At 43.1% G+C, this 288,358-nt stretch overlaps 1 protein-coding gene across 1 annotated transcript; it reads right to left on the bottom strand.

Annotated features, from left to right (window-relative positions):
• Positions 1–51,670: 51,670 nt before the first annotated feature.
• Positions 51,671–265,526, bottom strand: LOC137342166 (rasGAP-activating-like protein 1). The gene is made up of 22 exons (XM_068005891.1): positions 265,147–265,526; positions 264,963–265,019; positions 244,833–244,946; positions 230,101–230,162; positions 219,936–220,065; positions 200,562–200,643; positions 190,819–190,959; positions 181,202–181,293; positions 177,583–177,700; positions 157,532–157,627; positions 145,907–146,060; positions 116,453–116,517; positions 111,595–111,707; positions 106,590–106,782; positions 103,898–104,035; positions 101,489–101,633; positions 85,245–85,417; positions 77,080–77,217; positions 66,581–66,716; positions 58,682–58,802; positions 54,080–54,159; positions 51,671–52,599 (listed from the first exon to the last, which is right to left on the bottom strand). The coding sequence occupies exons 1-22, from the start codon at positions 265,209–265,211 to the stop codon at positions 52,454–52,456; spliced, it is 2,559 nt and encodes an 852-aa protein (XP_067861992.1). The 5' UTR covers positions 265,212–265,526; the 3' UTR covers positions 51,671–52,453.
• Between the last annotated feature and the right edge of the window lie 22,832 nt (positions 265,527–288,358).

Raw genomic sequence — 288,358 nt, 5'->3', positions numbered from 1 at the left:
CCAAGCTGTTCCAGTACAGCTACAACACTGGCATCGACCCGACAAAGTGGAAAATTGCCCAGGTATGTCCTGTCCACGAAAAGCAGGACAAATCCAATCTGGCCAATTACCGCCCCATCAGTCTACTCTCAATCATCAGCAAAGTGATGGAAAATGTCGTCAACAGTGCTATCAAGCAGCACTTACTCACCAATAACCTGCTCACCGATGCTCAGTTTGGGTTCCGTCAGGACCACTCGGCTCCAGACCTCATTACAGCCTTGGTCCAAACATGGACAAAAGAGCTGAATTCCAGAGGTGAGGTGAGAGTGACTGCCTTTGACATCAAGGCAGCATTTGACCGAGTGTGGCATCAAGGAGCCCTAGTAAAATTTAAGTCAATGGGAGTCAGGGGGAAAACTCTTCAGTGGCTGGAGTCATACCTAGCACAAAGGAAGATGGTAGTGGTTGTTGGAGGCCAATCATCTCAGCCCCAGGACATCACTGCAGGAGTTCCTCAAGGCAGTGTCCTAGGCCCAATCATCTTCAGCTGCTTCATCAATGACCTTCCCTCCATCATAAGGTCAGAAATGGGGATGTTTGCTGATGATTGCACAGTGTTCAGTTCCATTCACAATCCCTCAGATAATGAAGCAGTCCATGCCCGCATGCAGCAAGACCTGGACAACATCCAGGCTGATAAGTGGAAAATAACATTCACACCAGTCAAGTGCCAGACAATGACTATCACCAACAAGAGAGAGTCTAACCACCTCCCTTTGACATTCAACGGCATTACCATTGCTGAATCCCCCACCATCAACATCCTGGGGGTCACCATTGACCAGAAACTTAACTGGACCAGCCATATAAATACTGTGGCTACAAGAGCAGGTCAGAGGCTGGGTATTCTGCGGCGAGTGACTCATTTCCTGACTCCCCAAAGCCTTTCCACCATCTACAAGGCACAAGTCAGGAGTGATGGAATACTCTCCACTTGCCTGGATGAGTGCAGCACCAACAACACTCAAGAAGCTCGACGCCATCCAGGACAAAGCAGCCCGCTTGATTGGCACCCCATCCACCACCTTAAACATTCACTCCCTTCACCACCGACGCACTGTGGCTGCAGTGTGTTCCATCTACAGGATACACTGCAGCAACTCGCCAAGGCTTCTTCGATAGCACCTCCCAAACCCACGACCTCTACCACCTAGAAGGACAAGGGCAGCAGGCGCATGGGAACATCACCACCTGCATGTTCCCCTCCAAGTCACACAGCACCCTGATTTGGAAATATATCGCCGTTCCCTCATTGTCATTGGGTCAAAATCCTGGAACTCCCTACCTAACCGCTCTGTGGAAGAACCTTCACCACACGGACTGCAGCGGTTCAAGAAGGCGGCTCACCACCACCTTCTGAAGGGCAATTGGGATGCGCAATAAATGCTGGTCTTGCCAGTGACGCCCACATCCCATGAATGAATAACAAAAAAGACTGTTTCTGTGATGTAAATACTATGTAAATTGATTCTGCAGTATGAAAGCTATTCTTAAACCGCTTTTTATTCTTTTTCTGCTGGCATGTAGGTTCTCATGAGCCTTTATGCCAATTGATTTAGCTTTTATTGTCTGCCAACCGCACTATTCCTGGCACCAGTTCAAGTTCCCATTGGGAATCTGCCTGTCTGAGATGTTTGGAATAAGAACAGAACCAACAGAGAAATGGCAGGCAGGTCCAGATGCACAAATGATGCTCTGTGCCCAAACACCAGTACCTGCACGCCCACATCAGCAGACTGAGATTTAAAAACCCTTGGTGACTGCAAGAGGCTGCTGTTCCCAAAGGGAGCTCGGACAGTACTCTGGAAAACACCAATGCATGTGATTGTTTCAGAAGCATCCCCATCACAGTAAGTTACGCTTTCAAAGGCACAGCCTGAAAGAAGGGTTGCCAGGGGGATCAACAGCTGATTGGTCACACCCACCAATATGCTGCCATCCATCTCTGCAGGCCCGGCATATCTACATGGCAAATAACCAAGGGAAACTGTCTTCACACGCTCCAGGTTATTAGTGAGACAGATGTGGAGCTGTGCCATCTGCTTCAAGGACACCTGCAGCTGCCCTGCAGCACCGGACTGGCACATCCAGTAATGATAACCCTCAGCTGCAGCCTGAAACTTGGTTCCACCTCCTCGCAGTCATGCTGCAATACTGGTATGTGGGAGAATAAAACTTAAACACAGAATCTTGATCCATGGCTCACACTTTCTCCTGCTATTTGCCTTCCAGTGTTCAGCACGTGGTCGACAAATTGGTTAACTTTATCCAAATAAAACAGCAGCTTCTGATATCTGATCACCTGCAGGTTAAGACTTGTTGGATGATTTTCACTGTTGCCGGAGGCAGAAAGCTGGTGGTAGTCGGTTGGCAGCCCATTGTACACTCTGCTCGGTCTCCGTTTCCATTGGCTCCAATAGAAAGGGCAATCGGACGGAGTGTATAACAGGGTGGCCAATTCATGACTGCTAGTTGTCCGCCTTTGCAGAAAGTGAAAATGAGCCATCTTGCATTTCTCAAAAAGAAGTGTTACATTGCTCTGATATTAATGCTTCTGCTCAAGAATTCCAGTCGTGATCACAAGCATTCATAATGTGCACAATGCAACTTTTGCTTTGTTTGCATTAAGAAACTTAGCATCAGGCCGTTGCTGGCGAGGCAAATGGCCTTGGAATATCTGGAATCTGCTTGTTACCTTTTCTTAAAGAAAATCGGGCGGGATGTAAAACGGGCTGCCGATTCACTATTTGCCCGTTTTGCGTTTTCTCTGACGACCAATTTCACACCCCTTATTCGTTACATTGCATTACACAACATTATGCTGATACTAAAAGAATTCACTTTGCCATGATTTTGTTTTTCAAATCAGAACGGACTGTTAAAATTACGATGATTACTAAGGGTAATTGACCCGTTCCTGTCTTCACTCGATGTATGCATATTCATGTTTATATGGTACAGTCAGTATTCGCCAAATTTGTGGGCATCACAGTTCTATTTCAGCTACAGACAAATATATTATTGTAAAATATTCGTGTATTAAGTGTAAAATCTGATCTGTGGTTGATACCCATCATTCTAGTGCAGCAAAAGGCTATCCATAGCCTAGTAAATAAATGACTGCAAATAGAGTAATCCTTAGTCTTTGAGTCATGCAGCTCTGTGAAGGAGAAACTATTGGTAATTATACAACTTCCAGATCGCAGGGGACAAGGTTCACTTACTGGAACCGCTATAAATCTGTAGAAAGAGAAAATGGTCTGTAAAACCGGTAACTAACTAGTCATGTAGTTTTCCAAGGGAAAACCAGATACATTGGTATCACAGGGTTTTATGGCATGTTGCTGTGAAGATGGAGGGGGCAGTATTAATCTAGCTTAGTATTGCAGTCATAGCTTCATTGATTTTTGCAGTTATACCCTAGCCTCAGTTCTGTACTGTAACCGTATGCACCCTGGACAGAGCAAAGCATTAGAACTAAATGATGTAAAACACAGAAAAAATATGAATGTACAGACCATTGACCTGAAAGGAGCAGTGGCTGTCAGTGACTTGCATGCCATTCTGTTTAGTGCTCTACATCTAGAGGGGAAAATGGCCCTATTGAATTTTCTAATACTGCATAAGGCATTTTCTCACCAGCATTCATGCCTAATTGTGATCACCATTAATGGATTTATATTAAGTCAACAGTGTTTATTTGCTGGTGTTAAGCTTTAAACTGTGGCAGCAAGAAAAGATACACTTAGCATTGGTCCCACACCATTCCTCATTTTGATGACTTTGAGAATGAATAACTAGGCTGAGATATAGGTATTGCAAATCGATGATCTTTGGAAGCAGCAGAGAGAAACACTGGTGTAAATGTTAACATGTGGAACCATCCTTCCTGCAGTAACCACCCAGTTACTGCTCATAGTGGAATGGTTATGTTGGCGGTAACTATTTTTTGTGTAATTAACACAAATTCGTATTTTCACAGTTAATTAAATAAGGATCCAATGCACTATCATAGTAACTGAACCACCAATTATTAACTAAAATAAACCAACCTACAATTTGCTGAAACTTTTTTCTGTGTTAAATGTGTGCTCTATGAGTCACAAATTTGCCATGCATGTGAATACTATGATTAATCGAACAATTGGGATTCATTGAAAAATCACAATAAAGCAAAGAAAAATGTGCAGGCGAAAAAAAACCAATGTTCTCCATGTCCAGGATCTATCCTCCATTTCCATTTCCTACATTACAACAGTGATTACACTTTAAAAGTACTTCATTGGCTGGAAAGGGCTTTGGGGCGTCCTGAGGTCGTGAAAGGCACTATATAAAATACAAGTCTTCTTTTCTTTTTACCTAATCAATGTTGTAACGTTAGGTTTCTTTGTAAACCAATCTAATTAACAATGTAACATGTTAGGCTATGGAAGGGTGGGGAGAGGGGGAGGCAACAGAGAAAGAGTCGTAGACAAGAATGAGATTGGAAAAGACCATCAAAACCCAATCCTGTACTTACCAACATCTACATGTCTGCCCTTCCAGGAGGACAGACTGAGCTCCATTACAGTGTCCCACATCACTGTAATGCATCCCTGGTTTATGCAGCTAAGGACCATATCATGTAGTGCATCTACGCATTTAATCATGAGGCAAAGTTAATCCTAGTGAATGGTAACAATTCCTATAGCCCCCATTTTAACCGGGATGGGGGTGAGGCAAGTGTCATCCCTGACCTCAGCAGCGTGAGGCGTGGGCGATATAATCCCCGGGCCTCATCGGCATTTTTTTTTTTTATTCGTTCACGGGATGTGGGCGTCGCTGGCGAGGCCAGCATTTTATTGCCCATCCCTAATTGCCCTCGAGAAGGTGGTGGTGAGCCGCCTTCTTGAACCGCTGCAGTTCGTGTGGTGACGGTTCTCCCACAGTGCTGTTAGGAAGGGAGTTCCAGGATTTTGACCCAGCGACAATGAAGGAACGGCGATATATTTCCAAGTCGGGATGGTGTGTGACTTGGAGGGGAACGTGCAGGTGGTGTTGTTCCCATGCGCCTGCTGCTCTCGTCTTTCTAGGTGGTAGAGGTCGCGGGTTTGGGAGGTGCTGTCGAAGAAGCCTTGGCAAGTTGCTGCAGTGCATCCTGTGGATGGTACACACTGCAGCCACAGTGCGCCGGTGGTGAAGGGAGTGAATGATTAGGGTGGTGGATGGGGTGCCAATCAAGCGGGCTGCTTTATCTTGGATGGTGTCGAGCTTCTTGAGTGTTGTTGGAGCTGCACTCATCCAGGCAAGTGGAGAGTATTCCATCACACTCCTGACTTGTGCCTTGTAGATGGTGGAAAGGCTTTGGGGAGTCAGGAGGTGAGTCACTCGCCGCAGAATACCCAGCCTCTGACCTGCTCTCGTAGCCACAGTATTTATATGGCTGGTCCAGTTCAGTTTCTGGTCAATGGTGACCCCCAGGATGTTGATGGTGGGGGATTCAGCGATGGTAATGCCGTTGAATGTCAAGGGGAGGTGGTTAGACTCTCTCTTGTTGGAGATGGTCATTGCCTGGCACTTATCTGGCGCGAATGTTACTTGCCACTTATCAGCCCAAGCCTGGATGTTGTCCAGGTCTTGCTGCATGCGGGCTCGGACTGCTTCATTATCTTAGGGGTTGCGAATGGAACTGAACACTGTGCAGTCATCAGCGAACATCCCCATTTCTGACCTTATGATGGAGGGAAGGTCATTGATGAAGCAGCTGAAGATGGTTGGGCCTAGGACACTGCCCTGAGGAACTCCTGCAGCAATGCCCTGGGGCTGAGATGATTGGCCTCCAACAACCACTACCATCTTCCTTTGTGCTAGGTATGACTCCAGCCACTGGAGAGTTTTCCCCCTGATTCCCATGGACTTCAATTTTACTAGGGCTCCTTGGTGCCACACTCGGTCAAATGCTGCCTTGATGTCAAGGGCAGTCACTCTCACCTCACCTCTGGAATTCAGCTCTTTTGTCCATGTTTGGACCAAGGCTGTAATGAGGTCTGGAGCCGAGTGGTCCTGGCGGAACCCAAACTGAGCATTGGTGAGCAGGTTATTGGTGAGTAAGTGCCGCTTGATAGCACTGTCGATGACACCTTCCATCACTTTGCTGATGATTGAGAGTAGACTGATGGGGCGGTAATTGGCCGGATTGGATTTGTCCTGCTTTTTGTGGACAGGACATACCTGGGCAATTTTCCACATTGTTGGGTAGATGCCAGTGTTGTAGCTGTACTGGAACAGCTTGGCTAGAGGCGCAGCTAGTTCTGGAGCACAAGTCTTCAGCACTACAGCCGGGATGTTGTCGGGGCCCATAGCCTTTGCTGTATCCAGTGCACTCAGCCGTTTCTTGATATCACGTGGAGTGAATCGAATTGGCCGAAGACTGGCTTCCGTGATGGTGGGGATATCGGGAGGAGGCTGAGATGGATCATCCACTCGGCACTTCTGGCTGAAGATGGCTGCAAACGCTTCAGCATGCTGCCGGTCAGCTGGTGTGAGCCAAATTTCAGGAGATAAGAGGCTGCTGGCCGGCACCAATGGAATGGTTGACAGCAACAAGGTAAGTTGCGGGGAGTGGATTCCTGGAGGATCTCTGCTTCTCCTAGCCCTGCAAGGGAAGTAAAAAACACTCACCTGTATGAGCCTTTTCTTGCCCCAGATGATCTCGTTGCTGGCGGAAATGCAACAACAGCTTCCCCGCTGAGGCCACCAGTTAAAATTGCAGTCAAGACTCGATGATGTCATTGGACCCTGATCTACATATTTAAAGAAGGACCCTGTCGGCTTCAGATGGGCGTCCTTGCTGCCTGCTCAGAAGAGCAGGTTAATATTTCAGACAGCGGGATCGGTGTGGGATGTCGACGGGTAGATCATCCGGCCCATTTTAACTGCCCACCTGCCTGATTTCCTCCGGGCAGGTAGGGTTAAAATTGCCCGTTTATGTAATCACAAAATCTCATATTCAGCCAACACTACGTGGAAGATTTGTGACTAATCATTAATCAAACAGCGTAGGAACTTTTAAACTCTATTAAATGTGCCATGTCGCGCAAATGCTAAACACATGAAAAAAATTGCAAAAAATGGTAGCTTGATTTATTTTAGTCAGGTCCTTCTCTTAATCAGTAGTTTAGTCATTGTGCTCTTACTTATAAGTGTTTAATTTGCTGAAGAAAATGCAGATTGGGGTTAATTACACTAAAGAAAAAGGACCAATACCAATACCACCCAAAGGGACACTTACATCATCAAACACACGCTGATTCCAGCCTGTGTCATTAATATGAAACACAAACTGTCACTCACGGGAAAATGCTTCTAAGAATAACAGTGGAAACCAGGCGTGTGTTAATTAGATTGGTTTACAACGGAACCTAAAGTTACATCATTAATAAAGTAAGTCAAGGAAACGGTCGATATGTTCTGGACGTGTATAACATTGTTTTTAAAAACAACTTCTGACTGCAAATTTTTTTCTGTAAATATGTGGCATGCAAAGCTAAAATCGGGTTCTAAACATATAGAATCATAGAAATTTAAGGCACAGAAGGAGGCCATTTGGCCTATCGTCTCTGTGCTGGCCGAAAAAGAGCTAACCAGCCTAATCCCACTTTCCAGGTCCATGGCATTGTAGGTTATGGCACTTCAAGTGCATATCCAGGTACTTTTTAAATGAGTTGAGGATTTCTGCCTCTACCACCCTTTCAGGCAGTGAGTTCCAGACCTCCACCACCCTCCTGGGTGAAAAAATTTCTCCTCAACTCCCCTCTAATCTTTCTACCAATTACTTTAAATCTATGCCCCCTTGGTTTTTTGACCACTCTGCTAAGAGAAATAGGTCCTTCCTATCCACTCTATCTAGGCCCCTCTTAATTTTATACGCCTCAATTAAATCGCCCCTTAGCCGCCTCTGTTCCAAAGAAAACAATCCCAGCCTATCCAATCTCTCCTCGTAGCTAAAATTCTCCAGTCTTGGCAACATCCTCGTAAATCTCCTCCATACCCTCTCTAGTGCAATCACATCTTTCCTGTAATGTGGTGACCAGAACTGTACACAGTACTCTAGCTGTGGCCTAACTAGTGTTTTATACAGCTCTAGCATAATCTCCCTGCTCTTATTTTCTATGCCTCGGCTAATAAAGGAAAGTATCCCGTATGCCTTCTTAACCACCTTATCTACCTGTCCTGCTACCTTCAGGATCTGTGGACATGCATTCCAAGGTCCCTCACTTCCTCTACACTTCTCAGTATCCTCCCATTTATTGTGTATTCCCTTGCCTTGTTTGCCTTCCCCGAATACGTTACCTCACACTTCACCGGATTGAATTCCATTTACCACTTTTCTGCTCTCCTGACCAGTCCATTGATATCTTTCCTCCTCACTATCAACCACATGGCCAACTTTTGTATCATCTGCAAACTCCTTTATCATGCCCCCTACATTTAAGTCTAAATCATTGATATATACCACAAAAAGCAACGGACCTAGTACTGATCCCTGCGGAACCTCACTGCAAACAGCCTTCCAATCACAAAAACACCTATCGACCATTACCCCTTGCTTCCTGCCACTGAGCCAATTCTGGATCCGACTTGCTACTTTCCCTTGGATCCCATGGGCTTTTACTTTTTAGACCAGTCTGCCATGTGGAACCTTGTCAAAAGCCTTCCTAAAATCCATGTAGACTACATCAAATGTGCTACTCTCATTGACCCTCCTTGTTACCTCCTCAAAATATTCAATCAGGCTAGTCAGAAATGACCTTCCCTTAACAAATCCATGCTGACTGTCCTTGATTAATCCGTGCCTTTCTAAATGACGTGGAGATGCCGGTGATGGACTGGGGTTGACAATTGTAAACAATTTTACAACACCAAGTTATAGTCCAGCAATTTTATTTTAAATTCACAAGCTTTCGGAGGCTTCCTCCTTCGTCAGGTGAAGGAGGAAGCCTCCTTTCACATCGTTCACCTGACGAAGGAGGAAGCCTCCGAAAGCTTGTGAATTTAAAATAAAATTGCTGGACTATAACTTGGTGTTGTAAAATTGTTTACAAATTTCTAAATGACGATTAATACTGTCCCTCAGATGTTTTTCCAATAATTTGCCCACCACCGAGGTTAGATTGACTGGCCTGTAATTGCTCGGTCTATCCCTTTCTCCCTTTTTAAACAACGGTACGACGTTATGTGGGAACTCTTGGCTTTGAACCTGAACCCTATCCACTGTAGGATAATACCTCAGTGCATTGATGGGCCATTGCAGCAACCGACCATTTTCTATTATTTTCCCGGAAATAAGTTGTGTTCAGCCTTACTGCAATGAATTTAAAACACACCCATTTTTACCTTTTTTCTTAATAAAGGTCATAAGCACAAATACAATTCTCTGAAAGTTTATATGACATATATTTACTTACATAATTAATACATGTATATTATAGCTTAGAAATTCCAGGGGTGCAATTGCATCACTAGAAGTGAGGTGGGTCAGGATCTCTGGTCACCACTTTCATGCGGTCTGGACCCTGATCCACCACTTCTCGGTGGAAGTGTTGTTGAATTTCTTTTTAAAGACATTGATGGGCTCGATAGAGAGAAACTATTTCCTCTGGTGGGAGAGTCCAGAACAAGGGGGTGTAACGTTAAAATTAGAGCTAGGCCGTTCAGAAAGCACTTCTTCACGCAAAGGGTGGTGAAAACCTGGAACTCTCTTTCCCCAAAAAGCTGTTGAGGCTAGGTAACTTGAAAATTTCCAAACTGAGATTGATAGATTTTTGATAGGCAAGGGTATAAAGGGTTACAGAACCAAGGTGGGTAGATGGAGTTAACATACAGATCAGCCATGATCTAATTGAATGGCGGAACAGACTCGAGGGGCTGAATGGCCTTCTCCTGTTCCTAGGTTCTTTCCTTAATAAAGTAACATTGCAGCTATTCTTAAGGACTATTTCAGTATTTCATGAATGGAGATCGCTGCCCTATTCCTTGTCCTGATTCAGTTGTGACTGAATGCCAGCCAGCTGTTGCTCAGCTCCTACAGACAGCTAATAACATGTTGCTGACAGCTATATATATAGAACTATATAGAACCATAGAAGTTCACAGTTCAGTAAGAAGCCATTCAGCCAAGCTGTGTCTGTGCCAGTTCTTTGCTAGATGAATCCGAGACTAATCTCACTGCCCCGTGCTCTCCTCATAGTCCTGTATTTTCCACTGCTTCAAATATTTATTCATTTTTTTCTTTAAAAAATCCAATGGTCTTTCCATGTAGCAAAGAATTCCATACTTTAACAACTCTCTACATATCAAAATCGTTCATAATTTTAAAGAAGATCTACTTAAGTCTCCTCTTGGCCTTCTCTGCTCCAGTGGAAATAGGCCCTGTATTTTAAAACTCTCCTCATAACTATAGCTTCCCATCTCTGGCATTATCCTTGCTCACAATTAATGTCATGCTGCTGTTGTTCAGCTTTTATAAACAACCGCCCAGAACCTTCTGTAATATTGCATGTCGACAGCTCCCTCTGCACTCACAGTAGAGAATATTCTTTGAATTGCTGCTCTTCATTCATTCATTGTACACAGAAGCATCACCTACCCAAGACCGGTGGAGAGACGATCAACCAGATCATAACCAGTGCCAACCGTTGCAAACTAGATTTCCTTTGCAGCTTCCATTATCTACAAGGTTCAATGTTTTAAGTGATTTTAAAGCTAAGCATAATGAGAATCAGAAAAAATACTATTCGCAAACAATGGGGGTCAGTTTAACTTTCGGTGATGGTGTAAAATTGGTGATATCGGATCCGCTGCTCAATATACACAGGAAAGGAAAACCGGGCGGGGTGCACGACGGGCGGGGTGCACGATGGGCGGGGTGCACGACGGACGGGGTGCACGACGGGCGGCCGATCCAATATCACCCATTTTACACTATCGCTGAAAGTTAAAATTACCCCCATTAGCTCTTCATCTACAGTTTTCTGTGAGAGTGCTCAATGCATGTTACTTTGTTATTTGTTACTTTTTCATGATGAGAAAAGCCTCCAATAGACTTGAAAGGTTTAATTTTTTTAAGCAAATGTCTAAACAAAGTAAAATCAAAAACACAGAAATACGAAAGTGACAGCCATGTCTGTTGTCAATGCCGAACTTGGCAGTGACAATATTGGGCTGTAAATTGGGCCACGTAGCGCCCGTTTTAGTAGGCGCTACGCTGACTCCCAAGGACCCAAAATGGCGTCCGGAATGCGCACGCACACTTCTAGCGTGACGTGTGCCGGACGCCATATTGATAAAGGTGTTCGCGCATGTGCAGATAACGAAGGCCAGCACCATGTAAAGTAAGGAGGCTATGCGGTAGATCAGTGTGCAACGCTGACTTAAAGGGACAGATGCGATTTTGGAACTCAACGCTCCAGCCAACGCACTGTCTTACCCTTGCACAGCTGAACAGGTCTTAAACAGCATAGAAGACCCCCCCACAGCACAATATAAAGGGATCTTGTAGGAGTTACAGGTTAATTGCTGGATTATTGCTTCTGGCTGCCGATGCGTTTGTATTTGGAGGTCTCCTTTACTTGAATATTAGGATTAGGGGACCTGACCTAAAAATTAGAGCCAGGACTTTCAGGAGTGAAGTTGGGAAATGCTTCTACACACAAAGGATGGTAAAAGTTTGGAATGCTCTTCTGTAAACGGCAGCTGGTGCTAGCTCAATTGTTAATTTTAAATGTGAGATTGATAGATTTTTGTTAGCCCCGTATCCCTTAATATCTTTGGTTATGGCAGGTATATGGAGTTAGGTCACAGATCAACCATGATCTCATTGAATGGCGGAACAGGCTCGAGGGGTTGAATGGCCACTCCTGTTCCTATCTTTCTATGTTCCTCGAATAAAATTTCAACACTCTACAGGGAGTGGGTGGCTAGCTGACAGGCAACAGCAAGGGGTTAGACAGGAATGCTGTCATCCTGAGAGAAGACAGCAGGTTCATGTTCCATGGAGCCACTGGCACTTGCTGTCTCCTGTTAAGTGTCACCTTCTCCTGCAAGAAAGCGGGACGTGTGTCGGTGAGTGTACTGCAAGATATTTGGCTGTCGTGGTTGAATAGCTGCCAGTGTGTGTGACCTGTGAGTTGTGGGTGTGCAGCTTGCAACAGTGGTAATGTGTGAGGGTGGAAGGAAGCATCTGATTGAAAGAGTTGAGGACTAATTGAAAGAGTTTGTTAGTGTGTGGGTGATGGGGGGTGTAGTGTGTGGAGCAATGGATGCGGCTAGTGGTACAGTTGGTAGGAGATGCCACTTGACAGTTGACCTCACTTACCTTGACCATTCGTGTCAAAGCATTGAACTTCCTGCACTGCATCCATGTTTGTGGTGCTATGTGCCTGGCATTGACTTCGACCCCTACTGCCTCCCATTGCCTCTTGAGTATGTGTCTGGAGGGCCTCACCCACCCCCGCGGATATAGGATGCCCCTCCTTCGTCCACCTCTTGCACCAAGGCCTCTAGTGCTTCAAGAGAACCTTAGTGTATGCTCTCTTGCGGGCCTGGTACAAACTCAGATTGACAGATTGGTGAGGACTGGCGTGCAGATTGGAGGATGTGGGATTTAGTAGTGCGCAACCTTTATTCAATGTTTTAAAATAACTCAACGGTTTGTAAACATAGGGACGGGACCTGCATCCTTGTTTCACATGTGCGATGTCCGATCTCCGTTCAGACTCCATGCAGACCCGCATCTTATTTTTTGCAAATTTCAGAGTTCCGTAAACGTTGACCAACCCAGTTGTTGCTCATTAAAAATTCCATAGGTCCCATCATCACCATGCTGCACTATATTGCAGAACAGATTCAGATTCACTTCCCAATTGACTTCCACCACTTCCTGCATGCACACTGCACCTCCCCTTTAAGAGGTGCAGGCAGCCTTTAAGTGGTGCTAGACACTCGCGATATCTGGGCACCCTACTGGTGAGCAGCTACGTAACAGCACAGGTAGGGCTGGCTGGACGCAGCAATCAGGTAAATCACCACGAATGTTCTGTGCTACCTGCATCTCAACGACCCTGCATCCAGTTTCGGGGGTTATCTAATATAGTCTGCACTACCTCTACTCAATGCGGTCTGTGTACATTGCATTCTTGTACGGTGACTGCTCTGGGATGATTCTTTACTGTTTGTCCCACAGAATACTTATATTGTTACGAATTACAAATCATCGGGGCCTCTTCAATTGGTTCCTGTCTTGTGATTGCCTCCACAGCGGTAGTCTGTACAGTGTGGCTGTAAATGATCTAATAGCTGTTATGCTAGACTAGGAGTCATTGAAGACCTAGCAGGGATCTGCAATGCATTATTAATGGCCATAAAGCTCACCAATGCTCTGAAGCTTTATGCCATTGGTACCTTCCACGCGGGGCATCTCAGGAGTTAGCCTCTTTGTTTGTCTTATGGACAACTGACACTTCATTCGGCACAATGAATGAATGAGAGAATACCAGATATATTAACAATGATTTAGTCTCTTATTTATATGATTTATAGCAAAATCATAAATGAGTTCTTTATACACATTTATAATTTTACAAATCACATCTGGAATCGTGTCTGTGATTCCGATGGTTCAGCTTCACTCTCATTTTTGGCGCTGAGCAGCCAAGATTAGTGGTTTTATCAAATTGTCTCAAGTTTTGAAAAGTGTTAGTACCTTTGCTCCCAGTATTTATTTGCTGGGAGATAACTGTCATCAGTTTAATATGTTGCAATAATGGAAACTACCAGCAGCTTCAGTATGAATAAATATTGAATTAATAGTGGCAATTCAGTTCATCCAGGATTATAATTCAAGTTGAGTGTCCCTTTTGAGTTGAAATGAAGAGTTTGAAGATTCTCATTCAATGAGAACATTACACTCAGTATCAGCTGCCTCACTTCAGTGATTAAACCTCCATGTGCATTAAAAGTGCCCCATTTTATTCATGATGTGGAGATGCCGGTGATGGACTGGGGTTGACAATTGTAAACAATTTTACAACACCAAGTTATAGTCCAGCAATTTTATTTTAAATTCACAAGCTTTCGGAGGCTTCCTCCTTCGTCAGGTAAATGTCATTTACCTGACGAAGGAGGAAGCCTCCGAAAGCTTGTGAATTTAAAATAAAATTGCTGGACTATAACTTGGTGTTGTAAAATTGTTTACCATTTTATTCAGTGAGATCTGCTAAATTTAGTCAGTGTCGAAACATTAGCTCAAGGGTGTGGTGGTCGAATTGAATAATTAAAATTTAAAGAACCGCAAATTAATACAACTGCATCACAATATGAACGATTTTGCAATCTCAGGCTCTGTGCCCAAATTTGCTTTGCATCCATCCGTTTAAATTCCAGGCGACTGCTGTCAGGACACAGAGATATTCACAAACTTTGCCCTGGAGCATCTAAACTGCCAAATGCTCCCTTGTGAAAGAAATGCTTGAAGAAGCAACAAGAAAGAAATAAGAAATGCCATATCCTTTTATGGACCGTGGCTGTTTAACTCATTGGTGCATTGTAGGTACCCAGTCGCTGTTTCAAAACTATCTTTGAAGTTTCTGTTCCTGTGGTCACTTCATTGATTGAAAAAGCCATCTTGTATTGCATCACCTTCTCGGGTACTTTGTAAAAAGGCATATATCTAATGAAAAACCTTATGTCTGCACATATTTCCCATCTGACCTACATTGGCTCGCAGTCTGGTAACTCCTCTATTTTAAAGTGCTCATCCTTGTTTTCAAATCCCTCCATGGCCTCACCCCTCCCTATCTCTGTAACCTCCTCCATCCCTATAACCCTAATGGCGTTAGGGGTCATAAAGAGGCAGAGAAACAACCTCATGGGTCAATGCCCCTGGGAAATATGCATTCCATGGTGCTACTAAGAGGGAAATTTGTCCTGTAGTATCCTATTGGCCATCTTTCCACAGAGCCATGAGAACCCAGTAGTTTACCTGGTGCATCCAAAGTTTATCACTCATGAGAGCACCGACCCCACCAGTGCCTGCTTCAGGTGAAGAAGACGCCAGCACAAAACACACGCAGCGCACAAAGTGATGTTGAGGAGGAAGTATAGGATAAGTGTGGAGTAGCAGCTGGAACAAGGTGAAAGGTTAGCATACAGAGTGCCTCTCCTGAGCTGAGAGGGCCTGCTTTAAAATGAAGGTTGATTCAAAGGCACCACAGTACTGAGGAATCCTTTACGTCCTTGCACATTACAATGAATGGTGGTCTGGGTAATATGAGGGAGTAAAACATCCAGATATACACTGCCATCTCCCAATGTTGTCAATCAGCACCAGTTGTCTGCCTGTATTCTGTCACTGATCACAAGACTATGCCAATGCTATCAAAGATGCTGCTTGTACTTATTTGGAGAATGGTTACAGGCAATAGTGAGGAAGGGATTCAGAGACCTGTTAAATGTTCACTGTCCTTGTCAGACAGATGAGCGGGCATTGTGAGGAGATGCTCTGGAGCAGTGCCCTATGTGGTGCAGCACAGCAGCAGCTGCTTGGCACTCATGCCAATGGTAGTTCTGTGCCATCACAAATGCTGCACAAATGACAGTCAGTGTTGCATCTGAACACAGTGAGCCCACAGCAACTCCAGCAAAGGAGATTCTGGCACTGATATAGATGCATCAGGGTTTATTTCAGATACAAATAATGGGCCTTCTGTATCTTCTGCAGCTAGCCTGATAACTATGTAGTCACCCACTAGTTCTACTCCCTCAACTAGAGGAGCACTTAGTCGTAAAGACATATAACCACAAACCAGAGAACCTGATGACGCACAAGGAACAAACACAAAAGCAAAACATATTGAACATGTGCACCATATGCAATGCAAAATGTAAACACTTTCCCTTTAATATATCTTTTTGCTTTACATCTTTTTGAAATATAAAACTCTCAGAGCTGCGCTAAACATGGAGAATAGTCTACTTGTGCTTCCTCCTGATATGACAGAACATTTTACTCATATCTTCTCTGTCACCAAATCGTGTGGAAAAAAGGGAATGTCAGCCTCCATGCTCTTCTAGTCTGAACAAAAGGGACTTGATGTCATATCACAGCTGACTTCATGACCTGGAGATTGGATTGCGTCTAAATTGCAGTGCACACAGCACACGCCTAATGAGGTCGGCGGCAGGACTATGGAAAATTAGTTATTATTAGTGTAGTACCAGCGATCTACGGGCATCCTCAGGCTGTCCCAAAGCGCTTCACAGCCAATGATGTACTTTTGAAGGGTGGTAACTGTTGTATTGTAGGGCAATGTGGCAACCAGTTTGTGCACAGCAAGCTCCCACAAACAGCAATGTGATAAATTAGTGATGTTGTGTGAGGGATAAATATTGGCCAGGACATCGTGGAGAATTCCCCTGCTCTTCTTCAAAAAGTGCCATGGGATTTTTTATGTTCACCTGAGAGGGCAGACATTTAATGTTTCATCCGAAAGATGGCACCTCTGACAGTGCAGCACTCCCTCAGTACTTGGACAAAGAGGCCGCGCACTCCACAGTGGGAATAAGAGGAAATTAGAGAGATCTGCACTTAGAATTTCCATGGGGATTCTCCCAATCTTCCACCGAAGTTACAGCAGATGATCAGAAGAATGCCCGTGGAAATTCTAATCCCAATTGTTAGTGGTAACACAATGTCAAACTGGTTTATTTCTGCCCACCTCCATCAACATGCCAATTGACTTTGGAAGATGTAGTGGGGGAGCAAAAAGACCTTGAAAACTGAAACAGTTTGACTGGTAATTTGCAGTACAGAGGATTTAGGACAGGATCCAGGCAGAGGATAGTGTCATGGCTCAAGTTCTGATGACTGCCTTGCTGATTATAAAAATGTTAATATTATTACTTATTGTCTCCAAATCATAATACACAGAATCAGAAAAAAAAGTAGAAATTTTCAGACACCCCACTCAAAGACTAGACTGTCTGATTCAACACCAGATCAATAACAGCACTAGCAGCATGCTTTTCCAGTATATCTATACTCTGAACAGAAAATTGATCTCTCTGCCTTTCTTATCTCTTGTTTGCTATATTTTTGTTATTGGGACTGCCATGGTTAACCTCTTCTTTTTTGGGCAGAAGCTCTTGAGTGCTAGTCCATTTAAAAATGTACCCAAGCTCTGGAGTTCGGAGTCAAGTTAATAGGTCAGATAATTCTGCTGCAGCCCACTCAAATTGTTTAAATCCCAAGAATTTCTAACTCTCCCTTTCTGACTTTCCTACTAACCCTTGTACTTTTCCAAACACATTGGGGTAGATTTTGACTTTGTGGAATAGTGTAAAATGGGTCATAGCAAATCGGCAGCCCATTTTACATCTCTCCTGATTTATATTTCCATTAAGGTCAATGGAAATCGGGAGAGCTGTAAAATGGTTCGCTATCACTCGTTTTAAACTATTGCACAAAGTCAAAATCTACCCCAAAGACTTTTATTTAAATATTATTAAGTTACACTTTAAACTCGTCATACAGGATAACAGAACCCACTAATGGGGTTAGAGGGTTCTGTTAACTGAATGAAAAGTTTAAAGGCAGAAAGCTAGAAACTAGACCAGTATATATTTCTTTGTGTGTGTAAGTATTTGCAGGAACCATTATAGTGTACACACATGTAGATTTTATACCTTTCCCTTTCAGCATCTCATGTGCCTCCAGCTCCTCCCAGGCTGCAAAAGGGGACATCAGTTACAACAGTCAGCCTGCAGTCCATGCCTGCATCAGGAAGGTGACTGATGCCATGTTTATTAGACCAAACACATTCATCACTTTCCCCATGGACAACTTGAAACAACAGTGTAGGGCTCTGGGATTTGCTCAAATTGCTGGCTTCCCCCTAGTCCAATGCATCATTGACTGCACCCACATCACCCTGCAGGCTACCTCAGAAGACCCAAGCGCAGACAGGAATTCCAAGGGCTTGCACTCTCTGAATGTCCATCTGGTGTTTGATGATGAGCGGCATTCAGGTCTGTGCCCACTATCCTGGCATACTGTGCCAGTCCTCCATTCCCCCAATTTTTGACCCCACTCATCAAGTCTAATGCTGACTGCTTGGGGACCAGGACTATCCGCTGCATACATGGCTCATGACTCCACAATCATTGTCAGAAATGGGGAACAACCAGAGCCTTAATCACGCACTAGAATCCTTAAGTACAGATTCCACTGTCTGGATAGCTCTGGTGGCATGCTACAGTACAGCCCACAGAGTGTCCCACATCGCTAATGGTTTTCTGTATGCTGCATAACTTCACGCTGCAATAGGGACAACACCTGGAGCCATCAGTGAAGGAAGGCCTCGAGCACGAGGAGAAAGACTTCATCTGAGGACACTGAGGATAGCAAGGACGTTCGAGGTCTCCAGAACTGCCTGTAATGAGAGCTCTTTGGTAGCAGCTTACTTGCTCCCCCACCACTGCCTCAATCAATGCACACCCTGGTGCCAATGAGCCAACAGGATCAGACACCCCCAGCAGCTGCTGAAACACAGCGGTCTACAGCTGGACCCCCTCAGGCCTGAGCTCCTAGAGGTCATTGACCAAGTCCATCTCAAGGCCTCAGGCTGCAGCCAGTGTGAGAACCTCGTAGGAGCACAAGATTAACTAAGAGAGCACACAAGACACTAGGGCCTTTCAACAGAGCACTTCACCTGAACAATCCCTGCTCCCTTGCAGTAACAGTCATGTCCAACATTTCTCCATTGAACTGCATCTACCCAAAGGCCACAAAAGTCTCAGGAAATATTATGCAAATTTCCAAATTCCCCAAACAAATCATAATACTAATGCTCACCCTGGTGAAAGGCTCTAGTGTCTTAGTTAATCTTGTGTCCCTACGAGGTTCTTACACTGGCTGCAGCCTGGGGCCTTGAAATGATCTTGGTCAGCGACCTCCAGGAGCTCAGGCCTGAGGGGGGTCCAGCTGTAGACCGCAGCTTTTCAGCAGCTGCTGGGGGTGCCTGGTTTGGCTCGCTGGCACCAGGCAACGGTGGGGGAACAGGTGTGCTGTCCTCATGAGAGAGGGTAACCTGTGGTCAGGTCTCATTTTAATGTTCAGCACTATTTATACTCGCCCGTTGGGAATGGTGGGAATTCCAGCCATTTAAGGGGGTGGTGAACTTTTTGTATGGAGAACATTTCAGTTGTTTTTTCACACACAGTGAGAAGATGATTGCAGCCAGGGTCCCCAGGTTTTCAGATGGTGCTGAGGACGTAGTTGTTATGCAAACTTACAGCAGGAAGAAGGTCCTATTTCCCAATGATGGGCGCTGGGTGCCCTGGCAAATAGTGGTGGCTGCCAATGTCAGTGCAAGATGCATTGCTGCCAGGACATGAGAGCAATGCAGGAAAAATTGAATGGCCTCACCAGAGCTGCTAAGGTAAGACTCCCCTTCATATCTCTCTCAGTCTCGGCTCAGCCCTACACCACCCTATGTTAGCCCAGCACTATCGATACTTCCCTCCCCCACTTGCCATGACTCTCTTTCATGACACTTCACTGCCCCTCCTCTTGTTTCGCCCTCCTCCCCACACTACTGCTTCTTCCTCTCAGCGTGCACACTGCGCTAAGATGCCTCACACATCTTCACAACCCTGCACAGGGCCCACACTATCTCACTACCACTCTTCTTGCAGGGCAAGCTGGCACACAACAGAAGGGAGATGGCAAGATCTGGAGGAGGACCAGTGTCAGTGCAAGTGCTGGAGGCTGCCTGATATATGTGCAACATGAAAATCGCCCCCATTGTGTTTTGGTGGATGCAAGATATTTCCAATATATCTAGAAATTATGAGTGGCTACAGTTGGATTATGGTTTGCCTGTTGACTGGTAAATGCTGAAGAATTGTACTGCACTTGTACCTGTTTATCCACATACCTGGAAAATGCAAGGTGGGTGTGGGGTAGATCTTGATTTTGTGTAATAGTGTTACATTTCTCCCGACTTTTATTTAGATTCAATCTAAATAAAAATGGGAAGAAATGTAAAACGGGCTGTCGACTAGAACTCCTCTTTCTTGAAGAACAAAGAATCCATTTCTTGGGGGTAATTTTGACTTTTGCCGATAGTGTAAAACGGGTGATATCTGGTCAGCCGTCCGTTTTACATCTCTTCCGATTTTCATTTTCATTAACTTCAATGGGAACGAAAACTGGGAGAGATGTACAATGGGTGACCAATCCAATATCACTCATCTTATATTATCAACAAAAGTCAAAAGTCCCCCCATTATGTCAGAATATGTTTGAAAGATTTGGTGCCCTTCAGCGATTATTGTCATGTTACAATCTCAAGTCTGCCATCAATTAGGTTAAATGAGCAGCATCAGGATCATATATTGTCTGTAGGGCATCCATTAAATTTTGTGACAGCCATTTAATCTCACTCTAGTGTTATATAATTTCTTAAGCCCAGGTACCAGTCATGGTAACTATCAGAAAGTATTTCATTACACATCCAAGCGTGGAATAATTAGTGAGGACAGTTTACAGGGGGTACAGGATACACTTCACTGAAGATAACAAACATCCAGGGAAAGTGTCTATCATTCATGCTCTGCTGAAACAAAGAATAAAAGCTGTAGATAACTACTGAAACTCTCAGAATTGCATGAGAAAGAAGCTGTGTATGATGAAGGATAAGTTTAAACATCTTAGACAGAAATATTATGCTACAATTCTAAAGAAAAAAATTATCGCTTTCCAGCTTTGAGAAAATTGTTAAAAATCCAATGTTTATCACAGAATGTAATTGCCATAAGCAGAGCTTAACAGCCCATAGCAACGAGTATATACAGATGTGCTGTTTATAGGAAATGTGATGTACCTATCTCCAAACACACTTAATGATATGTTGTGTTAATTAATCTTTCTAAAACATCATTCTACATACAGGTTCTAATAATTAACATCAGGGGGTTGAAATTGCTTTAAGTGCGTTTTTGTGCGCAGAGCGGGCGCTTCGCCTGATCACCTGGCCGCAAAGAAATAAAATTCATCCCCTCCTTAATTTAAATAAAATAGGCGGACTACCAGCGCTACCCGCGCTGTTCATTGGCAGCTCACCTGATCGCAGGTGTCAACTTTGCGCATTGCTGACGCCATTTAAAGGCAGCCTGCACCCCTTAAAGGGGAGGTGGCTGCAGGCAACTGTCACTGAAGATTCTGCACAATGGCAGGCACAGTGGAAGCTGCAAGGGCCCCTCGGTTTTCTGACGCTGCGTTCGAGATTTTGGTGGAGGAGGTCGGCAGGAGGAGGGATATCGTCTATCCATCCAGGTGGCAGGAAGATATCCAGGCAACCTCCCCGGCACGAGTGGGCAGAGGTAGCTGAGCGTGTCAGTGCCGGACGTACTGCCCTCAGGACATGAATGAAATGCCAGCAGAAATATAATGACCTCACAAGGATAGCTAAGCTAAGCCTCCTAACTCAGATCTCTCATTACTCTCTGTTTACCCTTGCACTACCTGTTGTCCCAGCACTCACAAGCCTCCCTTGCACCAACACACTCCTCCTCCTTCTTCAGCTCATACTGAAGCACTCTGCACCTGCTACTCTCCTCACTATTACTTCCTTCACCTCATCTCACGTCTCCCATCTATCCCACACCAGCAACACTATTCTACCCTCACATGCATGTCCTCAAAACTTCTCGCTACTCTAATGCTGACACACTTCCTTCTTTCACAAGCAATAACAGGGAGCAGGCAGCCACAGGAGGAGGGCCACAATACATCAATGTCCCCACTTGAAGAGCGGATGATGGACAGCACGGGCAGGGGCTGTGTGTCCGGAGTGTTGCATCTGGTGAGGATGGAGGAGAAGTCCTCCAGGCGACAACGACATCGAAGACGTCGACAAAAACATTTTTATATAGTTTTATTTCATTAAAAAATGCAATAAAACGTCCCAAGGCGCTTCACAGGAACAATTATCAAACAAAATTTGACACCGAGCCACATAAGGAGATATTAGAACAGATGACCAAAAGCTTGGTCGAAGAGGTAGGTGGTAAGGAGCGTCTTAAAGGAGGAGAGAGCAGTAGAGAGACGGAGAGGTTTAGGGAGGGAATTCCAGAGCTTAGGGCCTAGGTAGCTGAAGGCATGGCCGCCAATGGCGGAGCAATTAAAATCAGGGATGCGCAAGAGGCAAGAATTGGAGGAGTGCAGCCATCTCAGAGGGTTATAGGGCTGGAGGAGGTTACAGAGATAGGGAGGGGAGAGGCCATGGAGGGGTTTGAAAACAAGGATGAGAATTTTAAAATTGAGGTGTTCCTCGACCGGGAGCCAGTGTAGGTCAGCGAGCACAGGGATGATGGAAGAACAGGACTTGGTACGATTTAGGATATGGACAGCAGCGTTTGGGATGAGCTCAAGTTTATGGGGGGTGGATGATGGGAGGCCAGCCAGGAGAGCATTGGAATAGTCAAGTCTAGAGGTAGCAAAGGCGTGGATGAGGGTTTCAGCAACAGATGAGCTGAGGCAGGGGCAGAGATGAGAGATGTTAGGGAGGTGGAATTGGCGATCTTGGTGATGGAGCAGATATATGGTCAGAAGCTCATCTCAGGGTCAAATAGGACGCCAAGGTTGCGAATGGTCTGGTTCAGCCTCAGACTATGGGCAGAGAGAGGGATCGAGTCGATGGCTAGGGTACGGAGTTTGTTACCGGAGACCGAAGACAATGGCTTCGGTCTTCCCAATATTTAGCTGGAGGAAATTTTTGCTCATCCAGTGGGACAGGCAGTGAGACAAATGAGAGACAGTGGAGGGGCCGAGAGAGGTGTTTGTGAGATAGAGCTTCTCCTCCCCTTCTCACTTAAATTTCATCCTTACACATGATGCCTGACAAATTGCCACTGCTTTCAGAAGCCACCCATCTGTCCCTGCTTACTCATGCCATTAAATACTAACCCTGCTGAATTAGAGGCTCATGGCACCCATTATGGACCCCTAAAACATGCAAGACGCATTGCAGTTTCTCCCCCGTCTCCATGTTCGTTGTCCACATTAGAGTCTTAAATTCAACTTTTCCTTTTAGAAACTAGGAACTGAAGCTAATTTTAAACTCAGTCAACATTTAAAATGAAACAGGCCATGAAAATATCCCACTCCTTCCATTTTAGATGTACCACTGATAGATTTGCTAAATCCTTCCCTTCTCACAAGCTCTCCTGCTGCTGACTGGAACTATAACATTCGCTTTTAAGATGGAAGACCACCTGCCAGAAATTAAATTACGGGCCCAATACTGCTCGCACATCAAAGACACTTGAGGCTCCACATGCTAATTAAATGAACATTTTATTGAAAAACTCAATCCTGATATGTCCGGTTTCCTAAAGGGCACAGATGAAAAATGACTGTTGTGAAATTATTTAAATGCTGTAAAGCTACTTTGATAACTTTTTTGTCCTCTCCACTGACCTCATTTGATTGTCTTAACTACCATTTACTACTTGTGAAGCTCACTGCTCACAATCCCCATTGTGCCCAGGATATACGACTTGCTCAGCTATCTGCACAATGTACAGGTGAAGCACATTTTATCAGAAGCTCACCGTTTTAAATCAATGTGTTCCACCAGGATCTGTGCCTAATATCACACTGTAACACCCTGTGAACGGATGAATTATCTCGAATCAGCAGGCAGGTGACATTCACATGCCTTGCTGTCAACACTATGCTGTTTTGTGTCACGGATCTCATTGAATCTCTTGTCTTCTGTTTCAAACGACTATTAAGTAGACCACTTTCTTTTCATTACTGCTTTTTCCATAGTGGTGCTCTGGATATGATGACCAGTGGATGTAGTATATTTGGATTTTCAAAAGGCGTTCGCTAAGGTGCCACATAAAAGGTTGTTACACAAGATAAAGGCTCATGGGGTTGGGGGTAATATATTAGCATGAAAAGAGGGTTGATTAATGGATAGAAAACAGAGATTGGGAATAAACGGGTCATTTTCAAGTTGGCAGGCTGTAACTAGTGGGATGCTGCAAGGATCAGTGCTTGGGCCTCAGCTATTTACAATCTATATTAATGACTTAGATGAAGGGACCAAGTGTAATGTTTCCACGTTTGCTGACGATACAAAGCTAGGTGGGAAAGTAAGCTGTGAGGAGGACACAAAGAATCTACAAAGGGATGTAGACAGGTTAGGTGAGTGGGTGAGAAGGTGGTAGATGGAGTATAATTTGGGAAATGTGAGGTTATTCACTTTGGTAGGAAGAATAGAAAAATAGAATATTTTTCAAATGGTGAGGAACTATTAAATGTTGGTGTTCAGAGGGATTTGGGTGTCCTTTACACAAAACACCAAAAATTAACATGCAGGTACAGCAGGCAATTAGGAAGGCAAATGGTATGTTGGCCTTTATTGCAAGGGGGTTGGAGTAAAAGAGTGAGGAAGTGTTGCTGCAATTGAACAGGGCTTTGGTGAGACCACACCTGGAGTACTGAGTACAGTTTTGGTCTCTTTACCTAAGGAAGGATATACTTGCCTTGGAGGTGGTGCAACAAAGGTTCACTAGATTGATTCCTGGGATGAGAGGGTTGTCCTATGAGGAGAGATTGAGTGGAATGGGCCTTTACATTCTGGAGTTTAGAAGAATGAGAGGTGATCTCATAGAAACATATAAGATTATGAGAGGACTTGACAGGGTAGATGCTGAGAGGTTGTTTCCCCTGGCTGGAGAGTCTAGAAATACGGAGCATAGTCTCAGGATAAGGGGTCGGCCATTTGGGACTGAGATGAGGAGAAATTTCTTCACTCAGAGAATTGTGAATCTTTGGAATTCTCTACCCCAGAGGGCTGTGGATGCTGAGTCGTTGAGTATATTCAAGGCTGAGATAGACAGATTTTTAGACTCTAAGGGAATCAAGGGATATGGGGATCGGGTGGGAGAGTGGAGTTGAGGTCGAAGATCAGCCATGATCTTATTAAACGGCGGAGCAGGCTCGAGGGGCCGAATAGCCTACTCCTGCTTCTTACGTTCTTATCTTATGTTCTTATGACTCTCTGGGTAATTCAGCCTACAGAACAGATAGTCCTGATAATTAACAGTTTCAGGTCTTACTGTTGAAGCGATTCACATTCCTCCTGGACGGTATGTTTTTATTTCCTTTACTTACCTTGGAGTCAGGAGAAGCATTCCTGATCCGCCCGGTTCCACAAGGAAACCATCAAAAGCATTTTTAGAACTCACCTTGCTGGGCCTCTTCTGGCCCTGGATCCATCTGCTGGCAACTTTACCGGGCACGTACGCCACTCGCACGGCCAAGGGTTAAAACCATCTGCAGCGGGCGCTTCCAACGCCTCCCGAAATCCAGGAGTTAAATTGGCAGCGGATGGGAGTGTGGTGCGAATGGGGAGGTAAGTAATTTGCCCCTATTTTAACTCCAACCCGCCCACAGGAGTGTTATCAAACAAAATTTGACACCGAGCCACGTAAGGAGATATTAGGACAGGTGACCAACAGCTTGGTCAAAGAGGTAGGTTTTAAGGAGCGTCTTAAAGAAGGCGAGGTAGAGAGGTGGAGAGGTTTAGAGAGGGAATTCCAGAGCTTAGGGCCTAGGCAGCTGAAGGCACAACTGCCAATGGTGGAGCGATGAAAATTGGGGATGTGCAAGAGGCCAGATTGGAGGAGAGCGGAGATCTTGGAGGGTTGTAGGGCTGGAGGAGGTCACAGAGCTAGGAAGGGCCGATGCCATGGAGGGATTTGAAAACAAATCCTCACCATGAGGGAAATTGGGGGAACCAATCCATTCTTACAACTCCATGGCACACTGCTTTGGTACCCTAACAGTACACATGGCTGCAATGCGGCAAATATCAGAAATGATAAACTCAGACCTATTAATGTTATCATGAGATTTCCCGTTGCAGGTGTGAAGGCTGATAAATCTTCACCATAAATGTTGTTTCTTACCCCTGATTGCAGTGAGGAAACAGCTGAAAGATGTGATGAAGCCCCGCAGCATAAACAATAAAGTTCAGTTTATACTGAAACACTTCCAGTGGGAGTGTGTCTGCTAGAGTTTTGGTTTGGAAAGAGGTCACTGTGAAATCTATCAGGTGTGCCATGCATCACTTATACTGCTTTGCACTCTCTGGGCTGTTGTTTTAGATTTGTTTTTAAAAGCCCCAAATGATCTTTCTTTTGGATTTGTAGTTCCATTTCCATAGACTGCCAGTAACATTCTGCAGGATATAACCAAGGTAGGTCATTCTCCTTTATATGAGGAGCTCACTATATACTTTAAGCACCAATTAGACAGCCAGCAATATTGGTAATTGTGTATGGAGGTAGCCTACGCATTGTTAAAAGGTCAAAGAGCTCTACAAGTGTAAAAAAATAGACTGAATCACCAGAGACCATGGACTCGATTCACCTCCAGGACCCTACCAGAAATGGGATGAGATAGCAGCGGAAAATTAGGCAAAATCAGACGGTGAGGCCTACTCCCGTCTCACAGCCCTGACCTCAATTTTTCTCCCCCGTCCCCATTGGGACCACCACCGACTGCCCAGCAGAAGGAAGCGGCAGGCCCATGGTAGAGGAGCTAGTTCTCTAGATTCAGGAACTGTCCCTCCAGATTGGAAAATTGCACATGTCACTCCGCTTTTTAAGAAAGGAGAGGGAAATCAGGGAATTATAGACCAGTTAGCCTAACATCTGTTGTGGGGAAAATGCTGGAGCCTATAATTAAGGATAGGGTGACTGAACACCTGGAGAATTTTCAGTTAATCAGAGAGAGCCAGCATGGATTAAAAGGTAGGTCGTGCCTGACAAACCTGATTGAATTTTTTGAAGAGGTGACTAAAGTAGTGGACAGGGGAATGTCAGTGGATGTTATTTATATGGACTTCCAGAAGGCATTTGATAAAGTCCCACGTAAGAGACTGTTAGCTAAGTTAGAAGCCCATGGAATCGAGGGAAAAGTACGGACCTGGTTAGGAAGTTGGCTGAGCAAAAGGCAACAGAGAGTAGGAATAATGGATAGGTACTCGCATTGGCAGGATGTGACTAGTGGAGTCCCGTAGGAATCTGTCTTGGGGCCTCAATTATTCACAATATTTATTAACGACTTAGATGAAGACATAGAAAGTCTCATATCTAAGTTTGCCGATGACACAAAGATTGGTGGCATTGTAAGCAGTGTAGATGAAAACATAAAATTACAAAGCGATATTGATAGATTAGGTGAATTGGCAAAACTGTGGCAAATGGAATTCAATATAGGCAAATGTGAGGTCATCCACTTTGGATCAAAAAAGGATAGAACAGGGTACTTTCTAAATGGTAAAAAGTTAAAAACAGTGGCTGTCCAAAGGGTCTTAGGGGTTCAGGTACATGGATCAAGGGGGCAGAAGTTATGCTGCAGCTATACAAAACCCTGGTTAGACCGCACCTGGAGTACTGTGAGCAGTTCTGGGCACTGCACCTTCAGAAGGACATATTGGCCTTGGAGGGAGTGCAGCCTAGGTTTACTAGAGTGATACCCGGACTTCAAGGGTTAAGTTACAAGGAGAGATTACACAAATTTGGCTTGTATTCTCTAGAGTTTAGAAGGTTAAGGGGTGATCTGATCGAAGTTTAAAAGATATTAAGGGGAACAGATAAGGTGAATAGAGAGAAACTATTTCCGCTGGTTGGGGATTCTTGGAGTAGGGGGGCACAGTCTAAAAATTAGCGCCAGACCTTTCAGGATTGAGATTCGAAAACACTTCGACACACAAAGGGTGGTAGAAGTTTGGAACTCTCTTCCGCAAATGGCAATTGATACTAGCTCAATTGCTAAATTTAAATGTGAGATAGATAGCTTTTTGGCAACCAAAGGTATTAAGGGATATGGGCCAAAGGCAGGTATATGGAGTTAGATCACAGATCAGCCATGATCTTATCAAATGGCGGAGCAGGCACGAGGAGCTGAATGGCCTACTCCTGTTCCTATATTCCTATGTTCCTATAGTGGCCCCCTGGTCAGGGAATCATGGCCTAGTTGAGGCCTCCTCTCCCTCCATATAGCCTCCCAATCCCAAAGTGGAGACCTTGGTCTCTGCTGAGATCTACGAGGCTGCACCTCGTTTCATATTAGGGGATCTTCTGCCTCTTCTCTTCTGGCACTGCAGTGGCAGTCACACTGCAACACTGCCAGAATTTTGCAGCCAGGCAATGGTTAGCTCCCTCTTGGCAGTGGGAATCCTGCCGAGGGTCCACCAAGAATATTCGATGACCCACCGACCCAGGACGATGGGTCAGAGGGGAGGCGGACATCCTACTCCGCTCCATCAAAGGCTGAACAAGTATGTCGTGGTCTGGGTCCCCTTCCTGGAGGCCTGCATGCTGCAACCCTCCTCACAAATGCCACAGCAACAACAACTTACATCTTTATAGCTTCCTTCATGAACAAACTCTCAGAATGCTTTACAAGAGGGCAAAGAAGACAAGAAGTGTGCAATGTTGGAGTGAGGGGTGGACCGAAAACACCACGGGGGCAAAATTGGGCCATGTAGCGCCCGTTTTGTAGGCGCTATGCAGACATCTAAGTCCCGAAAATGACATCTGAGATGTACATTTCCAACATGAAGTGCGCAGGACGCCATCTTGGTAAAGGGATTTGCGGCGTGCACCTAACGACCGCCGGCAGCCTGTAGCATTGAGGGATGATGAGGCGAATCAGTGTGCCATGCTGATATGGAGCAACCGGTGAAATTTTGGATCTCCACGCATTGTCTTTACCTCGCGCAGCTGAACAGGACTTAAAAGGCATGAGGGACCCCCCCACCAGTGCTATTTAAAGGGATCATGAAGTACTTACAGGTTAGTTGCTGGATTATTTATTCTGGCTGCTGGTGCAGTTGTACATGTTTTTGGACATTTCCTATCCTTGGATAAAGTTTCAAAATTCTATAGAGCGAGGTCTGGCTGGCCGTGCAGTACTTTTAGTGGCATTTAAAATATAATGCTGATAAAAGTTGTTTCCAGACATGGGTGGGAATTGAACATGACTGGGAGAATGAAGAGATGCCACGCAGAGCAGGACAAGCTGCTAGAAGAGGGAGGAGGAAGAGGTGGAGGAGCAGGGCACTCAGCAGGAAGTTATATCCAATGAGGGCCTTCAGGGATCAATTCTCTTACCTCAGCTTCAGCGATGATCAGTGCATCCAACGTCTGCGGTTCATTAGAAGAGGTCGTGACTGAAATATGTCAACTGCTGCAGCCACAACTGCAGCCTTAAAGCAGGACAAGGACAGCATTGCCTGTCAAGGTAACCACGGCACTTAATTTTTTATGGTTCAGGCTCCTTTCAGACTGCTGCTGGAGATATAAGCAACATCGCACTGCTGTTTAAGGGAGGTCACTGAGGCTCTGTACGCACTCAGAAACAGATTCATCTCATTCCATCTTGCCAGAGACAAGCAGCAGGAGTGAGCACGAGGGTTTGCTCGCATTGCAGGCTTCCCCATGGTACAGGGTGCCATTGACTGCACGCATATTGCCATGCACGCTCCACATCTGAACTCGGCCATATTCATGAACAGAAAGAGATTCCACTCCCTCAATGTGCAGCTGGTGTGTGACCACACACAGTGCATCATGCAGGTCAATGCCCACTATCCTGGCAGTAGTCATGATTCCTTCATCCTGCGGCAATCCTCTGTTCCACTTGTATTTCAACCAGCACGTCAAGTCAAAGGCTGGCTACTGGGCGACAAGGGTTATCCCCTCATGAAATGACTCATGACTCCGGTCAGGAACCCATGCACATGTGCACAGCAGGCCTACAATGAGAGCCATGCTGCCACACAAAACATCATAGAGCACATCGTAGACGTCCTCAAGCAACGCTTCCGCTGCCTGGACCACTGTGGAGGAGCCCTGCAGTACTCAGCTGAGCGGGTATTAAGATTTGTCATTGTAAGCTGCATGCTGCACAACCTGCCAGGTGTGCTGATGGAGGTGACCACCCATTCCATCTGGGAAAGGATGGGCTCCAAGCTTTGTGGAAAACCCTGTGCCAAGTTGGAGCTGGACTCCTCCATGTTCCTTGACATTGTGCATATGCTTTCTGGCAGGCTTTACAGTGCACCAAGTATTTGGTTGTGTACGCCCATCAGCCTTCTTCTGTAGCCTGGTCCATCGAAGTCATCTTCTGACTCCTCTGCAGCAGAACTAGTGTGTGGCCTCACCCTGCAGCGAGCTGGCACTTGTGATATCCTTTCCCCTCGCTCTGGCTTCTGCACACTTGGGCCCAGTGTCTAACCATGTGCAGATCACTCCTCTATCCCAGCCTCTATAGTACGCGCAGTGTCAGTCTCTGAGCTGGTGACTATGAGTGTAAGATCGAGTGACGGTGTCTCTTCATCATTACTGTCTTCTTCCTCTGCCCCCTCTGACTGGGAAGGTTCCAGTTCTTGGGTATCTGAAATGACAAAGGGTCAAGGGTTGAGTTGTGGTGAGGGGAGAGGAGAAAGTAAGAAGTGCTTCCTTACACATGAGTCAGAAAGGATTGTGGGATGAGGGAGACGTGTGAAATGAGAAGGAGGATTAGGTATGCAGAGACCCTCATCATCGATACCTCCAGCACTGCCAGTGGCCAAAGCCTCAGCGTTGGCCCTTCCCATGATGGCCAGCACTGTCTCCTCCATGGGAGTTAAAACATGTAGATGTGCTTGTCCTCCTCCAGTTTTTTCTTGCTGCCTCCTGATATGCGCCACCTTCTCTTGCAAGAAAGAGGGAAGTGTGTCAGTGAGTGTCCTGCAAGATGTTTGGGTGATGTGGTTGTCGTGGTTGAATAGCTGTCAGTGTGTGTGAACTGTGAGTCGTGGGTATGTGGCTTGCAACAGTGGTAATGTGTGAGGGTGAGATGAAGCATCTGATTTGAATGGTTGAGTACTGATTGAAAGAGATTGTTGGTAGGTGGGTGATGGGGGGTGTAGTGCATTGAGCAGTGGATGAGGCTGGTTGACCTTGACCACTCGTGTCAAATCATTGAACTTCTTCCTGTACTGCATCCATGTTTTTGGCGCTATGCTTCTGGCATTGACCTCGTCCGCTACTTCCTCTCACTGTCTCTTAAGCATATATCTGGAGGACCTCTTGCCCCCCTGCAGATATAGGATGTCCCTCCTTCTGTCCACCTCTTGCACCAAGGCTTCCAGTGCATCATCAGAGAACCTTGGTGCAGCCATTCATCCAAGTATCACAGCCCAGGAATCACTTCTCACATGACTCCTACCATTTCCTGCATCGACAGTGCCACTCCCCTTTAAGAGGTGCACGCTGCCTTTAAGTAGTGCAAGCCACTCGCGATATTGGGGCCCCCTGCTGATGCGTGCAGCCAATCAACATCGCAGGTAGTGCTGGCTACAAGCAGCTATCATTTAAATCAGTAGGCAGCACGAATGTTAACCAATTTAACCCCTTATAGCTTCTTAAGAGGCTTTGGAAGAGTAAGAGCCAAGTAGATGATGAAGTGATTTTTGGACAGAGTTGCCAAAGGATAGTGACATAGTGACTGAAAGAATGGCTGCTGATGGTGACATACACTATTAGGAGGAGGGGCAGGCAGGAGGAAGATTGTCACATAATCCTCTGGCTCTCTGCCCAGGAACCACAAGAACCAACCAACCCAACACCACCTGAAGTTGAGCTTGAGGCCCAAAGCACCCCAATCCAATCACTTCTCTCAGAACCTGCCCACAAAACCAACTCATCCTCCACTGTATAACAACATTATAATTTCAAGATTTAATGTATTAAGGAATACTCTCACCTATTCAGTGTATAATCACTCTACTAATATGTAAATCTATGCAACATTTTAAAATAAAAATATGATTGCCAGGGATAGGGCTTACTGGAAATCCTTTTTTGCCTTATGCACCAATATAGATACCCCAGATTGTAGTATTATTAATAATACAAAGATCAGTTATATTCATTTTGTAAATTGACTCTTGATAAAAATCTCTAAAATAACTAAAAGGAATTACAAAGGTGTTACCACAGGACGTTTATAGGTATCTGCAGCCTTCGAGTTTAATTTCACTTAGAGATCAAAGAAGCCTTGGTGCTACACGCAGACTCTGCCCCATTTGGTTTTGTTTACTGTACCTGCAGCACCTGAATTCCAATATTACCCAATTGGATTCTCCAGCAGATTAATTACTGATGTACTAACAACCTCAGATGTGAGATTGTTCTGTACAAATGTTAATTGATTCAGACGTTTGTTATTGCTTCACTTGCTGTTATATTATTAATGACAAAAATAGGGTTAGGGTTAATAAAACGAAACCTGTATTTATATAATGCATTTAGCATAGAAAAACATTCCAAAGGCATAATTTTTTTAAATGGATGACAAGCAAAAAAAGGAAATATTAGCAGGGGGTGACCAAAAGCTTGGTCAAACAGGTGGGTTTTAAGGAGGGTCTTAAAAGAGGAGATGGAGGTGGAGGGACTTAAGAAGGGTATTACAGAGTGTGGGGTCTAGGTGGCTGAAGGCACGGCTGCCAGTAGTGGGGTGAAGGAGGGGGCGAAGCACAAGAGAGGAAGAAACTGTAAATGCCGGAAACCGGAAATAAAAATGCTGGAAATATCCTGAGGTCCGTAAGCATCTGTAAAGAGAAAAGACAGGTTAACGTTTTGGGTGAAGTCCCTTCGTCAGAATTCAAAGTCAGGATTAGTGGATTCTTTGAAGGGGAAGGGCTTTTAAGAACATAAGAAATAGGAGCAGGGAGTAGGCCATACGGTACTTCGAGCCTGCTCCGCCATTCAATCAGATCATGGCTGATCTTCGACCTCAACTCCACTTTCCTGCCCGATCCCCATTTCCATTAATTCCCCTAGAGTCCAACAATCTATCTATCTCAGCCTTGAATATATTCAACGACTCAGCATCCACAGCCCTCTGGGGTAGAGAATTCCAAAGATTCACAACCCTCTGAGTGAAGAAATTCCTCCTCATTTAAGTATTAAATGGCTGACCGCTTAATCTGCGACTATGCCCCTCAGTTCTAGACTCTCCAGCCAGGGGAAACAACCTCTCAGCATCTACCCTGTCAAGCCCTCTCATAATCTCATATGTTTTACTGAATTGTCACATAATCTTAAATATTATAAAAGAGAGATGTGGCTGTGATGAGTATTCCCCATTCATGATGCCACTAAAATAGCTTTTAGTTGCATTGCTTTATAAAAAAAATTAACAGTTAAACCAATTAACAGTTAAACCAATAAAACAAGGTGTCAAAAGGCGACTAGAGAAACTCGTAGGCAAACAGAAGTTTTCCTTTATAAATCTTACATTTTGCCACTGTTCAGTTAGAGTACATGTTGCCAGTGAGCCTCGGAGGCAAAAGAAAAAGATTAAGCTGTAAATTTGACTTGTGTCCTCAGTGAGCTGTGTATTCTGCTGTATCAGGAGATCGATGACATTGCAAGAGAGGCCAGCGGAATAGAGGATCAGGAAAGCTGTTTTTAGTGAACAAAAGTGACAGCATATGTGACAGAAAGCAGGCAGAAGCAAACTTTGGATGTCATACCACCTCCAGAATGAACAAACTCTGAATCCTGACCTTTACATTGCTGAGAAGAAGCACATCACACCCTGTCACTTAATACAGCACTCACTTACTTTAGGGATGATTTTTGTAGCTGTGTCCACTGTACCAATTCATCTGATATCCACTCAGGAAAATATATTTTCATCCAAACTTAAGTCAGTACAACTGAGTTAAGGTCAGTTTCAATCTGAGTGTAAAACTGTTGGAAGTTGGCTGCTGGATCTCAGTTAGCTGCTTCAGATCATACTAGGAAACACTTAATGCAAACTATTCTTTATTATGACAAACCTACACTATATCAGGAGTTTTACTATACCTAGTGCTAACTAATTCAGTATAACTAGATGTCAATTCCATGAAATGGAGGCAGCAGATAATTCAGATTTAAATTGATGCGTTGCTGACTTTGACGCAGACTGATTAAATACTCTGTTGTAAGGAACTTAGCATATTGTTTGGTTGTTCAGGTTTTGAGGCTGAGATAAGACCTTCTATGTCAGTCACAAAAACAGAGGGAATCATTTTAACTTTTGGTGATAGTGTAAAGCAGGTGATATCAGATCGACCGCCCATTATACACTTCACTGACTTCAATGGAAAGTAAAATCGGGAGAGGTGTACAATGGGCAACCGATCCAATGCTGCCTGCCTTACGCTATCACCAGAAGTTCAGATTATCCCCACTGTATGAGACCAGGATTGTTTTGTGTACCTGCGCAGGAATAGATGGTTATTAACACAATTCAAATAATAGCAATATATATACTGGAAATGCACAGCAGGGCAGTAAGCATCTCAGAACGAGACATTAGCATTTTGTCTTCACAGCCCACCCGAAATATTAACCTATCTTTCCCTTTCAGATGCTGACTAGTCTGCTGTTCACTGCCAGCGTTTGCAGTTTTTCTTTTTATCCCTTTTAATAATGTCAGCTGAATCGCCAGGGGATCACTCCAAGCACAAACAACAGTATTCCCCAGAGGGAGAAAACAAAAACTGAACGGTGAGTCAGTCTGTACTGCTGTATGTCCCTGGTGGGTGTTCCATGAGGTTTTTTTTATTCGTTCACGGGATGTGGGCGTCGCTGGCAAGGCCAGCATTTATTGCCCATCCCTAATTGCCCTTGAGAAGATGGTGGTGAGCCGCCTTCTTGAACCGCTGCAGTCCGTGTGGTGATGGTTCTCCCACAGTGCTGTTAGGAAGGGAGTTCCAGGATTTTGACCCAGCGACAATGAAGGAACGGCGATATATTTCCAAGTCGGGATGGTGTGTGACTTGGAGGGGAACGTGCAGGTGGTGTTGTTCCCATGTACCTGCTGCTCTTGTCCTTCTAGGTGGTAGAGGTCGCGGGTTTGGGAGGTGCTGTCGAAGAAGCCTTGGCGAGTTGCTGCAGTGCATTCTGGCATTGGAATAGCCATGCAAACAGGCCACCTGCTTCGATGGAAAGTCCAAGGGGGTCTAAATAAGCAGGAGGAAATAACTTGCAAGAAAAATCAAGATTCAGTCAGAGTACAGAAAGCAATTAAAGTGCACTAAGAAAGAACTTCCATATAAATAGTACCTAATCACGTTCTCTGACTGTCCCAAAGTGCTTTACATACAATGGATTACTTTTGAGAGTAGTTGCTGTTATGAAGACAAACATGGCTATCAACTTGCACACAGCAAAGCCCCACAAACAGCAAATGACACCAATGACCAGTCAATCTGTTTTTGATGGTGTTGGTTGGTTGGCCCTGATGCTGGGAGAACTCCCTGCTCTTCTTCAAATAGTGCTATGGGATATTTTATTGCCACTTGAACAAGCAGACAGACCTGACTTTAACGTCTCATTCTAAATAAAGTAAGTAATAAAAGCAAAGTATCAAAATTAGTCCAAAAACAGAAATTTGAAGTCAGTTCATAAGGGGTTAAACAGAGAAACCAACCAGACGAGATCCTTTGAAAACTCCTTGCAGAACTTGGAATAAAACAAACATTTTTCAAAGAAGGGAAACAACAGATCACAGCCTCCACAGGACATGGGTAGGTGGATTGCCATGGAGTTGTGTTCTAACCTGTGCCCCATGACCAGAAAGAACCAAACTGCTGATATATGAAACGTCCAGGCACTAGCAACATGTGGTGTTTGAACCGAGATTTAAATGTACAACACCTGCGTTTTAGAGCATTGATACAACTGATGAGACCTGGAGCAGCCTTCTTGATTAGATTAGTGATTGTTTCTAGTGGTACATTCACATTAATGACTTTGCAAGCAAACTAATTGCACATTAAGGATACTTTGTTCCCATCACAGTTTCTATAGACATATCATGTGTAATTATCTGAATTCATGATCCCAGCGGGGCACTCAACGCACTGGCAGCACGTTGGAAAATTGGGCACACAATGTACTTAATTCTCCAACCATTTACATTAATGGTCAGATAATCATGTGCTGTGTGTGCCTGAATTTCCAATGTGTGTTCCCAGCAGGTGAGGCTCCCTGCTGGGAGTGTGAAGTCAAAGAATTACCCCCTCATTTCTTAAGCAGTACTTTGGCTTTTAAATGAATGCATAATTTCCATTTTGAGTATGATGTTTTTTGAACTAGGAAACACAATATACAAAAAAATAAGAAACCATGGACAAAATATTGCAATTTTTAGCCACAAGGACATTGAATTTTTTCCGATATTCTTGTTCACTGCCAGTAAGTTCCGATATGTATGTCTGGGTGAGATTGTAACAAGTATGGAATACAACCCATAAAAAACTTAATATCACAATGCCAAAAAAGGATTAAAATATATTTAAATGTATTCTGACCAGTAGGGACCGTCTCTATGGTACAATAACGGGTAATGTTGCGACTTCGTCCTGTCAGCGAGGAGTTTCGCCCATCAGGACCACATGTCAAAAATGTAGGTTCATTCGGTGCATGATGTTCCAAAGAATTAAATTAATGGTCAGAAAATTGTACATTGTTCATGCCCAAATTCCCAATATGTGTTCCCGAGAGCCGGGACTCCCTGCTGGGAGTGCAAAGTTGGAAAATTAGCCACTTGAATGCAGCAGAGTATCTTGTCCCATTGAATGTGCGTCTAGTAGGACTATGCTGTTGGTGTAACTGTCGCAGATTCCCTTCCTGACCCATACATTCAGCCAAACCAACTAGCTCAATTTACTTAACGATATGCAATTTTAATTAGCTGGACAGGAGCAAATGGGAATACATATGGTGCAGTTACATGCTATGTGTAAAGATATATAAACCCAAAAAAATGGATGGAAGCCATGCAATTCTTCATCGCAATGACTTAGACTATTCACTGGTATATGAAGAATGTATGAGGAAATAGCTTAATACATAACAACATATGGGGCTGCAATTCACAGGGGAAGACCAGTGGAATCCCTATTAAATTTCAGTCTAGAGAACAGCATTCATTAATATTGGCCCAGAATTCGCACTGAGCGGCAAACGAATGGCGCCCGTCACTCATTAGATTTAAACTTACCCACAAATGATCCACGGGCTTTAGTGCGGGAACTTCTTCTAATGGTGAGCTGCGAAAAGTGCAGCGTCCTCTCCTGGGAATCTGTGGGCTGTGTGAGCGGGGAAAGGATTGCTCGACCCCTCAACCAATCAAATTGAAGCATCCATGACAAGCCGCGCAGACATAGAAACAGGAAGTGAAAGCTACAACAGTAAATTCAATGTAAAATCAGTTAGAGAAAGTGAAATAAAGAGAGGGTAAGAAATATCGAATTAAAAGACAGCGATAAAAGAGACAGAAAGAAAAAGTAAATTTAAAATGTCCAACAACAATTAAAATCGGAAGGAATGAGACTCCACATTTTTAAACGTTAATTTTCAGTGCCAGAGGTTGTTTGGCAGTCATTAATAACTACCATGCTGTTAAAAGTTAGCTTAGACCTAGAAAAACTGAGCATACCATTTTCTGTGTAGGTTAGTCAGTTTCCAGCTGGGCAGGAGAGCATCTTCATGCTGGTCAATTCATTCCAGCCAGCGAGCTGTCCTTCCTGTGCAGCTTTCGGACGAGCAGGGAATCTGGTAGAGCAACTTCTGGATTTCCGCGTTTGACTGCGCATGTGTGCTCGCCCGAAGTTGCTCTTCCATTTGGCCTTAAACAACGGTGAGTGCTGTTCTGTTATTTTTGGAGCAAATTCGAGGCCTACCTGATACATATAGTGTTTAGTGATGCTCCTAGTGGTGTTATTTCTGCACATCCTGTGAGTGTATATTTAAGTCCAGTCTCAATTTGTTCAGTGTATTCTAACTAAATGGAACTCCCATAATATTTTGCTATGGTTCCTACTTGCTTATGCACAGCACCAATATTTATTACATTGTTTAAATGTCCATCTCTGTCATTAGATCTGGGCTCTGGCTAATCCTGTGCTTCAAAATATTGGTTGCACATTCATTGACACTGGCTCCATGGGGACGGAATTTCCAGTGGAGGTATAATTGGGAAGTTACACTCGAGATTTCACGCATTCGTGCACCCATTTTGCCAATGTTTATTTACACCCAAATTTCATTCCAATCTTATTAACGTACGACGGAACGTAAAAATGGGCATAAACAAGCCGAAATCAGCGTAAACATTCGAGGAAAGTACCAAACTCACACCACATATCCCCTCTTTAAGTATCAAAATTAAAACTTTAAATCAAGCCATCTAACTATCATTCATGCACATTAGGCACAGCATGTTTAAGAACCTGCAATCAGGGAAGCTTTTCAACTTTTAAGGTGACTTATACTGATGCCATAAAAATGCCTTCAAAGAAAAATACAGTGGAAGCCTCAGTGAGGATAAATTTAAACACACATTGCTCAAAAAATCCCAATAAAAACCAGAAAAAGAACTTTGTATCCTAAGTCTCACCGAGTCCCGTTCCACCTCTGTTTTCGCTGACCTACATCGCTCGGTGTCAAATTTTGTTTGATAATCGCTCCTATGAAGCACCATGGGAAGTTTTACTACATTAAAGGCGCTATATAAACGCAAGTTTTGTTGTTGCTGTGGGCTTAATTTTACACCCGTTTTGAGCCAGTGTTATTGCAGGATATATGCGCCTACGGCCCTTTTGCAGAGCCGTTATAATGAGTTGAGATGTATTTGGATGCAAGGATCGAAAGTGCGAGGAAAATTGGGTGAAGTGTAATTATGTGCGTAACAGAGTTGCGCTTGGGTTTTCTCAATCTTTTACTCCCGATTACACGTCGCTTTGGGTGCAAACATACAGGAAATTCCACCCCATGTCTTCTCCTCGGTGGATATCATCAATGTCACAATTTATTTTCTGCTGCCATATTGTTTCTTTTATTCATTCTTGGGATGTGGGTGTCACTGGCAAGGCTGGCATTTATTGCCCATCCCCCAAGTTGACCTGAGGACTGAGTGGGCAACTGAGTGTCTTGCTCGGCCACATCAGAGGGCAGTTAAGAGTCAATCACATTAGTGTGGGACCGGAGTGGCCAGACCAGGTAAGGATGGCAGGTTTCCTTCCCTAAAGGGCATTAGTTTTTTACGACAAACCAACAGCTCAATGGTCACTTTTATTAATACCATTTATTTTTGATTTCCAGATTTTTTTTGTAAACAGAATTCAAATTTTCAAACATCTATTGGGTAGGGTTTGAACTTGCATTCTCTGGGTTATTAGTCCAGGCCTGTAGATTACTAGTCCAGTCACATAACACCTGTGCTACCATACTGTATTGTTTTGAATAATTAGTAAAGATTACTCCTGATAGAATGGTGGTTGCCAGAAATATTGATTCTTAAATTGGTCTAATTGACAGATTCCCATTTAGCCTTCTCTAAATGGATGTGAGTGGAAATTCTTTAATATCTGATAATGCTTCTGAATGTCCACCCATGTTGATGTTATTGCATATATTATACAAGATGTTTTACTGGAATTCTACATCTTATCAAAACCATCTTTTCTTCAACTGAAAATCAGTCTAATATTTTACATTTCTAGCTCTCATTATTTATTACACTCCCCTACCATGAATTGCTATGTTACTCAATCATGAAGAGTTTGGGACAATTTCTTCAAGCCATACTTTTGCATTTTAACAAGCGTTTAGTGATGGGATGGTTCATTATCCCCTCAGGCAACTTGATTCAGACTAATTTTGAAAGATCAGATTGTGTGACCTCATCTGCTTCTGTGTGAATCCTTAGTGGGTTCATATTTTTCTTAGTACTCATCCAATTCATCATTTGTTTAAACTGATAAGCTGGATATTAAAAGTGCATGTTAGACAGGACTGGTCCCCCAGGGCCTGTGTTTGAAAGGCTTAACAAATTCAGTGTCAGCCAACCTAAAATAGATGGTGCACGGCTTAAATTGGTCTCTTGGAGACGGCGGTGTTATCATTCCAAATAAGTAATTTAGCTTTTTAATAACATTTATTTTAAGTACATGTATTCTGCCCCACAAGGAAGAGGGCAATAATACATCAGTTTAAATTATGGTCAGTGCTGAAATGTACTGGTAATGATCTGGACCTATTATCAGGCTTTTGAGAGAGATATGGAAAAGGGGAGTAGTCTATATTAAAATTCCTTCATAGTCCCTGTTTTAATGTTGCGCAGAGAATAATAGTTTGTAAATACTGCAAATATACTGCTGTACTGAGCACTGTTCATTTACCTGTTTAAAGTTAAGTAAATTTAACAATGAATTTATAGCCTGAGACATGGTTTGATAGAGTGGGTATTCTGTCTTCAAAATCAAGGTGATCATGTAACAGCACAATATATTCCAGTAAGTTGGAGCAAGGATCTCTGTTTGGCCCGAGGCTCACTACATTTTACCTAGATATTGGGCTGGTAAAGGCATACTCAACGACATCAAGGGAATATTGAACATTGATTGTGTTTTATAGTAAGTGGCCCCAGATACTATCCTGTCATTCTGAAAACTTAAATGAGGCAATATATCCAGGGACTAAGGATGAAAAGGTTTCTTATCCAAAGGCACATTCAACTGAATTACTGGTGGAAGGAGTCTCCAGACAAAAACTGCTCTCAGTCTGACAGCAATGAACAACAGGAATTCCTGGGGGAGTGAAGGCACCTCTTCTGAAGCTAAGAAGCCCGACATTGTTCCTAATGAGTGCCAGATTTATCCTCGGAGGATCTAACACTGCAACGGGAGTGAAAGGTGAACAATTTTATTATCTCATTTACATCACGTGAATGTTCTCAAAATTCCAGCAGTTGCAGCCATGGATAATCATTTCGCTACAGACAGTGCTCACTGCTCACAAATGATCTTCAAGAGTTCAGCGGAAGGTTACTCGTGTGAGAATAATTGACTTCCCAATTGGCTGGTGGCAAAACAGTGGTGAAACAGGCATACTATTAGTACTGGGGTGTTCTTAAGCCGAGTGAGGGGCACATGATTCCTCAGCTTATTTTGAACCATCTCGTGCTATAATAAAGGTTAATGCTTTGTCACAGCATAACACCGTGTGACAAATCCCTTGATTTTTGTACTGTGTGTGAGATGTACGATTCTGCCCACGAGTAACAGAATTTTTTTTAAATGTTGACATTTTGTGGAAATTATTTGTTAAAAATCAATCAAGCATTTGGTTTTTAAATTATGCCGCTTATGCTGTAAAAATTTAAATGCGAGCATTAGGAGTGTAACATTCAGATACAGTACGGTACACATGGTGCACTAGAGCTAATACAGTACATTACTCAATATGCACTACAGCTAATACAGTACATTACTCAATGCATTACAGCTAATACAGTACATTACTCAATGTGCACTACAGCTAATACAGTACATTACTCAATGTGCACTACAGTTGATACAGTACTTTACTCAATGTGCACTACAGCTAATACAGTACATTACTCAATGTGCACTACAGTTGATACAGTACGATACTCGGAGCACTTGAGCTGATACAGTACATTACTCAATGTGCACTACAGCTGATACAGTAGTACTCATGGTGCACTATAGCTGATACAGTACAGTACTCATAGTGCACTACAGCTGATACAGTACACTACTTAATGTGAACTATGTCTGCAACCATCTTCAGCCAGAAGTGCCGAGTGGATGATCCATCTCGGCCTCCTCCCGATATCCCCACCATCACAGAAGCCAGTCTTCAGCCAATGCGATTCACTTCACATGATATCAAGAAATGACTGAGTGCACTGGATACAGCAAAAGCTATGGGCCCCGACAACATCCCGGCTGTAGTGCTGAAGACTTGTGCTCAGAACTAGCTGCGCATCTAGCCAAGCTGTCCCAGTTCAGCGACAACACTGGCATCTACCCGACAATGTGGAAAATTGACCAGGTATGTCCTGTCCACAAAAAGCAAGACAAATCCAATCCGGTCAATTACCACCCCATCAGTCTACTCTCAATTATCAGCAAAGTGATGGAAGGTGTCGTCGACAGTGCTATCAAGCGGCACTTACTCACCAATAACCTGCTCACCGATGCTCAGTTTGGGTTCCGCCAGGACCACTCGGCTCCAGACCTCATTACAGCGTTGGTCCAAACATGGACAAAAGAGCTGAATTCCAGAGGTGAGGTGAGAGTGACTGCCCTTGACATCAAGGCAGCATTTGACCGAGTGTGGTACTAAGGGGCTCTAGTAAAATTGAAGTCAATGGGAATCAGGGGGGAAACTCTCCAGTGGCTGGAGTCATACCAAGCACAAAGGAAGATGGTAGTGGTTGTTGGAGGCCAATCATCTCAGCCCCAGAACATTGCTGCAGGAGTTCTTCAAGGCAGTGTCCTAGGCCCAACCATCTTCAGCTGCTTCATCAATGACCTTCCTTCCATCTCGCTAAAAAAAGTCACAATAAGAATAAAACCGGACGGACCACCCGGCATCAGACCACTAGGCACCGGACACGACAAAGGCAAACCAAGCCCAGTCGACCCTGCAAAGTTCTCCTCACTAACATTTGGGGACTTGTGCCAAAATTGAGAGAGTTGTCCCACAGACTAGTCAAGCAACAGCCTGACATAGCCATACTCACAGAATCATACATTTCAGCCAACATCCCAGACTCCTCCATCACCATCCCTGGGTATGTCCTGTCCCACCGGCAGGACAGACCCACCAGAGATGGCGGTACAGTGGTATACAGTCAGGAGGGAGTGGCCCTGGGAGTCCTCAACATTGACTCTGGACCCCATGAAATCTCATGGCATCAGGTCAAACATGGGCAATGAAACCTCCTGCTGATTACCACCTACCACCCTCCCTCAGGTGATGAATCAGTCCTCCTCCATGTTGAGCACCACTTGGAGGAAGCACTGAGGGTAGCAAGGGCACAGAATGTACTCTGGGTGGGGGACTTCAATGTCCATCACCAAGACTGACTCGGTAGCACCACTACTGACCGAGCTGGCAGAGTCCTGAAGGACACAGCTGTCAGACTGGGCCTGCGGCATGTGGTGAGCGAACCAACACGAGGGAAAAACTTACTTGACCTCGTCCTCACCAATCTACCTGTGGCAAATGCATCTGTCCACGGCAGTATTGGTAGGAGTGACAACCGCACAGTCCTCGTGGAGACGAAGTCCCATCTTCGCACTGAGGACACCATCCAACGTGTTGTGTGGCAATACCACCATGCTAAATGGGATAGATTCAGAACAGATCTAGCAGCTCAAAACTGGGCATCCATGAGGCGCTGTGGGCCATCAGCAGCAGCAGAATTGTATTCCAGCACAATCTGTAACCTCATGGCCCGGCATATTCCTCACTCCACCATTACCAACAAGCCAGGGGATCAACCCTGGTTCAATGAGGAGTGTAGAAGAGCATGCCAGGCGCAGCACCAGGCACACCTAAGAATGAGGTGCCAACCTGGTGAAGCTACAACTCAGGACTACATGCATGCTAAACAGCGGAAGCAACATGCTATAGACAGAGCTTAGCGATTCCACAACCAACGGATCAGATCAAAGCTCTGCAGTCCTGCCACATCCAGTCGTGAATGGTGGTGGACAATGAAACAACTAGCGGGAGGAGGAGGCTCTGTAAACATCCCCATCCTCAATGATGGCGGAGTCCAGCACGTGAGTGCAAAAGACAAGGCTGAAGCGTTTGCAACAATCTTCAGCCAGAAGTGCCGAGTGGATGATTCATCTCGGCTTCTTCCCGATATCCCCACCATCACAGAAGCCAGTCTTCAGCCAATTTGATTCACTCCACGTGATATCAAGAAATGGCTGAGTGCACTGGATACAGCAAAGGCTATGGGCCCCGACAACATCCCGGCTGTAGTGCCGAAGACTTGTGCTCCAGAACTAGCTGCGTCTCTAGCCAAGCTGTTCCAGTACAACTACAACACTGGCATCTATCCAACAATGTGGAAAATTGCCCAGGTATGTCCTGTCCACAAAAAGCAAGACAAATCCAATCTGGTCAATTACCGCCCCATCAGTCTACTCTCAATCATCAGCAAAGTGATGGAAGGTGTCGTCGACAGTGCTATCAAGCAGCACTTATTCACCAATAACCCGCTCACCGATGCTCAGTTTGGGTTCCACCAGGACCACTCTGCTCCAGACCTCATTACAGCCTTGGTCCAAACGTGGACAAAAGAGCTGAATTCCAGAGGTGAGGTGAGAGTGACTGCCCTTGACATCAAGGCAGCATTTGACTAGGAGCCCTAGTAAAATTGAAGTCAATGGGAATCAGGGGGAAAACTCTCCAGTGGCTGGAGTCATACCCAGCACAAAGGAAGATGGTAGTGGTTGTTGGAGGCCAATCATCTCAGCCCCAGGACATTGCTGCAGGAGTTCTTCAGGGGAGTGTCCTAGGCCGAACCATCTTCAGCTGCTTCATCAATGACCTTCCCTCCAAGATAAGGTCAGAAATGGGGATGTTCGCTGATGATTGCACAGTGTTCAGTTCTATTCATAACCCCTCAAATAATGAAGCATTCCGAGCCCGCATGCAGCAAGACCTGGACAACATCCAGGCTTGGGCTGATAAGTGGCAAGTAACATTCACGTCAGACAAGTGCCAGGCAATGACCACCTCCCCTTGACATTCAACGGCATTACCATCGCCGAAACCCCCACCATCAACATCCTGGGGGGTCACCATGGACCAGAAACTTAACTGGACCAGCCATATAAATACTGTGGCTACAAGAGCAGGTCAGAGGCTGGGTATTCTGCAGCGAGTGACTCACCTCCTGACTCCCCAAAGCCTTTCCACCATCTACAAGGCACAAGTCAGGAGTGCGATGGAATACTCTCCACTCGCCTGGATGAGTGCAGCTCCAACAACACTCAAGAAGCTCGACACCATCCAGGACAAAGCAGCCTGCTTGATTGGCACCCCATCCACCACCCTAAACATTCACTCCCTTCACCACCGGCGCACTGTGGCTGCAGTGTGTACCATCCACAGGATGCACTGCAGCAACTCGCCAAGGCTCCTTCGACAGCACCTCCCAAACCTGACTTCTACCACCTAGAAGGACAAGAACAGCTGGCACATGGGAACAACACCACCTGCACGTTCCCCTCCAAGTCACACACCATCCCGACTTGGAAATATATCGCCGTTCCTTCATTGTCGCTGGGTCAAAATCCTGGAACTCCCTTCCTAACAGCACTGTGGGAGAACATTCACCACACGGACGGCAGCGGTTCAAGAAGGAGGCTGACCACTAACTTCTCAAGGGCAATTAGGGATGGGCAATAAATGCCGGCCTCACCAGCGACACCCACATCCCATGAACGAATAAAAAAGCTGATACAGTACAGTACTCATGGTGCACTACAGCTGATACAGTACGATACACATGGTGTCTGACAACTGATATTCCAGCTGATCTTGGCATTCAAGTTTCAATTTATAGTATCTTAAAAGGCACAGTTTGACACCCAAATTGTTAAAAGATTTTGTTTTATTTAAATTCCCATTAGAATTGTGATGCTCCTTTCTGCCAGTTCAGGAGCTCGTTTCAACACCATCTGTTCTTACATTCAGTGCAATGTTTCTCAATTATAATCATAGCTGTCCCATGATCTTTGGGTAAATTTTTCATAACCAATCACTAACCTTAATGATGATCAGTGGTACTCTCCTGGCTCCAATCTCCTATATATGTTTGGTACGTATCATAAATTAACAAGAGTTGCAGAATATAAATAGCTATACTTGAACTATGTATGGAACAAGTGGGTTGTGATCATTTTCTTGATTCAAAGTTATACGTATGTACATTTAACATAAATTGTATGCCTCATAAAGGCTCATGGAATTGGGGATAATATACTCGCATGGACTGAGGAATGGTTAACGGACAGAAAAGAGAGTAGGAATAAACGGGTCATTTTTGGGTTGGCAGGATGTAACTAGTGGGGTGATGCAAGGATCAGTGCTTGGGCCTCAGCTGTTTACAATATATATTAATTACTTAGATGAGAGCACCGAGTGTAATAATTCCAAGTTTGCTGACGATACAAAGCTAAGTGGGAAAGTAAGCTATGAGGAGGACGAAAAGAGGCTGCAGAGGGATATAGACAGGTTTTGTGAGTGGGCGCGAAGGTGGCAGATGGAGTATGATGTGGGGAAATGTGAAATAATCTACTTTGGTAGGAAGAATAGAAAAGCAGAATTTTTTTAAAAGGTGAGAGACTAAGAAATGTTGGTAGTCAGAGGGATTTGGATTTGGGTGTCTTTGTACACAAGTCACAGAAAGTTAATATGCAGGTACAGCAAGCAATTAGAAAGGCAAATGATATGTTCGTCTTTATTTCAGGGGGGTTGGAGGATAAGAGTAAGGAGGTCTTACTGCAAATATATTGGGCCCTGGTGAGACCACACCTGGAGTACTGTGTACAGCTTTGGTCTCCTTACCTAAGGAAGGATGTAATTGCCTTAGAGGGGGTGCAACAAAGTTTCACTAGATTGATTCCTAGGATGAGAGGGTTGTTACATGAGAGATTGAGTAGAATGGGTCCATATTCTCTGGGGTATAGAAGAATGAGAGGTGATCTCATTGAAACATAGAAAATTCTTAGAGGGCTTGACAGGGTAGATGCTGAGAGGCTGTTTCCCATGGCTGGAGAGTCTAGAACCAGGAGGTCGTAGTCTCAAGATAAGGGGTCGGCCATTTTGGACTGAGATGAGGAAAAATTTCCTCACTCAGAGAGTTGTGAATCTTTGGAATTCTCTACCTCAGAGGGCTGTGGATGCCCAGTCGGAGTATATTCAAGACTGAGATTGACAGATTTTTGGATATTAAAGGAATCAAGGGATATGGGGATAGGGCTGGAAAGTGGAATTGAGGTAGATGATCAGCCATGATTTTATTGAATGGTTGAGCAGGCTCGAGGGGCAGTATGTCCTACTCCTGCTCCTATTTCTTATGTTCTTCGTCATGTAACTATATCTCATACAGGAGCTGGACAGTATTTATAGTTACCTTTCTCATTAGTGTTACACAGGCACAGCTCAAGCTCCTCTAAAGGACCTCACCATATCAATTTTATACTGTAGAAAAAGTGGCTTCTTTTACTGAGTGTCTGTTATTGCCAGAAAGAGCTCACGACCATTGGCTTACTCTTCACTTCCAACAGCTTTTACTCCCACAGCATGTAAGGGATTTGAACTTTAACCTACCAGCAAACATTGTTACCAGAGTGCTTTTCAATCATGATTTTTATTTCCACAGAATCAAAATCAACAGAATATGTTACATTATATTTCAAGCTATCTTCTGCAGATTTCAAGAAACCCAAATCAATTCTGTTACATCTTTAGTATTCCAATCAGCTTAAAGGGGTAGCACCTCTTTATTTATTGGGTTATCCAGGCTGCATATTACTCAAGAACATGCTTTCATGGCAGAGCCCTATAAAATTCTCCAACTGCTTTTTTTAAAAAAAGTTCCTTTAGTTCCTTAAAAATAGGACAAATAAAAATTGCTGTTAACTGTAAATGCTATTTAACTATGACTTTTGCTCCAGTCTGAAATAAGTCTATGAGGAGCATACTGTCCCTTTAAAACAAGCAAAACTACATGAAGTAATATACTGGCATGTGTCACATTCACAGTTAAAGCAGTGTTTCATCTACAGTCGCTCACTTGATCAGTAAATAAGAGGATACAGTGGGAGAGGTGCACTATGGGGTTTTCTACAAGCATGTTAGACCTACATTTCAAATGAATGAGATCTAATTCATGTGAAATAAATGTAACACTACCAGTAGAGGATTCTTATATACATTTGTTTTTAATTTGTAAAAGATTCTGTAAAATGGAACTCAAGCATAAATATTATAATTTATGATTATTATAAATTTGACATGTTCTCACTGGAAAAGAGGTTACGAGGTGATATGATTGCTGTTTTTAGGATTCTAAAGGAACTAGATAATGTAGTCCATGACAAGCTATTTCACCTTGTCCAGAACAGTAGAACCAGAGAGCATGGCCTGCATTTGAAGGGGGATAAATTCAAAACTAATCTGCGGAAACAATATTTCAGTGAGCGAGTGGTTAATCTATGGAACAGGCTCCCTAGGGAGAAGGTGGAAGCAGTTAACATTGATTCATTCAAATTAGATATATTTCTTTCAGAAAATAACATTTTGGGATACAGTATACGAGTAATTTGAGACATGACATATGGTAAGTGTATCATGCTTGGGAGGAACAGATGACTTTGGACCCATGGTTCCAAAAGCTCTCCACCACTGAAGTTTTCCCGTTGTAGAGTAATTGATAGAGATTGATTGTTATGATTAGTCAACAACTCCATTATCATTCTATCATGCCACTCCCAGGATGGTAGAAGGCGAACATAATGGACCTTGGTCTTTTGTCGTCTAGCAATTCCTATGTTCCTAAGAAAGTGCACACACAGTAAAAGAGAAGCCTCGTGTGATCTTTAGCATCAGTCAGCTCTTCAGCTGGAGAGTGAAGTGCAAAATGAGAACAAAGTGAGATTGTTGTGTGTCTAATACCATTTTTATTATTTTACTGTTTTTTAGATATCCATGATAAAAACTATGAATAGCACATTAATGTTCATATAATTATTTAATTCTGTGCAAAGTACACATATTCCAGAACTTAATTTCCGACAGAAGTCGTCACAGTTAAGGCAAATGCCTAGAGATCATACATTTAATTTGAAAATCCTCAGCAAAAAGCACAGTTGATGCTTTTAGAAAATGTTTATATAAATAAAATCTGGCAAACATCATTTGGCTGTGTATTATTTCACATGGACATAGCACTGGCACGGACAAGGACTCGTGTTCAGCCACACAAGAACATTTTATAGACTAAATACAAATAATTATACATTCACAAGCAGCAAATATCAATGGCCAATGTACAAAGGACACATTTTTAAAAAAAACTTCACATAAAAAGATTGTTCAGATATGCTTAAAATATCAAATTTAAGGCAGTGCTGATACACAGGCCAGATAACATGTATATACATATAAACAAAATCCTCACCTACACAATCACAGAATCATTGACATACAATGTAAAATACATAGACCACAGTCACTCCGCAATCAGAGTATATGCATGCACATTTCTATCACCTTTAACACCAAACAAACACCACTGTGCAGTATACAGTGAATATAACAGCAGGTTACACAAACCATTGTGGGATCTTTGCATTTAAAACACTTCAGCTCAGCGTTCGAGTGCAGCATACAACTAGAAGCCAAAATGACATCTGCGTCACAACAATAAAGACTTTGGTGCAAAGCTGGTGTAAGTAAAATGGCAGTGTCTACATGGGAGCTTCTTCCGCTGTCATGCACAATAGTTTTTTTTCCCCTCGCTGTATTGACAGAAGATTCAAGTCTGGGTGTCATGTATGCATTTCTACATAGCAATGCAGAACAAATACTGCTGTAGGCTAGCTCTCAGCATTCAAACGAAAAGCTTTGCAAGTTTGAATTAAAAGTAATTACTGGAAAAATCTCTAAGATTACACATCAGTCATTTGCAAGCACAAGCTTTTTTTGTATCTGCTCTATGCATCCACTATCCTTACCAACTTTTATATGAAATTAACTATTACAAGATTTGCTGGATGTAGAAATTATTAAATGGAGTAACTCACACTGGCCAGCCCCTGGCTCATAGTTTCCAATACTGAATTAACAAAATATGTTGAAAAAAAAACCCAATGTAAATATTTGCAAGATGTGGCAGGTAAGAGCTAACTGAAAATTAAAGATTTTCCAAGAATTGTAATGCAGGCTGGAGTTTAATTTGGGAAGAGCTAAATCTCAGATGCGGCCTGATTCTCCTCAATTTTATTTCTGATTTTGACAAAAAAAATAATTTCTTTGGAGGCTTAGCAATTTTTGTTCTAGGAATATATCCAATTCATAGCGAACTCCACTGGCCTCGTACGATTTACTGCAGTTTCCATTGCATAACATTACTCTTTTGGAGTTTTATTATGGTGGTGTTGCCATTAAATAGTGCGAGTCCCAGAATTATGCTGCTAACACTATTTAGTGGTGTACTAAATTAGCATTTTATTTTAAACTCCCTCCTCCATTAGCAGCTGTGCTGGATTTACTGCTCTATAGAGGGCAGGACATGGAAATTTACATTAATGTGGTGCTGCAAGTGCAGTCAATTCAATTTCAAAGCAAATTAAACACCGCAGGGGCCTTTGACTCACACTGCCAACAATGCCACATTGAGGCACTGTAAGGTTGATATAATGCCATCAATCTCCTTATAGATCATCAAACAAAAACATACATACATTCTGGCCTGGCTCGGCAAAGGGGGACATTCCAGTGGTCCCTAGTGTCACTTTCAAACTTTAAAAAGAATGTTTCTTTACCCATGCAACTGGGGGAGATATTACTGTTTAAACTTCCTGTGCTGTGTGAGGTATTTCATCCACTACAGTGTGATTTAACTCTGGTGGCACAAAGGCATGCTGGAAAGAATTGTAAAGAGCTGATTGTTTACCTTGAGTGCAAGCCTCCATATCAAAGCATCTAATAATTTCAAGTTTTGAATGAAATGCTTTACATTCATGCAAATGCTGATGCAAAGAACATTTTTAAGCCCCCATGGCTTCAAATATTTACAAACTAGCTTCTCTCTTAACTTTGCCTATTGTTAGGTATTTTAGGCTCTTGAAAATTGCTGCATTATAATTGCACTTTATGTCTGGACAAAATGTTCCATTTAAACATAAACAGCTGTTGAACAATCTATCCTGTGGTAACATCATCAGTTATTCTTTAAAAGGGACTTTGCAACTAGTGAATATTCATGCACAACTCCACATACTATTTTTGGTCTTAGGATCTTCAATAATTCATCGCTGTTCAACAATTACGAATTCTGATTGTGTTTGCACTTTTATGTGTAATAAATACCTCTTTCACGGTGAAATACAGATACTTAGGTGGATACTGCATCAAAAATGATATTTCCATCTTGCTAGTTTATATATGTAAGGGGGAGTATACAGGGGGGTTTGCATGCAGACTTATCTGTAAGATACATTCATTTGGAGACATGATCTTTACAACAAACACCGAAACACAACACTTAAAGCATCCAACACATCTCTTTTTCCTACCAGTTTGGTAGAAAGTGTTATTTCACTGAGAAGCTGCAGAAGCAATTGAAATGTGCATAAAGATGAAAACCAAACCTGACACCTTGTGCTAATAACACACCTCTAGCAGGTATGGAATTTGCCAGTCTGACTTCTTATCTGATGAAATATTAATTATCTCCAAAAACCCTGGCTTCTGTACCGTATGTTTTAACCAGTGTACTTTTACCAACAGGGTTTTCAACTTGAAGCAGTACAACAATTTGATTAATTCATTAACAGCCTGTCAGAAAAGTAGATATGTTGACAGAGCAGTTGAAAGGATAAAAGCCCCTTACAATATAAAATTATAGCATTCACTACACAATGTTTGTGACTGTCATAAGTCACGTAACTTAATTGCATTACTAAAATCCTGTGAGATATCCTCCTGCCAAAAAAAACAAAGGTTTACAGCTCAGACTTGAATAACCTAACAACCTTTGCCAGCAACAAAATAATGCTACAATTAGATGTGATTCCACTGAACCAGTTTTGAGCAGCGCAGCGATGTCTTGGCAAGCTGACGTACATGTCTGTGGAGCAGGGCCGCCATACAGACGCTTGGTTCTCAACATCTGGTTGAGATGTATAATTCCACTGACATTTATTGTTTTTGGTTTCCTGTGGTACAATTACAAGTTACCGGAGACGATGCACGGCACCGAAACATCATCTCCAATGAATAGACAGGAAGGTGTTCAGAATGTAGCCACTGCCCCTGCACTAAAAGGTGCATGTCCTCAGCTTCCTTATATTAATAGATGAAATCCCTTTCCTAATTTTAAAAGGCAAAGAATCAGCGATTTTTCCTCAAAGTTGCCTCGGATATGATGACAATCGCTCTTTATTATTTTACAACAATTTACTCGTGATAACAATATAGCTGATGAAAGACAGTCTGACCCATCCCCCAGTTCACAGTATCATTCACGGCATGTTTGTGTTTCAATTTGCTGATAACTGAATTGTTTAATTCGCTCTTAATAAATCCACTGTACATCTAGACCTGTCTGTGGCACACTGCACATAGCTCACGAACTGTGATATTTAGATGTCTAGCCACAATAAATCAGTATGACTCAGGGAACTAACATCTCATTGGCCTGCTCCTCTTTCTCTCTGCGTTCGAATGCCTGATGAGCACGTTCTAGGTCTTGTATGACATCCAGAAGTCTGGCTGCTGCTGCCATCCTACGATCATGAAAAGATCGACTCTTCTCCACTCCTGCTGTGAGTGATAGTTTTTGATTTGTTAGTTATGAGGTCACTGCATTGTAATTCAACCTAATTAAATAATATTGCACAGTCCCTCAATGTAACATTTGGAACGGAACAATTTTACAGCATAGCCAGTAATAAGTACTATAAGTAGGGTTTTAAAGTCAGGCATTGACAAACATATAATAACTTCTAATTTTAAACCATGGAATATTAAAGTTTTGATTGCTGAAGCACAAAGCTGGCTCCAGTCTGAAGTTGGCTCAGATTGAGAACGCAGTATCCATTTCTGTTTGTTTGTTTGGATTTTCAAACTGTAGACTTTCACATTTGTACATTTTTGAGAGGCTCAAAATGAGAACATGGTCTTTGTAAAATAGCAAATCAAGTTGAAAGAAGACATGGATTTTTTGCATGTTATTTTTTTGAAACATTTCCTTCAATACCTGCAGCAAATGTGCCAATGTTTTTTTAAAAAATTGTTCTGTTCACTCTGTGTAGTGACTTTGTAAATGATTCAAAAAGAAAATCTTTATGACTTTGCCGCACATTGTAACCAGAGAAATCCTTCCCCCTTTGCCACTGTTTACTTCCCACCCCTCCCCTCCTGAGGACTGTTCACATCCAGCACCCTCCCCAGCTGAGAGAATGCCGTTGCTGCCCATATGTCATTATTTCCTGGCTATCAGAAAGCGTAGTTCAAGAATGGGAAGCCAGATCTTGCCTGGCTATTCCTATCTATGGATTAAATGCCTCACCATTGTATGCCAGCAACCTTGATAAGAACAAATTGAACTCCAACCAATGATGAAAAGCAAAATTAATTAGCTGTCAGTTCTGGGCTTGAACTAGCTATCATCTGGTTGGAAATGAACCATCAACTTGACAGTAAACTGGATTTTCACTCTCTCATGGAACCTAATGGGATCCCACAAGTCAGCTACAAAATCTTTTCACATGTACTGTGCAGGTAGTCACTGGCTTTACTTACATTAATGGTTTGACCATGCACTAATGTCCAGTCAGATAGCATCACCACTGCCCCTTTTCATTCCATAGGTTCAAAGAAGCAATTGAACTACTTACCAGCTCTAAGGGATAAATGTTATTTTTTTTTAAAAACGAACTACCGGGGACTGATGTGAAGGCACTAATCTGATTTCAAGGTTCAGAGAACAGTTATAAACTGCTCTTTTCGTTTATGATCTCATTGGGACCCTCTATAGAATGAGTTTTAACTACAGTGTAACTTTATAGGCTATTGGCAATAGATTTAGTTTTCAGTCAATAATTCTTTTGAAATATTTTTATACTACATAAACTTGTACAACAAAAACAATACTCAAAATGATGGTACTCCTACAACATTTACTAGTTTATAGTAGTAGTTAGTAGCAATATTTACTAATTCTAGAAAAAATATTCGATCCTTGAATAAATAAATGCTTCCAATGTGTAAGAATTTGTTAATGTTGAGAGGCAACTACCTTCCTTAATCCTATCACCATGCATTCTTTCTTCCTGGTCCATCACCGTTCCTGCATCTGAAGATTCAAGGTACTTCTTTCTAAAAACAGAAAACAGGGAACAAAGTTATTAGAGTGTTCTAGTCTAAGTATTTCATTGTATTTGTAAATCAATACAGGACTTTTATTTTAGTTTAAATAAATAATTTCCAACTGACAAGTAATATTGTCTTTTGCATTTCATGAATGAAGAATTGCTGCTGCTCTCAGTATTTGTTAGAACTTTAATCAATAACAACAACTTGCATTTATATAGCACCTTTGAGAAGAAAAATCAGCACTTTACAGAGGCAAAATATCCACACTCTATAGAGGCAGTGCCATCTTTATCACTGAGGAGGCAGAACAAGGGATGCAGCAACCTATAATTTTCATCATGATAATTTCATGTGCAAACAACACATTTCCAACACATAATGGCATTTTTGACATGCAATGATACATTTCAACACACAACTATGTCAGTGTAATGCAGTGTTTGCCAAGCACACAATAAACTTTTGCCAATTTTTATAAAGACAGCACCCCTTTAAATTTAAATTACTATCAATGAATGCTTCACTAAATCATTTCACTCTTATTTTCTAGCTAATAGCTAATCATTGCTATTAAGCCAAGGCTTTGCACTTTTATTACTTTATTGTCAGCCACCCCTGTTTATTTAATATACCAGTTTTTCATTGTAGGAGCTATAGTGAACGGGTGTTAACTTGGAGGAAATTTAGAAATAATAAATTGAATAGTTGCAGATTTTTAAAAAAATGCTAAATAATTTAAAGCTTCAAGACACTTTGAATTGTTGCATTAGATGCAATGACTGGTAAAGCACTGACCTCTAGTGGTATAAGCTATGGTTTCAATTTCCTTGCATTTCTGGTAAGTATTTTTAGTCTTAGCAGAACCTCCTGAGTAACAAGCATGATTGAGCAACTGATCATGCTTTGCTAAGTGCTTCCTGTGTTCATTCATTCAAACAACATGACCATGGTGGGAGAAATCAGCCCCTGTAAATTACAACAGGAACTTTGTTTTCTCTGCAACAATGTAGTAACTTTACTCCAATAAATCGATTATGAAAACAAAATCTACTGGGTCGGAATTTGCTCGTAAAATAACGGTGAGCCTAAGAGCCCTCACAGTTATTAATGGGCAAATCGAAGAGTTAGTGCCACCGACCACACATACGCAGTCAAACGTGGAAATCCGGAAGTTGCTCTTTCTGATTCCCTGCTGATCTGACAGCTTTGCGTTAAAGAGATATCATAGGCTAGAATCAATGGACCAGCGCGAACTTGCTCTCTTGCCCAGCTGGAAACTAACTAATCTCACCAGAAAACAGGTACACTGAGTTATAGCAGGTCTAAACTAATTTTTAATGGGGTGGTAAGTATTAATGACTGCCAAACAACTTCACTGGGGCTGAAAATTAATTTTTAAAAATGTGGAGTCTCATTACTTCCAATTTTAATAGTTTTTGGATATTTAAAAAAAAATTTAATTTAAAAATTAACATTTTTATTTTTTACTTTTTCTTACTGTCTCTTTTATCTCAGTCTTTTAATCTTACCCTCTCTTCATTTCGCTTTCTCTATCTGATGTTATAGTACATTTACTAATCTTATCTGATACTTCCTGGTTCTTAGTTTGCGCGGTTTGTGAATGAGCTTCACTTGCTGGTTCTCACAGCCTGGCTTGCTTCAAGCTGATTAGTGAAGGGGACATAGAGATCCTTTCCTCCTCTCACAGTTCAGAGAAGCCCGGGAACGACCGCTGCACTTCTTGCAGTTCTCAATTAAAGCAAGTTGGCACCCAGAAGCCCGCAAAAAGTTTGCAGGTGAGTTTTTTTTAAATTTATTCATGGGATGTGGGTGTCGCTGGCAAGGCCAGCATTTATTGCCCATCCCTAATTGCCCTTGAGAAGGTGTTGGTGAGCCACCTTCTTGAACCACTGCAGTCCGTGTGGTGAAGGTTCTCCCACAGTGCTGTTGGGTAGGGAGTTCCAGGATTTTGACCCAGCGACGATGAAGGAACGTCAATATATTTCCAAGTCGGGATGGTGTGTGACTTGGAGGGAATGTGCAGGTGGTGGTGTTCCCATGCACCTGCTGCCCTTGTCCTTCTAGGTGGTAGAGGTCGCTGGTTTGGGAGGTGCTGTCGAAGAAGCCTTAGTTACTTACCAGCGGCAGGTGACGTGTGTTTGCTGCTCAGAGCAATTCCAGCCCAATATTTCTATTGTCAGCTGCATCTTAAAGTTCAATGTAACAAAAAGCGTTCACGAGAATACTTCTGTATTATGTTACGAGGAGCATCATCCTTACTGCAAACCTGAGGGTCTATTTTCTCACCTCCACCACTAGTGCTGGTGGCATGGAAGGAGAGATAAGCACTGGGAAATCAGGCCGAGAACACATAGTGTACCATATGCACAATCGCACGGGGAGCGTAAAGTGGACAAAGCTTTCACTGAAAACAGACAAGTTTCATTACAATATGAAAATCAATGGTATCAATTATGCAGATGAGCACTCACACACACAATTTTCCACAATTCTTACTGGGAATGCACTGGGTGATAGTCTCCCCTGAATAAAGCGCCTCCCAAACCCGCGGCTTCTACCACCTAGAAGGACAAGGGCAGCAGGCACATGGCTGTCCTGGCCATTTAAATGGAGACTTGAGACGTCTGAGCTCTGGGATCTGACACTGCAATTTGAGTGGAGATTTGTGGTACATGGGATTTTTGCTGCTCTTTTTATGCCAGCATTTTTTTTTTAAAAAAGGAGATTTTGAGACAAGGGTTTTAGCTGCAATATCACCTATAATTAAATGGTCTTTCCAATGGGAGTCCCATAATTTTTGTGTTATTTGGAGCAAAAGGAGGAGGAAAGGAGGGATGCTAGGTGGATGATGTTACCCGAGATGGACTGCCTGCACCCGCCATTACCCACAAGCAGGAAGAAGCACACCTACCTTGCCATGTCTGAGGAAAACTGCCTCAATCGAGAGGCAATGACTCTGTTGTGCTATCTTCTGGAAGCTATCCTCCAGCTTATCCCCACCACAGAGGCAGGACTGTCAGTGGCTATTAAGGTCACCACAGCCCTATTATGCCTCAGGTTCCATAGGGGACATCAGCAACATTTTACAACTGAGTGGTTTTAAGCCACTCAGTTGTAAAAACAAGAATGGTGACCCACCATCCTCTTAGGGTAATTAACGGGCTTTGCCAGTATCACCCACATCCCGAGAACAATAAATTATAAAAAAAGAACAAAAGACGGGCGAGTCACTCAGCTTCATGCAGCTCCCAGAGGAGGTTGAGGTAGCTTAACCATTCAAAGAATGGGGTGTGCTGGGTGGGTGGCCTAAAGAGATGGACAATCTAGAGTGCACTGATGCATCAGCTGGTGACTGATGCATTGTTCACCAAACAAATAATTTCATTCTTTTTTCCATGCAGAATGAGAATGAGAGGGCGCTGTATTTTTTGCATGACAGGGTTCTCCAAAGTGCAAGGCCTCAGTGACAAGTTCATGCGATCCTTTGGGCTTTTACATACAACTTCTTACTTTCATGAGCTACGTTCCATAAAAGTGCAGGTCATCCTTGACCATCAAAACAGATCGTGCAAGTGGATGTCCAATTCCTAGGCAGCAGTTATTTTAAGGGGGTCCATGGTGCCAAGATGATTCGAGCCATAAAGAAAAGTGCAAGGTTGGTTTCTGGAGACCAAGGCTGTCATGTTGAACCCTGGCTCATGACACCTCAGACAGCCGTAAACTGCAGTGCCTATGCAACCACTAAGATCATCATTGAGTAGTGCCTTGGGGGGGGGGGGGGGGGGAGGGGGGCGGAGACACATACCTGTAAAAGTCCAATTGTTTCATTAATGTCAGTCAGTGAAGGGAACCTGCCACCTTTCTATCTACCCTGTCCTATACAAGACTCCAGTCCCCAACCATGTGGTTTTAAGCCACTCAGTTGTAAAAACAAGAATGGTGACCCACCATCCTCTTAGGGTAATTAATAGGCTTTGCCAGTGTCACCCACATCCCGAGAACAATAAATTAAAAAAGGACAAAAGACGGGCGAGTCACTCAGCTTCATGCAGCTCCCAGAGGAGGTTGAGGTAGCTTAACCACTCAAAGAATGGGATGTGCTGGGTGGGTGGCCTAAAGAGATGGACAAAAATACATTTTGAAAAGGGGAAAAAAGCCAATTTTTATAGTGTTGCTTGTGTCTGATCCACCTGGTTTCTGTGGCAATCTAGTAGCCATTTCCTTTGTCATCTAAAGGCAGATCTATTACTATAAGTAAAACTTCTGGTAACCAAGCTGTTTTTTTTACTAATCTCTATGGTATGTTCATACCTACTAAGTGAATATACATCATGAAAAATCAGTATGCACGCAAGAAGTGTACCAATCTGCTACTGAAATTAAACTAGAAAGTCTTGGAGATGTTCCACTTACTGTGCATATGTTAGGAGCATTAGGATGACACTAGTACATTACATCCACCGGCAATGGATTGGGGCAATGGTAGACGTTTTATGCTACTTACTTCAGCTTTTCAATGCCCTGTAGCAGCTGCTTGTAAACAGTCTGCGTCTCAACATCAGGGTCGAGGGGGTCACTCCAGTCACCAAGAGTTACAGCAGAATGCGTGCGGCTGCATCCCCGAACTATTAAACAAATGGAAAGTAAACAATACAGAAGGATTATCAAATATTGTAGTTATTGTGTTTATGTTAATAATGTGTTTACTGCTATTGTGGGAAGTATTAACTGCTGTTTCTTGTAAAAAGCTGTTTAGAGATTTAATTCAGATACAAAATGTGTTTGAATGTTGTCGAAGGCTACGATAGAATTTGGAGAACGTTATAGATGTTTCTAGATGAACTGCAGAGACACAAAACCTGATCATAGTTATGAGTAGTCCTTCTCAACTAAACCATGATATAATTGAGATGATGTGGAGATGTCGGTGATGGACTGGGGTTGACAATTGTAAACAATTTTACAACACCAAGTTATAGTCCAACAATTTTATTTTAAAATCCACAAGCTTTCGGAGGCTTCCTCCTTCCTCAGGTGAATGTCCACATTCACCTGAGGAAGGAGGAAGCCTCCAAAAGCTTGTGGATTTTAAAATAAAATTGTTGGACTATAACTTGGTGTTGTAAAATTGTTTACAATGATATAATTGAGTTGAGTTTTTCACGTGTATAGCTGTGTCGATTAAAATGTAATCAGCTGATCGTTGAGGTAGCATAGGTAACATCAGAGTTGCTACCGCAAATACATACAATAGACTAATTAAAATCTACTCATAAAACAAATTATTTGAACACATTTAAATTGTAAAACCATTTCCATTCATTACAATGTCAAATATTACAGCTGAAATCAATTCTACACAATCCTCCAGATGATCAATATTTTTGAATGATTATTTTAGTCCATGGTCATTTTAGATCAAAAACCCACTATAACATATTGTGTCAAAATTAAGGGGTGGAATTTCCTGTTTGCACCCAGAGACATGTGTAATTGAGGCGTAAAGCAAACACCCTCTGTAAAAGATCGAGGAAACTCAGACACAAGTGTGTTACACACATAATTACACCCAAATTTCCTTGCTCTTTTATGCCCATCTATTGATACCTGCACCTGAATGCATCTCAGTTCATTATAATGGCTTTGCCCCCAGGCTAAAGAGCTGTACATGTGAATTTCCTGCAGTTATACTGGTTCAAAACGAGTGTAAAGTTAAGCCCAGAATTCTGGCCACAGCAGGAAACAAGGTCATTTTTCTGATGTTCTATTGCGATGTTTAGAGTGTTTTGTTTTAAATTTAGTGTCACTGAGACCTGCTCTGTATTTTCTGTTTCTTTGAATGCATTTTTATGGCATCAGTATAAGCCACCTTAAAAATTGAAAAGCTTCCACAATTGCATATTGTTAAGCATGCTGTGCCTAATGTGCACGAATGATAGTTAGATGATTTGAAACTTTAATTTTCATACTTAAAGAAGGAATATATGTTGTGAGTTCAGCGCTTTTCTTGGGCCCTGATTGTTTACGTTGATTTCTACTTGTTTCAGTCCATTTTTACGCATGTTAATGAGATTGTCAGGAAAGTTGGGTGTAAATTAACATCGGCAAAACGGGTGCACAAATGAGCGTAATTTTGGGTGCAACTTAATCAATTACGCCCCCACAGGAAATTCCGCCCCTAAGTATTTTTGTCTAGTTTTGTTTTGCTGGCTATCTCTTTAAATCCAGTTATAATACAGAAGGAGTTCAACGGTCAGTGAAGCCAGAATCTTGTACTAAACCTACCCAATGATCAGTTACAGACCGAAGAGAGGAATAATTCAAATTTAAACAATGCTGTGTGATTGGTTCAGTTTGTGCAAGACTGACAGTTTATTTTTAAATCTGAGTGGTCAGACACCCAAAATCCACGAAGTTCTGGGAACTGTTTTCCAGGATATAAAAAGAGCTCTTTTGTTCAAATCAAACAGCCTGCTTGAAAATCTCAGAGAAGGAACCAATCAATTTGAAATTCCTGAAAGAGAAAAACTGCTTTGAATTTCCAAGAAATAGTCTAGATTAATTAGGCTTTTTTTTTTATTCGTTCATGGGATGTGGGCGTCGCTGGCAAGGCCAGCATTTATTGCCCATCCCTAATTGCCCTTGAGAAGGCTCCCACAATGGCAACAAATTCCAGGAAAAGAAACAATGGAAGGCAATTGAAATCAATGGAACAAAAATTACACGGGTTCTATAATGGATGGGCAATCATTTTGCCAGGTTACTGCTCGGCAAGGTTGAAATATTTGTGTATTATTTAAAAATTATTTATAAAGGGTTAACTTAGTTCTTAAGAGTTGTGATCTTATTATTTTTGTTCACCCGAGGAGTTAGGTGAAGGATGTCACTATATTATATGACTGTTCCTTACCTGCTTGTTCATCATTTGTAAAATAAAATTGCTTTAATATTTTAAACTTAAAAACCACCTGTCTTATTGGATGCTTAGGCACGAGTTTTGCGCCTGATAAACAGGCATGGCGCCAATGAATTTGTAGGCCATGCATGTGAAAAGGGAAGTTTGATCTTGTAGAGACATAGGGTAAGTCCAATAACTACAATGAATTTTCCCAGACTGGATTTGCTGTTTGTTTCACAGGAACGTTAGTGAAGTCATATTGAGATCTCAAGGAAATGATAGACACTCTCAAAAGTATGGGAAGTTGGGATTCACCTATAAGAGGAGGTAGATTTTAAGGAGCTTCTTAAAGGAGGAGAGGGAGGTAGGGAGGCGGAGAGGTTTAGGGAGGGAATTCCAGAGCTTAGGGCCTAGGCAGCTGAAGGCACGACCGCCAATGGCAGAGTGATTAAAATCGGGGATGCGCAAGAGGCAAGAATTGGAGGAGCGCAGGTATCTTGGAGGGTTGTAGAGCAGGAGGAGGTTTTTTTTAATTCGTTCGCGGGATGTGGGCATCGCTAGCAAGGCCAGCATTTATTGCCCATCCTTAATTGCCCTTGAGAAGGTGGTGGTGAGCCACCTTCTTGAACCGCTGCAGTCCGTCTGGTGAAGGTTCTCCCAAAGTGCTGTTAGGTAGGGAGTTCCAGGATTTTGACCCAGCGATGATGAAGGAACAGCGATATATTCCCAAGTCGGGATGGTGTGTGACTTGGAGGGGAACGTGCAGGTGGTGTTGTTCCCATGTGCCTGCTGCTCTTGTCCTTCTAGGGGGTAGAGGTCGCGGGTTTGGGAGGTGCTGTCGAAGAAGCCTTGGCGAGTTGCTGCAGTGCATCCTGTGGATTGTACACACTGCAGCCACTGTGCGCCGGTGGTGAAGGGAGTGAATGTTTAGGGTGGTGGATGGGGTGCCAATCAAGCGGCTGCTTTGTCCTGGATGGTGTCGAGCTTCTTGAGTGTTGTTGGAGCTGCACTCATCCAGGCAAGTGGAGAGTATTCCATCACACTCCTGACTTGTGCCTTGCAGATGATGGAAAGGCTTTGGGGAGTCAGGAGGTCAGGAGGTGAGTCACTCGCTGCAGAATACCCAGCCTCTGACCTGCTCTTGTAGCCACAGTATTTATATGGCTGGTCCAGTTAAGTTTCTGGTCAATGGTGACCCCCAGGATATTGATGGTGGGGTATTCGGCGATAGTAATGCTGTTGAATGTCAAGGGGAGGTGGTTCGACTCTCTCTTTTTGGAGATGGTCATTGCCTGGCACTTGTCTGGCGCGAATGTTACTAGCCACTTATCAGCCCAAGCCTGGATGTTGTCCAGGTCTTGCTGCATGCGGGCACAGACTGCTTCATTATCTGAGGGGTTGCGAATGGAACTGAACACTGTGCAATCATCAGCAAACATCCCCATTTCTGACCTTATGATGGAGGGAAGGTCATTGATGACGCATCTGAAGATGGTTGGGCCTAGGACACTGCCCTGAGGAACTCCTGCAGCAATGTCCTGGGGCTGAGATGATTGGCCTCCAACAACCACTACCATCTTCCTTTGTGCTAGGTATGGCTCCAGCCACTGGAGAGTTTTCCCCCTGATTCCCATTGACTTCAATTTTACTAGGGCTCCTTGGTGCCACACTCGGTCAAATGCTGCCTTAATGTCAAGGGCAGTCACTCTCACCTCACCTCTGGAATTCAGCTCTTTTGTCCATGTTTGGACCAAGGCTGTAATGAGATCTGGAGCCGAATGGTCCTGGCGGAACCCAAACTGAGCATCGGTGAGCAAGTTATTGGTGAGTAAGTGCCGCTTGATAGCACTGTCGACGACACCTTCCATCACTTTGCTGATGATTGAGAGTAGATTGATGGGGCGGTAATTGGCCGGATTGGATTTGTCCTGCTTTTTGTGGACAGGACATACCTGGGCAATTTTCCACATTGTCGGGTAGATGCCAGTGTTGTAGCTGTACTGGAACAGCTTGGCTAGAGGCGCAGCTAGTTCTGGAGCACAAATCTTCAGCACTACAGCCAGGATGTTGTTGGGGACCATAGCCTTTGCTGTATCCAGTGCACTCAGCTGTTTCTTGATATCACGAGGAGTAAATCGAATTGGCTGAAGACTGGCTTCTGTGATGGTGGGGATATCGGGAGGAGGCCGAGATGGATCATCCACTCGGCACTTCTGGCTGAGGATGGTTGCAAACACTTCAGCCTTGTCTTTTGTACTCACGTGCTGGACTCCGCCATCATTGAGGATGGGGATGTTTACATTTAGTTGTTTCATTGTCCACCACCATTCACGACTGGATGTGGCAAGACTGCAGAGCTTTGATCTGATCCGTTGGTTGTGGAATCGCTTAACTCTGTCTATAGCGAGTTGTAGCTTCACTAGGTTGGCACCTCATTTTTAGGTACGCCTGGCATGCTCTTCTACACTCCTCATTGAACCAGGGTTGATCCCATGGCTTGTTGGTAATGGTAGAGTGAGGAATATGCTGGACCATGAGGTTACAGATTGTGCTGGAATACAATTCTGCTGCTGCTGATGGCCCACAGCGCCTCATGGATGCCCAGTTTTGAGCTGCTGGATCTGTTCTGAATCTATCCCATTTAGCATGGTGGTAGTGCCACACAACACATTGGATGGTATCCTCAGTGCGAAGACAGGACTTTGTCTCCACGAGGACTGTGCAGTCGTCACTCCTACCAATACTGTCATGGACAGATGCATTTGCGACAGGTAGATTGGTGAGGACGAGGTCAAGTAAGTTTTTCCCTCATGTTGGTTCGCTCACCACCTGCCGCAGGCCCAGTCTGGCAGCTATGTCCTTCAGGACTCGGCCAGCTCGGTCAGTAGTGGTGCTACTGAGTCACTCTTGGTGGTGGACATTGAGGTCCCCCACCCAGAGTACATTCTGTGCCCTTGCTACCCTCAGTGCTTCCTCCAAGTGGTGTTCAACATGGAGGAGGACTGATTCATCAGCAGGAGGTTTCCTTGCCCATGTTTGACCTGATGCCATTAGATTTCATGGGGTCCAGTGTCAATGTTGAGAACTCCCAGGGCCACTCCCTCTTGACTGTATATCACTGTACCGCCACCTCTGGTGCTCAGTCTGTCCTGCCGGTGAGACAGGACATACCCAGGGATGGTGATGGAGGAGTCTGGGATGTTGGCTGAAAGGTATGATTCTGTGAGTATGGCTATGTCCGGCTGTTGCTTGACTAGTCTGTGGGACAGCTCTCCCTATTTTGGCACAAGTCCCCAGATGTTGGTGAGGAGGACTTTGCAGGGTCGACTGGGCTTGGTTTGCTTTTGTCGTGTCCAGTGCCTAGTGGTCCGATGCCGGGTGGTCCGTCCGATTTTATTCTTATTATGACTTTTTTTCGCGAGATTTTACAACTGAGTGGCTTGCTACGCCATTTCAGAGGGCAAATAAGAATCAACCACATTGCTGTGGGTCTGGAGTCACATATAGGCCAGACCGGGTAAGGACGGCAGGTTTCCTTCCCTAAAGGACATTAGTGAACCATGTGGGTTTTTACAACAATCCAGTCATTTCATGGCCGCCATTACTGATTCCAGATTTTTTATTTAATTAATTGAATTTAAATTCCTAGCTGCCATGGCAGGATTTGAACTCATGAGTCCAGATTATTAGTCCAGGCCTCTGGATTACTAGTCCAGTAACATAACCACTATGCTAACATACCCAGAGATAGGGAGGGGCGAGGCAATGGAGGGATTTGAAAACAAGGATGAGAATTTTAAAATCTAGGCCAATGTAGGTCAGCAAGCATGGGGTTAATGGGTGAACGCGACTTGGTGCGAGTTAGGATACAGGCAGCAGAGTTTTGGATGAGCTCAAGTTTATGGAAGGCGGAAGATGGGAAATCAACCAGGAAAGCATTGGAATAATTAAGTCTAGAGGTAACAAAGGCATGGATGAGGGTTTCAGCAGCAGATGAGCTGAGGCAGGGGCGGAGACAGCGATGTTACGGAGGTGGAAGTAGGCGGTCTTGGTGATGGAGCAGATATGTGGTCGGAAGTTCATCTAAGGGTCAAATAGGATGCCAAGGTTGCAAACGGTCTGGTTCAGCCTCAGACAGTGGCCAGGGTGAGGGATGGAGTGAGTGGCTAGGGAACGGAGTTTGTGGTGGGAACCAAAGACAATGGTTTTGGCCTTCCCAATATTTAGTTGGAGGAAATTTTTGCTCATCCAATACTGGATGTCGGACAAGCAGTGAGACAAATCACAGACAGTGGAGGGGTCAACGGAGGTGGTGGTGAGGTAGAACTGGGTGTCGTCAGCGTACATATGGAACCTGAAGTTGTGTACTCGGATGATGTCGCCAAGGTGCAGCCTGTAGATGAGAAATAGGAGAGGGCCAAGGATAGATCCTTGGGAGACTCCAGAGATAACGGTGCAGGAGCGGGAAGAGAAGCCATTGCAGGTGATTCTCTGGCTACGACTGGATCGATAAGAATGGAACCAGGCGAGCGCAGTCCCACCCAGTTGGACGACAGAAGAGAGGCGTTGGAGGAGGATGGTGTGGTCAACCATGTCAAAGGCTGAAGACAGGTCGAGAAGGATGAGGAGGGATAGTTTACCACGGTCACAGTCACATAAGATGTCATTTGTGACTTGGTTAAGGGCAGTTTCAGTACTTTGTCAGGAGCAGAAACCTGATTGGAAGGATTCAAACATAGAGTTGCGGGAAAGATGGGCACGAATTTGGGAGGCAACAACAAGTTCAAGGACTTTTGAGAGGAAAGGGAGGTTGGAGATGGGGCAGTAGTTTGCAAGAACAGAGGGGTCAAGGGTGGTTTTTTTAAGGAGGGGGGTGATGACGGCAGATTTGATGGGGAGGGGCACAGTACCTGAGGAAACAGAACCGTTAACAATATCAGCTAACATGGGGTCCACGAAGAGAAGTTGGGTGGTCAGAAGTTTGGTGGGAATAGGGTCGAGGGAGCAGGAGGTGGGTCTCATGGTCAAGCTGAGCTCGGAGAGGGTATGAGGGTAGATAGGAAAGAAACTAAAGAAAGATGTGTGTTCGGGGCTAGGGCAGGGAAAGTAATAAACAAAATATATGTTTGAGCAACCAGTGTAGGACCAACGCAGCCATTTTAATATGATATCACAGTTTTACAATTTACATAAGAAACATTTATTTTAGTGATGAGAAAAATATAGGGAAAATGAATATCAGTATATTTTCTGCTTGGCAGTTCTGACAGGGAAAAGTCAACTTCCACGAACATTCTAGTCATACAGTAATTTCATTTTAAAAAGTTATTTTGGGCAAATAAGAATTGATCTAATGAGAATTCTCCCAAGTGTGCATCACATTTTAACTCAGGTAATGATGTTAACAAAAAATACTTGACAGCTAGAAATGTTATATTTTTCCTGACTGAAATTGTCCTTTAATGTTTAACCTCAATATTAATGGGGAGATTTTTGCTGACATACCGGTTCGATCAGTGTGCAGGCAACAGGTCCAGCGGTTGCTCCTGTAAGAACCTGGATGAAAGGAAGGAAGCATGCGTTCATTGTAGATACTGGCTTTCCTGATAGCCGACAGCCACTGATTCAGCTCATTTACATTCTAAAAGAGATAAAAATGCATGTCAGCTCTGATTGTTAAAAAGGCTTGCCATTATCCTATTAGCCCTTAAATCACCAGGTAGTTATTTTAGGTATGACAGATCAGTGTGAAATTAATGGAGATATGGTTGCTAAATAACAAGTCCGATTTTGATGGGACTTTTTAAAAACATTTTCACACTGGTGATATGCATAATTTAATAAATTTCATAGAGTTGACAGAATTGTGTAGCTTTTCACAGAATGCACATCAGTTCCAAGCCATGGGATTTTCACTTACCCTACACAGGACCAATAAAAGGCATCATGCAGTGAACTGCAGCTCAACACCATATTAACAGGTGAATTGTTTATAATTCTACTTTTTTGTAGTAAATGAAAATAATCGAGTGATAACTGTGACTAAGTTAAAGATAAAAGAATTGGCCCAGTTCATGACAATCAGTTCTTTCAGAAGTGCACAAGTAACATCATTTATCCAAAAGGAAAGATGTATTTGCTCTGAATTCAATTTTTTCCTAATCATGACCTGCACAGTTCACCACTAGGGAGCCTCGCTCCAAGGGAGCACAGGTCAGGCAACGAGCATTACAGTGTTGTAGCCCTTGCTCTGACCCCCAGTCCATTTGAGCACAGCTCCCCCACTGAGAGAATGGATCTGAGAGTTTACCACCACTGTGTCTAATATTATCAAATTGTTGCATAATAATATTACAGTGCAGGTCCTAAAATTATAGTTAGTGCATTTTTCAACTCATACTACTTGTGTTAATAGCACACTTTCAATATTAACTTTGTTTAACTTGCTGCATAATCTGAAACCAAACCAAGGTACTTAATATCCAATTATTGAGACTAGATTTCCGATTCGAATGGGGTTAAATTTAACTTCGGCAGAGGCACAGTTTGAGCAGTAGCTCATCGGTGCCTGTCACTGCACCCCCCTCCGATTTAATGGAAGGGAAAATCAAACGGGGCATATAATGGGAAGCCGATCCATTACCACCCATTTTGCACCCCAACCAAAGTTGCAGTTTACCCCCAAAGTGTTGTCAGTAGACTTCTATTACCTACACAAAGTGCCAAGAGACTTAAGCTCTGGTCATTCATTTTAGTGAATGAGCAGTATTACATCACTCTTAACTCAGAATCATACAGCACTAAAGGAGGCCATTCGACCCATCATCCTCGTGCTGGCTCTTTAAAAGAGCTATCCAATTAGTCCCCACTCCCCTGCTCTTTCCACATACCAAATTTTTTCTTTACTTTTTCTCTAAAATTAGTGAAGACAGAAATTTCAGTCCCTAGAAAAGAGAAAGGGGCCATGTTCCGGGTCTTTAAAATACTATAAGGTGTGGACAATGAGAGCAGGTTCTTTAATTTGGATTGTGATTAGAGAACTGGGGGACACAGGTAAATTAACAAACCTAATCCATTGGGATTACAGACTGAAAGAAATTACATTCCCCAGAGGAGTGGGTATATGAAGCAACTTCCCTCTCCCCTCAAAATAGGTAGGCAATGCTGTTTTGATTAATCCTTAAAAATAAACTGCTGCATAAACATCGAACATTCCTCCTTCAAGACAGGTATTTTGCTAGTCCACTAACACATCTATAAAATCACATTATTAAATTTCTAATGAAACACTAATTTATATCCATACTCTTCATAAGAAATAGAACCCACAGTCATAGAAGTTTACAATACGGAAGGAGGCCATTTGGCCCATTGTGTCTGGGCCAGCTCTTTGGTACAGCACTCCAAAACTAATTCCACTGCCTGCACTCTCCTCCTAGACCTGTATCTTCCAATGATGGTCTACTTTTCCCTTAGAAGATAGAATGCTCTCTGCCTCAACTACTCCCTGTGGCAAAGCATGCCGTGCTTCAACATTTCTCCACATAAAGTCATTCCTCTGGACTTTTCTCCGCATTCTCTCCATGACAATTTTAAAATCGATAACCCCTTGTCATTAACTCCCTCATCAGAGAAAACAGACTTTCCCTAATCACCCTATTAAAACCCTTCATAAATTTTAAAAATCTCTATTAAATCTGCTCCAGTGGAAATAGGCCCGATATCTCAAGTTTCTACTGATAACTATATTTAGTATATTTAATCTATCCAAGACAATACCTCATCCCTGGCATCCTGGATAGATTAAATATATTCCAGTGATTAGCTTAGAAACATTTATTGTAAATAGCAACAAAACTAAATCCATATAATTGCCCAACATTGTTGCAACTGCACCATGGGCATAGTTATAGTGTAATGTGGGTACTTTTTATTACCGTACCAAAGAAAACTGATTAGGAATGTTTCTTTAAATCAGAATACAAAGCATTTTCTATAATACTTCTTGATTACTAATCTTAACACACAGTTGTCAATTAACGTTTCTAAAATTTACATTTAAAGCCTTTGCCCAGAGCTTTACTTTCAATTCTAGTTGTGTTATTGTAGCAGTTAAAAGAAATAGAATCTATTATTTTAAAAATGCAGTCTTGCAATTTAAATTAATATTTTCTCTAACTGAGCACTTAAGGGATCATGAACTATGAGGATTTAACAGTGATTAAGCAATTAGTTGCAAGGTGAACAAACATTCACTGCTGATCAGACTATGGACCATTTTTTTATAATTCTGTTGATTGTTGATAATTGGTAATTAGGGGCTCACCCAGGTTCCTCCAGAGGTTCGGTAGATAAACACACTATGGGATGTGGTCTTTGGCTGTACAGATTAGTTTGAATCCTATTTGTGCTGAGTAACTGGCCTAAGTTGGGGCAGCAACGGAAGGGCTAACGGTGATTTCAATATCCCTGGGCCACAATAGGGGAGAAAGAAAATTAGCCAAATTTCCCAAGCCTGATAATAAGAACATAAGAAATAGGAGCAGGAATAGGCCAGACGGCCCCTCGAGGCTGCTCCGCTATTCAATAAGATCATGCCTGATCTTCGATCTCAACTCCACTTTCCCGCCCGATCCCCATATACTTTGATTCCTCTAGAGTCCAAAAATCTATCTCTCTGCCTTGAACATATTCAATGACTCAGCAACCACAGCCCTCTGGGGTAGAGAATTCCAAAGATTCACAACCCTCTGAGTGAAGAAATTCCTCTTCATCTCAGTCTTAAATGGCCGACCCCTTATCCTGAGACTATGCCCCCTAGTTCTAGACTCTCCAGCCAGGGGAAACAACCTCTCGGCATCTACCTTGTCAAGCTCTCTCAGAATCTTATATGTTTCAATGAGATCACCTCTCATTCTTCTAAACTCCAGAGAATATAGGCCCATTCTACTCAATCTCTCCTCGTAGGATGACCCTCTCATCCCAGGAATCAATCTAGTGAATATTCACCCAGATCCCCCTGCCGAAAAGTGTGATGTTGGGACCATGGCTGAGGACAAGATCAGGCCTGGTGGTCATGGTTCTCACACTTTTAAATAGTGTGTGGCAGTTCCTGTCTAACACTGTACATGAAGAATGGCAGCACGCATGAGTCAGCCTTCAAGAGAAGCAAGGGAAAAATGGGGGGAGGAAGGAGATTCTCGGAGCTCATTCAGCCATTTCACCGAACAACATTTTTAAATCTCAATTCTTGGATTGGCAGTTCAGTGAATGGAGGTTATCCAAGCCCATCTGGCTCTGTGGCCAAGTACTGATTCCTCTTGTGCCTCTGCCGCCCTGCCCCAACCCCCGCCCCCCCCCGCCCCCCCAACCCCTTTCATCTCACTGACAGCCATGCCTTCAGCAGACTAGGTCCTACTTCCTGGAATTCCCTCCTTAAGCTTCTCGAGCTCTTCTCTTCAAGACCCTCCCCAAAACCCACTTATTTGGTCAAGCTTTTGGTTCCTCCCATAGAACCATAGAAAAGATACAGCACAGAAGGGGGCCATTCGGCCCATCATGTCTGCGCCGGCTCGAAGAACAACCAGGTGCCCATTCTAATCCCACCTTCCAGCACCCGGTCCATAGCCCTGCAGCTTACAGCACTTTAGGTGCAGGTCCAGGTACTTTCTAAAAGAGTTGAGGGTCCTTGCCTTTACCACCAATCAGCTTAAATCTATGTCCTCTAGTTCTTGAACTCTCCGCTAGGGGAAACAGGTACTTCCCATCTACTCTATCGAGGCCCCTCATAATTTTGTACACCTCAATCAAGTCTCCCATCAGCCTCCTCTGTTCCAAGGAAAACAACGCCAGCCTATCCAATTTCTCCTCGTAGCTGCAATTTTCAAGCCCTGGCAACATTCTTGTAAATCTTCTCTGCACTCTCTCCAGAGCAATTACGTCCTTCCTGTAATGTGGTGACCAGAACTGCGCACAATACTCCAGCTGTGGCCTTACCAGCGTTTTATACAGTTCCATCATTACATCCCTGCTTTTGTATTCTATACATCGGCTAATAACGGAGAGCATTCCGTAAGCCTTCTTCACAACCTTATCTACCTGTACTGCCACCTTCAGGGACCTGTGCACATGCACTCCAAGGTCTCTCATTTCCTCTACCCCTCTCAATATATTCCCGCTTACTGCGTATTCCCTTTTACTCTTTGCCCTCCCTAAGTGCAGCAACTCACACTTCTCCGGGTTGAACTCCATTTGCCACTTTTCCGCCCACTCCACCAACCCATTGATATCTTCTTGGAGTCTACAGCTATCCTCTTCACTATCAACTACACGGCCAATTTTTGTGTCGTCTGCAAATTTGCCATTCATGCCCCCTAAATTCAAGTCGAAATCATTAATATATACCACAAATAGCAAGGGACCCAACACTGAGCCCTGTGGCACACCACTGGAGAAAGATTTCCATTCGCAAAGACATCCCCTTGATGTCTCCTTCTTTGGCTCAATGTCTGTTTTCCTCACACCTCTGTGAAGACCTTGGGACATTTTTCTATGTTACAGATATTATAGAAATACAAGTTGTTGTTGAAACTCACTGGACAGGACTGTCACATTTCCAGTTACTACTAGCCTCGATAGTGCTCTTAGCCACTAAGCTACAAAGGTCTCCAACTTGTACTGGAGCCTGCAGCTGTTCTAGTTAATGCACTTTTACATCAGTTTCAAGAAAGCAGCATTTTTAAAAAATTTTTTAAATTCGTTCACGGGATGTGGGCGTCGCTGGCAAGGCCGGCATTTATTGCCCATCCCTAATTGCCCTTGAGAAGGTGGTGGTGAGCCGCCTTCTTGAACCGCTGCAGTCCGTGTGGTGAAGGTTCTCCCACAGTGCTGTTAGGAAGGGAGTTCCAGGATTTTGACCCAGCGACAATGAAGGAACGGCGATATATTTCCAAGTCGGGATGGTGTGTGACTTGGAGGGGAACGTGCAGGTGGTGTTGTTCCCATGCGCCTGCTGCCCTTGTCCTTCTAGGTGGTAGAGGTCGCGGGTTTGGGAGGTGCTGTCGAAGAAGCCTTGGCGAGTTGCTGCAGTGCATCCTGTGGATGGTGCACAGTGCAGCCACAGTGCGCCGGTGGTGAAGGGAGTGAATGTTTAGGGTGGTGGATGGGGTGCCAATCAAGCGGGCTGCTTTATCTTGGATGGTGTCGAGCTTCTTGAGTGTTGTTGGAGCTGCACTCATCCAGGCAAGTGGAGAGTATTCCATCACACTCCTGACTTGTGCCTTGTAGATGGTGGAAAGGCTTTGGGGAGTCAGGAGGTGAGTCACTCGCCGCAGAATACCCAGCCTCGGACCTGCTCTCGTAGCCACAGTATTTATATGGCTGGTCCAGTTAAGTTTCTGGTCAATGGTGACCCCCAGGATGTTGATGGTGGGGGATTCGGCGATGGTAATGCCGTTGAATGTCAAGGGGAGGTGGTTAGACTCTCTCTTGTTGGAGATGGTCATTGCCTGGCACTTATCTGGCGCGAATGTTACTTGCCACTTATCAGCCCAAGCCTGGATGTTGGCCAGGTCTTGCTGCATGCGGGCTCGGACTGCTTCATTATCTGAGGGGTTGCGAATGGAACGGAACACTGTGCAGTCATCAGCGAACATCCCCATTTCTGACCTTATGATGGAGGGAAGGTCATTGATGAAGCAGCTGAAGATGGTTGGGCCTAGGACACTGCCCTGAGGAACTCCTGCAGCAATGCCCTGGGGCTGAGATGCTTGGCCTCCAACAACCACTACCATCTTCCTTTGTGCTAGGTATGACTCCAGCCACTGGAGAGTTTTCCCCCTGATTCCCATTGACTTCAATTTTACTAGGGCTCCTTGGTGCCACACTCAGTCAAATGCTGCCTTAATGTCAAGGGCAGTCACTCTCACCTCACCTCTGGAATTCAGCTCTTTTGTCCATGTTTGGACCAAGGCTGTAATGAGGTCTGGAGCCGAGTGGTCCTGGCGGAACCCAAACTGAGCATCGGTGAGCAGGTTATTGGTGAGTAAGTGCCGCTTGATAGCACTGTCGACGACACCTTCCATCACTTTGCTGATGATTGAGAGTAGACTGATGGGGCGGTAATTGGCCGGATTGGATTTGTCCTGCTTTTTGTGGACAGGACATACCTGGGCAATTTTCCACATTGTGTTGTAGCTGTACTGGAACAGCTTGGCTGGAGGCGCAGCTAGTTCTGGAGCACAAGTCTTCAGCACTACAGCCGGGATGTTGTCGGGGCCCATAGCCTTTGCTGTATCCAGTGCACTCAGCCGTTTCTTGATATCACATGGAGTGAATCGAATTGGCCGAAGACTGGCTTCCGTGATGGTGGGGATATCGGGAGGAGGCTGAGATGGATTATCCACTCGGCACTTCTGGCTGAAGATGGTTGCAAACGCTTCAGCCTTGTCTTTTGCACTCACGTGCTGGACTCTGCCATCATTGAGAATGGGGATGTTTGCAGAGCCTCCTCCTCCCGTTAGTTGTTTAATTGTCCACCACCATTCACGACTGGATGTGGCAGGACTGCAGAGCTTTGATCTGATCCGTTGGTTGTGGAATCGCTTAGCTCTGTCTATAGCATGTTGCTTCCGCTGTTTAGCATGCATGTAGTCCTGAGTTGTAGCTTCACCAGGTTGGCACCTCATTTTTAGGTACGCCTGGTGCTGCTCCTGGCATGCTCTTCTACACTCCTCATTGAACCAGGGTTGATCCCCTGGCTTGTTGGTAATGGTAGAGTGAGGAATATGCCGGGCCATGAGGTTACAGATTGTGCTGGAATACAATTCTGCTGCTGCTGATGGCCCACAGCGCCTCATGGATGCCCAGTTTTGAGCTGCTAGATCTGTTCTGAATCTATCCCATTTAGCACGGTGGTAGTGCCACACAACACGTTGGATGGTGTCCTCAGTGCGAAGACGGGATTTCATCTCCACGAGGACTGTGCGGTGGTCACTCCTACCAATACTGTCATGGACAGATGCATTTGCGACAGGTAGATTGGTGAGGACGAGGTCAAGTAAGTTTTTCCCTCGTGTTGGTTCGCTCACCACCTGCCGCAGGCCCAGTCTAGCAGCTATGTCCTTCAGGACTCGGCCAGCTCGGTCAGTAGTGGTGCTACCGAGCCACTCTTGGTGATTGACATTGAAGTCCCTCACCCAGAGTACATTTTGTGCCCTTGCTACCCTCAGTGCTTCCTCCAAGTGGTGTTCAACATGGAGGAGGACTGATTCATCAGCTGAGAGAGGACGGTAGGTGGTAATCAGCAGGAGGTTTCCTTGCCCATGTTTGACCTGATGCCATGAGATTTCATGGGGTCCAGAGTCAATGTTGAGGACTCCCAGGGCTACTTCCTCCTGACTGTATATCACTGTACCGCCACCTCTGGTGGGTCTGTCCTGCCGGTGGGACAGGACATACCCAGGGATGGTGATGGAAGAGTCTGGGATGTTTGCTGAAAGGTATGATTCTGTGAGTATGGCTATGTCAGGCTGTTGCTTGACTAGTCTGTGGGACAGCTCTCCCAATTTTGGCACAAGTCCCCAGATGTTGGTCAGGAGGACCTTGCAGGGTCGACTGGGCTTGGTGTTTTGCCGTTGTCGTGTCCGGTGCCTAGTGGTCCGATGCCGGGTGGTCCGTCCGGTTTTATTCTTATTATGACTTTTCGTAGCGAGATTTTACAACTGAGTGGCTTGCTAGGCCATTTCAGAGGGCAATTAAGAATCAACCACATTGCTGTGGGTCTGGAGTCACATATAGGCCAGACCGGGTAAGGGCGGCAGGCTTCCTTCCCTAAAGGACATTAGTGAACCAGATGGGTTTTTACGACAATCCGGTAGTTTCATGGCCATCATTACTGATACTAGCATTTTAATTCCAGATTTTTTTAATTTTAATTAATTGAATTTAATTAATTAATTGAATTTAAATTCGCCAGCTGCCGTGGCGGGATTTGAACTCATGACTCTGGATTTTAGTCCAGGCCTCTGGATTACTAGCCCAGTAACATAACCACTATGCTACCGTACGGTCTGGGCTAGTAATCCAGTCATCCTCCATCATAGCAGACTCTCAATGCCACTCTCCTATTTCACTTGGTGTTGTTCTCAATCAGATACCGAGCACAGGCAAACTCATGGAAAAAATGAATCTCTGCTGCCACCAGAATATGATAAATCAGGCAATTTACGTTTGTAACTACAGCTGATGGGAAGAGAACTCCGTGTCTGCTGCAGTTTTTAAACATAGAACAGATTTAGGTTGCTCCAAGACTCAGTCAGATGATGATAAGCTGCCTGTAAACATTCCAGTCCACAGCAGGGTGGATCAGAGTTACTTGGCTGGTATCAGTTTGTGTCAGATCACTCATGGTTCCCGATGGCCAAATGTACAAATGAAAACAATGCCAAACCTGACTGTTTCCCACAGAGCCATTCCCGGTGGGGTTCAGTCACTCTTACAAGCTGTCAGTCTATGACAGCTGGAGGCAGCTGCTCAGCACAGGATTGCTGTTCACAGCCAGGAATTTCGAAACAAATCAGAGGCTCTGGGAGAAATAAGGGAGGAAAAGCTTTGCAGATTACCATCACCCTACTCCCCAAGTAACTGTGACTGCACATGATCATTAATGGAAATAAAGAGACAGAAAAAATCAGTCAAGCAAGCACTGCAAACACAGGCATCAGGCATAGCATCAATGGGTGGAATTATGTATTTTGTAACCTGGTCAACATTAAAATGACATTCTGTGTGACTGTAACCATAGCTCACCATCCCTCCATGTTTTTCTCATCCTCAAGCATGGAATCCATGTCCACATGTACCTCAACAACACCGAAATCTTCCTCTCTGTCAACACCACTGACTGCAAGGCTGCTGCTATTCTTTTTGAATTCCTGTCTGATATTAAATGTTGGTTTACACAAAATTTCCCCGTGCTCAATGTCAGCAAAACCAAAATATCCTATTTGGATCCCACTAACACCAATGTGCCTTGGGCTCCAACTCCATCAGACTCCCAGCTGCCCCCTTGGTAGAAATCTGATGATGTGCCACCTTGGTATCCTGCTGAACCCTGAACTGAGCTTTTCAACCCCCATCCATTCTATCACTAAGCCCCCATTCTTCCGACTCCAGAGTGTTTCCTATCTATAGCTTCAGAAACCCTAATTCATACGTTCAACGCTCTCCTCAATGGCCTCCTCACCTCCACTCTTCAGAAACCAGCTAACCCAGAATTCCGTGTCCTTGCCAGGCTCCAGTGGCCTCCTCTGCCCCAATGCATCGACTTCAAGTTCCTTGCCTTTATCTTCAAATCCCTCCCCAGCATTGCTCCACCCTATCAGAGTTATCTTCTCCAGCCTTGCATCTTAACCATACTCTCCACTACTCTGAACTCCAGGTTACTGTTTGTTCCTTTCTCCTTCTGTTCTACACTTCTGGAGGCCGAACATCCTATAACTATGTCTTGATAATCATTCAGCCACTTTTGGAATTCTCTCCCAAAATCACTTTGTCTAGCTACTTCTCTCTATCACTCCAAAAGACTCTCAAAACCCTATCTTTCAACGCTGTATTCGATCTCTCCTCTAAATTCTTTCTTCTCCTGTTCTGTGTGCAGCTCCTTGCCTTGGAAGCGCCCGTGACCTTCTTCTATATGAAGAGCACTATATAAATGCAAATTGTTGTTACAGATGAGTAGTTGGGGGAGCGTTAATACATGATATGACAACAGACACTAGCCAGAACTGTACAACTGCACCATCCTCGAAACAGACTCAGCAAATGGAAGATGAACTCAATAAAAGAAGGTAGACAAAGTGGGTTCTTAATTCTCTTCTATTCAGGTCGAGTGAACTGTGTATACAGTTATTGGCATTGTATAGGATTGTAAAGACAGCATTGGAAAGTGTGCATTCCTTCAGAAAATACAAGGATTTATAAAATAAGTACTCTTTATATTTTACCTTACACTGGATGTACATTATGTGCAGCTGAGCCTCATTATCCTGCGTGATAATCTGCATCATATGGAGCTGCTGGAAGGCGTTTTCATCCACTCGCTCAACCGCACATATACGCTGGACTGGAATAGATGACCTCACCTGGCACATGTTACACAGTACAAAAATATAAGTGGATACTTGAGTCAAATCAAAGATTCTGATCCATCAGCTCACAGCTTCTAATTCAGGTTGTGGACTAACGTATTCTAAGAGCAGATTCAAATTTCAGCTGGAAAATGGAAAAAAAAATTTGAATCCAGAAAAAAAATTGTTAAATGTAAAGGGAAAAAATACAGAACAAAAATGTTTACCTAAATTTGTAAAACCTGGATTTGAAACATCTGCCCATATACTATAATAACTGAGATTAAAAATGAATGGAATAAGCCAGAGAACTTAAATTATAACAGTGTTCTTGTTTTTTATTGACTCTATACTAACACTGAACCCACAGAAACTGTTTCATTGAGAAATAAAATCTCCACAGGAAAAGTAATCGACCCGTGGCTAACTAAAGAAGTTTAGGAGAGCATTAGATTGAAAGAAGAGGCCTATAATGTTGCCAAGAAGAGTAACAAGCCTGGGGACTGGGAGAGTTTTAGAAACCAACAAAGGACGACCAAAAAATTGATAAAAGGGGAAAAAAATAGGAAACTAGCAAGAAATATAAGAACGGATTCTAAGAGCTTCTACATGTAAAAAGGAAGAGAGTAGCAAAAGTAAACATTGGTCCCTTAGAGGCAGAGTCAGGAGAAATTATAATGTGGTATCAGGAAATGGTAGATGCGTTAAACAAATATTTTGTATCAGTCTTCACAGTAGAAGACACAAAAAGCATACGAAAAATAGCAGGGAACCAAGGGGTAAATGAGAGTGAGGAACTTAAAACAATTAATATCACTAGAGAAAAAGTACTGGACAAACTAATGGGACAAAAAGCCAACAAATCCCCTGGACCTGGTGGCCTACATCCTAGGGTTCTAAAAGAGGTGGCAGCAGAGATAGCGGATGCAGTGGTTACGATCTTCCAAAATTCTCATGATTCTGGAATGGTCCCAGTGGATTGGAAGGTAGCAAATGTTACCCCGCTATTCAAAAAGGGAGGGAGAGAGAAAACAGGAAACTAGAGGCCAGTTAACCTGACATCGCTGGTCGGTAAAATGCTGGAATCCATTATTAAGGAAGTGGTAACAGGGCACTTAGAAAATCATAATATGATTAGGCAGAGTAAACATGGTTTTATGAAAGGGAAATCGTGCTCAGAGAGACTTGGATGTCCTCATACAAGAAACGCAAAAAGTTAGTATGCAGGTACAGCAGGCAATTAGGAAAGCAAATGGCATGTTGGCCTTTATTGCAAGGGGGTTGGAGTACAAGAGTAGGGAAGTCTTACTACCGTTGTACAGGGCTTTAGTAAGACCTTACCTGGAGCACTGCATACAGTTTTGGTCTCCTTATCTAAGGAAGGATATACTTGCCTTAGAGGCGGTGCAATGAAGGTTCTCTAGATTAATTCCTGGGATGAGAGGGTTGTCCTATGAAGAGAGGTTGAGTAGAATGGACCTATTCTCTCTGGAGTTTAGAAGAATGAGAGATGATCTCATTGAAACATATAAGGGGGCTTGACAGGGTAGATGCTGAGAGATTGTTTCCCCTGGCTAGAGAATCTAGAACTAGGGGGCCCATTTGCAGAGGGTTGTGGATGCTGAGTCACTGAATATATTCAAGGCTGAGAGTGATAGATTTTTGGGGTCTAGGAGAATCAAGGGATAAGGGGATCGGGCAGGAAAGTGGAGTTGAGGTCAAAGATCAGCCATTATCTTATTGAATGGCCAAGCAGGCTCAAGGGGCTGTACGGCCTACTCCTGCTCCTATTTCTTATGTTCTTATGGTCCTGCCCCATTCCCACCACCCCCAGACCCCACCCCCCTCACCCCTTTTACACTGGTATTCCGCCCAAGGTCCAAAGGAAATTTGGAGCCAAAATGTTGGTATATGGCTTTTCCATCAAAAAATATTGACATGTTAAGATAGTGTTTTGCTATTATAAAATATTGATATAAAAATGTGACTAGGATATAAGCCTATATGGACAGGCATTTGTAAGATTTTTAATCTATTACTTGTCGATTACCCGCAGCACTGTACTTGGCGAGTCAAGACCAAGACTGGTCTTCATACATTCTGCCTAAACCTTCTCGTAAGATCCAGTGCTAGTTGCTGAATGTCCACTGTTATAACATGATCATTACTTATTGTCCTGGATCTGATAATCCCGCTGACTACAAGTCAAAACACCCAGATCCAGATGCTGACATGTCATTATTCGGAGAAAGCTGAGAAACTCATTAATTTTGTAGCTCAACATTCTACACTTAAAACAATCAATCTAGCTGATACCAAGCAAGCTACACAGAAGGAGCTTACACAAATCAATGGCACAAGTTGAAAGCAGACTATTGGTAGCTATGGTTGGCTCACTATGAGCTATCGGTCACTGGGGAAGGTATAATTCAATGCAATGAATATATCAAGATCAAAATATATTTTTCTTAAAGAAAATAATCACATCAGCAGAATCTCAACATATTGTGCCGACCAAACACAACATTAATTTAAGTGGTTCTGAACGAGATGATAAATCCTTCAATTTCCAGGATCCAGCACTACTGACAAATGATCTTTTTGGGAACAGGCCGTCCTCGTCCCCACTTTCTTCCTGAAGGACTACTTTCTTTAAAGGTTTGTCCATTATCTTTGTCCATTATATTTGATTGACGTTTTTTTAAAGTCAGTCTATCTTGAAGGAAGGGAGCAATGTAGTGTATTCATCTGGACAATAAAGCGAGTACTGGGAGTTTTATGGTTAAGCAGAGACCATGTTAGCATGGCATGCTGGCAAATAATTAATGGGTGTAATTTTCAACTTTGCCACCTTGACATTAACCTGGAGAGTGAATCGTCTGCCCATCATAGAACCTGTCCAATTAAAATCAGTGGAACAAATATTGGGCGGGCTGTATAAAAGGTGGATGACCCCTCCACCAGGTTACCACCATGACGGCAAAGTTGAAAATTACCCCCAATGGGTTTATAAAGACAAAATGACACTGACTGCCGTGCCTAACTGAGATTGAGAGAGAGAAGGAGAGAGAGAGAGCGCATGTTGTACCAGTGTAGTTGAAGGAAAAGTAACAAACAAAATTCAGAGACACAGCATTGGAATGGTCAGATTTGCAGCAGAAATCAAAGTACCTTTTCCCCTCTGTGGTAAATGCTGAGTAGTTTCTACTAACTGCCTCACCACCATTGTTTTGTAAACAATTTTACAACACCAAGTTATAGTCCAGCAATTTTATTTTAAATTCACAAGCTTTCGGAGGCTTCCTCCTTCCTCAGGTGAGGAAGGAGGAAGCCTCCGAAAGCTTGTGAATTTAAAATAAAATTGCTGGACTATAACTTGGTGTTGTAAAATTGTTTACAATTGTCAACCCCAGTCCATCACCGGCATCTCCACACCATTGTTTTGGGGTAAGGTTGACTTTGGGTCTTCCCTTCATAAATGCACAAACAGCAGGCTAGCCTTCTTCAGACTCACTGGCCCAGAATTTACTGTGAAAATAATGGTGAGGCTAACAGCGCTCACCGTTATTTATGCGCAAATCACACTGCAACTTCCGACAAGCACACATGTGCAGTTAAACACGAAAATTGGAAGTTGCTGTCCGAGTTGCGCTGCCCCTCCATCAGCTTCGCAAAAATGTCATCTCCCCATATCTGACTCACCATTCAAATATATCGAACAGTGTGAAGTTCCTGTACTTATGTGGTAGATATGGACTAAACTCACCACATGAAGTTAAGGCTTGTCCATTCCAGTCTAAGCACCCTCTTAACGATGTGATAAGTCTTAATTACTGCCAACCAACCTCTCTGACACTGAAAATTAACTTTTACAAGTGTGGAGTCTCATTCCTTTAGCTTTTAATTGTTGTTGGAGATTTTTTAAAAACCCAAAATTTAAATACATTTTTTTCACCTTTTTCTTTCTGTCTCTTCTTTCTCTTTCTCTTAATCCAATCTTTCTTTCCCTCCCTTGATTTCGCTTTCTGTACTCTTTTGACATTCTATTCTAATTTACACTTCCTGGTTCAGACTCTGTGCTGCTCATTAACGATTCTTCAATCTGATTGGTTAAGGAGATACACAGTTGCTTGCCCGCCCACAGATGCCAGATGCCCTGTAGAGGGAGGGCATCACGATGTTTGGATCTCTAACTTACAGTAGCTTCCAGCGCAAAAGCTCAAGGAGAGTATATGGGCAAGGGCCCGCTGTTCGTTCATCACTCACAGTAAATTCTGGTCCACTGTTCTGCCTACATCAAAGCAGAGAACTCCACATGCATCAGTGCAGTGAAATTCGATTCCATCTCTGATTAATGAGGATCATACATGAAAGATGGGATAGTGATCTTCTGTGCCTATCTGAACTCAGAAAGCACCTTGGGAGGAAACCCAACAGAAGGCGTAAATGCTGCTTTGCGCTTGTAATTAAAAAAAACACTTCCTTTTTTATTAATTGAGTTTCTAAAGGGCCAAATGGGCATGGACCCAAACTTACTGACATAAGATCAGTGCAAAGGCATCCAGTGCTGATGATGGAAGAACACAACTGAAACTCAACAGCCCAGATTTTTCTGTCAAAATAATGGTGAGGCCAATGGCACCCACTGTTATTTATTTGGAAATGGTGCAGCAACTTCAGGCGAGGGGCAGATGCGCGGTTAAAAAGTTGCTTTCCGAGTTGCACCGCTCTGCCGTTAGCTTCGTAAAAACGGCATCTCACTGCCTGCCTCATCATTGAAATGTATTGAATGGCATGGTTGCTGTATTTGCGCAGTAGATACGAACCAAACTTGCAATAGAAAGATAAGTCTTGTCCGTTCCATTCCAAATACCCTTTTAACAATGTGCTAAATGTTAAATACTGCCAATCAACCTCTCTGGTATCGAAAAGGAATTATTACAAATGTAAAGTCTCATGTTGGTGATTTTAAAAATGTAAAATTTTAAATTTTGAAACTTTTTTTTAAACTTTACCTTTCTGTCTCTTTTTTCTCTCTCTTAATCCAATCCTTCTTTCCCTTTACATCTCTTTCTGTATCTGATTTGACATTGAATTTATCCACTCTAATTTACACTTCCTTCTCAGTCCTTGTGCAGTTAATTTCACAATCCTTCAATCTGAATGTTTAACGAGATGCACAGTTGCTTGCCCTGTTCACTCAGGACCCACATGTCCTGTTTCCCTCGCAATTTCAGTAACTTGCCTCGCAAAAAATTTTAAAATCTAAATGTGCAAGGGCAAGTCTAACTTATGGCACACGCCATTAGATGCCCTGCTACAGCAAAATCTGGGCCAATAGCAAAGCAATACTTCCTAAGATAAAATAAGTTGGTGTGTGCAGTGATGGAATGACCTAGCACATGTTCTGATCTATTTGTAAACCGACAACAGTATTGCCCCTCTTCTGTGGAGTTGATGATACAAATCTCGACCTATGGTTATGGGAAACAAAATGACAAGAACTGAGACTTATCCTAAATTCATTTTTTCATTTACTTTACTTAATGGCCCTGAATTCCCTTGAGGATTCTGCCAGGCTCCTGCCATAATTCCAGCAGGAGTCTGCTTGAACCCAATGGAAGAAGGCAGGGGCTCAGTTATGCTAAGTCCCCGCCAACTCCAGCAGTTCTTGGTCGGCCTTGGAACAGACAAACCTTCCACCAACAATATCAAGGGGGTGGAGCCCAGGGCAGGGATTCCCTACATCAGGAGTTCACACTTCCCTGGCTCAGAAGTTACTCAGCTGGTATGCCAAGAGAGATGATGCACATCAGTCTCCAGAGAGGTGCATGAGGGCCCCACTGAGGGGGGAGGCAGGTAAAGGAAGTAGTCTGGACCTCTGAAGAGGAGTTATGGCTTTTTTTAAAAAATATTGTATTGGGTACGGGTGGGAAGGAGGGTCAGGGCAACCCTTCCCCTTGACAGTGGGCAGGATTTTCCACCCTCAAGGCGTAGGTGCTGGAGAGGACCCAGTACTGGCATGAGTGCCTTGTTGCAATATGGTGACACCACAAACTTCAGCAGGGTTGCTGGACCAGTAAACATAATCCTGGCGTAACAGCTGGGATCGCAGTGCGTAGATTTTTTTTATTCGTTTATGGGATGTGGATGTCGCTGGCGAGGCCAGCATTTATTGCCCATCCCTAATTGCCCTTGAGAAGGTGGTGGTGAGCTGCCTTCTTGGACCACTGCAATCCGTGTGGTGAAGATTTACAACAATGTCGACCCCTTCCCCCTTTTAATAAATCGTTTTGAATATCCTTCAAAGAACGATGTTTACCTCAGGCAGTGAAGTGGCTATTGTGATGTGAACAAATGTAAATTATTTTCAGCTGCTGTATTTTGCCTTAAATATTAATTTATTATTCACGTATGTGGTGCCTCTCAATCACATTGCTGTCGTTATATGTAAAAAAAAAACAGTATTGTATATATAAACATTTTGTTCAATGTTAATAGCTTAGAAATTACAGTTAGCAAATGCTTCAAATATTCAAATGACATTCCTCTGTCTAGTATTTTAATGGAGGTATTAACCCATTTATTTTAAATGGATTAATGCCTTGGTTAAATCAGTAGGGGAATGTCATACAAATGTGTGCAAAATAAAAATGATCCAAACAAGCCTATAATCGTGCTCAGAAGTTGCTTTGGTCAATTGTTTGATATCCCTGTAGGCACTTAGGTTTTATACAACATACTATAACTTCCTGACTCATGATTGAACCATTGGAAAAGCCAAACAGTTCATTGAAATGGAAATGAATGGCTCATTTTAATTTAAAAGAAAAACCTGGGCAGACAGTTAGCATACACACTATTGTGAGGCTGCTGTTACTATGGCTGTTACAGATATTAGAAACACTGCACTTTAGGTGAGGTCCATCTCATTTCTTCCTTTGAGCAAGGCACCCAATCAATATCTATAAAGACTGAAGCATTATGTTATTGCCAAGAGTACAAAATGTACTTGGGAAGAATTCTATCACACTACCATTATGAATGAGGGAAAATGCCCTCTATAAAACAACATGAAATTATCAACTGTTGTAATAATTGTTTTCTCCTTCAAACTGACAAGAAAATCTATTTTATTTTTAGTTTCTTCCTCTCACTGTTTCAAATTGAAGTGCGGTTATAAAACCCTAGTGTGTTCCGTTTCACTGCAGTCTTTTCTGCATAATTAAACAGCAATAAACTATGATGCATTAACTAAATTTGTACTGCACAGTTCAGATCGGTAACTCTCCGCATGTGAGAACCATTGTCCAATCACTCCGTAGGGCCCCACATCAGTGCTCCACTACTGCACTACCCTGCTGCTCTCTGTGCCAGAAACCAGATATAACTTTTCAAATTTATGAACGAATGAATAGTTTATCTATATATGTCAAATGAATATATTGGAAAATGATTATTCATTACATTATTTTCATGAGGAATGCCAGAAACTATTGAAAGAGTTATTTATTGGTTTGATCTCGAATCATTCGTGCATAGTTGAAAGCAGAGTGACTTTAAACCAGCAACAGATTTTTCCCCTCCCAAGGGAAAAGTTTTCTTTTAAATGAAACTAACGATCCTAAACATTAAGACATGAATTACAGTATCAATAATAAAGATGGTTGGTGTGTAAACTCTTGAGGTTTAGGATAAACAAAAAGGTTGTTTGGTAAATCTACAGAATGGGAGGATGTTTTAACATCATCTAGGCTAAGATCGGAGTCCCAATACGGAACCTGCACAGCTGAATTGAGCCAATTCAATTTGGAAAAAATAGGAATTTGACCCAATTTAAAGCAATTTAGATTGATATACCCCAGCCTGTTTCAAAACCAAAAAGGCAGCCAGGAATCTGAAGTCCAAAAAAATTACTTTATATGAATATATAGATCTGCACACCACCCTTTTCCTTTAGAGGTATATTTTTAAGACAGCTGCAGGCATATGAAGCTCTAAATGTATGAATCATGCATTCTTATTATTATTACAACTCTTACCTGCCAATCTGGAGTCTTGGCATATGAGAGGGTTTCACTGCTAAGCCAGAAATAGCGTTTTTTGAAGGTGAAACGAGTGACGAGGTTGACACCCTCTGCTTTCCGTTTGTGCAAGTAACCTTCTTTAATCGTCACTGAAGGGTGGAAGACTACTCGTTGCTGAAGTTCAGTAACTAGAGAAAGAAAAGTTACACATGACCTCTGGTGCCTTTTATGCACTTTCAATTCTCCAGAGACTGGAAAGAATTTGTAATGTAAGAAACAAGAGGTAATACCCAATGCGCCACTCCTTGGCGGTCCAGGAACACCTCACAATGAGCCAAAAATCATTCCCGCAATAAGGGAGGAGCTCAACAGCGCTCTCAGTTTTTAGTGGCGAATTGAAAGAGCAAGATCCCGTGTTTGTACATGCGCAGTAAAACATGGAAATTGTGAACTTGCTCCTAGTGGTTTGCCAGCGGTATGACAGCTTCAAATTAAAGGGACATCGCACTCTGCAATAAGAGAAATCATTGAAAAAGTGCAAATTTGCTTATCTGCCCTGCTGGAAACTAATTACGCCACAAAACAGGTATGTTTAAAAATACCAGGTCTAAACTGAGTTTTTAAAGCGGTTAGTTTTGATGACTGCCAAACAATTAGAAATTAACTTTTAAAAATGTGGAGTCTCATATTACTCCTTATTTTAATAGTTTTTGGTCATTAAAAAAAAATTTAAATAATTTTTTTATTTTTCCTTTCTGTCTCTTTAATTTAATTCAATTATTTCTCTGGCTTTTTATTTTTAAAAAAATTAAATTTTTATTTACAAAGACATCCAAGATCCCAGCTTTAAATGAATGAAGTCTGCTTGCCTGCTTGAGCAATGCAGCCTGAATCTTTGGGCGTGACTTCTCTTCCTGACAGATTTTGTGGCCGTGTCGTCTCCTCACAGACGTTTCCAGCCACGCGCCAACTCACGCTGAGCAGAGGGCTGGGATGATAGCACATATTTTGTTTACAGTTCAAATTCAAGCAATTCGACGCCACGGAGCCCGCAGTAAGTATTTTCGTTAATTAAGTTCACAGGAGCTGCGGTGAGCGCTGCCTCGCCGCTCTGCGTGATTTCTGGCCCAATATTGTACACTCCCAGACAGTGTTTTTCCATCTATTGCGACCAAGGAGCAAAGAACTGGAATTTTTACTCCAAGAATGGTCGTTCCCATAACATGTAAATATAAGAACATAAGAAATAGGAGCAGGAGTAGGCCAATCGGCCCCTCGAGCCTGCTCCGCCATTCAATAAGATCATGGCTGATCTGATCCTAATCTCAAATCTAAAGAACACAAGAAGTAGGAGCAGGACCCGGCCACTCAGCTCCTGGGCCTGCTCCGCCACCCACAGGGCCTTGACCGATCCAAACTCAGCTTCATGTCCAATTTCCTGCCCGCTCCCCGTAACCCCCAATTCCCTTTACTTCTAGGAAACTGTCTATTTCTGTTTTAAATTTATTTAATGATGTAGCTTCCACAGCTTCCTGGGGCAGCAAATTCCACAGACCTACTACCCTCTGAGTGAAGAAGTTTCTCCTCATCTCAGTTTTGAAAGAGCAGCCCCTTATTCTAAGATTATGCCCCCTAGTTCTAGTTTCACCCATCCTTGGGAACATCCTTACCGCATCCACCCGATCAAGCCCCTTCACAATCTTATATGTTTCAATAAGATCGCCTCTCATTCTTCTGAACTCCAATGAGTAGAGTCCCAATCTACTCAACCTCTCCTCATATGTCCAGCCCCTCATCCCCGGGATTAGCCGAGTGAACCTTCTTATAGAAATCTGTGAACTGGTTCAAGGTTCAGTCAGAATTTCTAAACTAATTTAGGAATCCTTTGAACACAGTTAATGGGATTATGCAAGATATATAAGCACTGGGATTCAGATTCCTTCAAGTGACTCTGCATCGTTCTAACTTGGTTTTCTTTCAATTTCCCCGAATGGGATCTTTCACAGGTTCATTGGCCGACATTGGCTGATTCCCATCATATGTCACATGAAGCCAAATACAATCACCCTCTTCCTCGCAGTAATACTATCAGGTTTTAAAATGTTGGTCTTCAGAATTTGAAATTATTGCAAAGGAATAAGGAAGAAGAATGGCCCTATTGTAGGTCATTTGAAAGACTGTTAAATTCCACATTAGTAATGTGTGATTTGGTGACGCACTGAACAAAAAGCCAAAAAACTGCAGATGGTAGAAATCTGAAACAAAAATAGAAAATGCTGGAAACACTCAGCAGGTCAGGCAGCATCTGTGGAGAGAGAACTGATAAGATAAGGTTTTGGATGCAGACCCTTCATCAAAACTGGAGGATATCACAGATGAACAGCGTTTAAAAAGGATCAGAACAAAGGGAAGAGGCAGAGAAAAAAACACATGAGAAAAGAAACAGTAAGACCAATAAAATGCCTAAGTGGAAAATAGGAGATGGTTAAATGGCAGAAGTGACGTTAGCATGAGACATTAGGAGGCATAATGGGAGAAATCAAAGAAGTTAAAGATATTTACGAGACACAGAGAATGTATGGATAGCTGCAGAGTTGGGGGATTAGGTGGATAGAAAAGGAAGCAGGAAAATCTGCGAAAGTAGCCCAGGAACCCAGGAGCCACAAATGCTGGTTGACCTGTTGAGTGTTTCCAGCATTTTCTGTTTTTGTTGGTGATGTGTTGAAGTGGCTTGGTTCAAGTTGCACGAGTGACTGATACTGGAGACTCAATCATCTGCAAGGATACAAACACTAACACTCCACCTGTATATTGCCGATTGTCTCTGTGACAATTACATCAGGTCCACATTAGTTCTCATGAAATTATACTAGATGTTGGGAATGAAGGTTGAGTAATGCAGTGGGTTTTTAACAACTCTGGGAGTGGGTTTCGATCCAGTTCAGACTGATGCGATGAGTACCTCCTCCGTCTGACTGATAAGGGTCCTCAGTGACATCAACTTACACAATCTCACGCCAGTTCCCATCCCCCAATATAAAACTGTAACCACAAAATGGGACTCAATTGGCAGTCCCATTTAAACTGCCTCTACAGATGCTAGGTGTGGGAAATAGAAAATTTTACTTAAGTAAGGAGAGGTCTTCTGAGACAATATTGAAATATTTTGTTTGGGAAGATTACTGTGCTTTATTCTGTAACTAATCAATATTGTACTGATCTGGGAATTTTTGATGCTGTCAATGGGTGCTAAAAGTGGAAACTTTATATCAATGACAAGCAAGAATATCCATCTCCTAGACTACCCACAGTTTATTTTCATCATAAACCTCAACAAAACAATTCCACCAGAACCTAATATGCAAATAAAAAGGACTGAAGTAAAATTCACACTTAACAAGTCTCACTTATCTGGAGTCAAATTCACTCATTTAGGTTCAAAAATGTAAGTAGCCTTTATGTATATCACTCCTAAAATAAGCACAGCTCCGTGTGTTTAAATAGATTTGCAATCACTCTTGCTCTCTGATTCCAAATCTCACTATTAATATTTCCTGGATGTTTACAGCTCTGATAAAAAATTAAGAATATAAAATGTACAATAAAATAATACCACAGCATTAAGACCAAAGGTTTCATTTACTAATCTTTAAAAATGGCAAAGCAGTTAGTTTGCTATCTGTCTATCTGAACTAATGCTATATTATATAAGTAGTCTGGGATGTCCTGAAAGGCAAGTTATTTCTTTACTATGCAAACTCATGCAAAAATAAAGTTTCATTACTGAATTATATATCCAATATAAACCCATGACTGTTCCCCCTAAAGCGTACATACATGCACATACACACACATTTCCTCTCCTGGAATAATCAGGGCAGATAGATCAGCTGCTACTCTCTGAAGCTACCAATTAGCTTCTTAACATGCACATTTGTTACTTAGAGTCATACTGACTGGATGTGTAACCTTTGCCCACTTACCAGCAGAGGGAGTAGGGCTACATGAGTACAAAACACTGCCTGAAAGGGAGGTGGAAGCAGATTTAACAGTAACTGTCAACCAGGAATTGGAAATATACATGAGAAACAAAAATCTGCAGGGCTGTGGGGAAAGAACAGGGGAGTGAGACTAATTGGATAGCTCTTTCAAAGAGCCGGCACAGGCATGATGGGCCGAATGGCCTCCTTCTGTGCTATAAGATTCTATGGTCTAAAATTCCACATATACTTCAGATGGAAGAGAAGTTAATGTTTCATGCATCACGTAGGGTTTGGGGCAATTTTAGCAACAAAATGAATTGCTTGTACAGTGATACAGAAAGAAATGGAATGTGCTGCCTCAAAGGCAAATATTGCAAAGACACAAGTGTGTTTAGTGTCAACCTCCTCAATTATTTACTCAGCGTTACCTTTCCAAAGATAAAGTAGCACGATAGGATAGTCTGCTCGAGCGCCCTGACTGAAGCATGTTTAAATGACGACAAAAATGATTCTCTATTGTCTAATCAACTCCCCAAACACAAATTAAGCTTATATAGCCAAACCAAATATAAACCTTGAATGTTTGTATGCCAAATAGAATGTGGAAACATGAAACTGAAATTGAAAGATATTATACGATGAAGAATTGCTCGAGTGCCAGTCGGTGGAAACTGGATAACTCACTGGTGGTGATTTTTACGTTTCGTGCAAAAATGGGTGTGAATTCGGCAGAGTGACCTCTGCGCCTGCCCACTGGTGCCAGCGTAAGGCCTGAGCCATTTTGAGGCCCGAGCCTTAATAACATGATGCTGGTGAGCTGCGGGCACCAAGTGGGTAACCCGCTGCAGCTCACCAGTTCTAGGAGGGCGAGAAATCAGCTGGCTCCCTAGAATGGGCTGGCAGCAGGCCAGAGGTTTTTTTTGAGGGCCCAGGAGGAACACTCTTGGTCTATTTAAGGACTGCTGGTTAAGCCGTTCAATGCCTGGTACAACGCGGGGGAGCATGCACAGCCCACACTGCACCCATTTACATCTGAAAATTGCAAGTGAGGTCCTACAACTGCTGTAGGAAGGTAGGCTGCTTGCCCATTTACAGGCCCACCTGAAAATTGCATCAGGCAGGCCTTAGACATCAATGGGGCTGCTGAGGTGGACCTCTCCCTGTTTTTCAATTGCTGGCCGCCCATTTTTCAGGCGAGAAACGACAACCAGGAGTTGAAAATTGCCCCCACTGTCTTTTCTCCTGTAGGACTTTGGACAAAGTCTCCTCCTTCTCCTGGCTATAAGGGTCCTGTGAGAAATCAGGTTGGCCAGTACCCACCAAGTTCCTAGTAAGTACTGCTGTTGAAGCAGACATAATAAGCACTTTTAAAAGGGAATTAGATAGTTTATTGAAAAAGGGTATGGAGAGTGAGCAGGAGTGCGGGATTAGACTAGGTGTCTCATATGGATGGATGATTTGTGTAGGAAATAGAATTGTTACACTGGTATAGTAGAGAATGTTATTCTGAGGTTGGGGTAAGGGATGTTGTTGTATTAGTACAGAGAAAGGTTACTTTGCATCTGGCCATCCAATACCTGATCTGGGCGTACTTGATGCTGACAGTGAATGTCTAAATTGGAAGCATATTCAATTCTCTGACACTGATGGACTTTACCTTGATGAGCACTTCTCAACAAAAAAATCACAGTCAGGACAAAGGCTGGCTCCCTGTGGTCACACCTTTCTTGCCAAGTCCTTAGCAGCTTTTATGTTTTATTCCCTGATCAAAATCCAGGAATCTCTGAAGTAAGACAACTTTCCTACTTTACTTTAGGGCATCCTGAGGTTGTGAGAGGCACTACGTAAATGCAAATTTATTCTTTCCTCTTAGCTTTTCTCCAAATAATTGTGATAAACAACTAGGCAGACACTACTAGAAGCTAAGAGAAAATTATTCCAGCAGTTCAATTACTGGATGGTACTGATGCATCTATTTGACCCTGAGATGAGCTTCCGACCTCATATCTCCATTACCAAGACCGCCTACTGCCACCTTCGCAACATCAACTGTCTCTGCCCCTGCCTCAGCTCATCTGCTGCTGAAACCCTAATCCATGCCTCTGTTACCTCTAGACTCGACTATTCTAATGCTCTCCTGGCTGGCCTCCCAACTTGCACCTTCCATAAACTTGAGCTCATCCAAAATTCTGCTGCCCATATCCTAACTCGCACAAGTCCCGTTCACCCATCACCCCTCACCCCTGTGCTCCCTGACCGACATTGGTTCCCGGTCCGGCAACATGTCAATTTTAAAATTCTCATCCTTGTTTACAAACCCCTCCATGTCCTCACCCCTCCCTATCTCTGTGACCTCCTCCAACCCTCCAACCCTCCGAGATCTCTGCGCTCCTCCAATTCTTGCCTCTTGTGCATCCCCGATTTTCATCACTCCACCATTGGTGGCCATGCCTTTAGCTGCCTAGGCCTTAAGCTCTGGAATTCCCTCCCTAAACCTCTCCGCCTCTCTGCCTCCTTTAAGATGCTCTTTAGAACCCACCTCTTTGACCAAGCTTTTGGGCACCTATCCTAATATCTCCTTGTGTGGCTCAGTGTCAAATTTTGTTTGATAACGCTCCTGTGAAGTGTCTTGGGACGTTTTACTATGTTAAAGGTGCTATATAAATTCAAGTTGTTGTTCTTACATCCTGGAAAATTAGGTACACTGCATATACTCAGACTGCACAATCTGAATTCAGCTAATGTCACTGCTCTGGGCAAAATCATCAAGTCTAAGCCCAGGCTTTTGGGAGAGGTTCAGGATTTCAAGTAAAAACTTTAACGAAGGCATCAAAAGATAACTCAATGGATTTAAATCATGTTATTGTGAAATATGTGCACTATTTCCATTTGCTTATAAAACACTATGGGCTAGAAATTGGGCCGCGTAGCGCCTGTTTTTCTAGGCACTACGCGACCTTCTACAGACCCAAAATGGCATCTGGAATGCACGCACACGACGTGCACCGGACACCATCTTGGTAAAGCCGTTTGGACGTGTGCAGATAATGAACGCTGGCACCATGTAAAGTAGGGAGAATATGGGATACATCAGTGTGCCATGCTGATTTAAAGGGACAGATGCGATTTTCGAACTCAACGCTCCAGTCTGTCTTAACCTCGCACAACTGAACAGATCTTAGATGGTCTGGAGGACCCCCCCACCAGCACCATTTAAAGGGATCATGCAGGTGTTGCAGATTAGTTGCTGGATTTTTGCTTCTGGCTGCTGGTACAATTGTACGTGTTCGTTGAAGCTTCCTATACTTAGAGAAAGTTGCAATATTACATAGAGAGCGGTCTGGCAGGTCCTACATTACTGTTGGTGGCATTTAAAACAGTGTGCTGAACAAGGTTACTGCCAACCATGGGTGGCCTGCTAGGGCTCCCGCTGGGCATTGAACATGACAAGGAGCATGCAAAGAGGGCACACAGACCAGGTCAAGCTGTGAGGAGAGGGAGGAGGCACAGGGAACTGAGCAGGAGGCCATATCCAATGAGGCCTTCAGGGACCAATTCTCTCACCTCAACATGAGCGAAGATCAGTACATCCGATGGCTGCTGTTCATGAAAGAGGTCGTGACGGAGATTTGTCAGCTGCTGCAGCCACAACTTCAGCCTCAGAACAGGGCAAGGACAGCATGTGAAAGTAACCGTGGCGCTGAACTTTTACGGCTCTGGATCCTTTCAGGCCACTGCTGGTGATACGAGCAACATTACGCATTTTGCAGTGCACTGCTGCACTGTACGAGCTGTGCAATAGATTCATAATGTTCCCTCTTGACAGAGAGAAGCAGAATGAGCAAACACGAAGGTTTGCTCGCATTGCAGGCTTCCCCATGGTGCAGGGTGCCATTGACTACACGCATATTGCCATGCATGCTCCACATCTCAACTCGGCCATCTTCATGAACAGAAAGGGGTTCCACTCCCTCAATGTGCAGCTGGTGTGTGACCACACACAGTGCATCATGCAGGTCAATGCTCATTACTCTGGCAGCAGTCATGATACCTTCATTCTGTGGCAGTCCAACATCCCACCTATCTTTCAACAGGCACAGCAAGTCAAAGACTGGCTACTGAGCGACAAGGGCTATCCTCTCATGAGGTGGCTCATGACTCTGGTCAGGAACGCACACACACGTGCAGAGCAGGTCAACAATGAAACCTATGTGGCCACGCAAAATGTCATCAAGCACACCGTAGACGTCCTAGAGCAACGCTTACACTGCCTGGCCCGTTCTGGAGGAACCCTGCAATACTCAGCTGAGCAGGTGTCAAGATTCGTTGTGGTATGCTGCATGTTGCTCTCATGAGAGGACAGCCCTTGCCACCGCCCATCCGACAAGACCCTGAGCCAGAGCCAGAGACTGAGGCGGAGGAGGAAGTGGAGGAAGAGGCAAGAAGGCAACAAGGTGCACAGGCTCTGTCTGCCAGGGCTCTGTGTGCTCATGTTATTAATGAGCGATATCAGTAACCTCAATGACACCTCCCAAGTCACCAACGGACCTACACTCCCCACCTTTCCTCTCCCACAAGACCATCAAATTGTCATCCTTATGATTACACATTGCTTCCTCCTACAGCTCATCACATAAATAAAAACCACCACCAACTGCAACGTCAAATACAAATTTGATAAACCAACACTTGAAATCATGTATACAACACCCTAGTGCATTCCCTTAGTGCCTGTCGTTTGTGTGCCTTTTCTGTTTCTAGTGCTCCTACGAGGTGCATCCCCAGTGGCTGGACCATAGGTGGTGGAAGGCTGCTGACCTTCAATTGAGGACTATCTCTGTATATCTGTGTGGTCTGTGTGGTCATTTCCCCCACCCACATAGTGGTCAGAACTGCCTGCAATCTTTAAATTTGCATTTAATTTTTTGAGGTACAGTAGTGTTTCTACAATTAAAAATGCTACAAAGCTAATATTTACACAAATATTGCTCTCCATTTTTCACTGAAACCTGAAGCTCCTTCAGTTGGGATGTGTGGATGGTCCCTTTCAGCTGACTTTCCCATAGCCACAATTAATGCAACTCCATGACTGACAGATACAAATCTAGATTCAAGTGTGGCGAGTCGGGTTCTGCTAGTTTTTCTTTCTCTTTCAGATGGAATATTCACTATAGTTTGTCTCCAGCTAGCAACTTGGCTCAGAATTGTATACATGCCAACCACTTTCAGCTTCCGTTTAAGCTGTTGGTGAACCACAGCAGATTATGGAGTAATTTCAATGAGCCTTAAATCAGCTATTTTACAGCCACCAGCACGAACAGGGGCTGAAACTGTCTACGTGAAAGCAGATGGTTGGCACGTATGATGAATGAATTTCAAACATTCTCAATCTGGCCATTATAAGGTTCACTCCACTGAATGAGGCTTCATGGGGATAAAAGCAATCTTGGGCAAAGCACAAAACGGGGGCTAGCTAATCAGCAGCCTGTTTGACACTCTGCCTGATTTTCTTTTCGCTACTGCCCGTTTTGCGTTACTGCGTAAGACGAATTTCACGCCTTATGTCTTTGAGTCCCCATTTTTTCCCCAAGTTTTAAATTAGATGGAGGGCAGGAACAGAACTGGAGATGGGGTTATGGTTTGAGGTGTGATGTTTCATCACCAATGATGAAATTCAATGGAAGTCTTTAAAGTTTCCACACATGAAATGTAGAAGTAAATTGAGCAAATATCCATAGACCTCCCTCAAAAATCAAACTGTCTGGTCCAAAATCCGCCAGGATGAACTGTGCTCTGCCTCTACCCAAAGTCAGGGAGAAACTTGCTCCATTGTAGATGTCACTTTTATACTATGCTAGTGTCACCAGCTCCCAACTCATTGGAAGCCAGCAGCCAGTGATGTTACTAGATTTACTAAGGCTGGTTGCAATGAAGACCTGCTTTTTATTCGATCTTCTAAATTGCTGCCCGTCTTCGAAGCTCAGGTCAGATCACATCAGATTCACTGCATCTGAACCCCAAGATCGTGACACGATGCAGCATTACGTCATCGGCACACAAACACATGCGATCAGCTTCGTTTTAACATGCCAGACAGAATTACTGACACCCGCAATTCATAGAGTCGTCACAGAGTCACAGCTAGTTCTGCACGGGATAGCAACTGGGAGCTGGTCTACATGGAAACCAGCTCCACGTGTTATGTATAAACCTGGCAAAGTGGCGCACTTAAATCATTCTCCCGTAACCCAGACTACAGATACAACCATTGTAAAAACAGCTCAAGTGTTGGATAGTGGTGGAGCAGCATTGGCCGCTGCCCTGGAGAAATGACCCAAGCCATTTTACCCCATCTTCTCACCCTCCCAATACACCAAACGGAACTAAAGGCACAGCAGCAATTATAGTGAAATGTCTAGAAATTAAGCATCAACCTTTGGAATACCGAATCTCCCTGGCAACCTGTAGCCCAGCAACAAGCTGCTTTTCAGTAAATATTATCAGACATTACAAAGATAAAGAAAACAATTCAAAGAATATTAGGACTGAAGTTTTCTAAAAATGCAATTACCAATATCAGGAAAATATCAGTAATCCCTAGTATTCTTAGATTTGCTGTTCAATCCTCTGTGCGTACACCGATGAGTCAAAATGTACAAAACGAAGAAACTAAATTGAAAACAGAAAATACATCTCAGGTCAGTCAGTGTTTGAAAGAGAAAAAGATGTTAACATTTCAGGTGGGACCCTTCATCAGGACTGATGTTTGATGGGCAACCCCATCCAAAGTGTTAACAGATCTTTTCTCTTTCAGACGCTGACCGGCCTGCTGTATATTTTCAGTATTCACTATTTTTGTTTCAGATTTACAGCATTCATAGTTTTTCCTTTTACATTGAGAAACTGAATTCTTCGGCTATCTGCACATCAATTAACAAATGTGGTTCAGGCAGAACACTGTACCCTGTCCATGAGCACCGTCCATGTTTAAATTCAGGGTGGGTGGCTGCCCAGGGTGACAAGATGATACGAGTCGCTTATATTAAAATGTGATCTGTTCCTTCTGTGACAGCTGCCACTTTTTCCTGAACTTTCACCATAAACATTATTCCATTTTAAAGGTCAGAGTTGTCCTGAAAAACTGAGTGCACATACACTCAAGCAGAGGGATTATCTGAAATCAATTCATAGACAGAGGGGTAGGTTTTTCTCTTCAGTGCCAGGATGTAATAGCTTGACAACGCAAAAGACTCTATTATGAAACTGTGCACAAGCTGCTTATGATTTTTTGTCCATTAAAATGAACGGATGGAAAATCGTGAGCAGCTTGTACCCAGTTTTGCAGTAAGGATTTCCGCCCCGCCAAGCTCTTAGGCACTGGCACTGAAGAGCAATTCTCTCCCACAGTGTTGGAGGATAGCGCACCAAAATATACAGCAGCCTCTGATGGTTTGTTACTGAGAACATACAAAACTATAGGATGAAGAAAGGCCATTCGGCCCATCAAATTTCTCCGTTACCCTGAATCTCCCACAGAAAGATATTGTGTAGATCGGTTTCTAAGTGTATTTGTCACAGAACTGAAACTAAATATTGGTAGTTGATACTATGAAATCCACCTTGAGCTGGTTGAGGAACAGCTGTGAATTTGAATAAAATCTGAATTTGAATACTGTGCATGTAAGACAGCCATAGTGAATGAACTCAACGGTGTGCATCTCATTTGATTCAAATAAAATATCAGTGTTAAAAGCTTCCTGACACAGGACTAATTGTTCACTTTTTTATAAAGGTTTCTAGAACTGTTTTGAAGTGTTTAATGTGCTACAGAGAATTTTATTGGAAGGTGATTTAATCATTAAACATTTTCCAACACATGAGTATCAGGGATTCATATTATTTTCAGTGGGAATTTTCAAAGCCAGTTTTAAGAAGATTTCCTCAGTATGCTATGAGTTACAAAATCTTAAAGCCTTTATAAAGGAACAAAGTTACAATTACTTTATACGTAGCACACAGATAAATTCTACTTCCAGAGTAGGAAAAAAGTTGCCAGTTGCATACCGCACAGTGGAAATTTCTACATTCAAATAGGAAAAGGTTCTTATTTATGTAAAGTAATATTCTTTTAAAATTACACAAAGGATCTATTAATTCAACAAACAGGTCATTGAAACTATTCAGAGTCTGTCAGCTACTCATTACAGCTGTCACAGTAGGAAAGAAATGCGAGTATGGTTCATGATAAATTATTTATCACAAATCCAATAAATTTCCTCCTAAGAAAATCATTGTAATGATTACAAATTACCAAAAAACATTAGCTCAATAATCGACTCTCTTCACGGCTATTATTTATTCTGGTGGTAGTGTTGCATTTTACTTTGTACTGTAATAAGATATTTTGAACATGGTAATTATAAATATTTAATACCCTGTTATTGTTATAGACACTAAGCATACACTGACCTGGAATTTCCTGGAACGTTTCGGAGTAACTACTGTGTACGAGCGGAGCCGCACCGTTTCTTTCGGAGGAAATTTGCGTGCAATTGATTTACGCCGATTTTATGCCAAAATATCGCTACATGCAAATTTCCTTAGCATCTAGTTGTTTCTTAAATGAGTCCAGCCTTCCTGGCAACCATTCCAACTGTTAATCACTCCATGTAAAAATATACTTCCTTGCATCTGTCTAAAACATTGAATTTGCTTTCTCTATCCCATTAAGTACTCAATTTACCTCTAGAAGGTTCCCTCCCTCCCCAAGATATGTTCTTTCTTGAGGCTAAAGAGCCCTAGATTGTTAAATTGTTCCTCATGGGTCATCTCTTAACTCCGGGAGATCAGCCTTGTTCCATTCTTTGCATTACCTCTACGGCCTATTTTGCAGTGACTAGAATAGTTTGAAGTTTCCCTTGCAGCATAGAATAATGGCTAAACTCTGCCTTCCTTAGTGCAAACCTCTCATTCATCTGCTGTAAAGCATAGCATGGAAGGGCAAGGCTAAGAGCTGGATTGAAAATAATGTACAATGAGGTGGAGTCCCAGAAAGTGCAAGGTGACCAGATGTTGCAGTTTAACTGGCACTATCCAATTTTGACTCACCTATTCTAATGTCTCAACAAGCTCTCTCGGGGATGATGGAACTATTACTCAATTTAGAAACATAGAAACATAGAAAATAGGAGCAGGAGTAGGCCATTCGGCCCTTCAAGCCTGCTCCGCCATTCAATCTGATCATGGCTGATCCTCTATCTCAATACCATATTCCCACTCTCTCCCCATACCCCTTGATACCTTTTGTGTCTAGAAATCTGTTTAGCACCTTCTTAAATATATTCAGTGACTTGGCCTCCACAGCCTTCTGTGGTAGAGAATTCCACAGGTTCACCACCCTCTGAGTGAAGAAATTTCTCCTCATCTCAGTCCTAAATGTCCTACCCCGTATCCTGAGACTGCGACCCCTTATTCTGGACCCCCCAGCCAGGGAAACATCCTCCCTGCATCCAGTCTGTCTAGCACTGTCAGAATTTTATATGTTTCAATGAGATCCCCTCTCATTTTTCTAAACTCGAGTGAATACAGGCCGAGTCGACCCAATCTCTCCTCATATGACAGTCCTGCCATCCCAGGAACCAGTCTGGTGAACCTTCGCTGCACTCCCTCTATCCAAGTATATCCTTTCTTAGGTAAGGAGACCAAAACTGCACACAATACTCCAGGTATGGTCTCACCAAGGCCCTGTATAATTGCAGTAAGACATCCTTGCTCCTATATTCAAATCCTCTTGCAATGAAGGCCAACATACCATTTGCCTTCCTAACTGCTTGCTGTACCTCCATGTTTGCTTTCAGTGACTGGTGTACAAGGACACCCAGGTCCCTTTGTACATCAACATTCCCCAATCTATCACCATTTAAATAATACTCAGGCTTTCTGTTTTTCCTTCCGAAATGGATAACTTAACATTTATCCACATTATACTGCATCTGCCATGTATTTGCCATGCCATGTAACTTAAAATGTAATAACAAATGGCATTTAACTGATCACTAGAAAAGTATTAAAAAAATTGTGAGCAAATTCTGTGTCTTATATAAATTAATGCTTTGATGTCCTGATGTTGTATTTTATCATTTCCTCGAGATAAGCAGAGAAGTGAAGCTAGGATTTGAAGGAGGCCATTCCAGATCGATATGAAAGGGATGAAGTTGGGCAACCAAAAAAATGTTTCATCTGTGAGTAAAAGCATCCTCACTATTTTATGGCAGAAGCCTCCAGTTGCCATGTCAACTAGTGGGCAAGCAAATGTCACCCCAACTAAAATAGCTCCCTGGATACTTGAAAAATGTGTGTGTGTGTGTGTGTGTGTGTGTGTGCTGTACATGAGCAAGAACGTGTGTATGTCTGTGTCCAAATGTGTGTGAGAGCAAAGATGTGTACGTGTGTGTGTCTGTGTGTGAGAGAGAGCGCGTGCGAGAGAGAGCACGTGCGAGAGAGAGCACGTGCGAGAGAGAGCACGTGCGAGAGAGAGCACGTGCGAGAGAGAGCACGCACATTCACTTGCTGTACCCATATTCCCTGGTGACTTAAGAGCAGTATTTTTGGCAGTATAATAAGAAGGTGGTTGCAGGTAGAAAATTTTAGGAAGAGGAAAAGGCCATTTGGCCCAACCAGCCCACAATTCTTTTTGATTGTTTTCAAAGGCCTTCCTGACTTTTCATTATGTCCATCTATCCCTATTTTCTTCAGAAACATATCTTTTGAACCCATTTATAATACCTGTTTCAATGGCCCTTCCTGGTACCATATCTGAAATGCCTATTACTCTGTTAGAAACTGTGGTGCCCGAATTTCCTATTTATTTCTAATTTCCACATTTTTAAATGAGGGTCTCTCGTTTTGAAAACCCTAGTCAGCGTAAGCAATTTAGCTGGGTGAATTTTATCAATCCCTTTCATAGCTGAAAATTTATATTAAGTTACTCCAAAGACTCCTAGAATAAGCCTAACTCCTTCAATCTTTCCCCATAGATTCAGTATCTGTTGTTCTTGGGGGAAGGGGTTAATTTATTGATTTCACCAAGGCAGCTGGAAACCTGGGCTGGTGCCAGAGAGAGGGGACCGACCTTTCCAATTCCATATAGCACAAGTGTCATCTGCATTCATTCCCCCCAGTGTAAGGAGTTTGTGCCCTATTCCTAAAAACAAATACATTACTGACTCAATTCCAGGCTTATGGTGCTTGACTTTATACGGGTGGACTTCACAACATCCGAATTTGTAAGTTCTGAAGAAGCTAAACCCCCTTCTTCCATTTACAGTAACCAGCTACAACAGTGGACAGAGGAATGGCATGCCAACATACCGAGCATCCGTCTGCTAACAGCACTCTCCAGGCTTCACCCTCTCGCTCTCTGTTCTTTCTGATTAAGCACATTCAGCCACCAGGATTATGCTCTTATTTGTACTTTATAGATTGAGCTCTTCTATTAAAGACCATGAGTTGAGAATGCCACAACCTACTCTGAAAAGCTACACTTTGTACTTTGTAATGTTGACTATACAGGGGAAAAATAAATGTAAATGCTACAATGAAAACATTCTCACAGTTCCACGGGCTCCTCCTGATTAGGGTAAAGGGAACATTTTTGTACTTTATCTCTCAAACATCACCCATTTAGTAGAAGGATGAATACAAGTCTATCTGAATGAATTTTGCCAACAAATCTGGCTCTTGCCCCCGGGGGAATCTCATTATGCATGACCAGAAGATCCAGTCTTTCCTGCTAGGTGTTGCACTCCAGAAGGCAGGTCTCACTAAATTACTGTCCAAGTAATGTTAAAAAAATGTCATAAATACACAAACTCATAAACTAAAACAGACAATAAGCATTTAACAAATGACAAAACAAAAGGTTTTGTTCACCTAACTTCACCATAGTTCATCTCGTTTGTTTCCGCACATAGGGAGGGGAGATTTCCTTGGGACGTTAGCTCTGGGAAATTAGAAACCCATTTATAAAGAATGTGTTGATGATTTTGCTACAAAGGAAATCTCTCCCATGGGAAACAAATGCCTGTCTGAGTTAGCACCACAACTGTTATAAAGTTTTCATCTGGAAACAAACCTATTCTATACAAGAATTGTTGTCACAAGAACAAATCTATAGATGATACCTGTCTTGTAAAATGGTAGTCATATTACTACAGCATTTAAATGCATTTTACATACACATATTACTGCCTTCATTTAAGAAAATAAAAACCTCACCATTTTCATTATCGATGTCTATTAGCTTGTCAAGGAAATCCTTCATACAGCTTACACTCTGTAAAATGAATGGGTGAAGGGGTGTCATCCACTGCTCTTTCCCATGTCCCAACTGAAGGCCCAGGTTACCGATACTCTGAACTGCCTGAAAGAGAAAACACAAATCATCAAAGCAATACTGTCTGCCTTTTCATGTGTTTGACTGAAATTATCTTAATACACAACCCTTTACAGACCATTTCCAGTGATTGAGGGGTTTAGAATGAGGGGTTGTAGATATAAGATTAAATGTAAGAGATTCAGGACAGAGAGCAAGAGAAATGTTTTTTACACAGTGCATTGTGAGGCTGTGGAATGCACCACCAGAGTTAGTGATTGAAGCAGTAACCATGTGAACATTTCAGAATAGGTTAGACAGGTGGGTGAAGGATAGGGGGATAAAAGATTATAGGAACTGAGTGGGCACATGGCTATGACTACAGCTTGTGGTGCAGGATAAGCACCAACACAAACTGGTTGGGCCGAACAGACTTTATTCCATGTAATACACTTCTTTTCTGCATTTTAAAATCAATTTACCAGCTATTAAACCATAGCCTGCCTCTTTTGGATGCAGTTAGCATATCTGCACTCCTGAAAGCCACAATTCCCAGCCTTTTGGTTTTGGTCAGTCTATAAAGAGATTCTCCTGTTTGGTCAGACTATTTCTGATGAAGGATCTCGCTTGAAACATTAACCTGTTTTTCTCTTTCAGATGCTGACTAATCTACTGTGTATTTCCAGCAGTTTTTATTTTTATTCCTTCATTATGGTAATCAAAGGAGACCATATCAGCCAGAACTTTGATCATAAAATAACATGAACATAATAATTATTTTTGCACAATAACTGTATGGTTTAGCAGCTCACTGTTTGAATTAGTGGTAACTTTTAATGACTAATGAATACAAGTCATGAGGAATCCATGCAGGAAGAAATAAACCCAGTTTGGTACTGAACCATTTAACTGAAGATTGATGGCAAGGACTGAATTATTTGAGTGCATTCTTTGTGTACATGATCTGGTGTAACACTAGAAACCGACTGCATGCATAATGAGGTCTGGCATTTGTTAGTAGCTGGGCAAAGGAAATGTTGAAATGGTGGTTCTGGCAGAATCTCTGATCTGAAGCCAAATATATCATCGAAAACAGAATACCGTTATAGCCTAATTCTTTCAACCAGAATGAAATCCCATACCATTGGATTATAAAATAAATAGACTTACAGATATCACATTCGAAGTTTATCAGTGGAGAGAAACTCCTGTTGAATGATTAATAAAGTCACTATGAAAGTTCTGTTGGAGTATAAATAAAGAAATAAAAACTGCAAATGCTAGAAATCTGAAATAAAAACAGAAAATGCTGGAAACACACAGCAGGTGTGCAGGCACTCAACAAGGAGCTGGTTCAGGTCTCCCCAACGTAGAGAATGTGTGAACAGCAAATAGTGTAAGTGGTCCATGCCATACCCTCCCTGCTTTCTGGAGGGACTGCGGCATCTGTCCATTCACTTCTTCCCATACTATTGTCCGGGGTCCCAAACACTTTCCATGTGAAACAGCAATTATGTGTACTTCCTCCAATCTAGTATACTGTATTTTCCACTGATCGAGTAATCTCCTCTATGGTGGTGTAATGGTTATGGTCATAGACCAGTAACTCAGAGAACATGAATTCAAATCCCACCATGGCAACATATGCAACTGAATTCAATAAACGTGCTAATTTGTGGACTGACACCAGAAAATTAACATGAAGGCCATCAAATTTTTGTAAAAACCCAACTGGTTCGCTAATATCCTTGGGGAAGAGAACCCTACTGAGTCTGGCCTGTATGTGATTCCAGTCCCACACAATGTGGTTGATTCTTAATGCCCTCTGAAGTGCCCTAGCAAGCCATTTCGTTGTAACACAATTGCTTCAAGAAAAGACCTTCTCAGGGCAACTAGGGATGGGCCATAAATGCTGCTTTTTCAGCATCGCTGCCCCCGCCCCAACACCGTCACTGCTGAGAATGAAAGAAAAACATTGGGGAAACCAAATGCAGATCAGGTGATCATTTCTGCTGAACATTTCCTCCATTCTGAACCAGCAATTTTTGTTCTTATTTTCATTGGATTGAATTGTCCTATCGAATGTATTAAATCCCACATGTGGTGGACATACAAAAGAACCACAGTACACGCTATCATCAGTCCCCACTCTATCTTCCCTTCCTAAGGTTTCACTGAAAACCCTGAACATAGTGGTTTACATTGTGGTGTCCTGGGTCACTCAATCACTGTGCTCTCACCATTGGCAATATGGTCAGGCTGTGCATTTGCATTTATCTGCTGCTCCACACTGAATAGCATGCAAAAGTTACCTTTGCCAAAAGCAGCAGCGTCCTCCCCGTTCTCGTATCTGCATGATGATCTCGTAGGCTGAAGAGTTTGGGCGTTAAAATAGCTGGGGCAAAAAACCTCAGAAAGAGGAAACCACTAATAGCCAAGTACTTGACATCCTAAAAGCAAAATGAACACAAAACCAATGACTACTATAATCACAGACTACACTTAGTGAAACTATTGAACACATAAGCCTACTCCCTGCCCTATAAATATCCAACTAACCCTTGGACTCGGGTTACCCTCTGATCCCACTCAGATTGCATGAATCAGATTTCTAGCACTCAGTACCAAATGTCAATGTGCTTTTTCATGAAAAAATTATATTTTGATCCCTCATTTGTACATTAACAAGTTAGAAACCACATTCCCATTAGAACTCCAGTATGTTTACATACTAGCATTTTGCATTTTCCATCTTGTTAGACAAAGCAGACATAGAAGTGTTGATATATATATCAGAATCGTAGCGCACAGAATGAGACCATTCGGCTCATCGTGCCTGTGCCAGCTATTTGAAAGTGCTGTCCAATTAGTCCCACTCCCCTGTTCTTTCCCCATAGCCCTGCAATTTTTTTGCTTTTCAAGAGTATATTTAATTATATATCAGCATAAATTAATGAGATGTGAAGACAACCCTGGGACAGGCTATCACTACTCACACTGTGTGAGTTCATGCTGAGCCATTAATATGCTCCAGCAGTATTTCAGCATTACAATAGGAATACAAAAAGATTACAGTTTCTTAGCTTTTAAAGGATACTGTCAATTTCCCAAATGTTCTGTAGTTCAGTACACCTTCTATTATTCAGCATCAGAAACACAATGTTTATAAAATCATTTTCACAGATGGTTTATGACAGTGAAAGTTGTTCCGTTAGTCATTGGGTTATCTGAACACCCTCCCCGCAGTGTTTGTGCAGTGACTGCAGAAATTGATGAGTCATTCCAAAGTGTCAAAACCAAAATCATTTTATAAATTTAATGCTGCAAGAACTTTTTTCCAAACATACACACAGACTACAGAAGCTCATTTTTCCAAAAGACAATTTTTTTTAATGTTATTCAAATTTACGCTTGCTTCCATTTACCTTTCAGTAACTCTCCCCCTTCCTGGCTGTTCAATCAGAATGAAATCAGTGCCGTGTAACCTCAGTGCCTTACTTGACCCTGAGCTGAGCTTCAGACTCCATATCCTACCCATCACTGAGCCCATCTATTTCCACCTCTGCCACACTGCCCATCTCCGCCCTCGCCTCACCCCACCGCCACTGAAACCCTTATCCACACTTTCACTACCTCCAGGCTTCTCTCACACCCTCTTCACCAGCCTCACGAGCTCCACTCTTCACAAACTCCAACTTGTCCAAAACTGAGCCAGCCACATCTTATCTCATATAAGTCGCACCCTCCCATCACCCATATCCTCAATGGCCTCCTCTATGAAGCGCTTTCGGAAATTTGCAACATTAAAGGCGCTACATAAATTCAAATTGCTGTTGTTTAAACTGGTGGATGACTCTGTTCTTTATCAAGTGATGAATTAAAAGCTAAACTCTCAGAGTAGCAGGTGAGGGTTTGTTCCACTGGTGTTGGTATTTGCATTCCTCAGCAGCAACACCGAGTAGCCACATATTCACAATAAAAATATTACAGTTTGTGTGCAAGGTACATCCCGTGAAGTCTATCTAGAATTCAATGCTGCAGTGTGATGAATGGAAAAGTATATAGGGGTCTATGGGGCCAGAAAAGACCATCAGCGCATCTGGCTCTTAAAACAATATACTGAAATATATAAAACATTGTGGAATCTTGAGAGGTTCAGCAGTACCATTCAAGATGAAACCATTCTTAAAGTAAGGTTCTCATGCAGTAAGTCAAGCAAAAATTTATACCCCGATATTCACTGGGGTTTTGTTATACTGGGGGATTTGAACGGAATAATAATTTTTGATCGGGTCACCTTGCTTCTGTTCAGTATCTGCTCTGCTGCAGATGTCCTGTTACTATCTACTGCCTGCAGTGGCTGAACTATCTTGAGGAACAAATGTAGACCACAGAGAAACACTGGGGGTAATTTTCGACTTACCGCTGGAGCATAAAACTGGCGATGCGGGATAGGTTTTGCATTTTGTTTCTCAGTTCTATGCCACAGGATGATGCAATGCTCTGAGGCCACTGAGCCTGCAGCTGTGATTCTTTAATCTCAAACTACTGATCACACATGTGAGAATGAGGGTGGGGGGGGAGACACTGAACAGAGGGTGGTAGCCCCAAAGCGGGGAAATGGCTAGCCAAGTCACTCCTCTTATACACTTTCTGGTGCCTGGTTTGGGCTAGTAATGGATATTAGATGAGACCTGGGATCAGGTTACCTGGTAGCCTTCTCAGATGGGGAGTGGTGTTCGACACAGGGGGAATCAATAAGATGGGTGGAATTTGTTCAAGAAGTCAGCTCAAATTGATAGGGAGAAGGTTTCCGTTAGCACTGCAAGAATTGCCCACAGGTCAGTAGTTGAGTGCTATTTTCTCAGCCAAGTGTTTTTTGAGCTTTGGTGCAATTTTAATTTCAGTTTCATTTATTAATGTTATCGAACCATCTCGTGAAGTCACACAGGATGGGCTCAAGGGGTGCGATTCCCTCATAATTACACACTCACTGGCACTCACCTCATTGTCTGCTTCAGGAAATTGCTCCTCCACTCGCTTGTGCAACTGTTTGAAAGCTACTCTCATAACGGAAGGGCACTGCTCCACTGAACCCACAATTGCATCCATCACATCAGACAGGTAAGATTTTAAAAGCTCTTGACTACATTCTCGCACGCTGGCTTCTGAAAGACTCCCTTTGAAAGATATCCTCCTTTTGGATCAATAAAAGAAAGATTAGGTCAGTATACGTATCCTCCATTTATCTTCTCCTCATTCGTAGTTTAGTAGAAATATTAATTTAATTTGATTGTGTTCCACAGGTTCATATATGGTTCAACTTGACTGTACTATGTTAAGGACATTTGTTCCATCTGTTTTTTTAGTATTTAAATACTGCAATCAGAGGAGAAAAACAAATTACTTACTCTCATGAAAAAATAAACTTCATATGTTACAACTTTGATATGTGAGCAAATTAATATAGTGAATTGGGGTTCCAGCTCACCACAAGGTGAAGCGGTAGGACATTGAGCTGTGCATTCCCATATAAACATGAGAGAGCACAGGACCTGAGTATGTGAAAGATCAAATACTCAGGTCCTGAGCTCAGGCTGGTTTCTACAGGAACACAACAAAGGAATGTGCCACAGGGAAGGATAAAAAGCTGTAGGGAGAGTCAGTACAGGCCACTCACTCACTCTCACCACTAGCATCCAATTTCATAAAGGCAGAACCTAGACACATTCTCTTGGATGGAGATGACATGTTGCAGGGGAAGTCCCAGACGTACGAAAGAGGGAAATCGTCACATAAAAAGAGGGAGTTTACTGTTAATTCAAAAAACAAAAGAAATAACAACATTTTGATAATTCATTACTGAATCCTTTGCTTCCATAATAGAATCCAGGTGAAGATACCAAAGTGAACTGTCAGTCTATGTTTACAGATGATATCAAGTTGTACAGCAAAACATGGACATTCAGAAGAGCTGAAAACTAAATTCAGAATCTGGACAGGAAAAAAAATCAAATACAATTAAATACTGAGAAATGAAAGTAATAATAGATCAATTCTAAAATAGCAAACATGATTTGTATACCATCAAATAAGATGAGCCAAGAAAATTATGGCGATGTAGTAGTTAACTAAACATTGACACAGTGTATGGCAATAATTCAAAGGTAAAGAAAATGTTACGATATACAAACAGATATATGGAATACAAGTTATTATCCCTCTGCTGTTTACACAATATACCAAACTTTCAAAGAGCATGTAGTGTATAAATTGACAATTATCATCCTTAATTATAGGTTTGTTTAGCAAGGCTAAGTACCCTTTTATTGTCTTCGGTAAAGCATGCCATTGTGTCCTTTTGTTCTGTTTTTATCGGCCTTTTGATAAACCCTGATTTGTAGTCTGTCAGGCTACTTGCGAGATACTTTAATGTACAGCTTCCTAGGTGCCAGTAGCCCTCTGCTACCTTACCCAAGAAGCCATTCTTCGTGTGTGAGCCTTGCCAGTGAGTTCTAGCAGGCTATTCAACAGTGATCCATTAGTAGTTCATCAGCCATAAAGTACTTTGGGACATCCTGAGGATAAGAAAGGAGCTATATAAATGTAAGGGATGATATCACAATGGGGGGAATTTTAACCCCAGGGCAGGCGCCCACTTCCGGAGGGTTTGGGGGGCGGGCGACTAACCTGCGCTCCGGGGAGGGTCCCTAATTTAAATATTTTAATGAGGCTGCGTGCCTCAAATTTTAGCTGTGTTTTAAATTTAACGCCTTCGGGCCGGGTTTCCCAAGGCTTAGGAAACCCGGCAGCTGAGAAGAAACGGCTGGATCCAGCAGGTAAGTGCCTTTCCAGCACTCTTTGTGGGCCAAGAAGAGCAGGAGTGCTTCCCCCCAGCCTCCCAAGTATCCTGTTTCCCACTCCACGTGATTGGACTCCCCCACCGCGGTCGGAACTCCCCTCCCCGCGATTGGACCTCCCCTCCCCGCGATTGGACCCCGATGATCTTTCCACGAAACCCCTCCCAATCTCTCCAGCCCTCGACCGATCAAACACCCCCCCCCCCACCCTCCCCAATCTATCCATGCCCCCCCCCCACCCCCTACCCCGACCCACGATCTTTCCCTCCCTCTGTTAAATTCGGCAAGATCTCCGGGAAATCTGTACTTCCGGGTTTCCCGGCTGCTACATCTAATCCCAGCTCTCTCCGCACCTCCCCATAAATATCGGGGCCAACGAGTCTGATCCTGTCCACATATCTGCACTTTTCCAGCAGGAGTCACCAAATAATGATCAGGATTGAGAACTCCTGACCTTACCCTTCCCCCGACAGGGCACCCCGGTCCTACAGTCAAAGAGGGCCAAAAATGGAAAGTTTGAAATCACTTTAGGGGGGTCAGGAGGTGCAGGAATGCTCCTCCGGCATCCTCAAGAATAACATGGGTTGATACCACCCTGGGCTAGCTGGGTTGACCTCCAGGCCACGTGATATTGCATGGGCCTGGAGCCGGCATGATAATGAGATCCGGCTCTCCGCTGGAACTACTGGGGTGGCCAGCCTGCATGATCCATCGGTCAGCCACCAGATAGTTAAAATCTACCTCCTTAACTTGTCTGTTCTCTTCACAGGTGCTGACTGACCTGCTGAATGTTTCCAGCGTATTTTTTTTTGCTTTATTTGTTTCAAATTTCCAGCATCGGCAGTGGTTTGCCTTTTATTTTTATTCTGTAGAACTTCAAGGAATTCGCTGCTCTCGAATTTTACGTAGTGATGTTTCTTCAAGATACACCACGTGCACTGATAGGTGAGGTCCAGGTACAGCTCTTATAAACAGCATGAATTTGGGAACAAACTCAGGCTTTCCTACTAAATCATTTAAACACAAAATACTCAACAAACAAAACCAGACATTCAGCATTCAATCAATCATATATTTCAAATCCACAGTCAGATTAGTATGTTGCATGGTATTCAGTCTGCATCACAAGTGTACAGCAGAAGGCTAGGATCTACCTCAGCTTTAATATTGGGTCGTAACTTAGCAACCACAAAGTGTCAGTTGTACATGAGTAAATGGCTGCCTATTAAGCAGTTTTTTTATTAGTTGCACCAAAAATATTCTGCTCTTAGAGTAATTAACCTCTTGACATTTTTGCCTTTTAAGGAAGATCTTTGTTTTGGATCAAGCCTATTAAACACATTTTCATTCGTTATGTTTTCTGAAGTCAGCCACAGAGACTTGTGTAATTTGTAACTTGACAAAACATTAGGAAAAAATGTGCGTCATGAGTTATTTATGCTGATTATTAAGTTCATGTGGAAGTAATAGGCTTAACTACAGGATATTTGTGAAGCTGCATAGTTAAATGTCAATTACCCAGTCTCGCAAGACAAACACATTATTGTATCAGCAAAAGCTCACAAAGACTTCCATCTTTACATTAAAGTGCTAATCTTTTGACCATTGTGGCTTAGAAATTACTGTTTTCTATCTTAGCGTATGGATGTTTAGTTCATTTGTTTGACCACTATTTTAACAGGAGTTAATGGAATAGAAATTGGTAAGCATTGCGCCCATTTGTCGGGCGTAAAACGGGCTCAACGATAACAAATTTAGCAGCGGAACAACCTAAATTTGTCAGGCCTGTTTTTCAGGCGACCCTGGCAGCCACCTAAAACAGGCAACAGGCTGCTTACATATGTAAATGAGGAGCCCAATGCCTGTTTTAGGTCCCCTTGCCATAACTGGTTGGCGACGAGCAGAGCAGGAGCCAAGCCTGCTCATTGGCAGGGCTGGACTGGGTCTTGGGAATTCACATAGAAATATTGAATGACTAGCGGACAACCCAACACCCATTGAACGCAATAACCAACATCTTCAACTGAAGACGGGAAGGGAGAAAATTAATTGGAGAAAATAAGGCATGCTGTGGTGACCTCACTATTAGAAATGAAAATCGGGAGAGATGTACAATGAGCGTTTGATTCGATCTTGGCTGTTTTACACCATCGCACAAAGCCAAAATTACCCCAACATGTTTTGTGATGAATGAAAGTTTAAGGGTTAAATACAATTGGCATTGAAAGATCTGCAGAGGATATAGGGATCTGTTGTACTCTGTTAACATTACCTACCTGATGTTGCATCATTTTTGTACTTCTACTTGATTTCACTCTGCATTTTTACAAAGGCCAATCCTATCAGTGCAAATAGGCAATATATTCCAAACTGGAAAATCTTCACAAAAGAACATTCATTGTGCAGGTTCACATGTTGTTAGATCTTATCGCAAGATGGCTACTGTTGCAGCCAAAATACAAACAGCTATTATTTGGGGATTTTACTGGTTACAGTGCTCACACAGGCTCCAGCGCAGCCTAACCCGCTAGCCCCATGCCCACTGACCTTCATGTCCACCTGTCAAAGCTCCGCCTCCTCTCATTGGTGCGCTGGCGTTGCTCATTTACTCTACTTCCCTATTTTTTCCTGGGTTGCTTGCAGCAGTGCCTGGGAGATTAATCTTTCATCCCTGGAGATTCCAGAACAATCCGGTAGGGTTGGCAACCCTTTCTCTGTGTCTCACATATGTCTTCTATTTCTTTGATTTCTCTCAATATACCTTCCATTGCCTCATACTGATATCACTCCTGCCATTTAAGCTTCTCCTGTTTTGCATAAGCATTTTTCTATTTATTGTCTCGTGTGTGTGTGTGTGTGTGTGTGTGTGTGTGTGTTCGTTCATGTGTTCCCTCCCCCTTCCCTTTGGTCTGTTCCTTTATAAATGCTGTTCATCTTCCAATTTTGACAAAAAACAGTCTGCACCTGAAACAATATTGCCTGGCCTGCCGAGTGTTTGATTCCCAGCATCTGTCGTTTTTTGATTTTTGTACATTTTATGGCGAACCAGGCTTCTTTAAAAAGCTGATGATTAAGGAAATCAAAGGAAGAAAACAGGAGAAAGGTGAGTAGGTAAATCACGTAAGAACACAGGAGTAACTGAGTCGTACCTCGTTTTGTTAAGGTCAATTTTACAAGGATCCAGTTCAATGTATTTCTTTTCATCAAAAATGCGGTTAATAACTTGCCTAAGCACCTCGTGTAAATATGGCATTGCGACCAGCTGCAAGAAATGAGAACCATCATCCAAATCAGTGTGCAGCACAAACATTTTGTAATATAATAGGTGATTTACTTTAGAGGAAGAAAAATCTAGGGAAGGACTTTGCCCTATTATAGAAGAAAATAATACACCATAATTTTCTTTATTTTTGGTTATTGCCATAAAGACTTTTCCAATTTTAGGTTTTTATAGATCAGTTTTCTTTCTCAACAGTTTCATAATGGTTCCAGCCAGTGGACCTTGTCCCCTACAAAACACAAGGTACATTTTTTTGTTGTACTCTCCCCTTGCAGAATTGCATGATCCAAGAATTTATCAGTTATCTTTGCTATCTAGAGGATTAAGCACAATTTCCTGATACAATATGAAATGAGTATGATAGTGTATCTATGGAGCTCAGATAAAGTACAATGACTAACATACTTATTTACAATTAAGATAGGAGATATGAAACATAAAACATTTGGCCATATAAACAATATAACAGCACAATATAAACAAATTAAACAAAAAATAATGGGCCAATTACCCTCCATAAGAAATGTCTTAAATGTATAAACAGAAGGTTCATGGGCAGAATTTTAACAGTGAACAAACGGGTAAGTTTGGGGCAAGGGGGCATTGAAAATCGCAACAATTTCAGACCCGCCCATTTCCTGTTTTCACCAGGGTGGGATGAGGAGTGGGCAACCAACCCGATCCCAGGAGATGGGTTGGTCACTAAAACCTTTCAAGGAGGCTGCGGGCCTCTATTTTTGCAGGTTTTGTAATTTCAACCCCTAGGGGTTGGGATTCCCGGGCCTTCTCCTTCACGTTACGCGAAAGGAGGCGAGAAGGCCCGAAACTGCAAGTAAGTGCCTTTCTGGCACAGCTTGTGGGCCAGGAGGAGCAGGAGTGCTTCCCCCAGGCACAACAAGCCCACCTGCAGTGACCCCTCCCCACCAACATTCGCGGACACCCCCCTGATCTCCGATCCCCCCCAACAATCGCAGACCCCTGCGATGACCCCTGATCCTGACCCCCTCCCCCGTGACTGACCCCCGATCCCTTCCCCCCATGACTGACTCCCCTGTGACCCCCGTGCCCATCGTTGCCCCCATGCCCACCCAGTGCCCCTATGCCTACCCATGCCCATCGGTACCCCATGCCCATCGATGCTCTCATGCCCCCCCCCCCTCCATCCATACAATCAAAGACTTACCTGAAGACTTACCTTTTCACGTCCTCTCCCTGGCTGCTCTCCCATCCAACTGAGACCGACCGGCCTGTTTGCCAGTCGGGTGGCAAACCGACAAAAGAAAATAAAAGAAGTCCTCACGTCAAAATCGTACGGACGTCCGGGAAACCCGTACTTCCAGGTTTCCTGTCTGCAATTCGATCCCCCCGCCCCCTTCCCGGCTCGTGGTCAAAATCATGCCCCATGAGTCCAAATTTCATCCTCTTGTATCACTCTCAGTATCAATGTCTCTTATCATATTTTATCCCTCAAATTAGGAGATCAAGTGCAAATTTCCTGACTGAATCAATGGCCAGAACATTGGTGATATTTTTTCACTGTCCTATTTTTAACCTAATTGATATTGAACTGACCATTCTGGAAATCCTCAATACTGCCTTTTCCAGTTAAAATACAGAAATGACTCATGTTTATAATTAAGATATGCAGTGGCTTGTAGAGGATCTCCTAAATGAATGAACAATTGATCCTGCTGAAATTCAATTAAACACAGTATCCAACAACAATTTTTATTTATATAGCACCTTTAATATAGAAAAACATCCCAAAGCTCGTCACAGAGGTGTAAGTAAGCAAAAATAAAATGGACGCTAAGCCAGAAGTGAAGATATGTTTTTGTGCGTATTGTTCCACTCCATCTAAATGTTACCAGACAAAATAGTGGATACACCATTAGCTTGTTCTGGACAAAGCAAATTCTGTTATCTATAGTGATAAAGCCATTAGTAATTTAAATCAATGACCCAAGCTAACCAGTCGTGTGGTTTCCTGAGATGAAAGTGACATAAAAGACAAATATTAAAGATTGTTTTACACCAAGTCAGGAGACTCAATATTACGAAGAGTGTTTCCTAGCCACACAATCGTCCCTAAGGACATTAATTATAGCACTCTTATACTCTCTGCTTTCAGTGTATTATCACCATATGCTGATCCAAGGACATGGTAGTGGAACTCTCCAGATTTGCTCAAGATAACAGGAACACTGAAAACTGTTTTTACAGTAACATGAGAGTGTTTTCTTTAAACCACAAATGGGGAACATTATGGCCTGAAAATATTAGATATCTGTGAAATTCTGTTCTTCATTTACACTTCAGAAAAGTTTACAGCACTGAAAAAAGTGTGGAACATATTCTGTGCCATCGCTGTGACTTGTGAGAAACATTCACTTTTGAAATATCATGTGGGGGTGGAGATAGGACATAATTCTCCAGGAACAGCCCTGCAAGTCTGAAAATGCCACCTGTACAAATCTGTGTTGCCCAACTTTAAAAAAATTAAGCATTTTAACAACTGAAATTAAATATTAAGTGCAAATCTGTAACATCTTAACAGCTACACAACAAATATCAGCCTAATATATATTTTCACAATTACAAGTTTTTAAAGCCTGACTGATGAGTCCGTCCTTTGAACGTTGAGCTCTAAAGAATAAAAATCCATTCTATGACGTTACCGTTATCCACAGGCCATGTCTCATGGGTAAGGAATAATACTTATCCCATCTGAAAATAGCTGTTGCATATCAAATGAAAGGTGAATCATGGTTAGATCTGAATCCTCTCAAATATGACATTTTACTGGGGTAATTGCTTCCAATTCTAATCATGCAATCTTAAGCTGCTTTTATATTGTGCAAGACCTGTGCTAGTGCCGCTGACTTCTGACATAAAGATCCTGCAGCACCAGGGCAACCCCAAAGTAAACTTGCCAGATTCGCTAAGACTGACACAGCCAGGGGTTCTCCAACCCTAGCTGGTTTTAGCTAATCTAACAACTTTTCTTGAGGGTCGCAGGAGACTTCATGAGGCTGCACATCAGAAACTAGTGGTGGTAGCAACAGTACTTAGCTCAATATAAAAACAACTCTATTCTGACAATAGATTACATAGGTATGAATGTAGAAGTGATCAAGTATCAGTACAGCTAAGGTGCTGATATGACACTGCTGTGCCCAGGAGTTGAAGTACCAGAATTGGGTGGTGCAGGTCAAACTGGAGGTGTGATGATTTTCATTAGTTCTTAGCTGGTAGAACACCTCAAAAACCAAAACCACATCTATTCACACGTGTCTCCTGCAAGCTAATGTTCAGTTCAGGTTTTTGCATGAGAGTCAATACTTTCATATTAAATATGGGTGTTGTAAATAAAACAGCATTGCCTCCAACCTGAATCAAGGCTGCTCTATTAGATGACTGCATGCCACCTCTAATTGTGATCTTCCTTTGCTGTCAGAGACCTTTTTTTAAACCAGGAGCCCGGATATCCACACTCTAACCAAGTCTCTCCCATTTTCAATAGAAGTGTAGACCCATGGAAGTTATAACAAAGGAGTTGGTCATTCGGCCCATTGGGTCTGTGCCAGCTCTTTGCTCGAGCAATCCAAAACTAATCCCACTGCCCTGCACTCTCCCCATAGCCGTGTATCATCATCCACTTCAAATATTTATCCATTTTTACTTTCAAAGATACAATGCACAGGCACGATGGGCCAAATAGCCTCATTCTTTGCATAAGAATCTACGATGCATCAGTCACCTCTTTAAAAAAATGCATTAAATTTGTCAAACACAAATTGCTTTTAATAAATCCATGCTGACTGTCCTCGATTAACCCAAACATTTCTATGTGCTCATTAATTTGATCTCAAATTATAGTTTGCCCACAGCTGATGTTAGACTAATTGGTCTATAGTTACTCAGTTTATCCCTCTCTCTCTTATTAAACAGAGGTGCTACATTGGCTACCCCCCAATTCCCTAGCAACATTTGTAATATTTAAGAAGGATTAAAAAATGGTCAGAGCCTCTGCTATCTCCTCTCTGATCTCCTTCAACAGCCCTCATGTGCATCCCATCAGGGCCAAGTGAATTATCCACCTTGAGTTCTGCTAATTTTTTCAGTACACCTACCATCTGTAGACTGCAGATAAAGAGAAGTGAGGATTGTAGCTTTGCTGCATGATTTATATTGCATGTTCCTCCAAACCACTGGTAAATCTTCCTGACTAAAGCCTAGACTATGTCTTTGTCTGCAAGCTAAGGGCTTGGTTCCACTTAGGCAAGGAATCGGGGAGCATATTATTCCCTTTGGATGCTTCATTCAGGAAAACTGGTGACCTTTGTTCCACTGCTTTTCCTGACTCTATTGGCAATCTGAGACTGAGGGGAAACTAATTCCCTCCAGTGTTAGATTAGCTAGTAATTCAATCTCACAATAAGAAAAGAAAGAACATGTTATTCCTTCCAGATGAGAGTGATTGGGACTGAACTCGGGATGAGAAATTAACTTCCAGGATTCCTAATGATTTGCTGATTTTTTTCAAACTAGCAGCTTGCAGACGATAACAATAACAATACAAGAAAGTAAATTAAAAGGGCAATTTTAAAAGTGTTTGGGACTCAATAGTTGGATCATTCATTGTAGCATCGCAAAATGAACTCAAGTTTGCAAGGACAACATGGAAACATTAAAAGAGTATCGTTTGAGAAAGTGAAACCACTTACCTTCATAAACTGTTCCATAGCCTTGGAAGCCAAGGAATTGGATCTGAAAAGTGTGTTTGGATCAGCTGTATGAAAAATAAAAACTGATTACTGAATAATGCTTGGTGCAACTAAGTACTGAACTTTACAAACACACAGCAGACTGCCTTTTTACTTATTTCTTAAAAGAAGTGAATATTTCTTTATTATTTCTGGTCTGTGGACCACATTGAATGGGAATAGATCCAATTCTTGAGCAGTATAAATCAGTACAGCTAATCCCAAACGACTGATTTAGAAACAAAAAAATCTCAGCACCTTTCGAGAGCATGTAATTAATAATTAACTATGAATTATGCCAAACACCTCCACAATGATAATTACAGCAACTTCTGAGTCAAACATGTTGTTAGCACTGCCAGTTTGATTAAACTTCCCTCCATTACAGCAAAAAAAAAGTGAGGATGACATTTATGTCCCTAGCCTGTATGACTACAGCTTTGGATGATCTGGGCAACAAGAGATAACAACTTCAGACTAGTTTCTGGTGATTATCAATCCACACAAACCTACTCTTAATTCAGTGCCCATAAGCCTGGGACCCCTAGGGCTGAGCATGTGATGAATGCAATGATGAATGAATTAAGCAATCCAATATCTAAAGGGTCGATTTTAACTCCCGATGGGAGCGGACAGCAGTCCTTTGCAGGGGAAGCCCAGAAGATTTTAACAATCGGCACCTTATTTGAATGCCACCGGTCAGCTGCTTGGCTGTTTCCAGCAGAAAGCGGCAGCTGGCCCATGAGGGAGGACAAAGATCGGGTGACCTGACAGCATCAGGAGGCTGCCAACAGCAAGGTAAATCCCGGATGGAGGGTTTTGCGAGGGTCTTGCGGTTGGGCGTTTTGGGGGGGGTAAGGCTATCCTGGGATAGCAGAGGCCTGGATTTTTCTTGTGAAGCACAAAAGGAGCACTCCCACTCCTTCAGGCCCCACCGAGGAAAATTTTTTAAAGTTACTTTCAGTGACTTTGCTGGCTTCCCAACAGCTTCACCTGACAGGGTGGTGGCAGTGGGTGCTCCACTCAGGAGCAGGTTAAAATTCCATTGTGTTCCCATTTGTTAATGAGGCTCCCGCTGGAGTATGGTGGAAGCCTCGACCACCACCAAAACCAGCAGTGTTAAAATTGCAGATCGGCGGGAAATGAGGCAGTTCCATTTTATCAGTTCCCCCGCTCCTTTCCCGCTGATCGGGGAGTTAAAATTCCCCTGTAAATTTCTACTATACCGTAGAAGCCAGCGGCTGGGCGTATCCCTTTTACCATTTTAACAATATAAAAATTCTGGGAGCCGCCTTTTAAAAAAGAGCCAACCAGAGTATTTTGTCTTAGCTGTGAGAGGACTCCACAAGCAATACCTCTGCTTTATTATAAACACACATTGAGACAGTAATGGATAAAATGCAAGGCTGTCATAGTTTACGACCATTAATTTGGTTAACCAGATTGGTACGGGCTTGATAGGGGGAAAATTCACAGGCAAAAAAGAAATTGCCGCCCACCAATGGGAAAATCTGAGCCTTTCTATAAGGGGATATGGACACTTTGTAAGATATTTCTCCTTCCAGCTTTCTAATTCAGTTTTTGAAGGAAATCTAGAATCACTGGTGAACTTTGGCCCATACTATACCTAATGCAGGAGAGCTTTTAGTTGGCTAGTGTCATCTTACATAACTAGAAAAAGGATTGCTTCCAGTGAGCACTCACACATTGATCAGTAGCTTCACAAAAGTGTATCAACATTGAGTGTCCATGGTGCTTAAATTAGTTTTGAATCTTATCCGATGCTAATACTCACCCAATTTTTTTTTACAAGGCTGTGCAAACTGTCTTCTGAAGTGAACCAAGACACATTGAAGCTTTAGGCAACATTGGCTTTATGACACATGGGCTTAGACATTGGATCACACCCGAATCGGAGCACAATCCCAGTGCACACACCGAGTAAAGCCGGTGGCAGGACCGGAGCAAATTGGTCCACCGGCCGCATTAGGATAGTACTGGTGATTTGCGGGCACCATTCCCGGCCCCAGGGGCAGCTTGCCGGTCTCGGGGGGGCAGCAAGATTGGCCCGCTCGGACTCCAGCCGAGGTTTTCAGGAGAGTCCGGGGGAAGGGAGGCAATTGGAAGGAGGGGCCAGTGTGTGGCCGGCAGCAGCCCGCGGCTTTAATGGAAGTAAAAAACTTTTAAAACTTACCTTTTGGGTGGCAGCCTCCAGTGGTCCCTTTAAAGAACTCCGCGTGGGAGACTTCTACTGCCTCCCAAAGATACACAAAGCCAACACACCCGGACGTCCTATCATATCAGGCAACGGAACCCTGTGTGAGAACCTCTCTGGATACGTCGAGGGCATCCTGAAACCCATCGTACAGGGAACCCCCAGCTTCTGTCGCGACACTACAGACTTCCTAAAAAAACTCAGCACTCACGGACCAGTTGAACCAGGAACACTTCTCACCACGATGGACGTCTCGGCACTCTACACCAGTATCCCCCACGATGACGGCATCGCTGCAACAGCCTCAGTACTCAACACCAACAACAGCCAATCTCCAGACGCCATCCTACAACTCATCCGCTTCATCCTGGATCACAATGTCTTCACCTTCGATAACCAGTTCTTTACCCAAACACACGGAACAGCCATGGGGACAAAATTCGCACCCCGATACGCCAACATTTTCATGCACAAGTTCGAGCACGACTTCTTCACTGCACAGGACCTCCAACCAATGCTATACACCAGATACATCGACGACATTTTCTTCCTATGGACCCACGGCGAAGAATCACTGAATAGACGACACGATAACATCAACAAGTTCCATCCCACCATCAAACTCACCATGGACTACTCCTCAGAATCAGTTTCTTTCTTGGACACACAAATCTCCATCAAAGACGGGCACCTCAGCACCTCACTCTACCGCAAGCCCACGGACAACCTCACGATGCTCCACTTTTCCAGCTTCCACCCCAACCACGTCAAAGAGGCCATCCCCTATGGACAGGCCCTACGAATACACAGGATCTGCTCAGACGAGGAGGAACGCGATGGACACCCACAGACGCTGAAAGACGCCTTCATAAGAACGGGACATGACGCTCAACTTGTCGATCGACAGTTCCAACGGGCCACAGCGAAGAATCGCATGGACCTCCTCAGAAGACAAACGCGGGACGCAACCAACAGAGTGCCCTTCGTCGTCCAGTACGTCCCCGGAGCGGAGAAACTACGCCATGTTCTCCGCAGCCTTCAACATGTCATCAATGATGACGAACACCTCGCTATGGCCATCCCCACACCTCCACTACTCGCCTTTAAACAGCCACCCAACCTCAAACAAACCATTGTTCGCAGCAAATCACCCAGCTTTCAGGAGAACAGCATCCACGACACCACACAACCCTGCCATGGCAACCTCTGCAAGACATGCCAGATCATCGACACGGATACCACCATCACACGAGAGGACACCACCCACCAGGTACATAGTTCATACTCCTGTGACTTGGCCAACGTTGTCTACCTCATACGTTGCAGGAAAGGATGCATGGTACATTTGCGAGACCATGCAGACGCTGCGACAACGGATGAATGGACACTGCGGAACATTCGCCAGACAGGAGGGTTCCCTTCCAGTCGGGGAACACTTTAGCAGTCAAGGACATTCAGCCACCGATCTTCGGGTCAGCGTTCTCCAAGGCGGCCTTCGAGACACACGACAACGCAAATTCGTCGAGCAGAAGTTGATAGCCAAGTTCCGCACCCATGAGGACGGCCTCAACCGGGATCTTGGGTTCATGTCACGCTACACGTAACCCCACCAGCAAGGGAAAAAAAATTATCTGTTTTTAATATTCTCTCTCTCTCTGCCATTTGGGTCTCTTTCTCTCTGTCTGTGTAATTGACACAATGTATATTCAGTGTACTGGGACGTACTGTTCTCCGTGGCTGGCCCGTTTGAACACCAACGACACCTTTTGATTGGTGTGATGGTGTCCCAGCCTAATATAAGATATGCGATTTGAGAATCTTTCACTCATTCACCTGACGAAGGGGATAATCTCCGAAAGCTTGTGATTTTAAAATAAAATTGTTGGACTATAACCTGTTGTTGTAAGATTCCTTGCATTTGTCCACCCCAGTCCATCACCAGCATCTCCACATTAAAGAACTCTGGTTTGGCTGCTAAGCGCCTGAGGAAACTGACCCCAGCATGCATGGTGCGTGCTGCAATCATTAGCAGTTCAATTTGGCAAAGCGACCTGAATCAGATGTTAGGTTCATTGAAGACACAAATCAGGGGCCTAACGCTTTATTCAGATGCGTGCCCTGGACACCTACCGAGTAGCCCTATCCAATATGGCATATGGTGCACTTCCAGCGCAGAATGAGCGTGCGCATGCTGCCCGCCATATTGGACCCTTAGGTACCCGTTTTACACCTGCATTCAAATTTCTGGACCATTGATTCTGCATTTGCACAGATGCCAAAAATGGCTCGGCTGGGGTACTTGTTGTGCTCATCATTAATGTATTTAAATGGAGTATAACTATAAAACAAGCACTGAAAGGTGAGGTGGTGTTGAGGTTAATGCAGTACAAACACTTGTACTTTTAATTGTAGAGCTTTTGTAATGTAAATTATTTCATACCATTATTATTTTTGCTGTGGTTTGGCAGACTGTTAAGAGGGTGATGAGAAGTGGTGTATAGTAGGGACCTTCTCTAACATTAACAGTGCAGTATGCTACTTTGGCTATATTTACAAAGCATGGAAACATAGGTTAGCAGGAGAAAATCAGAAACTCAGTAAAGATTTGGTTATCTAACTTACAGCAGATTTAACCCCTAAAGTTAGACCATCTGGGTCACTAAAGCAGAAATCTAACCCACAGCCACAAAGTGCTTTATAACCAATGAATTACTCTCAAAGTGCAGTATTTGTTATGTAGACAAATATAGCAGCAAATTTGCACATAGCAAAGTCCCAGGTACTGCAAAGGAGATAAATGAGAATTAACTTGCATTTGGCTGTGTTGGTTGAGGAGAAAAGGAGGAGGAACAACAAGAACATGCATTTATATAGTGGCCCCCACAATTGGCAGCTGTTCTAGTGTATTCCCGCTGTAACTTCCGTGGAACGACAGGAAACGGGGACAGGGCCCAGTGTAACCAGGTCCTGGCTAGTGCCTAAATTTCTGGGATGGCCTTATGGGAGAGGAGCTTCCACCCACCCCTTACAAGTCCATCAATGTAAAGTGGGGAAGAGACTCTGAACATCGTAGTTCCAATGCCCCAGGCCTTCTTCGAGATCCAGTGTATGGTCCTACCCAGTTGTTGGCACATGAACTGTCATTTGCGCAGGTTTGACAGGATGGGCAAGACTGGTATCACCATGAGAGACAATAGCGATATCCATGCCTACAATGCCCCTTGCCCCTGCTACTGAACACTCTTCAGTGTGACCATTGATGTAAGGGCAGCAATGAGGTAAATTAAAGCCCTGCTCAAGACTTTCTCAATTCAGTTCCCCAGCATGTTAAAGTTGGACAGGAGAGCCCCAAGGCCTCTACAGCAATGATCTGAACAAACATAAGAGATACTCTGACTAGGCTTAGAACCTATACTATGATGCTTATCGAGCTGCCACATGGTCCGTAGTAGACTGCTGTACAGGGGGCTTTCCTGCATCATTGTGTAGATAATCTACACTCCTAGCCAGACTCCTAGAGTGTTTTGGTGAAGACTTGTGACTGGTGCTCATTCTCCTGCTCATACAGCAATCTCCTTTTATAAGCAGGTCCTGAGAGGTCCATATGCCGATGTTCTGCGTGTGAAGAAAGCAAGCTAACTTTTTGGCCAACAGGTTCCTGCTTCTCCACTACCTGCAGCACTTGCTTGTCCTCGTGAATGCACTGTAACTCACCCAGTGCTATCTCCTCAAACTCACTATCTATTTACTCTGCAGTAGATGTAGCTGTGCTGGTGCTTGTGTGACAGGTGGTGTGAGTGGCACAATATGCTCTGAAGTGCTGCATTCTTCACTGCCATTGGCACTGCTGGTAGACTCATCGGGAGGATGCCTACAAAACCACAAGAGGAACATACATTACAATGATGGCTCAAGACACCCCTTGCAACAGTACTTAAATGGCAATATATTACATGTTATATTATTGTGCTTGAGCATATACCTTTGTGAGAGCGAATGAGTAGGAAGAGAATCATAGAATATCACTGGTACAGAAACAGGTCATTCAGTCAATCAAGTCTGTGCCAGCCTTTTTCTCCATATGAGCTACCTAATCTAATCCCACTCTCTTGCTCAGTTCCTCTATCCTTTAATATTCCTCTTTTCCAAGCAACCGTAACTTCCTTTTGAACGACATAAAGTCCTAACTAGAGAGTGGTACTAACCCTCAGCTTGGAGAATATCTCTGGTTTAACCCTGTCTCACTCCTTGTGAAGGTTTCCATGTCAATTATATCAAACATGCCCTCCTCAAAGACCGTCAATGGTCTGAAAATTTGGAACCCTTCTGTATATTTTGCTGTTATGATAAACAAACAAAGAGCTGTCAGGTTGTCTGAGTGCTTTGAATGAAGCAGCAGTAAATGTGCACTAGGTTAACAGGAAACACTCTGCTGCCCCTTCTACTGGTTACAGGTAACTGTTGGATACAGTTATTCTCCTTGTGAATTTGCTACCAACTCTGATGAGTGTTGGAGACAGCATTCAATGTGGCAGCTACCCCCTCCTGGACATTCTGCATTGCTCTCCGCTAGAGTGCCAACCCTCCTTACACACATACATCAGTGAAGTCTGGTAGTCTTCTGCTTGTGCACTCCATAACAAATGGGGCAACCCTATTTTGCTCCACTGCAGTTTTTTTTCAGTACCTCCTCTGCTTCCCTTTGACTGGCTACTGCAGTTCTTTAAACAGCTGCAGCAGAGCTCAAAAATTCCAGTCAGGTGAAGGCAAGTCCCCACAGGCAGCCTACTGGGCAGGTGCGAACATTAAATAGCTGATCGGCTGCTAAGGCGATAGTTCAGGCAGGAATGGGCATGCACAACAAGTCAGGCACATATCCTAGCAAGCACTGTTGCTGCTCCAGAATCGCATGAATAGGAATTTTTACCCTCTGATGTCAAACAATGAAGTGCAGTTACAAAGTTCATGTCTGCACTATATCTTCTCTCGAGGTCAGCGTGGCCAGTCATTCCCATAAGTGGATCTCGCGTCCCCTGGATCCCCTCTGAACTGGAAAGCCCCTTTACCATCCAATGTCTAGCTAAACAATAACATACCCAGGGATTCTAACAATAGACCACTCATTATGTGTGCGGGACATTTATGTCACGTGCATTCTGCTACCTTTCATAAAATGGACTGATTAGCACATTAGTGGAACGAGGCCACTTGTAAATCAACAAACTGGTTTACTCTTCATGTAATATATGAATGAATACAAATAGTTTCTAAGTGAGATTCAATCAATTCCCTACTGCTCTTCGTACTATAAAAATGGTAAATTGTACAAGTTTCCCATTTGTCATGAGCTAAACCAACTTTACATGTCAGCAGTCCCTGAACTGGCTGGCATTAATTTTACATTTTGAATAAAGATAACTGTCACATTTAATGTGCAAGCAACCCTGGACTATGCTTAATGACACCCATTTCCGTTCTTCTCAAAACTGATGTGGATGGCAGTATTAATGGCTAGCTCATTTCCCCTCAGGAGAGCCCATCAAAATTCCTATCAACACTTCGTTCAACATCTACAGGATTTTTACTATCAAGTCAGAGAAGTATGCTGGAACTCTGGGAATTAACCCTTTGTAATCTGAACTTGACTTTATATCACAAAGATAAAGGGCCGGACTTTGCTATAAAAATAACGTTATGATAAGTCTTAATTACTGCCAAACAACCTCTCTGGCACTGAAAATTAACTTTTACAACTGTGGAGTCTCATTCCTTCATATTTTAATTATTGTTGGACTTTTTTTTTTACTTTTTCTTTCAGTCTCTTTTATCTCTGTCTCTTAATTCAACCTTTCTTACCCTCTCTTTATTTCTCTTTCTGTACCTGATTTGACATTGAATTCACTATTCCAACTTACACTTCCTGGTTCTGACTTTGAGCTGTTCTTAACGACACTTCAAAGTGACTGGTTAAGGAGATACACAGCTGCTTGCCCTGTTCACACAGGTCCCAGATGTCCTGTAGAGGGCGCCACGCTGTTTGGCTCTCTAATTTACAGTAAATTGTCGTGCAAAATCTCAAAGAAAGTCTATGGACAAGTGCAAGTCTAACAAACCTCGCCGCTCACAGCAAAATCCGGCCCAATATAAATTAAAACAAATATCGCTTCCTGGTCAACTAAGTAAACATCTCAAGATGCTACAAACCCTTTGGGATGTTTTGCTATGTTGAAGGAGCTATACAAGCACAAGTTATTATCATTTATTTGCCAATCTTCAACTTCTGCAAATACTGAAACAGAACAAATGGTTGTTCTAAGTATTTTAGATACAGAGGCTCTAGACCTCATTACAGCCTTGGTCCAAACATGGACAAAAGAGCTGAATTCCAGAGGTGAGGTGAGAGTGACATCAAGGCAGCATTTGACCGAGTGTGGCACCAAGGAGCCCTAGTAAAATTGAAGTCAATGGGAATCAGGGGGAAAACTCTCCAGTGGCTGGAGTCATACCTAGCACAAAGGAAGATGGTAGTGGTTGTTGGAGGCCAATCATCTCAGCCCCAGAACATTGCTGCAGGAGTTCCTCAGGGCAGTGTCCTAGGCCCAACCATCTTCAGATGCTTCATCAATGACCTTCCCTCCACAATAAGGTCAGAAATGGGGATGTTCGCTGATGATTGCACAGTGTTCAGTTCCATTCGCAACCCCTCAAAAAATGAAGCAGTCTGAGCCCGCATGCAGCAAGACCTGGCCAACATCCAGACTTGGGCTCATAAGTGGCAAGTAACATTCGCGCCAGAGAAGTGCCAGGCAATGACCATCTCCAACAAGAGAGAGTCTAACCACCTCCCCTTGACATTCAACGGCATTACCATCGCCGAATCCCCCACCATCAACATCCTGGGGGTCACCATTGACCAGAAACTTAACTGGACCAGCCATATAAATACTGTGGCTACGAGAGCAGGTCAGAGGCTGGGTATTCTGCGGCGAGTGACTCACCTCCTGACTCCCCAAAGCCTTTCCACCATCTACAAGGCACAAGTCAGGAGTGTGATGGAATACTCTCCACTTGCTTGGATGAGTGCAGCTCCAACAACACTTAAGAAGCTCGACACCATCCAAGATAAAGCAGCCCGCTTGATTGGCACCCCATCCACCACCCTGAACATTCACTCCCTTCACCACCGGCGCACTGTGGCTGCAGTGTGTACCATACCATCCACAGGATGCACTGCAGCAACTCGCCAAGGCTTCTTCGACAGCACCTCCCAAACCCGCGACCTCTACCACCTAGAAGGACAAGAGCAGCAGGCACATGGGAACAACACCACCTGCACGTTCCCCTCCAAGTCACACACCATCCCGACTTGGAAATATATTGCCGTTCCTTCGTCGTCGCTGGGTCAAAATCCTGGAACTCCCTTCCTAACAGCATTGTGGGAGAACCGTCACCACACGGACTGCAGCGGTTCAAAAAGGCGGCTCACCACCACCTTCTCAAGGGCAATTAGGGATGGGCAATAAATGCCGGCCTCGCCAGCGATGCCCACATCCCATGAACGAATAAAAAAAATTTTAGAGGACAGATGCATTTAGGGAATCACATAATGTAAAAAATGGAATTCTGTTCCTTTTGAAACATAATATTATTTACTATGGAAAAAAGCCTTGCATTTCCTTTTGAAATGTAGATTATTCTAACCAGAATGCCAGTTCACCGATTGCTGATGTGTGTGATCAGAACCAATTCCTGCTGTTGACTTTGTCAACCTTGAACTCAGGAGCATCATAAATAGATCACTCTGTGTAGCTTCCATCAGCAGGGATTGCCTCTTTTAATTAAAACGATAAGGAGACACTGGGCTGCCCCAGTGCTATCAAACAAGAACAAACAAAAGTGCCCTCTTTTAAAGGGCCACAACTAATAGAAAACAAAATTATAAAAAACAAAGGGAACTTATCATAGAATGATAGAAAGATTACAGCATAGAAGGAGGCCATTCGGCCCATCGAGTCCGTGCCGGCTCTATGCAAGAGCAATCCAGCTAGATAAAATAATAATTCTATTATCCATGTCGACTATGCCGCCAGTCCCTGCGGTGCCCACCGGTCGCAGAAGGCCTCAAGTGTACCGGCGGACACCGCGTGTTTAGCAAGGGATGAGGTTCATTCAATGCCAGCCGGTCATATTTTCCCAGATTAATACCAGCAAAGACCCTTCACTTCAGTGGGAGGCTCTCACAAGTGCAATTGCTTGGTCTGTTTCCATAGTAATGGTAACCTAATCACTGCTAATTAATGAAATGCTCAATTAGGGCAGTGGCTTTGTCTTCCTAGGCAGCACTCTGTTCTAATGTTTTGTTTTCCCAAACAAAGTGCTACAAATTACCTCTCAGCTTGTCGCTTGATGTTGTCCGCTACTGCGTTACATGGCGGCAATACTTCTCTCGATAACATTTAGCAAGATGTCTGTTTTTCAGCAGATAACAATTCAATCTCTCAAACCAATTCACTGGTTACAATTCTAAACAAATCCCCACTGAGACTCACTAATGTATCTCATGATAACCAAGGCTACCTCTGTTAAAAAACTAGTCAGAATGACTAAGCATGAAAGTATAAGACTAAGCATTTAAAGTATAAAAACTTCAATACAGATCAGCCATGGTCTCTGATATGGTCTACACTGGGAAGATTTTTCCCTTCTAATTGCCATTAATATTAGTCAGCACTTTTAAACTTTTTTAAATTTAAAAGCCAGCTGCTACAGTTAAATGTAACTCCCCCCCATGAGGCAGGAATAAAGTGTGTTTCTTCATTTTATTAATGATTCCTTACTTTGTGCGTCGTGATAAGACTAGCTGTCAGTAGGTGCTCTGTATGGGTCAATTTCCATTACAAAAGATAGGAGGAAAATACCTCTTTGTACTGATGATAGAGCCCAAAATACCTCAGTAGTGGTTCACAGCTGTTGTGCACGGGTGAAAATGTAGCCCATTCTTTATGGCTCCTTGATTAAGAAGGTGCAATTAATTCCAATTAAATGAATGCCTCATAATTGGTTTTGGATGTTCAATATTTATTCATTTTCATGCTAAACACATTGTGTTAATTCCTGCTAACTAAATATTCTACCCCTTTTATGTAATACGCAATATGTATTAGTTTTCCACTGTGTTGAACCTGCTTCACTTATACCATCAGCAAATTTGGCAATGACATGGAACTGAGCATGTCCAGGCTTGGGCTCATAAGTGGCAAGTAACATTCGCGCCAGATAAGTGCCAGGCAATGACCATCTCCAACAAGAGAGAGTCTAACCACCTCCCCTTGACATTCAACGGCATTACCATCGCCGAATCCCCCACCATCAACATCCTGGGGGTCACCATTGACCAGAAACTTAACTGGACCAGCCATATAAATACTGTGGCTACGAGAGCAGGTCAGAGGCTGGGTATTCTGCGGCGAGTGACTCACCTCCTGACTCCCCAAAGCCTTTCCACCATCTACAAGGCACAAGTCAGGAGTGTGATGGAATACTCTCCACTTGCCTGGATGAGTGCAGCTCCAACAACACTCAAGAAGCTCGACACCATCCAAGATAAAGCAGCCCGCTTGATTGGCACCCCATCCACCACCCTAAACATTCACTCCCTTCACCACCGGCGCACTGTGGCTGCAGTGTGTACCATCCACAGGATGCACTGCAGCAACTCGCCAAGGCTTCTTCGACAGCACCTCCCAAACCCGCGACCTCTACCACCTAGAAGGACAAGGGCAGCAGGCGCATGGGAACAACACCACCTGCACGTTCCCCTCCAAGTCACACACCATCCCGACTTGGAAATATATCGCCGTTCCTTCACCGTCACTGGGTCAAAATCCTGGAACTCCCTTCCTAACAGCACTGTGGGAGAACCGTCACCACACGGACTGCAGCGGTTCAAGAAGGCGGCTCACCACCACCTTCTCGAGGGCAATTAGGGATGGGCAATAAATGCTGGCCTTGCCAGCGACGCCCACATCCCGTGAACGAATAAAAAAAAAAAGATTTGCATAGATTTACATAGAAATTACAACACGGAAACAGACCATTCGGCCCATTCAGTCCATGTTGGTGTTTATTCTTCACGTGAACAGTAGGCTAATTCCATATGCTTGTCCTGTTCTCTTATCCTTTTCTTCCCCTTTCCTTCAACCATCTACCTAACCTATTCCTAAATACCTGCTTCAGTCATTAACTCTAGTCGTACATTCCACAGCCTCCCAACCCTGTGTAAAAAGGCTTCTCCTGCTCTCTGTTCTAAATCTCTTGCATTTAATCTTCTATCTACGTCCCCGTGTTCTAGATGGCTCAATCATTGGAAACAGTCTCTTTCTAAAGACCCTGTCCCATCATATGGACAGTTGTCCCAAAGTTGTGATTGTAGCTTTAACGCTACTACACATGCACGTGTGCCATAAGCTGCGGTCATGACTTTCTCAGTCTGGCCACAGTCATTCTCTAATTTGAAGGAAGTTTGCACAGGCTAGCAATGTTGAAAGTGCATTCTGTTCTGTAAAAGCAGGCTGACAAGAGCTCACTAATGGCCAGACCCCAAAATGGTAATCTGAGGCCAAATACCACAGACACAAGCTGTTTATTTTTGCTACCCGCCAGCCTTCCAGGAAGGTTTTACCTGCTCAGGCATGAATGCTAGGTCATTTAATGGGGCATTACATTTACAGGCTGCATGACACCTGCTATACAGGAGAATGCATCACCGTCCAGGGTTTCGACTGGTGCACATGCCAACCTGCGATTTTCGCCCTGCTCATTTTAACATACAGGAAAATCACAGGCTGGCAATCACACAAGCAGAAAACCCGGCAACTATTTTTACCATCAACCAAACTACAGCAAAAAATACTGGTATAAACAGTCTATAATACAGGAGCTCTAAAAATGATTGTAGAAGTGTGCAAAACAAATGTGCAATAGAAAATTCTTACATTTGGCTGTGTATTCCCAGTAAGTGAATAACATCTTAAAATAAACAGATCATCCACTTAACATGGACCGACTTAACGCGATAATGCTCTTAATAGAATCAGTTTGGTATTGCTCCCGGAAATACTGGGGTGAATTCCACTGCCGTAACTTTGGTGGAAAGCCCATTTGTGTGTGTAAACGGAATTTCTGCCGACCGGCAATAACAGAACGGGAGAAGCTCTGAGGAAATTCACCTTCAGTATCTTAGACAGGTTAAACCACCGACTTAAAACACATGCTAAAAACGAATGGGCCAAATTTTGCCGTGGCAGGGCATTTAACTGCTCCTGCCATTCGTTAGACGTGGCTTTGCACGTTTAGGTTTTAACATTTTTTGCATGGCAAGTTGCTGAAAGTATGAGCTGATAACGTCGCAGTGAGGGAAACCGGGCATCTGGGACCTGAGTGAACAGGACAAGCAACTGGGTATCTCCTTAATCAATCAGACTGAAGGATTGTGAAATGAACAGCACAAGGACTGAGTAGGAAATGTAAATTAGATTGGGTGAATTTAATGTCAAATCAGATACAGAAAGAGAAATAAAGAGAAGAGAAAGATTGGATTATGAGAGAGAGAAAAAAGAGACAGAAAGGAACAGTAAAAAAATTAATTTAATATCCTGAATGAATGAGACTCTACACTTGCAACAGTTAATTTTCAATGCCAAAGAGGTTGTTTGACGGTAATTAACACTTATCACATCGTTAAAGGGTACTTAGACTGAAATGGACAAGACTTAAGTTTCTGTGGTGAGTTTAGTTCATATCTACCGCGTAAATACAGCAACTTTACGCCATTCAATGCATTTCAATGGTGAGGCAGACAGCGAGATGCCGTTTGCGTGAAGCTAACAGTGGAGCTGTGCAACTCGGACAGCAACTTTTCGATTTTTGAGTTTAACCGCACATCTGCCCCTCGCCTGAAGTTGCTGTAGTATTTGCGCATAAATATTTTGACAGCAAAATCTGGGCCAATGTGTTTATTGCTGGGAATGCTGTGGAAGTGCATTGTAGAAGTGGATTCAAGATGTAATTAGATGTGTTTCTGCAGAAAGAAGGGATTCAGGGATATGTGCGGAGGGGATTAGGTACGTTTGGTTTATTAAGAAGGAATGAGCTTACTGGCCTTTTCCTGTTCCTAAAAATTCTTATGTTCGTAATTGCTTTCACGTTGCGCTGAGACCTGGTCTGATGGAGCTGAGTCCTGATGCCTGGGTCTCAAGCAGCCGGCTGCAAGTAAATTTGCCAGGATTCACTTAAACTGCTGGCCACAAAGATCCAGTACAACTTAACATATCCTGGCAGGTTTACTTACAGACTGCAGTCAGTTGTACAAGACCTACGATCGAGCAGCATCAGGACAGGTCTTAGCACAATATGAAAGCAGCTTTACTCACACCATGGTTCAGTTGCTCCACCCAGCTAAATAATTCCTATTGCTGACAATGTCACAGGCATGTAGTCTCTGCAAAACCAAACATTAGCTGCTGCACTAACTTCTTTTAAAAAAAAGTACAAAAATTTATAGCAGAAACAGAAAATGCAATAGGGTTCCACTGGATAAAATATTTATCAACATCCCTGCAACTATTTGCTTCTGCTTTATTCAGGTTTGCTCATTGGATAAGCAATAAACCAACTGGACCCTGACACGCTTCCTCCATTATACCTTACTTGTCATTTTTAAAGCAACCACCAATATTGATCCTGAGGCATTAATTAACGTTATAAAGTGGCTTTCCATGTGGAACTTTGTCAAAAGCCTTTTGAAAGTCGAGGTTTACCCCTCCACAGAGCTTACCACAGTCCACCTGGGTTACCACTTCCTCAAAGAAATCGGGACAGAATTTTCCCCTTCTCAATCCCTATTTTCAGCTCACTTACAAATGAATCCCAAAACTTGCATGGTACAAATTAACATACGTGGAAATGCTGAGAATCGGACAGCATTCACAGTATTACCAGTGGCCGACATAATGATTGGGTGGAGTTACTGAATCTGGTTGGTAAAATGTGGAAGATGCATCTTGCCAACCATCAAAATACAAATTTCTCTGAGACACTCCAACAACAAAAACTACTTGCATTTATATAGCATCTTTAAGGTCGTAAAATGTCTTATGACACTGCACAGGAGTGTCATCAAACAAAATTTGACACTGAGCCACTTAAGGAAATATTAGGACAGGTGACCAAAAGCTTGGTCAAAGAGGTAGGTTTTAAGGAGCGTCTTAAAGGAGAGAGACGTAGTAAGGCAGAGAGGTTTAGGGAGGGAATTCCAGAGCTTAGGGCCTAGGCAGCTGAAGGCACGGCCGCCAATGGTGGAACGATGAAAATCGGGGATGTGCAAGAAGCAAGAATTGGAGGAGCGCAGAGATCGCGGAGGGTTGTAGGGCTGGAGGAGGTTACAGAGAGGTGAGGCCATGAAAGGATTTGAAAACAAGGATGAGAATTTTAAAATCAAGGCAATGCCAGACCTGGAGCCAATGTGAGTTAGCGAGCAGAGGGGTGCTGGGTGAACGAGACTTAGTGCGAGTTAGGATATGGGCAGCAGAGTTTTGGGTGAGCTCAAGTTTACAGAGGGTGCAAGGTGGGAGACCGGCCAAGAGAACATTGGAATAGGCGAGTCTAGAGGTAACAAAGACATGGGTGAGAGTTTCAGCAGCAGATGAGCTGAGGGAGGGGCGGACTCCAGACAGGCACTGAACTCTCAGGCAGTCCTAAAGATATGCCATGGCATGGCAAGGTAAACACAATGAACAAAGTTGGGTAGAAAGTTATTTCAATGTCACCTCATCAGTGGCAATCGGAGGGATCGGGCATATTGCATGTTCTCGGGCTAGTGATGCCATTTTGCCAGAGGATAGGAAGTGGAATTTACAGAAATGTCTGGAAGGTTGGAGTCTGCACTCAAATCCCAGGGGCAATGGATCAGCTAGTGTGTGTACCAAGCTTAATTTGCTAGATATTCCCCTTCAGCACAGACAGGGGTAATGGACTTCTTGGTCTTCAGGATCGCTTGTAATACTATGTAGCAATTGTAATGAGCCAATGGTGAATTTCCTAGATGAGAGCATGCAGATGTTTTGAAAATGCAGCATTTGTCACAGTGACTCTCTCCCCAGGCTACCCATGGCTCCAACAGGCAGTTGACACTAAAGATTTGGAAGAGAAAAATTACAGGCCAATTTATGACTTTCTGTCTATTTTGAGAATGGAGTCCAGAATTCTAAGCATTGTTTCATAAACTATTTTGAACAAGTAAAATTCAAAAATAAAAGAATTGGGAGGCTCTTTGACAGGAGGTTCCAATGCCAAAAAGTGACCACAAATTATTATTTGAAGTGTTAAAAATCTCTTAGCTATGGTTATGTTTTGCAACAGGCAATCTATCAATCAGTCACTTGTGGCCTGACCTTGGCCTACTGCCTGACTGTCAAAGCTGCTAACACTGGCATACAAATCGAAGGGGAGCTTCCCCCAGACATGAGGTATGTCTCGTGCTTTAATATTACTGCAGTGCCATCAATCAGGAGGCTATTTTGGCAATGCTCTCCCAAGACCCATTTGGCACCAAGCTGTACTCTAAAAGAGCCTTTAGTTACAGCCTTTCTATCATCAGCCACAGGGTCTCATATCTTGATTCTTCCACAAAGGAGGGCACATCTAATTCTGTTGGATCAAAATCTTGATGCTCTGGAGCTAAGTGATTTTATTTTCATATTTTGGAAACACGTCCCCGAGTGGCTCCGCTCACACAAGTTCGTTCAAGGCCATAAATAACCCTGTTCTTGCCTGTGCCTATGGTTCTCTTTTCTCACCCTCTGCCTGTGTGTACTTGTGGTTCTCTTCTCTCTAACCCTGCATGTGCTTTTTTCTTCTCTCCATCTCTTGTGTATCTGTTTTTCCTCTTTGCGTATCTGTGTCTATACGGTGACTGGAAGTCCCTCTGTATCTTTCTTTGCCACTTTCTCTCCCTCTCCATATGTCTGAACTTCTGTCTCTTGATGTCTGATTTTCTCTCTACGTTACTCTCTCCTTGGGTCTGAATGTTTTTGATGCTATGCATCTGACCATCTCCCTCTCTCCCTCAGTATGTCTAAACTCTATTCTTCCTTGCTAATGCAAACACTCACTCACGCTCTCTCTCTCTCTCTCTCTCTCTCCAGGCATCTGAATTTCCCATATAGTTATGAGGAGAGATTTGAGATACTGAGACTATTTCTGCTGGAGCAGAGAAAGATAAAAGGAGATTTATTGGAATTTTTTAAAAATATGACAGATTTTGATAGGATAAAACGGGAAAAACTATTTTCTCTGGTTGGGGAGACAGTGATGAAGGATGATCAATTTAAAACTGCCACAAAGAGAGTGAGGAGAGAAGCAAAGAGATATTTCTTACTCAGAGTTGTTGACGTGATTGGGCCTTCAATAATTGGAACAGGTAGCAGAGAGCAGGAGGCCGAAAGCTCAGCAGAGCTGCCAGAATTGCCAACAGGATAGGGGGAGGGAGGAAATGAGGAGACCGCTAGACAGGAATTCCGTACATTGAATGGAGAACAGATAATTGCCCAGGGAACAGGGTCTCCTGGGGAAGAAAAAAAGAGGCTGGCGGATGAAAGTGGACTTTCATGATACCCGCAAATAGAGCGTAAGAAAGAACTTACATTATGTAGCACCTTTCCCAACCCCAGCACATCCCAAAGTGCTTCAAAGCCAATGAGGTACTTTTGAAGTGTAATCACTGATTTTATGTAGGGACATGCAGCAGCCAATTTGCACATAGCATGTTCCACAAACAGCAATGAGATAAATGACCAGATAAACTGTTATTAGTGATGTTGGTTGAGGCCAATGTTGGCCAGAACACCGGGACAACTCCTCAACTCTTCCTTGAATGGTGCCATGGGAACTTTTACGTCCACCCGAGAGGGCGGGGTTTAATGTCAGTACTGTATTGACACCTAAAAAAAATATGCCTGGAAATTGTTGAGGGCGTAGAGGAGACGTGCAAGGGACAAAAGTTAAAATGTGAAAAGGTACACTGAAAAATATAAAAAGTAAACAGTTCAACTAAACTACTTACCTGTTACAGTTGAAAACAAATATGGTGGAGAATCGGAGCTATATAAAAAAAATTCTACAGCAGCACCCTGTAGTCAGAGTATGGAACTGCAGGCAGACTCACGCCAAGCTCTGTAACAGGGGAATAAGGTTTTTGTGACTGAAAAATGTGACAAATGGCTGAGTGCTATACAAGAGTCACAGAGAATTACAAATGTAACAAGGATGTGGACACAATTAACATTAAAATTTGCATACGATATGTGACAACACATATCAATTTTAATGTATAGATTGAGCAAGTTGGTTGACCTCGTAAATTATGAATAAAATGCTCCTCAGAGACATTGACCATTTAAAAATGAAGTTTCCTCCTCTATCTTTAGGTAACTTGGACGCGTACCTTTCCTGGTGATGAGAGTGAGCAGGATGACCAGTTTTCAAACTTATGCCACCGCTCAACCTCAAATATGTGAAAAAATCCTCAGGGGTGACTCATCCTCTGACTTTTTATCTTCTTCCTTCCTGTGAGGATGCAGCTGGACTCCATGCAGTGCTGCACCCTGACAGCACCACTGAGATTGGGAATTTACCAAGTGCGAACGTGAATATGCACCACATCACCGCGAGGCAAAGCTCACTGGATCACCAATATGTTGTGTCATTGTGCTAACCTCTCCTACACACTTTCTATTTATAATATAAACGTGTCAGTGATTGACAATACCTTTAACCACCTTTTTTTTCAATTAAATCACAGTACTCAACAAAGGTCAGGTTTCTGCTACTTCACCCTTGTCTTACTGTAGTCAAAGGTCCCATGGAGTGGGGGGGTGGGAAGAGAAGCATGTTGAGAGAAGAGTTGTATTATAATCTTTCACCAAATTCTGGTATGTGCAACCTAAACCCGCAAAGTACACGGTGTGCAATAATATTAAATGTCAGCGCATGCTGTTCATGGAGCGATACTTTTAAGTGTGGCTGATTACGTATCTCCTCTGGGTTGCACATCCCACACACCCCTGTGTGCAAAGCCTCAGTATGAAAGGCCAAGACCTGATGCTCTGTAGGTGTTTAACAAGCAATCTGTGCCTTCTCCTGTCAGTGTTCAGAATGCTTGAGAATTGATTTAAACAATTTCAGCTAATGTTCAGGCTCTAGAGATGCCTGTGGTCTTTAGAAAGGGAAACGATGTGGTTTCCAAGGCAACAAGCTAAATCTGATTGGTTTGATGGCATTTCATCAAAAATGTAAGCTTGGTGTAGAATTTCCTGATAAATTCTAGTCATTGTTAAGGATGACCAAGCCTCTGAATGTGATATTCAGTTCAGACCTTCTCAATTTGTGTAACTGAAACAGTTTTTTCCCAATTTAACAAAAGCATTTGACTCCCCCCAAAATGGAAGTGTCACACCTGACTCCTAGCACGCACAGTTGCATTTTGATTTCTAGCGAACAAACCCAGTATTTATAGGCATCATGATACAACACAGGAGATCCAATTTAGCACCATTATTTATCCTCAAATTAATGTGTAATTGAGTTGTGACCCAACCCTCGCTCCTCCACTGCATCAAGGTAATTTCTTCATCCTGCAACAGGCTGTACTCCGGTGAATAACTGATGGATGGTTTATATTATACAGAACTGTTAATGTTGTAAAGCTTTCCACCTAATTTTATGTGACCCTCATGGAGCAGCTGGAAACTGTGGGATTATATAGCCAATTCTTGCACTTTTTTTTCTGGGATTTGTACTCCAATGCCAAATGTTGCTGTTAGCAGACTCCGCTGGAGAACCAGTACAGTCTACTTACCATTTCAAACAATGGGCTAACCAAAAGAATGCTGTGGTATGGTATTACGGCTTCGAACAGTTCAAGAGGGGGATCTCGAAGGTATTGATCGGAAAATATATGGGGCATCTGTCCCAACCATTGATGCATATCAGTAACCTGAGGTCCTGATGGGTGTCAACTTCAGCCTGGATTTAGATCCATGCTGAGAAAGGGTAAAGGGCACTTTGGTCTTTGCTGTCTTTGAAGAAAGAAGAAAGTCCCAATAGAGATTAAGCTTGATGGTGTACACAACAAATGTCCGAGTAGCTCTTCTTCTTAGTTCAGAATTCCTGAGAAGGCTGTTAAAAAAAGCATATGGGATCCTGGGCTTTATTAATAGAGGCATAAAGTACAAAAGCAAGGAAGTTATGCTAAACTTTTATAAAACACTGGTTATGCCTCAGCTGGAGTATTGTGTTCAATTCTGGGCATCACACTTTAGGAAGGATGACAAGGCCTTAGAGATGGTGCAGGAGATTTACTAGAATGCTACCAGGGATGAGGAACTTCAGTTATGTGGAGAGACTAAAGAAGCTGGGGTTGTTCTCCTTAGAGTAAAGAAGGTTAAGGGAGGATTTGATAGAGATGTTCAAAATCATGAACGGTTTTGATAGAGTTAATAAGGAAAATTGTTTCCATTGGCAGAAGGGCTGGTAATCAGAAGACACAGATTTAAGGTGATCAGCAAAAGAGCCAGAGGTGACATGAGGAAAATTTTTTTCATGCAGCGAGTTGTAATGGTCTGGAACGCACTGCCTGAAAGGGTGGTGGAAGCACTCCAGATTACCCTGCTAGCCAATGCCCTAGCATCCAGGGTAGTCCTGCTGGACAAGCAGCTGGAAGTTTACTAGTGCTCTGGTTAAACTCCAGCAGTACTTCTGTACACACTTGGGAGTACCTAAACCTTGAATCTTACGAATTTGTGCCTAATCTCTCTGGATAGCTCTCCACTGGGAGAGAGCATGTACACTCCACTTCAGGTAAACGCAAACTCTCCTTTTGTGGATTTCCCAGTCATCTGGTTTGTAGACTTGGTGATTTGTTTCCATGCCCATCAGATACCCAGCTGGCAAAAACAAACAATTGTGCGGTGGACTTCAGAGCGTCAACAGCAACACAAAAACTATTGCAGTTGTTTAAATGTCACAGTCACAACTTTTCTTTTCTGGCCACAGGCCTTCTCTGTTGTCAGGGGAAGGTCTGTGCAGGCCAGCAATGGGAACTCAACCATCCTCCTATAAATGGAAAGATGCAACCACCCTTGTTTGTTGGTGGCTGCCTCTGTGCCTTTGGCGCTGTGGAGAAAAAACACCCCTTGAAGTGGTAAAGGTGCTGCTCAAGGCACCAGCACTATCCCATTTCTGTTACAGCGTAACCACCTTTCAAACTCCCAGAAATCACAAGCACACATACACAGGGAAACACAAAATGAGCCGAATCTGAACTGAACTAATTCCAAAGTTCAGGTTCCTGCTCATCCTATTCTCAGTCACGATTGCTAATTTTACTGCCTATAGGATTGATGTTTTATACACTGATTAAAAGCAATACATAGAACTAATTTAAAGCCACAGATAACATTTTATAAGGAAGGGCCAGCCCATGAAATTTACATAATTAATAGAATGCCCCTAAGTTTCCTTGGGGATTGAGGAACAATGTGAGGGTAAAGCTGGTGCAAGAGGGTGGAAAATTGGGCAGGATCCATAAACACAGGCTTTTCACACAGAAGAGTAGCTAAGCCAAGTTATTGCTGGGGGTCTGAGGTTGCATCTACCTCACAGAAGGCCCTTAACATCATCACAAGGTGAGGCTTCAAGAATTCCCCACCCCACCCCCACCTGGGCACCCAAATCCCACCCATATTGGTCCAGGTGCCCGCCAGCAATATTATAATTAGTTAACCCTGCCCTGACACTGGATACGACAGTGGGTCAGATTTTCAGCTCCAATGTATTTGAACCAGAACTGCACATTTCTTGCCATATCAGTCTACATAATTAATAATAGGAAAATTCCACCAGCTGCAACAATTGATAAGGAATAGGAGCAGGAGTAGGCCATACGGCCCCTCGAGCCTGCTCTGCTATTCAGTAAGGTCATGGCTGATCTTCGACCTCAACTCTATTTTCCAGCCCGATCCCAATGTCCCTTGATTCCCCTAGAGTCCAAAAACCTATCTATCTCAGCCTTGAATATACTCAATGACTCAGCATCCACAGCCCTCTGGGGTACAGAATTCCAAAGGTTCACAACCCTCAGAGTAAAGAAATTTCTCCTCATCTCAGTCTTAAATGGCCAACCGCTTATCCTGAGACTATGCCCCTCAGTTCTAGACTCTCCAGCCAGGGCAACAACCTCTCAGCATCTACCCTGTCAAGCCCTCTCAGAATCTTATATGGTTCTATGAGACCACCTCTCATTCTTTTAAACTCCAGAAAGTATAGACCCATTCTACTCATCCTCTCCTCATAGAACAACCCTCTCATCCCAGGAATTAATCTAGTGAACCTTCGTTGCACCGCCTCTAAGGCAAGTATATCCTTCCTTATTTTGTCCACGGACATTCCTGCTGCTGTAAGGAAAATTATATATCTTACCTGTTACATCGTTGGTGCATTACATGATATTAGAAAATTATGGGAAAAGGTTTGATGCTGAGCCCTGTTTTTATTGAAAGCACATAATGGTAAACCTTTAGCAAATTTTACTAGAGACAATGATGTGATGATATAATTAACATCAAAACACATCCAGTGAATCCTAAAAATGTCCTTACATCACTTGCAAGTATCGTCATTGCATCAACACAGGGCTGTGTGGCCCTTCTCCCTCCCTGACAATGAAGACTGTGCTTCTTTAAAAACATTAGTTGAGCTCGTACTTCAATGCTGCGAACAGCCAACACAAATAAATCACACAGAATTTATAGCCAAAAATACCATTAGGGATTCACGGTAACAAATCATTGGAAATTTTGATCATGTTACTGGAATCAATCAGAAATAAAGGCAATCAGAATAAATCCATAGAAACAAGAGGAGGGTGTGCAGCTTTAGCTACATTTGGAGGATTAAGAACAGAAACTTTTGTTGAATGAGGTAGTCCATTCATTGAAATCATAGAATCATAGAAAATTTACGGCACAGAAGGCGGCCATTTGGCCCATCGTGCCTGTGCCGGCCGAAAATGAGCCACCCAGCCTAATCTCACTTTCCAGCACTTGGTTCGTTGCCTTGTAGGTTATGGCACTTCAAGTGCATATCCAAGTACTTTTTAAATGTGATGAGGGTTTCTGCCTCTACCACCCTTTCAGGCAGTGAGTTCCAGATCTCCACCGGCCTCCAAAAAAACATTTTTCCTCAGCTCCCGTCTAATCCTTCCACCAATCACTTTAAATCTATGCCCCCTGGTTATTCACCCCTTTGCTAAGGGAAATTGGTCCTTCTTGTCCACTCTATCTAGGCCCTTCATAATTTTATACACCTCAATTAAATCACCCCTCAGCCTCCTATGTTCCGAAGAAAACAACCCCAGTCTATCCAACCTTTCCTCATAGCTAAAATTCTCCAGTCCTGGCAACATCCTCATAAATCTCCTCTGTACCCTCTCTAGTGCAATCACATCCTTCCTATATTGTGATGACCAGAACTGTACACAGTACTCAAGTTGTGGCCTAACTAGTGTTTTATACAGTTCCAGCATAACCTCCCTGCTCTTATATTCTGTGCCTCAGCTAATAAAGGAAAGTATTCCGTATACCTACTTAACCACCTTATCTACCTGTCCTGCTACCTTCAGGGATCTGTGGACATGCACTCCAAGGTCCCTCACTTTCTCTACACCTCTCAGTATCCTCCCATTTATTGTGTCTTTCCTTGCCTTGTTTGCCCTCCCCAAATGCATTACCTCACAGTTAACCGGATTGAATTCCATTTGCCACTTTTCTGCCCACATGACCAGTCCATTGATATCTTTCCGCAATCTACAGCTTTCCTCCTCACCATCAACCACTCAGCCAATTTTTGTATCTTCTTCAAATTTCTTAACCATGCCCCCTACATTTAAGTCCAAATCATTAATATATACCACGAAAAGCAAGGGACCTAGTACTGAGCCCTGTAGAACCCCATTGCAAACAGCCTTGCAGTTACAAAAACACCCATCGACCATTACCCTTTGCTTCCTGCCGCTGAGCCAATTTTGGATCCAATTTGCCACTTTCCCTTCGATCCCATGGGCTTGTACTTTTTTGACCAGTCTGCCATGTGGAACCTTGTCAAAAGCCTTGTGGACTACATCAAATGCACTACCCTCATTGACCCTCCTTGTTAGCTCCTCAAAAAGTTCAATCAAGTTAGATAGACACGACCTTCCCTTAACAAATCCATGCTGACTGTCCTTGATTAATCCGTGCCTTTCTAAGTGACGGTTTATCCTGTCCCACAGAATTGATTCCAATAATTTGCCCACCACCGAAGTGAGACTGACTGGCTGGTAATTACTCGGTCTATCCCTCTCCCCCTTTTTAAACAATGGCACAACATTAGCAGTCCTCCAATCCTTTGGCAGTACGCCTGTATCCAGGGAGGATTGGAAAATGATGGTCAGAGCCTCTGCTATTTCCTCCCTTGCTTCTTTTAACAGCCTGGGATACATTTCATCCGGGCCTGGTGATTTATCTACTTTCAAAGATGCTGATCCCCTTAATACTTCCTCTCTCACTATGTTTATCCCATCCAATATTTCACACTCCTCCTCCTTAACTACAATGTCTGCATCTCCTCTCTTTTGTGAAGACAGACTCAAAATATTCATTAAGAACCATACCAATATATTCCGCCTCCACACGCAGGTTACTTTTTTGGTCTCTAATCGGCCCTACTCTTTATCTTTATAAGACAATTATGCAATGTAAAGTAAATGGTGCCAAAACCCACCCTGCACTGACTGGTTGATGATTACTGCTTTTCATGCTTTACAAAACATATTAAATAATTCCATATAAGCTGTGTGCCAAGAATCTAATGTTCATGAGGTGCATAAGGCATAACACTCAATAATTTATTACTAGCAAAATACGAACAAAAAGACAAGTGGAGAAAAGACAACAAACTCCTTCCTTCTTTGGATTCCACTAGGGTCCTTCTAAACTTCTGTTAGCTTTACATGATTTGAAGTGTTGATTTAGTTTACAAACACCATGATGTTCAGCTCTGCACTGAAATAACCTTTGATAACAGCTGTTGGAATTGATGATCTGAAACAACAATTCGCTTCCTTTAGCATCGACCAATGATACTAAGAGCTTTGGAAACATGATCCTGATAGACTGAATGACAAAAGCTGCAGTACACTTCAAACCCTGTTATAATTAACTGGCCTGTAGCTCAGAGAGGTTATTCTGCACAGGGTTATTATGTCACTGCGCACTCACACTACAGGTTCAGCATTGGTGCGAAGCAACTTTTGGTTTGCGTAAATTGAGCCTCAAGGCCCAAACGGACTCCATGGTGAAGTGGAGTAAGACCACCTCACGGGAGTCTCCCTCTTCTTTGATCTGGTATCACGTTGGGCCCTGACTCTGGATTCAGGCTGTATTTACACTACATTGCTGGTGGGAAACAAAATCTGAAAAGGTACAACCATGAGTACCAGAATTACCCTGTGTTAAATGTCAATGTTTGGTGTTGGCATGATGAGCAGAATTGTAAGCCTCATAGTTTACAATTATGTTTTTAATGAAGACATGAAGCATAAATTTGGTGTTTTGAAGGATTTTGACGTAAGGACGTTTTTTATTTGTCGGTTTGCCGTGCGACTGGCCGGCCTGATTGACAGACGGGCGGGAGAGCAGCCAGGGAGAGGACATGAAAAGATAAGCCTTCAGGTAAGTCTTTGATTGTATGGATGGGGGGGGGGGGGTGGGAGGCATGGGGGCATATGGGTGGGTACGGAGGCATGGGTGGGCACAGGAACATGGGTGGGCACAGGAACATGGGTTGATTTGGGGGCATGGGGGCGAATGGGTGGGCACGGGGGCATGGGTGGATACAGGAGCATGGGTGGGCATGGGTGGGCATGGGAGCACCGATGGGCATGGGGGCTACAATGGGCATGGGGGGGAGTCAGTCATGGGGGGAGGGATCAGAGGTCAGTCACGGGGTGGGGGCTGTCGGGATCGCGAGGGTCCGTGATCGTTGGGGAGGGATTGGGAGTCATCACGGAGGTCCGCAATCGCTGGGGAGGGGTCAGGGGTCATTGGGAGTCCGCGATCATTGGGGTGGGGGGGGTCGGAGATCGGGGGGGGGGGGGTTCTGCGATCATGGTGGGGGGGTCGCTGCAGGTAAGCTTGTTGGGCCTGGGGGAAGCACTCCTGCTCCTCCGGGCCAACAAGCTGTACCAGAAAGGCACTTACCTGCAGTTTCGGCGTGAAGGAGAAGGCCCGGGAATCCCGGCCCCCAGAGGTTGAAATTGCAAAATGTAAAAATGGAGACCCGCAGCCTCCTTGAAAGGTTTTAGTCACCAAGCTGCCTCCTGGGAGCGGGCTGCTTGCCCGCCCCAGTGAAAACCGGAAATGTGCGGGTTGGAGGCGGGTCTGAAATGGGTGCGATTTTCAATGTCCCCCCGCTCCCAATCCACCTGTTTTTCAATGTTAAAATCGTGCCCAAAGTCTTACCTGCAGACCTTAATTTGCGTCCAGCCATATCTGCACCTTTGAAAATGTTTTGCATCACTTTGCTTTTCTCAACACAGGGCTCCCCCAAACAATTCAGGTCATGTCATCACCTTGGCTCAGTTGGACTACTCTGAGTAAGAAGGTTGTGGGTTTGAAGCCCCACTTCAGAACTTAAGTGCACAATGTAGGCTGATACTAGAATACATTACAGAGCAATTATTGCATTGACAAAGGTGCTATTCTGTGAATGAGTCCTTAAACTGTCTCCCTGTTCTATTGGATACTAAAGATCCCTAATCAAAGAAAAGCAGCGAATTCTCCCAGTGGCCTGGTCAACATTCACCCCTCAACCAACAGCACCTGAAAACTGATAAACTGGTTATTTATCTTACTGTTGTCTGTGGGTCGTTCCTGGTACAGAATAGCACATTTACTCACATAATAATTACTGCACTCACAATTCACTGCGTGAGTGCTTTGAGATGTTTTGATGATATAAGGTGCGATACAAACCGCATATAAATTTTGTTTCAATACGCAACAGATATGGGGCATTTATAGGGGCATGTGCACCTATTTCCAAAGCGTAAGGCAGATTGTAATGCGGCCTGAAGTGAAGGAGTGTGACTTGTGTACCTGTGATCCATGGCTGTGCTAACAGGCTGGGCTCCGTTTTTAATGATTCCTTTAGAACTTTTGCAGTAAAGAGGTGGAACAGAAAGATGGAGGCCCAAGTCAGCAAATGAAGAGAAACACAGTAAGCAATCAATAACAATAGAGAAACAGACAGTGAAACATAGAGGGCCGGAATTAGCTGAAAAAATAACGATGTACGCCATTATTAATGTGCAAATCAGTCAGCAATTCTGGCGAGAAAGAGATACCCCCTGAATTGCGAATCGCCACAAGTTGCTGGACAATTTGTGCCATTCCCCCATTAGCTTTGTGAAAACAGCATCTCGCACTTAACTCCTCGTGGAGTTTCATGAAGTTGTTGCATTTGCACATTAATTGCCCATTAAACTCACCACAGAAAGTTAAGACTAATAATTAATAGCGCAAGTACCCTTGTAACGGCATGATAATTATTAATGACTGCCAATCAACCTCGCTTGTCCAGGAAGTAAACAATTAAAAGTATGGAGTTTCAGTCCTTCAAGTAGTGAATTGTTGTTGGAGATTTTAAAAATGTCAAATTTTAAACTTTTAATTTCTTTTTTACTTTTGTCTCGTTTTTCTCTCTCTTAATCCAATCTTTCTTTCCTTCTCTTTATTTCTCTTTCTGTACCTGATTTGACATTGAATTCACCCACTCTAATTCATCCTCCTTCTCAGTCCTTCCTCTGTTTATTTCTCAATCCTTAAATCTCCTTGGTTAAGGAGATACACTGTTGGTCCCATCATTCACCAAGGTCCCAGATGCCCCAGTGCCCTCACTGTGCCCTTATCAGCTCGCACTTCCAGCAACTTAGGGGGCAAAACATTGTTAAGCTGAAGGGTGCAGGAAAAAGTCTAATTAACTGGGTACGCTCCAGCAAATTCTGGGCCGTAGAAAAATAGAATATAAAGGAAGAAAATTATGAGAGGAATAAGGTTACCAAAGTTCTCCCCATCTGCTGAAGTGGGATCTCATTATTACAAACACTTTACAATAAATTTTTCCTTGCCTCATGAAAAGCTTAATGGAATCTTACTGGAGGGGCTCGAACCAGAATCCCTAATAAAAAGAACTACTTGGTGACCTTTGTAATATCAAGTTGTCACTACATTAGCGTACAGTGCTGTGGGAACGGAACAGAGCTGAATCTTTATTAAGAGACAGTGTGAGGAGGAAGAGATATGGAGAATTACGTGGGTTGAAATTGCACTCTGCAATATTTGTAACAAACACACCAACACTTTGGTATGAAATTCTTTGTCCATTGTCTCAATGAAACATTAAAACAGCAGACAAAGGAATTTCATAGGAACGTACGCTGGGAGCACATATTGGGAGTTTAGGTGCGTGTCTTCATGGTTTTAATATCATTCTGGTGTGCCCAAATTCCCATTATGTGCTCCCACTATGCAAAGTTTTGTGCCAAGAGCACTGGAAGTGACTGGTTTCCTCCTTTTTTTTTCATAACTCATTTCCCATCAAAATGTGGAAAAATAAAATGAATTGTTTAACAGGTTGGGCAAGAGATTTTTGGATTAATTGAATGCACTGTCTGCTGCAGAGAGACGGGGAGACAGGACCATCTTGTGATGTCATTGAGGTGTGATGGCGTTATGTAAATACTTGCTTCTCATTCCAAAATGGCAGACTGGGGGAATCTTCCAGTATTTTCTTTCATTTACACCCAAAAATGATATGTGAGGAAGAGTGAATGTTTAAACAGCAATGCATTCTACAGTAGTTCTGATTATCCTTTCAAACTATTAAATAACTTTCAATGTACTGACCCAGTGCTGCTTCCTTTGTACCTAATAAGGAAATATCTGTTCTTCTAGACTGTGCAACAAAACAAAGAGTTGATTCTCCTGCTCGTTCACAGACTGTGGGAGAAATTCACCTCCAAGTCTTCTGCTGAATTCAGTACTTACTTGTTTTGTTCACCTCTCTCATATTGAGGTAGTCAAGGAATGGCACCACCAGGCCCTGGCCCAGGAAAATCTTCACCAGTGTTACTGCCACATCCTGTCTGCTCTCCACTGTGGTAACTTCTTCCAGCATCGTGAGAGGAGTCATATCCTCAACCTGGTAAAGGTCAGAAAGAGTTCCCAGTAAACCACAAGCTTTTGATAAATGGGTAATTTCCCAGTAAGCGTCCAGGAACCTCGGAATATAGTTTCCTGTGTGTAAAGCTAAAGAAACATTAAAGTGTCATAAAATGACAGTTTAGTAAAAGATTTTTTTCTTTAACTTTACACACAGAGGAAAATATAACCATAATTCTGAGTGTCCAACGTGCTGTTTTTTCCTTCTTGACAATATATAATGGAATCCCCCCCCTCACCAAAAATCTGGTTTTGATTCACCAGTATATATATTAGTATTCATTCGTCACCTGGTAATCAAAGAGGTGAAACAGCGATACAGTAAAGATATCCAGAAAACTGTCTTCAGGGGATAGTCTGAAAATGTGTTATAATGAAGAGCAAATTATGTAGAAGGTGTTTTCTGTAAATGAAATAGCCACGAGCATTGTATTTTTATATTAGTTGTTGTGATATATCAGAGGGAGTATTACAGTGAGTAGTTACTGTACTGATAATGAAAGCACCAGCATTTACAACATCTGGGTCTTTTGTCTACCATCTGGAGGGCTAAAGCATGACATAAATTGGATTTACAGTAACATTTTAAACCACTGAAATCTTCAGGAGACTATAGCTATTGAATAAAAAACCTATAGTTTGATATACTTCATAAAGATAATTAATAAACCTGTAATTTATGGCAACAATCAATATTAGTGTTGCAAGAAGATTTGCATTATTAGTTTATTTCCATGACAAATATGAAACAGTCAGTCCCAGTGCAGTTGGCTTTCGATGGGTGTCTTCAGCCACGTAGATCCCACTCTCTCCCTTCCTAAATTCCTCCACCTCCCTCTCTTCCTTTAAGACTCTCCTTAAAACCTTTCTCTTTCACCAATCTTTCGGTAACACCTTCAAATCCTTCCTTCTTTGGCTGAGCATTTGTTTTTTTTTTCCCTGTGAAGCCCCCTTGAAACATTTCGTTATGGTAAAGACACTATATAGCTGCAAGTTGCTGTTGTTTTTATTGTTGACAGGACTTTCTCCTCTGATACTACTGCTGAGCATCAACCCGTCATGAAATCATGAGTTGGCCAAGCGTGCACACTCCCCTTTAACTCTGCAAGCTGGAATATCCTACAGCCTTGTTGTTCCAGAAGCCAATGTCTCCTGCCATTCTCCAATTTTGTTTCTGCTTCTCTAATGTGCAGAAAACGTAAAAAGAAATAAGTTTTTCCTATGGATTTCTTTGTTGCTCATGACTGCACTTGCACCATCAGGATAAAGTCCTTGCTATGGAAAAACTTTTGTGGTATTTGTACTCCCAAGTACCCAAAAAACCCAACACAGATACTAAAAAAAATGTCATTGCATTAACCTTTTTTTAAAATCAGAAATATAAATCCAGTTTTGTGCCACCACCGTGAATACTTAAGAACACAAGAAAGATTAGAAGTGGAAAAAGACCATTCAGCCCATCAAAGCACATCGGTTTAGTTTATTAACCTTCCCACATTGGCAGCTAATTGTATTTTGAATAACTCTATTGTTCTTGCATCTATTGCTTATTAGATTATTGCAACCTTTCATCATTCAGAGAAAAAGATTTTCTTGATCTCTGTTCTGAATTTACTTTTCGCTAATCATGTTCTTTGAGTAATTTGTGAGACTGTGGGGTAGAAATTGGACCTCGTTGCTCCGTTTTACAGGCAAAAAATGGGCACAATGAGGGCCAATTTCATGGAGCAATGTCCTGTGCCGATAAGTGCCAGGGATACGGGTGTCGCCATAATGGCAAAGGCGGCTTCATAGGTGCCCATGACACCCGCCTGATACAGGAGTTAGTCGACAATGAGAGGAATAACCTCAGCGGTTGCAGCTGCCACCACCAAAGAGCTAAGTAGTTTTTTTTAAAAAAAACTTCTGTGGAGGAGCAGGAGTGTTTTTAATGAGACATTAAACCGAGGCTCTCAGGTGGCCATAAAAGATCCCATGGCACTATTTGAAGAAGAGCAGAGGAGTTCTCCCAATGCCCTGGCTAACATTTAACCCTAAAACAGATTATCTGGTAATTTATCTCATTGCTGCTTGTAGAACCTTGTTGAGTGCAAATTGGCTAGTGTTTTCCTACATTACAACAGTGACTACGCTTCCAAAAGTAATTTAGCTGTGAAGTGCTTTGGAACATCCTGTGGTAAGCAAAGGTGTTACATGATGCAAGTTCTTTCTTTTGTAATTTGAAAAACTGCATCAAATCTGCTTACAACACGGCTCCTTTCATTAGTTCCAAATACAAAGGCAACCATTTTCCACTCAAACTTTTCTCTTTATTTCCTTTCTCAAATTGAACAATTTGTCTTTGTGCAAAACATAAATTTCCAAACCCTTTCATTTCTGACACAATAAATGCACTCCACAGAAATTGAGGTTGCCATTAATCGGTAATAGCTGCCACAAATCCGCAATCAATGGGTCTTTGTTTCATAGAGGTATTCTGTCCTCCAGTGTATGCTCAGTTGTGTACAATATCAGACACAGCAAACCGCAGTCTGCCTTACCTTTTCCTCAGATCAGACATATGAATAATACAGGGTATCATTTACAAGCAGCAGTGAGTTCTTTTACAGCCTATTGTACATCATCGTACTCACAAGGGCATATGTTTCTTGAAAGCCCCTGTTCACAACTAAGCTTAAGCACTGAAACATATTCCATAAAATAAAATATTCTGGAGTCTAAAATTACAACAGCTTGTTTCATCACTTGCAAGGATATATAAGATGTTAAGTTAAAGGCAGTATAAATCTAAAACCACTTACTGGCAGTACTCCCCGTATGCTACCTCTGTGATTTCAAATATACTCTTGTCCTACTTATCTGGCTTAAGATTTATAACGTGACAGAGTTTTAACCACAATACAAAGTACCGCCAGGATGCCCTTTGTATCAACTCCATTCAATTTTATTTCCACTGCCCATAAAATATTCTAGCGACAGGAAGTGAAAGAAGCAGTCTGTGATTTCTATCTGGTGTCTTATAGCCTTCATGAAATAACCCACTCATCACACGGCAGTCCTGGAGAGAGATAATGGGACCAGTGAATATGCTGACATTGAAAGGCACCACAATTAACAGAGCATTGTTTATAAAATCTTATTCCATGGTACTTAGCTTTCCAATAACAAATCTAAAATATCAAAATAAAAGGTGACTTTTATTCATTTTGAGACTCTCCCCATTTTCTGCTTCAAAGTCAATATGAAAGTTTTGGAAAAGCACCAACATAATCAGTCCTCATTGTGAAATAGTGTGTTAACAATATCCTCCAAAGGCTGCTCTATTTGTTAAGTACAATTAATTCAATAAATCACTTCAAACAAGCTGCAGCACAACATGTACAGACTGCATGAACTTTGCAGCAATCTTTTGGGCAGCAAGCTTCTACTATTATTTTGGCTATTGTGATATGATGGCTAATTAGTGAAGAAAGCAATCTTACGAAAAATGGAAAAATTGGTTTTAAATATAAGACCATATAAATGGTCTTAAATATAGTAACCCATTCACACTACAGTACAGATATACTTTTAGATGTATAGTAATAGTGAACTGTAGCCTGATAATGCACTATACTGAATGATGATGGTAAGGAGTCCTGTACCAGACTGGGGGATAACAACTAGGGGAAGTTTTGGCTCATCCTGGTCTTGCAGGAGACTTGGAAATCGATGGCAGAGTCAGTGAGGTGTAGCTAAATGTTGTCATATGGTTTCACAAATTGTATCCCTATATTTAGAGAACATGAAGGTGATACAAACATATAGAATCATAGAATGATGCAGCACAGAAAGAGGCCATTTGGCCCATTGTGCCTGTGCCGGCTCTTTGAAAGTGCTATCTAATTAGTCCAACTCCCCTGCTCTTTCCCCATAGCTCTGCAACTTTTTTGCCCTTCAAGCATTTATCCAATTCCCTTTTAAAAGTTATTATTGAATCAGCTTCCACCACTCTTTCAGGTAATGCATTCCAGATCATAACAACACACTGCGTAAAATCAATTTTCCTCATATCGCCTCTGGTTCTTTTGCCAATTACCTTAAATCTTTGTCCTCCGGTTACCGACTCTTCTGCCACTGGAAACAATTTCTCCTTATTAACTTTATCAAAACCCTTCATGATTTTGTACACCTCTATCAAATCTCCCCTTAACCTTCTCTGTTTCAAGAACAACCCCAGTTTCTCTAGTCTCTCCACGTAACTGAAGTCTTTCATCCCTAGAAACATTCTACTAAATCTCCTCTGCACCCTCTTAAGGCCTTGACATCCTTTCTAAATTATGGTGCCCAGAATTAGCCACAATACTTCAGCTGGGGCCTAACCAGTAACTTATAATGGTTTAGCATAATTTCCTTGCTTTTATACTCTATACCTCTATTTATAAAGCCAAGGATCCCATAATGCCTTTTTAAAAGCCTTCTCAACTGGTCCTGCCAACTTCACAGACTTGTGTACGTACACCCCCAGGTCTCTCTGTTCCTGCACCCCCTTTAAAATTGTACTATTTAGTTTATATTGCCTCTCCTCATTCTACCTACCAAAATGAGTCACTTCACACTTCTCTGCGTTAAATTTCATCTGCCATGTAACCAGTCTGACTATGACCTCCTGAAATCCATTACTATCCTCCTCACTATTTACTACATTTCCAAGTTTCATGTCATCTGAAAACTTTGAAATTATGCCCTGTATACCAAAGTCCAGATCATTAATATATATCAAAAAGTGCAGTGGTGCCAACACCGACCCCTAGGGGACACCACTGCACATTTCCCTCCAGTCTGAAAAACAATATACTGGGTTAATGGTAACATCGGGGAGAGACCAAACGGCCAATGTTTTTTGTTTGCTGTTTGCTAAAGTAAACATGTTGACTGATACAGTAGTTGGTTTAATCTAGCTTGATACAGTACAGAAAGGGCAATAACTGGTGCATCAGGTAGTGAGTTTTTCACAGGCTACATTAAGGTGAGCATTTGTGTTTTTTTTTCAAAATGAGCAACCAGGAAACACACAGTTGTGGAAAATCAGAACACTGGCTCTGACAGCAACTTCAGCCAACTGAACGTGGAATGGCGACTTTGTGAATCTGGAGCTACAGCATGGTTTATACAGCTGTAATGAATCGATAATACACAAGGTTCCCAGAATAATTACCGTAACACTGATACTTGGAGCTGCTATACTTGACTCGGTGGTATCAGTTTGCAATATGAGAATAAGCCATAGTTCCAAAATCCACCAAAATATGCAGGTATTAAGGGAGAAGGATCCTTTTGGAAAAACTTTCCACTTGGAGGTTTTCTCAACAATCACAAAATAAGTTGAGATTGTTCAAATCAAATCAGTCAATGGAAAAACATGATGCATCAATAAATCCCAATTGGTGAGGACAGCTGCTACTGTAAAACACCTAGTACTAGCAATGCCAACAGGAGATGTGGGGGTAGAGTTTGGCATTCACCACCTGGATGGTAATCTGGCAGTGTGGATCGCCAGCTCGTTGTAGAACCCGCCCATTCCAGGTGGTGAAGAAGAAAATGTACCCTGTGAAATCTGATAAAAACACAAAATCATTCTGAGATAAGAAAGATTCACAGATCCTTCTGTATTAATAGCACATAAAGAAAGAGGTGTCCAGGTATCTGGCTGATCTTGGAACAGGAACACAAGATCTAGCATTTCAGGACAGAACCTACCCTCGAATCATGAATAACTAGCACAGGTTTTATTTATTCCAAACCCTGGAGCAGGACATTTAGGCCACAGTCTCCAGGGTCTACTGTCAACTGTAGGAGACTCAGCCTTTGACCTTATCCAACAGGTACGAGGTACTTGCTACCTTTGTGGATGAGAACTAAGACTGCAGGAAGGATGGGCAGTTTGACCTCGACATCGTGGTACAAGAGGCCATTCAAGTGGGGGGAGTAAAAAGGAATGTGGTAGTGGTAGGCGATAATGTAGTCAGGGGAATAGATACTGTTCTCTGCAGCCCCGACCGGGAGTCCCGCAGGCTGTGCTGCCTGCCCGGTGCCAGGGTTAAGAATATCTCCTCGCGGCTGGAAAAGAACTTGGAGCATGAGGGGGAGGATCCAGTTGTCGTGGTCCACGTAGGAACCAACAACATCGATAGAACTAGGAATGAGGTTCTGCTGAGGGAATTTGAGGAGCTAGGGTCCAAATTAATAAGCAGAACCTCAAAGTTAATAATCTCTGGATTACTACCTGAGCCACGCACAAATTGGCATTGGGTCAAACAGATCAGAGAGTTAAATGCGAGGCTCAAAGAGTGGTGTGGGAGACGGGGGTTTCAATTTATGGGGCACTGGCACCAGTACTGGGGGATGAAGGAGCTGTTCTGTTGGGACGGGTTCCACTTAAACCAGGCTGGGACCAGTGCCCAGGCGAAATGAATAACTAGGGTGGTAGATAGGTAGATAGGGTGGGTAGGATACAGGTACAGGTAAATTTATAAACCGAAAGAAAAAAGTTAAGGCCATAGAGCAGTGCAACGATTTGGGTAAAGAAAAATAGACTGTGTCAGGAAGGGACAGAGAGTTTAATGGTAATAGTGCATCAGTGAACAAGGTCAAATCAGGGAAAAATAGTAAAAAGTTAAAATTAAAGGCGCTTTATCTGAATGCACGAAGCATTCATAACAAGATAAACGAATTAATGGCACAAATAGAGATAAATGGGTTTCATCTAGTAGCTATTACAGAGATGTGGTTGCAAGGTGACCAAGGTTGGGAACTAAATATTCCAGGGGAATTGATTTTTCGAAAAGACAGACAAAATGGAAAAGGAGGGGAAGTAGCCTTGATCATAAAGGATGACATAAAGACAGTAATGAGAAAGGATCTTGGTTCGGAAAATCAGGAAGCAGAATCAGTACGGGTGGAGATAAGAAATAAAAAGGGAGAGAAAACATTGATGGGAGTAGTTTATAAGCCTCCTAAGAGTAGTTATACTGTTGGACAGAGTATTAATCAAGAAATAAGAGGAGCTTGTAACAAAGGCAATACTATAATTGTGGAGAACTTTAATCTTTATATAGACTGGGCAAATCAAATTGGCAAAAGTAGCCTGGAGGACGAATTCATGGAATGCAATTGAGACAGTTTCCTAGAACAATACATGGAACCAACCAGGGAACAGGTTATTTTAGATCGTGTCTTGTTTAATGAGACGGGGTTAATTAGTAATCTCATAGTAAGGGATCCTCTGGGAAAGAGTGATCATAATATGATAGAATTTCACATTGAGTTCGAGAGTGATGTAATTAAGTCCGAAACTTGAGTCTTAAACTTAAACATTGGTATGAGGGGCGAGTTAGCTATGGTTGATTGGGAAATTAGATTAAAAGATATGACAGCAGATAAGCAATGGCGAACATTTAAAGAAATATGTCATAATTCTCAACCAATATACATTCCAGTGAGAAATAAAAACTCTACGGGAAAAGTGATCTATCCATGGCTAACTAAAGAAGTTAAGGATAGTATTAGATTAAAAGAGGCATATAATGTTGCCAAGAAGTTTAGTAAGCCTGAGGATTGGGAGAGTTTTAGAAACCTGCGAAGGACGACCAAATAATTGATAAAGAGGGAGAAAATAGAATATGAGAGTAAACTAGCAAGAAATATAAAAACAGATTGTAAGAGCTTTTACAAGTATGTAAAAAGGAAGAGAGTAGTGAAAGTAAATGTGGGTCCCTTAGAGGCTGAGACAGGAGAAATTACAAAGGGGAATATGGAAATAGCAGAGACGTTAAACAAATATTTTGTATGTCTTCACAGTAAAGGACACAAAAAACATACCAGAAATAGTGGGGAACCAAGGGTCTAACGAAAGTGAGGAACTTAAAGTAATTAATATTAGTAAAGAAAAAGTACTGGAGAAATTAATAGGGCTAAAAGCTAACAAATCCCCTGGACCTGATGGCCTACATCCTAGGGTTCTAAAAGAGTTGGCTGCAGAGATAGTGGATGCATTGGTTATGATCTTCCAAAATTCCCTAGATTCCGGAATGGTCCCAGTGGATTGGAAGGTAGCAAATGTAACACCACTATTCAAGAAAGGAGGGAGACAGAAAACAGAGAACTATAGGGCACTTAATCTGACATCAGTAGTTGGGAAAATGCTGGAATCCATTATTAAGGACATAGTAACAGGGCACTTAGAAAATCATAATATGATTAGGCAGAGTCAACGTGGATTTATGAAATGGAAATCGTGTTTGACAAATCTACTGGAGCTTTTTGAGGATGTAACTAGCAGGGTAGAGAAAGGGGAATCTGTGGATGTAGTATATTTGGATTTTCAAAAGACGTCCGATAAGGTGCCACACAAAAGGTTGTTACACAAGATAAGGGTTCATGGGGTTGGTGGTAAGATAAGGGCTCATGCGGTTGGGGTAATACATTAGCATGGATAGAGGATTGGTTGACGGACAGAAAACAGAGAGTAGGGATAAATGGGTCATTTTCAGGTTGGCAGGCTGTAACAAGTGGGGTGCCGCAAGGATCAGTGCTTGGGCCTCAGCTATTTACAATCTTTATTAATGACTTAGATGAAGGGACTGAGTGTAATGTATCCAAGTTTGTTGACAATACAAAGCTAGGTGGGAAAGTAAGCTATGAGGAGGACATAAAGAGTCTGCAAAGGGATATAGACAGGTTAAGTGAGTGGTTAAGAAGGTGGCAGATGGAGTATAATGTGGGGAAATGTGAGGTTATTCATAAGAATAGAAAAACAGAATTTTTTTAAATGGTGAGAAACTGTTAAATGTTGGTGTTCAGAGGGATTTGGGTGTCCTTGTACATGAAACACAGGAAGTTAACATGGAGGTACAGCATGCAATTAGGAAGGCAAATGGTATGTTGGCCTTTATTGTAAGAGAGTTAGAGTACAAGAGTAAGGAGGTCTTGCTGCAATTGTACAGGGCTTTGGTGAGACCACACCTGGAGTAGTGTGTACAATTTTGGTCTCCTTACCTATGGAAGGATATACTTGTCTTAGAGGCGGTGCAACGAAGGTTCACTAGATTGATTCCTGGGATGAGAGGGTTGTCCTATGAGGAGAAATTGAATAGAATAGGCCTATGCTCTCTGGAGTTTAGAAGAATGAGAAGTGATTTCATTGAAACGTATAAGATTCTGAGAGGGCTTGACAGGGTAGATGCTGAGAGGTTGTTTCCCCTGGCTGGATAGTCTAGAACTAGGGGGCATAGTCACAGGATATGGGGTTAGCCATTTAGGATGATGAGGAGGAATTTCTTCACTTAGAGGGTTGTGAATCTTTGGAATTCTCTACCCCAGAGGGCTGTGGATGCTTGTTGAGTATATTCAAGGCTGAGATCGATAGATTTTTGGACTCTAATGGAATCAAGGGATATGGGGATCGAGCAGGAAAGTGGAGTTGAGGTTGAAGATCAGCTATGATCTTACTGAACAGTGGAGCCGGCACAAGGGGCCGTATGGCCTACTCCTGCTCCTATTTCTTATCTTCTTAACAAGGCCCATGATCTTTCCTCGTGCCCCCGCTCCTCCCCCCATACCCTCCCAAAGAAGACAGTCATTAAAATGGGTTCATCCTAAATTGTCCAATCTAAGAAAAAGAGACTAAGTTTATTTAAAATGGAGCTATAGTTCTAGAATTATAGATATAGTGCTTCTCTCTCTCAGGGCTCCCTTAGGGCTCTGACTCTGCTGAGGTACAATTCCATGGGCACTAGCAGTCCTCCCAGAGGTGGGCATCCCTAATTTTGTTGGAGCAAAATCCTGAAGTTCTGAAGCAAACAACATTTTATTTTAAAAGATTTTTTTAAGTCAGCTTTGTTGCAGCCGACTCATGCAGCATGCTAATCCTGGACAATAATCCTTCCCATGCAATTTGAACATTAACATGCAGGACTGGTGCTTAGTTTTCAATGCCTAGAAAACAGAAATAGTTTACCTCATGGAGATAGAGATCTGTCACATGGTTTTATACAAAGAAAACTGATGTGAGTAATAACCTTTCAAAATTCAGAACCAATCTGGTTGTTCGTGATTTTATACATTTATCCAGCCAACGTGGATGCATTAACACAGCTGGAATCACAAATTCACCAGTGGTGCATCTGTAATTTCTGTCCATTGATTTCGATGGATGGAAAGCACGGGCAGTACACCTGCAATTTTACGATCCCACTAGTTATGTGCGGGTCCCCGCAGAGGAGTGGGGTCTCAAAAAATTACCCCTAAATGCCCAATATTGTTGCGTCTTATCAGCGTTGTACTAACTTTATTTTATTTGCTAAGTGTACATCAAGCAGTCTAAGGGCATATGCACTATACTCGAAAACTGAAGATACGCTGGTGAAAGTTCATTCCTGTTGCTGCCCCCTGATCCCAGTGCAAGGCATTGCCTGGGGGGTGGGAGGGAAGGGGTGGACTGCCATTTTGCTGGGAAAGTGCCCAGGCCATGTAGGTGGCACGGGGCAGGAAATTCCAGCAGACGCTTCACCTCACAGATGCAGTATTCTGTCATCTCCGCAGTCTCCCAAGGAACTATCTTTGGCCTCCTTCTCTTCCTCATCACCATGCTGTCCCTTGGCAACATATATGGCAAACATGCAACAAGCTTCCATATGAACACTGATGGCGCCCAGCTCTACCTCTCCACCACCTCTCTTGATGTCTTCACTGCCTCGGTACTGTCAGACTACTTGTATAAAACCAAGTCAGCTAAATACTGAGATGACCAAAGCCATTTTCCTCAGCCCCCGCCGCAAACTCACCACCGATTCCAAGCCACTCCCTGGCCACTGTCTCAGGCTGAACCAGACGGTTTGTAATCTCAGCATCTTATTTGACCTCGAGCTGAGCGTCCGACCTCACATCCTCTCCATCATCAAGACCGCCTACTTCCACCTCCGTAACATCGGCCACATCCGTCCCTACCTCAGCCCAATGGCCGCTGACATCTCATACATAAATTTGTCACCTCCAGACTCAATGGGGTAAAAATTAATCTGGACCCGTACTTGCTGATCTTTCCCCCCCCTGACTGGAGTGAGTGAGTAAGTGGCTTCCTTATCTTGATAGTGAGAGCAGATTACATTACCCCTATCCCTGCCCCAGCTGAAACCAGCTAACTCAGCACAAACCAGAGATCAAACCTGGGACCTTCTTACTCTACACAGTCCAGTAGCGCACCATGCAGTGCATTTAAGCACCAAGCCTTTGCAGCAGCACAATGTTATTTTTGAAATAAATATAATCTAAAAATCTATCTGGAGTTACAGCAACAACAACCGCGCACTCCAAAAAAGTTGAAGTGACAGTCTTATATAGGTCTTATTTTTAAACCATTCCCATGTCATTTCTGAACATTGTATATTTTATGATGCATAACTTAACACTCACCCAGTTTAGACAGTCAGCAGATGCAGGGTCGATGTCATAAGCCTGTGAAGCTTCGGGCAGAGTGGTTCTTATAGTGGGCACTGCAGCACCAACAGCCTAAAAGAGAAGAGAATGTCAAAGTTACAAATCATAATCCTTTTATAAATCAAGTGGATGTCATTTTAGCAGTGCACTTTCAAATTTAAAATAAGACATCAATTATACTAAATCAGAAAGCGGTACATTTAATTTCTGTTGCTCTGTACACAGCGACACTTGGTTGTTGATTTATATATGATCTCATCTGGAACATTGAACTGATTAATATTTATTTGCTGATAAATTCTAATTATTAATAATGCACAGTAGTTACAAAGTATCTGCCATGCCCCATTCCCATGGAGGTTGAATTAAATCTGTTTGTAAATGGACACTTGCAGAGCCGATACTCAGAGGCAGGGCCTGGGCGTTAATGGGGTTCACATGATGTAAGCTGTTCAAGTTTTGAACTCCTGGATCACGATCATCAAGTGAAATGTGTTAAAGTGTTGAAACATACTGTTAAGTGTTTTTTGATGCTACATAATATATACACAAGAGGGTAAAAAATCTGGCAGTGCCATTGGACCAATACTCCATCCTAAATCCCAGAGGTGAAGTCATTAACATATAGGGAGCAGGTAGCTGTGCCTCTGGGATTGCTTATCATTTGATTCTCTCACTGTAGGGCCCACAAGTGGCCCAGTGCAGTGCCCACATCTGCTTTCTGCAGACTTAGATACTGCTGCATTAGCATCTGGTGGGATAGTCGGGGTAGCCCAGGAACACCCCCAGAAACACCCCCAAACTGCTGTAGGGACATGAATGGCCTACTCCTGTTCCTATTTTTTTAAGAAGCGCCCGCCCCCTCGGTCGGAATTTGCCACTAGTGACCTGAAAGGAGGGAAATCCAGTGGATCCACATACTGGCCCAATTTCCTGTGCTTCCAATTAACTGCTCCAGAATTCTGCCCCAAGAAAGGACTAATATATCTTCACGTATAAACCTAGTCAGCATATGTCAGAAGGTATTTTCCCATCTGCAGCATCACAGCCAAACCCAATCCCGTCCTCTCACGATGTTTGCACATTTGCAGTTTCCAGCAGAATCACCAGTGATGATCTGGAGCAGGTGTCCTGGCGGGTTGCTCCCCTCCCTTACCTAGTAGTATGGAAATCAATTCAATGGCACTCAGATGAAATCATCTAACTCAGCACATACCAGGGATTGAACCTGTACGGTTCTGCTCCACGCAGTGCAGCAAAAAAACCAAACGAGCCGCCAGAGGGGGTTTGGAAGGGTTTTTTTTAAGAAAAGATTTGTCAAAACCATGGGGGTGAAGGGGGAATGGACGATCTGGATAAGGAGCTTAACAGTGAGCTAAAGTCGACTGGAGGAAGTGAGCAAGTGGCTGCCTTATGACGATAGTGAGAGCAGATTGGCCATTTTGTGGAACTATAAAGGAAGTGAGAACATATCATGTGACGCATGGGAAGGTTTTATTAGAGAATCAGTAATGGCTGAGAGTGTGTTAAGAGAGTGAAATCGATTTGAGGGTATGGGTGGTATTTTAAACCATGGCAGCGAATGAATTTATAGTCATGTTAAACAAACATGTGTACTACAACTCTGCAACAGATTTCAGTTTGCAATTTTCTGTTCCCAGTTTCAGATCATTACTATTTCAGTTTTAATATCAGAGTTCCAACCTTCCATTGGCATCACCAATTGTTCTACTCTCCACCAGACAATCCGATTTTTGTCATTAAGTTTTGCGATACAGCTCCATATCATGGCACAGGAAGGGGGAGGTTATGACTTTATAATACCAGCCCAGGGTCAGAATAGGTGGGTTGCATTTTTTGTTTTTCCTCTTACCCTTGTTCTGTTCCTTTTTGAATGCTGTTCATTTATAATATTTTCCAGTTTTAAGGAATTGTTCCTACCCCAAATGTTTTGTCTGCTGTCTCCACAAATGCAGAACAGTCCCATATAGAAACTGTTCTCCAACACCTCAAATTTAAAATTCTTATGTTCAAGTCCCTCCGTGGCCTAGTCCCTCCCTATCTCTGAACGTTCTCCAGATCTATAACCCTCCTAGAACTCTGCATTCCTCCACCCCGTACCTCTTAAGCATCCCACTCCCTTCGTCCCACCACTGGTGGCCGTGCCTTCAGCCACCTAGGCCCTGAGCTCTGCAATTCCCTCCTTAAACCTCTCTGCATCTCCACCTCTCTCTCCTCCTTTAAGACCCTCCTTAAAACCTATCTCCTTGACCAAGCTTTTAGTCAACCCTCCAAATATCTCCTTCTTTGGCTCGGTGTCAATTTTTGTCTGATTAAGCTCCTGTGAAGCCCCTTGGGACGTTTTCATACATTAAAGGTACTTTATAAAAGCAAGTTGTTCTTGTTGTTCTGCAGGACATACAGTAGTCCATTCTGTTTCTTGCTCTGATTGCTGAAAAATAGCAATTTTATGTGCGTGTGGTTCAAATTTCAACAGATATGATATCACGATGAATGTCATTTGCAGGGATTTCAAATGACATGCATAATCACAATGAATACATGGCAGCATTTCAAACAGACTGCCCTGATGATCTAAACTGTACAGCTCTCAGTTTATAATGCCATCCAAAGGATGTGACTTTCTTGCTATTACGCAACAGCTGTAGTGAGCAGGGATCTGGCAGCCTCGCAGTGTAATAAAGATAATGTCTCCACTGTCACAAACCTCCAGGTACAGAAATGTAATCATTTATTAATTAGTAATATTTTGTTCCATTATATCTCTTATTATGTTCAAACAACTTATGCTTATGATGCTTCTCACCAACCTGTATTGCTGAAATCAGAATATAACAGTCAGATATTACCATTTTAAACAACAATCCTTTGAAACGCCTTAAAGTCTAATTTTGATTTAAGTGTGAAAAGTTACACTAAACCACAAAGGAGTTGCAGGTAAGCAAACTGAATAAAATAATATGCTTAAGGAATGATCCGCCCATGCCACCCACTATTTGCATTCCAATATCATAATAGCTTTTACGTGTATTGCTGCAGGAAACTAAGGATTTATAAATAATTGCAGCCAGACTGGATTTAACTTCCAACCAAGAGCCTTGTGACTGCTCAGATCCCAACCCTGACTGATATTCAATGGAGGCACGTTACACTGATTCTTTATTGGGACATCAATCTCTGTGCCAGGAGGCTTGTATGGGCGGAGTATTGAAAAAGTCATCATCTGTGTAACACTGCCTGTAATCTGCTCATCACAGCTGTCAAGTAAAAGCAAGAAAACTATACGCAATACAACAAGTAACTGCAGTTACAGTCAAGTGTTTCTATTGGCACTACCAATTCCAAAGCCTTAGAGTGTACATCAGGGCCACCTGTTTGAAATGCTGCCTTGTAATCATTGCGACACAAACTGAGTTTCTGACATGCAACAAAATAGGTAAAATCTCTAAATTATAGGGATGGCATTTCCACTGGGACATGGTACTCGCAGGAAGCAAATCTTAGATAGTTATAGGTGGATAGCCCATAATTTTTCATTGATTCATTTTAAATCATGGGCTGCATATCCACTCCCTGTGAATGCTACTCCCTACTGAATTACCCTTTCTATTTTTTTTGTAGGACTTTAGATAAACGGGGTCTTAGTGAATTCAAAATCAACATCAGGTATCCTGCCAGAAGTGACAGGTGATATACAATACATCTGCCCATATCCAAGTGGGTGTATTGTAATGATGTTCAAATAACAGAAAAATTTTCTATCATTTGTGCCATAGTAATCCTATGAGCTGCTATGACAGTGGGAGTGGGGGTGGCAGATATTTAAAATGTAAAGACTGGGCACAGGGCACATGGATACCAGCGCATTACACTGTGAATAAGATATAATTGCTAGTCCCATGGCACATATCGGAGGGTTCAGATTCGGAGCACAAGAGACTTGGTCTGCTTGTGGAAACTGTCTTTTTGCTGTAAACGTAAGTTAAACATGTTGGCAGGCCTCCCTCCTCCTGATAGATGGTTGCACAGTGACATTAGTAAGAAGCTCACAGCTCAGACTGTGCTGCCCCCTTAGCTGAAGGGGGAAATGCAGTGGGAGTAGCCAGTGGCCCTAACACAGAATGTTAAAGTGACTGGAGAGGCATTCAACTCTTAAATTACAGGAATATATTTATTTTTAAAAAGGCCTTAAATCCTGAAATCAATGAAAAACAGGTTCAGAAAATTACACCAATCTGCCGATCTGAGTTGGTACCAGGCCTGCGAGAGCGCATGCACCAAGGTTCTCTGCTGATGCACGAGAGGCCTTGGGTGCAAGAGCTGGACAGAAGGAGAGACATCCTATATCCGCAGCAGGGGGCAAGAGGCCCTATACTCAAAAGACAGTGGGAGGCAGCGGGGGAAGAAGTCAATGCCAGGCGCACAGCATCATGAACATGGATATAGTGCAGGAAGATGTTCAATGCTTTGACATGAGTGGTCAAGGTGAGTGAGGTCAACTGTCAAGTGGCGTCTCCGACCAACTGCACCGCGCACTACACCCCCCATCACCCACATACCAATAAACTCTTTCCATCAGTACTTAACTCTTCCAATCAGTTGCTTCTTCTCACTCTTACACATTACCACTGTTTCAAGCCGCCCACCCACAGCTCACAGGCCACACACACTTGCAGCTATTCACCCATGACAGGAACATCACCCAGACACATGTCCCGCTTTCTTGCAGGAGAAGGTGGTGCATATCAAGAGGCAGCAAGTGGCAGTGGCATTTAGCCCGTCAAGCCTGTTCCACCATTCAGTGAGGTCATGGCGAACCTGTGACCTAACTCCATATACCTGTCTTAGCCCCATATTCCTTAATGCCATTGGTTCACAGAAACCTATCAATCTCAGATTTAACATTCACAAGTGAGCTAGCATCAACTGCCGTCTGCAAAAAAGCATTCCAAACGTTTCCCCCACTTTGCATGTAGAAGCATTTCCTAACTTCACTCGTGCACGTCCTGGCTATGTCCCCGTGTCCTAGTATTGAAGTCTAGGAGAACTCCAAAAACAGTTACAAATGTCTCGGCAGCCAGAAGCAATAATCCAGCCTCTAACCTTTAAATCCTGCATGGTCCCTTTAAATAGCGCCGGTGGGGGGTTCTCCAGGCACTCTAAGACACGTCTAGATGGTCGGGGTTAAGACTGTGCGTTGATTTGGGCGTTAAGTCCCAAAATGGTGTCCATCACTTTAAATCAGCGTTGCACACTGATTGAAGCCATTTTCTCCCTACTTTACATGATCCCAGCATTCGTTATCTGCGCCTGCACGATCTCCTATACCAAGATGGCGCACGTCATGCAGGAAACGTGCATGCGCATCCAAGACGCCATCTTGGATGTCGGAGAGACCGTGCAGCGCCGAAACAACAGGCGCTACACGGCCCAATTTAGCGCCCTCTATCTTTAAAAAAAACAAACTGCCTGTTTACTCAAAGGCAGATACCAACAATCAAGGCAGATTATACCTAACAGTCCGAGTCATTTAATGAGACATTACACTCTATAGTTAACATTCATTAACGAGCAAGAAACAATGTTAACTTATTGTCTCACTGCCAACAAGCTAGTGGGAATCCAAAAAAGCCTGTTCCCCATTAAAATTCCCTAACATTTATAGTAGAGATTTTTTTTTAAAGTTAATTTTGATTAGCCTTCGACCAGTATAAATTCCAAACACCAGGATTGGTGGTGGAAATCGATTTTAAACCACAGCAGTTCTGGGTGGCACAGTGGCCTGGTTCACTGAAGTAACACTGCACTGTGCCACAGAGCAGGCTTGTCCTGTAAACCCCCACACAGGGAGTTCGAGAATGAAGACCAGCTGCTCTTTCACCAAGAGGCAGAGACAGAAAATCACAGGGGTAGTCTCCAGAGACCTCACGCGCCTCCCAGCAAGTTGCCAACAGGCAGCAGCATCGGCTGAGTCCTGTGATTGAGCTAGGGATGGTGCGTAACATGGGGAGCCTTTCCCTATATCTTTCCCTCTGGAACTGCCAGATTTATTCTAGGTGATGACAGTTTTGGTGCTGACCAAAATTATTCAAGAAATTAATTCTAAGAACCATACCAATACTAAATTGACCTTTCCTTTGAATGCACCTGGTTATTTGACCAGTTACTTCTTATAGCACCCTTCATTTTGCATTAACCTTCTCTTTAAACTGGCAGGATAGAAGACACTGACCCTAATCAAACCACTATCTCTTGTTCATTTATTCACGTTCTGTCTGTATAGTCTGTACCTGCAGATACCTTTGGAGATGTCACCTACTCCTCTAACCAAGGCAGCCACTAGTGCCACCAACTTAAGCCATTGGTATCCTTTCTAAAATCACAGGTCATTCTCTTTCAATGCTGCCATTATCATTCCTAATGCAGCCAGAGCTTCCTTCTTCACTGCCATCACTTCACTTCTTAAAGCTACAGTTCCAAATCACTCTCCCACCATACAATTCCAAAGAAAAATTAATTACTTGGGAGATGCATCACACCTTACAATTAGAATACATGGTATTTTTGGGTCTTAGCCAAATGTTAATCAGAACACTTACCCCTATCTGAATTCCCAATTTCCTCACTTACATAAGCATCAATGCTGTGGTGCTGCACAGACTATAGCAAAATTCAATGATGTAAACATACTGAAATTCTGTCATTTGAACTGCATTCAATAAAAAAAATCCTTAGAAATGCCACTATAGTAAATTAAGACTCTTAATACAACAGAACTCCTGACAAAGCCATTCTGTCATGACATATATAGATTTAATTATGAAAGGGTTTTACTCAATTTGGAACAAATATTAGTGCTTCTAATTAGATTATTCAGTGCCTTATTTGTTTAAAAGAACATCTGATATACTAACAAGTAATCATTCAACATGCCCAATTCTTCAAGGTGATTAATTTGTGGAGACTCAGGGAAAATGGCAACACCCAGATTTTACAAAAGAATTTTCAAAGTGGACAAAGAGCCCAGTCAAACAGACCAAGACCTTTACCATAGAAATCAATGGGAATTAATACATCATGTAGGTGAAAAACCCAACAAGGATTGACAGAAATATTTCTGTAAAATGCTGCAGGCAGTTTTACACCAGTGTATTTTTAACCATGGAAAATCGGATGGAAACTATTTCAAAGCCATGAAACATTTACTTCCGACATTTAACGACTTTGAACTTGAAATTATGTTGCACAATTATTAACACACAGGGTTGTGTGAAATTCCTTTGCAATCAATGGAATGGAAATCGGGCAGGTTCTATAAACCCTCTACCAGGTTACCACCCTGGCGGTGAAATAGGAAATGAACCCCCTTCTGCCAGGCTTTCATCAGGTAGCCCATTGAAACCTGACAAACCTCATCCAGGCAAACAAAATTAAATGGCTTGAACTTATGACATTCAGGTTGAAAGTCAAGATTCAGCCACTTTCTAGTACCAGGCTGCCTGCACTTCCAGGCTACTTTCTACTTTATATGCAGGATGGTGAACTCTTCCATATTTTACCACCCAAAATTACCTAATAACATGTGAGGAACATCACTCGGTGTTAACCAACCATGGGGGAAATTCCCTCTGTGTGCCATGTCTAGCAAATTTATAAATGCATTCTTTAGAAATGAGTTTATGATTTCAATATATTTTGCACACAGAGGAATTTGTCTCCAATACTGAAATTGTGAGCAGCAAAACCTTTTGAAGCTCTTTATGTATACACAAATACAAATATATTTTATTTACACACACACAAACATACATGCACACAGTAGTTGATCTCCCACAGCATTGCTCATGAGACGTATGCTCGTTTAGAAGGAGTGATAATGTTGTCACGTTGCTACATTAGTACAGTAGTTGAAACAATGTGGCTAGTTGGAGCAGGTTATTTGGTTTATAAGGTATTGGGATAGGTGTGGCAATAACTAAGTGAGGTGGGAAGTGACGAATTGGAAAATATTTAGAATTTTTGCGGGGTAAGAAATAAAAAAAGATCTTGCATTTATATAGTGTTTCACCACATTTCTCAGAACATCCTATAGCACTATGCAGCCGATGGATTACTTTTGAAGTGAAGTTACTGTTGTTATGTCGGCAAACACAGCAAGGTCCCACACATACCAAAGGAATGAATTGCCAGATAATCTGTTTTTGGGGGTGTTGGTTGAGAAAGAAATGTGGGCCAGGATGCCAAGGAAACTCCCTGCTCTTCTTTCAATAGTTTCATGGGATCTTTGACATCTGCCTCAGTAGAGGTAAAGAGCCTCAGTTTAATGACTCATCTGAAAGACAGCACCTCTGGCAAGGCAGCATCCCTCAGTTCTGCACTGCAGTGTCAGCCTAGATTATGTGCTCATATCCAGAACGGGGGCCTGAGCCCCCAATCCTCTGACTCAAAAGTGAGAGTGCTACTAACTGTAATTTTGAGTATTTGGTACCAGTATGAAAGGGGGAGGAGGGTAGTAGGAAGTTGAGGGATGGAGGAAGTAATGGGGCAGCGAGTAGTGGGGGCAATTGTAATGGTGACGCGTGAACATTAGAATGTAAGAACATAAGAAATAGGAGCAGGAGTAGGCCATCCGGCTCCTTGAGCCTGCTCCGCCATTCAACAACATCATGGCTGATCTTCTACCTCAACACCATTTTCCTGCACCATCCCCGTATCCCTTGATGCCTTTAATATCTAGAAATCTATCGATCTCTGTTTTGAATGTTCTCAATGACTGAGCCTCCACAACCCTCTGGGGTAGAAAATTCCAAAGATTTGCCACCCTCTGAGAGAAGAAATTTCTCCTCATCTCAGTCATAAATGGCCTACCCCTTATTCTGAGACTGTGAACCCCTGGTTCTAGATTCCCCAGCCAGGGGAAATATTCTCCTTGCATCTACCCTGTCGAGCCCTGTAAGAATTTTGTATGTTTCAATGAAATCACCTCTCATTCTTCTAAACTCTGGAGAATACAGGCCTAGTCTACTCAATCTCTCCTCATATGACAATCCCGCCATCCCCAGGAATCAGTCTGGTGAACCTTCGTTGCACTCCCTCTATGGCAAGCATATCTTTTCTGAGATCAGCATTCCAAAATTGTATACAATACTCCAGGTGCAGTCTCACTAGGCCCTATATAATTGCAGTAAGTCAGCTTTATTCCTGTACTCAAATCCTCTTGTAATAAAGGCCAAATTACCATTTGCCTTCCTAATTGCTTGCTGCACCTGCATGTTAGCTTTCAGTGACTCATGTACAAGGACACCAGGTCCCTTTGAACGTCAACATTTCCCAATCTCTCACCATTAAAAAATACTTTGCATTTCTGTTCTTCCTACCAGCTATCCTGTGGATAACTTCACATTTTTCCACATTATGTTCCATCTGCCATGTTCTTGCCCACTCACTTAGCCTATTTATATCCCCTTGAAGTCTCTTTGCATCCTCCTCACAACTCAGATTCCCACCTAGTTTTGCATCATCAGCAAACTTAGAAATATTACATTTGGTCCCCTCATCCAAATCATTGATATAGATTGTGAATAGCTGGGGCCCAAGCACCAAACGCTGCAGTACCCCACTAGTCACAGTCTGCCAACGTGAAAAAGACCCATTTATTCCTACTCTCTGTTTTCTGTCTGTTAACCAATTCTCAATCCATGCCAGTATATTACCCCCAATTCGATGTTTTTTTTTATATTCGTTCATGGGATGTGGGCATCGCTGGCAAGGCCAGCATTTATTGCCCATCCCTAATTGCCCTTGAGAAGTTGGTGGTGAGCCGCCTTCTTGAACCGCTGCAGTCCGTGTGGTGAAGGTTCTCCCACAGTGTTAGGAAGGGAGTTCCAGGATTTTGACCCAGCGACGATGAAGGAACGGCGATATATTTCCAAGTCAGGATGGTGTGTGCCTTGGAGGGGAACGTGCAGGTGGTGTTGTTCCCATGTGCCTGCTGCTCTTGTCCTCCTAGGTGGTAGAGGTCGCGGGTTTGGGAGGTGCTGTCGAAGAAGCCTTGGTGAGTTGCTGCAGTGCATCCTGTGGATGGTACACGCTGCAGCCACAGTGCGTCGGTGGCGAAGGGAGTGAATGTTTAGGGTGGTGGATGGGGTGCCAATCAAGCGGCTGCTTTGTCCTGGATGGTGTCGAGCTTCTTGAGTGTTGTTGGAGCTGCACTCATCCAGGCAAGTGGAGAGTATTCCATCACACTCCTGTCTTGTGCCTTGTAGATGGTGGAAAGGCTTTGGGGAGTCAGGAGGTGAGTCACTCGCCGTAAAATACCCAGCCTCTTACCTGCTCTTGTAGCCACAGTATTTATATGGCTGGTCCAGTTAAGTTTCTGGTCAATGGTGGCCCCCAGGATGTTGATGGTGGGGGATTCGGCGATGGTAATGCCGTTGAATGTCAAGGGGAGGTGGTTCGACTCTCTCTTGTTGGAGATGGTCATTGCCTGGCACTTGTCTGGCACGAATGTTACTTGCCACTTATCAGCCCAAGTCTGGATGTTGTCCAGGCCTTGCTGCATGCGGGCTCGGACTGCTTCATTATCTGAGGGGTTGCGAATGGAACTGAACACTGTGCAATCATCAGCGAACATCCCCATTTCTGACCTTATGATGAAGGGAAGGTCATTGATGAAGCAGCTGGAGATAGTTGGGCCTAGGACACTGCCTTGAGGAACTCCTGCAGCAATGTCCTGGGGCTGAGATGATTGGCCTGCAACAACCACTACCATCTTCCTTTGTGCTAGGTATGACTCCAGCCACTGGAGAGTTTTCCCCCTGATTCCCATTGACTTCAATTTTACTAGGGCTCCTTGGTGCCACACTCAGTCAAATGCTGCCTTGATGTCAAGGGCAGTCACTCTCACCTCACCCCACATGTGCTCTAACTTTGTTCACCAACCTCCTCTGTGGGACCTTATTGAAAGCCTTCTGAAAATCCAAATACACCATATCCACTGGTTCCCCCTTATCTATTCTACTAATTACACCCTCAAAGAACTCCAATAGGTTTGTCAAACATGATTTCCCTTTCATAAATCCATGTTAACTCTGCCAAATCCTATTATTATTTTCTAAGTACCCCGTTATCACATGCTTTATAATAGATTCTAGAATTTTCCCAGTACTGATGTCAGGCTAACAGGTCTGTAGTTCCCTGTTTTCTCTCTCCCTCCTTTCTTAAATAGTGGGGTATCATTTGCTACCCTCCAATCTGCAGGAACTGTTCCAGAATCTATAGAATTTTGGAAAATGACAAACAATGCATCCACTATCTCTATAGCCGTCTCTTTCAAAACCCTGGAATGTCGATCATCAGGCCCTTGGGATTTATTGACTTTCAGTCCCATTAATTTCTCTAGTACTATTTTTTTTACGAATGCTAATTTCTTTCTGTTCCTCATTCTCGCCAGACCCTTGGTTCTCTAGTATTTCTGGGAGGATTTTTGTGTCTTCTTCCATGAAGACAGACACAAAGGGCTCGATTTTGCAATGGTGGCGGTATGGCAGCGGGAGGGTGAAGGTGCACGTCGCAAACCCACATGAACAAAACTTACCATTTCCCACACGATCACACGGTGATTGCTGATGATTAACGTCCTCTCCAGGTTTTGCGCCTGGCAGCCAGCCTGGTTGACAGGCTGGCTGCCGTCAGGAGCTGCAACGTGAGCTGGGGGGGGTGGGGGGGGGTGCGGGAAAGAGAGAGAGCGAGACGTCATCCGGCACTGGAACGGAAGATCGGGGGGAAAGGGGAAGATCGGGGGAGAGGGGAAGAGCAAGGGGGAGAGGGGAAGAGCGGGAGGGTGAAGAGGGGAAGATCGGGAGGGTGAAGAGGGAGACATCGGGAGGGTGAAGAGAGGAAGATCGGGAGAGTGAAGAGGGGAAGATCGGGAGGGTGAAGAGGGGAAGATCGGGAGGGTGAAGAGGGAGACATCGGGAGGGTGAAGAGAGGAAGATCGGGAGAGTGAAGAGGGGAAGATCGGGAGGGTGAAGAAGTGACGATCGGGATGGTGAAGAGGGGAAGATCGGGAGGGTGAAGAGGGGAAGATCGGGAGAGTGAAGAGGGAAAGATCGGGAGGGTGAAGAGGGAAAGATCGGGAGGGTGAAGAGGGAAAGATCGGGAGGGTGAAGAGGGAAAGATCGGGAGGGTGAAGAGGGAAAGATCGGGAGGGTGAAGAAGGGACGATCGGGAGGGTGAAGAGGGAAAGATCGGGAGGGTGAAGAGAGGAAGATCGGGAGAGTGAAGAGGGAAAGATCGGGAGGGTGAAGAGGGGAAGATCGGGAGGGTGAAGAGGGGAAGATCGGGAGAGTGAAGAGGGAAAGATCGGGAGGGTGAAGAAGGGATGATCGGGAGGGTGAAGAGGGGAAGATCGGGAGAGTGAAGAGGGAGACATCGGGAGAGTGAAGAGGGAGACATCGGGAGGGTGAAGAGGGAGACATCGGGAGGGTGAAGAAGGGAGACATCGGGAGGGTGAAGAGGGAGACATCGGGAGAGTGAAGAGGGGAAGATCGGGAGAGTGAAGAGGGAAAGATCGGGAGGGTGAAGAAGGGACGATCGGGAGGGTGAAGAGGGGAAGATCGGAAGGGTGAAGAGGGGAAGATCGGGAGAGTGAAGAGGGAAAGATCGGGAGGGTGAAGAGAGGAAGATCGGGAGAGTGAAGAGGGAAATATCGGGAGGGTGAAGAGAGGAAGATCGGGAGAGTGAAGAGGGGAAGATCGGGAGAGTGAAGAGGGGAAGATCGGGAGAGTGAAGAGGGGAAGATCGGGAGAGTGAAGAGGGGAAGATCGGGAGGGTGAAGAGGGAAAGATCGGGAGAGTGAAGAGGGGAAGATCGGGAGAGTAAAGAGGGAAAGATCGGGAGGGTGAAGAGAGGAAGATCGGGAGGGTGAAGAGGGAAAGATCGGGAGAGTGAAGAAGGGACGATCGGGAGGGTGAAGAGGGAAAGATCGGGAAGGTGAAGAGGGGAAGATCGGGAGGGTGAAGAGGGAAAGATCGGGAGGGTGAAGAGGGAAAGATCGGGAGAGTGAAGAAGGGACGATCGGGAGGGTGAAGAGGGAAAGATCGGGAGAGTGAAGAGGGGAAGATCGGGAGGGTGAAGAGGGGAAGATCGGGAGGGTGAAGAGGGGAAGATCGGGAGAGTGAAGAGGGAAAGATCGGGAGGGTGAAGAGGGAACGATCGGGAGGGTGAAGAGGGGAAGATCGGGAGGGTGAAGAGGGGAAGATCGGGAGGGTGAAGAGGGAAAGATCGGGAGGGTGAAGAGGGAAAGATCGGGAGAGTGAAGAGGAGAAGATCGGGAGAGTGAAGAGGGGAAGATCGGGAGAGTGAAGAGGGAAAGATCGGGAGAGTGAAGAGGGGAAGATCGGGAGAGTGAAGAGGGAAAGATCGGGAGAGTGAAGAGGGGAAGATCGGGAGAGTGAAGAGGGAAAGATCGGGAGGGTGAAGAGGGAGACATCGGGAGGGTGAAGAGGGAAAGATCGGGAGAGTGAAGAGGGAAAGATCGGGAGGGTGAAGAAGGGAGACATCGGGAGGGTGAAGAGGGAAAGATCGGGAGGGTGAAGAGGGGAAGATCGGGAGGGTGAAGAGGGAAAGATCGGGAGAGTGAAGAGGGAAAGATCGGGAGGGTGAAGAGGGAGACATCGGGAGGGTGAAGAGGGAGACATCGGGAGGGTGAAGAGGGGAAGATCGGGACGGTGAAGAGAGGAAGATCGGGAGAGTGAAGAGGGAAAGATCGGGAGAGTGAAGAAGGGACGATTGGGAGGGTGAAGAGGGGAAGATCGGAAGGGTGAAGTGGGGAAGATCGGGAGGGTGAAGAGGGAGACATCAGGAGGGTGAAGAGGGGGACATCGGGAGGGTGAAGAGGGAGACATCGGGAGAACATCGAGGGGGTGATGAGGGGGTGATCGGAAAGGGAGACATCGGTTTTTGGAGCAGGGTGGAAGGGTAGGTTGATTTTGTGTTTAAACTTCCTTCTATGGTTTTTGATGTACTTTATTTTGTTTCTTTTTCCCTGATCCAGCCCTTCATGCCTGGTAAATCAGAAGCGGTGGGCAAGCCACCCAGGTAAATTAAAAATCGTTACAATCACTTAATCTGTCACAGGTAAAGTGCCTTAAGTACCTCAATGAGGTACATTTGGCTCTTTAACTGTCATCCCGCCGGCTTTAATTGCTGGTGGGACTTCCGGTTTCCAGTCGTCCGTGTACACACAAGTACGTCCTTGGGAAACTCGGAAGTCGGCGGGTTGGAGCCAGCTTCTGAACCCGAGCAGGATTTCTGCAATTTTCTGAACCCCCCGCCCCCAACGCACCCGCAATTTCCCCCTAAAATTGAGCCCAAAGTATCTGTTTAATACTATCTTTAGTTTCTCTTATTAGCCACGGTTGGACCACTTTTCCTGTTGGGTTTTTGTGCCTTAAATGAATATATAATTGTTGCAAATTATGTATTAATTCTTTAAATGTTAGCCATTGCCTGTCTACCATCATTCCTTTTAATGTAGTTCCCCTATCAACCACAGCCAACTTGCGCCTCATACCTTTGTAGTTTCCTTTGTTTAGATTTAAGACCCTAGTTTCGGATTGAACTACATCACTTTCAAACTTAATGAAGAATTCTATCATATTATGATCACTCTTCCCTAAGGGCTCTTTTACAACAAAATTATTAATTAACCCTTTCTCATTGCACAATACTAGATCTAAAATAACCTGTTCCCTAGTTGGTTCCTCAACATATTGATCTAGAAAACCATCTCGTATACATTCCAGGAATTCATCCTCCACAGTATTAGTGCTAATTTGGTTTGCCCAATCTATACGTAGATTAAAGTCCCCCATGATTACTGTATTACCGTTGTTACATGCACTTCTAATTTCCTGATTTATACCATGCCCTACATTACCACTACTGTTTGGTGGCCTATAAACAACTCCTACCGATGTTTTCTGCCCCTTGCTGTTTCTTAGCTCCACCCAAACCGATGCTACATCTTGATCTTCTGGGCCAAGATCCTTTCTCACTATTGTACTGATCTCTTCCTTTATTAACAGCGCTACCCCACCTCCTTTTCCTTTTTGCCTGTCCTTCCTAAATGTTGAATATTCAGTTCCCAGCCTTGGTCACCCTGCAGCTACGTCTCTGTAATGGCAATTAGATCATATCCATTTACTTCTATTTGTGCCGTCAATTCATCTACCTTGTTGTGAGTGGGTGAGCAAGCAAGGATACTAAGAATTTGGGCTGGTGATTAGGGAAAAAAAAGACAGTGGCGAACAGGAAGGGGAAGAGGAAAATAAGAGAGTGGAGTAGAAGAGTTGAGAAAATTGAAAAAGGAAAGCAGGCAATGGAATTAAAAAGAGAGAAAAAGGACGGAGGAGAACAGGCCTTCAAAAAGAAAAGCCCATGGAGAAAAGGTGTTTTGGAAAGAGAAAAGATAGAGCACACAGACAATGGGGGGCAAAGAGAAAAGCTAATGTGCCACAGGGTTTGAAACAACAGAAAAGGCAAAAAACAGCACACAAGGGGGCATGAAACAGCGTAAGCTGAAAAAATAATCAGCACACAAAAAAACAGGGAACAAAAAAAAAGAAATGTCAAGCAAGGAAGGAGTGAGGCTGGGAAAACTTACCTGGAGAAAGCTGCTACTGGAGTTAGGCCTTCTGATTTATGATGGAGCTGAGAGTTACAGCTGGGAGAACAAAGCTGGAATTGACCATATGATCCACTCAGCCAATCAGGAATAAGTATCTGGGAGGACCAAGGCTGAGATGACCAAAACTGGGCGTAAGTCACGTGCCAGGAATCAGCCAATCAGTGGTTGCTCGAAGAAATAGCACTCAAAATTGTGTTTTTTAGTGTAACAGCCAAATATGTGATTGAAATAGCATGACAGACAGATTACATCAAAAAGTGTTACAGGAAGTGCATAATATACTCAAGGCATTTAATATATTAAGTGTGGTAGTTGAAGTATGAAGCTTCTCAAACTTTACACAGATAGACAAAATTAAAAAGTCTTGAATAGCTGTAAAAAAATGAGATAAGAAGAACTTGCATTTATATAGTGCCTTTTACATCCTTAGAACGTGTCAAAGTGCTTCAGAACCAATGAATTACAATGTGGCAGCCAATTTCTCCACAGCAGGATCCCACAAACAGCAACGAGATAAATGACCTTTTTGGTGGTGATGATTGAGGCAAGATTGTTGGCCAAGAACTTAGAAGAACTGCCTACTCTTCTTTGATTAGTACCATGGGATCGTTTACATCCACCTGAACAAACAAGGCCTCAGTTTATTGTTTCATGCAAAGGACAGCACCTCCGACAATGCAGCACTCCCGCAGTACTGCACTGAAGTGGCAGCTTAGGTTATGTGCTCACATGGATTATTAGGAGGGTGAAAAAGACATAGGAGGGTTTGACACAAATGAAAAAGTGAGAAAATGGAGAAAGAGGAAATAAAAGCTGCCAATGCAGATCCTGGTAGTAATCGTTTCTCAGAATTCAGATGATGAACAAACCATTGAAGTTTCTTTCTCCCAGTTTATTAAGTAACCTGAATCCACTGACTGAATTACTGCCTCAATTCATTTCCGGCCTTCTTGTGTCCACTACATAACAAAGACAAGAATAGTATCACAATAAAATAAGGGAATTGATTATTCAATAAAAAATAATTCTTGTCAGTTGAAACTATTTTAACACTGGTCTGGTGTCATAATCTTGTAAAACTCCTCTCTCGCTATCAAGTGAGCTGCCGCTGACTTCAACTGTACCACCACTGTGCCCAACATCGAAATGTGCTCTCCTCATGGCATAACTGATTGCAGTGGAATGTCAGTAAAACTTCACGAAAGAAACAGTAAGTTCTAAAGACGTCCATCATTTCTGGATATTAAAAATCATAAAAAGAAAAATCTGGGAGCATGCCCAAGGCTACAACACATGCTCAGGATTCAGTAACATTCAGTCATCCAAACGAGTATTCCTCCAGCCATCTGTTACATATTACAGAACATTCTACATTAAAAGTTTCTGTGGAATGTTTTTGACAGAATGGTACAAAGGAGAACAAGTAAAATAGAAGGAAAAGACAATAATTTATGTGTACTTTCCCTAATCTCGTAGACAATATTCATAACTCATGATGCGCTCTACCCTACACTGGGGAGACCAAATGCCGATTTGGCGACCACTCTGTCAAATTCCACTCTGACCTCTTTGTCTCTGGTCTCTTACACTGTTCCAAGCAGGATTAATACAAGCATCAGGATCAGTATTGCATCATTTTGGGCACACTACTGCCCTCTGGTCCGAATATCGACTTTAGCAACTTCAGACTTTGGGTATATCCTCCATATTCTTGTGATGTGGGGTGGGTCCCTATCTCTGTAACCTCCTCCAGCCCTACTACCCTCCAAGATCTCTGCGCTCCTCCAATTCTGGCCTCTTGCGCATCCCCGATTTTCATTGCTCCACCATTGGCGCCCATGCCTTCACTTGCCAAGACCCTAAGCTTCGGAATTCCTCTCCACCTCTCTCTCCTCCTTTAAGACGCTTCTTAAAACCTACTTCTTTGACCAAGTTTTTGATCACCTGTCGTAATATCTCCTTCTGTGGCTCGGTGTCAAATTTTGTTTGATAATCACCCCAGTGAAACGCTTTGGGACATTTTACTACGTTAAAGGCGCTATTTAAATGCAGATTGTTGTTGTCTGGCAGAGGGGAGAGGGGCAGGTTCAGTGGAGATGCTTTGTCGGAATGCAGCACTGGCAGAGGGTCTGAGTCATGATGTTGAACCATTTATTCTCTTCGGACTGATGGATCCATTGGCGTCAAAGTTCCATGGGGTTTCCACTGATCTTCTGGTTATGCCAACAGAAATTCTACTCTGTTGTGTTTTGCCAGCACTTCGAATTTTAATGTCAGACCTGCTGATTTGGCAGCTTCTTTTCTCTTTCTCCATTTTTTTTCACCTTTTTCTTTGTGTGGGCCCCTCCCATGTCTTTTTCACCCTCCTAATTATTTGCACATTATTCTGCCCTTTTTATGTGTCTCCAACACCTCACTGATGATTCACCAAAATGTTACCTGGGCTAAAAGGGTCAAATTATGAGGACAGGTTGCATAGACTAGGTTTGTATTCCTTTGAATATAGAAGATTAAGGGGTGATCTAATTGAGGTATTTAAGATGACTAAAGGATTCAATAGGGCAGAGAGAAACTATTTCTCTGGTGGAGGAGTCCAAAACAAGGGGACGTAACCCTTAAATTAGTGCTAGGCCGTTCAGGGGTGAAGTCAGAAAGTGCTTCTCCATGCAAGGAGTAGAGCAAATCTGGAACCCTCTCCCTCAAAAAGCTGTTGATGTTGGGTCAATTGAAAATTTTAAAACTGAGATTCATAGATTTTTTGTTAGGCAAGGGCATTAAGGGTTACAGAACCAAGGCGGATAGATGGAGTTAAGATACAGATCAGCCATGATCTAATTGAAAGGCGGAACAGGCTCGAGGGGCTGAATGGCCAACTCCTGTTCCTACGTTCTTATGTTCCTAATAGGTTCGAGGGACTGATTGGCCTCCTACTGTTCCTATGATCTTTTATACCAGCAAATAGTTTTCTATAAACAGTTTGTAGGTCGTTCAACCCATTAGCTCCCGCTCTGGTGGCATGTATATTGATTCTGTCCCCATTTTCTCCTTTTCCTTTTTTTTTCCAACTTTACTAAAACGCCTTCTTCTTTACTCTTAAATTCTGAAAAGGGAGACACATCTGACATGTCACAACCTGTCTTTTCTCTTTACAGCTGCTGATTGGTCTGCTGTGTATTTCCAGTATTTTCTGTTTTTGTTGCAGTACAATGGAATCTCATTGTTGCAAATGGTTTTCCAAACATTTTGTTCTGATAGAAAGTTTCCTGCTGAAATCTCACTAGATCTAGGGTTCTGGGTGTTGAAATGGGTTATAGCACATGGTGCTTTCATCATTGAAAACTGAATCTATCACAGACTCCGGCCTAAGCAAGACTCTATACAACTGTAGCATAACTTCCTCCCCTTTGTATTCCAGATCCTTGAGATAAGGACCAACATTCCATTTGCCTTTTTGATTGCTTTTTGTATCTGTCTACTAGCTTTAAATAATTTGTGTACTTGGACTACCAAATCTCTTTACTCCTCAACAGTACCTAGTTTCTAACCATTTAGAAAATATTCTGATTTATCTTTCTTAGGTCCAGAGTGAATGACCTAGCATCTGCCCCCATCTGCACTACTTACTGTCCCTCCTAATTTAGTGTCATCTCCAACATGGATATACAACACTCTACTCCTTCATCCAAGTCATTAATAAATATGGTGAAAACCTGAGGATCCACGACAGATTCCTGGGGAAGACCACTGGTCACATCCTGCCAATCTGAGTACATTCCCTTTATCCCCACTCTCTGCCTCCTATCTCCCAACCAATTTCAAACCCAAGTCAAATGGCTACCTCCAATTCCATGCACTCCCATTTTTGCCAATAATCTTATTGAACACCTTCTGAAAGTCCATAAAGCCAACATCCATAGACACTCCCTTGTCTACCTTATTAGTGACCGCCTCAAAAAATTCAACTAGATTAGTCTGACATGACATAACCTTAACAAAGCAATGCTGGCTTTCTCTGTTCAGTTCATATTTCTTCAAGTTGTGAATTATAAAATATAAATTCCCGACAACTAACGTTGTTAGCCACCAGCATTTTGGAGCTTTCAATTGAGGTGTAAGGACTTTAACCCATCAGAGTCATAATTAAACAAACCTTCAAGTGCCAATCAGCTGGTTTAACTGAGCACAGCTGAAATATTTGAACTGAAACTTGACGAGGTCTGGCACACAATCATTGGTCAGAATCAACTTAGAATCACTTGTTCATTTCAGATCAACTCAAATATGGTTGGAGATGCACAGAGCTCCAGATACTCACTTTGGCTGGAGAGATCACAGATTCCACCAAGAGGTCAATCAGTGGCTGATAGTACATTGATGGTAATATCCGGTCCTCTGCCAATCTGACTTTTAATCGTAATGCTCCTAATTTACCACTGTGAAAATAAAGATAACATCACAATGACATCAGAAAAACATTGGAGCTGTTCATCTGGAGTTGGCAAGGAGATATTACTGCCTGGGGCAGGTCCTTCTCATGTAATTATTATACTGATTACTTCTACATTTTTTTTTTACTCAGGATTTATTCATAACCCCTCAGCATTACGTTTTTAAGCACTGACAGAGCGGAAACATAGTTAAGTAGCTCTTTTTATTAAATTGAGTTATTATTCTGAAAAGCTGACAATATATTTTACATACCTATAATCTTCCACTTAAAGAGTACTTTAAGTGGAAAACTTTAAGAAAACTCTTAGGATTTGTGCTTCAAAGTATATAAACAAAACTTATTCTGCAGCCCCAGCGATTTTTATTCATTCAAAGTTTTGAAGAATCTTGTCTTCTGTGAGACTAAGGAGGAATTCTCCTTGATTCACTATTTATAGTCATAGGCGCAGCTATTGGGGGTTGAAGGCAATGATTTCCCACCCCAACCCACATTTTTTTGGCATGGGTTATTTCCTGCTTCAAGTCCCAGAATTGCTCCTGATGTCTCCCCCCAGCTATACCTCCATTCTCTGCAAAATCATAAGCATGCTTAGAATTTTGCTATGAATGGCACAAGAAAAATCTTTCCCTCAATTAGTGGCAATAAAGAACTGTGTGGCCATAGAACATTTTTGGCAGTTAGTGCTGGTTCTATCTAACATGAATAATGAGCCTTAGTCACAATGTTACTCAGTGTTGGATTCATGCTTGTGATTCACGTGTGTTCCTTACAAAAAATGTATTCTTTACTCATACACCTGTATAAACCCATGGGGATAATTCATTGATGGAGCGATAGCAGAGCCAATTCAGAGAAAAACAACTGAAAGTCTTGTTCCCAGTGGGACAGGATTGTAGTCATTTGTTTATCCCACAATTAGACATCATAATTATTTGTTAAATACAGCTAGATTTTCCTGATGGCTCAGTGGGTAAATGCAATCATACAGACTAGGAAGATACAAAGTTAAATCCCCACTCCACGCTGAGTAACAGATCTCAACCAAAGAGTGACACAGACGCAAGAACTGGCCTCAATGCACCTGGGCTAGGATGAGGGGAGGGGGGGAATGGTATCGTGGGTTCTCCCTTCCGATCCAGTGACACCTGCTCCAAATGCACGTGTGTGGAAGTTGAGTGGTGACAGGATTTGGTTTCACCGTAATGTTTTTCCACGGTGGAACCGTACCCCAGCATGATTAGCTGCTTCAAGGGGAAAAGAATCAAACCCAAATTTAATGTCCTGGGCCAGATGCATCTGCTCATTCTCACCACTGGTGGGAACCATAATTTAACACAAAGTGCTTTATCCTCATCAGCAGTAAGTTTACATACATGTCATAATGCACAGACTTACCAAGTCTTACGCAGTTGGAATAAAACACATTCATTTTGGTTTAAAAGTAATCAAAAAGGCTAATGGAACGTTGGCCTTTATCTCAAGGGGATTGGAATACAAAGGGGAGGAAGTTATGCTTCAGTTGTACAGAGCCTTGGTCAGACCCCATTTGGAGTACTGCGTTCAGTTTTGGGTACCGAACCTCTGGAAAGATAGATTGGCCTTCGAAGGGGTACAGCGCAGATTCACCAGAATTATACCATGGCTTAAAAGATTAAATTATGAGGACAGGTAGCATAAACTTGGCTTGTATTCCCTTGAGTTTAGAAGGTCGAGGGATGATCTAATCACGTTGTTTAAAATGATTAAGGGATTTGATCAGGTAGGTACAGAGAAGCTATTTCCTCTGGTGGGGGAATCCAGAACAAGAGGGAATAATCTTAAAATTATAACTTGGCCATTTAGGAGTGAAATCAGGAAACACTTTTTCACAGAACGGTAGTGGAAATCTGGAACTCTCATCCCCAAAAAGCTGTGGACACTGGGTCAATTGAAATTTCGAAGATGGCGATCGATAGTTTTTTTTGTTAGGTAAGGACATCAAGGGATATGGAACAAAGGCAGGTAAACAGCGTTGAGGTACAGATCAGCCATGATCTAATTGAGCGGCAGAACAGGCTCGAGGGGCTGAGTGGCCTACTCCTCTTCCTATGTTTATATTAAAATGTCACCTCTTTTAATGTATCTCACTCCTGAAAATAAACCCAACTCGATGAAGAAAGTTTGGGATTTTGCAGAGAGCTTCGCCCAACGGATATTGGAAATTTGGGCCACAGGTGATTTTCCTAACCATTTAAATTAACGGTTAGAAAATCTTGCAGAGCGTGCACTCGGATTTCCAACATGCGCTCTTGGTAGGTGGAGCTTCCCATCACCAAGGCAAGGTCAGAAAATCACCTTTCGTGCTTAAATGGTTTGGAATCTGTCTCCCTTTGTGATCATAAATCTCACTCATAATATTTCTCTGATGTTGACAGCTTTACATATCATCCCAATGGAAAATTATGCTGGCAGGGACCCAAACTTATTTATCCAGACAATAAAACCTTGCACTTGCCAAAAAGAATAAAGGGCCCATATTATTCTTTTAAACGCATTGGTTAATTGGTCCAAGGATTTATAAACAAACATTTCAAGCATTTGTTCAGGTAAAAAGGGGCTATTTTCTGTTCAGTTGCAGAAATTTCCTGTGGCATTGTAATAAGAAAAGGAGATTTGGGGATAATTGTGAAAAACTTGTTGAAACCAGCCCAGTCTATTGAAAAGTCAAACACGGAACTAGATTGACTTAGCAGAGGGGCAGAATTTAAATCAAAAGAGGTGATGATGTTATTATATGAGACAATGATTAAGTCCCTACTGGGGTACTGAGCACAACAACATGGACAGTGAAGGTGCAGTGCAGGACATCAAAGATGACACTAGAGGGATGATTTTACGAACACATGTTACCAATGGGAAGCCTTCCCCACTGGCCACACATAGTAGGAATGGGGATGCAATGCCCACAATTTTCTGCCTATTAAATACAAGTCCAAATTATTCACAATAACAAGGGTTAAAAACTAGGGGTATCATTTAGGATTTGGAGTAAATAGAGCATTATTTCAAATGGGGTATTCAGGCAGAATTATTTCATACCCAAAGTAATAGACACATAGAAGCAGTTATTGGGAAGCAAACTGGATGAATGAGTTCAAGAAATGAGGTATCCTTCTGATGAAAGAGAAGCAGAAGGATTTGGTGGGAGGCACAAAGTTGAGGGTTAAGACTAACCAAAAAGAGATTGGATTGCTGGGTCAAACAGCCTTCTCCTGCTCCTAAAATCTATTAGTTTCCTAGAAACAGAAGAAGCCCATTTGATCCAACATGGATCAAGCATGTTTAGAGAAAATCCAGATCTGCTCACACAATGAAGATATCACCCACTACATTTTGAAATTCATCTGTTGCCAACCAGGTTGTTCTTTTAGCATTATGACTAAGATGCAATGATGCACATGTGACAGTCGAAATCCAGAACCATGAAACAACCGGAACTATTTACCCTGCATCGTCTTCATTTTTTTCAAAAGGCATCAACCGAAACCAGCCCTTGACCATTTGAGACTTCTGAAGGGCATCCAGATTGAAGTCAATCTGTTTAGTAAAGAAACAGACATATTCCTTTGTAAATGTACAAGCAACAACAAGCAGTGATAAAGCAGGTACAAACACAAGCACATGTTGGTCTAGTATTTGTACTTGTAGCTGCAACAACACTCGAGAGGCTCAACACCATCCAGGACAGAGCAGTCTGCTTGATCAACACCCCTGCCACGGGCCTCAATATTCACCCCCTCCACCAGCACACATTATGGCCACAGTATATATCATCTACAGGATGCAATGCACCAACTCACCAAAGTTACTTCAACAGCACCACCCAACTCCATAACCTCTATGACCAAAAAGGACAAGTGCAATAGTACCATCACCTCCAAGATCCCCTCCAAGTTACACACCGTCCTAACTTGGACATATATCACAATTCTTCATTGTTACTAGGTCCAAGTCCTAGAATTCCCCACCTAATACCATGTGGAAGCACCATCATCACAAGGACATCAGCAGTTTAGGGCAATTGGGGATAGCCAGTAAATGCAGCCTTGCTAGTATCGACCAGGTCCCAAGAATAATAAAAAAAATGTACTGCAGTACTAGGCATTCACTAGCTAAGAGAAAAGTGGAAAATCAGTTTACGACACTTAATTTTTAAAAAATTCTTCTGGCACTGCACAGTAGCATATTTACAGAAAGTTACTTCTGCACCTCTTACTGAATAAATCTCAGGCAATTTGAAAACTGGAATCCTGCAAGTAACAGAATAATTCCTGCAATTTGCTCTGTAGAATGTGTCAAACATTCTGGATAATCTTGCAAGATTTCAACCATATTTCATAAATTATACTTACAGGACACATCAGATCCAGTTATTACAGTTTAGAGGAGTTGCAGGCCAATGGGATAGAAAAAGCCCCACCATGAATCAACCCTCTTGCCTCTACCTTCAGGGGATGTTTCATTGTATGAATAGGATAAGAGTTAAAAACCCACAACATCCCACACAGCAAAGTATGCACGGTTTGTACGTCTTCCACACTGAAATGCTCCATGTGCACTCACATATGCAAGACTTGCATGCTGCAACTGAACTCCTGCCAATTAGTAATCCAGGTACAATGCAGGTTACTGCTGCAGATGGGGAACTAGATCAAAATCTGCTCTAACTGTGGCTTTAACCAAGAATGGGGACTGTATTCTAATCCCCTATGTCTCCATGTTTAGTTGACACTAGAGGTTGCTTTCAATGTGCGTTTTCTGTGGGATTTTCAGAAATTCAGAATGTTGTGCAGACTGGCCTCAGCCTTTTAGATGGCCATCTGTGGGCTCTGCAAACTACGCAATGGTTAGGCTTGAGATATAATGAGAACTTTCTGGTCGGCCTAATTTCCACGGGAATGGCCAAATCTTACTGGCGTATTACTGGAAATGACAACGGAAGCCATTCAGTCCCCCATTGAGGCAGCAGAAGGCTTTAATATCCTTGAGGTAATGTGGCCAATCAGTGGCAATGAATTATCCATCATCCCAATTCAACCAACTGTAGCCACACTGAGGGGTATATGGGCCTCATGGGGTACAAGGATAAATTATTACAAGTATAATTAAGTTTTCTCTCTTTGACAAAATGAACATCAGCTATACAAAAAACAATACTTATTAGCTGTACATACCAGCCTCAATGGTTTATGCAAAACAACCTGCAGTTAACATAAAAATGTCCTAAGATGCTTCATTGAGGGGGAATGGAAAGTATACCAAGTCTTTTTGTAAGAGTTAGAAGAGGTGACCAAAAATTTGAATGCAGCGAAAGATGGTGAGGCAAAGGAGTTTAGGGAGTGAGGTAGAGCGGAGGTGGCTGAAGGTCTTCCAACTTTGGTGGACGTTGGAGCGAGGGAAGATGCACAGAATGCCAGCATCAGAGGACCGGAGGGCATGGGATGTAAGACTGGAAGAGATTGAAGAGATAGGATGGGGAGAGGCTCTGGAGGGATTTGTATTTGATGATGAGGATTTTAAATTAGATACATTAGGGCATAGGGAGCCAGTGTAAATCAGTGAGGATGGGGTGATAGGCAAGCAGGACTTAGTGCAGGAGAGGATTCGAGCAGTGGAATTTTGGACAAGTAGGATGGAGGTCAGTGGGCTGGCAAGGACGGCACTGGGGAAATCAAGTCTAGAACTGGCAATGGGATGGATAAATGTTTTGTGGTGGGTGAAGTGGGGGTGGGAACAGGCAATGTTGTGAAGTAAGAAGTCTTAATGACGTTTAGGATATGGTTTTCGAAGCTCAGCTCTGAATCACACAGGATGCCAAGACTGCACACAGCCTGATTAAGCTTAAACAAGTAGTCAGGGAGGGAGAAGGAGTTGGTACCAAGGGAGCAAAATTCTTGATAGGGGCCAAAATAGATGGTTTTGATCTCCCTGATGTTCAACTGAAGAAATTTCCAGCTCATCAGACAGGCAAAGATGGTAGCGGGCTCAAGGGAAGTGGTGGAAAATTAGCGCTGGATGTCATCAGCAAACATATGGAAGCTGATCCCATTACTGCAGACAAAATTTGTTTTAAGGCAATTCATGAAATGTATTTTTGAATTGCCTTTTTGTGCAGTTTTAAAGTGCAAATTCACAACAGGGTGTAAAGCTGCAAATTCACAGCATCACACCAATTAAACCATTAAGAGGACTCAGATTGATGTCCAAACGGCCCCATTAATTGGGCTGGCTGCACTATTTATAACTGTTTCTATGTATAGGTGAAGTGCATTTTAAAATATGAAAAATGGAAGCCTGGCTTATTCATGCGAGATTCGCCTAGAAATAATCGGCTTCGTATTTTTAGTCATGTCAAGAAAAGCTATTCTAATTGGGTTTATTTCAATTTGGAAAATGGAGTCTGGCAGTCATTGTACTGAAAGTAGCAGAACTGCTGATAATACTATACAGCTATTGGTAGACAGGGGTGGTAATACCACAACACACAGGCTCCTTTGCCAATGTTCTACATTTAAGTACTGAAGGATTTTTATACACAAATAAACTGCAGCAGTTACAGTTTTGAAATGTTATGACAATGAAGGAAATGGGTGCAGCTGATGCAGTTACCACTGTCAGTATATGACAGCAATTGTAACATCTCATGGAATCAGCAAGCCTGCTAAGCTCTTCTCTACCTGAAAAATGGTGCAGAGCAATTCTAGACTTAAAAACTGTCCCCTTTGATGGTAGAAAAGGTACGAGACAATCCAATATAAATGCTTGAAAAAATAATCAGTACCATTTAATCACTCGATAAGCAAATAGTTAAAACAATTTCCAAGACGAAGAATTCTGCCGTTCATTATTTAAGGAAAAAAATCATAAACACTTTGATAAAGAATGGGCCAGGAATTTCTTCAGCCACCATAACATTGGCATAAACCCTACTTACATGTGTAAACTTTGCTTCTGCCAAAGTTACGGAGCAGGAGAAACCCCGAGGAAATTCCAGGTGTGTGTTTAGAATATTGATATCAGGCCGGATTATACAGTCCTCAGTGCCAGTGGCATTGCTGCACATCTCATGGCAAAGCTCCACATTATGGGGAGCTGAGACTCAAGGTCTGCTCGTTGCCTGATGAGCAATATGCCTCATAATGCGTTTTAGAAGCGCTAAAAGCACTGAGAGCCTGCAAACATGTTCTGTGCTAGGTTCATTAAGGCTCCAATAGTATGTAATTAGGGTTAGGCCCCATATTGCAGCCTGAAAAGCACCTTACATTTAAAAAATTATTTGTTTCCCAGCATCTGCTAAGAAAATTAACAGTTTAGCATACATTGTGCAAAGACTCAAATGTGGGCTATTGAGGTCTGAATTATTCTAACAATACCCTGTGGATTCAGACACAAATACAGTGAGGTGTGCAAACCAACAAGGCAAATTTACTTCACTGGGACTAATTTTATTCTGGCATTATTTATAGGCTGTTGTGATATCGATGAACCAAAATGTTGAATTTTATTTGTGGAGGAGCTATCACACATGAGCAAATATGCAGTCTAAAAATCATCCAAAAATAAAATTTTACGTCTTGATATGTTTGGCTGGTGCATGTCTGCAGTAGGGCACTGCTTCATGAGAGCTTCATTTACATTTTAAGAACTGGTACTACACCTTCTTAAAAGACCATTTGATCTGAATGATCAATTAAAGGTTATTGTGTGGGAATGCAAAAGCTGAGTTCTTGAATAGGTCACCTTGAACTAATTAAAATACACTTTTTTTCTCAGGCTTTGATTACTTTCCTGCTCCTTATTCTAGAACAGGCATTTCATAATACATGACATGGAGGAAAAAATGATCAATATGAGTTACAAGATTATGGCACATTTCAGAACATCATAAAGCATGGTTTGCTGCTCGAGTTGAAACCCTGTCTTACTGTGGATAATTGCTGTCATCCAGCATTCTATCATTCGTTATTGCTACGAGTTTTTGAATTAATGCTTTTTCCTCCTCTGCCAATATCTCCTGTTCCAGGTTGTATCTTATACTCCAGCTATACCTTGATAGTAAAACTCACGATTCAGTTTAGCAGTTTAAGACTAGAGCTACTTTACAATGCAAATTACAATTTACAATTACAAATGAGCTGATGCTGCTGCCACTGGCATCTCGAGTGGAAACCATTCCTTCAGATGGGTTTGGCAACAACTACAAGTTGCTGCAGTTGCCTGCACTATTTTTTCCAGCTATAGTCAGGCTGGGCACCCAGCCCACCTGTACAGGTCGGCAATGTACCAAATCAGGACTTTCAGGGAACTGTTCAACTGGGAACTTGCAAATGCATCTGTTGTCTATCTGTTACCCTCAGTGGTGAGGATTCTGCCCTGCAATCTAATGCAACTGGATTCCACAACCCTGGGAACCTAGGTTATTACAGAACTGCTTCTACTTCAATTTGCAATGTAAAGGGGGCATCACACTCTCTGCATACTTGTGACCTTAAGACAGAACTCGTAGCTGAATGGGAATAATTATTATAGGTCCATTTTATGGCTTAATAATGTTACACATTGAGATTGTACTGGCTCAATAAAACCCTGGAATGGCAGGTGCAGAATTGGTGTTGATCTTGCAACAATATCAATACAGACGCATGAAAACATAACCCAAAATCAGCCTCCACAATCATCATTCTGACTCATCACCTTTTTCTTGCCAGACTTCTCCCATCCCCTCTTCTCCTGAAGGTTTCAGCATTCTGGGCTACAATTCCATGGGCAGTGGTCACCTTCTGGTACCTCCCCAAATGCTAGTATTTATCTGTGACTCTGCTGAACATTGGTATGCTATTAGACTGTGGGTGGCATCACAGCTGTGCCCAATACAGCACTTAGTCAACATCCACACCCATGAACTTTAAGCAGGGTAATCATGAGCTGGAGCCCTGGGCTAATTCTCCCCCTTAACCCAGAAATGGTGAAGCCAATTGTACAGTGCCCCGATCACTGCACTTGCTTAAGATCAACTCACGCAGCACAGTCCTGGTATCAAATGTGGAATTTTCCTAAACTGTATAGTTCAGCTACCAAATGAATAAACTCTTTGTACCATGGGGGAAGCCCTATATCATCATCATGTAGTGCAGTGCAGCTACGTCATTTCACCTCGTTCATGGGATGTGGGCGTCGCAGGTGAGGCCGGCATTTATTGCCCATCCCTAATTGCCCTTGAGAAGGTGGTGGTGAGCCGCCTTCTTGAACCGCTGCAGTCCGTGTGGTGAAGGTTCTCCCACAGTGCTGTTAGGTAGTGAGTTCCAGGATTTTGACCCAGCGACGATGACGAACGGCCATATATTTCCAAGTCTGGATGGTGTGTGACTTGGAGGGGAACGTGCAGGTTGGGATGTTCCCATGTACCTGCTGCTCTTGTCCTTCTAGGTGGTAGAGGTCGCGGGTTTGGGAGGTGCTGTCGAAGAAGCCTTGGTGAGTTGCTGCAGTGCATCCTGTGGATGGTACACACTGCAGCCACGGTGCGCTGGTGGTGAAGGGAGTGAATGTTTAGGGTGGTGGATGGGGTGCCAATCAAGCGGGCTGCTTTGTCCTGGATGGTGTCGAGCTTCTTGAGTGTTGTTGGAGCTGCACTCATCCAGGCAAGTGGAGAGTATTCCATCACACTCCTGATTTGTGCCTTGTAGATGGTGGAAAGGCTTTGGGGAGTCAGGAGGTGAGTCACTCGCTGCAGAATACCCAGCCTCTGACCTGCTCTTGTAGCCACAGTATTTATATAGCTGCCACCTACCAAGTGCCTATTTGTAAATTAAAGAAATATTGACAGCAAGGGTTACAAAAAATACACTTAGGGGCCAAAACTCCAACTACCCCACTCCATCAGCAGAAGTGTAGCTGAGCAGGGTCTAAGTCCGCCAATTCCGAAGGAAGCAGACCCCATCCAAAACTGCAGAGAAGGAGTCATGGTTGGGGCAGGCGGTATTGTGACTATGATAACGCATCAGTGGAACCCGCCCTGAAAGCCCGAATGGCGCAGTACTGCCGTGCCATTCTGATGCAGCAAAGGAGTCCTAGGAAAGGCCTCACTGAAATAGTGATGCAGAACACTTAAGCTCCCAAAGGAGCTAGCGGGCCTTTCCTATAACATAATCAATCCTCTCTAGGGTCGATTATCTTTTTCCTGAGGTATCTTGCTAGGCCCACAATGGAACCTATGCCTGCTCTCAGCAGCCGTGGATTCCATTGGGCCTATCACACGATGTACTGGACAGAATTTCCCTGGGGAAGCTTGGAATCTCCCCTAACCACTCCTCCTTGATGTAGGGAGGGGAGCGGGTGGAAGATCCAAAATTTTCTGGCCTCCTCTCCACAGAATCTCGGCAGAACTGCTTTCACCCCATTTTTCGGCCAACCTCCGGCAGTTACCCCAAGAGTTGTGCTGAATTTGCCCTGTATAACCCTCCATTTTCCCATACCCTTAACGCAGTTTGCATCATTGGTTCTCAGATAACTGCAGCATAAGGAATTCACTCAGCGGTAGATGGAGTTACATTGCGACTGAAGACTACAGTTTCCATTGATTTGTGAAGCCGATTCTATTGTTCCTTCTGGGCCAAACAATGCTCCTTATGGATTGAACAATGAATGATTTGTACTCAGATTTTCACTGTAAGTGGAGAATTATTATCATTGTAAGGGGAAACTTATCCTGATCAGTCATGTAGTAAAGTGAATGAGAAAACTGGTGTTTTTCCCCATAAGCTTAGCTTCTCTATTCCAGAATGCACCACAGGTAGGCTCTATAACAGAAGTGAGCAGTTTCTAGTCGTGTACATGGGCTTAATGAAAAGAATAATCTGTCTGCAGTTGGAACAAATTAAAATAGAGGAGAATGAATAAGATCAGCATTATGAAATATATTTTCAGCAGGTAAATCATAAATTTGCTTTTCCTGTAAACTTAAAATTTTGACCAATTGCATATCTTCATATTTTCAGTCTGACAGAGAAACCTACAACATGGAAGCACCTTGTGAAATTGACATCTACCTGCCCTGTGAAAGCAGACTGGTGACAAAGGGATGCATGAAAATTCTGAGCACTGAGCTCTGGTGGAGACGGAGATGATTAGCTTTGTAGTTGCTGATATGTGTGGGCGGACCCACTGTTCTTCTGTGCAGCGATTGTGGAACTGAAATTTAAAATAATGGTCTGGTGCATCTGGAGTGGGCTTTTAATCTATTCTTTGCATGAGACACTGGCAGGGAGCAGTGACGCAAAAGGGTTCCTTGTCAGGCAATATGACAAAGAATAACTATCCATGGGGATTAGGAACCAAATGCTACTAGTTAAAGAAGGTGGAGATTTCAAGGCTCTGAAATTTGCAAAACATGTTAGATGCTGACTTTTAAGCAACGTGATTTATACTGAAATCCTGAAGTGTTTTTTTTTGCAAACCCCATGATGTAAATCATGTCACACAGACAGTTATAAAAACAATAACATTTATAAGAAAGATCTTACACCATATTGATCTTTCACAATCACAGAAAGACTGCTACATGTAATTTTTCTCGTTATAGAAGCCAATCCACATTGTGGCACTAATTGACACTGGCCACTTATCTACTTGCTGGTACCAGTCTGAAATTCCAGCCCGATAAATACGTACCAATAATTAGATATAGCATATACAAGGAGGGTCAAATAGGTCACACACACTTTGAGCTCCGGATTCCTTCAAAACCTCAGAGCACCACTGTGCATCTGCAGGCAGGAACGTATAATACATAACTCATCATGTACATGACGTACCACTGTGTATGCTCACCAGCAAGCGTTTCAGAGGAAATCCTAGCACTACTATGTGGCCAGTGCAACTCTGACCATTGTAAGCAGCGTTGTTTACTTGCACAAGCCAGGTAAATGTAGCAAGATGATAAGGTTCTAATGGCTGGAACAGGGAATGCACGACCTAATCTGCACATCAACTATACCCAAAAAAAGCTATTAATGTTAATCCCTCATGACATAAAATCGATGCTTTTTGAAGGGTGTGCACTTCCCTGATATCTATGGGGAGAGAAAGTTGTAATAAGGATTAAGCTGTGTGTAGTTATCCCGCAACATGTAGTTATCCAACACTGATTCAATTTGGCTGTTTTACTATTTCTCTTCCAAACATGGTCACCAATACTAAATGTTCAAAGGATCGCACAGGGAGTAAAGCTCCAGTAATACCAAGGACACTGCTTAGATAGGAGGCATTATTCCACTTCTCGTTCCAGAAATGAAGCTGAAATGTAATCAAAAAATTAGCCGGAAAAACGTAAACAAACATATCAGCAATGTTTTAGTCATAACTGCAATGATCAGCTTTCAGCTGGTCTTCCTGATAGATTTACATCCACAATAATCATGGTATTTAAAAAAAAAACCACAAACAGAATTCAGAGGTAAACAGCTGTATCCCTCATCAAGGATGTTTTAAATAATAGACATTTTCTATTATTATTTTACTAGTAGATAAAGAGGTTAAGACATTTTTCCTTAACTACCGATGTACTGTATACCACCTAACTCAGGAGAGGTGGACTATATGCTGAAACTAACCCTCTAACCAGTGGGTAGCTGACAACTTTGGGAGAGGCACAAACAATCTCAGCAACACATTGCGGCAATGGCACACATTGGAACATATTGCTAAACTGGACTACACTGGGTGTGCTCTCCCTCTACAGAAGCAAATATCCATTCTAATACTTAAGTAAATAGAGACACACACATCCTTTATACACTGATACTGTTGATATTTCTCAATACTTTCATTGTGTGAAAGCAACCCATAGCGGCTGATGTGATGGAATATTTATAAAACCTGCGGACCCAGCTAAACTCAACACACGTGGCCTTGTCACTCATATATTATGTAGCTGGGCCGTTTGTTTTATAAATAGAAGATTACAATGGTGGCTAGAGATCATCCACTACACACCCCCATTAAGTATTCTGCTGACGTCAAAATGTGAAAGTTTGTAAACTGCCAGGTCAAACAGTGGCAACTCACCTTTCCCAGAAAATCATTCTTTCCCACCATATCCCAGTCCCAGACTTCCACAGTGAATGTCATTCCTTCTGTTGTTAAGCCATCCTCCAGTTCAAACTCAAACACTTCATTCCAGTGAGGAAAACGAGTCTTCTTTATAGTCTAGAAATTTGAAAGAGTTATCAAGTGTTATCGCATAAATCAAAAATGAATTCAAAATATGTCATTTTCTGGAGTAAATTTAACAACCAGATGTCAAACATTTTATGCAGAAGTTAAATGATAAAAGGCATAATCTTCCACAGGGGTAATTTGTTTTTTAAAAATACAGCAAGTGGAAACTAAAAGAACAAAGATACTTTCTCATTAGCCAATAAACCACCTCATTCCTGAACCTCCCAAATAAACAGTTCTTTAATGTAAGAATGCTCTTTATTGATTCCTTTCTCTCTCTTGCACTTTCTTAATCTTTCATTCAGGCTCACTTACTCTAATTCACTGACTTTTTCCTTTATTTACTGTATCATACTTTCTTTCTGTCTTGTACTATCTACTTCTCCCCATTTATTGCACGCAATAGACCACATTCTGCTCATTTTTTATCCACCGCTGTGGTTTCTAACTTCATTTGTCTCTTTTTCTCTTTATTTATTTTACTGGCTTGATCCGTCTTTGCCTTTCAGCCCTATACCCATGAAACCCAGCGCTGCTCCTGCTATTTCTCAGCCCTGACCCTATAAAGATACCTCACCTGTAATCCTTTTTCCCCTCCTATTCTCTGTCATTTTTATTTTATTTATACTCTTTTCAATTAATTCTAAAGATTTTTAAACCTACTTTTATAAGTTTAAAATATCTATCTTACCTCCACTCTTCTGATGCCCGGCTAAAACATCCATTGTTCGAAAGCAACTTTATTCAAAAAGGGTTCTGACTGACTGGCTGTAAATGAGTTTTAAAGCCTGGTTTTTTGCAACTGATCATTAGCCCAGCTTCTCAAAAATGAGCTACTCACACTGTAGGTTGGAAAATGTGTCCACATCAGAAAGGAGTGCTGCTGATGATTAACGTCACAATGGCGCCACATCACAAAAGTGGCAGACTAGTAAATTCAGTCATAACCAGAGCTGGATTAAGAATTCTTGGGGCCCTGGGCACCAAGAATATTCGAGGCCCCCCGGCAGCACCCCCCCAACCCCGTACAACCCCTTCCTCCCCCGATCCATTAAAACACAGACATGTGGTAAAATGCATGAAGAAATAGGCGCATAGAATATTTACACACGGCATTAATAATAAAGCAAATCATTTAATATACTGCACTTAAATCAAACAGATCCAACAGTTGTAAGCAGTTTTTATGCGTTATGGTAAGTTTTACCAGGGGCCACATATTTGGCTAGGACCCCTAGGCACGAACCCCATAGGCCCATGCGTTAAGCCGGCCCTGGTCAGCGCACTCAATTAATAATTAGGGAGCATGTTTGATTATGAATTCTATATAGAATGATACAGCACAGAAGGAGGCCATTCGGCCCATCGTGCCTGTGCCAGCTCTTTGAAAGAGCTATTCAATTAGTCCCACTCGCCTGCTTTTTCCCGGTAGCCCTGTAATTCTTTTCCCTTCAAGTATTTATCCAATTCCCTTTTGAAAGTTACTATTGAATCTGCTTCCACCACCCTTTCAGCCAATGCATTCCAGATCACAACAACTCGCTGCAGAAAAAAAAAAATTCCTCATGTCGTCTCTGATTCTTTTGCCAATCACCTTATATCCGTGTCCTCTGGTTACTGACCCTTAGGCCACTGGAAACAGTTTCTCCTTACTAATGCTATCAAAACCCTTCATGATTTTGAACACCTCTATCAAATCTCCACTAACCTTCTCTGCTCCAAGGAGAACAACCCCAGCTTCTCCAGACTCTCCACATAACTGAAGTCCCTCATCCCTGATACTATTCTAGTAAATATCTTCTGCACCCTCACTAAGGCCTTGACACCCTTCCTAAAGTGTGGTGCCCAGAATTGAACACAATACTCCAGCTGAGGCCTAATCAGTGTTTTATAAAGGTTTAGCATAACTTCCTTGCTTTTGTACTCTATGCCTCTATTAATGAAGCCCAGGATCCCATATGCTTTTTTAACAGCCTTCTCAACTTGTCCTGCCACCATCAAAGATTTGTGTACATACACCCCCATGTCTCTCTGTTCCTGCACCCCCTTTAAAATTGAACCATTTAGTTTATATTGCCTCTCCTCATTCTTCCTACCAAAATGTATCACTTCACACTTCTCTGCGTTAAATTTCATCTGCCCATTTCACCAGTCTGTCTATGTCCTCCTGAATTCTGTTACTATCCTCCTCATTGTTTACTACATTTCCGAATTTTGTGTCATCTGCAAATTGAAAATTATGCCCTCTATACCCAAGTCCAGGTCATTAATATATATCAAAAAGATCAGCAGTCCTAATACTGACCCCTGGGGAACACTACTGTATACTTCCCTCCAGTCTGAAAAACAATTCGGTAGAAGTGCATAGGAAATAGTTTCTGGGTTTCTAAGGTTATATCACATTCTGCTGGGATCAGGTTTTCGTGCATCTGGAGATCACTGCACTATGGATACAATGGCGCACAGACAGACAGATAGAGGCAGCTCAGTAATGAGTCCCTCAGGCTTCACCAAAAGTTATTGAACTGGACTAATGCCAATCCATATGGAGGCCAGTCTGTGTGGATCCCATTTAAACTCTTTCAAGTAAAAAAATGACATCCGCATTGTCTCTTGTCAGTTTCTTTCATCTGCTCTCTCATCTTTTGGTCTTTTTTTAATACCCTTCCTCTTGAAATGTGCATTCACATAATATTTAATGTTTGATTACTAAAGAGTAACAATGAATTTGGATGCATTTTCCAAAGTTTAGCCCTAAAATAAACAGGTTAAAAACCGCCACTAAAATAGAGACATTTCAGACAAATGTATTTTTATACCCATCATCTCACACTATAATTTCAAAGCCTATTATTTTAAAGAGCACGTTCGTTAATAATCTGGTTTTAAACAGTTGGATATAGCAATATTTAAGTAGCTGTTTAGATGTGATAGGAGAATAGTTTCTACACTCTGATGTATTGTCTGATCATGCTATAATTGTTGGCAAACACAAGGCTTCAGAGTTAAACATACAATCCTGGTGAGGTTCAGTTGATGCTTTGATTTCAATGGAAAGCAGAGAGAAAGAATTTGTGGAATCAAATAAATTTACAGTAAGCAATGTCAAATTATGTTGTGGTACTAAAACGGGAGTCATATGTGGAAAGTCAAAGCAGCTTTTGTGTGCATGTCAAACACAACCATCCTGGTGCCTCCCATATCAAACTCAAAATGAAGGAAGTAGGTGCTCTCGTGAAGCAAGTGCATTTCAGAACTGAATTATCACTAAACGGGACAGGTCTGAGTTATGAATATTAAATTCTCAATGTGTATCATTTCTTGCAATAATATTTAATCAAATCTTTCATTTCTCACAGAACATTCCTTATATTCTTTATATATACAAGCTATAGTTTGCAGGAAATATTATAAAGCCAAATATTTTGGCAAAATTTATTACAGAAGTTAAATTAAAATGTGTTTTGGGCCAATTGGTGTAGACAATCTGAGCAATATGTTCACAATGCAAGACTTTCATGGAAAATGTAGGAACTTTCAGGGAGAAGTTGCCTCAGAAATGATTGGAATCATGCGTTGTTGATCAACCATTATGTGAACTAGTTGATTAATCCATGTTTAAATCAGTGTTCTCTCTGATTGACCATAATAGTCCTCACAGAGGCGGAGGAGAAGGCCCTGCAGATCAGCTGCACCCTTGAGTGCTTGTCCGTCTGGTCACCGAGACTGGCACCCCACAAACGTCTGGTCACACAACTTTAACATTCATCACACACAACATGAATTGATGTTAACAATGATTGGCATGTTCAACACCTCAGTATGCTCATCGCAACATAACACATCTGTGATGATGCTTAATATTGCCTTCTGTTCTATTCCAGGCCCTTCAGTGACCGAAGTGACAGGAGAAGGCGATTCCTCAGAGGAGCTCCCAGCCTCTGAGGGTGCACCGTCATATCTTAATGAGCCATCCACCAGCACAGATACTCATATCTCGGTGGGTCCCAGTAGTCAGTTAGTTGGGTTGGCACCTGGTGAGTCACCACACACAAGTGAACATGAGCAGACACTGGTGGCAGGGGCAGCTGTGGAGAGTTCCCATCAGTCGATGCACTCGTCTCCAAGCTCTGCTCAGCTGGACACAGATGCTGAACCCGAGGGGCCATCCTTTAAAAGGACAGCAGCAAATTTGCGAGGTAGTAGAACAGATGCCATGCACACTCTCCATAATAGCATCAAGAATGGAGAAGTCCACCTCCAGCATTAGTGGAATGGTGGCACAGGTGCTTACGGGCATGTCTGAGATAGTGGTGCAGGTAAGTGCGTGAATATCTGCGATGGAGAGCAGGCTAGCCTCCATTGAGCTTCAAGCACAAATGAGTCCATTCAGGCCCAGACAATAGCCGTTCGGACTCAGGTAAACAGGCAGACAGAAACGTTACAAGAGGGCTTCCAAAGCATCACACATGTCCTCCAAACTGTTCTCCAGCGGGGTGACAGGAGTGATGTGGGCCTGGCCCAGAAGAGGGATGATGGAAAAAGGGTCGTGGAAGTGGGGACGCCACTCAAAGCGCTCCCACATCTCACCCGTTGCCCCTCTCAACCCAGTACCCACAATGCTGCCTCCTCTCCAGGTGGCCGAGTCTGCCCCGGTGGGGCCCTCAATGGCTCCAAAGCAAGAGGGCATAGGGCAAAAGCATCTCAACAGTCAGGGCATGAACATGAGCAACCTGCCACTACCTCTGCTACAGCCACAGGGGCTGCACCGCGTGGAAGTAGTAGAAAGCGAAAGGCTAAGGTTTTGTGATCACAAAGGGTATGCACAGGGGTGTCTGACAGACTGTCATGTTTTTCATTTATATTTGGTTTTTGTTACATTCACATTAAATGTTAGCAATCTCACCACTGCTGCCACGTCTTGCCCATTCCTGACTGCCTTTTGTGATAGCACCCTTTCATGTGCTTCATCACGAATGGTGAGACTTGATGCCACCCAGTGGGTGCATTTACAGTGGGCGCATTTACAGTGGGCGTACGTGTAGTTGTAGGACTGTTTTGTTCTGGGGGGCAGGGGGGGCACTGGTGCTGGTGCTGCTCTTTCCAGGTGGTCTGAGGAAAGGACTATCCTCACTTTGCAGATGTCCTTATGAGAATCGTTCAAAAAGTAGTGACTCCCTGGCCTCACCAGCAGCCAGGTGAGCCGCTGCTCGACCGATGGGTTGATCTTCCTCCTTCTCCTCCTCCTCCTCAATATTGAAGGCAGATGTGGATGCTGGATGCGAGTGTGGGGCCTCATCAACCTGTAACCCTCCTTGTTGCGCCATGTTGTACAGGGCACAACAGATGACTATAATTCTACCCCCTCTCGCTGGTGTGTATTGAAGTGCTCCCCCAGACCGATCCAAGCACCGAAATCGCATCTTCAGCAGTCCTATCGCATGTTCAATGACAGACCTGGTGACTGTCGTTGTATCAACACTGTGCCTCGCTGATGGGGTTTCTCACAGATGTCATGAGCCACATGTGCAGGGGGTATCCCTTGTCTCCGAGCAGACAGCCCTTAAAGCTGTTTAGTGCGTGGAAGAGGGTTGGGATGTTGGATTGCCTCAGAATGAATGAATCTTGGCTGCTGCCAGGGAATCTGGCGCACACGTGAAGAAATCTTTTGCGTTGTTTGCAAACGAGCTGTGCATTGATGGAGTGATATCCCTTTCTGTTGATGAACAGTCCTAGCTCGTGTGGAGGTGCTCGGATTGCTACATGTGTACAATCACTAGCACCCTGTACCCGTGTGAAGCTAGCTACAGAGTAGAAACCCACTGCCCTCTCCATCTGGCTGAGGTCATCCATGGGGAAGTTGACATAGTGGGACGCCCCGCAAAACAATCCATCGGTGGTCTGTGTTACGCACTTGTGGGCAGACAACTGAGAGATCCCGGCGATGTCACCGGTGGCGCCCTGGAATGATCCAGAGGTGAAGAAGTTGAGGGCAGTGGTCACTTTAACTGCAACGGGCAATGCGATGCCACCAGGCCCAGCTGGGTGTAGCTCGGCATGAAGGAGGCTGTAGATGTCTGCGACCACCTGGTGACTCACTCTGAGCCTTCGTAGGCACAGCTCTTCAGAGAGGTCCAGGAAGCTCAGCCTTGGTCTGTAGACCCTCCTGATACGTCGGTCCCTCTGTTGTTGCCCTCTCTGCTCTTGTGCAGGTGCCTGTGGCGCATCTCTGTGTTGTGGAGCTGCAAGTGGTGGAAGTGCACGCCGTGCCTGGCGAGGATGGTGATGTTCCTCCTCCTCAGGTGTACTGGTGAATGTAGCCATTGCACACCCCCATCCTGATGTTGTCAGTTTGAGGGGGTCCAAAAAGTAGGTAAATATGTGTAAACAGAATCATTCTGAGTGTGAACCAAGAATTTTCAGACTAAACACAAAGAACTCCCAGCCAAAAGTTTGTCTGAGTGAACTGAGTGCCCTGCTGCAATAACTCACCTTTTATCCCCATCTGTCAAACAGGCATTTAATTGTCCAAATGGCTGCTGACTGCAACCTGCCTAGTTTCCCATGGCGTGCTTCACACAGCACGGGAATGACATTGAGGCAGCATTGAAATCACTTCCCAGCATGATTAACTACATTAATGAAGATTTCAAGTACTTTAAGTAGTTTAATTCTTGGTTTAAATATCGTCCCCGCTGACTTTAATTGCCAGTGGGACTTCAGGGTTCCTGGACCCCGTGCGCACCCAGATGGGTCTGGGTCGTGTGCATTTTTCAGCGGGTTGGAGCCGGGATTCCTTCCCGCTCTGGAAATGCCCAATTTTGTTTGCCTCCACGCCCCCAATGCACCCGAACTTCAAAGTTAAAATCGTGCCCATTGAGTTTAGAAGGTTGAGGAGTGAGCTAATCGAGGTCTGTAAAATGATAAAGGAATTCGAAAGGGTAAATACAGAGAAACTATTTCCTCTGGTGGGGAATCCAGAACAAAGGGGTATAATCTTAAAATTAGAGCTGGGCCATCCAGGAACAAAATCAGGAAGCACTTTTTTCACACAAAGGATAGTGGAAATCTGGAACTCTTTTCCCCAAGTGGCTGTGCGTGCTGGTTCAATTGAAACTTTCAAAACAGATAGATAGATTTTTGTAAGGATATCAAGGGATATGGAACAAACGTGGGTAAATGGAATTGAGGTACAGATCAGCCATGATCTAACTGAATGGCCAGCAATTTTATTTTAAAATAAAATTGCTGGACTATAACTTGGTGTTGTAAAATTGTTTACAATTGTCAACCCCAGTCCATCACCGGCATCTCCACATCATAACTGAATGGCGAACAGGCTCGAGGGGCTGAATGGCCTACTCCTGTTACTGTGCTCCATCAGCTGATTATTAAAATACTAATCCTCCACATTAACACTGAGTTTTAATCATTAACCTTTTAAAACTCTGAAAGAACAATTGACCAATTAATTAGTTGGTTCTTAAAAGTAATTTTTTTTATTCTTGTGCTATCTTCGGTATTCTTTTTTTGATTTCAAAATTACAACTTACAAAGATAGGTTTTTCAATTTCTCCCCAGCTCCTCTGAAGGCTGTGAGTTATTCTGAGCATCAGCTGCACAGCTCCAGGCAGCCCTCTGATGCCCAGGCAGTCGAGAGACCATCAAGTTTTGGCAGGCTATTCCACCATAACAGCATTACAGCAAAGCAGCTAATAAAATCTTGACCATATTTCCTTTTTTATATTAGTCAGCAAGTTATAAAGAATAATGTAAAATGAGGCCAGATAAACTATGCTCATTAACAATTTACTCTTCATTCACTTTGCAAGATGCAATTCTCCACATTTAACTAACATTCAAATGCAAGCAAAGTTCTTTTTAAATGGATTCGTCCACAGGAACACCCTGCGACGAATGGTCTTAAATGGATCAGATCTATTGGTTTATACCTCAAGTACATACATCCGAAGTGTGGGATGCCTTAATGTTACATCGAGTTACATCGAAACTACAGCACAGAAACAGACCGTTAGGTCCAACTGGTCTATGCCGGCGTTTATGCTCCACATGAGCCTCCTTCCTTCCTACTTCATCTAACCCTATCAGGATATCTTTCTATTCCTTTCTCCCTCATGTGCTTATCTATCTTCCCCTTAAATGCATCTATGCTATTTGCCTCAACTACTCCTTGTGGTAGCACGTTCCGCATTCTTTCCACTCTTTGGGTAAAGAAGCTTCTCCTGAATTACCTATTGGATTTATTAGCGACTATCTTATATTTATGACCTCTAGTTTTGGACTCCCCAACAAGTGGAAACATTTTCTCTACGCCCGCCCTATCAAACACTTTCATTATCTTAAAGTCCTCTATCAGGTCACCCCTCAGCCTTCTCTTTTCTAGAGAAAAGAGCCCCAATCTGTTAATCTACACACCACTGTTTATTTGGTTACACGGATTTTAACTAATTTCCTACTGCTTCTCTCTCCCCACAGCTACTGATCTGACAAGTCCCAGAACATTAAGCATTAATAATTTGTTTCAGAATTAGCTCAAATTCTCACTTCATGACTCATTTGCGACATCCAAAAATATGTTTTATCATCACAGGCTCAATACTATTGGGGAGTGGTCCCTACTTTAGCTATTTGGCAACTTGGATAAAAGTCAAATGAGAAATGAAGTTTCCTTGCACCTAATGTATTTATAATATATATAGTTTCCACATCAGAAATTTAAACCAGGTCCAAAACAAAGTACCAGAACATTTTTAGAATAATATTTTCCTGTAATATTTTCTTTCAGATCCTACTTAGAGAATTTCAGCAGTAGCAAAACTCATTTGGAAAGGAATGGAAGTCCCTCCTGTAAAGTCACAAGGAGAATTGAAGAACGTACTGTGCTCAGAATATCCCCCATTAAATTTAAAGTCGCAACTTATAAAGAGTATTTGTTTAATTTTTTTTCTCATGTGTTTTTCCCCAAAGTCTTTGATTACTTGTTGGTCTCACAGACACTGGTCACCTTGATACACCTCATTCAAGTGACCATTGTTCACCTGAATGATGTGACAGATGTTGACAGGCTATCATGGGGGCCAACACAGCCAAGTCCCATCCTGTTCCTACTTGAAGTCTACAAACACAAACATACACTCACACACTTGCAGTAGGGGGCACTGAATAACAATAAGGTGCAAGAATCCTCACTGACATTCCTCTCCCTAAACCAGGAAACAGAGGCCAATTGCAGCAATCCAGCTGCTAATTTAGCACAGGCCTACAAGTAAAATTGGGACTTTTCTGATTTGAGTGGCTCACAGGGTAAACCCACTGAGCCACAAAGGGAGCCTGCACTTTTGTTTTCAAAAATACTTTGTAACATACTTGTAGTGCACATTCCAATGTTGAACATGCTATTAAGTCTACACACTCATTTTTGTTTTTACTTCCCCTTATAGATGGGATCAATTCTATATTCAATTGTTAAATGCTGAATGCTCTCTATGTGAACATAAACACAGCTTGTTCAGTGTTAGCCACATCTACAGGAATAAACAGGACAGAAAATAAAAGGATGAGAGACTTACGGCTGTTTCTGTAGTTTTGTGGTTAAATATCACTCTCGCAAATGGATCTGATGTGCCAGAAATGTCTCTTGGTGCGAGGTCTCTAGGGAGATAATAAGGAATAAAAGAAGTCGATGATATTTCCTTAAATCACAGCTGGGTGGGAGGTTATTAAATTACTGTCTGAGCACAGAGCTCTCGCACAGCTAATTAGTGCTGATCATGATTCAAAACTTCAAGAAAAAGTTTTTTGCTGCATGCTTTGGTTTCTTAAGAATTCATGTTATATCATGTTACTGTGAAACCTACTGATAGGTCTCAAAGTTTCTATAGTTATGGTCAAAAAGTATAAAATTATTGACTAAAGCATCTGAGTAATCTCTGAAAGTACTTCTTATGGTACAGATTCAAAGACAGATAAATGTCAAATTGTGATAAAGCAGAAAAGCATCACTTGACTTTCAGTAGATATCAGAGGACAGAGTTCCCGCCAACACACTCATGAGATGCTGTGTCTGGCATTTAAACTCCTCTCAATTTTGTAACCTTTTCACTGCTGAGTGTGCTCAGTTATATCCATAACTAAATATGTTTCAGTGGTAAACAAAACAGGCAAACACATAACCCTTAGACTGCTAGCAGATTCAGGGAAACTCCGGTTTTCCTGGGCTGACTGATTTTGCTTGCTTGTAGCTCATAAACCGTGACACAAATTAAATGTAATACTACAGTAATAAGTTACTCAAACATCAGAAATAGTTTTGTTACTGCAATCTTTCCAGTTTTCCAGTCATTCGAAAGTCCAGATGCTGAAGTAAGGCACGCAGCTGAACCTGGAAGAACTGCTGGCCCCACAGCCTGACAACCTCTGAATGAGTAAACGTCAATGCAGCACTGAAAGCAGTAATTGCTGGCTTACCTAGCAGATATTAAAGAGGCGCTGTCCGGATTCAGGGGGAAAGTTAGCCAGACACTTTTCGACAAAAGACAGTCACCTAGAATCTCCTGATCGTCCACCGAAGCGGAGGGTTGGAAGAACCCCCAGATTGGGAGAACCCCATGGAAATTCTAAATTGCAAGTTAAAATAAACCAGAAAATCTTTCCCTTCATCTTTCTCTCTTCTCATTTCTTTGGCCCCAAATTTCCTGGGGTCAGAGAGAATGGAAAGCCCAATTTCCATCCAGATGTCGCCAGGTGCTTGATTCCACTGCAAATCTGTCCCATTTAGACCCTGCCAGGCAGGGGGGGGAGGGGGGGGGCAGTGGTATTCTGTCAAACTGAAATTGAGATGTTGCAATTATGGCAGGTGAAATCAATAACTTATTTATCTAGTTCTCTGATAATTTAATCTTTCTTTGGTTGGTCCTCTGTGTGTGCTTCTTTGTTGTTTTCTGGCTTTTTTTTCTCCTTTCACTTGGCTCTCAAACGTGCTTTGCCAAGTTTCATTAATTTGGCAGCACAAACTGTACAGATGTAATTAGTTACTACGGGTGTGTGTATGACAAAGGGTATTCTGTTTAAATTATCCTCAATCAAGTTTCAGCGTAAAGCAAACAATCAAAATGCTGCATTTTCAATACTGATTGAATGCAGATCAAGATGATTCATTCAATCAGTATTGAAAATGCAGCATCCTGATTATTTGCTTTACACCGAAACTTGATTGCAGATAATTTTAAAATACCCTTGATCACACACTCAAACACATAATGGACTGTCAACAGCAACGGAGAGTTTCCCACTGCCGTCTGAGCTTGGGCAGTGATTTCTAAAAGCTGCAAAGGTCAGATAAACAAGGAAGCAGTTCAAACAATAGCAGAAACTGTGATCAGATAATAAATCCACTTTTGAAAATTCAGGTAAAGTTAATGGTTTCGTACAAATACCTCATTGTGCCCTACCAATACTGCTATTACGATTAGCACAATTAAACGCAGGACATTATTGCATTTTCACACGACTTTGCCCAACTGGCCTAGCACTTATCTGCGAAGTAAATCACCAAGCTTAATTGTACTTCCTAATCTGCTCAGTACCAATGGAACACAATCCAACTGTAACACGTTCCCTAATTGTTCATTGAGTGCTATGACTGGGGGCGGGTTAACGCACTGGCCTATGGGGCTCGTGCCCAGCCTCCCCAGCCAAATATGGTTACAGTTAAACTCACCATAACACAGAAAAACTGCATAAAACCACTGGGTCAGTTTAATGTAAGCATAGTATATTGCGATATGATTTGCTTTATTATTAATGCAGTGTGTAAAAATTCTATGCTCCTATTTCTTCATGCACTTCACTACACGTTTATGTTTTAATGGATGGGGAGTGGGGTCGTGCGGGGTTTGGGGGTGCGAAAGTTCTTGGAGCCAAGGGTCATAAGAATTCTTAATCCAGCTCTATCCAAATCCAATAAATATGGAAAACTCTATTAGAGTTCTGCATTAGCCTGTCAAGATTTCAATGTTGTTATTTTAACAATAATCTTCATTAAAAGTTCTACTGAAAGGTCATCAACCTGAGACGTTAACTCTGTTTCTTTCTCCACAGATGCTGCCTGACTTGCTGAGTGTTTCCAGCATTTTCTTTTTTTATTTCATTAACATTCTATTTCAGCTGAAATTACACAAAAAAGCTTTAACTTCTGAAGTTAAGGTTTGGTGGATTTACGAGATTTTTTCCCATAACAACTCATTTAATTAGAAGATTAACAAAGTACGCCCCTGCTTGTAAAATTGAATTAGCTTTGTTATCTTCTGAGCTCCTCGCTTTGTGCTTTTCAACACATTCTGTTTATTAGAGTTATATGAGAAGCAATTTAGCACAGTTTCTATAATTGCTTCCTTGAAAGAAAGTCAAATAGTAAGGTGTTGGCCAGGGGCTGCAGAAACTACTGAGTTTATTCCGAACTGCTGACACACAGGCAAAAGCAGCTTTTGAACTGAAGTAACCTGAGTTCAGTCGCTGGCCTGAGCTGGCTGGAACCGGTTTGAATGAGCTAAGTTTTGTGAAAGACAAAGGAGATGTGATAAGACACAAGTCCTTATTTAGAAAAGGAGTAATGAGGTAATGCTACCTAAGTCCTTGGGACAGAGCCAATGAGGAGAAGATACAGACTAGGCAAACAAGCCTAAACCAACAGGAGAGAGAGACAGCACAGCCTGAAGAGATAAGATTCGGAATAAGAATGAAGAATCTTGGGCGTGGAGCCAGCGAAGACTCCGGAGGCCAACCATCGCGGAAATGGAAGAACCTACGTCAGGGACACAGAGACAACGTCGAAAGAGAGAGAGAACGGATATTGATTGGAGTGGATATAGCAGGCGTTTTAGCAAGATTGGCTGGATCATCATCAATTGTACAAAGGAAGACACAACACAGGAAAGGGATAGAGCAAAAAGGGCATTAAGGGTTGCAGATAGGAGTTTCTGTCGGGGGCCAGGACCCTTCATAATTTTCAGGACCCCGAGGAGGCTTACCACACCACCCCCTCCAGTGATTAAAACCACACCGGAACCTAGATGTAGTGAATCTCAGTACAAAACGGACGGTGTAGGTCTGGTGCTGGAAGAAACAGGAGAATCTGTCACTTTGGTGCCGGGATATCAACATGTGCAGGTGGTCTTCAATTTGACTGAAATAACTGCTCCAGAATGGTGTTCATACACCACAAAACACTTATTTATCCACCTCCTTAGGAGACAGTTAAGCAGGAACGAGTTTAGGCCAGTAAAAAACAGGAAAAAGAGAGGTCTATTAGAACTGGCGGGAGCAGGTTATGCATCAGGAGGGGCAACAGTCAACACGTTGGACATAGCAGAATTGGAAAATCAGATACAATCCCTCCAGCAGAAAATGCAGGTTATTACTGGAGAGGGTTATCGGGATCAAATACGAACCAGCCAAATAGGTCAGGATGCATCACGAATGACCCTAGACACAGTTAAATTGCTGAAACCTTTACAGGATACAATGAATTTGATCATTGACCATACAGCTAATACTTCAGAGGAGGCCCATAAGGCCGAGACGTGTGCCATATATACTAGCTGGGTATTGACTATGATTGGTACTAATTTGTTACAGCTCAATACACACCAAGTTCCAGACTGGGTGTCGGATAAACAGTTAGAGAAATGGGTCGGAGAAAAAACACCCCTATGTCACCTCAGGAGTTTAACCTTAACTAATAGGGTGTTAGGTATCTGTCACGAGGATAAAGGGAGATATTATGTTGGGGCGGTGTTTCATATTCCCCGGCACGGAAGCAATTTGACCTACCCTTTAAAAAGAGTTCATAACATGGGCAAGTATCATGAGGGTACTTGGATATCTTTGAGCAACCCACCAATTCATGCTATCATAATGGACGGTGCTGAGAAAGGGGTAGATTTGTCAAAGTATCACCAAGGAGGGAATCACTGGGCCTGTCCAGAAGATTAACAAAGTACACCCCTGCTTGTAAAATTGAATTAGCTTTGTTATCTTCTGAGCTCCTTACTTTGTGCTCTTCAACACATTCTGTTTATTAGAGTTATATGAGAAGCAATTTGGCACAGTTTCTATAATTGCTTCCTTGAAAGAAAGTCAAATAGTAAGGAAAGCAAAAAAAAAGCAATATATCATATATTCATTAAGGAACTGTCCTCTTACTGCTGATTAACCATTTGGCATTTGGTTAGACATCAAAAACCAAACGCCTTGAAAGCGCACTGAGCAATATTCGTAACAAGCACATTGATGCATCCGAGTGAAATCCCTTCGTCTGCTATTTTACAAAGGTGTTAAATGGTTTGTTTCAAATGGATTATCGCCTTCGTTAAAATAGCTGATGAAAAAATTTCATACAAACATGTTACCGGATTTGCCTCTAATATCGCACAGCATTTACAATTAGAGAAGTTTTCTTAATATAGTATATATATTAAAATAGATTTCAGTCAAATAAATACTAGTTTTCATTGTATCGGGTAAGTTGATATTATCGCATTCCAACGTGATGAAAATTTGTTGCACAGGGAAACAATGGAATGTACAGGACCAAAACTGACCACTGCAGACTAGGTTGTATTAAGTTAACCAAGATCACTTCTCCCTCCCTACCAACATGAATCTGTATTCAAGCACTTTGTGTAGTCCCACACATACAGATGACCATTGAAAAGGAGGTGGGGAGAATAGCTTTGTCCCAAACAGTGGTCAATGCCAAGCTATTTTACTTTTTGACTTTGAACAGAGTAACAGAACTCAATATGTAAATTGTGACTCAGAGAAGAAAGGAATTATATTTGGAGCTGAGATCATAGAATCATAAAATGGTTACAGCACAAAAGAGGCCATTAGGCCCATCAAGCCCGTTCCGGCTCTTTGTAAGGGCAATCCAGTTAGTCCCATTCCCCCGCTCTTTCCACGTAGCCCTGCAAATTTTTTCCCTTCAAGTATTTATCCAATTCCTTTTTGAAAGCCATGGTTGAATCTGCTTCCACCACCCTTTCAGGCAGCGCATTCCAGATCATAACTACTCGCTGCGTAAAAAAGTTTTTCCTCATGATGCCTTTGGTTTTTTTGCCAATCACCGTAAATCTGTATCCTCTGGTTCTCGACCCTACCGCCAATGGAAACAGTTTCTCTTTATTTACTTTATCTAAACCCTTCATGATTTTGAACACTTCTATCAAATCCCCTCTCAACCTTCTCTGCTCTAAAGAGAACAACCCCAGCTTGTCCAGTCTATCCACGTAACTGAAGTCCCTCATCCCTGGTAAATCTAGTAAATCTTTTCTGCACCCTCTCTAAGGCCTTCACGTCCTTCCTAAAGTGCGGTACCCAGAATTGGACACAATACTCCAGTTGTGGCCGAACCAGTGTTTTATAAAGGTTCAACATAACTTCCTTGCTTTTGTACTCTATGGGCCCGATTTTACCAGGCCTGCGGGTTTCTGGCGGGTTGGGTTTCGGGAGCGTGGTCAACACGCTCGGTGAAATTAGTGGGTTGCCCGCGCGATCGTAGCAGGCAATCCACTAATTGGATCCACTTACCTGCTCTACCGGGCTCCGCGCTGCTGGTCTGCGCGTCGGGCGGGCTGCGCATGCGCAGTACGATCTGTCAGCTGGAGGCTCTCTAGTTAAAGGGGCAGTCCTCCACTGACAGATGCTGCAACCAATAGAACAAATTACAGCATGGAGCAGCCCAGGGGGAAGGCTGCTCCCAGTTTAATGATGCCTCACCCCAGGTATCATCAGATGGGGTGAGGAGGAGGGGGAGGACAGAGATCTTCCACCCGGCGGGCGGGAGGAAGCGGCCTGCCTCTGCCACCAAGAAGGCCTGGCTCGAGGTGGCAGAGGAGGTCACCTGCACCACCAACATATCGCCCACCTGCATACGGTGCAGGAGGCACTCCAATGACCGCAGTAGGTCAGCCACAGTGAGAACACGAAGTCTTTCCCCTACACTCCGTCTGCCACAACACTGCCCCCACCCCACATCTCCTTCGGCACCGCCAACACTACTCTGTCACATCACCCCTCATACCCACTCAAACCCCATCCTCATCTTACCTGTAAACAATTTTACAACACCAAGTTATAGTCCAGCAATTTTATTTTAAATTCACAAGCTTTCGGAGATTTTCTCCTTCCTCAGGCAAATGTTTCAAAAAATGTTTCTTGAAACATTTGCCTGAGGAAGGAGAAAATCTCCGAAAGCTTGTGAATTTAAAATAAAATTGCTGGACTATAACTTGGTGTTGTAAAATTGTTTACAATTGTCAACCCCAGTCCATCACCGGCATCTCCACATCATCTTACCTGCACATACTCACCTCGCCAGTACTCACCCCGCCACTAACACGCAACCCAATCCTCATACAATCTCATGGCTCTATCCCATACTCACCCTCTCGTGCATCTCCCTCACGGCCAGCCTCACTCAACCTGCCACCACCTGTGCTGCAGCCACAGGGCATGCATCACATATGTGCAGTAGGCAGCGTAAGGCAAACGTGTCGTGAGCATGAAGGGGATGCACAAGGGTGTTTGAGGGTTTGTCGTGGGTGTCACCTATATTGAATTTCAGAACAACTCACATCACACATTGTATTGGCACCACCACTGCCATGTCTCCGCGAATCCTGTCTGTTTTGTGCAATGATGCCCGCTCCTGGGTATCACTATGAGGACCCACCACTGATGCCACCCATTGTGTTACTGCAGAGTAGGTGCAGGTTTATTTGCAGGGCTCTTCCGCGCAGACGACTGAGAGACATCGGCGGTGTACCCGGCTGCACCCTGGAAGGATGCGGAGGAGAAGTTGTGGAGGGCAGTGGTGACTTTGGCAGCGACAGGTAAGCAGATGGTGCTGGGGCCAGCCAGGAGCAGCTCGGCATGAAAGAGGCTGCAGATGTCCACGACTACATGTAGAGTGAATCTGCGCCTCCATGTGTACTGCTGCGCCTCGGTCTGTGGACCCTGTGGCGAGGGTAGTGCCCTCTGCGACGCATCTCTCTCTGCGGTAGCCCTCCCTCCTGCTGTACAGGTGGATGTGTCACAGCACTCTGTTGTGGAGCTCCACGTCTCGGAGGTGGACGGCATGGATGGCGAGGCTGGCGATGTTGTGCGCCCTCCGAGGAGGTCATGACTGCAGCTACGGCGGCCCCCATCCGCAATATGTACATCTGAGGGGGTCCGCAAGATAGCCACATGTCTCTGGACCCCGGGGTGAGTGTGCAGGTTGGTGACTTTGAACGTCAGGAGGGGGGTGGTGGAGGCCACACTTTGTCCCAAGTGACAGAGCGGCCTCCTGCAATGAGTGAGGGTCTCCCCCCCACCCCACCTGTCAAATGGACCTTTGCAGCTGCCACAGGCTGACGGCTGCAACACGTCCAGTTCAACGAGGACTGTTTCCCCCAGTGTGTGAAACAGTCCCATGTTTCTCCAAAATCACACACAGTCCCTTAATCAGGTCAGTTAATGACCTGAACAAGCAAAATAAATACACTCAAGTGGCTTTAATTGCTTGCGGGATTCCCACCAGCGGGGGCTGCGCACGCACCCCCGCACGTCATCGGGGAACCCGGAAGTGAGCGGGATCGTGGCGCGATCCGGTCACGTGCCTGGATATCGGGATTTTCAGGGCCCCCCCGCTGGAAACGCACACGAAACCCGCTGGTAAAATCGAGCCCTATGCCTCTATTTATAAAACCCAGGATCCCATATGCTTTTTTAACCACTTTCTCAACCTGTCCTGCCACCTTCAAAGGTTTGTGCACATATACTCCCAGGTCTCTCTATTCCTGCACCCTATTTAGAATTATACCCTTTAGTTTATATTGCCCTCTCCTTGTTCTTCCTGCCATAATGTATCATTTTGCACTTCTCTACGTTAAATTTCACCTGCCATGTGTCTGCCCATTCCACCAGCCTGTCTATGTCCTCTTGAAGTCTATCACTATCCTCCTCACTGTTTACTACACTTCCAAATTTTGTGTCATTTGCAAATTTTGAAATTGTGCCCTGCACACGCAAGTCCAAGTCATTAATATATATCAAAAAAAGCAGTGGTCCTAGTACCGACCCCTGTGGATCGCCACTGTATACCTTCCTCCAAACCGGAAAACAACCGTTCACCACTGCTCTCTGTTTCCTGTCACTTAGCCAATTTTGTATCCATGCTGCCACTGCCCCTTTTATTCCATGGGCTTCAATGGCATTTGAGAGTTGAAAGTTCAATCTCTTTAATAATGGCAGCTAGTCATGTCCGGAGCAAATGAGCAGAGCCCCAGATCATGCAATAATGAAAACTAAAGCATCTTCCATCCTATAAAATTCTCCATTAAAATTCAATAAATAACATTTCAATTGCTTGTACTTAAAACAAAACTAACCCCATGTCTGTTGTGTAGTTTGAAAAATGCAGATGTGCACTGTATAGACACTATCAATGTTCATCTAGAAACTACAAGGGGCAGACAGCATGGTTTTCAAATAGGTCATGCCTCACAAGTCTCCTGTAATTCATTCACAAAGTTACCAATTTAATGGATAATGACTAACTAATTGATGCAAAAAAAAATTGGATTCGCAAAAAACCTTTCACAAGGTTCCACATACAAGTTTTTGAAGAACATCAAGATAGATGAAATTGGTCTCAGGTGGTTATGGAATCATACAGCACAGAAGGAGGCCAATCGGCCCATCGTGTCTGTGCTGGCTCTTTGAAAGAGCTATCCAATTAGTCCCACTCCCCTGTTCTTTCTGCATAGCCCTGCAAACTTTCCCTTGATATTGTCAAGGACACTGTAGGGGAAATTGATAGCATTCAAATGGTATTTGAACAAAATAAGGTCCAGCGGGAGTACGTATTGGAAATTTGGGTGCATGTTACGCATTTATCTTATTGCTGTTTGTGGGACCTTGCTGTGCACACATTCACTGCTGTGTTTGCCTATAATATAAGAGTGACTACACTTCAAAAGTAATTAATTGCCTGTGAAGGGCCTTTAAATGTCCTGACGATATGAAAGCAATATATAAATGCAATTTATTTCTTTATTCCCCTCATGGAGTAAACTGCACACTCCACTGCTTCCCGTTATGTATCTTTTTCCTTTAAACTGAAATATTGGTTTGTTCTACTGAATAGAATAAATATGAAGTAGCTGCTTTGCAATCTATTCCAAGTTCAGCTCACTGCACAAACCAACCTTCTAAATCTATGATAAGCTGCATAATTTCTCACTGAGGACAGTGCAGTTCCGGCTTTGTGAAGGTACTTGCCTCTTGATCCATAAAGCTACACCTACACAGCTTCTTGAGCTGTCATGACTAATTAATCCACTATGCCCACTCTCTTGACTGGAGGTCATGCCAGCAGATGAAGCAAAGAATAGAACATCAATTCCCGTATTAAGAAATATTTTACATTGTGTTATTCAGACGTTACAGACATGTATTTTTCCCACTTTTATTCATGGTGTCCTGAGTTTAGACTGATGGCTTGAGTTTCTGTCCGTGCCTGTGATCATTCTGTCAGTTTTTTAATGTTAAAGGGGATCTGTCTATGAGCAAATGGGGAAATTTCTGCATTTTATGTTGTTTAATTTTACATAGGTAGTATTATTCCACTTTAAAATAGGCTTTAGCCAACTGCATCTCCATGGGAATCTCATTGTTGCTGTGGCAATGTTGACTAATGCATGTAAGGGTCAGAACTGTCAACATAGCCAATAACAGATAGCTGTCCTGAAAGGTTCTCTTTGTTTGTATCTTTACCCGTGTTCAGAATCAAGTCAAAAACAGGGTTGTTTAGTAGCTCAAGGAACCGAAGTGGACTATTAATATATGCATATTGATAGACGGAGAAATGGACAAATTCACGTTCTCTGATTGAAAAACTATTAAACAGCGACATCCAAAGAATGAATAAAAAGCAATTTTTAAAAATGATTTGGTGATTCTTCCCTCCTTCCCAAGTATTCTCAGTTACATACATCATTGCAAAAGATTTTTTTTCTCCCTCATAATTCCCAGAATGGAACTGTATTTCTTGCTGAACTTGTTGTTGATGTAACGCTGCACTAGGGGTGGGGTTTGGGGGGGTGGGGGGGAGGTCCCATCGTTGATGACCACTTTCGTCTTCTGCCATGTTCTGGACCTGACCAACGAACTGCAACCATGATATCTGATCTCCGCAATAAAGTACCTCAAACATTCTGTTCCAGCCATGGTGCAAACATTAGCCCCTCAGCTACACAAACACCTTATCAATGGGGGTAATTTTGACTTTGAGTGATAGTGTAAAATTGGCGATAGTGAATCAGCAGCCCGTTTTATATCTCTCCCGATAATCATTTCCACTGAGGTCAATGGAAATGAAAATCAGGAGAGATGTAAAATGGGCTGCCGATTCACTATTGCCAGTTTTACACTATCGTTCAAATCAAAATTATCCCCATCATCTTTAGCTCACAATTTTTATTTAACAGCTGATTTTTTTGTTAAATGCTATTTTGATGTTAAGTGTGAGCTTTGGTTCAGTGGTAGCACTCGCATCTCTCACTCAGAAGGTCGTGGATGAGATGTTAAACCGTCTGCCTTCTCAGGTGGACGTAATAGATCTCATGGAACTATTCAAAGAAGAGCAGGTGGGTTTTCCCAGTAACCTGGTAAATATTTATCCCTCAATCAACACCACTAAAAACAAATTAATTGGTCATTTATCTCACTGCTCTTTATGGGACCTTGCTGAGAATAAATTGGCTGCCACATTTCCCTACATTATAACATTGACTATGAAGCACTTTGGGGTGTCTGGAAATGGATAAATATGTGAATAGGATTGTGGATACGAGTGCAATTTATGAATATGCTTGCAGAGAATTTGACCTCAAGAGCTCACTTAGTTCTGAAAATTGCTTGTCAACAGAAATACTAAAGAAGTAAAGTTTGAAAACAAAATCAGATATTTTAATTTGCTGCAGCCTGGTGTTTTTGGGGATGTATGATCATACTGAGGACATCTTTTTGAAAGATTCTAAGGAAATTAGGTTTCCTAGTAACCAACACCATACAAATATAGTTAGTGCATATATAGTATTTAAAATGGGACACTTAAATGAGCAATTGACCTTTATGTAATCCTAATCTCAATGAAATATGACTAGAGCCTTTCATATGAAAGAAATCTCTCAGGAACACTTATGACTGACAGGCTATTGTGAACTGTCAACAGGGGCCTAAAGAGAAACCATTAAATCTACTCAGTCAGTCAGCACAGAGAGGAAACTAATGCACTCAACTATCTGAACAATGGTAAAGTGCAGCTTTGTGTATATAAGCTTCTAGTTTTCCTGCATGAAATCAGACATACCCACAAAACAAACACACGTAGAATGGAGATAGCGTTCTACTTTGCCACCATTAAAAGCCTAAGTCAGCAGTTTTTATATGTCCCTGAACCAAGTCCATAGTACTTCATTTATTTGGCCTTCTGCTATTTTCAAATCATCTGACTGCTTGGTAAAAGGCAAATTCAAAAACAGTATCAGCCATCTATAACTAGAATTTCCACTTGTTGCCAGGATACCTGATTCTGCAAACTGATTCTACTCTTTATATGAATTACAAATCTTAATGTTCAATGGAAACAGAATGTTCTACATGAATTAACTGAAGATGTCTGACAGATCTACTCAGTTCTCTTGTTTTAAAATCAGAAAGGCCTAAAAAGCCTTACAGCTTAATGATAATGAAGCACTGCAATCAATTCAAATCAACAATATGCCCAAATATATAGAAATTATTTGGATAGACTCACATAATCAGGTCTTTACCTGGATCTGAACAGACTGTACCGTTACACCTGAACACAATACCTCAAATTATAATCACTCTATTCATTTTGCTCTCATGATATTGTAAGCACAATTACGACACCTGTAGCATGTGACATTGAAAACTATGTCACTACCACACAGGAAATTTTTAGCATTTGCAGTGGGCCTTATATATACAGTATAATATTATCTATAACTTTTATGATCCTAGATCCTCCTCCAAAGTGTGTCATGTGCTGAGTACACCCACATAGTCAATATTGGTTAAAAACATGAGTGCAAATATATATAATCCTCAATAATCCTTCAGTTCAAATAACTAAATTAATGCTCAAGAATGCTTTATACCCTTCATGTGACCTTTCACCCCCTGAAATGAAAATGATCAATTTTTGGTTGTTTATTTGCAAGAGGATCTAATTTTAGACTCCCAAGGTATATTTTGATTAAATGCAGTTCTCTATTTTAGTGTGAAATACAAATGCTGTGCTGATATTTAGAGTGACACTAATTTCAGAAGTTGGTTGTTGACCAGACAAATGCCATACAGCTGCTAAAATTCCAGAAGTGCTGAACAACAACAACAACTTGTATTTATATTGTGGGAGAAATTCAACTCACGGCCATCTGACCTGCGCCTGAAAAACAGGCGATCATGAATTGAAAATTGTAGGGGTGGGGGAAGAGGGGGCACATTGGCCGCCTCATTGATGCCCTAGGCATGCCTGATGTCATATTCAGGCACACTTCCAAATAGGCAAGTGGCCCACCCATCTGAAACAAGCTTAAGACTGCTTTACTATGAAAATCAGGGTCCTACATCGATTGTAGACAACGATGTAAAATTCAGGTACAAATGGGCAGGGTTGTACCAGGTCTCAAACAGCTTAAGCAACGGTCCTTTAATTGGAGGCATTGGAGGATTGGGAGTCAATGTAGGTCAGCAAGGACTAGGCTGATGGGCAAGTGAGACTTGGTGCAGGATAGGATACGAGCAGCAGAATTTTGGATGAGCTGAAGTTTATGGAGGGTGGAGGATGAGGGATCAGCCAAGAGAGCACTGGAATAGTTGAGTTTGGAGGTGACAAAGGTACGGATGAGTGTTTTAGCAGCATATGTTCTGAAACAGGTGTAGAGGCTGGCATTGTTAGGAGGTGCAAGTAGGTGGTCTTTGTGATGAAGAGGATATGGGGTTGGAATCTCAGTTCAGGGTCAAATAGGATTTTGAGATTGCAAACAGTCTTGTTCAACCTGGGGAGGGGGTCAGAATCGGTGGCAAAGATACAGAGTTTGTGGTGGGGTCCAAAGACAATGGCTTTGGTCTTCCTAATGTCTAACTGGAGGAAATTGCAGCTCATCCAGGGCTGGATGTCGGACAAGCATTCTGACAATACAGAGGTCATGGAGGGGTTCAGAGAGGTGGTGGTGAAGTTATATAAGAAGCTTTCCAAAAATAAGGTGTTGGGAAATCACCAGGCCGGACTTGTAAGGGAAATTACAACTTTGTTGTTTGAATTGCGAAGAGTTCTTTTAATAGAGGCCATGGAGGAATGGATGAGCTAAAGGTTGCCTTGCTTTGTTCTGCAGTGCAGATAATTTTGGTCAGTAAATGTACTCTGCATTATACATTGCAACCAACAAAAAAAATCTAAATAAATTCATATAGTCTCACTCAAGAATAATATTTAATACTTAAATGCCTATGCTGTGGAGTAAATTTGATTTTATATTGCCTTTGCATTGCTATAGTAACATAAAAATGCTAACTGACCATAAAGTCCTTTGTACCTCTGGGCCAGCAAATCATCACTACAATGGATAATAAGAAAATGGCAGACTTGTTAAATGAGTACTCTGCATCCTTTTTCACAGTGGAGGAAGAGGACAAAATACCAGCAGTACAAGGGAACCTAAAAATAATTCAAGCGGAGGAATTTAGAGGATTACTACAAGTAAAAAAAAAGTAATGGAGAAAATAATGGGACTTAAGATAGACAAATCTCCAGAACCTCTTGGTTCCACCCAAAGTATTAAAAGAAATAGGTGAGGAAATTGCAGATGCATTAGTCATATATTTCCAAAGCTCTCTAGATTCAGGAATTGTGTCTTTGGTTTGGAAATTGCAAATGTCACTCCATTATTGAAGAAGGGAGGGAGCGAGAAACCAGGTAACTACAGACCTGTCCATTTAACATCAATTGTGGGGAAGTTACTGAAATCTATCATCAGCGACAGAGTGACTGAGCACTTGGACAATTATCAGCTGATCAAAGAGAGTCAGCATGGATTTGTGAAGGGTAGGTCATGTCTGGCGAATCTAGTTGACTTTTTTGAGGAGGTTACCAGCATGGTGGATAGGGGAGTATCTTTGGATGTTGTCTATATGGACTTCCAGAAGGCATTTAATAAGGTTTCACACAAGAAATTATTAGCAAAAATGTGAGCGTATGGAATTGGGGGTATCTTTGTGCCATGAGTTGGGAAATGGCTGGGAGGTAGGAGACCGGGAAATAGGGATAAAGGGTTCCTTCTTGATTGGCAGGATGTGACAAATGGTTTTCTTTAGGGATCTGTATTAGTGACTTAGCTTTTCACCATATATATAAATTACTTAGATGAAGGAATAGAGAGTTCTTTATGCAAGTTTGCAGATGATACTAAATTGGGAGGCACAATAGATGGGAGCAGGAAGTTACAAAGGGACATAGACAGACTAAGTTAGTGGGCAAAACTGTGGCAAATGGAGTTCAATGTGGGGAAGTGTGAGCTCATCAGCTTTGAATCTGAGAAAGACAAATTTGAATATTTTCTCAATGGTGAGAGATGAGGAGCTGTGAAGGAACAAAGGGATTTAGGTGTCCATGTACACTAATCACTAAAAGCTGGCGCACAGGTAGAAAAAGCAATCAAAAAGGCAAATAGAATGTTGGCCTTTATCTCAGGGGATTGGAATCAAAAGTGAGGAAGTGATGCCTCTGTTGTACAGAGTCTTGGTCAGACCCCATCTAGAGTACTCCGTTCAGTTTTGCGCATCACACCTCAGGAAAGATATATTGACCTTGGAGGGGGTATAACACAGATTCACCTGATAATTGAGATATTTAAAGTGATTAAGGGATTCAGTAGGGTAGATACAGAGAAATTATTTCCTCTGATGGGGCAATCCAGGACAAGAGGGCTGCCGGAGATATAAATAATATCAGTCAGGCTGTACTGCATTCCTGCATAAAGCAAGTCACAGGCACGCTGTTTACCAGGACTAATGATTTCATCATGTTCCCCAGGGACCCCAGGAAAGGTCTGTGTGTTTTGCAGCTATTGCAGGATTCCCACCAGTGCAGGGTGCCATCGGCAGCACATAATCTTCCCAAAGCAATTTGTGCCATTAGCTCACCAATTTTATTCAGAATATACTTTGTGCATTTACCTCAAACTGCCTTTGTTTGTTTGACAATCTTACTTTTTTTAATGAACAAAAAGTAAAATACTGCAAAACTGGAAAGCTGAAACAAGAGTGTACTAATAACAGAGAACACAATTCCTGGCTTACACTATGAATGATTTAGCAGCTGATCTGAAAACATTGCTGTTCCCTTAGAGCTACTAATTCATTTGTACTCAAAATATTCTGCTGTGTCCAACATCACTTTCTTCCTCTGCAGCTGTACATTGCTATACTAAAAGTACGTTCCTATAATCTGACTACAGGAGATACTGATGACAGAAATTCTATAAATCACTGGTGTTGTTTAGAGCAGTTGATGGTCTGTATGCCGACATAAATCAACTAGTTCAGCGAGCGCGAACAAGGTGTATTTTGCATTATAAGCCGCCCTACATTAAGCATTGAAGTGGTGCTGAATAGACTGGTCGATGGATACAATTCAGGTCATTGATGCCGAGAGGAAAATGCAAGCCTTTGTTAAAACAGTTGCCAGCCGAAAATTCTCCTATTTTTACATGAAGAATAGAAAATGTCATTGGATCCCATAAATATTCAGAATGTGAGTTGACCTCATAATTCACAAGTTCAACAAAGTTACGGGTGAATTGTGAAGATCAGTTTACATGATTAATATTTATGATATTCAGTGAGTCTGAGCCAGATAATCCTAATGATGGAAATTTCAGAATTCATAAGCTGCAATAAAAAAAATTACAATTTTATAGCACCTATAACAGAGATTTACTTATGCAGAGTGCAGATGACTTCCCATTTATCTAGAGCTGCCTTTATATTGTGCCAGAACTGTGCTGTTGTCACTGATTTTCCAATGCACTGGTCTCATACAACCAGTTGCAACCTAAAAGTAACCTGCTAGGGTTCACTAAGGCCAGGAGCTGGGAAGAAAGTGGTTCTTCCTGGTCATTGGCCTTACTGAATCTTGGGAAGTTACTTTTGGGTTGCTTTCAGCTGCTTGAGATCTTCACATCGGCTACCAGTACCACTAACATGGGTCTCAGTGCTCAAACAAAAGCAGTTGAGGGTGTGGGCTGAATATCTTGCTATAAATCTTCTTCATTCTCTATTCAATTTATTAAGTCAGATTTTGCATCTTGAAAAGTTTCTCTCATTCAGAGGTTTTTATCTTTTTTTTTAAATTTCTCCTTGGCTTCATACGCTGTCCATAATATGAGGAAGTAAATAAATGGAAAGGATGGTTGGAAAAGCTGATAAACATTGGGAATCCTCAAAAAAACTCAGCTCTACTTGTTAGCAACTTCAAAGCTGTACAAAGCTTAGGTTAAATTGGGATATTGTATTTCCATTAGGCAGACAGCAAAAGCCTATCTCTTATTCCTGGATTCATTGCGACCTAAAGCTGTGTTGACCAAATAAGATAGACAATTCCACGCAAGAGTCTATCCTCCACAACAGCTGGCAGGTGTAGCTGGACTGCTGGCCGTATAGAAGGGCACACCTGCATTAGCACTACAGAATTCTTTGCATTGAACCCTGATGTCTATATTTATGCCAGGAGCAGATGAGCTGCTCAAGCCGCACTGCAACAAAAAAAATACCAGTAACAAAGCTATACACCCCTTCTCCAGCCACCCGGACTGTTTTATCACTTTGTCACTTGTACTCAGAGGTTCAAATGCCAAGTCAGTTATCACTCACTGAACCGATGTTGCTGGAACTCTATTAAATTGTGGGAAATCTTCAACATGCCTGTTGGCACCCTAGTACGATCTCGCTAAGTCTTTCTGTGCTCCCAGTAACCACTATGATCTAACTTGTGAGACCCCTGTCTTAATAACAGTTGCCTGCAGTGCATCCTGTTATATGAAAACAATGGGCCGGATCTTGCTGGAAAAATAATGGCATGTTAACATCGCATGCTGTTATCAATGTGCAAATCGACCAGCAAGCTCAGGAGATTAAGAGATACGCGTGAGTTGCAAATATCCAGAATTTGCTAGCCGATTCACATCACATCACTGTTTGGTTCGCACAAATGCCATCTCGCCCTTGGCCTCCCCATTATTTTTAATAACTTGCTGGATTTGCACATTAAACGCGCCACAGAAAGTTAAGTCTTGTAATTCAGAGCGTATGTACCTTTTTAACAATGTGATAATTGTTAATGCAATGCCAATTAACCTCTCTGGCCCAGAATGGAAACAATTTAAAGTGTTCAATCTCATTCCTGCAGGTAGTCAATTGTTGTTGGAGATTTTAAAAATGTTAAATTTTAAATTTTAAAATTTATTTCTTACTTTTCCTTTCTGTTTCTTTTTTCACTCTCTCTTAATCCAATCTTTCTTTCCCTCTCTTTATTTCTCTTTCTGTACCCAATTTGACTCTAATTCACCCTCCTTCTCTGTCTTTTCTCTATTTCTTTCTCAATCCTTAAGTCTCATTGGTCAAGGAGATGCACCGTTGGTCCCAATGTTCTCTGAGATCCCAGATGCCCCATTGCCCTTGACATGCCGTTATCAGATCGCACTTCCAGCATGTTACAGCGCAAAAATTTTTTGAGCTGAAGGGTGTAGAAAAAAGTCTAATTAACGGCACACACTGCGAGATTCCCTGCTCCAGTGAGATCCAGCCCAATGACTATACAATTCAATTAACACCAATAATAAAAAAAGTAATTTAAAAAAAATATTCCTGGCTGCCATTTTTATGTTTTTCTTTTTTTTTATTCATTCATGGGATGTGGGCGTCGCTGGCGAGTGCCAGCATTTATTGCCCATCCCTAATTTCCCTTGAGAAGGTGGTGGTGAGCCGCCTTCTTGAACTGCTGTAGTCCGTGTGGTGAAGGTTCTCCCACAGTGCTGTTACAAAGGAAGTTCCAGGATTTTGACCTAGTGACGATGAAGGAACGGCGATATATTTCCAAGTCGGGATGGTGTGTGACTTGGAGGGGAACATTAAATATAGTACCATGTAAACTAAGTTCCAGTACACCCAAGTCTTAAGACCTTACATCAACAAGAACAACTTGCATTTAGATAGTGCCTTTAACATGGAAAAATGTCCTTTGGATACTTCACAGAGGCTTTCATAATCAAAAAATGGACAACAAGCCAAAGAAGGAGATATTAAGGGAGTAACAAACAGCATGATCTAAGGGGTAGGTTTAAAGGAGGGTCTTAAAGAAGAAGAGGGGGGTGGAGGTGCAGAGATCTTTAGGGAAGGAATTCCAGAGTGTGGGCCCTAAACAGCTGAAGGGACGGCCGCCAATGGTGGAGAGAAGGAAAGAGGGATACATAAAGGCATATCACATTACAGTGCAGCATGAACTCTAAATCAGCCTTTAAACACTGAACAAAAATACATTTTCCACTACATAATCTCGATAAAATGATTATCTGATTGAGTTAGCATTTCAAATTAGAAAATAATGTGTGTGAAAAGTGTGTTGTGCAAAGAATATTTCATATAAGGGCATTCTTTCAGAATACTGAAACTGGTTAAATTGTGAAATGGCACAACAGTAATTGAACATAATATTATGTGCAACAGAAATATGTGGGTGGGCGTACTCTTTATTAACATGAAAAGCAAAGTTCTTTTTGCAGATGCTCTTCCTCTACAGATCAATTTCCTCTCACCTTGCTTCAATAAGTTGGCATCTAAGCGCCTTTGTGTGCCGGTCTTGGAGTATTTCTAAGCCCAGGTGTATCTCTCCTTGAATTTCTTCATCTGGGTTAATCCGAGTCAGATTTATCCAGTTGTCAATACCTAGAAGAGTATCAGCTTCTATTATGACACACATATTTACAATATAAGAAACAAGATGGACAGCAGCCAAAATGCAAAACTTTGGAATTCTACCAAGTACTATATTAAAGAATAATTCTCTTCCATTGTCATTTTTTTTAATAATGTGGATATCTTTTCTCTGATCCATCCTTTTAACTGTGCTCGTTATGTCGTATCAGAATTTTCCTTCAGGAGATAAAATAAATTTACAATGGGTAAATGATACATGGTTTGTGGAGGGGCCTTTTTATGCCTAAAGTGACGTTTGCTCCTGTTTGACTCATGTAAATGACGTGTCCTCCCGCTGATTCCACAAACTCTGGCAAGATCAGTGCTGGAGAGCACAGTCAGGCATGAGGCATTTTGGGGCCTATACATTTCATTTATATACACATGATTGTACAATTGAAGGCCATGTGTATGGAGGCTGTATGGAAAGATAATAATTATTTCAATTCTGTCATGAATTCACACCTCAAATGCTATTGTTTTCTTTTGTTATATCAATTAAAAATCTTGGTAGACTCCCCCCCCCCCGCCCCCATTCATAGTCAGAACTTCCCTCCACTCACAGATAGAATCCAACCCTCCCCCCCCCCACTCCATTCACAGTATGAATCCCCCAACCCATTCACAGTCAGAATCCTCCTCCATTCACAATCAGACTCCCTCCATTCACAGTTAGACTCCATCCATTCACAGTCAGAATCCTCCTCCATTCACAATTAGAATCCCTCCATTCACAGTCAGAATCCTCCTCCATTCACAATTAGAATCCCTCCATTCACAGTTAGAATCCTCCTCCATTCACAATCAGACTCCCTCCATTCACAATCAGACTCCCTCCATTCACAATTAGAATCCCTCCATTCACAGTTAGACTCCCTCCATTCACAGTCAGAATCCTCCTCCATTCACAATTAGAATCCCTCCATTTGCAGTCCAATGAACAAATATTTCACCAATTATTACATGTTATATTAAGTTAATTTCCTCATGTTAAAGGGAGTCTCCTTTGTTGCGCCTCCAGTTCAGTGCAATCAGTTGGAATGATAAGGAAAGGCCATAGAGGTCTTTTACCCTAGAGTCAAATCCGGAGCGTTATTACACATTATACTCATCTCTAATGCAGCTGCTGTCTGACCTAATCCAAGTACTGTATTGTTTAATTTCACTTCAGTTTAATTCAGTTCTTTTATCTCTAAACATTTTAGACATCCAACCTTTTACATACTGATTACAGCACATTGCTGAATGCCAACTGATAATACAGTCTCTTTTCAAACCTTTCACAGCCTACAATCAGGCATCAGGAGGAAGATATCTCCTTCTCCAGCTAGCAAGTCAAGACTGCCATGTTAATAATGCTGCACCATATAAGTGTGTTAGAACTGACAGAGTCATCACACATTACTCACCTTCTACACCTGAAATGTGTATTTGTTCCTTTTTAAAAAAAAATTAAATTTGTTTTATTTGATTTTTTTTAATTGGCAGATAATAAAGAAAAGCCTTTACGAATACTACCTATAAAATGGTGCACATGCCGTTTATTGGGGTAGAACCATAGGACAAGGTATTAAAAGCAAAATGTATTTCTTAATATTTATATAGTTCATATTTTGATTCAAATTGACTGTATTGTTAACTCATCTGCAATGGGGCATTATGGCCAGTTGTCCTGTTCCAGCCCTAGGGCTGTTGGATCACCCTGGCGTAGTAAATGGATCAAAATCAGGCAGGAGGAGCACCCGGCCAAAATGGAGCACACCCAATTTTCTGTCCATTTAAATTAATGGATGGAAAATCAGGAGGGCTCCCTTACAGGTGGGTACTTCTCCCTGCCCAATTTTCCTGTATTTGCTGTGCCAAGGCAATCCAATATGTCCAGGGCAAAACTACCCCTGTGTCTCAAAGTATTTGGAGTGTATTTGCAATACTAATCATATATAGTTCCCATTTACTCAGCAAAGTGAAGTTACATTTGTTCATTTAGTTCAGATAATGTTTGAAACCTAAGCTAAGTTCTTACACTGTTGATACTTAATCCTATTACAATAAAGGCCTGAATTTCACACATGGCAGTAAGCCACTAGAACTTGGGAATATTTTTGCCTCATGGCAGCAGCTACCAACAGGGTTCAGATTTCCTCGTGTGGGAAGTAAACACCGAATGGACTGGTGGGGCCGAATGGCCCGTTTCCATATTGTAACTTAGAATCATAGAATCATAGAAGTTTACAACATGGAAACAGGCCCTTCAGCCCAACATGTCCATGTCGCCCAGTTTATACCACTAAGCTAGTCCCAATTGCCTGCACTTGGCCCATATCCCCCTATACCCATCTTACCCATGTAACTGTCCAAATACTTTTTAAAAGACAAAATTGTACCCGCCTCTTCTATGTTTTACGACGTATGCATTTTCTAATTCCCTCTAATGCTAAGGTCCAGGATGACAGCTGAATTGGCCAATAGCTCAGTGGAACAACTAACTTGCTACTGATGAGAAGTGATGAAGCAAAATCCTCTACTGTTCTCTTTTTTTATTTATTTTTTGCTTTTCTACTTCATGTAAAGGGGTGTGCCTCTCAGAGGGCTAAGACTCCAGCAGGATCTCCAAACTTCATTCAGTGGAGACAGAAAAAGTATATTCTCTAAGTTGTAAACCAGCCCCCACTTTGGCTGACTATTCCAACCTCCACAGCACTGCCAACAGCCATGATATACAACCACACAAAAATCTAACGGCTAATGGATTGAAATTTAAATTTAAATTTTTAAATGTCCATGAGAAAAGTGACACTGTCTGTAGGAATCATCAATGGAAGTTTGCTTCTATTCAGCAAGAGGTCATCCAGCCCTGTGTGATTAACACAATGACCTGCTTTGTGCAAATGCTGTTTTGTGCACTAATTTGCACATCAGTTGCTTCCTCTCCTATGTGCAGTACATCTTCCTTTAAATATTCTTTATCTTATTACTGGGTGACAGAGTAAATTAGAACACTTGTCCTTTCACTGCTGGCTCTGAATTCACCTCTGACTGATGGGATGAAAGTTTCTTCTCTCTGCTGTCTGTAAGGCTCCTAAACAAAATTAATTCCGGTAGTTTCAACCCAGTTCCTAGTGAACTCAAGTTGACAGCACAAAAGTATAAAAAAACATTCAACAGTTAACTGACAGTGTTACTCAGAGAAACCAGAGGTATGACTGAGGTGAATCATGGAAAGGTTATTGCTTTTGTAGTGTGGGCTTTGGATGCTGGTTTTGAAGCACATCATTGGGCATTGTAGAAGTAGCTTTAATCTATGTCAAACCCCTAATGTATCCGATTTGGGAGAAATTGATGTTGACACTATGTAGGCCATACTTTTTTAGTTAAGTATGGCCAAACTTTATCAATATCAAGTTGACTAAACAAGCATCTCAGGCAATAATTCATATTTACAGATATGCAATGGCATCACCAATAGCGGCAAAACTGAATCTAACATATAATGACAATGTAGTCCCTTAGGGTAAATTCTCTCCTTAGACTTTTACTTTGTAAGGAGTCTGATTAATAACATACAGAACAGAAGCCTAAAGACTGACAAGCTCTTTCTATGCAATTCATCTGCGCTGTAACACAAACCTCCCAGCACTGAGGTAAGAGCTGGGTTTTGATTTTTCTGTCGTTGAAACCGCAGAGCAAAACATTCTTAACATGTTTTATTTAAATGCCCTGTCATAACCTACAGGATCCTTTTAAGATTGTGAAGTCCAAACTATGAAAAATGGAACATCAGCTGAAGAATAAAGAGAACATTGAATTTCAGAGACATCAGCCTCAGTGATATCCTTGGAGCCACCATTTCAAGCTGATGGCTGGAACTTCTGATGAGTTCTCCCCCATTATTTCTAAAGCTATGCCACTGTAAGATAAAAAGTACGTTTCTGTGACACTGATTTATCAAAGTGCAGGGCCTGAAATTATGCCATGTAATACTAACGTGCAGATGCTTAATAAGTTTGTCTGAAATTCCTCTGCTAACTTAAAAATAAATGGGGTAAAGCCTCTGATAAAATAGTTGAGAGAGAATTTCGGATGAACAAATAGTGTTTGACTATTAGTACCACAAGATAATAACAGGGCCGTAGCTAACATTAGTACTTTTACTACATATGAAAGATATCACTCATACTGCAATTAAACTAAACAAGGTCAAACTCAGCAATGTACAAACCCGTACACTAACCCTATTACAATATACCTTTTCCAGTAAAAATTATCTATTGAGCCCATTCATACGTTTAGTATTGATCTGAACAGTACTGCATTCCAGCAAGGGTTGAATATGTAACTAATTATAAAAATCATAATAAGATCATCACTTATGCAGTTAAAATGTAAATTCTCATGAAAATTTTCAAATGAGTCTGAGTGCACATTAACACAGCAACAAATTTATCTGACTCATGTATTATGCAGTGTGACCTCCCATGAAAGCATTGTTTTCATCTAAGTTTGTAAGATGCTTCACTTGTCAGCAGCTATATTGATGCCAGCACTATCACCTAGTAGCAGCCAATGGTGCTCGATAACTTATCTGTAATTAAGTTCTGACTGCAATCATTTCCCTGGTAAAATTTTTTTAAAATTAAAGTTAGAAAAATAAGCAGTGCCTCTGTGAACGATGCTGACAGAGGAAGCTGCGGCCATTATCTGAAAAGCAACCAAGATGTGATGAGAAAGAAGTGTATAGATTTGCAAATTGTTCCATAAAGAGCATATCATCCAGAAGCATCAGAGGCAGTTAGGCCGTGAAGAAGAAGAGGGAGTAGCTGGGCTGAGAGCATTGAATTATGGATGGTTGTGGAATCACTTTCATGGATTTGGCCTGATATCAGTTGTCTATTTGGTCAATCCGACAGCAATGAATTTTGCCTTTAATAGTCCTGCCCATCTCCTTTAAGTGTCAACCAGCGAAGCTTTACCTTAAAATAGCAAAATCTCTTCTGGTCTTGCTCATCTCTGAATTTATAACAAAGAAAAGAAAGGTGGATTTATATAGCACCTTTCACGACCTAAGAATATCCCAAAGTGCTTTACAGCCAATAAAGTTCTTTTGAAATGTAGTTACTGTTATAATGTGGGGAAACGCAGCAGCCAATTTGTGCACAGCAAGGTCCCACAAACAACATTGTAATAATGACCACGTGAGCTGTTGTAGTGATGTTGGTTGAGGGATAAATATTGGCTAGGACACCAGAAGAACTCCCCTCTCTTCATCAAATGATGCCGTAGTATCTTTTATATCTACCTGAGTGGGCAGGCAGGATCTCCACAATGTGCCTGAGATACATAATCGCAAATGCTTTCCTTACGGTCAGTGCATAGTTAGCTCACACCCGACTGTTAGACCCCAGCTGAGCTTCTGGGACCAGCCTGATTTAAATGATGTAGGCAAAACTCTTGGCATGAACAATGCCTCTATTTGGGAGCTCATTCGCTTGTATGTGGGAAATCGTATGTTATCATAGTCTGTAAAGATCTGCAGCAGTTTGAAGGGAAAGGTTACATTTTGTCAGCATTGCAGATGAAGGGGGCTGGAGGAACTTGCTAAATGCCTGTAATGATGCAGCTGGCTCCAGGAATACCTGCATATAAAATGGGGCCACTGAAATGTTATTGGAGTAAATGTGCTGGGGGAGGGGGGAGGTTCTTTGAGACTGACTGCTTCAAAGTGCCCAGGGTGAATGAGCCATCAATGTAAATGCACTCATTCAGAGAAGCTGCCTGCAATGCCACAAGTAATATCCGCAATAAGTTAAATAAAGAAGGAAAACCCACCATTACCTGATTTAATGCCGTATCTCAAGCTTGCATGGCACACAGAGTTACCACCCTCTCACACACTCGTACAGTGCTTTGAATGCTTATGCTGAATGTCCAATAAGCAGCAGAGTATGCCTCGCAACAGCAATTGTCCCCACAAAAGTGTTCCTTCACTCACATCCTTAAATGCTTTTCCCATGAACAAATCCTTCCCTGTAATGTACCTGCACGATGCATGTATGTGAAATCATACCCACTGTGGGCTGCACAGTGACACAGGGGCGTCATTGTATGCCCTCCTTATAATTTGATTCTGTCACCTCCTATTCTGTTTGCGACAGAAGACAGCACATACCAAGAGGAAGGGGGGAGCAGCCCCAAAACTACAGTTTAGGAGGTGGCAGCCCTGGAGTTTCTGGAATGAGATGCCACTGAGAGGCAGGGGATGGGAAAGCAGGAAGCATGTCCCCAGCCTGGGGTTTGTAATGGTCTTCTCCTACTCTTTCTTCTAATCCTATTTAACCCATTCACTCCCTGAAACCAAAGCCTTTACTGAAGTACAATACTATGCCACTCATTCTGCTGTAAGCTATATCTGAGAGGGTCTCATAAGGACAGCACTGTAACATGCATTGCTCTTCTCTTTCTCCAGGTATGCCAGAAGAAGCAGTCAGTAACATTGAACAAGCCAGCACTTGTAGTGTCACTAACTCTAACCCTCCAAAGTACCAACACAGGTCCATCCACCCCTGAGGATTTCATTACTGAGGTGCAGAAGGGCACAATGGATGATGGATGAGAGCAGGTGGTGGTAGCAGAGGAGGAGCAGGTTCCTGTTGTCCACAGGACCAGCTCACATCCATCCACAGGTGATGATGCCAGGGATCTGGACCTCAGGGGATGCTTTCTCAGCATCAAAAGTTGCTACAGTCATTGGAGACTGTGCCAAGCAACCTTCAATAGATGACAACAATTGTAGCAATAACTGCATCTGTGCTTTGTTGATGGACAGAATCGCAACTCTGCAGTTAACAATGGAGTGTGTGACAACTCCAACGACATCTGCAGCGCAGGACCCCAGCCCTAAGGGTCGTCGCAGCATCTCTCATGAATGCTCAGGCGGCTGCCAGAGAGTTCTTGGGTTCCAATGTGCAATAGGTTCGCTCCTCTGGCTTGGACAGGATTGGCGTTTACCTGGAGAGAGCTGTTGTTTGGGGCCTCAATAATCTCATTAATGCCATTAGTTGTGCTGTCACACAGATTTGCTGGGCATGTTGAAACAGTGCCCAATAACAGGCATGGGTGGAAGGTGCATGAATGATGGAGCTGTCTCTCAGGTTGACATTTCTGTCATCTCCCACTGCCCCGCTCCGCTAAATGTACATATGCCCGAAAGTGGACTGGGCCAGAACACGTGCAGCTACAGGAGTGGCAAAGTCTGAGCCTGGGCAATCTCAGAACCCAGCTCACATAGTCCTGTGTTGATTATCACAAGCAAGCAGGACATTGGTGGAGTGACAGCCCTTGTTATTCACGAACACACCTAGTTATGGCATTCAGGAGCTTGTAGGGTCACATGGGTAGCAATGATGCCCTGGACTTTGAGGAATCTGGTATTTGAAAGAAGTGTACTGCCCTTTCACGCTTTGATGGTTCTCTATAAGGAAACCGATAAAGCTACTTACAGTACCAAGCAAGGCATCAGACATCCATTTGACACATCTATGCACTGCACAGTGACGCATGTTGCTGCTGTCCCCTGAGGCAGCCTACAAAGAGCCAGAGACATAAAAGTTCACTGCTGAAGTGAACTCGACAGGCACTGGCAGTGTGGTGCCTGTGGTGGAGCTTGACTGTAAAACAGATTGCAGCATGTACCAAAAATATATCTCAGCCTCCTTGAGTAAACTTAGTCGATGCAGACACTGTTCCTTGAACAAGTCAAGATGAGTGGACCACTGCCTGTATATGTGGTTTTGAGGGCAATAGCAGATGAGCACAGTCCTCTCCTGTTACTATCTCACCTGCCTGGCACTCACTTTTTACTCCTCTTCCTCCTCTTCCCCCAAATAACATATAGCGAGGGAAAACAATTGTCCCAAAAAAAGGGCTGTGCCAAAACCCATGGCAAAAACCCTTTTCTGCAACTGAGTTGGTTAAAATAAAATCCAGCAAATACAACCTGTAGAAAAAGACTGAAATAGAATAATATCAAAGCACTAACGTAATTTGCTTTCTACTTTCTATTCAGACACAACCTTGCAACTCTGTGTGCCCAATTTGTACGGCCAAAGTTATGAACAAGTGCATATTTGGTAATTCAAAATGAAATAGCCACTTTGCAGCAGGAGCTTCTTGTTCCATCATACCCTGACTGAAAAAGCACTTTATGCACATCATGGCCAGAGATCCAGCATCAGCAACCTTCGTCCATATTTCTGCTTAGTCAAGAGTCGATTATGCACATTTATGGGACGTTAATGGAGCAAACTCTACTCTAATGACTCCTAACAAGTCAGATCATTGCTTCAATAATTCAACTTCCTCCCACAGGTATGATGAATTTTGGTTCCAAATCTTTTCTAATTTCTTTAATAGATCATAAAGTCAAACAAAATAAAAAATATTAAACTGGTTGATTTCCCATGACATTGCTCAAGAAAAAGTAACAGGTTTATATCACCCTTGAAGGACCTAGGACCTTAGCATGCAGCAACAAGGTGTCAGCCCTTCCTTCTTGCCACTGTACCATTGGGGTTGCTGTATTTTGTCACATTGATCTCTTATGGCATCATTCAGGGACCAGAAAAATTGCACTACCCTCACACAATTTCTCTCAATACCACCTCAGTGTCTTCCTGCAATTCTCCCTCTTCCTGCAAGTATTTCCAGCTGCCTGACTTTTCTCTCTTTTGTACATCTCCCACTTTGCTTGCCTTACACAGTCTCTTTTCCTGTACGTCTCTCATTCTGTATAACTCCCAACCTGCTTCACACACACAATCTGTCACAGTTAGATTTAAAAAAAGGACAAGTGAATAATTATCACTCAGATCCCCCCAGAACTGAGGATTTTCACTTTTTGTGCAAAATTGCTGTACTTGGGCAGCAAATCTTGTTCCATGCGTTGTGTAGAGAAATTCACGGTACTGGTTACAACATGACATGACAAATCATTTCCCCATAATAATGAATTATTCCATATTGATGGTTAGAAAATGAACAGTCTGCTCTCAGACAATAAGTTATTCCATATTCATTTAATTTTCTTTCAAGACTAACGCTTTGGTAGGAGCTTATAAAGTGGGATGTCTTCAATGTCTGTCGAGCTCCTTTTCTCTGCTTCCATCTCTCATACATTTCATCTCCTTCGTATACTGCATGTGGTCTGTTTCTTTGATTAAATACACATGAAATCTGGAAATCACATTTATCTCCATTTTTTTTCAACTTTCTGCATCTCCTTGATTTGATTCCATCCCATCTATCTCTGCCTCTCTCACATAAATCTTCAGTCTAGGGCCAGGAAGGAGAGAAAGTAGCAGACTCTCAGATGCAGAACCAAGCCACCTTTAAAATGCTACCTTAATCATCTGCACTTTCTTTATAGGAAAAGTAACAATAATTAACAGGAACAATAAAAGCCAAAAGCAAAGACGTGAGAGCAGTGAATTCTCTCCTGTGTTGTTTGTTAGTTCTTAGCTGTTAAATTAATTGCCAGAAGTGCAAGCTCGGGCTTCCCACGCATTCTGCCTGCACTGCTGGAGTGACAGTCGCATTCTAATTAAGATTTTAAAAACATTTCCCCCCATTTGCTGATGGGAATTGGCAATATAATTATGGACAAATGACAAGAATCAAATGGGAAAAAAAGGAAACGCATAATCTATAGGCTTTGGTTAGGGCTGAAGTAAAAAATATATATTAATTGCCTATATTCCTTTTTCAAAATAAATCCAAAGGAATACAAAATTGGTTACATGCGTTTCAATTACATCCTTTCAGACATGGTAAATATCCTGCACAGTTTTTAGTTTTTTCCTCTTGGATTCTAAATCTATGGATTTATGAAAATTCTGAACATATTTTCCTGCAAGATAATTTATTTTTGTTGGTTACTACTTTTTCTGAACAGTAAAATGGAAGGAAAATCAGCCTGGTCCCTCTAACTCAAATCTTCAGAAGGTTTCTTACCTCGTAAATGAGCTGCAATGTATTCCTTATCAAGAGAGATCTTCCCAATGACATCGTCATGCCTGAAAATTTAAAATGGAAAAATATTTCAATAGAAATATATAAAACGTATATCCCATTTCCATTTATGAGCTCCAGGTAGCTAAGGCCTCCCACCAGAAGAATGAAGTTGGAAAATTAGCCATAATTTTCCAAATTCTGAATATACAATTTAAATTCTATTGCATCTCAGCAAAGTAGCTGAAAACAGGTGTAACTCTCTGTAGGAGTGACATTACCCAAGAGTGGCATTATGATCTCAATTCTCTCAGAGCAATGAACTGTCCAGGGTCGGAGTTGGAGTTAGCCAGTGTTTCAGTTGGCAAATTTGATTCCAATAAGTAGTTATTTTAGTTTTTCATCATTCTAATACGCTATTTACACTTTCTGTATGGAAAATTATTCCTTTCTGGAAATGATATCCCAAACTGAATGTGATTTCTTTCAAAACATTTACTATGGGGGCCGCAAGTCAGTCCATTCATTGTGATGTATTAAATTACTTTCCCTCTGCATATGCTACGCTTGAATTGTCATCCAAAATCAGTAGGAAATTTGCATCAAGTGGCTATAGTGACCTGATGTAAATCTACACTTTGTAACTCAAACAAAACTGATCCAATAGTGGAATATTTATTCCACAATTTGGTTGGATGACCATCAAAACCAGTGTATAGGTCACACTAATGAGAAAGTGCCACATGCCTCTTATACTGAACATGTAAGAAGCAAGACATCACTTGTATCAGTGCATTAACTATACTCCCAAAATCACAGGTTATGCAAATCTGAATGAAGGTGCAACTAATCATAGAATCATAGAAAGGTTACAGCACAGAAGGGTCTATGCAACAGCAATCCAGCTAGTCCCACTCGCCTGCCCTATCCCCATAGCCCTGCAAATTTTTTCCCTTCAAATACTGATCCAGTTCCCTTTTGATGGCTGTGATTGAATCTGCCTCCAACACCCCCTCGGGCAGTGCATTCCAGATCCTAACCATTTGCTGTGTAAAAATGTTTTTCCTCGTGTCACCTTTGGTTCTTTTGCCAATCACCTTAAATCTATGTCTTCTAGTTCTTGACCCTTCCGCCAATGGGAAGAGTTTCTCTCTATCTACTCTGTCTAGACCCGTCATGATTTTGAATACCTCTGTCAAATCTCCTCGCAACCATCTCTGTTCCAAGAAGAACAACCCCAGCTTCTCCAGTCTATCCACATATCTAAAGTCCCTCATCCCTGGAATCATTCTAGTAAATTTTTTCTGCACCCTCTCAAAGGACTTCACATCTTTCCTAAAATGCAGTGCCCAGAACTGGACACAATACTCCAGCTGTGGCCAAACCAGTTTTTCATAAAGGTTCATCATGATTTCCTTGCTTTTGTACTCTATGCCTCTATTTATAAAGCCCAGAATCTCATACGCTTTTTTAACCACTTTCTCAACCTGCCCTGCCACCTTCAACGATTTGTGTACATTTACCCCCAGATCTCTCTGTTCCTGTACCCCTTTTAGAATTGTGTCCTTTAGTTTATATTGCATCTCCTCATTCTTCCTACTAAAATGTATCATGTCGCATGTTTCTGCTTTAAATTTCATCTGCCACGTGTCCGCCCCACCACCAGCCTGTCTATATCCTCTTGAAGTCTATCACTATCCTCCTCACTGTTTACTACACTTCCAAGTTTTGTGTCATCCGCAAATTTAGAAATTGTGCCCTGTACACCCAAGTCCAAGTCATTAATATATATCAAGAAAAGCAGTGGTCCTAGTACTGACCCCTGGGGAACATCATTATACACCTCCCTCCAGTCTGAAAAACAACCATTCACCACAACACTCTGTTTCCTGTTATTCTGTATCCATGCTGCTACTGCCCCTTTTATTCCATGGGCTTCAATCTTGATGACAAGCCTATTATGCGGCACTTTATCAAACGCCTTTGAAAGTCCATATACAACACATCAACCACATTGCCCTCATCGACCCTCTCTGTTACCTCATCAAAAAACTCAATCAAGTTAGTTAAACACGATTTGCCTTTAACAAATCCGTGCTGGATTTCCTGAATTAATCCACCTTTGTCCACGTGACTGTTAATTTTATCGTTTCTAAAAGTTTCCCCACCACTGAGGTTAAACTGACTGACCTATAGTTGCTGGGTTTATCTTTACACCCTTTTTTGAACAAGGATGTAACATTTGCAATTCTCCAGTCCTTTGGCACCACTCCCATATCTAAGGGTGTTTGGAAGATTATGGCCAGTATCTCCGCAATTTCCACCCTTACTTCCCTCAGCAACCTAGGGTGCATCCCACCTGGACCGGGTGACTTACCTACTTTAATTACAGCTAGCCTTTCGAGTACCTCCTCTTTATCAATTTTTAGCCCATCCAGTATCTCAACTACATCTTCCTTTACTCAGACTCTGGTAGCATCTTCTTCCTCGGTAAAGACAGATGCAAAGTACTATTTAGTACCTCGGCCGTGCCCTCTGCCTCCATGAGTAGATCTCTTTTTTGGTCCCTAATCGGCCCCACCCCTCCTCTTACTACCCATTTACTGTTTACATGCCTATAGAAGACTTTGTATAGTAACTTCTGCCCTGATTTTAACTGGGGGTCAGTTTTCAGCAGTTAAGTTTTAATGTCAGTTCAAAATTCACCCGCTGTAGCAAAAAAAGAGGCCTGAGGTATATTAACTCCTGCCCTCATTTAAATGCCGTCAGCCAACTTCCCACCCATTCCAGGCGGGAATTCGGTGGGACACGCTGCATATTCACGCAGCCCAGAGGCTGCCTGCCTTGCGCGAGATCGGATGCCAGGTTGTCCCACAGGCGACCCGTGATCAGGAAGGTGGGACAAGATTGCTGGAGGAAAGGCCTAAAATTTCCTTGTGGCATTCAGAGGAGCTCCTCCTGGCTGCCCAAAGCAACAAAAAAACAAATTTTCAACTTACCTTTTGGGGCCTCTTTTTGCCCCGATCTAATCCCGTGCTGGGTTGGCCTAGCAGGAAACTCACTGTCATTTCCCACTTCCCACCAGCGAGCTATAATGGATCCTTGAGGTTCTGAAGGAATCATATGACAGGATCTACAACTAGTCCCTTCAGGATACTCTTCAGACAAGGTACAGGAGATCATCTTTATTGAATTACTCAATTAGCAAGGTGCTATCCAGCCTAGTAGGATCAGCTGGAGCAGATAAATGTCCATTTTGAAGCAACATAGCACTTCAACCTGCAAACTCACACATGCCATACATTTCAAGTGTTTCCAAGACATGGTCCACATGGCTGCGTTCACAGGTAAAAATCAGGTCCCCTCCCTCAGCATCGCTCCTGCCCGAATCCTGCTACTATTGGAAGTGATCCCACGGGTGGAAATCCCTTTATCACAAGAACAGGAATCCCCACCCAGAGTATGCAGCAGCCAAAATCACTTCCAGTAACATTTGGGCTTGGGCAAGATCAGCATTGAAGTGAAGAGGGGAAGTTGAGAAAGTGAAGTTGAAGGGAAGAGGGTAGAAGCCAGGAATAGTGCTTTGGGAGAGCAGGATGACATGGCAGGTGCCAGGAACATTGTCTGAGTGTGAGGAAGGCAGGAGAGAGCCAACATCAACTGAGGGGTAGAGGAAGTAAAGAGTGCCTGCTTGAATGTGGGGGAGGGGTGAAGAAGAGTGCCTGCTTGAATATAGGGGGGAGGGGTGAAGAAGAGTACCTGCTTGAATGTAGGGGGGAGGGGTGAAGAAGAGTACCTGCTTGAATGTAGGGGGGAGGGGTGAAGAAGAGTACCTGCTTGAATGTAGGGGGGAGGGGTGAAGAAGAGTACCTGCTTGAATGTGGGGGAGGGGTGAAGAAGAGTGCCTGCTTGAATGTAGGGGGGAGGGGTGAAGAAGAGTGCCTGCTTGAATGTGGGGGAGGGGTGAAGAAGAGTGCCTGCTTGAATGTGGGGGAGGGGTGAAGAAGAGTGCCTGCTTGAATGTGGGGGAGGGGTGAAGAAGAGTGCCTGCTTGAATGTGGGGGAGGGGTGAAGAAGAGTGCCTGCTTGAATGTGGGGGAGGGGTGAAGAAAAGTGCCTGCTTGAATGTGGGGGAGGGGTGAAGAAGAGTACCTGCTTGAATGTAGGGGGGAGGGGTGAAGAAGAGTACCTGCTTGAATGTGGGGGAGGGGTGAAGAAGAGTGCCTGCTTGAATGTGGGGGAGGGGTGAAGAAGAGTGCCTGCTTGAATATAGGGGGGAGGGGTGAAGAAGAGTGCCTGCTTGAATGTAGGGGGGAGGGGTGAAGAAGAGTGCCTGCTTGAATATAGGGGGGAGGGGTGAAGAAGAGTACCTGCTTGAATATAGGGGGGAGGGGTGAAGAAGAGTACCTGCTTGAATATAGGGGGGAGGGGTGAAGAAGAGTGCCTGCTTGAATGTAGGGGGGAGGGGTGAAGAAGAGTGCCTGCTTGAATGTAGGGGGGAGGGGTGAAGAAGAGTGCCTGCTTGAATGTAGGGGGGAGGGGTGAAGAAGAGTGCCTGCTTGAATGTAGGGGGGAGGGGTGAAGAAGAGTGCCTGCTTGAATATAGGGGGGAGGGGTGAAGAAGAGTACCTGCTTGAATGTAGGGGGGAGGGGTGAAGAAGAGTACCTGCTTGAACTGGGCTGGAAGGGAAGAAGAATGTCAAGTTGAATTAAGGGGAAGGAGAAGGAGAAGAGTGCTTTCATGAACTTTAGGGGGCTGAGTAAAAGAGTGCCAGCTTGAACTGAGGGAGAAAGAAGAGTGCTAGTATGAACTGGGGGAGCTGGAAAGAAAGAAAAAAAAGAGCTTGCATTTATATAGCGCCTTTCACGACAGGGCATCCCAAAGCATGTTACAGCCACTGAGATACTTTTAAAGTGTAGTCACTGTTAGAATGTAGGAAACGCAGCAGCCAATTTGCCTTTGCAATTATTGTTCTTTTTTTCTAGATTAGAAGTAGCGAAGAATAGGTCAAGACATTATCAATGTTTGCTTTGCGTTAAGACGAGTTGGCGTTATATGAAGCAACCAATTAATGTGGCCAAGAAAATAAGATGTCAGCATAGTTTACACCAAAGCAAAACCAGTGGTAGAAAATACAGCACAGTGTAAATGTTAGTTGTGCTGGTGCTAATTGCACTTGCATTTTATACTAAAGTGAAAGCTCCAGTTTTTATTTTAAACTCCAAATCTAACTTGCTGATTCTGCTGCTTTTTATTCGGATGGGATATATTGCAATTCCTTCATGCTATCCCTTTGTGCTTTATGCTCCACGCTCATGCTATTTTCTACATTCAAAGACCTAAAGTGAATTGGAGCCAATACTTACCACACATTTGAATTTCTCCCCAACCATCTCCTTTGGGACCATAACACACTATGCCTGCTACAGATGGGTAAGTTACTATTTTGTATCTTAGCATCATAGAATCATACCACACAGGAGGAGGCCATTCAGCCCATTGTGCCTGTGCCGGCTTTTTGAAAGAGCTATCCAATTAGTCCCACTCCCCTGCTCTTTCCCCTTAGCCCTGCAATTGTTTCCCTTTATGGCTATAAACATTTTACAGGCACTATATGCAGTTAGTGACTGGTCCAACTTAAAAGGAAAATAGTCATCAAGAAAATCAGGTTGCAAAGACCAGCAGCCAGGAAGAGCTGATCGTTTAATTTCTAATAATGAAAAACCTGTCAGCTCTGAAGTTTCATGATCTTCATAGGCAACTGATCATGAATTGCAAGTTGGTGCTAGGACAGGCCTTACTGTATACTATACTTACAATTAAATGTTTTAACTCCATACTAACATATCACTCAAGTGATTGAAAACTATGCAATTAGTTTATAAATAATTATCACGCAGAGATAGCTTGCTGAACAGGCGTTACACCAGTCACATGTAAACAATACTTTGTGTGTCTATGGAGACAATTAACATAATCTTAATTTTAGTTATTTCTTAATTCATCTCTCGTGATCCATCATTCAATGATCCAACATAATGGGGCAGAACTCGCTCCCGAAATAACGGAGGAGCTGAACAGCGCTCTCCATTTTTAATGGCGAATCGAAGGAACAAGTTTCCGCGTTTGTACATGGCACTAAAACGCGGAAACCGTGAACTTGCTCCTATCGGTTCGCCGGCGATTTGACAGCTGCGAATTAAAGGGCCATCGCACGCTGCAATCATTGAAATCACTGAAAAATCACAAACTTGCTCATCTGCCCAGCTGGAAAGTAACTAATATCGCCACAAAACAGGTATGCTTAAAAATACCAGGTCTAAACTAAGTTTTAAAAGTGCGGTTAGTCTTAATGACTGCCAAACAATTAAAAATTACATTTTAAAAATGTGGTTTCTTATATTACTCCTTAATTTAATAGTTTTTAGTCATTTAAAAAAAAAATTTAAACTTAAAAATTAATTTTTATACCTTTCCCTTCTGTCTCTTTAATTTAATTCAATTACTTCTTTGGCTTTTTATTTTAAAAAATTTAAATTTTTATTTACAATGACTTCCAGAATCCTAACTTTAAATGAATGAAGTCTGCTTGTGGGAGTGACTTCTCTTCCTGACAGATTTTGTGGGCGTGTCTTCTATTCTCACAGACTGTTCCATGCGCATCAACTTACGCTGCTGAGAGGCTGAGTTGATAGCACACAGTTTTTTAAAAGTTCAAAATCAAGCAAGTCGACACCACAGAGCCGCAGTAAGTACATTTGTTAATTTAATTCACAGGAGCTGCGGCGAGCGTTGCCATGCCGCTCTGCGCAAGTTCTGGCTCGATACGTATTTTCCACAGAAATTCAATCTGTTTTCCCAATAGTCTTTTTGTATCCCATATACTGCACGTAGCATGCATCATAGGACAGAGGACTGCAATTGGATTTCAGTCAACTCAAGGCGATACAACAAGTAGACATGACAATACACACTGGACATAAAAAAGAATTAACTCAGCTCTGGTATGTCATGGCTAATTTATGGCTCAGTGTTAACTCCTATATAAGCATGCTATAAATTACATCAATGGTACGTCCACCAGAGCAGAAGACCTGATGGCCAAGGGCTAAGCAGTATTGGTGACAGACGAACATTTTAAACCTGTATAGCAGGCACACAAATAGTCTGTGTCTTTTATGAATGGTGCAAAGTTCCTATATGAGCTTTTTATGCCAGATCTATTCAAATAATAAAACAAATCCTTTATATATTGGCAAATATTTCATACCAGTAAAAGAGGATTCAAAATCCATATATAAACATGATGCATTCATCATTGTTGATTTTAATTCTTAGGAAACTGTATCTGATGAAAGAAAATAGAGACACATATCGTTTAAGGCTAAACTTCATGCTATTTGTGTGACAACAAAAATTGTAATCTCCAGATCCATTCTACTTCCTCCACACATTTGCCACAGTTAAGCACACTTCTATTACAGTGTGGCTACATGCAAAGTGCAAAGACAAACTGTTAAACTATTTGTCCAGTAATTGTTTTTAAAATGGTCAAAAAAGGAAATTTTATGGTTTAGTCCCACATGATTAACTTTCATCTTTGATCATGTGACAAGCTCACAATACCTGTGTAAAGTCACTCGTCAGAGAGTGCAATTCATTGTATCCATATTCCTTAGGTGATTATATATGTGGACCCTCCCCATGCATCAAAGCACAGGGAACCAAACCATCCACTTGTATCCATAAAATAAATTATCTTAAAGAATTTGAAATCTAGCGCAGAAGATGGGCTATAAGGGGCGGTGACATATGTTCTGGGGTGGTCAGTTTTTCAGACAGCCACATACACGATTTAAAAATTGCTTCACACCCAATACGTATTATGTAATAGTCCTTCCCTAATGGTCTCAGGGGAATGTATGCTGCATTTATGTGAGGCCATTTTGTTGCAGCAACTATGTGAATTTCAGCAAAAGCATACAGATAAAAGCTGTACAAAATTTGATTTGTCAGTGTTGCATGCTGCTTCATAGCACTGCTTTTGAAGTACACTATGTCAACATAAGTCTGTAATAAGTTTCAGTCTTTGGAGCTGACGACTCACACTGACGCTATTTTTGTCAGTGTGCGTTATATTACATGTGTGATGGAATCAGAGTGCATGGTGTTGCTGTCAATGAAGGCAGGAGATCAGAGCCACAAGTAGTCCAATATCAGAGCCACAGAATACACAATATCAAAGCCCGAAGGGCTACATGAGCAGGGGATTAGAGAAGGAGACGTCAGCTATAGAAAGCACAATAACCATTTGAGGTCACAAAAAATGTGATGTCCAAAGCACAGGTAGAAAACACAATGGGGGTAATTTTGACTTTGTGCGATAGTGTACAACAGGTGATGACAAATCGGCAGCCCGTTTTTCATCTCCCCTGATTTTCATTTCCATTGACTTCAAAGTTCGATATAATTTTAATGTTACCTCCCTGCTTTTGTATTCTATTCCTCTAGAAATGTAACCCAATACTTTGTTTGCACCATCTATGGTCTTTTCAGCTCGTGGTGCAACTTCTAGTGATTTATGTATGTGTTCCCAGATCTCTTTGCTCCTCTACCCTATTTAGTTTCTTACCTAGGAAAAGTGGTCTCCTTATTTCTCCTTCCAAAATTAACCACTTTTCACACTTCGCTATAATGAATTTCATTTGCCATTCATCTGCTCACTCTGCAAGATTGTTCTTAGCTTTCTGTATTTTGGTACAGTCTTCCACATTATCAGCTATACCCCCCAATTTGGTATCATCTGCAAATTTCGACACTGTATCTCCAATTTCTGAGTCCAAATAATTTATTTTCATGTGAGCAACAGCGGTCTCAGCATGGACCCCTCCGGGACACCACTTCCCACTTTCTGCCGGTCCGAGAAACTGCCCTTAACTCCTACCCTCTGTTTTTGGCTCTGTAGCCATTTTTATACTCAAACTGTTTTTAGAGCACTATGTGGACTAAAATTAACATCCGACTGCTTTAAAACCAGTATCAGTGCTGTTCAATTAGAATTATAACGGGGCAGAAATTGCTCGGAGCAACGAACCAACAGTGCTCGCCATTCCATAGATTAATACTAACCCAGAAACTTACTTTACTTCAGGCACTTCCTCGAATAGGAAATGAAGAAGAGCCCAGCGTCAGTTCAAGTGAAGCAAGGACCCCTGGGAGAAGCGAGAGGGGTGCGCACTCTCCCCTCGACCTATCAGACTGTAGCTTTGTTAACAAGCTGCGAAACTGTCTCTGCAGGCTTCCAAAGTGAAAACCCAGGAAGTGAAAGGTACAACTTTAAAATCATTGTGAAAACAATTATGGACAACGAAAAAAAGGAGTAAGAAATAATTGAAGGGAAAAGTCAAAAAAAAATTCATTTTTTAATTTTTAAAAGAAAATTTTTTTAATGACCAAAAACTATTAAAATGAGTGATGAGACTCCACATTTTTAAAAATTAATTTTTAGCTGTTTGGCAGTCATTAAGACTTACCACGGTATTAAAACTTAGTTTAGACCTGGTACTTTTAAGTGTACCTGCTTTGTGGCAATATTAGTTACTTTCCAGCTGGGCAGATGAGCAAGTTGGCGCTTTTTCAATGATTTCACTGATTGTAGCTGGCGATATCCCTTTAATTCAAAGCTGTCATATCACCAGCAAACCAGTAGGAGCAAATTCTGGATTTCCACGTTTCACTGCATGTGTGCGAACGCCGGAATTTGCACTTCCATTTCGCCACTAACAACGGTAAGCGCTGTTGAGCTCTCTGTTATTTTGCAAGCAATTTCCACCCCAATGTAATACCAGTTCATTTGAATCAAATGCTCACTGTTGTCTCTGGTGGTGCTCCAATATCGGCCTCCCATGTTCCAACTGTTCACACTCCAAATGGATACTTCTCCAACTACTTTGATATACATTGAACCATCTTCCAATTCTAAACTGTTTAGTTTCTCCAGGCTACAACAGTGCTACTGAAATCATGCAGAATAATGTAGGCTTAAATTGGACATTCTGATGTGCATTTAATCACCTAGTCTGCTCAGTAGTGTACTCCACCCATCCTCTCCATTCATCTATATCTTTTATTACGAACCATGTCTGGCTATCTGGAAACATGCAATAAAATATTGTTACCAGTTGACTAACACTAGCATTTGTATGCTTGCTTCTTCCATCCAGGAAAGAATGACAAAGGGAAAACTAGTCTATCCAAGGTATAAAATTATTAACAAAGGCCATAAACATCAAGCGATTTCAATTACTGCCAAAACCTGAAGGCTTTTTCTCCATCCATGGGATACAATTACTGCCAAGCTCTGAAATTATTCTCACCATTCTGGATATGCAATTACTGCAGCTCCCTCTATCTAGGGCAGATGATAACAGTGCCAACTGGCACCACATTACTCGTCAGGTGTGAATATGAAGCTGATGAAAATAGCAACACTCCCATCACTCCATATCTTCTTTTGTCAATGCTCTGCCTATTCTCTCAGTCTGCTCTGCAATAGGCATTACACACAAGTCACAATGACTATAGAGAAGTATGAATGCTTTCTGATCATGGTCTTTACTTGCCAAGGGCTCAGGTCACACATGGGTCTTTGTTTAGGATGTCAGCCTTTTCTCAGTGGTAGCACTGAGCCAGCAGGATGTCAGCTGCCCAAGCCCCACTCCAGAGCCCCGAGCGCATAATCTTCACCCAGTTCTGAGGGAGTGCTATACTGTCGGAGATGCCATCTTTCGGATGAATTGTTAAACCTCTTGGGCAGACATAAAAGATACCATGGCACCATTCAAGGAAGAGCAGGGGAATTCTCCCAGTGTCCTGGCCAATATTTATCCCTCAACCAACATCATTGAAAATAGTTTAATTGGTCATTAATCACATTGCTGGTTGTGGGACCTTGCTGTGCCCAAATTGGCTGCTGCACAGCTGCCCGAAATCCAATGCATGCCCGATTCTCCAGCGAGTTGCCTGGGGTCGCCCAGCATACAGCAGCTCACCAGCCTCATTTAAATGAGGTCCGAGGCCCAATATTGGGTGTGCTTCGGGCCCACCCATTCCTGAGGAGGGATCATCCCCTGCGCCCAGTTTGAACCAGCAGGCCCATGTGTCCATATGAGTGATCTTCTATTTCATTAGAGCAAAAAAACAAAACTCCGAGTCAGTGATGATTTCTTTCTTTCAGGCAACGCTCTTTCAAACTGTTTGGAATAAGTATATTGACTATAAGCGCATGAGGGAGAAAGGAATAGAAGGGTATGCTGATAGGGTTAGATGAAGTACAAGTTTCACAACACCATATGATGAAAATGCAAGTTGTTTATCCAACATATACAATTATGTATTAATTTGACTTGGCAACTGATACCACATCATAGATATTTACAGCGCACAAATTTCTATTATGACTTAACAAATTTAAAATTAAGATCATGAGCTCCAACCTTGACGTAGGCTGTAAACATGGGCATTGCTACCATGGTAACACAATGTTGGGCTTGGCAATGATACAAAGAAAGCCTTACCAACAGGTTTCCTATTGTCCCCTTTTTGGTACCATGGGGAGGAACTACTGGCAAGGATTGGGAATGGTAGTCTTTGGGCAGGGTCTGTAAAACACCCCCCCCCCCCCGCCCCTGTCCAGTTTCTCCATTCTGGTTTGCACATGGAAGATGATAATAGCAAGTTCAACTGAAATCAGGGCTTATCTCCACTATTAAACATGTCAAATTTCCTAGCAGAACAAGTTAATAGTAGGGTTGCAGCCAAAGATAGCAATTTCAAGAAAAGGTTACATATGTGCAGAAACAACACAACTGAATAAGCACAGCTTAAGACTCAACTTTAACAAAGGAAGTGGCTGACATCGGTGTCAATATTTAGAACTAACATTTATTAGAACAAATTAACTACACTCGGTGCTGATTTATATTGGATTTTAATGTGTACCCTTTGGACAGTCATCTTTTAATCTATTTACCTGAAACAATTTAACCATGATACTTAAGAATGTGTAAATGACCAAGTTCTGTTCTTTTGGAAATATAAATGTGTGCTTTATCTCTACTAATTCCTGGCAAAATTACACTTGTATAAGTAGTTATTTTATTCAAACATCTATGAAATAAATTTTATTCTGCACTTACCTGGAGCTTATAGAACTTCCATTTTTTTTGAAAAAAAGTCTCTTTGTTAATCAAATGAATCCCAAAACTAGATAGACACACACACACACACACACACACACTGCAATTCTTCTCCAAACGCAGACATTGCACCTTTCAAAATTTTATTTCAGTGACAGCTACTCCTAGATACATTACACAAGCGCATACTAAATGTACATGTAGACATACACTGAGGCATTTTCATCACGGTCTGTCTGAATCCAGGAATTTCTCATCATGATCCATTTCATGCAGAGTAGTAGCCTAGAAACTGCAGTCAGCAGTAAGCTTTATGCCAGTGACAATTGTGCAATAGCGGCCAGCACTTCCAAGAGTGCAGGATAGCACTCATTTGCCACCCATTTCCTGACACTCATAAAATTGCTGAATGGTGACTTCAAAATGTGAACACTAATACATTCAACTTATGCATTAGGTCAATTAAGCCAGCAGATTGGGCACTTAAGATGGGTAGCATCACACACCGCAGCACTATCAGATCATTGGTGCGATGCATTCATCTTACATGAAGCAGGAGCCCTCATTTAACAGTGAGTTGCTTCAAATTTTCTTTCCACGTTCCAGGTTTTTTCACTCTATGAGGATCGTATTCGGTGCCCCACTAGCACCGGACATTCCACCTCCTCTCATGCCTAGTGCATCAAGTACTTCTTAGGCAATCACAAATAATCCATAAATTGGGCATTTCTTCTCCCTCACTCATGAGAACATAAAAAAAAGGAACAGGGGTAGGCCATATGGTCCCTCGAGCCTGCTCTGCCATTCAATCAGATCATGGCTGATCTTTGTCCTCAACTCCACTTTCCTGTCCAATCCCCATGTCCCTTGATTCCCTTAGAGTTCAAAAATCTATCTATCTCAGCCTTGAATATATTCAATGACTCAGCATCCACAGTCCTCTGGGGTAGAGAATTCCAAAGATTCACAACCCTGTGTGTGAAGAAATTCCTCCTCATCTCAGTCTTAAATGGCCGACCCCTTATCCTGAGACTATGCCCCCTAGTTCTAGACTCACTACCCAGGGGAAGCAACCTCTCAGCGTCTACCCTGTCAAGCCCCCTCAGAATCTTATACGTTTCAATGAAATCACCTCTCGTTCTTCTGAACTTCAGAGAATATAAGCCCATTCTACTCAATCTCTCCTCATATGACAACACTCTCATCCCAGGAATTAATCCAGTGAACTTTCATTGCATCACCTCGAAGGCAGGTATATCCCTCCTTACATAAGGAGACCAAAACTGTACACAGTACTCCAAGTGTGGTCTCAACAAAGCCCTGTACAATTGTACCAAGACTTCCATACTCTTGTACTCCAACCCCCTTGCATTAAAGGCCAACATGCCATTTGTCTTCCTAATTGCTTGCTGTACCTGCTTGTTAACTTTCTGTGGTTCTTGTACGAGGACAACCAGATCTCTCTGAACACCAACATTTAATAGTTTCTCACCATTTAAAAAATATTCTGCTTTTCTATTCTTCCTACCGAAGTGAATAACCTCACATTTCCCCACATTATATTCCATCTGCCACCTTCTTGCCCAATCACTTACCCTGTCTATATCCTTTTGCAGACTCTTTGTGTCCTCCTCACAGCTTACTTTCCCACCCACCTTTGTATCGTCAGCAAACTTGGATACATTACACTCGGTCCCTTCATCTAAGTCATTAATATAGATTGTAAATAGCTGAGGCCCAAGCACCGATCCTTGCGGCACCCCACTAGTTACAGCCTGCCAACCTGAAAATGACCCGTTTGTCCCTACTTTCTGTTCTCTGTCTGTTAACCAATCCTCTATCCATGCTAATGTATTACCACCAACCCCATGAACCCTTATCTTGCGTAGCAACCTTTTATGTGGCACCTTATTGAATGCCTTTTGGAAATCCAAATATACTACATCCACTGGTTCCCCTTTATCTACCCTGCTAGTTACATCCTGAAAGAACTCTAATAAATTTGTTAAACATGATTTCCCTTTCATAAAACCATGTTGACTCTGCCTAATTATATTATGGTTTTCTATGTGCCCTGTTACCACTTCCTTAATAATGGATTCCAGCATTTTCCCGATAACTGATGTCAGGCTAACTGGCTTGTAGTTCCCTGTTTTCTCTCTCCCTCCTTTCTTGAATAGCAGTGGCTCTTGTAACACCTGGTCTGTAAAACTGGCTCTCCCTACTCCGTAATGCCCAATTCTGCGGTAATTCTGCTGAGTGAGAATTTGGCTTTTGTTTCCCAGTGCCACTTCAGGAGATATTTATTGGCCACATTTTAGCCCACAGATTGAGGACATCAAATTTGTGAGTAAACTTGCAGGAGTATATTCTCTCCAAAACTTTTAGTAACCTACAGTTCAACCCCAAATAACACAAAAAGCAATTTCTAGGCAGAAACAGTTGTAACTTTTGTTGTAACCTCTTAAAAACTGTTTTAATGAAAGGTTTCTCAAATAGTCTAAATACCAATATTTATAAAACATTAGCTCACTTACCCAATGGTGTCTTCATCCATAACATAAAATGAGAGATTGTGGAAGCCCATGGGTAGATGGAGAGTATATTCTTCCCCCCAGAATGGATTTAGGTTCTTCCATACTGTAGCAGTTCTAAACATGAAAACATTGCATCATCAATCATCAAAGCAATGAATTACAATCTAAAACAATTTATCCTAGCCTTTTGTATCAGCTTGGCTCCATTGGTAGCACTCTTATCTCTGAGTCAGGAGACTGTGAGCTTAATTCCAGATCCAGGATACAAACACGTCACCTAGGCTGGCACTTCAGTGCACTACTGAGGGAGTGCAACACATTGGAGGTGCCATCCTTTGGATGAGTCATTAAACCAAAGCTTTATCTGTCTGTTCTGCTGGACATTAAGGGCCCCGTGGCACTACTTGAAGGTGAACAGGCAATTCTTTTGGTGTTCTTACCAACATTCCTCCCTCAACCAACTCCAAAAATAGATTAACTAGACTTTCACCTCATTGCTGCTTGTAGAATTTTTATGTGAACAAAATGGCTGTTGCTTTAGCCTACATAATCAGTCACTGCACTCAATTCTATTTGAAGGACTTTGAGACATTTTGGAGAAATGTGGTAAGGCATTATATAAATGAAAGTCTTTTTCTTTCTCTGTCTTACCAATGGTACATTTACATTGAAGCCACTAGTCTGAGACCAATAGCTGCAATACTATTCCAGCCAGTTCATTCTCCGGTCACAATGCCTAACTGAAATTGCTATTGTCCTGCCCAGGAGGAAGCTCTACGCATTTATGGTTACAGGCATGTACAGAGCTCCTCTTTTAGCAATTAAAATGAAAGCACTTAGCGAGCATGGGCGGCAACATCTACACTGTCTAAACATTTAAATATCAACCAGGTGGGTTTAGGATATGTTCTAGCAGATCAGGGGACCCCCAACCATTTTTTTTAAACCTTGTTTAACACCACATTAGAATTATAACACGTGCAATGTCAAACCTAAGTGATGTTCCAAGAAATCTCACAGTTCTTCTCTTCAGTCAGGCTGGCCCTAGCTCTGGATTTACACCCTAAGGATTGTTGAAAAATGCTTTGCAGCGACACTAAGGTCTCTGTATAAACATACCCAAAATCTCACAAATGTTTATTTGTATTCTTTTGTTTAACTTGAAATACTACTCCCTATTTGTCTAACCCAATTACTGAGAACACATCTGCAACACCCCACCATTGACTTACTACTGTTACTTTACAAAGGCAACATCTCTTGTGACTACTAAAAGAGTAAGTGAGAACTATCCACAGATTTGCAACAGAAGCTACCACACTGGAATCTTGAGAGAGTCAAAGCAACTGGTCAGTACCAGTATTTCTAAATAGTAATGTTTAAATTATGAAATTATTTAAATGAACAGCAACACAGAGCAAAAATACAGTGAGAAGGTTCTCAATATAGCTGTCCAAATTGGAACCAATGAAGAACATAGGCACTTAAAACTGGTCTTGAAAGTTCCAATCCTTTCACTTATGCACATTTTCTAGTTGACTCGTCGCAAATTTCTGTAACAACTATTCTCCATTATCAGTAAATAGACATTTTTGTCTTAATAATGTGAGATCATAAAATGTATAGGATCTGAACTAATTTGATAAAAATATAATTACAGCTGCAAATACAGTTCTATAGAAAACTAACAGTATGAATTAGTTAATTGGTGCAAAGGGTAAACACGCTGCAAATACATGTAGCATGATGTACAACAGTAATTCAGTAAAAGTGCTAACGGATGATGCACCTGTCTTTGAACAAAGCAAGTTACAGATTAGCACTTTGAATATTTAAAGAAGAAAAATTACATCATTTCAGACCTTCACTGATTACAGTAGAGATATCAGAGTTCTGGAGCAACAGAAGACTGATGGATGGGTAACCATAAGGTCACAAAGGTAAGTATGAATGAGGGAGGCCTTCTATAAAAACCTACAAACCCTCATCATAGCATCTAATTGCTTTTTAAATTATTCAGAGATTTTGCCCCCACTATCCTACCCAGAAAACCATTCCACATATTAATTATGTATGTGAAGATGTGCTTCATAGCAGGTCAGAAAGCAATAAGAGGAATGGATAATTAATGCACATATCATAGGAGCAACAATGAAATTTGATCCAATATCATCAGTTAACACATGATAATAAGTTTGAAAACTCCTCAAATGGACAATAATTTCAATGAGACCAATAAACTGTTCCTTTATACTAGTTACACAGATAATCAAAAGGGCATGGAAATAGAATGGCAAGTTTTGTCGCTAATCAAGAAGTGACCTCAATCCTGCCTAGACCTGAGTTAACACAACCACCCATATACCTTGTATGTCTGAATTTGTGAGTGTAGTGTAACCTTAATTGCACCATGACTCACCTGGATATGTAAATTAAATGTGTACATGAGTGCTGTGTGGTTTTATATATATATAAATATATATATGTGGTTTTATAATAAAAGCACTGAAAATGTCACTCAATGAGACACAAGAGCTAAATGCAGGAGGGAAGCCTCACTGACCCAAATAAAGTAGACCACTAAAATTTAGATGGACAATTGTAGAAAAGTATAAGGAACGACAAATGACTGAATGACTAGAGGACAGTGCTAATGCAATTGAATTAATAGCCAAAAACAGCAAGTGAATGTTACCAACAGGAAGGACACCAAGCCCATTTTTAGTGACGATATATTAAACCATATATCACAGTAAAAATGTTTGGAAAGACATACTATTTTAAAGAGGTTCTAATACAGAACCATACAGAACATGAAGGTGGACAAGACATGCCAAAATCTATCTAATGAAGAAACTAAGAAGTGGAAAAGACAGGCAGTGTCTCCATGGAGATGGTGAAATGAAGCAACACACAAGCAGGATAATTTCACAGGATTCGTAAAACTGTCTGGAAAAATGTATTACCAGCACAATTGACAAAGGGAATAACTGTGTCACTGAAGGATGATGACAAAGCAACGAGAACTGTCAGATCAGATGGGTAATATTGTAAGGAATTCAGTCTGCCATGGACAGTAAATTGAGAGAATTAGGTGAGATTTGGAAATGGATGATCATGCACAGAGCAGATTATATTGCATCAACCATTTAATTGAGAAATGCTGAGCATACCAAATACTGGCTTTACTGAGTTAAGGACATTATTTTTAAAATGGTGCATGATCAAGATGGTGGAAGGTATTATAGAACAAATGGTTAACTGTCCTTTTCACATCAAAGTCATTCCTGCAGCTGACCCCCAGCTGTAGATGAGTCAGACTCTTCTCCAATTGAACAGTAAGAAAACTGAAGCCATCACACTCAGCTCCCAGCAAAATTCTGTACGCTTGCCCTGAATCTATCCCCCTCCCTGGATCCTCACTCAGGTTGAATCAGATGATGTACAACCTAGGTACCCTGTTTGACCCTAAGTTGAACTTCAAACCCCACATCCAATCCATCAGTAAAACTACTTACTTCCACCTCCGCAACATTGCTCGCCTCTTCCCTTACCTCGCTCTTCCCACTGCTGAAACTCTTATGCATGCTTTCCTTACCTGAACACACAAATTCTCCAATGCTCTCCTTGCACTCCACCAGACACAAATTCCAACTCATCCAAAAATTCCCCTTTTGCATTCTGTCCTGCACTAAGTTCCATCACACCCCTATCTCTGCTAATCTCCACCAGTTCTCTGTCCCCAACGCACTAAATTCAAAATCATTGTCCTTGCTTAATAAATCCACCCATGGCCTTCCCTCAGCCTACATTTGCAACTTCCTCCAGCCCTGGATCCCAGCCCATGCCCTCCGGTCTGGCTTCATTCTGACCTCCTGTGCGTCGTCCCTCCGCCTTCAGTGGAAGAGCTATCCGCCATTTCAGTGCTACTCTCTTCACCGCTACTCTCTTCACCTTGCTACTTCTCTCTCATTTCTGCAAAACCTCTCTTTTCAACCATGCATTAGGTCAATTCTCCAAAATCTTCTATTCTTGCTCTCTCCTCTGTGAAGTGCCATTTTATTAAATATATTAAATATCTATATAAATGCAACCATCTTCAGCTGCTTCATCAATGACCTTCCTTGCAAAAAAAGGCCAGCAGTAGGGCTGTTCACTAATGAATCTACACAGTTTTTAGCTCCAGTCACAAATCCTCCAATAAAAGGCAGCCCAAGCCATCCAAAGCAGGATTTGGACAACATCCAAGCATCCGTTGACAAGTAGCAGCTAACATTCATGCCACATAAGTGACAGGCAATGACCATCTCCAACAAGAAAAGGCATAACTGCCTCCCCCTGACCTCCAACAGCACCACTATTGCTGAGTCCCCCTCCATAAACGTCAAGGGGGTTACCATTGACTAGAAGTTTAACTGGACCAGCCATATCTACACCATAGCTACAAGAGCAGGGGAGAGGCTGGGTTCCCTTTGATGGCTCACTTCCTGACCCCTTAATGCCTCTCCACCATCCACAAGGCTCAAGTCAGGAACGTCAGATTTCCAGGATATGTAGTTTTTTTGCTTTAAGTCAAGAGCATAATAGAATACTTACCTGGACGGGTGCCGCCAGAATAATACTCAAGAAATTCAAAATCATCCAGGACAAAGCAGTCCACTTGATTGGCTCCCCTGCCACTGAACTCAATATCCACCCCTCCATCACCAGCGGATTGCGGCTACTGTATGTATTATCTACAGGATGCACTGTAGCAACTCGCCAAGCTTACTTCGACGACACCTCCCAAACCCACCACCTCTACCACCAAGAAGGACAAGAGCAGCATAGGATATAGAGGCATTGGAGAAAAAGCAAAAAAGATTCACAAGGATGATACCAGAACTCAGAGGATATACTTATCAGGAAAGGCTGAACAGGCTGGGGCTCTTTTCTCTGGAAAAGAGAAGGCTGAGAGGTGACCTGATAGAGGTCTTTAAGATAATGAAAGGGTTTGATAGGGTAGATGTAGAGAAAATGTTTTCATTTGTGGGGAGTCCAAAACTAGAGGTCATAAATATAAGATAGTCACTAATAAATCCAATAGGAAATTCAGGAGAAACTTCTTTACTCAAAGAGTGGTAAGCAGGTGCAACGCACTACCACAAGGAGTAGTTGAAGCAAATAGCATAGATACATTTAAGGGGAAGCTGGATAAGCACATGAGGGAGAAAGGAATATGCTGATATGGTTAGATGAAAAGGGGTGGGAGGAGGCTCGAGTGGAGCATAAATGCCAACATAGATCAGTTGGGCCGAAAGGCCTGTTTCTGTGCTGTAGACTCAATGTAACTCGATCTGTCCCATCTTATAATTGATCTTGCTGCATTGATGTTGACAGTAGGTGGCAAAAGGTGGAAAAGTATGCCATACCCAACACCTGTACCTCTCGCATTGATGGGTAGAAACTTTCATCAAAAAGACAATCGAAGTTGAAAAAGATTACACAGATGCTGTAAGAAGAAATGAAAGCACGACTCCTGTGCACTATAAAGAAAAGCTGGTCCCAAGGTAGGCTGTGGAGGAAGGAAAAGAGCAACCTTACTGAATAGCAAAATCCCCCAAAGGACCACCATCACTACCTCTACCCCTGCTCAGCATCCCCCAGTAGAGAACTCTGTAATGTCCTTCGAGTATTGGCAATTGTGTCATGATTCAACTTAATGTAGACCCTTGTAAACTGGTGTGTGAAGATGTAATGTGTGAACCATTAAAGTTGCAAAATCCTAACAACAATCTTTTAAAAAAAAGGCAATGTCAATAGGAAGATCAATACAAGGGATCAATACAGAAAATGACTGGGTACAATTGAAAATTTTACGTAGCTCAGATCAACTGTAACATCAGCCAGTCTCTGAAGAAATAACAATATATTATGATCAACAAGGCAAATTATATCAATCATCATAAAAATGTAGTTCTTTAATTCTTCCATGCTGTAGTCTTCCATAATATGTGGATGAAAGATCGGATACACACTAGGACCGAAGAGAAAGAGGATGGATTGATTTATGCAGATATTTCTTTGAAAAATCTTTTAAAATTCTGTACCAAGACAAAATGTAAAAGAAAGTTGATTGGGACCATAAGGAGATGAAGCCAGTCAGTCAGGCAGTGCCGTTTTATATTAACATTGTAGCAAAGATAATACGAGGATGCGGATGCCTTCTTTGTATTCCCCCATACAGTGAATTCCCAATCTTAACTGGATCACTGGGCATATGTGAGATACAAGGCAATCAACAAGTACGTTGATCTGCACCATTCTTGTGCATTTTTTAGCAGCCATTTCAAAAAGGCCATTGACTTCTTTAGAATATTAAATCTTTTACATTTAATCTGATATCTAGGCCCCGCATTTAAATCCCTCAACCACTGGAAACAGTCTGTTTCTATCTATTCTGGCCCATCCCTTCATAAATTTAAACATCTCTATCAAATCAGCCCATAATCTCCTCCGAATGAAAACAGCCCCATCAACCAGCTTAGAAATAAACAAATTTATAACACATTTAAACAGAAAGAAAGTCCAGAGTTCATCTCTAAGCCTATTCTGATGCCTATATGCCCATCAAGAAAATTAAAACTGTAATCCAACTCAACTGTGTTTTAGTTTCAAATTGCTGCAAGACCTAAAGACAACATCAGTGAGATTTCCGCACTTGCACTAATTGCTGGAATGGTCTTACTGCCAGTAGCAATCCAATCATCATCGTGGCACTAGCTAGAAAAGTGAAATGCTGTCAGCTTTCTGATTTTACCCCAGCAGGAAGAAATCAGCCTACCAATGAAAGTGGTGGATTAGCAGTCATAGCAACCCCCACTCAGTTTTCCTACAACACTGATGATGCTACCACACCAGCTGGCCTTATCCCCTATCACAGCAGCTTTACAAGATACCCTACAAGCCTCTTGAATCTGCTGGGAGGGAAAAATTGGCATGAAGAGTATTTCTAACAACAGATGCCAAATAAAAAACAAGACCTTGCTAGGAACTCAGCACTTGGCTCTTGCTACTTCACAATCTAAACGTTCCTTAGAATTACGCCACAAGATAAATAGATTTACATTGAGAATTTATCGATAGCTGACTTTAGGGTAGTGTAATAAATAATAAATGGATGCACATTCTTCCATTCATCATTCATTGGTGTTGACTCAAATAATCTAAAAATTGATCTCAAATTATCAGGTTGTGAAAAATGCCTGACATAAATGGGATCCTGTCGTCTCTGACTCTTGTGCCTCTTGTAATGTGAGGATTGGAAGTCCTAGAAATACTAAATATATTAATTAATGGAAATTATAGATCAAATTTAACAGTAAACATTGATGAACCTAACAGACAGCATTCCTTAATGGGCAGCATGCTCTAGTGGACAGTAATCACTAATAAAAAACACTACCCACGTCATTCCACACTCAGATAATTAGCAATGAAAAACAAATATGTGCATAGCCATAGCAGAAAGCCGTGAAGTACAGATAAATGGAAAACTAAAAGCAACTTTGAACTTTGGTAAGTAGAGAGGCATCTTTTGGAGCTACTGCAAAATAGAGAGACTTGGCACCAAAGCACTGGGAATAATAGGTAAAATAGACCAGAGTAACTGAAAAAACTAATACTTGAAAGAAAGGAGAAATAAAAGTAAAGTGTACAACTTGCCATCATCTGAAAAGAAAACTTATATTTAAAGCTAAAACCAAAATGAAATGTAACTAATCTCTGAGAACGAGAAATTGAAATCTGATCTGATGAGGGACAAAAATGTCCCCAGACCTGCACTGTACACGATGAGGAAAGTATCACTAAATCTTTAGAGAGCAAGGAACGGTTTTCTCCATCCTGTGCAAAAGTCCTTGAGGGTTAAAAAGCACAGTGATAGACAGCCAGATTGATTCGCTTTTACTTATATTAACAATTGCTGGTCAGGTCACAAAGTCCTCGCAGAATTCAGGAGTAGAGCTGGTAATAACAAAGGGCTTAATTTCCTCTGGGTTGACATTAAAAGGCTTATTGGAAATAGTAAGTCTGAACTCGTACTATAATGGATATTGCCACTTCTGACTGAAAGTCCCGAATTACAATATTTAAATCCACACAATTAATTTCCCCAAAAATACAATTTGTTTAAACATACAGCTGGATTCCTAGTTCACTCTGTCCAATATGCAGCCTTGTCTGGGTGGGAAAGGGCCTCTTAAGAAAGTAAGCTCACCCATGCACAAATCACTGCTCTTTTGCAGCAGAAATTAGCATTCAAAAGCAGGGTAGCAATTCTATCAATTTATCCCCTTATTTTTCCCACACCTGCAGTATACTCATTGCCACTAACGTAACTTGCTGGAAAATCCAATGCCAAGAGGCAAAGCAAAAGCAAAAGTTCAAGAGTATCAAAAACAAAAAAACATGTAGAAACTAAGAAATTACTGTTTTAGTTACTGGCATTAACAAACCCAATATTTTGTTACATCGCAATTATAAATAGCATGAAGGCTCGACTGCCAGTCAGTGCCAGGCATAATCACAGGGCTTCAACTACCCTGTTTGTCACCTGTCCAATTAGACGAGCAGGGCATTGCAATATACGTTAGTGCTATCAACATCACCATCAGGGTATATTATTGCAACTAGACTTCCAACATTTAGATACATTATATTAAAATTATAATTAAAAATTAAAAATAATTATCAGGCCTTCTTACCCTAATACTTAATGTTACTACAGATATCAAAACACAGAGTTAATTATCTAGTAATTTTACCAACAGTATTTAAAACTTAAAGGCAAAATCTGCCTAGAGTTGCAGTTTTCAAAGTCAGACTCATTTGACACTGCATAAAAATTAGGTAGGACTAATCTCAGTGCCTGTGCTAATAATGTAATGAAGGAGATAGGAAGACTGTGGGCCCTTTGGCACTTCCTTTTAAATCCCCAATCTGGCATTAACTCTGTTATTTTATGTCCTAAAGCTGTTAGGGTGGGGCAAGTTGCAAAGGTGATGCAAAGGGCTTTCAACTTCACTAGATATCGTGCACCATATTTGTCTATGCTCAAAAATTAAGCATTTAGGTTTTTAACAAACTTTATATTGCTAGATCTTCAAAACTATTCAGAAATAAATACTGGTTCGGAATGAAGCTTTAAAGGGTAATCTTTTTAGTTTTTGATGAAGTGTCTGCACCCAAAACATTACCTGGTATTTTTGCCTTACAGATGCTGAAGGACCTGTTGTGTATTTCCAACAGTTTTGTTTTTATCTGATCTTTTTTAGTTTGTTGGTCAAACACACAAGGATGTGAATCATATTAAACAGTGCTCCCGCTGAACAGCTGACTTGCCTCGCCAAGGGATCTGGCCATGAATTTACTGCCGCTTTGTCTCTTGAAGTTCCTCTTATTGCTGCTCTATTTCCCGACGTTCCTCTTATTGCTGCTCTATTTCCTGACGGTCTTCTTATTGCTGCTCTATTTCCCGATGTTCCTCTTATTGCTGCTCTAATTCCCGATGTTCCTCTTATTGCTGCTCCATATCCCGATGTTCCTCTTATTGCTGCTCCATATCCCGATGTTCCTCTTATCGCTGCTCCATTTCCTGATGTTCCTCTTATTGCTGCTCCATATCCCGATGTTCCTCTTATCGCTGCTCCATTTCCCGATGTTCCTCTTATTGCTGCTCCATATCCCGATGTTCCTCTTATCGTTGCTCCATTTCCCGATGTTCCTCTTATTGCTGCTCCATATCCCGACGTTCCTCTTATCGCTGCTCCATTTCCTGATGTTCCTCTTATTGCTGCTCCATTTCCTGATGTTCCTCTTATCGCTGCTCCATATCCCGATGTTCCTCTTATCGCTGCTCCATTTCCTGATGTTCCTCTTATCGCTGCTCCATTTCCTGATGTTCCTCTTATCGCTGCTCCATATCCCGATGTTCCTCTTATCGCTGCTCCATTTCCTGATGTTCCTCTTATCGCTGCTCCATTTCCTGATGTTCCTCTTATCACTGCTCCATATCCTGATGTTCCTCTTATCGCTGCTCCATTTCCTGATGTTCCTCTTATTGCTGCTCCATTTCCTGATGTTCCTCTTATTGCTGCTCCATTTCCTGATGTTCCTTTTATTGCTGCTCCATTTCCTGATGTTCTTCTTACTGCTGCTCCATTTCCCGACGTTCCTCTTATTGCTGCTCCATATCCCGACGTTCTTCTTACTGCTGCTCCATATCCCGACGTTCCTCTTATTGCTGCTCCATTTCCCGATGTTCCTCTTATTGCTGCTCCATTTCCCGACGTTCTTCTTACTGCTGCTCCATATCCCGACGTTCCTCTTATTGCTGCTCCATTTCCCGACGTTCCTCTTATTGCTGCTCCATATCCCGACATTCCTCTTATCGCTGCTCCATTTCCTGATGTTCTCACTGCCATTCCATTTCCTACTGTTTTTCTCACTGTCACTTTGAATCTAGTTCCTACCAGATGCTATTGTTTGGATCCAGAATTGGCCTCCCTGCAAATGAGAATTCCTGATATGACAAAGCGTTTGGCAAATCAGAAATTCTTTTGCAGGCACAGGAGCTGGGCCCAGAAGTAATATTAATTTTTATGCTTTGCACCAATTTCATTACAATTCAAGTTATGGACTTGAATTTAGATAGTTATTCACTCAGAAATAAAAACAGAAAAAGTTGGAATAATATAGCAGATCAATCAGCACCTGCGGAGGGAACAGACAGTCTACATTCTGGGTGTGTACCCATCTTCAGAGCTGAAAAATAAGGAACAAGCAGAAAATAAGGGTGCAGAAGATATATATTTATTCATGTATACTCACACGAAGAAAAAACATCAATTGATTATTCAGTTTCATTCCACAGCATCTTCACTCTCCTTCAGGTACCAATGTAAAGAATCTTACAACACCACAAAATTAAATCGTTGGACTATAACCTGGTGTTGTAAGATTCTTTACATTTGTCAACCCCAGTCCATCACCGGCATCTCCACTTCAGGTACCAGATTGTCTTACAATTGTGTCTTCTTTAACTCCAGTGTTGATTATCAGTTTGGCCACATCTGCAGCCATCCTGCTTTACTATATCTGCAGTTTTCCCAATATTTTCTGCAGAATTTGTGTTAGTTCTCTTTTAGTTAATGAATGTCATTTTCAATCTGTGCTAAATGTACCATGTCATTGCTAAAACTTTGTTCTAAGGCTACAGACTCCAATCCAATTGAAGTCAGAAGGTCTTCTGCTTCCTTGATGTCTTTCTCAACTTATTTAATGGCTTTGATCTCTGAACTGGGGGTGAAGAATGCCTCTGTTTCTGGGTGGAGAGAGAAGAGATTGAGACGGGGGTAAGGACAAAAACAATGCCTCTGTGAAGAGGAGGGCCAATAAGTTAGAAAAAGGTGACTGTTCAAGTGGATTTTGGAAGAGTGAGAATCTGGTTGGTCTGTTGAATACTGAATATGGATATACTCAAATATCTCTTATTTTCCCTCTTCTTAGATTAAAAATCTAAAAGTTGTGAAATAAAGTAAAAATGTTTTAAATAACCCGAATGCACAAATTTTAAAGTAAAAATTTTAAAATGTACCAGCCAGTGTAAATTTGCTACCTGGGTTCCAGCATTAAACCAATTGTGAGCGATGTTTCACAATCTGTGTAGTGTAAATGGGATAGCTTTGATGTTACATGAGAATATCTGAACTTTAGGATACCTGAATTTGGGCAAGTATTATAAATGGAGCTTTTGTTCATATTCAGACACTGAAGTTTAATTGAGTACGGTACAATCACAAATTAAACTAATCCTAGTTAACAAAAAACCCTTTGTATGACAAGCATTAATAAATATTAATAATTCACCCAGGTGACCTTGGAACAAAGTAGTTAAGAGAATTGTTCCATTGCATTATAATCTCAGGTTTGAGTCCAAGGGCCATCTATCTCTGAAAGCTTGTATGGGATGCTTATGATGGGTTTGTTTATTTATGAGCTGAACATCTCACTGAGGAGGTGGAACAGGACTGTAAGACTTTTTTTATTGCAGTTGGTCTCAGTTAAAATGCAGTATTACATTCGTACATTGTTACCGCAGCGCAAATAGCTCAATTTACATGAAACAGAGATAGCAGGTGCTAGGCAGGGGGTCAAACATAGTGACATATGGAGAGCTCCGAAGGGATATTTCTTTTCTCTGTTGGAACTGCCAGTTACAGCAACAGTGATGCCTGTTGGATTTTTCTGGCTGAACCATTATGGGCATGATTTTTACTTGAACCCGGTAACAGAGCGGGTGGGTAGATTTTTGCGTGGGAAATCCGGGAGTGAAGTGAGCACGTTGGAATCTGCGATCCACAACTCAATTGACGGCAATAAATTTTACTTCCAGGTTTCGCGCCCAACAGCCAGCCTGGTTGACAGGTTGGCTGTCTGCCAGATAGGAAAACAGACGGGGAGAGATCAATGTCCTCAAGGGCAGGATGGGGAGGAGGTGGGAACTCGGTGATCGCGGTGGGGAGGTGAGAGCTCGGCGATCGTGGGGTGGGGGGGGGAGGTGAGAACTCAGCGATCGTCAGGGGGGGGGAGGTGAGAACTCAGCGATCGTGGTGGGGGAGGTGAGAACTCGGCAATCGTGGTGGGGGAGGTGAGAACTCAGCGATCGTGGGTGGGGGAGGTGAGAACTCAGCGATCGTGGGGGGGGGGGGGGGGGAGGTGAGAACTCAGCGATCGTGGGGGGGGGGCGGGAGAGGTGAGAACTCAGTGATCTGGGGGGGGAGGGAGGTGAGAACTCAGCGATCGTGGGGGGAGAGGTGAGAACTCAGCGATCTGGGGGGGGGAGGTGAGAACTCAGCAATCGTGGGGAGGGGGGGAGGTGAGAACTCAGCGATCGTGGGGGGGGGAGGTGAGAACTCAGCGATCTGGGGGGGGGGAGGTGAGAACTCAGCGAACGTGGGGGGGGGGAGGTGAGAACTCAGCGATCGTGCTGGAGGAGGTGAGAACTCAGCGATCGTGGGGGGGGGAGGTGAGAACTCAGCAATCGTGGGGAGGGGGGGAGGTGAGAACTCAGCAATCGTGGGGAGGGGGGGAGGTGAGAACTCAGCGATCGTGGTGGGGGAGGTGAGAACTCGGCAATCGTTGGGGGGGGAGGTGAGAACTCGGCAATCGTTGGGGGGGGGGAGGTGAGAACTCAGCGATCGTGGGGGGGGGAAAGGTGAGAACTCAGCGATCATGGGGGGGGGGCGGGAGAGGTGAGAACTCAGCGATCTGGGGGGGGAGGGAGGTGAGAACTCAGCGATCGTGGGGAGGGGGGGAGGTGAGAACTCAGCGATCGTGGGGGGGGAGGTGAGAACTCAGCGATCTGGGGGGGGGAGGTGAGAACTCAGCGAACGTGGGGGGGGGGAGGTGAGAACTCAGCGATCGTGGGGGGGGAGGTGAGAACTCAGCGATCTGGGGGGGGGAGGTGAGAACTCAGCGATCTGGGGGGGGAGGGAGGTGAGAACTCAGCGAACGTGGGGGGGGGGGAGGTGAGAACTCAGCGATCGTGCTGGAGGAGGTGAGAACTCAGCGATCGTGGGGGGGGGAGGTGAGAACTCAGCGATCGTGGGGGGGGGAGGTGAGAACTCAGCAATCGTGGGGAGGGTGGGAGGTGAGAACTCAGCGATCGTGGTGGGGGAGGTGAGAACTCGGCAATCGTTGGGGGGGGAGGTGAGAACTCGGCAATCGTTGGGGGGGGGGAGGTGAGAACTCAGCGATCAGGGGGGGGAGGTGAGAACTCAGCGATCTGGGGGGGGAGGTGAGAACTCAGCGATCGTGGGGGGGGAGGTGAGAACTCAGCGATCTGGGGGGGGAGGTGAGAACTCAGCGATCTGGGGGGGGAGGTGAGAACTCAGCGATCGTGGGGGGGGGAGGTGAGAACTCAGCGATCGTGGGGGGGAGGTGAGAACTCAGCGATCGTGGGGGGGGGGTAGGTGAGAACTGGGCGATCGCAGTGGGGGCGGAGGTGAGAACTCGGCGATCATGGGGGGGCGAGAGATGGGCATTCGGCGATCATGGGGACGGAGGTGAGAACTCGGCGTTCGTGGTCGGGGGGAGGTGGGAACTCGGCGATCGTGGTGGGGGGAGGTGGGAACTCAGCAATCTGGGGGGGGAGGTGGCAACTCGGTGATCGTGGTCGGGGGGAGGTGGGAACTCGGCGATCGTGGTGGGGGGAGGTGAGAACTCAGCAATCTGGGGGGGGAGGTGGGAACTCGGCGATCGTGGTGGGGAGGAGGTGGGAACTCGGCGATCGTGGTGGGGGGGGCGGAGGTGAGAACTCGGCGATCGTGGTAGGGGGGCGGAGGTGAGAACTCGGCGATCGTGGTGGGGGGGAGGTGAGAACTCGGCGATCGTGGTGGGGGGGGGAGGTGAGAACTCGGCGATCATGGGGACGGAGGTGGGAACTTGGCAATTGTTGGGGGGGGGGAGGTGGGAACTCAGCGATCGTGGTGGGGGGAGGTGAGACCTTGGCAATCGCAGTGGGGGCAGAGGTGGGAATTCGGCGATCGTGGTGGGGGGAGGTGAGAACTCGGCGATCGTGGTGGGGGGGCGGAAGTGAGAACTCGGCGATCGTGGTGGGGGGAGGTGAGAACTCGGCAATCGTGGTGGGGGGGGGCGGAGGTGAGAACTCGGCGATCGTGGTGGGGGGCGCGGAGGTGAGAACTCGGCGATCGTGGTGGGGGGAGGAGGTGAGAACTCGGCGATCGTGGTGGGGGGAGGTGAGAACTCGGCAATCGTGGTGGGGGGGGGGCGGAGGTGAGAACTCGGCAATCGTTGTGGGGGGGGCAGAGGTGAGAACTCGGCGATCGTGGTGGGGGGGGGGGAGGTGAGAACTCGGCGATCGTGGTGGGGGGAGGAGGTGAGAACTCGGCGATCGTGGTGGGGGGGGCGGAGGTGAGAACTCGGCGATCGTGGTGGGGGGCGGAGGTGAGAACTCAGCGATCGTGGGGACGGAGGTGGGAACTTGGCGATTGCAGTGGGAGCGGAGGTGGGACCTCAGTGATCGTGGTGGGGGGGGAGTTGGGAACTCGGCGATCATGGGGACGGAGGTGAGAACTCAGCGGATCGTGGTGGGGGGTAGGTGGGAACTCGGCGATTGTGGGGAGGGGGGCGATGAGAACACAGCAATCACAGGAGCGGAAAGTGAGAACTTGGTGATTGGTGGGAGTGGGGGACTTGGACTTTGGGGTGTTGGCTGATCGCGGGGGACCGATGGCAGCAGGTAAGCTTGTTGGGCCTGGAGGATGCACTCCTGCTCCTCTTGGCCCACACACAGTGCAATAAAGGCACTCACCTGGCTGAACTGGCACTTCTCGCCTCCTTTTACCTGGCGAGATTCACGAGCCTCAGGAAAGCCATCCTAAAGGCGTTAAATTTAAAGTTAATTTTCAAACAGTTAAAAAACATGCTACTTAACATCTCTTAATGACGTTAAGTGCCACACTAAATACCCGCCCGCTGGCACCAATTGGGACACGACCTCATCCAGTGCCTTCCTCATGTGCATCAAAACGCACCCATGCTGAACCCGGAAGTGGCCGCGTTGAACCCGGGTTGCGGCCGCAATTTAAAAACCTGCAGTTTTGACCTCCCACCCGCCCCCAACCCACCCATTGTTGGGGGTTAAAATCCCCCCCTTATAGGTTTGAGGCTGTCTCCCTCACATGCCCCCCGGGTTATGTTGGAGGAACTGCTGGTGTGCTGTCCAGCCATTGGCACTAGATACAAAATGGGAAGCTGAGATAGGAGAATTTCTCCTGGTTCAGATTTAGTGGCTAAAGTGAGCCAAGATCCAGATTGACCGGGTGGGGGATCCACCTCCTGCCACCTTGAATCATGTTCAGGAGGAAAGCCAGGAGTGTGTCCATGCCTAGGTCCACAGGAACCATTATAGGAGGCCCAGAAAGTAGTGCACCATGTTGAACCCAATTGTTTTCTTGGTGATCTTTTGGAGTCCATGTAGCAATTCTTGACATTATGAATCATAGAATCATAGAAGTTACAACATGGAAACAGGCCCTTCGGCCCAACATGTCCATGTCGCCCAGTTTATACCACTAAGCTAGTCCCAATTGCCTGCACTTGGCCCATATCCCTCGATACCCATCTTCCCCATGTAACTGTCCAAATGCTTTTTAAAAGACAAAATTGTACCCGCCTCTACTACTGCCTCTGGCAGCTCGTTCCAGACACTCACCACCCTTTGAGTGAAAAAATTGCCCCTCTGGATCCTTTTGTATCTCTCCCCTCTCACCTTAAATCTGTGCCCCCTCGTTATAGACTCCCCTACCTTTGGGAAAAGATTTTGACTATCGACCTTATCTATGCCCCTCATTATTTTATAGACTTCTATAAGATCACCCCTTAACCTCCTACTCTCCAGGGAATAAAGTCCCAGTCTGTCTAACCTCTCCCTGTAAGTCAAACCATCAAGTCCCGGTAGCATCCTAGTAAATCTTTTCTGCACTCTTTCTAGTTTAATAATATCCTTTCTATAATAGGGTGACCAGAACTGTACACAGTACTCCAAGTGTGGCCTCACCAATGCCCTGTACAACTTCAACAAGACATCCCAACTCCTGCATTCAATGTTCTGACCAATGAAACCAAGCATGCTGAATGCCTTCTTCACCACCCTATCCACCTGTGACTCCACTTTCAAGGAGCTATGAATCTGTACTCCTAGATCTCTTTGTTCTATAACTCTCCCCAACGCCCTACCATTAACGGAGTAGGTCCTGGCCCGATTCGATCTACCAAAATGCATCACCTCACATTTATCTAAATTAAACTCCATCTGCCATTCATCGGCCCACTGGCCCAATTTATCAAGATCCCGTTGCAATCCTAGATAACCTTCTTCACTGTCCACAATGCCACCAATCTTGGTGTCATCTGCAAACTTACTAACCATGCCTCCTAAATTCTCATCCAAATCATTAATATAAATAACAAATAACAGCGGACCCAGCACCGATCCCTGAGGCACACCGCTGGACACAGGCATCCAGTTTGAAAAACAACCCTCGACAACCACCCTCTGTCTTCTGTCGTCAAGCCAATTTTGTATCCAATTGGCTACCTCACCTTGGATCCCATGAGATTTAACCTTATGTAACAACCTACCATGCGGTACCTTGTCAAATGCTTTGCTGAAGTCCATGTAGACCACGTCTACTGCACAGCCCTCATCTATCTTCTTGGTTACCCCTTCAAAAAACTCAATCAAATTCGTGAGACATGATTTTCCTCTCACAAAACCATGCTGACTGTTCCTAATTAGTCCCTGCCTCTCCAAATGCCTGTAGATTCTGTCCCTCAGAATACCCTCTAACAACTTACCCACTACAGATGTCAGGCTCACTGGTCTGTAGTTCCCAGGCTTTTCCCTGCCGCCCTTCTTAAACAAAGGCACAACATTTGCTACCCTCCAATCTTCAGGCACCTCACCTGTAGCGGTGGATGATTCAAATATCTCTGCTAGGGGACCCGCAATTTCCTCCCTAACCTCCCATAACGTCCTGGGATACATTTCATCAGGTCCCGGAGATTTATCTACCTTGATGCGCGTTAAGACTTCCAGCACCTCCCTCTCTGTAATATGTACACTCCTCAAGACATCACTATTTATTTCCCCAAGTTCCCTAACATCCATGCCTTTCTCAACCGTATGACTAGAAAATATGGAAAACTGCCTTCCTCACAATTCACAATTCATTGCCAAGGTTTTAGGGTCCCATTTTTGCAGGTGAGAGGGCCTGTGAGATGTCCAACAGTTGATTTTAATTTACCTTTTTTAATTTGTATGTACTGCCTCATACATGAATTCCCACTCATTATCAGATGCTCCGTGTTTTATTTTCTCAATGGTGACTACTTGTCCAAATTTGCTTGGGTTGCAATCCCAATGGTTACACCAGGATCGTACCCTGTGGTGACCTCCAGTAGTGACCCCTCTGGAGTTTGCAGGGTGTGCAGGAGGGGATCTCCCTCGTATGGGACAAGTGCCACTTTGGGTCCATCTATGGCATGCGCCTGTCCCATGCTGCCAGAAACTCTGGCACCACCCTGCTTCCCTCCCCAGCCACGGCACTGATCCGAATGGCTCCCCAAGGAGGGATTTTTTTAAAATACCACCCTCTTCCCATCAATGGGCCCATAAGTGTCCTTGCAGAGGTCGGTATCTCACTGGGCTGCCACTACTACGCTGGGTCCCTTCTGAAGACCAGGAGCGGGTGATCCACAAATAATGATTTTCCGTGAGTGTGCTTGGTTACGACTATTCAAACTTTAGAAAAGATCAGTTCGTTAGAATGTTCCTGCGGTCAAGCATATCACAGAGTCCTGGAGCCAATAGCAACTGGATGAGAACATTTAGGCTTAACTCAAACATTTTAGGAAATTGGATCATGAAATGGTGGTTAAATTGAAACTTGAGATTATAATGAGCAATCTGCCACCACAGTTTATCCACACATTCAAAACAAATAAAAGTTGCGACATTTCTTCACGAGAAATGCTAATTTTCATACACAAAATATAAGCACAATTATTTTTCTGGTATAAAGAGAATAAGGATAGTTTTAATCATGAAAGTACATTTATGTCAGTCATCATAATCAGTCAGGCTTAGATACCACAGGATCTTATTATCGTGCTGTCACCAATGCCAGCTCTCACCACCATCTGCCCATTGTCACTCTTCCATTCAGTACCTTGTAACCTCAGTTTGGTATAACATTTGATCTTTTCCAGTTCTCCACTCATTCCTTCACTGGTACTGATCTTGCGCCCTGCCCATCACAATTTTCTCACCACAATTCATTCCATTAAAGCACACAGCCAACTCTTTCCCTTGACTCACTGTTGGTCACTCCGTCCTCACAGGACTCATGTAGTTACGGCACATGGCAATGCGTCAGAACAATTCCCCGGAAGTGTACAGAATGTTTGTTTAAGTTATTTACAAATATTTTGAACCAAAAACATGGTTTGACTCCAGTATCCGTCATCCCAGATTTGGACTGGACAATAGAGTGTTGGTCTGACATGCGGTTTTGGTCACTTACTGGTTATCCACATGTTTTCATTCCATAACCAATTATGGAATGTACTGTTACCATTCACGCAACAGGTTTCCCTGAAGTATTATTCAACATGAAGGTGGAATGATTACAGGGGATGTTATGGTTTGGTCTTTTTGATTTTTTTTACCATATATAGCTGGCATCATCCTGAAGAGCCGCCCATCATTTTGCCCGCGATAAACATAATTTAACGCGAATTATGTTGTTTAGCATTTGGGGGGTGAGGGTTGTCATACACTTTTCCAATTGTCTGTAGAGCCCTAGTACAGGGCAGATATTCAGAGTGGAAAGCAAAACAAGGAATTGTTCAGAATGTGATTTTACTAATGGTCGTGCACCTAATCCAATGCTCTTTGCTAGCCTTATTACATTTCCGGAGTGCATTTTCTATCTTGCACCGTATGTGGATCCGTGCAGATTAAATAACACAATGGCTGGGTCACATTCACTGAGGAAACGGAAACCGCGGCTTCTCCGAGCTACAATCAAACCAATGCACCTGTACGTTGTGCCGCTGCTAAGACTCGTAACTAAAGGGAAATCAACACAGAAAATATATCTCTGCAAAGATAATGTGGACAGCATTTGGCACGAAATGCAAGTACGAACCTGGCACACCATATTTCCAGCTGTCTCGTAAAAGGTTCTCTTAATGCAACAAGTCTGTTAGATTAGAAAACTTCCAGTGTTTTGTCATTAAACATTAAATGCACGCTATTGGAGACACGTTACAGACTACGGTGTCTTCAAATTATAAATACGTGCCAGTTAACCACAGCAAATGCTGTAGTCCCCCTGGTCCAGCAAATTAGCCCATACCTGAATTGTTAATATGCAAATATCCTCAAGAAATCAAATCCTCATGTACATCTGTAGAGGTAAAATAATAAGTCTTTGCAATTAGATACATGCCGAGACTGTCTAACACAGCCGTTGTAATAAGGAGATAGAGAGGGTCACTCACCTGGCCACTATCTCATTGTCCACTTTGACTATACAGTAAGGATCACTGGTGCCAGACCTGTAACAAAGACAGACGTTGTACAATATTACAATCGCATTTGTGTTAATGCTGGCGACAAAACAACGCGTTTCTACATATTCCACAATGCAGGCAAAGAACCACCGTATATTAGACAGGAACTTACACGTCCTTTGCTGGTAAATTTCTTCCTTCGATTATACGAAAATACAAGGAGGTGTTTTTTGCCATATCGGCTACTAACAATTAAAACTTTTGTTTATTTATATGGCGATATTACATCAGGTGACTGAGGGGGCTCCACTTGACGCTTATTATATTCATGCTTAGTTCCAGCTGAAATGTTGCTTGGCGGTCAGCAGACCGGTGAGCTGTGTTTCTCTCTCCTTGTCACTCAGTTTCTAAGGGGAATACTGGAATCTCTTCGCTTACTGTGTAATTTTCAAAGTCCGGGTTGTTGGAACGATCAATGAACAGCGGTTCTGGTCGAGCCCAGACTGACACATCGAGAGGTGGCCTCCCTCTTCACCAAGTAGCTCTGTCGGTTTCCATCATACCCAGAACTTGGAGCTTGTAAAAACAGTGGCAACGCGCGTGTGCTATATGTTGGATTTGGCAAGGTATGAATGAAAACAGCCACAGACACGACTTAATGTTGTGACAGATAATGAAATAAACCTTTCTTATTATAATGTGCTGTTTATTTAGAGAACATATCTGCCTCCTGTTGGTGACAGGGTAGAACTGCGACGTCAAGATAAGCATTGGGAACAATTCTATTAAAAAATATATTGTTAAATAATCTTACAGTAACCTGGTAATTTGCATGATTAAATAGAGGGTTTCCGTGACTGTTTTTAATGATGGAAATTAGTATTTCTCCTTCATCAGTGGGAATACACAACATTGTTCCCAAAAAGCAACACCTTGAAGTGGCAGTGAATTCCCTCAGATTGGGTCGCCACCCTTTGTCAAGTATAAAACTGGACAGGGCACAGGACTGGGGTAGGCAGTGACTTCATTTCGCTTTACTGGTGATTAAAATTCATGGAGAGCATAAGCAGCACAACCAATGGGGGCAGGGGCTAAGGGGTTATGCCCCCTCTCACCCCCACACTCCAAATCCTGGATTACGGTCTGATGTCCCCTGGACTCTTAATAGGTGGTTGTACCTCTGACTGAAAGCCTTAACTTTAATATTGAATGCCTCCACATCATGAGATGCAAAAATAACTGGAAAAAATAAACCACTGCTTTAAAACCCGGACTTGTGGGATTTGCACGGACCAGCCCATTTGAAACAGGTCCCAGCACAACCAGGCAGACTTCAGTTAATGTCTCATCTGTAGGACAGTACCCCCAATAAAGCAGCATGTTCATTTTTCACCAGCAGTGAGTTAAACCATCCGTTGGAAAGTTAAAATCATGCAAATTAAACACCTTAATAATCAGAAAAACCACTGGACCTTTGTTAACTTTGGCTTAAATTGTGCAGGTGGCAAAATGACTAAACAAATAACACCAAGGCATAAGCTAGATTTCGGGGAGCTCAGGCTTCATGTTTTAATGAAAGAATTTCTTACAAAGGAAGAGATGTAAAATACATTTGCCTACAAGTGGGAGTGAAGTGGCTGGACTAATATTATCTTAAAATTTTAAAAAAAGAAAAAGACATGGAGGATTGCAAGAAACAATCAAATGGCTGCGAAAGGGTGTGGAGGGTAAAGGCAACCCGTAAAAAAGTCTCTGAAGCAAGGGCAAAGGTGAAACTTTGTCACCAAAACAGTGCATTATTTTTCCACCTCATGAGAGAGGAGAGCACATAGATTCCTTAGATGCTGGTAAGTTCTGTTTACACAATGTATAATACATTGTGCCATTCACTGAATACAAATATGAACCATGCTTAATGTAGATTAATATGACACAGATGCCAATACCACAAAACAAAGCACTTAGCATATATCATGTCCATTGCTCTCTTGTAACTGAATTCCATAGCGTTCTGCAAGGAAACAGTTAGCCTTAGGCAGCTGTCACTACAAATCCTCTTCAAATGATGTGTAGTCCTTAGTCATACTTTCATAGCTCATAATTTCACATTGGCAGAAATGATTCATCCACATCCCAAATCAAACCTGGTTCTTCAAAATCCCACTAAGGCATAATAAGCCTTTGATTGTCATGTCTGAGGAGAGGATGAAGACAAGCAGAGAGAAGTTGGATGCCAGCAGTAGTATGGAACGTTATCCAATATCTGAGATGCCCAACACAGGGAAGAGAAAGCCTGGAGGACTACACCTCACCTGGACACTGGACCTTTCACAAGCCTCAGTTAATTAACTTTGGTTTGCAGGGTAAAACCTTTACTCTGCAGCAAATAAAGTCACACCAGATGTGCAGCATGGTTTATAGTGGAAGATTTCGAAAATGAATTGGGTACAAAACTGAACCAGCAACTGTTATTGTGAACTGCATAAAAACAATTTGTACTTTAGTGCATATCTTTGCATCTCCAAAACACAACAGAGGCAGGGCTGTATTTTTAGTCCCAGCAGGAATACACCCTTTGTGAGCGTCCGGGAGTGATAGCATGGAGGTTCGGCCGGGCCCCGTTTACATGCCGCTTGCCGACTTCCTGGCCAAAGCGGTCGGGAAGTCAGTGAAAAAACAGCGGCCCAGCAGTTAAAATCAGGTGGTTCGGAGGCCACTGCTGGAGTTTCCTTGTGGGGTCCAGACCAGTAATTCTGTCCCTACTGGGTCCAGAAGGAAACTTGAAATAAAAACTTACCTTACTGTGCCACTTCTGGCCCTCGATTTAGTTCCAACAGCTTTGGCCTGCGGGGAAGTCATCACTTCTCCCCCCTCAGGAGTCATGTAAAAATAGCATTATCCTGATATAATCTAGTGCAAGAAAGACTTTTGACTATCAAAAGTTGTTGTATTAATGTTTAAATGAACAAATACATGATTTGAAGGATCTGATATTACCCACAATGGCATTGCTTCTCGGCATTTGAAAACCAGGATTGATACTACACTAGAATTATATTCCATGCAGTGTGAATCCAAATATCATGAGACTGTTTCCTTAGGGGTTTCACATCACTTCTCTCCAGAATCAGATTATGGTTAATGTGTTACGGTTTTGATACACTTGCATCAGTGTATTATTTGTCTCTATTGGCTTGGGCTGGAGAAGAGGAGAAGGACCCGCAATGATGGAGGGTTTTATTTAGGGTGAGGCAGGAAATCCACCCTGTTCATTATTCTGGTAGCGCTGATCCGGGTGCTATCAAGTTGTGGGGCACCTGATGAGTATACGCTTTGGTAGGAGCCCTATCAGTTCAGGAGAAGTGTCGTAGTTCAAAGATTGACCTGATTATGTTGATGATACAAAGCTAGGCTTTTGAGATGGAGGAAGTTGATTTTTAGCCAATGAACACCCTCTTTGTAAAAAAAACTTGCTCTGCTCCTAACTCCAAAATTGATAAGGGATAAAGGCAAATGAAAGCCATTTTAACTTCAAAAAAAATTGAGGGAGAAAATAGTTAGAATAAAGGAATATTAGAGAAAAGAGGAACATTCATTTTAAAATTTAAATAGAGAAGGAATAAATAGGAGGGACAGGAAGGGACAACTGAGTGAATGCCGGTAAAGTGAAGATCTTTTTCATTTTCTTATAAAATTGTTTTATTTAATAATTCGGGATTTATAGAATCATAGAAGGAGTTATAGTAATAAACGTATTCCTGCTGTACAAATGGATTTTTTTGTGCCTCGCAAGTGAGCTGAAAATTGTATAAGCCGTCAGGTTCTTGACCTCGGGAAATCCCAAAATGCTTTACAGCCAATTGAGTACTTTTGAAGTGTAGTCACTGTTCTAATGTAGGAAACAGGACAGCCAATTTGCGCACAGCAAGGTCCCACAAACAGCAATGTGCTGTTTTAGCAATGTTGTCTGAGGGATAAATATTGTCCAGGACACTGGGGAGAACACCCCTGCTCTTCTCAATAATAGCATCAGTAATTAAACAAACTTGAAATGGATGCAGTAACTGTATCAATTAAATATGCCATTAAAACCAAGATTAAAAATTTTAATCACAAGATTAATCATAATTAATTTTTTTAATTGCTTGACAGCCCTAATTATAAGGTATATTAAGAAAACTCTTATTTCCTCAGTCACTCTTCAGATACAGTCGATTATTCAAATACTGTTTCTTTTCATCAGTTCAATTCAGTGCAATGCAGAAACAGCAGCTTACTGGATTGGTTTCCTCCCAAGAATGCAACTGCTCTTTGTAGTTAAACTGATAAAAAGACTCTGGTAGATCTTAGTCTATGTGTCCTTGCCTTTAGAGTAATTAATAATGAGTTGATCACCCTCACAGCCAGGTCTGAGAATTCACAAATTGATTATTCTATTTACGACTCAGTACCTGTGGCCACAGCTTGATGCAGGCTGACATTATAACCTTTAAACAGACTGCTGGCATTTTAGTAAGGAATGTGTACTGCTCCTCCATGGAGCTGAGGTCAAGGATTTAACTTGTCTGTCTTTTGAGTGAAGAATATGGACAGATGTAGGTAGAAAAAAAATTAAATTCATTGCACAATAGTGCAATGTTTCACAGCCTGAGTACCAGACATATTGTCTGTCTGTGGCTACAAGTGAACAAGCAGCAGCTATTATTATGAGATAATTGTTCAGAACAATTCTGAAGGACAGAATCATAAAGCTACTGCCTTCAAACCTCGAGTAAGATTAAACTGCAATAGTCACAATTAGAAAAGGGCTTATCATTTTTAAAATGTGACTCTTTTTCCAAGTAAAAGGACAAATTTTACAGTAGTTGTTAATTGTGCCATAGCAGCCTGCACCATTTGCATTGGTATCCTTAGAGCACAGTGCTCATAAGCTCAGTTAGTGGTGAGCAAAGTGGCATCTTAGAAAATCCACATTAATTATGTACTGTAAACTAGAGGAATCAACTAGGAAAACAAAGTTTGCTGCAGTTTGGTTTAGTACAAGTGCTGGTTGAGAAGTATACCATAGTGTTCCCAATGGATCAGCTGATGAAGCCAATGGGTAGCTCAGCCATATAGACCAGGAGGATTCCAGCTTCTATACCCGTCCGATGCAGTTAGCTGATCTCAGTTGGAGCAGTGATAGCCTTAATACTCCTGGATTAGGAAGAGTAAAAAAAAATCAACTAGAGTTCCCCCTTCTGGTTGCCATTCAGTGACATCTGCTAGAGTTGAGTGTAGAGATGTCAAATGAGGACAGGAAATGGGATCAGCTGCTCCTCTGTGATCAAATATCCTGTCAACATCAGTGTCTACGGAATGTGACTGATGCTCACAGAATGATACCTCAGCTAATAGTCAACATCTTCAGGAAAGGGCAGGAAAAACAAAATTCCAATTTTAATGGAAAAATCACTGAATTAAGGTAAATGTTTTATCTTTTGAAATGCAATGATTTGATTATTATTTCTTGAAATGTATATATATAATACATTATACACAGACACATACACGCACACAAAATTAGATCTTCTAGTTTGTATCAGTTATGTAGCATTTAAACAAATGCTTTAATTAGTGCTGTGAATTAAACAAGAGAATCAGTCACATCCTACCAAGACCTCAGGTATCTCTATCAAATCAGGGTAAGAGAGAAAGGCAGATTGACTCAGTGGAGTGAGTGAGGAGCCTGGGGTCAAGAGGAAGCAAAGAAATGTGCGGTCAAGAAGCAGTGGCAACGTGTTGCACTATATTCCCTAATACGAATATAGAGTGAACCCCAATACTGGTATCATCAAAAATATTGCAGCAGTAATACTTTTAATATTGCTGGAAGTGGCAGCAATGCGGCCTAGAGATGCAGGAAGTAAAGGCTCACCCATGGGAGTGCTCAGCAATGTTAAAGCCAGGGAAAATATCCAGGATAAAAACCCCAAAACATGAGAAAGCCAAACAGCAATTATAGAATTGACAAATTTGAACCGCACTAATCTTTATAGGTCTTAAGAAGCGATTTTAACTCCCCGATTAATGGGAAAGGAACGGGGTTGGGGGGAGCAGTTAAAATGGAGCTGCTCCATTCCCGCTGATATACGATTTAACACCGCTGGTTTTGGCGGCGGATGAGGTTTTCCATTGGACTCCTGCAGGAACCTCATTAATAAATGCAAATCGGAGTCCCATGACATACATGGGACCCAGATAGAATTTTAACCCACGTCTGAGAGGGGTGCCCGCCCCGGCTGCCCCAACAGGTGAACTATCGGGAAGCCAGCGAGGCTCGCTAAGGTAACTTAAAGAACCTCCAGCCCCCACAAGGAAAGTCTGGGCCTCTGCTAGCCTGGGCTCCCCTCCTCCCCAGCCACGAGACCCTTGCAGCACCTCCCCCCTCCCACCTCCTTCAGACTAACCGTGCTGGCGGCAGTCTTCTACTGATGCTGGCAGTTAGTCTCCAGGTTGCCCTATTGTCATCCATCCCCCACTGGCCAGTTGACATTTTACACCACAAATGGCCGAGGAGCTGACCAGCAGCATTCTAATGACGCCTAGCGGTTAAAATCTGCCAGTCCTCTGACTCAGACGCGGAATATGCATTCGCTGCTGCCGGAAGTTGAAATCGATCCCTACAGTCTTTTGTTTATCAAAAGAATTTCAGACTAATATGTGCATCTGCTTGGAATAATATTTCACAATCTTGGGGGAAATCATCATTTTAAGAGCGAGTGTTACATACAACATCACAGAGTTAGAGATACTGTGGCCCTTTTCGTGTTTCAATTAAAATCCTGATTGTATTTTTAAATCAAATCCTCTCCGGACCAATAAATGCATAGAGATGAAACCTCCAGCTTGAGTTATATAATAACAGGCTCCTCGCAGCCTTGTGAAGATCCATTTCAAGTCTGACCCTCTCTTCCTCATCTAACACCAGTTAGACATCTGTTAGTGAGTGGCTTCAGAGTCAACAGTAATTGGAACCTTTTTCTTGGCCCTGACAGAGATCTAAAAAGTCCATAACTTTTGAAATTTAACAGTTCTGATGAAGAGTACCCAACCAAAACATCAAAGCCTGTATTTACTTTTTCAGATGCTGTGTGTTTCCAGCATTTTTTGTTTTTACCTATGATTTTTGATTTTCAGTGTTGATTGAATGCTGATGTGTACTGGACCAGCACTGAATTTTAAACATCCTGAATGATCGAGATTAGCATCCAGGACTAAGGAGGATGCAGACCACTGCTGGCTAATAGATGCTCGTTGACAGACCGGCCTAGAGCTGAACAGGTGTTTGTCAGGTCCCCATGAAGCTCATGGAAGCAAGCCATAGTCAGGTTTCTCCACCGAACAGAAAGAAATCTTAAATGACTTAAGAATATTAACGAAACAGAGAGTACCATACACTGAAAGTACTGCCCTTTGCATTAATGTTCCCATTTAAACTTTTGGCAGAAGCACAGGAACATAATGAATTAATTTTTATGAAGTCACATGGCACCCATACCAACTAGAAAGCAGTATTAAATGGCACAATAAAGGAAGGCTTGCATTTATAAAAGCAACTTATCACAAAATGTCTCAAAGCACTTCACATGCAATGCATCAATTTGAGGTGCTATTATTTAGTGCACAGCAAGGTCCAACAAACAGCAATGAGGTCAGTGGCCAGTTAAGAAAGCAGTTGAAACCAGGGGCTCAATTTTAAAAGGGCGGCAGGATGGCAGCGGGGGAGGGGGGGTCAATGAGCATGCAGCAAACCCCACACAGTCACGACTTAATTGGTGGCCGTTAATCTTGTTTCTGGGTTTGCCGTCCAAAAGCTGCGCAGTGGGCAGACTGCGCACCCGCAGCACAAGCTGTCAGCTGGAGCATCTGGATTTAAAGGGCCATTGCTCCAGTGGATTTTGCTGGAGCCCAGATCAAGAAGACCCAATAGAGCAGCACGGGGGCAAGGCTGCTCCAAGATTCAGCGATGCCTCATTTCAGCTGCTACTGGCCGGGGTGAGGAAGAGGAGGGAACTATTCCACCCAGCCAAAAGGAGGAAGTGCCCTGCCTCTGCCACCAAGAAGGCCTGGCTTGAGGTGGCAGAGGAGGTCAGCAGCAGCAGCAACATATCCCGCACCTGGATCCAGTGCAGGAAGCATTTCAATGACCTAACTAGGTCAGCAAAAGTGAGTACACTTACTGATTCTCCAGCATCAACTCGGGGGGTTGATGTGCATGGTGCACATCAAACCCCTCCCCCCCCCGCCAACTCATTCTGCGCTGCCAAGACTACTCCATCACATCACACCTCACACCCACTTAAGTCTCAACCTCAACTTACCTGTACTTCCTCAGCACTTCCTCATCTCCCTATTTGTGACCCCATCACTACCACTCACCCCAATCCTGATCCAATGTGATGTCTCTGTCTCATACTCACCCTCTTTCACAGTCAGCCTCACCCAAAGCAATGCATTCATCGGTTGGCCACTTTACCATCACTCACTCACACGTCTGTACTTTCTCCCCTTCTAAGAGGAGAGTGCAAAATGCACGACAGAGGGCAAGGACTGGAGGGGGGCCACAACAAATAGTGTTCCTCACAGACGCGGAGGAGGAGGCCCTGAAGATCAGCCACACCCTCGAGTGCCTGTCTGTCAGGGATGCCGAGACTGGCACCCCACAAACGTCTGGTGACACAACTTTAACATTCATCACACACAACATGAATTGATGTTAACAATGCTTGGTATGTTCAACACCTCAGTATGCTCATCACAACATGACACATCTGTGATGATGCTTAATACTGCCTTCTGTTCTCTTACAGGCCCTTCAACGACCGCAGTGATGGCAGAGGGCGATTCCTCAGAGGACCTGCCAGCCTCTGAGGGTGCACCGTCACATCTTAGCGAGCCATCCACCAGCGCAGATACTCACATCTCGGTGCGTCCTGGTAGTCAGTTAGTTGGGTTGGCACCTGGTGAGTCACCACACACAAGTGAGCACGAGCAGACACTAGTGGTAGGGGCAGCTGTGGAGAGTCCACGTCGGTGAGCACACTCCTCTCCAGGCTCTGCTCAGCTGGACGCAGATGCTGAACCCCCGGGGGCCATCCTTTAAAAGGAGAATGATTGAGAGACAGCAGCACATTTGCAAGGTACTGGAACAGCTGCCACGCACACTCTCCACAATAGCGCAGAGGATGGAGGAGTCTAACTCCTGCATTAGTGGAATGGTGGCACAGTTACAGGAGGGAATCTCTGAGATAGTGTCACAGAGACATGAGGGAATCTCTGAGATAGCGTAAGAGGGACGTGAGAAACTGTCTGAGATAGTGTTACACATTTCTGCTGAAATGTCTGAGATAGTGTCGCAGGTAAGTGCAGGAATTTCTGCGATGGAGAGAAAGCTAGCCTCCGTTGAGCTTCGAGCACAACTCACAAGTGAGTCCATTCAGGCCCTGACAATGATCGTTCGGACTCAGTGAACAACATTCTGCTGCCTTAAACAGGCAGACAGAAACTATACAAGTGGACTTCCCAGGCATCATACATGTCCCCCAAACTGTTCTCCAGCAGGGTGGTAGGAGTGATGTGGGCTTGGTCCAGGAGCGGGATGATGGCAAAAGGGGACATGGAAGTGGGGACACCACTCAAAGTGCTCCCATGTCTCACCCATTGCCCCCCTCTCAACCGGTACCTGTAATGCTGCCTCCTCCAGGTGGCAGTGTCTGCCCCTGCAGGTGGAGCAGACCTTGGAGGGGCTCTCATGGGCTCCAAAACACAGAGGGCGTAGGCCGAAAACATCTAAGTAGTCCGGCCATGGACATGAGCAACCTGCCACTACCTCTCTGCAGCCACAGAGAAAGGCTAAGGATTTGTGATCATGAAGGGTTTGCACAAGGGTGTCTGACAGACTGTCGTGTTTTTCATTTATATTTGGTTTTTGTTACAGTCACATTAAATGTTATCAGTCTCACCACTACTGCCACATCTTGCCCATTCTTGACTGGCTTGTGATAGGGCCCTTTCATGTGCTTCACCACGAACAGCGACACTTGATGCCACCCAGTGGGTCACTTTACAGTGGATGTATGTGTAGTTGCAGGACTGTTTTGTGCAGGGGCGGAGGGGGCAGGTGTTGGCGCGATGGTGTTCGCGTTGGCCTTTCCAGGTGGTGTGAGGACTGGACTCTTCTCACTTCCTGATCTTACGAGAACCGTTCATATATGGGTGGCTCCCTGGCCTCACGAGCAGCCAGGTGAGCCGCTGCTCTGCACGTAGGTTCGTCCTCCTCCTCCTGCTCCTTCTCAATGTGGAGGGCAGATGTGGATGGTGGATGAAGGGATAGGACCTCCTTAATCAGTAACCCTCTCTGTTGCACCATGTTGTGCAATACACAACACACTACTATAATGCAGCCCACTCTCACTGCTGCGTATTGAAGAGCTCGCCCAGAATGATCGAGGCACCGAAATCGCATCTTCAGCAGCCCTATCGCATGTTCAATTATAGACCTGGTGGCGATGTGGCTATTGTTGTATCAATGCTGTCGCTCGCTAATGGAGTTTCTCAGAGGTGTCATGAGCCACGTGTGCAGGGGGTATCCTTTGACCCCGAGGAGCCAGCCCTTACGAGTTTTCAGTGCATGGAAGAGGCCTGGGATGTTGGATTCCCTCAGAATGAAGGAATCGTGGCAGCTGCCAGGGAATCTGGCGTACACGTGAAGGAATCTTTTGCGGTGGTCACAAACGAGCTGAGCGTTGATGGAGTGATACCCCTTTCTGTTGATGAACTGTCCTGGCTCGGGTGGAGGTGCTCGGTTTGCTATATGTGTGCAATCGATTGCACCCTGTACACGTGGGAAGCCAGCCACAGAGTGGAATCCCACTGCCCTCTTTGTCTGGCTGAGGTCGTCCGTGGGGAAGTTGACGTATTGCGAGGCCCTGCAAAACAAGCCGTTGGTGACCTGCCTTATGCACTCATGTGCAGATGACTGAGAGACCCCGGCGATGTCACCGGGGGCACCCTGGAATGATCCGGAGGCGCAGAAGTTGAGGGCAGTGGTGACTTTAACTGCGACAGGTAATGAGATGCTGCCAGGCCCAGCTGGGAGCAGCTCGGCATGAAGGAAGCTGCAGATGTCTGCGACCACCTGGCGACTCACTCTGAGCATCCATATGCACTGCTCCTCAGTGAGGTCCAGGAAGCTGAGCCTTGGTCTGTAGACCCTCTGACTGACAAGGGTAGTGCCTCCTGCAAAGTCAATCCCTCAGGTGTTCCCCTCTCTGTTCTTGTGCAGGTGCCTGTGGTGCAGCACTGTGTTGTGTTGTGCCTGCCGAGGATGGTGATGTTGCTCGGCCTCGGATGTACTGGTGAATGCAGCCATCGCGCCCCCCGTCCTGATAGTGTCAGTTTGAGGGGGTCCAAAAAGCTGGTCAATATGTGTAAACAGAACAATTCTGAGTGGAAACCTAGAATTTTCAGTCTAAACACAAAGATCTCCCAGCCAATAGTTTATCTGAGAGAACTGAGTGCCCTGCTGCAATAACTCACCTTTTATCCCCATCTGTCAAACAGGGATTTAAATGCCCAAATGGCTGTTGGCTGAAACACAACTCCTTCACCATGGCGTGTTTCACACAGCACGGGAAACACGTTGAGGCAGCGTTGAAATTGCTTGCCTTCATTGTAAATTGCATTTATTCATTTTTAAACTATTTCATCTAGTTCGATTGCTGCTTTAAATACCGTGCTGCCGGCTTTAATTGCCGGTGGGACTTTTAGATTTGGGAATGGCCCTGCACCCAGATGACTCTGGGTCGTGCGCATTCTTCATTGTGTTGGAGCCGGGATCTCTGCCCGCTCCAAAAAAAACATGATTTTCTTTCCCCCGCCCCCCCCCCCCCCGCACCTGGGCTTTGCTTTTAAAATTGAGCCCCAGGTGATTCAATTGTGCCTGTTTCTCTCAAAAATGTTCTTACTGTACTTGGCATCCTGATCAGTGTGAAGAATCCAGAGGCCATTTCATCTGTGTGTACTCTCTGTGAATCCATCATTACAGTTGCTAATTAGAGTTTTATTGACAAGAAGTTTCAACTACTTGTCTTCCTGCCTTTCCGGGAGCTGCTTGTTCTGGTCTCTTGGCAAAGCTATTTCTTATAAGTTCCGTAAATCTTTTTCATCTGTCTTCAGTGCTGATGATACAGTTGCGGCCACTCGTAAAGAGAACGCTCTCCTTTCTGGCTCACTTTTCTCCCAAGATCTTGATTTTCTTGGCGAAGAGCCTCTCTTCATTGTTCCATTCTGTCCGACTATTAAGATGAAAGTCATGTTTATCCCCATCAGTGTTATCCACCCTCTGGATTCTAGCAAGACCCAGTACTTTTCTGACATTGCACTCCCAACAGGCAGCCTTGACCCTGAGAGTGCATTTTAGAAATTCGGGTGCACCTGTGCAAAATTTTCTAAACATTAAATGGTGAAAATAATGTGCGGCATAAGCCTGCATTTACATTGTGCGTTCCTAAAGAGTGATGAATTCTGCTGGGAACAAGAAGTCATAAAATGTCCCTTCTAAACCTGATGGCAGCCCTTCTATTGTCTTTAAGATGTATGCCTCCAACGTACTGCCATCATATACTTTCTCTTCAACCACTCACTCCCAATTACATCTTTCCTTCTTCTTGGAAATTTGCTCAATTTCACCCTACCTCTTAACAAAAGATGATCACATTTACATTTTGAACCATTGGCCTGTAGATCTTACATCTGTACTTTCTAAAATTAAAGAAGCTGCTGTTAATTAAATACTGGAAAGTTCCTTTCAATCTATAACAACCTGTATGGTTTACAATATGGCTGTTCCACTGTGCTCCCACATGTTGATTTCAAAATTCTCCTCCTTGCTGACAAATCTCTCTATAATTTTGCCCCACCCCACCTTAGTGATCTCTTTACAGTCCTGCACATACTCTCTGTTCCTCTAATGCCAAGCTTCTCCTCACCCCTCAGTCCCTCCACTCAACTATTAGCACCCGCTCATTCAACCACTATACCCTGTCCTCTGTCTTGCCAACTTTCTCCCTGCTTTCAAAAGCATCCTTGAAACTCATTCTTCAGCCATGCCTTCAGTTCCTCATTCTAGTCTCTTTATTCCCCTCTCCTTTGCCCCAACTCAGTGTCCACAGCATCCCTTTCCTCCTTATTGCAAAGCATTCAGACATCTCCTTGCATGTGAAGGGTGCTATATAAATACAAGTAGTTGTTAGCGTTATATGCTTGCACTTTGCCTCTATGGACTCTTCTTTGTGCTTAATGACACAGCAAGATGCCAAGGCATGAGTCTTTGCATATATTCCTGCACCTCAGGAAGCACGAGCCACGACAAAGACCACAGAGGATGTCATACATGAGCTTTTATTTGCAGAGGACTACAGACTTGAGACACACATAGTGGAGGATCTGCTGCTCATTACTGACGGTTGGTAACTATGGCCTTATCAAAAGCCTTTGGAAACAGAGGTCACTTTTCTACCAACCCCAGCTGCTACACCAAACAAACCATCACCATTAGTAACACTGAGTTAAATGTAGTTCACTTACCTGCGTAGCATGATGTCAAATAATGCACTAATGGACAATCTTGTACCAGAAAAGCCAATTCTGCATTTGGAAAACCAAAAAACTATGTCTGGATCAAATTGAAATGACACAGGGCTGTTGTCATTCCCATCTTCACACATGTGTCCTCAACATGTCACCACTGTCACACTCAACAGCTTGCGAGATCCTCAAGCACCACCAGCATTGGGGCCATGCTGACAAGCTGCCTTTGTCAGGATACAATTGGTTAGATTTTCCGCAGAGGCAGAAGTGTGACGGGGGCAGGACTTTGCCCAGCTGAATGCCCTAGCACGAACCCCGCTGTAGCTTAATCTGAATATTGTGGGTGAGCTCAAGGCATTGGAAATGCCTTTGATTGGAAGCTTGCCCAATGGGGATCTTGCCGCAGGACTTAAAGGTAAGAAGCTCTAGGTAGATTCAGACACACGCTATGGCCTAGAAATTCGAACACACCCAAAAACGGGCACACGGGAGCGCAGGAAATGATCCCTGTGCCTGAATGGATAGGCCCGAGGTGAACGCAATATTGGGTCTCAGGCCTCATTATCATTGAGCCAGCGAGCTGCAGACACCTAATGGCCACCCCCAGGCAGGTTGCCGGAGAAAAGGACTGAAAGATCTGGCCGCTGCGATTCCAGCAACAGCCCTCGGGTAAGTCCTTAAAGGGGACCTATTTTGTTTCCTTTCCCTGCTGCTCTTTATCTGTGGAAATCCCAATGCATTCCTAACTCCTTCATACAGATCATATGTAATGATTTCTTTAGGGGCGATTTTAACCTTTTAAAATCGGCCGAGACGTTTTCCTTGTGGAGCCAGGAGGAGCATGAATGCTGCTCCAGGCCCCACAAAGAAAGTTTTGGCCTCCCCTGCCCAGAGCTCCCCACCCTTCCCGATCAGCAGGCCCTCCCAAAACCCTTTCCCCATGACTTCTGCCAGCCGGTTAGCCACCACTTCCCATTGGTTTTGGTTGGCAACTGACCGGGGCCATGCAGATAAGGCACAGGAATCAAAATCTCCCAGTCGAAATCACGGGGGTTTGGTGCTCGCCTCAGCACCCGGCCTCCCGTTTCCAGCCCTGAGTTAAATTAAGGCTTATGACAACCAGAGTGTGCAGTGACTGGACAACACAACCAGTATGGATGGGAAATCTATCTACTCATCTAAAATTGAAGCAGAATGCCTATAAGGGCAATAAGTGAGGATACAACACAGATTTTCTGGGATGCTGCCTGGTATGAGGAAATATAAATACAAAGAAAGACTTGAAAAATTGGGTCTTTCTCATTAGAATAATGCAGATTATGGGGTGATATGGTAGAAGTGTTTAAAATTATAAAAGGATGGGATAGAGTAGATTGAAGCAGCCTGTTTTCAGTAGATTGGGTGGGGGGGAGTCTAGAATGATTAAATGTAAGAGATTTAGAACAGAGAACAAGAGAAACTCCTTCACACAGAGTTGCAAGGCTATGGAATTCACTTCCAGGATTAGTGGTTGAGGCAAAAACTATGTCAACATTCAAGATTAGATTGAATAGGTGGATGAAAGGATATGGGAACAGGGGAGGTAAATGTGATTGGGGCTATTTGCTCACGTGGAGGGTAAATGCAGACATGGACTAGTTGGGCCAAAGGGCCTGTTTCAATGTTGTAACTTCTATGTATGTCTATGCACTTTGGATATATCCGCCAGCTCTTTTTCTGTGATCATTTATTGCTTCTTGTAGTCTCACAAGATTAGCAACCCCTCAGGTTAGCTCATTTCAATATATTTCTTATGTTCTAATAGCATTTGGCATTTTATAACCTATATTTACCAACCTGTCCTCCTCCATTTCATTTGATTTTGATGCATTCAGTAGTTGAACCGATTTCAGCATGGTATCCTAGATGTCTTTATAGTTGCCATAGAAACATCCAATAGTGGTCATACCCAAAAGATCTAGTTTTAAGCTTCCACCCTTGCAAATGCTAGGTTCAATTATGTATAAATTTTCAGACATAGACTTGGGGAGAGGGGTCAGTACAGTCAAACTGATAACCCCGAATCAGGACTTATCAACCTGAGGCCTTTGCTTACATCTCTGCCTTCCACACCAAGAACACCTCATGTTGGCCAACTCAGGAATTTATTTTTGTAGATATCCAAATACATTTATAGGGGAGATGTATTTGTCCAGTTTCACAACAGCTTCGAAAGAGGCTGCGAGAGACTAAGGGAACCAGACATTTGTAACGAGAACCAGAATTAATTTAAGCTGTGAGCAACAGCAACTATCCACTCAGCAATATCCAAAATGAAAATAGACCACCGCAGTCTTTTAATGATTGTGCCAGACTCACAATCATAGTCACTCAGACACAGCTGAGCAGACATTTGATTAGTCACAGGAAGTTCTGACTTGCAAGTCACAAATTTCTAATGCTGACACAGTCCCTCTAACTGGGTGTCAGGGCCTCTTGCCCAGAAAGAGCTGTCTGATCCTAACCCATGCCATTGCCACAGTGAGTCAACAGTAGACTGGGCTGCCATGGCTCACCAATTGTTAGAATTAGCCACTTGACTGACCACTGCCCAGTCTCTGAAGGTTATTGCATATCCGACTGATTACTTTCTGTGGGATTTACCCCTCTTTTTTAAGTCAGTGGTACAAATACACCTTTTCAAATGTCAGGAACATGACTACTAGGAGCAAGAAATAATAACCTAAACAAAGTTAAAATCTCTACGAAACCTGCACTCGAATTTTTTGTTTTTTTAAACTGTAACTTAAATAAATGTTTTAATTACAGTATTTAAGAGCAATTCTGGTGGGAGAAACTCAGAGGTTTTTATACTGTGTAAAGATAGTCTGCCGCTCCGTAAAAGTTTTAAACATGATTGTCTGTACATTAAATGGAATTACTGAAAGAAATAGTTTGACCAGAGTTAGGCCTCTGTGAAATTAAAGCTGATGATTAAAATGATATCCTAGAGTGTGGTATATAAGTGCACTGATCTTAGGGCTGCAGGTATCCTGACAGATTCACATCAGTGTGAGGTGATTGCATGTGTGTACTGACATGAAAGTGCGCACACAAGAACTCCTCGGTTGTTCTCATCAGCGGAACCTGCTGGCCGAGGTATAACTTGGGTCTATGCATCACACTCTGAGACCTGTAGCTGCAGCATTAGTCTCAAGTCAGTCACTGGTGTTTAAATTTCAGTGCGAATCTGCAGGCTCAGAAATGAACTTTCAGTACAAATACAAAGAACAGTTTAGCTGTCCATCTTCGTTATATAGAATCAGAGTGTGAATATTCTCCGACATATTGAAATCTTACTGCTGCAGTAACAGCGTGCTGAGAGCAAAGATTAAATAGCAGCGCAAAGTAAAAAGTAGTGGTCCACAGAATGCTTTGCTTCTGTAAATAAAACTATCGTAGTGTATAGAGGGACAACAAACATTTCCTTTGTATTTGTACTGATAACATTTTTAAGCCTGCAGTCTCACATTGAAATATAATTACAAGTGACTTACTGAGACTAGTGAATAGAAACAAACTCAGTGTTCAATGTGTGACAGATACAAAGTCCGTTCGTCCATTGTGTTCAGCCCAGAGCAGGTCCTAACTCAAGTCCCACATGTGATTATTGAGCCACTTTCTAGGGAAGATTAGAGGTTTCCCATTGCCTTCCTCATGATTTTCATCTTCGAAGTACTTTCTCTAAGGGGGCTTGAACCAAGGCTAAACAGCCCCACCTACTCTTTACAATGGAGAGGGAGCCACTAACACCCATTGGACTCAAGTATCCCTGCTGCATGTCAAACCAGTATTCAAAGCTGGTACTCTGGTCTCTGCTTGCCGGGGCTGTCTGGAGAGGGGCCCGAACCCAACCCTTCTGACTCCAAGGCAGGAATACTTCCACTGAGCCAGTTGCCACTCTGTCCAGATGAGAATATCCAACTGAATGTCAACCCAGTGTTTAGAGATCACATTCTAGTTTCCACTCACCAGGACAGCTACAAATTATTATCTGTATATTAGACCTGTTTTTGTCCTGCAGGAAATGAATCTACGATCAGCAGAGTAAGGCTGCAGTTATAATGTACCAAGTACCGTGTCCCTTTCATACACCCAGTGCTCTGGGTCTCTCCCACACACCGATTACTCCGGGTCTCTCCCACACACCGATTAATCCGGGTCTCTCCCATACACCGATTACTCCGGGTCTCTCCCATACACCGATTACTCCGGGTCTCTCCCATACACCGATTACTCCGGGCCTCTCCCATACACCGATTACTCCGGGTCTCTCCCATACACCGATTACTCCGTGTCTCTCCCATACACCGATTACTCCGGGTCTCTCCCATACACCGATTACTCCGGGACTCTCCCATAGACTGATTACTCTGAGTCTCTCCTGTACAGTGATTACTCCGGGACTCTCCCATACACCAATTACTCTGGGTCTCTCCCATACACCGATTACTGCGGGTCTCTCCCATACACCGAGTACTCTGGGTCTCTCCCATACACTGATTACTCCGGGACTCTCCCATACACCGATTACTCCGGGTCTCTCCCATACACCGATTACTCCGGGACTCTCCCATAGACTGATTACTCCGGGACTCTCCCATACACCAATTACTCTGGGTCTCTCCCATACACCGATTAATCCGGGACTCTCCCATACACCAATTACTCCGGGTCTCGCCCATACACCGATTAATCCGGGAGTCTCCCATACACCGATTACTCCGGGTCTCTCCCATACACCAATTACTCTGGGTCTCTCCCATACACCGATTACTCCGGGTCTCTCCCATACACCGATTACTCCGGGTCTCTCACATACACTGTTTACTCCGGGTCTCTCCCATACACTGATTACTCCGGGACTCTCCCATACACTGATTACTCTGGGTCTCTCCCACACACCGATTACTCCGGGTCTCTCCCATACACAGAGTACTCTGGGTCTCTCCCATACACCGATTATTCCGTGTCTCTCCCATACACCGATTACTCCGGGTCTCTCCCATACACCGATTACTCTGGGTCTCTCCCATACACCGAGTACTCTGGGTCTCTCCCATACACCGATTATTCCGTGTCTCTCCCATACACCGATTACTCCGGGTCTCTCCCATACACCGATTACTCTGGGTCTCTCCCATACTCCGATTACTCCGGGTCTCTCCCATACACTGATTATTCCGTGTCTCTCCCATACACTGATTATTCAGTTTCTCTCCCATACACCGATTACTCCGGGTCTCTCCCATACACCGATTACTCTGGGTCTCTCCCATACACCGATTACTCCGGGTCTCTCCCATACACCGATTACTCCGGGTCTCTCCCATACACCGATTACTCCGGGTCTCTCCCATACACCGATTACTCCGGGTCTCTCCCATACACCGATTACTCCGGGTCTCTCCCATATACCAAGTACTCCGTGTCTCTCCCATACACCGATTACTCCGGGTCTCTCCCATACACCGATTACTCTGGGTCTCTCCCATACACCGATTATTCTGGGTCTCCCATACACTGATTACTCTGGGTCTCTCCCATACACTGATTACTCCGGGTCTCTCCCATACACTGATTACTCCAGGTCTCTCCCATACACCGATTACTCCGAGTCTCTCCCATACACTGATTACTCCGGGTCTCTCCCATACACTGATTACTCTGGGTGTCTCCCATACACTGATTACTCCGGGACTCTCCCATACACTGATTACTCCGGGTCTCTCCCATACACCGATTACTCCGGGTCTCTCCCATACACTGATTATTCTGTGTCTCTCCCATACACTGATTACTCCGGGTCTCTCCCATACACCGATTACTCCGGGTCTCTCCCATACACCGATTACTCCGGGTCTCTCCCATACACTGATTACTCCGGGTCTCTCCCATACACTGATTACTCTGGGTCTCTCCCACACACCGATTACTCCGGGTCTCTCCCACACACCGATTACTCCGGGTCTCTCCCATTCACCGATTACTCTGGGTCTCTCCCATGCACTGATTATTCCGTGTCTCTCCCATACACTGATTACTCCGGGTCTCTCCCATACACCAATTACTCTGAGCCCCTTCCATACACCAAGTACTTCAGTCGCTCCCATACACCGATTACTCTGGGTCTCTCCCTTACACCGATTACTCCGGTCTCTCCCATACACTGATTACTCTGGGTCTCTCCCTTACACCGATTACTCCGGTCTCTCCCATACACCGATTACTCCGGGTCTCTCCCATACACCGATTACTCCGGGTCTCTCCCATACACTGATTACTCCGGGTCTCTCCCATACACTGATTACTCCGGGTCTCTCCCATACACCGATTACTCCGAGTCTCTCCCATACACTGATTACTCCGGGTCTCTCCCATACACTGATTACTCTGGGTCTCTCCCATACACTGATTACTCCGGGTCTCTCCCATACACTGATTACTCCGGGTCTCTCCCATACACCGATTACTCCGGGTCTCTCCCATACACTGATTATTCCGTGTCTCTCCCATACACTGATTACTCCGGGTCTCTCCCATACACCGATTACTCCGGGTCTCTCCCATACACCGATTATTCCGTGTCTCTCCCATACACCGATTACTCCGGGTCTCTCCCATACACCGATTACTCTGGGTCTCTCCCATACACCGAGTACTCTGGGTCTCTCCCATACACCGATTATTCCGTGTCTCTCCCATACACCGATTACTCCGGGTCTCTCCCATACACCGATTACTCAGGGTCTCTCCCATACTCCGATTACTCCGGGTCTCTCCCATACACCGATTATTCCGTGTCTCTCCCATACACCGATTATTCCGTGTCTCTCCCATACACCGATTACTCCGGGTCTCTCCCATACACCGATTACTCCGGGTCTCTCCCATACACCGATTACTCCGGGTCTCTCCCATACACCGATTACTCCGGGTCTCTCCCATACACCGATTACTCCGGGTCTCTCCCATACACCGATTACTCCGGGTCTCTCCCATATACCGAGTACTCCGGGTCTCTCCCATACACCGATTACTCCGGGTCTCTCCCATACACCGATTACTCTGGGTCTCCCATACACTGATTACTCTGGGTCTCTCCCATACACTGATTACTCCGGGTCTCTCCCATACACTGATTACTCCGGGTCTCTCCCATACACCGATTACTCAGAGTCTCTCCCATACACTGATTACTCCGGGTCTCTCCCATACACCGATTACTCCGGGTCTCTCCCATACACCGATTACTCCGGGTCTCTCCCATACACCGATTACTCCGGGTCTCTCCCATACACCGATTACTCCGGGTCTCTCCCATATACCGAGTACTCCGGGTCTCTCCCATACACCGATTACTCCGGGTCTCTCCCATACACCGATTACTCCGGGTCTCTCCCATACACCGATTACTCTGGGTCTCTCCCATACACCGATTATTCTGGGTCTCCCATACACTGATTACTCTGGGTCTCTCCCATACACTGATTACTCCGGGTCTCTCCCATACACTGATTACTCCGGGTCTCTCCCATACACCGATTACTCCGAGTCTCTCCCATACACTGATTACTCCGGGTCTCTCCCATACACTGATTACTCTGGGTCTCTCCCATACACTGATTACTCCGGGTCTCTCCCATACACCGATTACTCCGGGTCTCTCCCATACACCGATTACTCCGGGTCTCTCCCATACACTGATTATTCCGTGTCTCTCCCATACACTGATTACTCCGGGTCTCTCCCATACACCGATTACTCCGGGTCTCTCCCATACACCGATTACTTCGGGTCTCTCCCATACACCGATTACTCCGGGTCTCTCCCATACACTGATTACTCCGGGTCTCTCCCATACACTGATTACTCTGGTTCTCTCCCATACACTGATTACTCCGGGTCTCTCCCATACACTGATTACTCCGGGTCTCTCCCATACACTGATTACTCTGGGTCTCTCCCATACAGTGATTATTCCGTGTCTCTCCCACACACCGATTACTCCGGGTCTCTCCCATTCACCGATTACTCTGGGTCTCTCCCATGCACTGATTATTCCGTGTCTCTCCCATACACTGATTACTCCGGGTCTCTCCCATACACCAATTACTCTGAGCCCCTTCCATACACCAAGTACTTCAGTCGCTCCCATACACCGATTACTCTGGGTCTCTCCCTTACACCGATTACTCCGGTCTCTCCCATACACTGATTACTCTGGGTCTCTCCCTTACACCGATTACTCCGGTCTCTCCCATACACCGATTACTCCGGGTCTCTCCCATACACCGATTACTCCGGGTCTCTCCCATACACTGATTACTCCGGGTCTCTCCCATACACTGATTACTCCGGGTCTCTCCCATACACCGATTACTCCGAGTCTCTCCCATACACTGATTACTCCGGGTCTCTCCCATACACTGATTACTCTGGGTCTCTCCCATACACTGATTACTCCGGGTCTCTCCCATACACTGATTACTCCGGGTCTCTCCCATACACCGATTACTCCGAGTCTCTCCCATACACTGATTATTCCCTGTCTCTCCCATACACTGATTACTCCGGGTCTCTCCCATACACCGATTACTCCGGGTCTCTCCCATACACCGATTATTCCGTGTCACTCCCATACACCGATTACTCCGGGTCTCTCCCATACACCGATTACTCTGGGTCTCTCCCATACACCGAGTACTCTGGGTCTCTCCCATACACCGATTATTCCGTGTCTCTTCCATACACCGATTACTCCGGGTCTCTCCCATACACCGATTACTCAGGGTCTCTCCCAAACTCCGATTACTCCGGGTCTCTCCCATACACCGATTATTCCGTGTCTCTCCCATACACCGATTATTCCGTGTCTCTCCCATACACCGATTACTCCGGGTCTCTCCCATACACCGATTACTCCGGGTCTCTCCCATACACCGATTACTCCGGGTCTCTCCCATACACCGATTACTCCGGGTCTCTCCCATACACCGATTACTCCGGGTCTCTCCCATACACCGATTACTCCGGGTCTCTCCCATACACCGATTACTCCGGGTCTCTCCCATACACCGATTACTCCGGGTCTCTCCCATATACCGAGTACTCCGGGTCTCTCCCATACACCGATTACTCCGGGTCTCTCCCATACACCGATTACTCTGGGTCTCTCCCATACACCGATTACTCTGGGTCTCCCATACACTGATTACTCTGGGTCTCTCCCATACACTGATTACTCCGGGTCTCTCCCATACACCGATTACTCCGGGTCTCTCCCATACACCGATTACTCCGAGTCTCTCCCATACACTGATTACTCCGGGTCTCTCCCATACACTGATTACTCTGGGTCTCTCCCATACACTGATTACTCCGGGTCTCTCCCATACACCGATTACTCCGGGTCTCTCCCATACACCGATTACTCCGGGTCTCTCCCATACACCGATTACTCCGGGTCTCTCCCATACACTGATTACTCCGGGTCTCTCCCATACACTGATTACTCTGGGTCTCTCCCATACACTGATTACTCCGGGTCTCTCCCATACACTGATTACTCTGGGTCTCTCCCATACACTGATTACTCTGGGTCTCTCCCATACAGTGATTATTCCGTGTCTCTCCCACACACCGATTACTCCGGGTCTCTCCCATTCACCGATTACTCTGGGTCTCTCCCATGCACTGATTATTCCGTGTCT

The sequence above is a fragment of the Heptranchias perlo genome, chromosome 25 (genome assembly GCF_035084215.1).
Source record: "Heptranchias perlo isolate sHepPer1 chromosome 25, sHepPer1.hap1, whole genome shotgun sequence".
NCBI lineage: Eukaryota > Metazoa > Chordata > Chondrichthyes > Hexanchiformes > Hexanchidae > Heptranchias > Heptranchias perlo.
The sequence above is the reverse complement of the archived record's forward strand: the minus strand, read 5'-3'. Positions and strand labels throughout refer to the sequence as shown.

What these genes read in the sequence shown, in the direction of transcription:
- LOC137342166 (XM_068005891.1), bottom strand. Translation starts at nt 265,211, where the DNA reads ATGGCAAAAAACACCTCCTTGTATTTTCGTATAATCGAAGGAAGAAAT. An exon ending in AATTTACCAGCAAAGGACGT is followed by an intron (nt 265,020 to 265,146) that starts GTAAGTTCCTGT and finishes TCTTTGTTACAG; the next exon opens with GTCTGGCACCAGTGATCCTT. An exon ending in TGCCAACTTATTGAAGCAAG is followed by an intron (nt 200,644 to 219,935) that starts GTGAGAGGAAAT and finishes TTATCTCCCTAG; the next exon opens with AGACCTCGCACCAAGAGACA.